The sequence below is a fragment of the Coregonus clupeaformis genome, chromosome 15 (assembly GCF_020615455.1).
Source record: "Coregonus clupeaformis isolate EN_2021a chromosome 15, ASM2061545v1, whole genome shotgun sequence".
Taxonomy (NCBI): domain Eukaryota; kingdom Metazoa; phylum Chordata; class Actinopteri; order Salmoniformes; family Salmonidae; genus Coregonus; species Coregonus clupeaformis.
Genome location: NC_059206.1, coordinates 64,300,743 through 64,556,487, shown reverse-complemented (window position 1 = coordinate 64,556,487; position 255,745 = coordinate 64,300,743). Strand labels below are relative to the sequence as shown.

The following is a 255,745-nucleotide window of genomic DNA, read 5'->3' as shown; positions in this document are numbered from 1 at the left end:
TCTCTCTCTCCCCCTCCCCCTCCTCTCTCTCCTTCTCCTCTCGCTCCCCCTCTCCTTCCTCTCTCTCCCCCTCTCCTCTCCTTCTCCCTCTCTCTCCTCCTCTCTCCTTCCCTCTCCCACTCCCACTCCCCCCTCTCCCCCTCCCTCTCCCTCCCTCCCTCTCCCTCTCCCTCTCTCCCTTTACTTCTCCCTCTCCCTCTCCCTCTCCATCTCCCTCTCCATCTCCCTTTCCCTCCCCCTCTGCCGCTCCTTCTCCCTCTCCTTCTCCTCCCTCTCCCCTTCTCCTTCTACCTCTCCCTCCCCCTCTAACTCCCTTCTCCCTCTCCTTCTCCCCCCCTCTCCATCCCCTTCTCCCTCTCAGCCTCCCTCTCTCTCTCCCTCCCCCTCCTCTCTCTCCTTCTCCTCTCGCTCCCCCTCTCCTTCCTCTCTCTCCCCCCTCTCCTCTCCTTCTCCTTCTCTCTCCCTCTCTCCCTTCCTCTCCCACTCCCACTCCCCCCTCTCCCCTCCCTCTCCCTCCCTCCCCTCTCCCTCCCTCCCTCTCCCTCTCTCCCCTCTCCCTCTCCCTCTCCCTCTCCCTCTCCCTCCCTCTCCCTCTCCCTCTCCCTCCCTCTCCCTCTCCCTCTCCCTCTCTTCAAATTACTTACAGAATGGTTACAGTGGGGAGAACAAGTATTTGATACACTGCCAATTTTGCAGGTTTTCCTACTTACAAAGCATGTAGAGGTCTGTAATTTTTATCATAGGTACACTTCAACTGTGAGAGACGGAATCTAAAACAAAAATCCAGAAAATCACATTGTATGATTTTTAAGTAATTAATTGCATTTTATTGCATGACATAAGTATTTGATCACCTACCAACCAGTAAGAATTCCGGCTCTCACAGACCTGTTAGTTTTTCTTTAAGAAGCCCTCCTGTTCTCCACTCATTACCTGTATTAACTGCACCTGTTTGAACTCGTTACCTGTATAAAAGACACCTGTCCACACACTCAATCAAACAGACTCCAACCTCTCCACAATGGCCAAGACCAGAGAGCTGTGTAAGGACATCAGGGATAAAATTGTAGACCTGCACAAGGCTGGGATGGGCTACATGATAATAGGCAAGCAGCTTGGTGAGAAGGCAACAACTGTTGGGCGCAATTATTAGAAAATGGAAGAAGTTCAAGATGACGGTCAATCACCTCTCGGTCTGGGGCTCCATGCAAGATCTCACCTCGTGGGGCATCAATGATCATGAGGAAGTAGAGGGATCAGCCCAGAACTACACGGCAGGACCTGGGCAATGACCTGAAGAGAGCTGGGACCACAGTCTCAAAGAAAACCATTAGTAACACACTACGCCGTCATGGATTAAAATCCTGCAGCGCACGCAAGAGTCCCCCTGCTCAAGACAGCGCCTGTCCAGGCCCCGTCTGAAGTTTGCCAATGACCATCTGGATGATCCAGAGGGAGGAATGAGAGAAGGTCATGTGGTCTGATGAGACAAAAAATATAGCTTTTGGTCTAAACTCCACTGGCCGTGTTTGGAGGAAGAAGAAGGATGAGTACAACCCCAAGAACACCATCCCATCCATGAAGCATGGAGGTGGAAACATTATTCTTTGGGGATGCTTTTCTGCAAAGGGGACAGGACGACTGCAACCGTATTGAGGGAAGGATGGATGGGGCCATATATTGCGCAGATCTTGGCCAACAACCTCCTTCCCTCAGTAAGAGCATTGAAGATGGGTCGTGGCTGGGTCTTCCAGCATGACATTGACCTGAAACACACAGCCAGGGCAACTAAGGGGGAATGGCTCCGTAAGAAGCATCTCAAGGTCCTGGAGTGGCCTAGCCAGTCTCCAGACCTAAACTCAATAGAAAAATCTTTGGAGGGAGCTGAATGTCCGTACTTCCCAGCAGACAGCCCCGAAACCTGAAGGATCTGGAGAAGGTCTGTATGGAGGAGTGGGCCAAAATCCCTGCTGCAGTGTGTGCAAACCTGGTCAAGACCTACAGGAAACGTATGATCACTGTAATTGCAAACAAAGGTTTCTGTACCAAATATTAAGTTCTGCTTTTCTGATGTATCAAATACTTATGTCATGCAATAAAATGCAAATTAATTACTTAAAAATCATACAAATCAATTTTCTAGATTTTTGTTTTAGATTCCGTCTCTCACAGTTGAAGTGTACCTATGATAAAAATTACAGACCACTACATGCTTTGTAAGTAGGAAAACCTGCAAAATCTGCAGTGTATCAAATACTTGTTCTCCCCACTGTATAACATAAACACATTACAAACCATAGCATAATGTCCTGCAGTGTTACCAACAGAAACACAATTATGAGTTCAACCCCCACCAAAAGAACCAAGCCTAACAATGCATATCCTTCTATTGAGATGCATACAGGTTTAGTTTAAGGTAAGTCTGAATACACATACACATCTGGTCACTGAAATACTACTACAGACACTGATCACTTACATTCCAGCTCCCTAAAGCATCACAAACTCTCTCTCACACACACACACACACACACGGTGCAGCGGTCTAAGGCACTGCATCTCAGTGCTTGAGGCGTCACTACAGACCCCCTGGTTCGATTCCAGGCTGTATCACAACCGGCCGTGATTGGGAGTCCCATAGGGCGGCGCACAATTGGCCCAGCGTCGTCCGGGTTTGGCCGGTGTAGGCCGTCATTGTAAATAAGAATTTGTTCTTAACTGACTTGCCTGGTAAAATAAAAAAACACAGACACACACAGATACACAGCAAGCAAGGGATTATTCTCCATTCATAATTAGAAATCCAGAGGCCTTCCATCTACATTTACAACACTGCTAGGTGTTACTGTAATCCTCTCCCCATTACCCCTGTCTGTCCATTTAGCTCTTAAACATAAATACTACACACACACACACACACACAGACACACACACACACTCACAAGCGCACACACACAAAGACACGCACAAGTGTGCCCACATACACATACGCACAAACACACTGACATGCTCACACTCATTAATACTCATACTCACACACACAAACACGCACAAAATTTAGCTGTCCCCTGGGCTGGTTTTATTCCTCCAGAAATTCCTGACACTCCTAAATGTATCTGTATTGTTAATCACCCTCTGCGTGTGTGTGTGTTGTGTGTTTTGTAGTAGGGGGGTTATTAACAAAAGGCCCATAGTAAAACCCTCAAAGGATCAGACATCTGGGACACAGCGGATCAACTAAGGTCACCATTCAAAAACAGTGTCTGCTTCCCAAATGGTACCCTTTTGATAAAAAGTAATGTACTATATAGGGAATATGGTTCCATTTGGGGCGCAATCAGTGTCAACATTGGAACCTCAAACACGTGAGCAGTAGGCTACTGACTTCAATAAACCGGAACAGCATGACAACACAAGTAGCAGCAAGAAATCATGATATGCATGGAAAGAGGATTTCGTCACAATGGATGAAATGTAAACACAACAATGTAAAGACAACTGGATGTTTTTGATATGACTGCGTTACGGTTGCCTAGAAAAAGAGTGTAGGAGCGGTTTCTAACTAGCTGTAAATAACTTTAGCTAGCGAACGTCAACTAACTAATGTGCTAGCTTGATATCTAGTGTAATATAAACTAACAAACTAAATTACTCTAGCTTGCTAGCTAACATTACATACATGGCTAACTGTGGGGCGAAACAATTAACTTATTCACAGTGCTAGCAAACATATGCTGCCTCCAATGCATCATTACAGTTTGTGCCACATAACGACTGGAAAAGCAAGCTGCCCTTTGAATTAACTTCTACTGTACCACAAAGACAAAAGAAGATCCTTAGGCTGCAAATCCCCTCACTAATGTTTTAATTAATGGTATTGGAAGTGAAAGCCTCTTGTTACATCTCTCTTTTCCCTCATAAAGTACTGGACTGGAAAAACCTCAACAGAGACATGAGAAAGCCTGGAGCCAGAAACACAGCAACAGAGACTGTACTCTCAAACACGCATGCACGCACACGCACATACACACACACACACACACACACACACACACACACACCTCCAGAGGAATCCAAAGGCTACAATTACAGATCCAAAGAATTATGACTCCTACTTAATCACTTTCTGCCCTGGGCTAGCGAGACAAAAGGAGTGGCACATGGAAAGTGCATCGGAGAGACTTATCTTTCATTAGGATTCTTTGTCTGTGTTTTGCATAGCCGGTGTGTTATTACGATTCCTCTCCTCCTAACAGCAACCGAGGAATGACTAATTCTCCGTCTTACATAAATTATTCTGATATAAGAACGCCGGAGATCAGTACACCCATATAATCGTATAATCATATTTCCTGAATAGATTAGAGCGTATGTGCAGCGTCGTGCGTGCGTAGTGTGCCGAAACGCATGTGTGTGTCAAGCATACACGCTGAAGTGTGTGTAGCGTAGTCGGAGCGTAGAGATGTCTACAATAGATTATATCATGCTATTTGGAAGCATATGGATAGGGATAGAGATACTGTGACAAAACTAACTGGTTACTTCTTGTCTTGGCTGTCACAGTGCAATGCTGTCCACGCTACACTAATTTAAAATAATGATGGAATTAAGTAGAATCCTAGCACTCAGTGGGGGGAAAGATTGTGCCAACCAACAACATTATCTTCTTGGAACGTTACCTCTTGCTGGTAGCTGTGTAGATGTCACTATGGGCTGAGCACACTCCTTCCTCTCTCTGGCGTTGCTTTTTCAAGTCGGCATCCCGATGAGAATATGACAAGTCTCTGAATTCACCTTCATAAGCCATTAACACCCAGTCACTCCCATTCACTCATAATCAGCGACCTGCACCAATCAACTCCATAGAGCCTCTGCCGTGTGGCGTGGGAGGGACTGAGAGCTTTGTCTTAGCAACGCCTGGTGCTTTTAACCAAGGCAGTGTTGCCAGTGTATTTTCCTCTTAAGCTACAGGCCAAAGCCAATTAATTGCGGTGGGGTGTTCAACCATGTTGAAAGAGAAATTAAGAAAATGGCCTTCGTTTTGCTGTGGGTTTTAGAGGATGTAGATGGAATTATATGAGGCCTTCTTTCACCCACTTCAGATCTGATCTGAATCTCTGCAGTAGGTGGTATTGTCTCACCTGAGTGAAAGAAAGACATCTAGAAATCTATTTATCTAGTGTCTAAAATTGAATGTGTAGCTCAATAAAGTAACTTTAAGATGATTTGGACATTAAACAAAAACAAATCTTAGCCCTGGACTAAGAAGAATTTTCAATGGAGATGTGAGAAAGAGGGAGGGTACTGAGTTTATTGTTCGAAGGGAAAGCATGGTGTATGTATTATAGATGAGCAGGCTTTTTAGACATCTCTGTGTATGGGGGTGGTGTGTGTGTGTGTATGTGTGTGTGTGTGTGTGTGTGTGTGTGTGTGTGTGTGTGTGTGTGTGTGTGTGTGTGTGTGTGTGTGTGTGTGTGTGTGTGTGTGTGTGTGTGTGTGTGTGTGTGTGTGTGTGTGTGTGTGTGTGTGTGCATAATGAATTTTTATCCTTCAGAGAGCACAGCGATCACAGCATATCTGACTCCAAAAGAGCTGTATTATGCCAGACAGAATGTAAGCTGCATGAGGTAAGATAACCCTAGTTAAAAATGTAAAGCATTTGAGACATCACACAGCTAACATTGTATTGTTGAATAAATTAATCTAAATGTGTATTCTTACAAGCACAAGAATTATGCATTTTTTATGCTTCATTTAACAAATTCCAGTCTGTACAGATTCATACAGTACACACTAGCCCATCTCTCTCCCCCCTCTCTCGCTCTCTCTCCTCTCACTCTATCTCTCTCTCTCGCTCTGTCTCTCCTCCCCCCTCTCTCGCTCTCTCTCCTCTCACTCTATCTCTATCTCTCCTGGCAAGGTGTCACCGACCGCCAAACGGGGGAGGTAAGTGTGTTCTCGAGACATGGACGAGGGTTTCTCTAATGGAGCCAATTCACTGTGTTAATGCACTCAAATGTTATTATTGCCCACTCTTTACCCACCATGTAGCACCGGCTTGATTGGCAGCTGGATCTATGTGTTGGCTGCATAAAAGCAGCTTAAGTGTATCTCCACTTCAGGTTTTGTTCATTAAAGGCGCAATCTGCGATTTGTCCATCGATTTGTGGACTTGTAAATAAATGATATATATACAGTGCCTTCAGAAAGTATTCACACCCCTTGACTCTTTCTACATTTTGTTGTGTTACAGCCTGAATTTAAAATGGCCACTGGCTTACACACAATACCCCATTATGTCAAAGTGGAATTATGTTTGTCAACATTTTTACAAATTAATTACAAATGAAAAGCTGAAATGTATTCAACCCCTTTGTTATGGCAAGCCTTGATAAGTTCAGGCATAAAAATGTGCTTAACAAGTCACATAATAAGTCTCTGTACCCCACACATACAATTATCTGTAAGGTCCCTCAGTCGAGCAGTGAATTTCAAACACAGATTCAACCACAAAGACCAGGGAGGTTTTCCAATGCCTCGCAAAGAAGGGTGCCTATTGGTATAAAAAAAGCAAACATTGAATATCCCTTTGACCACAGTGAATTTATTAATTACACTTTGGATGGTGTATCAATAATCCCAGTCACTACAAAGATACATGCATCCTTCCTAACTCAGTTGCCGGGGAGGAAGTAAACCCCTCAGGGAATGGTGACTTTAAAACAGTTACGGAGTTGAATGGCTGTGATAGCAGAAAACTGTGGATGGATTCACCCTGTAGTTACTACACAATGATAATGTACGATCCCGCAGTCTGAGTCGGGTCCTGTCTGTGGTCTAGTTGTTCTGCTCGTGATCTCCAGTTTCCCGAGGGTGCTGGAACGCTCCGGGGAGCTCTCTTGATTTCCGCACCTGCATCCCATCAGCAATCTGCACACCTGGTCCTGATCATCACCTTCTTAGGCTCTGGTCTAACATCCATTCCCTGCCGGATGGGCAGCCATTAACATCATTCTCCCGAACCTTCACCCAACCCCTGCCGTGCCATCGTTTAATCTGCCACTTCACCTCCACCTACTCATCTCCGCCACCCGCTCCGTCTCCTGGATTATTCTGCACCTTTGAATCTGTAATAAACCCTCACCTTCGTTCAACTCTCCTTGTCCTGGTCTGCTTTGGGTTCTGTCTTAGGGAACCGTGACAGAACGATCCGGCCATTAATGAACCCAGCGGATCTGGACTCTGTTCGCCATGCCATTTCCCATCAGGAGAAGATGTTGGGACAACATAGCACGGCACTACAGGAGATCGCGTGTCAGTTCGGAACCTTTCTACCGGTCTGACGGAGGTCCAGAACCAACGCGAGTTTCCGGTGGAGGATCCACTACCGGTTTCACCCATCTCGCCTGCCGCTTCTGGAGCTGTGTCCTTCCGTGAGCCCAAGGTTCCGACGCCGGATAAATATGAGGGGGAGCTGGGAAGATGCCGTTCCTTCCTTATGCAGTGTGGATTAGTGTTCGATCTACAGCCCTACTCTTATGCCACAGACAAGGCTAGGATAGCCTTTGATTGAGTTGCTGCGTGGTCGAGCGCTGGAGTGGGCTTCAGCCGTTTGGGAACGACAGGATCCTGCATGGCTTCATACCAGGGGTTCACGGCCGAGATGAGGGAAGCTCTTCGACCATTCCGTCCGTGGGAGGGACGCAGCTAGGCGCCTGTTTTCGCTTCGCCAAGGAACTCGCAGCGTGGCCGACTTCGTGATCGAGTTCAAGACGTTGGCTGTGGAGAGAGTGGGTGGAATGAGGAGTCTCTGCAAGCGGCCTTTACCAGGGTCTGTCGGAGCAGCTCAAGGATGAGTTGATCTCCTATCCGGAGCCTAGTGACCTGGACAGCTTGGTAGCCTTGTCTATTCGGGTGGATAATCGAGTCCGAGAGCGAAGGAGGAGAAGCAATGGGGTCCGGTCCAATCGATCAGCTTCTCAGTTCCCAGTCGGGTCGGGTGGTGGACCAGAACACGTCGATCATTCTCCACCACAAAGGATTAGTGGAGAGGTTCTCTCTCCCGATTCTGAACCCATGCAAGTGGGGCGGCACGGGTTAACCAAGGAGGAGCGTCAACATAGACGTAAGACCAACTGTTGCCTCTACTGTGGTAGCTCGACATTACATCTCCACTTGTTCCCGGCGGTCGTCAAACTGCCCGGCTCGCTAAAGTTGGGAGGACTTTTAGCGAGCCAGTTTCAACCTCTCAGTACCTCTGTCAGACCCCCGTTTCGGCTACCCTTGTGAACAGGAATCAGAGCTTAGCGATTAACGCTTGTCGATTCAGGTGCCGACGGAAGCTTTCTTGATGCCGAGTTGGTGGAACAGCTGGGGCTTTCCAAGGAGCAATTGCCGGAAGCCATTAAGCGACCACTCTGAACGGCAGTAGTCTGGCACGTATCACGATGAGGACTGAACCGTTAAGATGCTGTTGTCGGGGAATCATTCGGAGATGATTTCATTCTTCATTCTGCCGCCTTCCCATGTTCCTCTGGTCCTTGGATACCCCTGGCTGAAGGAACACAATCCCACGTTCGATTGGGTGACGGGCAAGGTAACGAGTTGGAGCCTTGATTGTCATGCTAACTGTCTCAAGACTGCCTGTCCCCATTCGGTTCCCAGTCAGGTGGTTGAGGCTAAACCCCCAGATTTGTCCCTGGTTCCCGAGACATATCACCGATTTGGGGGAAGTGTTCAGTAAGCAGAAGGCTCTGTCACTCCCTCCCCCACCGACCATATGATTGTGCCATCAACCTGTTCCCTGGAGCTGTCTACCCCAAGGGAAGGTTATACAGTATCTCCCGACCTGAACGTGAGGCTTTGGAGACCTACATCAAGGAGTCCCTAGCGGCTGGTCTCGTTCGTCCCTCGTCATCACCCCCTGGGGGAGGATTCTTCTTTGTGGGTAAGAAGGATGGCTCTCTTCGACCGTGTATTGATTATCGGGGGTTGAATGACATCACGGTCAAGAACAAGTATCCCCTGCCCTTGATGAGTTCTGCCTTCGACTCCCTTACAGGGTGCTACGGTGTTCACCAAGCTAGACCACGCAATGCGTATCACATGGTCCGGATCAGAGAGGGAGACGAGTGGTTGACGGGTTTCAACACGCGATGGGTCGCCGAGTATCAGGTGATGCCGTTTTGACTGACCAATGCTCCAGCGGTATTCCAGAGTATGGTGAACGACGTCCTGAGAGACATGATCGGTCTCTTTGTGTTTGTTTATCTGGATGACATTCTGATCTTCTCGAAGGAACCTTCCGACCAACCGTCCAGCATGTCCGGCAGGTTCTGCAGCGATTGTTGGAGAATCGCCTGTTCGGAAGGCCGAGAAGTGCGAGTTTCACGCCCACACAACATCCTTTCTCGGGTACATCATCTCCAGGGGAGAGATTAGGATGGACCAGGAGAAGGTTAGAGCCGGTTCTGGAATGGGCCCAGCCCGGTACGAGATTGCAGCTCCAGAGATTTTTTGGGGTTTGCGAATTTCTACCGCAGATTCATCCGGGATTACAGCCGTGTGGCCGCTCCGTTAACTGCCTTGACTTCCAGTATCAGGAGCTTCAAGTGGAATCCGGAGGCGGATCGGCGTTTCTGGATTTGAAGAGGCGATTCACCAACGCACGATTCTCTCTCAACCGGACACGGCCCGTCAGTTCGTCGTTGAAGTGGACGCGTCTGATGTGGGAGTTGGCGCCATCCTGTCGCAGCGATGCTCCACGGACAGTAAACTCCATCCCTGCGCCTACTACTCGCGTCCGCCTTTCGCCTGCGGAGAGGAATTACGATGTGGGTAACCGGGAGCTTCGCGGTGAAACTTGCCTTGGAGGAGTGGCGCCACTGGTTGGAGGGGGCGGAGCAACCGTTTATTGTCTGGACTGACCACAAGAATCTTGCTTACGTGCAATCGCTAGACGCCTCAACTCCCGGTCAGGCCAGGTGGTCGTTGTTTTTCGGACGATTCAATTTTTTCCCTGACGTTCCGACCTGGATCTAAGAACGGCAAGGCGGACGCCTTGTCTGGATGTTCTCCAAGACGGAGGAGAGTGGGTCCAAGACCGAGACAATTCTCCCCCGGAACTGCGCCGTGGGAGCTGTTAGGTGGAAGATTGAGGAGGAGGTGATGGCGGCCCTTCGACGCAGCCCGGTCCCCGTAACGGTCCACCCGGTCGGTTGTTTGTGCCTGAGTCGGTTCGCCCCGCGGTCCTCAAATGGTCCCACGCCAGCAAGATGGCTTGTCACCCTGGCGTGGCTCGGACGATGGCGTTTCTTCGCAGACGTTTTTGGTGGCCTGCCATGGCCGAGGATACTCGGGGTTATGTTGCTGCCTGTCCAGTGGTGCGCAGAATAAGAGTACCAATCGGCCCAGCTCTGGACTACTTCACCTTCCTATTCCCCGCGCACCATGGTCGCATCTGGCCCTGGACTTTGTCACTGGGTTGCCCGCTCCGAGGGGAACACGGTCGCTCTGACTATCGTGGACAGATTCAGCAAGTTCGCCCACTTTGTGCCAATTGCCAAGCTTCCCTCTGCCTCGGAGACGTCCGAGATCCTGGTTAGGGGAGGTTTTCAGGGTCCACGGTTTGCCCAGTGATATCGTTTCCACCGTGGCCCTCAGTTTACCTCTGCTGTCTGGAAGTCCTTCTGTTTGGCCATTGGAGCTACAGTCAGTCTCACATCTGGGTTTCACCCCCAATCTAATGGTCAGGCGGAGAGAGCCAACCAGAAGATGGAATCCACGCTACGCTGCCTGGCCTCTTCCAACCCCACCTCCTGGGTCTCCAGTTGCCTTGGGTTGAGTATGCCCACAATACTCTCCCTACATCTGCCACTGGGATGTCTCCTTCCAGTGCCTGTATGGCTACCAACCTCCCTTGTTCCCTTCTCAGAGAGGGAGCTCTCAGTGCCTTCTGTTCAGGCCCATATTCGTTTGCCACCGGACCTGGCATCGGGCCAGAAAGGCACTCCTTAGGAGTTCGGACCGGTATCAGCTCCAGGCGAATCGTCGCCGATCCCCGCTCCCACCTACACCATCGGAGATAGGGTCTGGTGGCTACACGGGATCTTCCTTCGGACTGAGTCTAGGAAGTTGTTACCAAGTTCATTGGTCCGTTTGTGGTGGAGAAGGTGATCAATCCGGTGGCAGTTCGACTCAAACTCCCGAGGACGCTCAGAGTCCATCCCACCTTTCATGTCTCCTGCCTCAAGCCTGTTTTCCTCAGTCCTCTGTTGCCTCCTCCGCCTCCTCCTCCTCCTCCTCGGATGATCGGAGGTGGTCCTGCCTACACGGTGCGACGATCATGGATTCCAGACGGCGGGGCCGGGGTTTCAGTATCTCGTGGACTGGGAGGGGTATGGTCCTGAAGAGAGGAGTTGGATTCCGCGGCGACAGATCCTAGATGCCGACCTCATCAGTGACTTCTACCGCTCCATCCTGGCGCTCCGGGAGTCCGCCCGGTGGCGTCCCGGAGGGGGGTACTGTAACGATCCCGGCAGTCTGAGTCGGGTCCTGTCTGTGGTCTAGTTGTTCTGCTCGTGATCTCTCCAGTTTCCCGAGGGTGCTGGAACGCTCCGGGGAGCTCTCTTGATTTCCGCACCTGCATCCCATCAGCAATCTGCACACCTGGTCCTGATCATCACCCTTCTTAGGCTCTGGTCTAACATCCATTCCCTGCCGGATCGGTAGCCATTAACATCATTCTCCCGAACCTCACCCAACCCCTGCCGTGCCATCGTTTAATCTGCCACTTCACCTCCACCTACTCATCTCCCGCCACCCGCCTCCGTCTCCTGGATTATTCTGCACCTTTTGAATCTGTAATAAACCCTCACCTTCGTTCAACTCTCCTTGTCCTGGTCTGCTTCTGGGTTCTGTCTTAGGGAACCGTGACAGATAACCTAATTGACAGATTGAAAAGAAGGAAGCTTGTACAGCAGCGATCATCAACTAGATTCAGCCGCAGGCCAAATTGACCGCAAGACGCCCAAACAGATACAATACTTTGCTAAAACATAATAATTTCTAACCTTGGTTAGATTTATATATGATCACGTGTCTCTATATTATGCGTGGAAATACTTGGGAACAGATTTCCCAAATAAAAATCACCTGGAGCTGATTTCCTGGTGTTTTTACAGTCTTTTATCTCCAACAAAAAATAATAAATAAAAAATAAAAATCTCAGAAAACATGGGAGGCCAAATAAAACCACCCTCGGGCCAAATTCGGCAAAATCCTAGAGGTAAATCTGGTTCGATCTGCTTTCCAACAGACACTAGGAGACAAATTCACCTTTCAGCAGGACAATAACCTAAAACACAAGGCTAAATATACACTGGAGTTGCTTACCAAGACGACATTGAATGTTCCTGAGTGGCCTAGTTACAGTTTTGACTTAAATCGGCGTGAAAATCTATGGCAAGACTTGAAAATGGCTGTCTAGAATTGATCAACAACCAACCGGACAGAGCTTGAAGAATTTAAAAAAGAATAACGTGCAAATATTGTACAATCCAGGTGTGCAAAGCTATTAGATACTTATCCAGAAAGGCTCACAGCCGTAATCACTGCCAAATGTGATTCTAACATGTATTGACTCAGGGGAGTGTTTTATTTTTCATATTCTTTTTTTTACAAAAAGAATACACTTACTGAAAAGAAGACAGAATTTCCAACAGTTCACACGCGTATCACTCCCCTCAAAAAAATGATTGCACGTGATGCACATGATGTATACCCACGGATGGTCTCTGTTCATTCTTTTATGACTACACTGTTTTCCCGCTATGTGGCTCAGCGTTTTACAGGGAAACATAAGTTGTGGCTTGTTCAGTGGCAATGCTCGCCATAGTGATTTCACTCCTTTGATTCATACAGTGAAAACCCCCAAGGCACAGTCTTCCACCTATTATTATACAGTAATAACTAGTGTTTTGGTATGATGGGTGTTTTGTGTACGTGCGTATGTCAAGGGGCACGAATTTCGATTGTTCATGTCAGACTATAATCAGACAGTGTTTTGTCTGAATGACTAACTGTCAGCTGTCTCTGAAACATCCATCACACGTTATCTTAATTGACCTCTAGAAGACTTCCAGCCAGGGAACTCGTTGACATGGCAGAGTGGTGTCATTGGTCCACTTTACAGTGTACAGTGCCTTGCAAATGTATTTATCCCCCTTGGCGTTTTTTTCCTATTTTGTTGCATTACAACCTGTAATTTAAATGGATTTTCATTTGGATTTCATATAATGGACATACACAAAATAGTTCAAATTGGTGAAGTAAAATTTAAAAAATTACTTGTTTCAAAAAATTCGATAAAATACATAACGGAAATGTGGTGTGTGCATGTGTATTCACCCCCTTTGCTATGAAGCCCCTAAATAAGATCAGGTGCAACCAATTACCTTCAGAAGTCACATAATTAGTTAAATAAAGTCCACCTGTGTGCAATATAAGTGTCACATGATCTGTCACATGATCTCAGTATATATACACCTGTTCTGAAAGGCCCCAGAGTCTGCAACAACACTGAGCCAGGGGCACCACCAAGCAAGCGGCACCATGAAGACCAAGGAGCTGATGCCCCCTCCCTCTTTCCCTCTTTCTGTCATTCACTCTTTTTCTCTACCGGGGAAAAACCCACACAGCCTGTTCTTGATGATTTATTCAGTCAGGGGGAGAGATAGATGGAGTGGAGAGAGAAAGATGGTTTATGGTTCTGAGGTCTGGGGTCCGCTCACCAACCAAGAATTCACAAAATGGGACAAACACCAAATTGAGACTCTGCATGCAGAATTCTGCAAAAACATCCTCCGTGTACAACGTAAAACACCAAATAATGCATGCAGAGCAGAATTAGGCCAATACCCGCTAATTATCAAAATCCAGAAAAGAGCCGTTAAATTCTATAACCACTTAAAAGGAAGCGATTCCCAAACCTTCCATAACAAAGCCATAATAATAATAATATGCCATTTAGCAGACGCTTTTATCCAAAGCGACTTACAGTCATGCGTGCATACATATTTTTGTGTATGGGTGGTCCCGGGGATCGAACCCACTATCTTGGCGTTACAAGCGCCGTGCTCTACCAGCTGAGCTACAGAGGACCACACCTACAGAGAGATGAACTTGGAGAAGAGTCCCCTAAGTAAGCTTGTGCTGGGGCTCTGTTCACAAACACAAACAGACCCCACACAGCCCCAGGACAACAACAACAACAATAACAACACAATTAGACCCAACCAAATCATGAGAAAACAAAAAGAGAATTACTTGACACATTGAAAAGAAGAAACAAAAAAACAGAGCAAACTAGAATGCTATTTGGCCCTAAACAGAGAGTACACAGTGGCAGAATACCTGACCACGGTGACTGACCCAAACTTAAGGAAAGCTTTGACTATGTACAGACTCAGTGAGCATAGCCTTGCTATTGAGAAAGGCCGCCATAGGCAAACCTGGCTCTCAAGAGAAGACAGGCTATGTGCACACTGCCCACAAAATGAGGTGGAAACTGAGCTGCACTTCCTAACCTCCTGCCAAATGTATGACCATATTAGAGACACATATTTCCCTCAGATTACAGCGATCCACAAAGAATTCGAAAACCAACCCAATTTTGATAAACTCCCTTATCTACTGGGTGAAAAACCACAGTGTGCCATCACAGCTGCAAGATTTGTGACCTGTTGCCACAAGAAAAGGGCAACCAGTGAAGAACAAACACCATTGTAAATACAACCCATATTTTTGTTTATTTATTTTCCCATTTGTACTTTAACTATTTGCACATTGTTACAACACTGTATATATATCATAATATGACATTTGAAATGTCTTTATTCTTTTGAAACTTCTGAGTGTAATGTTTACTGTTAATATTTATTGTTTATTTCACTTTTGTTTACTATCTACTTCACTTGCTTTGGCAATGTTAACACACGTTTCCCATGCCAATAAAGCCCTTAAATTGAAATTGAAATTGAAATGAGAGAGAGAGAGGGGGCAGGAAAGGAGGGTGTGTGTTGAGATAAGGTCAGTGGAAGGTAGTCCCCGTGGTGGCAGGTAATCCAACTGGCCTCCTTTTTGTCTTTGTGTCTGTCTGTTAGAATTTACATTGTGTGTGTGTGTGTGTGTGTGTGTTTGGTTTTACTATCCTTGTGGGGACCAAAAGTCCTCACCAAGGATAGTAAAACAAAGAAAAATCAGACAATGGGGACATTTCGCCGGTCCCCAAAAGGAAAAAAGGCTATTTTAAGTAAGGGTTAGGGGTTAAGGGAAAATAGGATTTTGAATGTGAATCAATTGTTTGGTCCCCACAAGGATAGTAAAAAAACATGTGCTTGTCAGAGGGAGGTCCATTAAATAGCCAGTAGCATTTAGGTCCGGGCTACTAGACATGTTCCAGTGCCTTTCTCCTGCTAACAGAGGCAGGAACACAGACACATGGCAGTCAGAGGGCCTAAGCTGCATTTTCAAAATAGATAGTGTAATGAATGACCTGCTTCTCCTGCCGAGTCACCACAGAAGCTACAGCAGTAAGTGACAGCATGCTCACATTTCTACTGAATTGTTTCAGGTCAAGAGAATACGTTCTTCATCTAAAACATACATCTGAGAAGAATGAAAGAAAAACATGAATGTCCACTGACTTTATTATGTTTACTTCCCTTTATCCAACTCTCTCCTGTCTGTCTGTCTTTCTATCTGTCTCACTGTCTGCCTGTCTGTGTTGGTCTGTCTGTCTGTCTGCCTGTGTTGGTCTGTCTGTCTCACTGTCTGCCTGTCTGTGTTGGTCTGTCTGTCTGTCTGCCTGTCTGTGTTGGTCTGTCTGTCTCACTGTCTGCCTGTCTGTGTTGGTCTGTCTCACTGTCTGCCTGTCTGTGTTGGTCTGTGTGTCTGTCTGCCTGTGTTGGTCTGTCTGTCTGTCTGTCTGTCTGTCTGTCTGTCTGTCTGTCTGTCTGTCTGTCTGTCTGTCTGTCTGTCTGTCTTGGTCTGTCTGTGTTGGTCTGTCTGTCTGTGTTGGTCTGTCTGTCTGTCTGTCTGTGTTGGTCTGTCTTTTTGGGCATCCTATTCACTATATATTGTACTACTTACTTTTGAGCCTTACAGTGCCTTGCAAAAGTATTCATCCCCCTTGGTGTTTTTCCTATATTGTTGCATTACAACCTGTAATTTAAATAGATTTTTATTTGGATTTCATGTAATGGACATACACAAAATAGTCCAAATTGGTGAAGTGAAATGAAAAAAATTACTTCTTTCAAAAATGCTAAAAAATAAATAACGGAAAAGTGGTGCTGTCACGCCCTGGCCTATAGAACTCTAGCTGAATATATTCTAGGTTTGTATTTCTATGTTTGGCGGTGTGGTTCCAATCAGAGGCAGCTGTCGCTTGTTGTCTCTGATTGGGGATCATACTTAGGCAACCAGTTTTCCTGCTCTGCGTTGTGGGATGTTGTTACAGTGGGGGAAAAAAGTATTTAGTCAGCCACCAATTGTGCAAGTTCTCCCACTTAAAAAAGATGAGAGAGGCCTGTAATTTTCATCATAAGTACACGTCAACTATGACAGACAAAATGAGAAGAAAAAAAATCCAGAAAATCACATTGTAGGATTTTTTATGAATTTATTTGCAAATTATGGTGGAAAATAAGTATTTGGTCAATAACAAAAGTTTCTCAATACTTTGTTATATACCCTTTGTTGGCAATGACACAGGTCAAACGTTTTCTGTAAGTCTTCACAAGGTTTTCACACACTGTTGCTGGTATTTTGGCCCATTCCTCCATGCAGATCTCCTCTAGAGCAGTGATGTTTTGGGGCTGTCGCTGGGCAACACGGACTTTCAACTCCTCCAAAGATTTTCTATGGGGTTGAGATCTGGAGACTGGCTAGGCCACTCCAGGACCTTGAAATGCTTCTTACGAAGCCACTCCTTCGTTGCCCGGGCGGTGTGTTTGGGATCATTGTCATGCTGAAAGACCCAGCCACGTTTCATCTTCAATGCCCTTGCTGATGGAAGGAGGTTTTCACTCAAAATCTCACGATACATGGCCCCATTCATTCTTTCCTTTACACGGATCAGTCGTCCTGGTCCCTTTGCAGAAAAACAGCCCCAAAGCATGATGTTTCCACCCCCATGCTTCACAGTAGGTATGGTGTTCTTTGGATGCAACTCAGCATTCTTTGTCCTCCAAACACGACGAGTTGAGTTTTTACCAAAAAAGTTATATTTTGGTTTCATCTGACCATATGACATTCTCCCAATCCTCTTCTGGATCATCCAAATGCACTCTAGCAAACTTCAGACGGGTCTGGACATGTACTGGCTTAAGCAGGGGGACACGTCTCGCACTGCAGGATTTGAGTCCCTGGCGGCGTAGTGTGTTACTGATGGTAGGCTTTGTTACTTTGGTCCCAGCTCTCTGCAGGTCATTCACTAGGCCCCCCCGTGTGGTTCTGGGATTTTTGCTCACCGTTCTTGTGATCATTTTGACCCCACGGGGTGAGATCTTGCGTGGAGCCCCAGATTGAGGGAGATTATCAGTGGTCTTGTATGTCTTCCAAACCCCCCCAAAAATCCATTTTAATTCCAGGTTGTAAGGCAAGAAAATAGGAAAAAGGCCAAGGGGGGTGAATACTTTTGCAAACCACTGTATGGGCCCCGGTTAAAAGTAGTGCACTATAAAGGGAATAGGGTGCCATTTGGGACGCTGCCTTTTGTTCAATTATAACCCCACCGTGTCCACGTCCAGAGCGACTGTGTCTCTGCACTGCTCTGTGCCTGCCCATGTGTTCTGCATTCGAGAATAAAACACTTGTCAGCTCTTTTCTCGACAGAGCTTGGAATTGTTTCCTAATAGAATGGTTTACGTGGCCTATTTCTGCCGGGCCTGGCTTGGATGTTTCCATTTTAAACGTATCATTAGAGCCCTGTTTCTCTCGCTAGCTCCACTTAAATGTGGTACTATCTAGCAGCCGAGCATGCGTTCCAACGTCAGTCTTTCCAACATGAGCCCATGGGTATAGGGGTGAAGTTGGGTGAAGTTGCCCCTGGATGCTGATTTTGGGTCAGTTTTGCATTTCTCCCATTAATGGTAAAGGTTAGGATTGGAGGAAGAGAAGCTGATCCAAGATCAGCATCTAGGGGAAACTTCACCCTGGAGCCGAACACATGACACAGGACCAGGAAGAGGATGAAGAGGGGGGAGGAAAAAGAAAGCAAACTGCTACAGAAGTACTGTGTCACTGTCTCACTTCTTCTCTTGCCCTTTCAACAGTCTCATACTAGTTTTCTCATGTTGTGCAGTTTTACACCAGTCACTTTGCCTTGTTGAATTCATTGTCAACAACAGCACAGGTCTGCCTATACGAAACATACTCTTATGCTATTCTGGTCTACCTATACAAAACATACTCTTATGTTATACTGGTCTACCTATACGAAACATACTCCTATGTTATACTGGTCTACCTATACGAAACATACTCTTTATGTTATACACCCTTATACTCAATAATGGGTACAAACATGTTTTCTCTAATCAAAGAAAATACATCACAAACTAAAATTAGCTTCAAGACTGACGTGTTTGACAAAGGAGACCTAGAAGGAGCCATAGATGTTGACCTAGTAGTGACTTCATTTGTACCAGAATAGGTCACATACAGTAACATTTCTAATTAGCAATAGTACAGCGCAGTCAGGCCTCTTTCTCTCCTGTCTTCCTCCTCTCTCCCTCCTCTCTCTCTCTTTCCCTCCACCTTCAAGAGAAATAATTAGGCCAAAGCTAATAATGTTGGTCCCTCCAACACTCTGGCTGACTTCATTAGGGAAGAGAGAGGGGTCAAATGTGCAGAAACCCATTCAACTGAAACAGTGCGGAGGACTCTTCACTTTCTCACTGTATCTTGCACAGTCTGTTTCAGCTAAACAATATGGTCATTAGCATAGCAAATGCCTTTATGCAAAGTGATTTAAGGTATCTGTGTGTGTGCTCAGTGTGAGACCCATGCAGACATTGATTGAGCACTGGGGCCTGTTCAGGAGGATGTAGTTTTATAGAACGTTCAGATAGATATCTGTAAGGTAGAGGGTTTGCAATCAGGTTCACTGTTATTATGGATCAGTATTTCACTTCTCTTCTTTGCATTTGACTGTTTTGTATTCCATTATGTTTGTACTGTGTGCTATGTCCTGCCTCCTTTTAAGCAAATGATCAAATGAATTTTAACCCATGGTGAGATAATAAAGTTAATCAAATCAGCTATTTGTTTATTATTTTCTGTCTGCAATGCTCTAAACATTTCACCTCCCCTGAATACGGCTGGTGTTGGCAGCCCCATGCTCCAACAAACTGAACCATCAGAAAAGTAGGACATTAAGATAGATCTAAATGACAAGTAATTCATGATATAAACAAGACATGAAGCAGACAACTCATGAATGTACCATTTTTTTTATTGGACTTATATAGAAATACTTAAAAATAAAAGAAAAATAGCACCGTTATTTAAGTTTTACTTTATCATGTAGAACTGTCAGAAAAATAAAACTCTCGATACATTTTCAAATCTTGTCTCTGCAAATATAACATTAGTATTTGACCGCGAGGTTAAAGGCCCTTTATCATAAAATAAAATATACTTTGTTCTTAAACTTTGCTCAATAAAGTACATTTACACTCAAGTAACAGCACCTACATATACATAAACAAGTGGTAAACAAATGTATTAAAATAGAAATATTAAAACTATAGTGGTGCAACAGAAGTCTGTAAGTCCCACTGGAATCTAATTCATACAAATTTTTAGAAAGCATAAACGTTTTTTTTGTCCTTTTTTGTTTTACTTACTAAGTTTTATACATTTCAACGTTTCGTAATAATATAGAATAAAATATGCTTTATATTACTGAATAGAAAATATGCTGGGTGAAGCGATTTAAAAGACATTTTTTGCTGAACATATAAAAACTCCATCCCAACAGAATACTGTCAAATGTAAATACACATCCTTGTGGTTCTTGTATTTCCTCCCACAGTCTGTGTGATATTAAAATAATACAGTGATCATTGCCATAAGGTCATACAAAAAATAAACAATATTTGAACCCAGCTACAAAAAAAGTTCACTGAACTTAAATAAAAATATTTGTAAACATCTTTGCAATACGAAATATAATCTTTCAAGTCAAAAAGAATAACATACTTCAATCTGTATTAACGTAATTAATATTACAACTTTTTTCATCGATGTGTGGAATATTTCCCCCATTCTATACATATATAAGCAGGATATGTTGTTGTACTCCCTCACATGGTTGGCTGACCTTAAACTGCAGTATCTTCACCTTACAAGAATTGAAGAAGTCAATAGTCCTGTCCTGACAAACTCCTCTCCTTCTCCTCACCGTGTCTCCCTCTTACATTGGATCTGTGAAACTGGAAGGCTTTTCTCTGCTTAACAGTCTGACGAAACGACTCTTAAGTACCTCAGTCCAAGACCTTTCTCCCCTTCTCCTAACTTCATAAATGTTGTGTACAATTCATTACTACGACTACTGATTACTATGCTGGAGTATTTGAAACATGCATTTGTAGATGTTGAAAATATCCTTCTCCCTCAAGCTACAGTACGTTATAAACAATTACGACGGAGCCCTGATGAGGGTTGTCTGTCCCTTTTTTGGATACTGCAGCTTTCCTATACATACATATGTATATACACAAACATATATCCCCATACATTACGGTATAGGATCCTTTCAAGCAGAACAAGAGTCTTGTTTTAGTTGTGGTTGTTGCTATCGTAGTCATCTTGGTAATATTGTCAGTCAAGAAAGACTTGGTCATCTTGGTAATAACATCATAGTCAGAGAGTCATAGAGACAACGTCTTATGAAAATATACGTATGGCCTGAGTGACCCCAGTGTGGCACACGGGGCATTTGGGTTCACTCCTCTGGCAGATGCGGTTGGCACACTCCATACAGAAGAGGTTGTGGCCACAGGGCACCAGAGCTGCAATTACTTCGCTCTCGAAGCACAAGGAGCAGTCGCGACTGCCCTTCCGGCTGGTGGAGGAGGAAGAGGATGAAGAGGAGGCTGAGGAGTCGCAGGGCACCCCGGGGAGGTGGGGCCCGGGCAGGGAGGCCATGCCGTTGGAGCTGGGGTACCCGGTGAAGCCCAGGGGCTTCCTTCCGGGTCGCTGCGGACTCTCCGGGCCAGGGGGTGATCGGTGGGCCTCCGGCGCGTGGTTGTTGTGGAGGGGTGGGGACAAGCGAGGCTGGGGGGTAGAGCCGCCGTTCATCCTCCTCTGGCTCGTCGCCATCCCGTTGGCGTTCGTGGAAGCATTGGCTGATGGGTAGATAGCGGAGGAGGTGGAGGTAGGGGAGCTGGAGGAGGAGGAGGAGGGAGTCATCCCCCGCTCGTACTGGGACCAGAGGAGGCCGGGCGGGGCCGGCGTGGGGTTGAACCCGGGCGAGGTGTCGCCGAAGGTCATGTCAGTGCAGTCGGGCGAGATGACGTCGCCACCATAGACAAAGCCATTCCCGTTGGTGTTGATGTTCAGGTTGTTGTTGTTGTTGTTGCCGTTGGTGGCGGTGTAGCTGAGCGCCGGGGAGGGGGGGCTGTAGTCCGCCATACGCGAGCCGCTGTTGGTGCCAAAGTAGGAATCTGTGGACGCGCTGCCCAGGGAGGATGATGAGTCGTTGCGGTAGTTGGAGAAAGGTTTGCGTCCAGACGTCGGGGCGGCGCTCTGCGGGTTACTGGGCTTGGACCACAGGGTGGGGTGGCCATGGATGTCAAACCCGACGTCCGTGCCGTTGGCATGGAAGTCGTTCTCGTCCTGGAGCTCAATGAGGCCACCAGTCCGCATGGTGATGTGGGCCTCGATCTCCTCCCCGAGCGCGGTCCACGTTCTCAGGCATGCCCGCCACCTCAAACACGGGCTCCTTGTCCCGGCTGGGAGTCACTATGTAGGTGTGGGTTGTCTGCTGGATACGCTTGATGGTGGCCCCCTTGGGACCCACGACCAGCCCAACCACCCTGTAAGGAACGCGGACTTGGATGGTGGTCTGGCCCGGTAGGTTGGGGGGTCCAGGGGCCGGGTACCACCTCCCCGTCGTCCCGTTGATGCTTGTGTTCTTGTTCCGGGAGGCCCGGATCATGGAGAAGTGCTCGGCCGCAGAGATGATCTCTCTCCTGGCCATAGCGACGTCCTCCCTCCTCCCTGTCACCACGAACACCGGCTCCTCGCCACGCACGGGCGTCTTGATGTAGGTGTTGGTCTTGGCTCGTAGCGCTTTGATTTTGCATCCTGTGGTTACACAGGAAAGGGTGACAGTAAGTGCATGTCAAAATGTTTGAGAGGGTCAAAAAAACATAATTTCATCATGGGTGGAAATGTGGTCTATGTGCTGCTTGAAACAGCTGTGACGTGCGAGTTTGTGTTTTTATTCTCAGCTAGTTCAGAGGGCAAGAAAAACAATTCACCCTATATTATCCGGGATAAATTCAAACCACATGCTCTAGGACTATCATGCCCCTATGCCAGATGAGGTCAAAAATAGCACAAGTAAAGAGGGGGGTGCAGAATCCATGATTTCCCCCTTAGCACAGCAACAACATATGATAGGAGCAATACCCAGGAAACATCCACTAACTGTCATGATCCATTTCATTTCACGGGGGTTATACGAACATAGATAAGTATACTTTATTGATTCAATTTCCGGCCATTTATGCATAAAGTTATATTCCAACGGTCTCCGGCTGTAACCATTTCATCATTGGAAAAAATGGGGAACAGTTGAGGAAAGCAGCCGAGGAATGAAAAATCACTGGCGTCGTGGGCTGATGCAAAAGCCTATCTAGGACAAGATCGCTATAACATGACAAAAGGAGTGGATCCCTTGTGGATATATACCACTCCCCGTCAGAGCTCTGCCTGTCTATATGTATGAGCGCTACGGTAGCAGCCAAACTATTCCTCCGCTTGCCTTTGTTTTGCCGTGGACAACAACTGGCATATTGCAGTGGAAGGGAGGGGGAAACCCAGATTCTGCATGTATGTGTAACAGCAAACTAACGCCCAGACTATGCTAACCTACAGTCAGTCAGTGAAAGATTGTAGCCACTGACTCTGGCCAGCTGCGGGCTATAGTTGCAAGATTGCATCCTAACAAAGAAACAGCGAAAATGAAAAGCAAATACAGTAACCTACTCACCTTGTCTACCGACAATTTCAGCTACATGCTCCGAACTAGGCACAGGGACACATTCGGTCATGTTGACACTCTTTTCCGGCTAGACTCGTTGTCATATAGCCCGTTCTCGTCGTTGTCCAAGCCGAGCAAGGAGAGCTGGTCCAGGGCTAACTGCAGGGCTCTCTGGTCGTCCAGGGCGTTCTCCTGGTTGCTCCCATTCCTCTCCATCTCCGCGAACAGCGAGCTAGGCATCTTTTCGTTTTTGCAGTCTGGAGCACTGAGCGCGAACAAAGAAGGGAAAACACGGAAGCTGGGTTGGAAAAGGAGTGATGATGGGAAAAATGGGGCACTCGACCGGTTTCAAGCCAATGGTGCAAATCAGTGCGGTTTTCTCTTTCTCCTCTCGCAGTTACAAAACCAGTGCAAGCAATCCGCCCTACCCCAAATGGACCTATTTTCTTGTTGTTGAGCCCGACTCCCGAAATGCGTCTTGTGGAGGGCACATGAATGCCTATTCCAGAGTTGTAGGTTGGCTTGGCTTGAACGCCGGCGGTGGTAATATTCCTTCAAAGAGCCCCTCCCGACTGGACTCACACACTCAGCTCTTTTCTGTTTCTGTCTGACTTGCTGCAGAGCCAGACAGCACTACTGGGGATATGTGCGAATGACGTCACCCACCAGGGCAGGGTCGGTGCGGCGCAGCTTGGGAAATGTGCATAGCCGGAACCGATTGGACAGGCGCGGTGGAATGGGAGGTCACAGAAGCGCTTCCCCAGTCCCTGAAAGAAATAGCCTACACTCCCTCCTTTGTTGTCTCTCTACATCAAATTTGCAGTCTCTTTTGATAAGAAAATAAATGCCTTTATATTCCGACTTCCTCATGATAACTTGAGGAGCTTTGTTGTTTATGCCTACTGTGTAATAAATAATAGTCTCTTCCTGAGCGCGCGCATGTTTATTACAAGCCCATGTAAATAAATGAGGTCATGCGGTTGTTATAGCCCCATGTGGCTTTTCTTTGTATGTCAAATAGCGCATTGTCAATCAAAAAAGCTTTTTCGGCCCATTGCATGCGTCGCTTTGTTATTATTAAAATCAGCAAAAAAACCAAATTACACATAGGCCTATGCGTCAAAATGAGAGGAGTTCTTGACAGTTGACAGTATCCTAAAAAAAACATAGCGTGTAATAGTATATAAAAAAAAGTTAAATTTTAAATGGTTTACTTATAAGTGTTCAATGTTATGAAGCCAAAAACCCAGACATTATGTCACTATCATATCTCAACTGATAAGCTTTTTAAATGAATAAATAAAACCCTGTATGTTGCAGGGCATGCCCAGACATGAGCTTTTTGTTTGGTTTTTCTCTGGCAAAACCTCTCTCTCTCTCCCTCCCCTCTCTCCTTCTCTCTCTGCAAATGTCGGCCAGCTCTTAGCATTGAAGCCTATGTCATGACTCGCGACACATGGATATAATGATCACTAACAATAACTGTAGCTGTAGAAGGCTTTTCGAAACATCCTCGCACTGAATTGGCACGCTCGTCGTGACAGGCATTTGCCTCAGTGACACCAGTGTCCCTCCTCTGCCTCTTTGCTTGGGACTTGAAACCAACAGCTAGCAGGTAATTCATTGTTGCGTTCAAACACCACTCATTTCTGCGGATGTTTACACCAGTGAAGTACGCAGCGACAGAGAGAGTTACCACTCCGCGTCCTAAACTAGGGGAAAACCCAATACATAATTAGGTCTCTTGGACCAGATATTAAAGCTTAGTGCTAGGATACCCTACTATAATACGTGATGTAGGCTATAATCTTTAACAGGCATAGTAAAAGGATATTAACATTAACATTTTCGTCATTTAGCAGACGCTCTTATCCAGAGCGACTTACAAATTGGTGCGTTCACCTTATGATAGCCAATGGGACAACCACTATACAATATATCAAAAAAAATTTTTTTTAACAGTGTTTATTGTTTGAATGATGGAAATTGAGTTAGGATGGTAATAGCCCAAACATTCATAAAGGTGGCAGGTAGCCTAGCGGTTAAGAGCGTTGGACCAGCATCCGAAAAGGCGCTGGTTCGAATCCCCGACCTGACTAGGTGACAGATCTGTTAATGTGCCCTTGAGCAAGGCACTTAACCATAATTGCTCTGGATAAGAGCGTCTGCTAAATGACTCAAACGTAAAGTATACTACTGATTATGTGTTTTTTTCGATTCTATAATATATTTCCCCCTCCTACAAATTATGCAATGAGACATAACACAACAGCTTCACATCTTTATTTCTTCTTCTACAGGTCCTATATCATGCAACAATACAGTCCTATTGACAATAGCTATTGTCAGTTTGCATATTTCAGTTTATTGTGGGGCATTATGTAAACGTTAGCCGCATGGTGGGGAGCTGGGAGGGGAGGAGGGCGGGGCGGGTGAGAGGTCTTTCTGCATCCAGCGACCAACGTGCCCTTTCTGGCAAGGCTAGGACCCCCGCGGGGCGGGGGGACAGCGGGGAGCCACTTCTTTCAACACAAAGGAAATTTCAAACCGATTCAGAGCCATTGAGACGAGAAACACTCGCCTTTGTCACCTCACTCTGCGCTCACAATTGCTATGCTAATATCAACCGCTCCGAACCTGAGAACGCGGGATGGGACCCTCTTGTTATTGGAGCCCCCCCTTCCTACCCCCTCTCTCTCTTTTTGTTGTTGCATTGTCACATTGTCTTGTATTAGGGGTTTGAATGCTGGCTTTCAAACATCTGGAATTTCATTATAGACGTGCGGTGCGTGATATCTGACCCACTTGAAGATATGGAAAGGACAGTGCATTTATGGTATGGAATATAAAACGAAATGAAAATAATAGCTTTTTCTACCTGGCAGAAATAGCAACTGTGCTCTGTCACAAGTCCCATACTACTGTCTGTTAATAATAATTTAACCATATAGGATTTGGTTCGTTTTAACATATTATATTGTCCTTTCACCTGCTCCATTCACGGTCTGGAATAATATGGGCATAGAAAGAGATTGTAATTCTACGAGTATAGGTCTATGGGCTTGATCTGAGTATTTTAATGCTAAAGAAAATGTATTCTGCCGCCAGGTATTCTGCCGCCACCACAATCCAATCAAGGTGTGAATAAAGAACAAACTGGATATTTAGTCAAGAGGGAAATATGATTCCAATAAAAGGTGTTTCTTTATCAACATAATGGGAAAAAAAGTGATGAGAGCTTTAGTGCTCTTAAAGCCTGCATGTAGGCTACATGCATATTTTACCACTAAGAAAACCTGTTTTACCACAACACCATGTGGTGTATGTCCCCAGGATCAAACTGCCCATGGATGTCGGTTTGTTAGTGAAACAAAGCAGTAGTCCACCTATTCAACTCTAGTCCTATAGGTACAGATCTACGATCAGTGGAGGAAATGCAAACCTGACCCAGGGTTAGCGTCTAGGGGCAACTTCACCCTACACATACAGCCCACTTCATGACTACAGCAGCATTATAAACTGGGGTAGTGACAATGTACCATTTCCTAGGCCTACTTGAACGTCTTCACATAATAATGACTCTGAACGGGTCACATTAAAAAAACAAATAAACATGTGTAAAGCATATAGCACGACACAAATGCTTCACAAATAATACAAGCAAAGTTAGACCACATAAAGGGTGACAGAAAAAGTCATTACATCTGGTCTTTGCCAAATGTGACATGTTGCATTTGCCACCCTTAGTATATAGGCGCTGTAGCTTGGCATTAGCTTTTAAGAATAAAAAATAAACAAACATATAGGCCTTATGAAAGGGTTTATGAAGGCTTCATCAAGCCTTACAAGTTCTAATTTGTTATAAGTGGAACCTTGGTGATATTATTTTCTATTCTATTCTAAATTGTACTGAACTGAATTGTTGATTTGTTTGCGCCTATTCACCCTGCTCTCTGGAGCTAAGACACATGTGGTCCGCTTTCTAGCCTCAATGGACCAAATAGACAGACAGCTCCTGGTGTAATGTTACTGATATTTGCTGTGCTGTTCGGCACTCAACGCCACCCAGCTGCTTAGTGGTGGTTAGCCGTTAGCCGTTGGTCTTTTAATGAGAGGAAGATGATATTAGCCCAAGCTGACCCAGAACAGAGCTGTCTGTAGCACACTGTACTGACTGACTGGCTGACTGTCTGACCGACTGGCTGACTGTCTGACCGACTGTCTGACTGTCTAACTGATTGCTGCAGGGAGAGAGGGCGGGGTGGGGGGATAGAGTGAGATAGAGGAGGAGAGAGAGAGAAAAAGAAAGAGGCAGAGTGAGGGACAGAGAAGATACAAAAAGAGAGAGAGATAGTGTAACGATCCCGGCTGTCTGAGTCGGGTCCTGTCTGGTGACTAGTTTTTCCTGTTCGTAATCTCCAGTTTCCCGAGGGTTCGGGAACGCTCCGGGAGCGCTCTGGTTTTCCGCACCTGCATCCCATCAGCAATCTGCACACCTGGTCCTGATCATCACCCTTCTTAGGCTCTGGCCGAACATCCAGTTCCTGCCGGATCGTTAGCTATGAACAGTATGTTTGTCAGCGTGTCAGCCTCTGAGCCCTTAGTTAGTTTTGTTGTTTTGCACCTTGTTACTTGCTGTGTACTGACCTCCGTTTTTGTTCTGTCTGCAGTCTCTCACCCGGAACCTTCACCCAACCTCTGCCTGATGGTCGGCGGCTGCCGAGCCAGTACCGGACCAACCACTGCACCCTCAACAACCCATCCACGCCACCCGCTCTGTTCCCTGGATTATTCAGCCTCACTCGGAATCTACTAAATAAACACTCACCTTTCTCTCAACGTACCTTGTCCTTGTCTGCTTCTGGGTTCTGGCATAGTAAACCGTGACAGAACGATCCGGCCAGTAATGAACCCAGCGGACCTGGACTCCGTTCGCCATGCTATTACCCAGCAGGAGAAGATGTTGGGCCATCATAGCACGGTACTACAGGAGATCGCGTTGTCAGTTCGGAACCTTTCTACCGGTCTGGCGGAGGTCCAGAACCAACGTAAGTGTCCGGTGGAGGATCCACTACCGGTTTCACCCATCTCGCCTGCCGCTTCTGAAGCTGTGTCCATCCGTGAGCCCAAGGTTCCGACGCCGGATAAATATGAGGGGAGCTGGGAAGATGCCGTTCCTTCCTTATGCAGTGTGGATTAGTGTTCGATCTACAGCCCTACTCTTATGCCACAGACAAGGCTAGGATAGCCTTTGTGATTGAGTTGCTGCGTGGTCGAGCGCTGGAGTGGGCTTCAGCCGTTTGGGAACGACAGGATCCCTGCATGGCTTCATACCAGGGGTTCACGGCCGAGATGAGGAAGCTCTTCGACCATTCCGTCCGAGGGAGGGACGCAGCTAGGGCGCCTGTTTTCGCCGCCAAGGAACTCGCAGCGTGGCCGACTTCGTGATCGAGTTCCAAGACGTTGGCTGTGGAGAGTGGGTGGAGCGGAGTCGCTGCAAGCGGCCTTTTACCAGGGTCTGTCGGAGCAGCTCAAGGATGAGTTGATCTCCTATCCGGAGCCTAGTGACCTGGACAGCTTGGTAGCCTTGTCTATTCGGGTGGATAATCGAGTCCGAGAGCGAAGGAGGGAGAAGCAATGGGGTCCGTCCAATCGATCAGCTTCTCAGTTCCCAGTCGGGTCGGGTGGTGGATCAGAACACGTCGATCATTCTCCACCACAATGGATTAGTGGAGAGGTCCTCTCTCCCGATTCTGAACCCATGCAAGTGGGGGCGTGCACGGGTTAACCAAGGAGGAGCGTCAACATAGACGTAAGACCAACTGCTGCCTCTACTGTGGTAGCTCGGGACATTACATCTCCACTTGTTCCCGGCGGTCGTCAAACTGCCCGGCTCGCTAAAGTTGGGAGGACTTTTAGCGAGCCAGTTTCAACCTCTCAGTACCTCTGTCAGACCCCGTTTCCCGGCTACCCTTGTGAACAGGAATCAGAGCTTAGCGCTTAACGCTTTTATCGATTCAGGTGCCGATGGAAGCTTTCTTGATGCCGAGTTGGTGGAACAGCTGGGGCTTTCCAAGGAGCAATTGCCGGAAGCCATTGAAGCGACCACTCTGAACGGCAGTAGTCTGGCACGTATCACGATGAGGACTGAACCGGTTAAGATGCGGTTGTCGGGGAATCATTCTGAGATGATTTCATTCTTCATTCTGCCGTCTTCCCATGTTCCTCTGGTCCTTGGATACCCCTGGCTGAAGGAACACAATCCCACGTTCGATTGGGTGACGGGCAAGGTAACGAGTTGGAGCCTTGATTGTCATGCTAACTGTCTCAAGACTGCCTGCCCCCATTCGGTTCCCAGTCAGGTGATTGAGGCTAAACCCCCAGATTTGTCCCTGGTTCCCCGAGACATATCACCGATTTGGGGGAAGTTTTCAGTAAGCAGAAGGCTCTGTCACTCCCTCCCCACCCGACCATATGATTGTGCCATCAACCTGGTCCCTGGAGCTGTCTACCCCAAGGGAAGGTTATACAGTATCTCCCGACCTGAACGTGAGGCGTTGGAGACCTACATCAAGGAGTCCCTAGCTGCTGGTCTCGTTCGTCCCTCGTCATCACCCCCTGGGGGCAGGATTCTTCTTTGTGGGTAAGAAGGATGGCTCTCTTCGACCGTGTATTGATTATCGGGGGTTGAATGACATCACGGTCAAGAACAAGTATCCCCTGCCCTTGATGAGTTCTGCCTTCGACTCCTTACAGGGTGCTACGGTGTTCACCAAGCTAGACCTACGCAATGCGTATCACCTGGTCCGGATCAGAGAGGGGGACGAGTGGTTGACGGGTTTCAATACACCGATGGGTCACTTCGAGTATCAGGTGATGCCGTTTGGACTGACCAATGCTCCAGCGGTATTCCAGAGTATGGTGAACGGCGTCCTGAGAGATATGATCGGTCTCTTTTGTGTTTGTTTACCTGGATGACATTCTGATCTTCTCGAAGGAACCTTCCGACCACGTCCAGCATGTCCGGCAGGTTCTGCAGCGATTGTTGGAGAATCGCCTGTTCGTGAAGGCCGAGAAGTGCGAGTTTCACGCCCACACGACATCCTTTCTCGGGTACATCATCTCCAGGGGAGAGAATTAGGATGGACCAGGAGAAGGTTAGAGCGGTTCTGGAGTGGGCCCAGCCCGGTACGAGATTGCAGCTCCAGAGATTTTTGGGGTTTGCGAATTTCTACCGCAGATTCATCCGGGATTACAGCCGTGTGGCCGCTCCGTTAACTGCCTTGACTTCCAGTATCAGGACCTTCAAGTGGAATCCGGAGGCGGATCGAGCGTTTCTGGATTTGAAGAGGCGATTCACCAACGCACCGATTCTCTCTCAACCGGACACGGCCCGTCAGTTCGTCGTTGAAGTGGGCCCGCGTCTGATGTGGGAGTTGGCGCCATCCTGTCGCAGCCGATGCTCCACGGACAGTAAACTCCATCCCTGCGCCTACTACTCTCGTCGCCTTTCGCCTGCGGAGAGGAACTCACGATGTGGGTAACCGGGAGCTTCTCGCGGTGAAACTTGCCTTGGAGGAGTGGCGCCACTGGTTGGAGGGGCGGAGCAACCGTTTATTGTCTGGACTGACCACAAGAATCTTGCTTACGTGCAATCGGCTAAACGTCTCAACTCCCGTCCAGGCCAGGTGGGCGTTGTTTTTCGGACGATTCAAGTTTGCCCTGACGTTCGACCTGGATCTAAGAACGGCAAGGCGGACGCCTTGTCCCGGATGTTCTCCAAGACGGAGGAGAGTGGGTCCAAGACCGAGACAATTCTCCCCCGGAACTGCGTCGTGGGAGCAGTTATGTGGAAGATTGAGGAGGAGGTGCTGGCGGCCCTTCGGACTCAGCCCGGTCCCGTAACGGTCCACCCGGTCGGTTGTTTGTGCCTGAGTCGGTTCGTCCGGCTGTCCTCAAATGGTCCCACGCCAGCAAGATGGCTTGTCACCCTGGCGTGGCTCGGACAATGGCGTTTCTTCGCAGACGTTTTTGGTGGCCTGCCATGGCCGAGGATACTCGGGGGTTTGTTGCTGCCTGTCCAGTGTGTGCGCAGAATAAGAGTACCAATCGGCCCAGCTCTGGACTACTTCACCCCCCTTCCTATTCCCCGGCGACCATGGTCGCATCTGGCCCTGGACTTCGTCACTGGGTTGCCCGCTTCTGAGGGGAACACGGTCGTTCTGACTATCGTGGACAGATTCAGCAAGTTCGCCCACTTTGTGCCAATTGCCAAGCTTCCCTCTGCCTCGGAGACGTCCGAGATCCTGGTTAGGGGAGGTTTTCAGGGTCCACGGTTTGCCCAGTGATATCGTTTCCGACCGTGGCCCTCAGTTTACCTCTGCTGTCTGGAAGTCCTTCTGTTTGGCCATTGAGCTACAGTCAGTCTCACATCTGGTTTTCACCCCCAATCCAATGGTCAGGCGGAGAGAGCCAACCAGAAGATGGAATCCACGCTACGCTGTCTGGTCTCTTCCAACCCCACCTCCTGGGTCTCTCAGTTGCCTTGGGTTGAGTATGCCCACAATACTCTTCCTACATCTGCCACTGGGATGTCTCCCTTCCAGTGCCTGTATGGCTACCAACCTCCCCTGTTTCCTTCTCAGGAGAAGGAGCTCTCAGTGCCTTCTGTTCAGGCCCATATTCCGTCGTTGCCACCGGACCTGGCATCGGGCCAGAAGGGCACTCCTTAGAGTTTCGGACCGGTATCAGCTCCAGGCGAATCGTCGCCGGATCCCCGCTCCCACCTATACCATCGGAGATAGGGTTTGGTTGGCCACACGGGATCTTCCGTTACGGACTGAGTCTAGGAAGTTGTGCAGTTCATTGGTCCGTTTGTGGTGGAGAAGGTGATCAATCCAGTGGCAGTTCGACTCAAACTACCGAGGACGTCAGAGTCCATCCCACCTTTCATGTCTCCTGCCTCAAGCCTGTCTTCCTCAGTCCTCTGTTGCCTCCTCCGCCTCCTCCTCCTCCTCCTCGGATGATCGGAGGTGGTCCTGCCTACACGGTGCGTCGCATCATGGATTCCAGACGGCGGGGCCGGGGTTTCCAGTATCTCGTGGACTGGGAGGGGTATGGCCCTGAGGAGAGGAGTTGGATTCCGCGGCGACAGGTCCTTGATGCGGACCTCATCAGTGACTTCTACCGCCTCCATCCTGGCGCTCCGGGAGTCCGCCCGGTGGCGTTCGTCGGAGGGGGTACTGTAACGATCCCGGCTGTCTGAGTCGGGTCCTGTCTGGTGACTAGTTTTTCCTGTTCGTAATCTCCAGTTTCCCGAGGGTTCGGGAACGCTCCGGGAGCGCTCTGGTTTTCCGCACCTGCATCCCATCAGCAATCTGCACACCTGGTCCTGATCATCACCCTTCTTAGGCTCTGGCCGAACATCCAGTTCCTGCCGGATCGGTTAGCTATGAACAGTATGTTTGTCAGCGTGTCAGCCTCTGAGCCCTTAGTTAGTTTTGTTGTTTTGCACCTTGTTACTTGCTGTGTACTGACCTCCGTTTTGTTCTGTCTGCAGTCTCTCACCCGGAACCTTCACCCAACCTCTGCCTGATGGTCGGCGCTGCAGCCAGTACAGACCAACCACTGCACCCTCAACAACCCATCCACGCCACCCGCTCCTGTTCCCTGGATTATTCAGCCTCACTCGGAATCTACTAAATAAACACTCACCTTTCTCTCAACGTACCTTGTCCTTGTCTGCTTCTGGGTTCTGGCATAGTAAACCGTGACAGATAGGGAGAGAGAGAGAGATAAACAAAGAGAGAGAGAGTTAAACAAAGAGAGAGAGAGAGATAAACAAAGAGAGAGAGAGAGTTAAACGAAGAGAGAGACAGAGTGACCTAGCTGGACAGGGCTTAATCAGTCCTCTCAGCCACCTGACTTCGTGACATAGTGACACAGTTGGCTGCAGTTACATCTTAAAGGGCAGCAGATGCCTCAGGTCACAGGAAACGACACGTCACAGGAATCATTATGTCACAGGATACACCGTCACCTGCCCCTGGGCATTAGCGCCATGCTACTGTCACGCAGCCTAAACTCCCTGACCCCAACCTTATCCCCCACTGTTTTCCCTGGCTGACCACGCCTCAAAACCACACAGAGGTCAGTCCACTTATCAATCCTGATAAGTGCATGTCAGAATATGTGCAAACTGTTAAAGTGCAATGGAAGTAATTAGGGGGGGCTGTATGGCAAAAAGAGAGAGAGAGAGGAGAGAGAGAGAACATAAAGAGATAAAGAGAGAGAGGGAGAGAGAGAGAGATTGGGAAAGAGGGACTGGCAGAGGCTCTTTGTCTGACACACAGAAGACACACAAACAGGGCTGTTATGCTGCTGTGACATAGTTGAATATGTTTTTACGGCTGTGGGTTATAGCAGTAGTAAAACTAGGCTATAGGTAGAGCCTTAGTTTATGACCAACTTTACTTAACATAACATAACAGCCAGACTGGCTGGGCTGTAATACATTTCATGCTGTGTGTGTGTGTGTGTGAATGTGTGTGTGTGTATGTGTGTATGTATTGCAGCCATATCACCAGACACCAGTCTCTGCCCCAGACATACTAGCCTTATTCAAGGTTACATGAAGGAAAACATTTAAGGAGCAATTCTAGAACTATCACTATGTTCTAAATTGAAATCCAATGCTAGGTGATACAACACTATTTATTTCACAGTAAGCTTTATATTTTTCTTATCCATTGGTTTGTATGGAGGAAAACATGACATCTTAAATTAAATGGAAAACAAGACAACAAGATAGTGTTCAGGTCTACAGTATTGTGAAGTACAGTGTGACGTGATGATATATATCAAGTGTCCCAAATGGAACCCTATTCCCTACATAGTGCAGTACTTTTCACCAGTGCCCATAGGGTAGTGCACTATATAGTGAATAGGGTGCCATTGGGACAAAGAGATAACAGACAGAGGCACAGCTCTCTGGGAAGTGATGAGAAAGGTGGCGTTATAGATTTTGACAGGTGCCTCATCAATATGTATTTATTCAAATCTTCTATCTGATATAAAATGTGTCCGAGGCAAAATCAAATAAAAATATGTGAGGTGCATTTTCTATATTCCATATTAGGCTTCATATTATTTATTGTACCATGTATTGTATTTGTCAAAACAGAATACAGTGTATTATTTCAATATTGTGTAATGTATTGTGTATAAGAGGGAAGAAAACCAAACACTGTGTAGGTATGGTAGGGTGAGGAAACTGTTTCTTCGTCTGTGAGAATGTCATTGATAAATGCTGCAGTGGTACTAGGGAGTGGTGCAGGGTAGCACTGTGTTTGCAGGTAGATGCAGTGCTGGTTCTTGTCTCTCCTCCCCATTCCCCCTTCCCTCCTCGCCATGCCTGCCTGTCTCCTTCGCTGTCTCTTTCTCTCCTCCGTTCCTGCCTCTGCCTCTCTCTCTCTCTCTCTCTCTCTCTCTCTCTCTCTCTCTCTCTCTCTCTCTCTCTTCTCTCTTCCTAGCTGCATCTCCTCCCTCCCTCCTGCTCTCCATCTCCTCTCTCCCTGTCTGCCCTCTCCTTCTCTCTCTCGCTCTCGCTCCCTCCCCTTCCCCTCCCTGGCTGTGCGCAGTGACACACTGAACTCAAGTGGCACTGATTCCGTGGCCTGTGATTGGCCGACAGCCAGACGGCGCTGAAAGCCATGCAGCACAGCGTCAGGAGTCAGAGCTGCGTCCCAAATGGCACCATATTCTCTATATAGTGCACATACAGTGAACCCATAGGGCTCTGGTCAAAATTAGTGCACTATGTAGGGAATAGAGTGCCATTCGACAGTGTAGTCAGGACAGCTGGGAGCGGCTGCCCCACAATGCACCACAACATCAACCCTCTTTTTTCATTCTTCTCTCCCCCCACCCCTCTCTGTCTCCTCGTCTTCCTTCAGTCTCTCAATCCATAATACATCACCATACCATTCGCTGCTCTGGCACCCCAGTGGTGGAACAAGCTCCCCCACGACGCCAGGACAGCGGAGTCACTGACCACCTTCCGGAGACACTTGAAACCCTACCTCTTTAAAGGAATACCTGGAATAGTATAATAGTAATCCTTCTACCCCCCCTTTACTACCACTGTCTTTTGTCTAAAGTAACACCTGACTTATTTCACCTGCTAGCACTGACTTATTTAATGAAATTTACTTATTGTGATCGAGATGTAGTTGTCCCTGATTGCACTGACTTTGCTCACAGCTGCTTGTTTGAAGAAGTGTACTTACTGTGATCAAGATGTGGTTGTCCCACTGGCTATCCAAAGTTGAATGCACCAATTTGTAAGTCGCTCTGGATAAGAGCGTCTGCTAAATGACTTAAATGTAAATGTATACCAACTTCCTCCTCCTTCTCTCCAACCTCACTCTTTCAATCCCTGGTTCATAAATACACTTCCCTTCTCTCCCCACTACACACTCTCTCTCTCTCGCTCGCTCGCTCTCTCAATTAAATTAAATTAAATTAAATTCAAATGGCTTTATTGGCATGGGAAACATATGTTTACATTGCCAAAGTAAATGGAATAGACAATAAATAAAAAGGGAAATAAACAAGGGAAACATTAGTAAACATAAAAAAGTTTTAAAATAATATAGGCATTTCAAATGTTCTATTATTGGCTATGTACAGTGTTGTAACAATGTGCAAGTAGTTGAAGTATTAAAGGGAAAATACATAAACAAATAAATATAGGTTATATTTACAGTGTTGTTTGTGCTCCACTGATTGCCCTTTTCTCATGGCAATGCACACTGCAGTATTTCGCCTAACAGATATGGGAGTTTATCAAATTCTTTGTGGGTTTGTGTAATCTGAGGGAAATATGTGTCTCTAATGTGGTCATACATTTGGCAGGAGGTTAGGAAGTGTAGATCAGGTTTCACCTCATTTTGTGGGCAGTGTGCACATAGCCTGTCTTCTCTTGAGAGCCAGGTCTGCCTATGGCAGCCTCTCTCAATAGCAAGGCTATGCTCACTGAGTCTGTACATAGTCAAGGATTTTCTTAATTTAGGGTCAGTCATAGTGGTCAGGTATTCTGCCACTGTGTACTCTCTGTGTACGCAGCCCCCCCCCTCCCACTCATTTTCCTTCTCTCTTTCAATCCATCAGCTTTCAGCTCTCCTCCTCTCCTCCCCACTCCCCTCCACCGTCAGATAGAACTCCCCCTCTTAAAACCGTCCCTCTTCCTCTATTCCTATATAGTGCTGGACTCCCAGTCTCCCCAGTCAAGGCCGACCAGGAAAACCCCCCGGCTCTCTGGTGAATGAATAAACAAGGTCTGCCTATAAACCCACTGGAGGACTGCCGATTTGGTGGAAGGGGAGAAGGAAAAGAAGAAAAAAACCTTGCTTCTTCCTGGCTCCAGCAGAATTGACTGGGTGCAGTCAGGAGTGAGGGTGTGAGTGAATGCTGTCAAAAACACACCACTCAAAGGTTTACTAGGGTGTGTGTGTGTGTGTCTTTGTGTGTACATGCATGTGTGTGTGCTTGCTAACCAGGGTTAGCCCTTTGACGTGAGTTGTATTTCCTTACCGTTATCCAGTGTTCTATTCTGACATTCCAGGTCAAAAGAACTCCAGTCGGTTGGCAGCCCTTTATGATATCACCAATTGGAATGTTCCATTCGGGAGTGTTCTTAAATCAACTTAAATCAACCCCCTTGGCTCAGCCCGCAATCCCAGAGGCACTCACTTCTCTCTCTCTATCAGCATTCGGTCATCCTCTCAGTCTAAAGGCCACTACACACTTCACGCAAACAGAGCAACATTTACGGTCCGTTCCCAAATTTTTTGCCACACAAAAGTACACAAAAGTACGTAGAACTACGTGTAAAAACGACGCTCTGTTGCTGCGTTTCTGTAGTTTGCGTGAAGTGTGTAGGGTCCTTAAGCCCTAGGGGAGACGAACAGGCATGGGATGAATAGCCTGACAGACTGACAGGATGCGTCCCAAATGGCACACTATTCCTTATATAGTGCATTACTATTGACCAGAGCCCTATGGAAAACCCTTGGTCAAAAGTAGTGCACTACATAAGAAATAGGATGCCATTTGGGCCAAGACAAAGTATCAGGCAGACAGAGCAAAGCAGTGTTGATGGGGATTGTGATAGGTTCATTATATGCCTTACAGACAGGAAGAGCTCTGACGGACTCTGAGTGATGATGATGTGTCCACTGGCTGTAATAGGAGCCTAATGACCAAAGGGGCTGGGTTGCATTAGCTAGTGCTGGTAGTGCAGCTGCCATGGATGTAAGGTTGTATCCAAAGTGTATTTAAGGCTGTGTTCCAAATGGCGCCCCATTCCATTATTATTCCCTACATAGTCACTACTTTTGACCAGAGCCCTATGGCTAAGTGCACTCTATAGGAATAGGGTGCCATTTGGGATGTAGATGAAGTGTATTATGGCCTATACCAAGGGGTCTGGACCCTTATGGCACAGGGTTATGCTGCCATTGCTTCTTCTCCCCTAATGGTTACGAGTTAGAATTCTAAAAAGGGTAAGCTGATCCTAGATCTATGCGGCAACTTCTACCTAGAGCGGCCAGAGCAGAGATCGGCACCATTTACTGCCATATTCTGGAACTGGGCGGCTGAGAGTTTTTTTTAGAAGCTGACCATAGCAAGTTTAGTAGTATGAATCCTGCCTTTGTTCCACTGATGCCATAAGACTGCTCCAGGTCGCCGCTTAGAACTGTGTGTGTGTGTTGTGTGTATGTATGTGTGTGTGTGGTGTGTGTATGAATGTGTGTGTGTGTGTGGTGTGTGTATGTATGTATGTGTGTGTATGTGTGTCCAGCTGCAGCAGGAAGGGGGAAGTGATTTAACGCTCTTCGTTGGGGACAAATGGTGCTCCAGCACGTTCACACCTGCCACACACACACACGCACACTTATGTGATAAAATAGAATATCAGAATGTGTAATTTTCCCCGAAGAAAAATGTTGTGAAAGAAGTTTAGAAGTTTAAAATGTTAAACTAATTGCACATAACTCTTTACATAAAGTTTAGGATATAGCTACAGGACACATCAAGGGGATTTGGCCTTAATACAGATAAACTATTATTGTAAAAAGCACAGTAGCCATAGACTAGGCCCCTGGACACACTCAGGTTGTACAACTGATGTACAAAGCATTTGACACAATGGGTTATGATACAACTGACATGTCTGCACAAAGATTTTTACACAACCATTGTGCAGTGTCTCCACAACGCTTTTGTAGTTATTTTTGTGCAGAAAAAAAATCTGTGTCTAATGTAAGTACAACAGCGTATACATTCAAGGTAAAGTTAAACCAAGCTAACAACACTGAATCTGTGTGTTTGCTGTTTTAAGGAGGGCTTCCTCCTTTTTAAATCACAGTATGGTGCGGGAGGTGCTCTTACACTCCTAAAGTAAGGTTCCCTCCAACTGATTCGGGCCCCGGGCCTTTCTACAGAGAGTATAAATAAATAAGACATTGTATATGTTTTTCTTTCATTCACATGGAATTGGGTCAGCCACTAAAATTAACCGAGCACCCTCCTTCAGAAGTGCCATGATTCAGTTGGCTGGCTGGCTGGCTGACGCAAATGCTCCTTTCAGAAAGAAAGAAGACAGACAGAATCCATCCATGTATTGGAGCACCGGGAGGAAAGAGGAAAGTTTGGAGGGATGAGGGAGTGAAAAAGAGGACAGGTAGAGGTTGTGTATGAAGTTGTGTATAAAGTAACGAAGGGTGAGGGGTGAGGGGTGAAAGAGGAAAAGATAGAGAGGTTGTGAGGGAACTCCAGATCTCATAGGAGATCTTTTCACTTTTTCTGTTAGACTGACCGACTGACCGAGGTTAAGTTTCCTTCAAGGAGTTAGAACCATTTTCCCCCTTGGTTCCATTGACTCCAGGTTCCATTGATTGGGCAGTTGGCTGACTTCAGGACAGGCAGCTCCCGGGCCTCTGCTCCCCCCAGCGAGAGGCTGCCTCAGTGGGGATAGACAGAGCTCAATGCTGGGTCTGTTCTCTACATGTGGGTCCCCTCTGCTACCACTGTACATCTGATAACACATTAGACTCAGCAAGAGAGTAGGGAGAGAGAGCGAGAGAGAGAGGGCAGGGAGAGAGAGGGAGAGAGAGAGTGCAGTGGAGAGAGGAGGGAGGGGAGGGAGAGGAGTGAGCGAGCGAGAGGGCAGGGGAGAGAGAGCAGGGAGAGAGAGGAGTGGAGGAGAGAGAGACAGGGCTAAGGTATACTTAGATACAATGACCTTATAGGGCTGACAACTCAACTCTTGATTCGAAGTAGATTATAAAGCCTACTTTATACCCTATGCATGTATGTAACGCAAGAAAGCTAGTTGTGTCAAGTTACAAATTGCAGGGCTGCACACGTCTTCACATTCTTGCTACTGTACGTATAAATTAGGCTTAACATGAGTCATGTATTGATAAAATAATCTACACTTATACACACAGAGAGAGAGAGAGAGAAAATATGGATTTTAACCAGGGAGAGAGGGGCTACAGCAAATTCAATGTTCTGGCCGAATGTGCTCAGTATGTGGTGCTCAGGTGAAAATTGAATATAATTTGATATAGTCATATCCACTTATCTCAGGGCCATGTTATCTGAAGTCTGAACTCATGTCCATTCAGTTTAGAGAACTAAACCCATTCAACCTGCAGTGTTATTACAACCGCAATGTGGATATTTCAAAGGCTCTGGGGTGAAGTTTCCCCTAGGTACAGATCTGGGATCAGCTTTCCCACCTCCAACCCTAACCTTAAACATAAGTGGGGAAAATGCTAAACTGACCCAGGATCAGTTTCAAAGGGAAAGTTGACACTACTCAATTTCCAAGGCACTACAGTAGATGACTGTTGCGGTGTATTTTGCAAAGCTTGTCTCTTTCTATTGGTTCTGGTAATAACAACCCTAATGTCAATAGGGTCATCGATGCTTATTAATTGTGCCTGCATAAGCATTAGGATATTAGTCTGTGGGATTCACTGTCTGATACTGTATACTAGTCTTGGGTTTTGCAGCTGACCTTTGGTGTGTGTGTGTTTGCACACTAAGTCTATAAGGAAGAGAGTCTGGGCTTTGTTCTAGCTCAGAGAGGAGGCAGTCTGCTAGCAGATACTGAAGCTCCATCTAAGAGGAGAGAAAAGTATGTTTAGGGTCAAATGCAGTGTGTGTCTGTCTATGGGCGGCAGGTAGCTTAGTGGGTAAGAGCGTTGTGCCAGTAACCGAAAGGTCGCTGGTTCTAATCCCCGAGCCAACTAGGTGAAAAATCTGTCGATGTGCCCTTGAGCAAGGCACTTAACCCTAATTGCTTCTGTAAGTCGCTCTGGATAAGAGCGTCTGCTAAATGACTAAAATGTAAATGTAAATGTATGTGCGTGTGTTCTGATCCAAAGTAGTTCACTACATTTCACCAAGACACCACTAGGGGGAGCAAAACCCAGAGTAGTGGTGGTCAACTCTAAACCCGGAGTAGTGGTGGTCAACTCTAAATCCAGAGTAGTGGTGGTCAACTCTAAACCCAGAGTAGTGGTGGTCAACTCTAAACCCAGAGTAGTGGTGGTCAACTCTAAACCCAGAGTAGTGGTGGTCAACTCTAAACCCAGAGTAGTGGTGGTCAACTCTAAACCCAGAGTAGTGGTGGTCAACTCTAAACCCAGAGTAGTGGTGGTCAACTCTAAACCCAGAGTAGTGGTGGTCAACTCTAGGCCTAGCACATCACTGGGGGTGAGCTCCCAGCCATCTAGTAGGTACATGTCAGACGATGCCAAAGACTCCAGCCACCCGAGACATGGACTGTTCTCCATGCTCCAGTCCAGCAGGCGGTACCGGTGCATCAAGGCTCAGACCAACAGACTCCTAAACAGCTTCTAGTCCCTGGCCATAAGACTGTTAAATGGCTAACAACTACTTCTCCCCCTCACACCTACGCTGCTCCTAAAATTATTATTGATTATATTTACTATTTGACTACGCTGCTATTCATTGATTATTGATTGTCATTACCATTAGTAAGTATCTATTTATCATGCTACTAGTCATTATTACTCCTGTTCACATGTATATATTACTACTACTATATTACCATCAGTATTGATATATTCCTGTTACCAGTCACTTTTCAGCCCTGTTTACATGTATATACCTGCCTATAACGCCTACACTGACCACGCCTACACTGACATCCCCCACCCACCACTTATGCTACCGCCATACTGTTTACTATTACTATTACTATTATTATTATTATTGTTATTATTTATCCTGCTACCAATCACTTTCTCCTAATCTCCCACCTACATTTACATATCTACCTCAAATACTCCAGTATCCCTGTTCACTGCATATTTGGTCCTGACCCTGACCCTGGTACTGACCCTGGTACTGGCCCTGACCCTGGTACTGACCCTGACACTGGTACTGATCCTGATCCTGGTACTGACCCTGATCCTGGTACTGACCCTGACACTAGTACTGACCCTGATCCTGGTACTGACCCTGATCCTGGTCCTGACCCTGACCCTGGTACTGACCCTGGTACTGACCCTGACCCTGATACTGACCCTGACCCTGGTACTGACCCTGACACTGGTACTGGTACTGACCCTGACACTGGTACTGACCCTGACACTAGTACTGACCCTGATCCTGGTACTGACCCTGACACTGGTACCCCGACCCTGACACTGGTACTGACCCTGATCCTGGTACCGACCCCTGACACTGGTCCTGACCCTGGTACTGACCCTGATCCTGGTACCGACCCTGATCCTGGTCCTGACCCTGACTGTATAAAGCTTCCTCTCTTACCTCTTATTTCTCGTGTTTTGTTGTTGCTGTTGGGTAGGGCTCGCAGGTTAAGCATTTCACTGTGCATGTGACAAATAAAACTTGAAACTTAGTTCAGGCGAGGTGTCAAGACAGACATAGTCTCCGGATCCATGTTTGCTTACAGACGAGCCCTTTAGTGGGGTCCCTGATGGTTCATCTGAGTGTGTGTGTGTGTGTCGGTCTGTATGTGTGTGCGTGCTTATGATGGTTTGTCTGTGGTTGGTCCGATTGTATCGATCTAGTCCTGACAGACGTGTCCTTTTTAAGCAGGATACTGTATAATATTTAAAGGTGTATTCAATATTGCCTTCTCAACAACTACAATAGTAGCAGGTCCATCATTTGAGTCTAGCTGTACTGTACTGGACACTAGAACTCACAGTACAGTGGATAAAGTGTGTTTTCCAGTCAGGGTTCCTTAGTGTGTGTGTGTGTGTGTGTTTCACTCAGGGTTTTGCGGTACAGTGTGTTTTTCACATTATAGTCTCTCCATGTCATACAACCACAGCAGAACTCTGTCTGAGTCACACACACACAGGTAGCCATTACAGGTAGAAAGACCACCATGGATATTAACGGTCCTCACACTGCAAATGCTATAAACATGAGAGGAACGCTGTAGTGTGTGTGTCTGTTCCTGTGAGTGTGAGAGTGCGTGTGTGAAAGCCATGCACACACTTGTGACTGTGTGTGTGTGTAGGATGTGCGCGTACATGCTTTTGTGTGTGTGAAAGCTATACTAACCCCCCCGATCCCATATTTTATTTCTTACGTTCGCTACATTTTTATGTGCAGACTGCCGTAAAAGAGGCCACCTTTCTGTGCCCTTGGTTTCCTGAGTTATTTATTGGCCAACTAACAGAGAGCGTCTGGAGTTGTGCCCGCAGCAGACACACAGGGACAGTGTCACCGCCGACAGATTGTGACATTGAGACTGAACAGACCTAACACTCTCACTCCATTAGGTCAATCAACCGGTGTCGCGAACAGAACCGACTCGCCAAGAAATAACTGTAACCTGGAATAAATGGCCCTCTAAGGATGGGTGCTTCTTAATCACCCCCTTCTAAGTCTCTCTCTCTCTCTCTCTCTCTCTCTCTCTCTCTCTCTCTCTCTCTCTCTCTCTCTCTCTCTCTCTCTCTCTCTCTCTCTCTCTCTCTCTCTCTCTCTCTCTCTCTCTCTCTCTCTCTCTCTCTCTCTCTCTCTCTCTCTCTCTCTCTCCTCTCTCTCTCTCTCTCTCTCTCTCTCTCTCTCTCTCTCTCTCTCTCTCTCTCTCTCTCTCTCTCTCTCTCTCTCTCTCTCTCTCTCTCTCTCTCTCTCTCTCTCTCTCTCTCTCTCCTCTCTCTCTCTCTCTCTCTCTCCCTCTCTCTCTCCTCTCTCTCTCTCTCTCTCTCTCTCTCTCTCTCTCTCTCTCTCTCTCTCTCTCTCTCTCTCTAGTGAGCAGAGTGACTTGGGTAATGACTGCAAGGTGAGAGGACATGAGTTGAGAGAAGGAAGGATGGTAGAGGAAAAGAGGAAGAAAAAGAAACGGGGAGAGAGAGGAGGGAGGAGAGAAGAGGAAGGAGAGAGGAGAGGAAGGAGGAGGGAGGAGAGAGGAGAGGAGAGAAGAGGAAGGAGGAGAGAGGAGGGATGAGAGAAGAGAGAAGAGGAAGGATAGAGGAGGGAGGAGAGAGGAGATAGGAGTGATGAGAGGAGGGAGGAGAGAGGAGGGAGGAGAAGAGAGGAGGAAGGAGAGAGGAGAAAGGAGAGAGGAGGGATGAGAGGAGGGAGGAGAGAAGAGAGAGGAGCGAGGAGAGAAGAGGAAGGATAGAGGAGGGAGGAGAGAGGAGATAGGAGGGATGAGAGGAGAGGAGGAGGGAGAGGAGGAGGGATGAGAGGAGGGAGGAGAGAGGAGAGGGAAGGAGGAGAGAGGAGGAAGGAGAGAGGGAGGGATGAGAGAGAGAAGAGGAAGGGAGAGGAGAGAGGAGAGAGGAGGGATGAGAGGAGAAAGGAGAGAGGAGGGAGGAGAGAAGAGAGGAGAGGAGAGAGAGAAGAGGAAGGGAGGAGAGAGGAGGGATGAGAGGAGGAGGAGAGAAGAGAGAAGAGGAAGGATAGAGGAGGAGGAGGAGATAGGAGGATGAGAGGAGGGAGGAGAGAGAGGGAGGAGAAGAGAGGAGGAAGGAGAGAGGAGAAAGGAGAGAGGAGGGATGAGAGGAGGGAGGAGAAGAGAGAGGGAGCGAGGAGAGAAGAGGAAGATAGAGGAGGGAGGAGAGGAGGGAAGGAGGGATGAGAGGGAGAGGAGGGAGAGAGAGGAGGGATGAGGGAGGAGGGAGAGGAGGGAGGGAGAGAGGGAGGGGAGAGAGGTGAGAGGAGAGAAGAGGAAGGAGAGAGGAGAGAGGAGAGAGGAGGGATGAGAGGAGAAAGGAGAGAGGAGGGAGGAGAGAAGAGAGGAGAGAGGAGAGGAGAGAAGAGGAAGGAGGAGAGAGGAGGGATGAGAGGAGGGAGGAGAGAAGAGAGAAGAGGAAGGATAGAGGAGGGAGGAGAGAGGAGATAGGAGTGATGAGAGGAGGGAGGAGAGAGGAGGGAGGAGAAGAGAGGAGGAAGGAGAGAGGAGAAAGGAGAGAGGAGGGATGAGAGGAGGGAGGAGAGAAGAGAGAGGAGCGAGGAGAAGAGGAAGGATAGAGGAGGGGAGGAGAGAGGAGATAGGAGGGATGAGAGGAGAGAGGAGGGAGGAGGGAGGAGGGATGAGAGGAGGGAGGAGAGAGGAGAGGAAGGAGGAGAGAGGAGGAAGGAGAGAGGAGGGATGAGAGGAGAGAAGAGGAAGGAGAGAGGAGAGAGGAGAGAGGAGGGATGAGAGGAGAAAGGAGAGGAAGAAGAGAGGGAGAGAGGGAGAGAAGAGGAAGGAGAGAGGAGGGAGGAGATAGGAGATAGGAGGGATGAGAGGAGAGAGGAGGGAGGAGAGAGGGGGAGAGGAGGGAGAGAGGAGAGGAAGGAGAGAGGAGGGAGGAGAGAGGAGGGAGGAGAGAGGAGGGAGAGGAGAGAGAGAGGGATGGAGGAGAGAGGAGGGATGAGAGGAGGGAGGAGAGAAGAGAGAGGAGAGAAGAGGAAGGGAGAGGAGGGAGGAGAGAGGAGGGAGGAGGGAGGAGATAGGAGAGAAGAGAGAGGAGAGAGGAGTCAATGGTTACTTGCCACAGTGTGAATGCCCACTACCTGAGGCACCAGTTAGTGTTGAGAGACCCTGCTAGTATCCTGGCACAGATACACACACAAATGCCCACACAAACACTAAATGTAGTCATCAGTTGCCCACTACCCCCTGCATGGCCCACAGTGCCTGCTTCCTTGCTCCTCTTCAGGCACTCTCAGTGGGGCTGTGTGTTCAGACCTAGATCTGGAGAACCAGGCCTCCATCATCCACCCAACTGGCCAGGGCACTCTGTGGGGTTCTGAACTCCAGACCTTCCCCTGAGGAACCACAGACCAGGCCCATGTAACTGTCTGCTTTGTGTTTCTTTCCCAGTGGAAATTGCGCGCGCACACACACATCGCAGGATCAGATGATGCTTCTTGTTTATGTCTCTCTGTCCTATCCGTGGCTCGTCTCGGCCCAGTAGCTTTTCAGAAGGCTTGTTTACCAAATGGATTATGAGAATTAGCTGGCAACAAGCGCGTCTGAAATAAAACAAAACATGGGACAAAAAGATATTCTGAAGAGGAACTGCAGTTAACATGTTAACATGCAGACGTATAAACATAATATTTATTTAGGTTGATTTATAGGAGGATACAGAGAGAGAGAGAGAGAGAGAGAGGGGGGGGGGGGAGGGGGGAGAGAGAGAGAGAGAGAGGGGGAGAGAGAGAGAGAAAGAGGGAGGGAGAGAGTGAGAGAGAAAGAGAGAGAGAGGAAGAGAGGGGGGAGCGAGTACAGAGGCAGAGAGCGAGAGCGAGAGAGCAAGAGAACGAGAGAACGAGAGAGAGAGAGAGAGAGAGAGAGACCGATCCATCAGACCAATCGTAAGCATTCTATCACTGGAATAGAAGAGAGAGAGAGAGAGAGAAAGACATTTTAACATTTTTCCATAGTTTAGCTTTTTTTGGTTCAGGCACAATGGGGAAATGTGTGGGCGGAAGGTGTCCTTTGGGGTGAAGGCAGGAGGCAGAGCCATCTACGAGATGCCTGTTAAGAGCCTGTTTAAAGCAGTCTGGTCTGCTCTGTGCAGGAGCTTTTAAGCTTAGCCACAGGAGAGAGATGCTTGCTGACACCTCCTACACACACTCTGTGAGACGATGGTAAGAGCAGTAACTGGCAAATGTTCTGGAGGGATACATGTGAACTCTGAACCAATGTGCTGCTCTGCACACTTGTTAGGATACAATCAGATGGTCACACTTCATAGAACAAGTTTCATGTACAGATAACGTTCAGTTCAATAGAATTCTATCTTCCTGGTGTATAACAGTAACAATACTATTATCTGATGGAAAACATGATTAGACAGGGAATCATTTTATCACAATTCAATCAGTGTTTGAACTATTTCCTTATCATATCCCTCTCTCTGGTCTAGTCTATATCTTGAAATATACATCCAGAGAAGGAGAGAGGTTGCCATTTCCAAGTTACTCTCTTTTAACATCCCCACATTCAGCTGATGAAGAGTCCATGGGTCTGTTCAGGGGGTGCAACGTTAGAAAATGTTCAGAAATAAATGTATTATGAAATATATGTCTATGTTGTAGAACAGGGATTCAGTCTATTTATATCCTCAACATTAAGAACTTTTGACCTTACTGAATACACATCAACATGCTTTCTTTAATGCCAAACATGGCAGGAGCAACCCCATTGGAGGACACTGCTGTCATCCTACATGCAAACTGTCTGCCCACATCTAATGATCTCCCATTCACCGACAGACAGAGTCTGCATACCGATTGTTGTGAAAACACGTATTAGATGCAATTATTCAAATGACAGTTCGTTAAGCACGTGAAAAAAATGTAATTGCCGCTTTCAGAGCAAATGAGCAAAAGCTCAATGGCACTCGGAATAATCTGCTCTTTAAAATTCACAGCCTGCTCCCACTTTTACATGCAAAAACAGCAAAAATAGATAGATATATAACTTATGCAACGGTCGTTTCAATAACACATTCTTTCCACTTGACAAAGAAGGGCAGGGAACTTGCATAAATGTAGTCTGTTGGTTTATAGACAGATACGGTTGAGAATAGTACCATCTGTAGCAACAAATGGAAGGTAGAATCCAAATAAGCAATAAGCTAGAGGCATGGGGGCTATGTAATGAAGAGAGCGTGAGTAAAATGGAAAATATTTTCCTTTTTTCGTGAACCACTTATTTGACCATGGTCAGGGGAACTCATTTATTCAAGTCCAGAAGGCATTTATCTTGGCTCTGAGGCAATCTCAGTCGCACAATCACCCCTCCAACTCGCCTAGGACTGTAGGCAACTGCAAACAAATTGATTACAGATTAGGTGCAGGAACTAGTGGGGTGCATATATGGAATCTAGTTTCCACAGGAGAAGCAGTAAAGCCAGGCTATAAGGGGGACAATGAGGCAGCAGATTGTAGATATGTTTCACAGTTAAAGATCACTACCGGCTCTTAAAGCTGCAATATGTAACTTTTTGGGCGACCCTGACAAATTCACATAGAAATGTGAGTTATAGATCTATCATTCTTATTAAAAGCAAATCCAAGAAGCGGTAGATCTGTTCTATGTGCGCTATTTCTATGCTTCCCGTTCTTAAGTTTTGTTTTTGCATCTTTTACTTTCGGTTTTGTACACCAGTTTCAAACAGCTGAAAATACAATATTTTTTGGTTCTTGCAAATATATTTCACAGCGGTTTAGATGGTACAATTATTTTCTACACTATACATTGTTTGTTTTGTAACATAAACTGAAATTAGGCAAACTATTAGAATCTTAGCAACCAGGAAATGGCAGAGTGATTTCTGCATATTGCAGCTTTAACAGTAATCATGGAGCCAGAGATGCAGACACAAAAATACCTGCTGTACTCACTGCAGAATCGGTTGGTTCCTGCTTTTACCACACATTATTGAGTCATTGATCTTTAAAAGATATCCTGATTCATTTGATTCTGGGAGTGGGAGAGAGATGAAGAGAGAGAGAGACAGAGAGAGAGATAGAGACAGAGAGAGAGGAGGGAGAGAGGAGAGAGAGAGAGAGACAGACAGTGACATCTGAGCATATCTTCTCACTGCTGCCTTCACACAGTTAATATAAACATAGGGATATATGAGGTGTGGAAGTGATGACACCATCCCAAAAGGACATGTCAAATGGACATAGCATTCACCTATACCCCAACAGGTCAGGCTGACATCATTCTGACATCACATTCGGCTTCATCACGTAGCGCGCAACATGAACTCATCAACATACTGCATAATTTGAACAGCAAATTATGGACGTGCCTCGATGAATACTAAAACCTTAATTATGCTTAAAGCGTTTACGGGACCTCCACGCCCGTCAGGCATTTATACCATCCGTGGGGTTCGCGGTGCCTGCGTATAAAAATAACTGAAAACAACAAAAGTAATGTAGCTACAGTGGCTTGCGAAAGTATTCACCCCCCTTGGCATTTTTCCTATTTTGTTGCCTTACAACCTGGAATTAAAATTATTTTTGGGGGGGTTTGTATCATTTGATTTACACAACATGCCTATCAAATATTTTTGTGTGTGAAACAAACAAGAAATAAGACAAAAAAACGGAAAACTTGAGCTTGCATAACTATTCACCACCCCAAAAGTCAATACTTTGTAGAGCCACCTTTTGCAGCAATTACAGCTACAAGTCTCTTGGGGTATGTCTCTATAAGCTTGGTACATATAGCCACTGGGATTTTTGCCCATTGTTCAAGGCAAAACTGCTCCAGCTCCTTCAAGTTGGATGGGTTCCGCTGGTGTACAGCAGTCTTTAAGTCATACCACAGATTCTCAATTGGATTGAGGTCTGGACTTTGACTAGGCCATTCCAATATATTTAAATGTTTCCCCTTTAAACCACTCATGTGTTGCTTTAGCACTCCGTCCAAGTCTCAAATCTCTGGAAGACTGAAACAGGTTTCCCTCAAGAATTTCCTTGTATTTAGCGCCATCCATCATTCCTTCCAATTCTGACCAGTTTCAGTCCCTGCCGATGAAAAAACATCCCCACAGCATAATGCTGCCACCACCATGCTTCACCGTGGGGATGGTGTTCTCGGGTAATGAGAGGTGTTGGATTTGCGCCAGACATAGTGTTTTCCTTGATGGCCAAAAAGCTCAATTTTAGTCTCATCTGACCAGAGTACCTTCTTCCGTGTGTTTGGGAGTCTCCCAAGCCTTTTGGCAAACACCAAACGTGTTTGCTTATTTTTTTCTTTAAGCAATGGCTTTTTTCTGGCCACTCTTCCCATAAAGCCCAGCTCTGTGGAATGTACGGCTTAAAGTGGTCCCTATGGACAGCTACTCCAATCTCCGCTGTGGAGCTTTGCAGTTCCTTCAGGGTTATCTTTGGTCTCTTTGTTGCCTCTCTGATTAATGCCCTCCTTGCCTGGTCCGTGAGTTTTGGTGGGCGGCCCTCTCTTGGCAGGTTTGTTGTGGTGCCATATTCTTTAAATTTTTTAAAAATGGATTGAATGGTGCTCCGTGGGATGTTAAAAGTTTCTGATATTTTTTTTATAACCCAACCCCTGATCTGTACCTCTCCACAACTTTGTTCCTGACCTGTTTGGAGATCTCCTTGGTCTTCATGGTGCCGCTTGCTTGGTGGTGCCCTTGCTTAGTGGTGTTGCAGACTCTGGGGCCTTTCAGAACAGGTGAATATATTCTGGGATCTTGTGACAGAACATGTGACACTTAGATTGCACACAGGTGGACTAATTATGTGACTTCTGAAGGTAATTGGTTGCACCAGATCTTATTTAGGGGCTTCATAGCAAAGGAGGTGAATACATATGCATGCACCACTTTTCCGTTATTAATTTTTTTAGAATTTATTGATACAAGTTATTTTTTTTCATTTCACTTCACCAATTTGGACTATTTTGTGTATGTCCTTTACATGAAATCCAAATAAAAAATCCATTTAAATTACAGGTTGCAATGCAACAAAATAGGAAAAATGCCCAGGAGATTAATACTTTTGCAAGGCATTGTAGCTAGTTAGTATAGCTACGGAGCTAGCTAGCGGTTGATATTCACAAAGTGTGGTGTAAGCTTTGAACTTAGATAGCTAACTAGCTATTTTTTGTTGCAAAATGTGGGATACATTGTCAACATTGAATTGTGGTACACAAAATGTACACAGACTTGTTTGAGTTATGCTAAATAGATAGCTATGGATGTTCGTTAACTAATGACGCTACAGCCGACAGGAAGTACGTCCCCCACCACTCCAGACAATCAATCACTGAATGCGGAGCTCGCAGAGACCCTCCTCTTTGTTACAAAAATGAGGATGTGTGCAGAGCTCAGTGCAGATCCTCCGCACAACCGCAAATGCGTTATATCTCCGTTCAGACCCCGCTCACCACTTGTACCATAAAACCAGTTTAATGCCGAAAATAGTTGGTTTTAACAATGAGGAAACAATTTTACACCAACTTCAACTGCCGTCCAAAGACCTTGGACACCACATTTAGCTGAACAATTCTGCACACTGAAAAATTCATGCTGTATCTTGCAGCATATCTAGAGACCATATTATATATCCGACCTGATGAAATTGGCCTCAAAAACCTGGCTGAACGGTATACATTCCGCAGAGTAATAACAGTAACAAAAGAAATTTATGCATCCAGTTTCCAATGAATCAATGCCATTATAGAGTACAAGTGTATGGAAATAGTCCATTGTGACATAAAACACATATTCACTAGTCTAGTGTTATGTCTCTGGGCTCGTTGTGTTTTACAATGTGAGAAACTGAAAGAGTAAAGAGAACAGTTTAAGAGAACGGTTTATAGGGCACTGTGGGTATCCACAGAGTACACACACACACACACACACACACACACACTGTCCTTGTGGGGACCAACATTTTTATTTCCTTTCAAAATCCTATTTTCCCTAACCACTAACTCTAAACATAACCCTTAACCTAACCATAACCCTAACCTCAACCCTAACCTTAACCCCAAACCCTTAACCCTAAAACTATACCTAACCCTAACCTTAATTCTAACCCTAAACCCTAAGCCTAAACATTTTTCCTCATGGGGACCGGCGAAATGTCCCCACTTGTCACAATTGTCCTTGTTTTACTATCCTTGTGAGGACTTCTGGTACCTACAAGGATAGTTAAACACAAACACACACACACACACACACACACAAACACAAACACACAGCTTATAAGTGTTTGTTTAGTCTCTCAGATAGTGCTTTTCTATCCCATCGGTGTTCAGTTACACAAAATGCTTCAGCATCGTAATGTACATCCTTGACCTAGAGAAAGAACAGGGATAGGTCTCAACTGGAATATGAATAAAGGAACAACACAACACATCTAGTACAGTAAGTACAGAAACTCTTTGAGAGAAAAACACCAGAAGAAGAGACAGCCGAGTGCCTCTGACCGGAATATTGGCCCCCGTTTCCAGTTCATTTCATGATGATTCTACAGGTTGAATCAGCCCACACCGCCAGCGTTTGCCGGCACCCAGCAGGTAGCGGCTACAACACACGAGGCGCAGGACGTTAATCCTGTGAGACCCACTGTGGCAAAAATCCAATGTTTCCTAGATTGCATCCTGTAGAGGAGAGTGGGGTTAGTTGAGCTAAAGGGTTAGTTGAGCCACCCCTTGTTTCTAGAAAACCATACACAAAATTAATCATGTGACCAAATATTTAGGAAGAGGTCATCGTTTCATGGAGTCTGTGAAGGAAGAAACCACATGGAAAAAGTGGTAAGCAAGTTATGTCCAAAAAACTGATTTTCACTAAGTCAAATAAATGTATTGTGTTATAGGTTTTATGATGCTTGTATCTAAACCAAAGTAAATAGTTCTAAGATTGTTTTATACATCAGTTTTATAAGATACAATATGAGGTCCTAAACCTAGCATGAAAATTAATCCTTGTAGCTGTGCGGGATAATACTGTATAGTCCAAATGTTTGCCTTGGGGTAAGTTGAGCCAATGGCCACCATACCCCATACAAATGATGATTACATGTTGTCCGTTTTATGCATAATATGTATAAACATTTTTATTGTTACAGAGCAGACATCATCATGCCCCGTGTATACAACCATAAAACAAGCAGGGGTCTAGCCCCCTTTGAGGTTCTTGAGAGAGCAGCCAAGGAAGTGAGAGAAGGGACGAAGTCCATTCAAGCAGCAGCAAGGAATGAAAAAATTGACTAAATGATACTGAAGAGGTACATTGACAAAAAAGAAAATGAACATGTACCTGTGCGAAAGAGAGGCTATGATAGAGTAGCAGAGGCACACAAGGTCTTATCTGATGACATGGAGTCTGAGCTTGCTAAACAGATCAAGAATCTCGCAGACCAGTTTCATGGGCTGAGTAGCCTCAAATGCAGAGAACTTGCCTACGAATTGGCATATCGAAACAACATCCCTGTCCCAGACAACTGGCCAAGAAATGGGTAAGTGATATTGAAGAGAGAGATCTATATCTGAATATCTGAATGACCTACCAGCACCATCACCCACTGTCACAGGACACCATCACCTACTTACTAGGGCCAGGACGATACCAGTATCACAATATTTTTTCCATTGCAAAAATGAAAACACAAAGCAGAAAATAAAAACTGCTATATTTGGTGCTATAGCTTGGAAAATAAATGTGACTCTGGATGACAACATAACGATGTTTGTTTCCAACATTAGGGCTGTTTTCCTAAAGAAGTTAAATCCACGATTTTAATGAGTATCACAATACTGGTATCGTCCCGGCTCTACTACTTACCCCAAGGAGGCTCAACTTACCCCATACCCGGGGTAAGTTGTGCCAAGAGACCACTTTCTTTGGACAAGCTATGTTTTCAAAACTGTCATGTTTACACAAATTCAGATTTTTTTCCAGGGATAAACAACCTCCTGAAATATGTGTAGATATCTTTGTTAGAAAGACTACTATATTTCCATTGACGTAGTGATGCTGAATGTTAAAAATTGGCTCAACTTACCCCACTCTCCCCCACTCTCCAAACTCATTTCAAACACTACACAGTGCATCTCACTACTTTTGAACAGAACCCTATGAGAAACCCGTTTGTTTACTGAGACACATCATGGTGACAGTGGGGAACGCATGGACTATTGATCCAGGGCAAACGTCCCCTTCACAGAACACTTGATAGACCATTGTTTCAGTTCAACCTTTAACCAAATACTGAACATTGAACTCCACCCTGTAGGAACGGTGAAACCTTGTCTCCCAATATGTTCACACATTATACAGCCTATGATAAGGATGTATGTCATTGGAACAGCATTACAGAAATATATTCTCTTTAAGCTTGAGGATGGAGTGTGGAAGTGTATCCTGGTAGAGTGTTACCTAACTGTGTGCTAACACTAACCCCTCCCCATATCATAGTAGTAGTCAGAGTACTAACTTTTGCAATCCAATATTAGATCAGTGGCAGCTGGGCAAAGAGGTTTTACTTTAGGAATTTTTGTATGGGAGGTCAATAAGAGATTTGAATTTGGTCAGCAAAAAAATATATTGCTAATTTGCTATGTGAGACTTATTTGATCGAATAGAAGTTTCATAATGGTTAAGTTGTTGGACGCACGTGGCATTTCGGCAACTTACCCAAAAACAATTTTATATCGGAGTTGTGCCTGTTGTCATAGATAGCGGACTCATCATGGATATAACCCGTTTTAGCATGGACATTGCCATTGAGGGCTTCCACCATTTTAAAGTTGTCAACTTGATGGGGATTCCTGTGCGTTTGGAGCAATCAGCCAATGTAGAAGAAGAACATTTACTACTTTCAAATGAAGATGGCGCTGTCCATGCTGTCACAGATGCTATAATGGCACAGATACAAACATTAGTCCCCTATCTATCCCTATGCGTATCTGCCCTCTCATTGGCTAGAATGGTCCCACCTGATCTTGCCTCCTCCCACCTGCCTTCCATCTTTGAGGACATGTATTTCCATTGTTAGAGCGGTCACTCAAATATCTTGTCAAAATAATAGACAATCTTTGCCTTCAGTCACTTGCTTGGTGAATGTTGCTTAATGGTAGACTCGGCGAGATGATGTAGATGCACAAAGTAAACAGCAGTAGTGGATCAATGTCCACAACAACTAAGTGCGTTGACGAGCGAGGCTAAACTTCTTCACTGTTTTAGTCAGAAACGCAGATAATAAGTGTGAATGTGTGAGAGCAAAGTCTTGCATCACGCTCATTTCCATATCTGCAGTGCCTACCTTTAACACATTTAAAAGTATGGTCTCTTTTATTTTATTGTTTGTAGAAATATATATATTTCAAGTTGTTTATATTATTTTGTAACACCCCAGAAAAAATCTCAGTCCTCAAGCTGTCGAGCCAGAATGGGAAAACAGGGAAGATAGTGGTGCCATCTGAATTTCAAGAGGCTCTAGAGAAAGGTAGGGTCAAGTACATATTAACAATTCATATTTGTGTGTATAAATTACACTGAGCACTCACGCCAAATGTATTGCCGCTTTCATACTGTAGGAACGGTGAAGCTTGGTCTCACAGAGTAAGAAAAATGGTTAGTATATGCCTAGAAAGTGGATATGCATGTATCAGCGTCACAATGGTAAAATGTTAACAAAATTAAGACACCTCTGAATTTTTGGAGACAGATTATTGACATGGCAGCGCTACTGTAGCTAGCAAAATAGTGTAGAAGCAATTGCTAACTAAGACCTAATCTCCACTTACAGTGGCTTGCGAAAGTATTCACCCTCTTTGGCATTTTTCCTATTTTGTTGCCTTACAACCTGGAATTCAAATGGATTTTTGGGGGGTTTGTATCATTTGATTTACACAACATGCCTACCACTTTGAAGATGCAAAATATTTTTTTTGTGTGAAACAAACAAGAAATAAGACAAAAAAAAAACAGAAAACTTGAGCTTGCATAACTATTCACCCCCCCCCAACCTGCTCAACCTAATCATCCATGAAACAATGAAAAGGTGCTTGTAGCTGATCGTATTAACATGTTGTATGACCTTTGCCCTGTGACCCTGTGGTGTGTCAGGAGCTGCAGGAGAGAGTGGGGGCCCAGGGGGCTTTGTAGAGCCACCTTTGCAGCATACACAGCTGCAAGTCTCTTGGGGTATGTCTCTATAAGCTTGGCACATATAGCCACTGGGATTTTTGCCCATTCTTCAAGGCAAAACTGCTCCAGCTCCATCAAGTTGGATGGGTTCCGCTGGTGTACAGCAGTCTTTAAGTCATATCACAGATTCTCAATTGGATTGAGGTCTGGGCTTTGACTAGGCCATTCCAATATATTTAAATGTTTCCCCTTAAACCAATCAAGTGTTGCTTTAGCAGTATGCTTAGTGTCATTGTCCTGCTGGAAGGTGAACCTCCGTCCAAGTCTCAAATCTCTGGAAGACTGAAACAGGTTTCCCTCAAGAATTTCCCTGTATTTAGCGCCATCCATCATTCCTTCAATTCTGACCAGTTTCCCAGTCCCTGCCGATGAAAAACATGCCCACAGCATGATGCTGCCACCACCATGCTTCACTGTGGGGATGGTGTTCTCGGGGTGATGAGAGGTGTTGGGTTTGCGCCAGACATAGCGTTTTCCTTGATGGCCAAAAAGCTCAATTTTAGTCTCATCTGACCAGAGTACCTTCTTCCATATGTTTGGGGAGTCTCCCACATGCCTTTTGGCGAACACCAAACGTGTTTGCTTATTTTTTTCTTCAAACAATGGCTTTTTTCTGGCCACTCCTCCGTAAAGCCCAGCTCTGTGGAGTGTACGGCTTAAAGTGGTCATATGGACAGATACTTCAATCTCCGCTGTGGAGCTTTGCAGCTCCTTCAGGGTTATCTTTGGTCTCTTTGTTGACTCTGATGGTTTGTGAGTTTTGGTGGGTGGCCCTCTCTTGGCAGGTTTGTTGTTCTGGTGCCATATTCTTTCAAAGTTTCTGATATTTTTTAAAAACGTAACCCAGGGGCCTGTTGCACAAAACTAGGATAAGGGATTAAGCCAGGATATCTTGGTGATCCTGGCTCAATTGATCCGTAATCCGGTTGCACTAAAGATGGATAGGGGGCAGGAGGATATGTTATGGTATAAATTACCATGGAGATTTATTCTGTGGAGCTAGCCTGCTCCAGACCAGGCTAAATTCCAGGATCTATTTAATCTCATCCCTAATGTCAGTCAGCAGTCACCACAAATGGAAACCAATAGTTATTTCACTGCTCACTATACATTGTTATCACATATAACTAGACCCACTGTCATTATTTAAACGTTTGTGATCATTAATTTCAATGATTTTGGATAAAAAATGATTTTTAGATGATGTTGCTATCATTAGATAATTTACAGTTTCCCATAGACTATAAGGCTATATATAAAATGATAGAATATTAGGGCCACAGAGGGGAAAAAACACAAGTCATAATATTGTAACCAGTTGTTTTAAAGGGAGGACAGTTGTTAAAATGACAGATGTGGGGCATTTCGTGAAATTGTACTTCAGTATGGTTTCATAAACAAAGACATGCTGATGTGCCAGAATATTAAGTATCACATTGTCATAAGTATCAAAACTGTAAAAACAATATGTAGCTTTTCTGCAGAAAGAACCAGCCTCATAAATTTATGACTTTATCCTTTTTCTTCAGTGTGGCCCTAGTACTCTGTCATATAAACAAATACACATTCCATATGAATATAAAAACACAATGTGTAACATTATGTTCCTTTATTGAATAAGGACAAAACAAAGCAGGTAAACCATCAGCTCCTTTCGAAACTGAAGTCACAGTGACTCTACAAGATGGAAAGCACAGAATCCAAGCATATTATACAAAATGATACATACACATTCAAAGGTCTGTATATAACACACCCTGCATGTCTGCACACTAAAATAAATGCAGGACAAATCCATACACATCAACTGAACAGACAAATGAATGGATGCAGTAGCCTCCCTGCAGCCTTGTATTACACACAGTATACCGCACAAACATCATAAGAGGCCAAATTCGTAAAAAAACGAACCCAAAAAAACCCAAATTCCTCTGCCACCGCAGGACATATTTAACCAAAATTGAAAGCACACATACTAACTAAAATAATTCAACACATATTGGTCCCTCAGCAGCCGACCACTGTCGTCATCAGGGAAGATTGCCGGATTGTCCCAGTCCATGGCTGGTGGCACTCTGGGGGCCCTCTCCTTCCTCAGGCAGGCCACATTGTGGAGGACAGCACAAGCCACAGTAATATCACATGCCCTAACAGGGCTGACCCCTTAATTTGTGAAGGCAGTGAAAGCGTGCCTTCAGGAGGCCAAAGGTCATTTCAACTCTGGCCCTGGTCCTGGCATGGGCATGGTTGTAGGCCTGCTGTGCTTCCTGGGGGTCTGTGAAAGGTGTCAGGAGAAAAGGCTGGCAGCCATACCCCCTGTCTCCCAGCAACACACCAGAGAATTCACCTGTCAACACAAAATCTCATCATTACTACCTCATAAACACAGTGATATTCTTGACACAGCCATGATGGTTATAAATAGGGGTTGTGTGGCTTACCTTGTGATAGGCACTGATAGATTTCAGAGGCCCGAAAGATTCTGGAGTCATGGACTGAGCCAGGCCATTTTGCCACAACATTGCTGATCACACAGTCAGCATTGCAGACCATCTGAAATCATAAGATGAGGAATATTACACCAATCAATGCACATCACTGGCAATGCAGAGTGTTCGTCAATGGACAATATCAAAAAGTTATGTTCACCTGAACATTAATGCTGTGAAAGGATTTCCTATTCACAAAATCGGCCTCATGGGCACCTGAGGGGGCTTTTATCCTTATGTGTGTGCAGTCCACTGCACCAATGACATTGGGGAAACCTGTCACACAAAGTAATGAGTATCCTACTATGTGTTAACAGTTGTCCTGTAATTTGTAGATCCTCTTACCTGCAATCCTATAGAACTCCTCTTTGATGTCACAGAGTCTTCTGTGGCCAGGGAAGGAGATGAAGACATCTGCTAATGCTTTGATAGCCAGACACACACTCCTTATTGTGCGGCAAATTGTGGCCTTGTTCAGCTGTTCTGCATCCCCCACTGAGTACAGGAAGGCTCCACTAGCAAAAAAGCGCAAGGCCACACAAACCATTTGCTCCACACTCAGTGCATGGCTCCCGTGCAGTGCGGTGCTTAATCCTGGGACCCAGTAGTCTGCATAGATACCTGATGCCATCTGCAGAAAACCTGTATCTTTCATATAGATGGTCATCAGGGAAGGCCAGTGGGTCCAACCGGTCCCTGAAGACCCTTTCTCGCCTGAAGGCTCTCCTCAGCACAAGTGCTTCTTCATCCACCACATCTCGCACGTAATGGGCATGCCATTGTCAGAGCAGAAAGGAACACACAATTTTGGGCCTTCATATAGGCTAGTGGCCACACCTGGTGCTGGGGGGTGGGCAAAAGAGGGCGATGCCTTATAACGATGACTTGGTTGTACTGATTGCTGGGAAAATAAAAAAACCTTAGAAAGATGCCACCGTCCTGTGTGCTCACAATAAGAGCTCATATGTCATGGCTCACTTGACTTTTACGAGAATATACCTAATTTTTATTTTGAGCTGTGTCATCTTCTTGGAGCTGGGGGAGGAAAGAAAAATAATGATTAATACATTTGTGTTACAGTTAGCATACAGTGTACATTGAAGGCATATCTCACCTCCCTCTCAAGTTTTTTTATTTCAAGGTCCAGTTTCCTAATTGTCCTCTTTTTATTTCGGACTCCAGTGCAAGATTTTCCATCTTTTTCTTCTTGTACTGAATGTCTATGTCTGCCAGTTCTATTTGGCGCCGGAGGTGGTTGCCATACAACTTTCTGATAGCTTGTGAGCTCTGTGAACACAATACAATTAGCGCAGCTGGAATTTGGCAGGATGTGGTGTCCTTTTATTAATACGCACTATGTTGCCAGGCTGGTTTTCCCACTGTATAGCATCTGGGTCCTGTAAAAGAAATTAGATTTTTTGATTTTGATGAGGACTCCTCACCATTGTAGAGTAAATAGTACTTTCACAGTCTTAACATGATACCTCATGCCTTCTGGAATCCAGAGAGATGGTCTCCTCCTCATCATCGTCTCCATCATGTGCTGTTGCTGCTGCACTGGGGCCTTCACCCTATCACATTTAATCGGATTCATATTGAAGCTAGTAGACAAGACATGCCAGGCCTACAGTATGCCTTTGATGGAGTACTCACTGGATCAGCATCGTCTGGTGCTTGTGCTGGTGGCTCTAACAGGAACACAGTGCTGCCAGACACTGCAAGGCAATAGGTAAACCAAAGTCAGACAGTCCAAATTGATTCAATATGAATGTGGTTGTATCCCATGTAGAGATGGAAGGACATACCTTGAATGAAGCGGGTGGCATCTTGGGAGGAACCTATGCTCGTCTCTTTCCCCCAGGGATCCCCTCTAAGACGGGCCTGCCTTTATTTAGCTCCAAGGCCATGTCCTCTGCTGGGGTAAGGTCAGCCTTTGGTGACCCACCACCCGTGCCTTGTCTGTGGGTATTCTTTTTCACTGCTAAAACAGTACAGACAATGTGTGAGCAGGCACCTTCTGGGTACAATATATGCTTGTGCTTTGTTAAATATTAGTCAGGGACCATACCATTCTGCAGAATGTTCTTGTATTTGATTTTGACCTGCTGCCATGTCCGTTTTGGCCCGTTCATGTTTAATCTACACACACACACACACACACACACACACACACACACACATTTAATGGAGTCACACTGCAAAAAATTACTTGGTATTTTTGTCTTGTTTTCAGTAAAAATATCAAAAAATTTATCATAGCTTTATACAGTGTGATGGAGTTACTTTACACAATTTCACTCATATCTGCTGTGCATTTCAATTAAAAATTTAACCGTTTCATAATTACAGTACAACTGCATTTTTGGAGATGTGAATTAAATATTTGAATTGTAATTGTGATGTTTCAGCGGAGCGGTGAGTGTGTAATTGTGCACTACTTACGCATTCAGGCGGTCTGCAATACTTTGCCACGCTTTTTCTCTTTGCTTTATCACTGTGGCGGTGTTGCCTTTCTTCTTAATTATATATTTTACCTCCTCGTATGCCTCCATGAGGATTTGTGCTTCCGACGGGAAAAGTACGCGGCTCTAGTTGCCATGGTAAATCAGTTAATCTGTGATCTGTGGCGGGGTCTATTTGAGTGAGCCGTGAGCGCGCACCTATCCAGGATTGGTTTCACCTGGCTTAATGAATCCGTGTCTGCTCATCCTGGCTTGGTCTTTGTGCAACCAATTAAGCCTGGACGCACATGTTTTGGCTTCATTGAGCTCAGCTGAGTCATTTATCCCGGATGTCTTAATTCTACTTTTGTGCAACAGGCCCCTGATCTATAATTCTCCACAACTTTGTCCCTGACCTGTTTGGAGAGCTCCTTGGTCTTCATGGTGCCACTTGCTTGCTGGTGCCCCTTGCTTAGTGGTGTTGCAGACTATGGGGCCTTTCAGAACAGGTGTATACAGTGGGGCAAAAAAGTATTTAGTCAGCCACCAATTGTGCAAGTTCTCCCACTTAAAAAGATGAGAGAGGCCTGTAATTTTCATCATAGGTACACGTCAACTATGACAGACAAATTGAGAAAAAAATCCAGAAAATCCCATTGTAGGATTTTAATGAATTTATTTGCAAATTATGGTGGAAAATAAGTATTTGGTCACCTACAAACAAGCAAGATTTCTGGCTCTCACAGACCTGTAACTTCTTCTTTAAGAGGCTCCTCTGTCCTCCACTCGTTACCTGTATTAATGGCACCTGTTTGAACTTGTTATCAGTATAAAAGACACCTGTCCACAACCTCAAACAGTCACACTCCAAACTTCACAATGGCCAAGACCAAAGAGCTGTCAAAGGACACCAAAAACAAAATTGTAGACCTGCACCAGGCTGGGAAGACTGAATCTGCAACAGGTAAGCAGCTTGGTTTGAAGAAATCAACTGTGGGAGCAATTATTAGGAAATGGAAGACATACAAGACCACTGATAATCTCCCCTCGATCTGGGGCTCCATGCAAGATCTCACCCCGTGGGGTCAAAATGATCACAAGAACGGTGAGCAAAAATCCCAGAACCACACGGGGGGACCTAGTGAATGACCTGCTGAGAGCTGGGACCAAAGTAACAAAGCCAACCATCAGTAACACACTACGCCGCCAGGGACTCAAATCCTGCAGTGCGAGACGTGTCCCCCTGCTTAAGCCAATACATGTCCAGGCCCGTCTGAAGTGCATTTGGATGATCCAGAAGAGGATTGGGAGAATGTCATATGGTCAGATGAAACCAAAATATAACTTTTTGGTAAAAACTCAACTCGTCATGTTTGGAGGACAAAGAATGCTGAGTTGCATCCAAAGAACACCATACCTACTGTGAAGCATGGGGTTGGAAACATCATGCTTTGGGGCTGTTTTTCTGCAAAGGGACCAGGACGACTGATCCGTGTAAAGGAAAGAATGAATGGGGCCATGTATCGTGAGATTTTGAGTGAAACCCTCCTTCCATCAGCAAGGGCATTGAAGATGAAACGTGGCTGGGTCTTTCAGCATGACAATGATCCCAAACACACCGCCCGGGCAACGAAGGAGTGGCTTCGTAAGAAGCATTTCAAGGTCCTGGAGTGGCCTAGCCAGTCTCCAGATCTCAACCCCATAGAAAATATTTGGAGGGAGTTGAAAGTCTGTGTTGCCCAGCGACAGCCCCAAAACATCACTGCTCTAGAGGAGATCTGCATGGAGGAATGGGCCAAAATACCAGCAACAGTGTGTGAAAACCTTGTGAAGACTTACAGAAAACGTTTGACCTGTGTCATTGCCAACAAAGGGTATATAACAAAGTATTGAGAAACTTTTGTTATTGACCAAATACTTATTTTCCACCATCATATGCCAATAAATTCATTAAAAATCCTACAATGTGATTTTCTGGATTTTTTTTCTATTTTTGTCTGTCATAGTTGACGTGTACCTATGATGAAAATTACAGGCCTCTCTCATCTTTTTAAGTGGGAGAACTTGCACAATTGGTGGCTGACTAAATACTTTTTTTCCCCCACTGTATATACTGAGATCATGTGACAGATCATGTGACACTTAGATTGCACACAGGTGGACTTTATTTAACTAATTATGTTACTTCTGAAGGTAATTGGTTGCACCAGATCTTATTTAGGGGCTTCATAACAAAGGGGGTGAATACATATAGTGGGGAAAAAAAGTATTTAGTCAGCCACCAATTGTGCAAGTTCTCCCACTTAAAAAGATGAGAGAGGCCTGTAATTTTCATCATAGGTACATGTCAACTATGACAGACAAATTGAGGATTTTTTTCTCCAGAAAATCATATTGTAGGATTTTTAATGAATTTATTTGCAAATTATGGTGGACAATAAGTATTTGGTCACCTACAAACAAGCAAGATTTCTGGCTCTCACAGACCTGTAACTTCTTCTTTAAGAGGCTCCTATGTCCTCCACTCGTTACCTGTATTAATGGCACCTGTTTGAACTTGTTATCAGTATAAAAGACACCTGTCCACAACCTCAAACAGTCACACTCCAAACTCCACTATGGCCAAGACCAAAGAGCTGTCAAAGGACACCAGAAACACAATTGTAGACCTGCACCAGGCTGGGAAGACTGAATCTGCAATAGGTAAGCAGCTTGGTTTGAAGAAATCAACTGTGGGAGCAATTATTAGGAAATGGAAGACATACAAGACCACTGATAATCTCCCTCGATCTGGGGCTCCACGCAAGATCTCACCCCGTGGGGTCAAAATGATCACAAGAATGGTGAGCAAAAATCCCAGAACCACACGGGGGACCTAGTGAATGACCTGCAGAGAGCTGGGACCAAAGTAACAAAGCCTACCATCAGTAACACACTATGCCGCCAGGGACTCAAATCCTGCAGTGCCAGACGTGTCCCCCCTGCTTAAGCCAGTACATGTCCAGGCCCGTCTGAAGTTTGCTAGAGTGCATTTGGATGATCAAGAAGAGAATTGGGAGAATGTCATATGGTCAGATGAAACCAAAATAGAACTTTTGGTAAAAACTCAACTCGTCGTGTTTGGAGGACAAAGAATGCTGAGTTGCATCCAAAGAACACCATACCTACTGTGAAGCATGGGGGTGGAAACATCATGCTTTGGGGCTGTTTTTCTGCAAAGGGACCAGGACGACTGATCCGTGTAAAGGAAAGAATGAATGGGGCCATGTATCGTGAGATTTTGAGTGAAAACTTCCTTCCATCAGCAAGGGCATTGAAGATGAAATGTGGCTGGGTCTTTCAGCATGACAATGATCCCAAACACACCGCCCGGGCAACGAAGGAGTGTCTTCGTAAGAAGCATTTCAAGGTCCTGGAGTGGCCTAGCCAGTCTCCAGATCTCAACCCCATAGAAAATCTTTGGAGGGAGTTGAAAGTCCGTGTTGCCCAGCGACAGCCCCAAAACATCACTGCTCTAGAGGAGATCTGCATGGAGGAATGGGCCAAAATACCAGCAACAGAGTGTGAAAACCTTGTGAAGACTTACAGAAAACGTTTGACCTGTGTCATTGCCAACAAAGGGTATATAACAAAGTATTGAGAAACTTTTGTTATTGACCAAATACTTATTTTGCACCATAATTTGCAAATAAACTCATTAAAAATCCTACAATGTGATTTTCTGGAATTTGTTTTCTCAATTTGTCTGTCATAGTTGACGTGTACCTATGATGAAAATTACAGGCCTCTCTCATCTTTTTAAGTGGGAGAACTTGCACAATTGGTGGCTGACTAAATACTTTTTTTCCCCACTGTATGCACGCACCACTTTACCCTTATTTAATTTTTTGAAACAAGTTATTTTTTCATTTCACTTCACCAATTTGGACTATTTTGTGTATGTCCATTACATGAAATCCAAATAAAAATCCATTTAAATTACAGTATGTAATGCAACAAAATAGGAAAAACGTCATGGGGGATGAATACTTTTGCAAGGCACTGTAGGCCTTGAGAGGGCCTCCGACAAAATGACGTAGCCCATTCATTGTCAACAAAAGGAAACGCCTCGAGCCTTAGTTAGCAAGGCGAGAGAAGCTCGGCAATTTCTGGAGCCAGGTTATTGACACAGCAGCGCTAATGTAGCTAGCTAAATAGTGTAGACGTGATTGCTATCTAAGACCCAATGATGGCCTCTGATAAAATGACGGAGCCCATTCATTTTCAACAGAAGGAAACGGCTCGCACCAAAGTTAGCGAAGCTAAAGAAGCTTGGTGAACAGGAGCATGAACAGGGTGGGACTTAAGTTGGGGAAAGCTGAATATTATGCAATTGCTAGGCGATATTGCGGTGTGATTAACAAATCGAGGCTCACTATAGCTTCCAGCCTGTGCTGGATTGGCTGTTGATATCTAGCACTACCAGTAATGCTGTCGGCTTGCTAGCACCCACATGGTGATCAACCGTCTGCGAATCAAGCGTTTTATCGGTTCATATGAACACGTTCTGTAATTGTAAACAATTTTAGATGGCTAGCTTATCATCTTGGCTAACTGTGGGGCAAAATAATTAACTTATTTACTGTTAATTAGCCACTGCAAATCTCTTTACTTGCAAACGTGACTCAGCCTCCAGAGGTGCAAGGTCTCCAATAATGTTGACTTTTTCACGTTTTATGGTGTCTCTATTTTCTTAGTGTATTTGAGAGTGCCGGGACAGAGATGGATGAAGATTAAATTCTTCAAGAACTCCACACGAACAACTTTATGGTGTTAATTAAAGGCGAGAGTTGGGAGGACATCCAACAGAATCCAGGTAACAAAACAAGAAAATATAGGGCCAATTGCAACCACTGTTGGTCGTGTTCCCCTGCTCAGCTAACTAATGGTTGCGCACCACCTCATTGACTGTGAAGTCAGGCAACAGATTGCTAGTATATGATGTGGTTAGCTGATTTGTAAAATACCTATTGAGGCGTTGTAAGATCTTACATGCGTCAGCAACATCTGAGCAGTAGAACACAACCATTATCTTCAGGTGATCTCACATTAAACCATCAATGCACGCTAAGATCACCCGCACAGCTGATCTCAATTGCTTCCAAAATGTCCCACTCCCTGTGGCCTCCCGAGTGGCGCAGCGCTCTAAAGCACTGCATCACAGTGCTAGAGGCGTCACTACAGACCCGGGTTTGATCCCGGGCTGTATCACAACCGGCCGTGATCGGGAGTCCCATAGGGCGGCGCACAATTGACCCAGCGTCGTCTGGGTTAGGGGCGGGTTTGGCCGGGTGCCTCCATTGCGCTCTAGCGACTCCTTGTGGTGGGCCGGGCGCCTGCAGGCTGACCTCGGTCGTCAGGTGAACGGTGTTTCCACCGACACGTTGGTGCGGCTGGCGGGCGGGTGTTAAGAAGCGCGGTTTGGCGGGTCATATTTCAGAGGACTCATGACTCGACCTTCGCCTCCCGAGCCCGTTGGGGAGTTGCAGCGATGAGACAAGATCGTACTCCAAAAACAAAAGTTAAATAAAAAAATTTAATATCCACGTCTCAAATAGCTGGCTGCATGTTCAATTCTGCCGTTGGTTGCAATTGGCCAGGCTTCTTTATGGTTGCATTCCCTTGCTCAGATGTTGCATGCAACAACCAATGTTTGCATGCCACATCATCTACTGTGCAGTCGGGCAACAGAATCCTATGACATATAATGTGGTTAGCTGATACGTAAATCAGAAAGATCTCTGGCTCCCAGGTGTCTTTTTATACAGGTAATGAGCTGAGATTAGGAGCACACTCTTAAAGGGAGTGCTCCTAATCTCAGCTTGTTACCTGTATAAAAGACACCTGTCCACAGAAGCAATCAATTAATCAGATTCCAAACTCTCCACCATGGCCAAGACCAAAGAGCTCTCCAAGGATGTCAGGGACAAGATTGTAGACCTACACAAGGCTGGAATGGGCTACAAGACCATCGCCAAGCAGCTTGGTGAGAAGGTGACAACAGTTGGTGCGATTATTCGCAAATGGAAGAAACACAAAATAACTGTCAATCTCCCTCGGCCTGGAGCTCCATGCAAGATCTCACCTCGTGGAGTTGCAATGATCATGAGAACGGTGAGGAATCAGCCCAGAACTACACGGGAGGATCGTGTCAATGCTCTCAAGGCAGCTGGGACCATAGTCACCAAGAAAACAATTGGTAACACACTACGCCGTGAAGGACTGAAATCCTGCAGCACCCGCAAGGTCCCCCTGCTCAAGAAAGCACATATATAGGCCCGTCTGAAGTTTGCCAATGAACATCTGAATGATTCAGAGGAGAACTGGTTGAAAGTGTTGTGGTCAGATGAGACCAAAATCGAGCTCTTTGGCATCAACTCAACTCGCCGTGTTTGGAGGAGGAGGAATGCTGTCTATGACCCCAAGAACACCATCTCCACCGTCAAACATGGAGGTGGAAACATTATGCTTTGGGGGTGTTTTTCTGCTAAGGGGACAGGACAACTTCACCGCATCAAAGGGACGATGGACGGGGCCATGTACCGTCAAATCTTGGGTGAGAACCTCCTTCCCTCAGCCAGGGCATTGAAAATGGGTCGTGGATTGGTATTCCAGCATGACAATGACCCAAAACACACGGCCAAGGCAACAAAGGAGTGGCTCAAGAAGTAGCACATTAAGGTCCTGGAGTGGCCTAGCCAGTCTCCAGACCTTAATCCCATAGAAAATCTGTGGAGGGAGCTGAGATGTGTGCAAACCTGGTGGCCAACTACAAGAAACGTCTGACCTCTGTGATTGCTAACAAGGGTTTTGCCACCAAGTACTAAGTCATGTTTTGCAGAGGGGTCAAATACTTATTTCCCTCATTAAAATGCAAATCAATTTATAACATTTTTGACATGCGTTTTTCTGGATTTTTGTTGTTGTTATTCTGTCTCTCACTGTTCAAATAAACCTACCATTAAAATTATAGACTGATCATTTGCATTTTGCATTTTACATTTTGATCATGTCTTTGTCAGTGGACAAACGTACAAAATCAGCAGGGGATCAAATACTTTTTTCCCTCACTGTACCTAATGCCCCTGGGGCCAACCAACAACAACCCACTTTAAATGGGTCTGGGCTAGCTGCCAGGGTAATAATGGCAAGGCCAGAGAAAACACACACACATCAAAACAGGAAGCAGGCTCATTCTGATGACAAATCATGTCTGCTGGTAAGCTGAATTCACAGCTAGGGCTGAGACAGAGTTGACTGAGCCTATGAATTTTTACACAGTGAAGTTCCCGCGTGTACACACAAATCACACACGCACGTCACAGGAGGTTGGTGGCACCTTCATTGGGGAGGACAGGCTCGTGGTAATGGCTGGAGCGGAATGAGTGGAATGGTATCAAAATATATCAAACAAATGGTTTCCATGGTTTCCATATGTTTGATACCTTTCCATTCGCTCCATTCCAGCCATTATTATGAGCCGTCCTCCCCTCAGCAGCCTCCACTGACGCACGTACTGTACATACGCACACACAGCTTAGTGCAGTTAAGGAACGGTGAATGGGGAAGAGTGACTAAGGATTTCACTGGCGTCCACTAGGTTTTAGTGTGCTTTTACACATTAAAATGTAAACTGAAATAAACACCAAACTGTAATGAACACAACTGATATAAATGTCCGGTTTTATGTGTTCCAATGTGTGAATGCATTGTTGTTCTGAGGCACCGTCAGACTAGCACACCATCAAAGGCTGTTGCAGAGCATGAATTCAATTAAGACTATTGCCAGAAAATATGGGCTTTCTCGTACATACTGTATGCTCCGTCTATAAGGGTCAGACTTATACTGAGAGACATCCTCGGGTGGGGTGCAACGATACAACGTTGCAGACAGAAATGCAATGCAAAAGAAGGAAGATTCCCTATTCTACATGGAACTGAATCATGTATGTTCTACACACCATATTTCTACGGGATCGTCCTGTGTTGCACCCTCCAGCATTCCCTCAGTCCCTGCATGATTGCCTGGTCAGATGGTCTGGGAGCTCCACTCACACCACACACACCAGCCAACTCTGTCATGTTGATTCAATTAGTCATGGGATTAGTTGGGAGACAGGCAAACACACACACACACACACACACACACACACACACACACACACACACACACACCACAGAGTGAGAGGATGGAGCTGAATCAAAGTGAATGTCTTACTGGCTGTGTATATGTGTGGTGACAGACACTGGAGCTCATTTACAGCAGTGAGCGTTCCCAGGCCCCTTCTCCTCACTGAATAATTATTTACAAATGTAACAAATGAAATACCTCCCAAATTCAATGTTTAACTGTTACTGAGGTTTATGTCTGGTAAAACAACAAGTGGAATGTTTAGGCTTACCCGTAGTCTGATAAGGAATGTGCTGTTTGCATCGTTGAGGAGTGCCCAGGAAAGAATTAAATCCAATTGTTAGATGCTTCCACCCCCCCTCCAAATCCAAATCATACTACAAGCCAACATCATGTATAGGCTAGTGCTAATGAAGAACGGAGTAACAGCAATGCATGAAAGCTACGACATTCTACATTTATAAACCAAATTGTGTTTCGGAATACGATGTGCAAGTGACATTGTCCTAAGTCATACTTACGGGTCATGTCCCCTAATCTTTTGAATGGGCTTGATGATCAAATCATCAAATTGGTGATAACGTGGTCATTTAAGATATATATACAATTATAATGTGTTTGTCGATTAACTTTTGCCAGATGCCTTTTATGACGTTTTTGCGCTGAAGACCAATATGCTTTTTCTTTTAACTACAAGGCTACTTCCTGAAAACGACCCTTCGCTAAGCCCGACCCAGAATTTTGGGCAACTAGTTGCAGTGCTCCGATGGATAGCAACTATTGCTAACCAAGCTCATGTTCAACCTGCCTCGGACAAACTCTAGTTTCAAACACATGGAAGCCATGGCAAATACAGAGTTTATAATTGTTTTATTGTTTATTAGGCTAAATAATTGATCAGTGCACCAGGGGTACTTGCGACCGTGATTCCTGAAATGCAGAGCTTATTTATGTAGTATTTTTCAAACTCGAAACTATAGTTTTGTTGCACTGTTTGCTAGCTGGTTATATTATAGCTAGCTCTCATTGACTACAGTTGAAAACATTGCTAACTCTAGCTTAGTAGACAGTTAGCTCTATTGCTTCGCCTCTTCGTCAGCAATCTCATAATTTTTTATTTAATAATTTTTCCCATGAGGGACGTCTCGTCTGGAACGGTTCCAAAATAAACCTACAAACATAAACATAGCAGGCTACACAGGCCTACTACGCATACTAGATGTTTCACATAAAACACATAACAAAAACAGAGGTCTTTACAGCCATGGGCAGTAGAACAGTAGTCCTCCAGTAGTTAGCTCCTAACTGAGTTCTGAATGGGCAGTAGAACAGGAGTCCTCTACTAGTTAGCTCCTAACTGAGTTCTGAATGGGCAGTAGAACAGGAGTCCCCCAGTAGTTAGCTCCTAACTGAGTTCTGAATGGGCAGTAGAACAGGAGTCCTCCAGTAGTTAGCTCCTAACTGAGTTCTGAATGGGCAGTAGAACAGGAGTCCTCCAGTAGTTAGCTCCTAACTGAGTTCTGAATGGGCAGTAGAACAGGAGTCCTCTACTAGTTAGCTCCTAACTGAGTTCTGAATGGGCAGTAGAACAGGAGTCCTCCAGTAGTTAGCTCCTAACTGAGTTCTGAATGGGCAGTAGAACAGGAGTCCTCCAGTAGTTAGCTCCTAACTGAGTTCTGAATGGGCAGTAGAACAGGAGTCCTCCAGTAGTTAGCTCCTAACTGAGTTCTGAATGGGCAGTAGAACAGGAGTCCTCCAGTAGTTAGCTCTTAACTGAGTTCTGAATGGGCAGTAGAACAGGAGTCCTCCAGTAGTTAGCTCCTAACTGAGTTCTGAATGGGCAGTAGAACAGGAGTCCTCCAGTAGTTAGCTCCTAACTGAGTTCTGAATGGGCAGTAGAACAGGAGTCCTCCAGTAGTTAGCTCCTAACTGAGTTCTGAATGGGCAGTAGAACCGGAGTCCCCCAGTAGTTAGCTCCTAACTGAGTTCTGAATGGGCAGTAGAACAGGAGTCCCCCGGTAGTTAGCTCCTAACTGAGTTCTGAATGGGCAGTAGAACAGGAGTCCTCCAGTAGTTAGCTCTAACTGAGTTCTGAATGGGCAGTAGAACAGGAGTCCTCCAGTAGTTAGCTCCTAACTGAGTTCTGAATGGGCAGTAGAACAGGAGTCCTCCAGTAGTTAGCTCCTAACTGAGTTCTGAATGGGCAGTAGAACAGGAGTCCTCCAGTAGTTAGCTCCTAACTGAGTTCTGAATGGGCAGTAGAACAGTAGTCCTCCAGTAGTTAGCTCCTAACTGAGTTCTGAATGGGCAGTAGAACAGGAGTCCTCCAGTAGTTAGCTCCTAACTGAGTTCTGAATGGGCAGTAGAACAGGAGTCCCCCAGTAGTTAGCTCCTAACTGAGTTCTGAATGGGCAGTAGAACAGGAGTCCTCCAGTAGTTAGCTCCTAACTGAGTTCTGAATGGGCAGTAGAACAGTAGTCCTCCAGTAGTTAGCTCCTAACTGAGTTCTGAATGGGCAGTAGAACAGGAGTCCTCCAGTAGTTAGCTCCTAACTGAGTTCTGAATGGGCAGTAGAACAGGAGTCCTCCAGTAGTTAGCTCCTAACTGAGTTCTGAATGGGCAGTAGAACAGGAGTCCCCCAGTAGTTAGCTCCTAACTGAGTTCTGAATGGGCAGTAGAACAGGAGTCCTCCAGTAGTTAGCTCCTAACTGAGTTCTGAATGGGCAGTAGAACAGAGTCCCCCAGTAGTTAGCTCCTAACTGAGTTCTGAATGGGCAGTAGAACAGGAGTCCTCCAGTAGTTAGCTCCTAACTGAGTTCTGAATGGGCAGTAGAACAGGAGTCCTCCAGTAGTTAGCTCCTAACTGAGTTCTGAATGGGCAGTAGAACAGGAGTCCTCCAGTAGTTAGCTCCTAACTGAGTTCTGAATGGGCAGTAGAACAGGAGTCCCCAGTAGTTAGCTCCTAACTGAGTTCTGAATGGGCAGTAGAACAGGAGTCCTCCAGTAGTTAGCTCCTAACTGAGTTCTGAATGGGCAGTAGAACAGAGTCCTCCAGTAGTTAGCTCCTAACTGAGTTCTGAATGGGCAGTAGAACAGGAGTCCCCCAGTAGTTAGCTCCTAACTGAGTTCTGAATGGGCAGTAGAACAGGAGTCCTCCAGTAGTTAGCTCCTAACTGAGTTCTGAATGGGCAGTAGAACAGGAGTCCTCCAGTAGTTAGCTCCTAACTGAGTTCTGAATGGGCAGTAGAACAGGAGTCCTCCAGTAGTTAGCTCCTAACTGAGTTCTGAATGGGCAGTAGAACAGGAGTCCTCCAGTAGTTAGCTCCTAACTGAGTTCTGAATGGGCAGTAGAACAGGAGTCCTCCCAGTAGTTAGCTCCTAACTGAGTTCTGAATGGGCAGTAGAACAGGAGTCCTCCAGTAGTTAGCTCCTAACTGAGTTCTGAATGGGCAGTAGAACAGGAGTCCCCCAGTAGTTAGCTCCTAACTGAGTTCTGAATGGGCAGTAGAACAGGAGTCCTCCAGTAGTTAGCTCCTAACTGAGTTCTGAATGGGCAGTAGAACAGGAGTCCCCCAGTAGTTAGCTCCTAACTGAGTTCTGAATGGGCAGTAGAACAGGAGTCCCCCAGTAGTTAGCTCCTAACTGAGTTCTGAATGGGCAGTAGAACAGGAGTCCCCCAGTAGTTAGCTCCTAACTGAGTTCTGAATGGGCAGTAGAACAGGAGTCCCCCAGTAGTTAGCTCCTAACTGAGTTCTGAATGGGCAGTAGAACAGGAGTCCCCCAGTAGTTAGCTCCTAACTGAGTTCTGAATGGGCAGTAGAACAGGAGTCCTCCAGTAGTTAGCTCCTAACTGAGTTCTGAATGGGCAGTAGAACAGGAGTCCTCCAGTAGTTAGCTCCTAACTGAGTTCTGAATGGGCAGTAGAACAGGAGTCCTCCAGTAGTTAGCTCCTAACTGAGTTCTGAATGGGCAGTAGAACAGGAGTCCTCCAGTAGTTAGCTCCTAACTGAGTTCTGAATGGGCAGTAGAACAGGAGTCCTCCAGTAGTTAGCTCCTAACTGAGTTCTGAATGGGCAGTAGAACAGGAGTCCTCCAGTAGTTAGCTCCTAACTGAGTTCTGAATGGGCAGTAGAACAGGAGTCCTCCAGTAGTTAGCTCCTAACTGAGTTCTGAATGGGCAGTAGAACAGGAGTCCTCCAGTAGTTAGCTCCTAACTGAGTTCTGAATGGGCAGTAGAACAGGAGTCCCCAGTAGTTAGCTCCTAACTGAGTTCTGAATGGGCAGTAGAACAGGAGTCCTCCAGTAGTTAGCTCCTAACTGAGTTCTGAATGGGCAGTAGAACAGGAGTCCCCCAGTAGTTAGCTCCTAACTGAGTTCTGAATGGGCAGTAGAACAGGAGTCCTCCAGTAGTTAGCTCCTAACTGAGTTCTGAATGGGCAGTAGAACAGGAGTCCTCCAGTAGTTAGCTCCTAACTGAGTTCTGAATGGGCAGTAGAACAGGAGTCCTCCAGTAGTTAGCTCCTAACTGAGTTCTGAATGGGCAGTAGAACAGGAGTCCTCCAGTAGTTAGCTCCTAACTGAGTTCTGAATGGGCAGTAGAACAGGAGTCCTCCAGTAGTTAGCTCCTAACTGAGTTCTGAATGGGCAGTAGAACAGGAGTCCTCCAGTAGTTGGCTCCTAACTGAGTTCTGAATGGGCAGTAGAACAGGAGTCCCCCAGTAGTTAGCTCCTAACTGAGTTCTGAATGGGCAGTAGAACAGGAGTCCTCCAGTAGTTAGCTCCTAACTGAGTTCTGAATGGGCAGTAGAACAGGAGTCCTCCAGTAGTTAGCTCCTAACTGAGTTCTGAATGGGCAGTAGAACAGGAGTCCCCCAGTAGTTAGCTCCTAACTGAGTTCTGAATGGGCAGTAGAACAGGAGTCCTCCAGTAGTTAGCTCCTAACTGAGTTCTGAATGGGCAGTAGAACAGGAGTCCCCCAGTAGTTAGCTCCTAACTGAGTTCTGAATGGGCAGTAGAACAGGAGTCCCCCAGTAGTTAGCTCCTAACTGAGTTCTGAATGGGCAGTAGAACAGGAGTCCCCCAGTAGTTAGCTCCTAACTGAGTTCTGAATGGGCAGTAGAACAGGAGTCCCCCAGTAGTTAGCTCCTAACTGAGTTCTGAATGGGCAGTAGAACAGGAGTCCTCCAGTAGTTAGCTCCTAACTGAGTTCTGAATGGGCAGTAGAACAGGAGTCCTCCATTAGTTAGCTCCTAACTGAGTTCTGAATGGGCAGTAGAACAGGAGTCCTCCAGTAGTTAGCTCCTAACTGAGTTCTGAATGGGCAGTAGAACAGGAGTCCTCCAGTTGTTAGCTCCTAACGGAGTTCTGAATGGGCAGTAGAACAGGAGTCCCCAGTAGTTAGCTCCTAACTGAGCTCTGAATGGGCAGTAGAACAGGAGTCCTCCAGTAGTTAGCTCCTAACTGAGTTCTGAATGGGCAGTAGAACAGGAGTCCCCCAGTAGTTAGCTCCTAACGGAGTTCTGAATGGGCAGTAGAACAGGAGTCCTCCAGTAGTTAGCTCCTAACGGAGTTCTGAATGGGCAGTAGAACAGGAGTCCTCTACTAGTTAGCTCCTAACTGAGTTCTGAATGGGCAGTAGAACAGGAGTCCCCCAGTAGTTAGCTCCTAACTGAGTTCTGAATGGGCAGTAGAACAGGAGTCCCCCAGTAGTTAGCTCCTAACTGAGTTCTGAATGGGCAGTAGAACAGGAGTCCTCCAGTAGTTAACTCCTAACTGAGTTCTGAATGGGCAGTAGAACAGAAGTCCCCCAGTAGTTAGCTCCTAACTGAGTTCTGAATGGGCAGTAGAACAGGAGTCCTCCAGTAGTTAGCTCCTAACGGAGTTCTGAATGGGCAGTAGAACAGGAGTCCCCCAGTAGTTAGCTCCTAACGGAGTTCTGAATGGGCAGTAGAACAGGAGTCCTCTACTAGTTAGCTCCTAACTGAGTTCTGAATGGGCAGTAGAACAGGAGTCCCCCAGTAGTTAGCTCCTAACTGAGTTCTGAATGGGCAGTAGAACAGGAGTCCCCAGTAGTTAGCTCCTAACTGAGTTCTGAATGGGCAGTAGAACAGGAGTCCTCCAGTAGTTAACTCCTAACTGAGTTCTGAATGGGCAGTAGAACAGAAGTCCCCCAGTAGTTAGCTCCTAACTGAGTTCTGAATGGGCAGTAGAACAGGAGTCCTCCAGTAGTTAGCTCCTAACGGAGTTCTGAATGGGCAGTAGAACAGGAGTCCCCCAGTAGTTAGCTCCTAACTGAGTTCTGAATGGGCAGTAGAACAGGAGTCCCCCAGTAGTTAGCTCCTAACTGAGTTCTGAATGGGCAGTAGAACAGGAGTCCCCCAGTAGTTAGCTCCTAACTGAGTTCTGAATGGGCAGTAGAACAGGAGTCCCCCAGTAGTTAGCTCCTAACTGAGTTCTGAATGGGCAGTAGAACAGGAGTCCCCCAGTAGTTAGCTCCTAACTGAGTTCTGAATGGGCAGTAGAACAGGAGTCCTCCAGTAGTTGGCTCCTAACTGAGTTCTGAATGGGCAGTAGAACAGGAGTCCTCCAGTAGTTAGCTCCTAACTGAGTTCTGAATGGGCAGTAGAACAGGAGTCCTCCAGTAGTTAGCTCCTAACTGAGTTCTGAATGGGCAGTAGAACAGGAGTCCTCCAGTAGTTAGCTCCTAACTGAGTTCTGAATGGGCAGTAGAACAGGAGTCCCCCAGTAGTTAGCTCCTAACTGAGTTCTGAATGGGCAGTAGAACAGGAGTCCTCCAGTAGTTAGCTCCTAACTGAGTTCTGAATGGGCAGTAGAACAGGAGTCCTCCAGTAGTTAGCTCCTAACTGAGTTCTGAATGGGCAGTAGAACAGGAGTCCCCCAGTAGTTAGCTCCTAACTGAGTTCTGAATGGGCAGTAGAACAGGAGTCCCCCAGTAGTTAGCTCCTAACTGAGTTCTGAATGGGCAGTAGAACAGGAGTCCCCAGTAGTTAGCTCCTAACTGAGTTCTGAATGGGCAGTAGAACAGGAGTCCCCCAGTAGTTAGCTCCTAACTGAGTTCTGAATGGGCAGTAGAACAGGAGTCCCCCAGTAGTTAGCTCCTAACTGAGTTCTGAATGGGCAGTAGAACAGAGTCCTCCAGTAGTTAGCTCCTAACTGAGTTCTGAATGGGCAGTAGAACAGGAGTCCTCCATTAGTTAGCTCCTAACTGAGTTCTGAATGGGCAGTAGAACAGGAGTCCTCCAGTAGTTAGCTCCTAACTGAGTTCTGAATGGGCAGTAGAACAGGAGTCCTCCAGTAGTTAGCTCCTAACTGAGTTCTGAATGGGCAGTAGAACAGGAGTCATCCAGTTGTTAGCTCCTAACTGAGTTCTGAATGGGCAGTAGAACAGGAGTCCTCCAGTAGTTAGCTCCTAACTGAGTTCTGAATGGGCAGTAGAACAGGAGTCCTCCAGTAGTTAGCTCCTAACTGAGTTCTGAATGGGCAGTAGAACAGGAGTCCTCCAGTAGTTAGCTCCTAACTGAGTTCTGAATGGGCAGTAGAACAGAGTCCTCCAGTAGTTAGCTCCTAACTGAGTTCTGAATGGGCAGTAGAACAGGAGTCCCCCAGTAGTTAGCTCTAACTGAGTTCTGAATGGGCAGTAGAACAGAGTCCTCCAGTAGTTAGCTCCTAACTGAGTTCTGAATGGGCAGTAGAACAGGAGTCCCCCAGTAGTTAGCTCCTAACTGAGTTCTGAATGGGCAGTAGAACAGGAGTCCTCCAGTAGTTAGCTCCTAACTGAGTTCTGAATGGGCAGTAGAACAGGAGTCCTCCAGTAGTTAGCTCCTAACTGAGTTCTGAATGGGCAGTAGAACAGGAGTCCTCCAGTAGTTAGCTCCTAACTGAGTTCTGAATGGGCAGTAGAACAGGAGTCCTCCAGTAGTTAGCTCCTAACTGAGTTCTGAATGGGCAGTAGAACAGGAGTCCTCCAGTAGTTAGCTCCTAACTGAGTTCTGAATGGGCAGTAGAACAGGAGTCCTCCAGTAGTTAGCTCCTAACTGAGTTCTGAATGGGCAGTAGAACAGGAGTCCCCCAGTAGTTAGCTCCTAACTGAGTTCTGAATGGGCAGTAGAACAGGAGTCCTCCAGTAGTTAGCTCCTAACTGAGTTCTGAATGGGCAGTAGAACAGGAGTCCTCCAGTAGTTAGCTCCTAACTGAGTTCTGAATGGGCAGTAGAACAGGAGTCCCCCAGTAGTTAGCTCCTAACTGAGTTCTGAATGGGCAGTAGAACAGGAGTCCTCCAGTAGTTAGCTCCTAACTGAGTTCTGAATGGGCAGTAGAACAGGAGTCCCCAGTAGTTAGCTCCTAACTGAGTTCTGAATGGGCAGTAGAACAGGAGTCCCCCAGTAGTTAGCTCCTAACTGAGTTCTGAATGGGCAGTAGAACAGGAGTCCCCCAGTAGTTAGCTCCTAACTGAGTTCTGAATGGGCAGTAGAACAGGAGTCCCCCAGTAGTTAGCTCCTAACTGAGTTCTGAATGGGCAGTAGAACAGGAGTCCTCCAGTAGTTAGCTCCTAACTGAGTTCTGAATGGGCAGTAGAACAGGAGTCCTCCATTAGTTAGCTCCTAACTGAGTTCTGAATGGGCAGTAGAACAGGAGTCCTCCAGTAGTTAGCTCCTAACTGAGTTCTGAATGGGCAGTAGAACAGGAGTCCTCCAGTTGTTAGCTCCTAACGGAGTTCTGAATGGGCAGTAGAACAGGAGTCCCCCAGTAGTTAGCTCCTAACTGAGCTCTGAATGGGCAGTAGAACAGGAGTCCTCCAGTAGTTAGCTCCTAACTGAGTTCTGAATGGGCAGTAGAACAGGAGTCCCCCAGTAGTTAGCTCCTAACGGAGTTCTGAATGGGCAGTAGAACAGAGTCCTCCAGTAGTTAGCTCCTAACGGAGTTCTGAATGGGCAGTAGAACAGGAGTCCTCTACTAGTTAGCTCCTAACTGAGTTCTGAATGGGCAGTAGAACAGGAGTCCCCCAGTAGTTAGCTCCTAACTGAGTTCTGAATGGGCAGTAGAACAGAGTCCCCCAGTAGTTAGCTCCTAACTGAGTTCTGAATGGGCAGTAGAACAGGAGTCCTCCAGTAGTTAACTCCTAACTGAGTTCTGAAAGGGCAGTAGAACAGAAGTCCCCCAGTAGTTAGCTCCTAACTGAGTTCTGAATGGGCAGTAGAACAGGAGTCCTCCAGTAGTTAGCTCCTAACGGAGTTCTGAATGGGCAGTAGAACAGGAGTCCCCCAGTAGTTAGCTCCTAACTGAGTTCTGAATGGGCAGTAGAACAGGAGTCCCCCAGTAGTTAGCTCCTAACTGAGTTCTGAATGGGCAGTAGAACAGGAGTCCCCCAGTAGTTAGCTCCTAACTGAGTTCTGAATGGGCAGTAGAACAGGAGTCCTCCAGTAGTTAGCTCCTAACTGAGTTCTGAATGGGCAGTAGAACAGGAGTCCCCCAGTAGTTAGCTCCTAACTGAGTTCTGAATGGGCAGTAGAACAGGAGTCCCCCAGTAGTTAGCTCCTAACTGAGTTCTGAATGGGCAGTAGAACAGGAGTCCTCCAGTAGTTAGCTCCTAACTGAGTTCTGAATGGGCAGTAGAACAGGAGTCCCCCAGTAGTTAGCTCCTAACTGAGTTCTGAATGGGCAGTAGAACAGGAGTCCTCCAGTAGTTAGCTCCTAACTGAGTTCTGAATGGGCAGTAGAACAGGAGTCCCCCAGTAGTTAGCTCCTAACTGAGTTCTGAATGGGCAGTAGAACAGGAGTCCTCCAGTAGTTAGCTCCTAACTGAGTTCTGAATGGGCAGTAGAACAGGAGTCCCCCAGTAGTTAGCTCCTAACTGAGTTCTGAATGGGCAGTAGAACAGGAGTCCCCCAGTAGTTAGCTCCTAACTGAGTTCTGAATGGGCAGTAGAACAGGAGTCCCCCAGTAGTTAGCTCCTAACTGAGTTCTGAATGGGCAGTAGAACAGGAGTCCTCCAGTAGTTAGCTCCTAACTGAGTTCTGAATGGGCAGTAGAACAGGAGTCCCCCAGTAGTTAGCTCCTAACTGAGTTCTGAATGGGCAGTAGAACAGGAGTCCCCCCAGTAGTTAGCTCCTAACTGAGTTCTGAATGGGCAGTAGAACAGGAGTCCCCCAGTAGTTAGCTCCTAACTGAGTTCTGAATGGGCAGTAGAACAGGAGTCCTCCAGTAGTTAGCTCCTAACTGAGTTCTGAATGGGCAGTAGAACAGGAGTCCTCCAGTAGTTAGCTCCTAACTGAGTTCTGAATGGGCAGTAGAACAGGAGTCCCCCAGTAGTTAGCTCCTAACTGAGTTCTGAATGGGCAGTAGAACAGGAGTCCTCTACTAGTTAGCTCCTAACTGAGTTCTGAATGGGCAGTAGAACAGGAGTCCCCCAGTAGTTAGCTCCTAACTGAGTTCTGAATGGGCAGTAGAACAGGAGTCCCCCAGTAGTTAGCTCCTAACTGAGTTCTGAATGGGCAGTAGAACAGGAGTCCTCCAGTAGTTAGCTCCTAACTGAGTTCTGAATGGGCAGTAGAACAGGAGTCCTCCAGTAGTTAGCTCCTAACTGAGTTCTGAATGGGCAGTAGAACAGGAGTCCCCCAGTAGTTAGCTCCTAACTGAGTTCTGAATGGGCAGTAGAACAGGAGTCCTCCAGTAGTTAGCTCCTAACTGAGTTCTGAATGGGCAGTAGAACAGGAGTCCCCCAGTAGTTAGCTCCTAACTGAGTTCTGAATGGGCAGTAGAACAGGAGTCCTCTACTAGTTAGCTCCTAACTGAGTTCTGAATGGGCAGTAGAACAGGAGTCCCCCAGTAGTTAGCTCCTAACTGAGTTCTGAATGGGCAGTAGAACAGGAGTCCCCCAGTAGTTAGCTCCTAACTGAGTTCTGAATGGGCAGTAGAACAGGAGTCCTCCAGTAGTTAGCTCCTAACTGAGTTCTGAATGGGCAGTAGAACAGGAGTCCCCCAGTAGTTAGCTCCTAACTGAGTTCTGAATGGGCAGTAGAACAGGAGTCCCCAGTAGTTAGCTCCTAACTGAGTTCTGAATGGGCAGTAGAACAGGAGTCCCCCAGTAGTTAGCTCCTAACTGAGTTCTGAATGGGCAGTAGAACAGGAGTCCTCCAGTAGTTAGCTCCTAACTGAGTTCTGAATGGGCAGTAGAACAGGAGTCCCCCAGTAGTTAGCTCCTAACTGAGTTCTGAATGGGCAGTAGAACAGGAGTCCTCCAGTAGTTAGCTCCTAACTGAGTTCTGAATGGGCAGTAGAACAGGAGTCCCCCAGTAGTTAGCTCCTAACTGAGTTCTGAATGGGCAGTAGAACAGGAGTCCCCCAGTAGTTAGCTCCTAACTGAGTTCTGAATGGGCAGTAGAACAGGAGTCCTCCAGTAGTTAGCTCCTAACTGAGTTCTGAATGGGCAGTAGAACGGGAGTCCTCTACTAGTTAGCTCCTAACTGAGCTCTGAATGGGCAGTAGAACAGAGTCCCCCAGTAGTTAGCTCCTAACTGAGTTCTGAATGGGCAGTAGAACAGGAGTCCCCCAGTAGTTAGCTCCTAACTGAGTTCTGAATGGGCAGTAGAACAGGAATCCTCCAGTAGTTAGCTCCTAACTGAGTTCTGAATGGGCAGTAGAACAGGAGTCCCCCAGTAGTTAGCTCCTAACTGAGTTCTGAATGGGCAGTAGAACAGGAGTCCCCCAGTAGTTAGCTCCTAACTGAGTTCTGAATGGGCAGTAGAACAGGAGTCCTCCAGTAGTTAGCTCCTAACTGAGTTCTGAATGGGCAGTAGAACAGGAGTCCCCCAGTAGTTAGCTCCTAACTGAGTTCTGAATGGGCAGTAGAACAGGAGTCCTCCAGTAGTTAGCTCCTAACTGAGTTCTGAATGGGCAGTAGAACAGGAGTCCTCTACTAGTTAGCTCCTAACTGAGTTCTGAATGGGCAGTAGAACAGGAGTCCTCTACTAGTTAGCTCCTAACTGAGTTCTGAATGGGCAGTAGAACAGGAGTCCTCCAGTAGTTAGCTCCTAACTGAGTTCTGAATGGGCAGTAGAACAGGAGTCCCCCAGTAGTTAGCTCCTAACTGAGTTCTGAATGGGCAGTAGAACAGGAGTCCCCCAGTAGTTAGCTCCTAACTGAGTTCTGAATGGGCAGTAGAACAGGAGTCCCCCAGTAGTTAGCTCCTAACGGAGTTCTGAATAAGCAGTCTAGAAGCTCTATCTCAGATCAGAATCACAGTATGATACCAATATGTTGTGATGTCGCTAGCTACTGTTAGCTTAATGTATGGGACCGTTTTACATGCCTACAAACAGTGGCCTTTTCTGTTGTGAAATCGTGTGGAACATTCCTCGTTGTCAATCACTCAAACTGCCAACTCAAACGAATCCAGGCATCCTGCAGAAATTTGAAATGGCTGGAGTCGAGGAAACATACTTTAGACTACTTCAGAAAGTGGACTATTTCTAGTCTAATCTAATGTTGTAATTTATAGGTTGAGCTCTCCTGGTCAAGATCATCTGCTGAAAGCGTGTATGCCAATGAAAATGTCAAAGTATCTAATATTATATCAAGAATGAATTGCTCACTGGTATGTGGGGGAAGAAAGGGAGTATTCAATACGAACCAAAACACAATCCAAGACTTCTCATCAATCTTCCAGAGGATTCTCCTGTGAATTAATGGAAAAACATACTGTTTTAGACAGAGGTGCGGAGACACATTGTTAGGGCTGAGGTGTTTGACTAGGATGCGATCCATGTTCTGTCGGCCACTCTGGGAAGACGGCCCAGTGTGTGTGTGTGAGGACAGCTATTCCCTGGCTAGCGCTGCTCCGGTCCTAACATTGGTCATAAGGTCCTGAATGGGTTGGGTTTAGTCCCAGTCCGGGTGGAGAGTGATGTTGGACCAGTCCCTTCCTGACTGTATGTGTGTTCTCATGAGACGGTTACAGAACTGGGACACACACACACACACACACCTCACTGATATATGTGTGTTCCTGTGAGATGCTTCTGAAGAATACGGAATCTACAGGTCTACAACCTGTTCACACACACACATGAACATCCAGGGCAGTGGACCCACACAAACATGCAGGGCAGTGGACCCACAATCACTTCGCTGGCACCAGCTACAATGTAACCCCAGAGAGAGAAGCGCATAGAATGATTATTCAAATAGATCCATTCTTTAACATTACAAAACACCTGGACACATAGCAATGTCATACAGATTCATAATGATGAATGCATTAAAGTCAATGTTTTGACATAAATTTGCTATGCAGTATGTTTTTCTCATCATGCCCTATTAGTTCTGACTTAGTTCCATGTCGGCTATGTCACTTTGAGACGGGTCTGCTCAGCCTCCTTGTTCAGATCCTTCGTGGCGCCAATGGAACCATGCCCATTCTCCCACATCACATACAGACAGGTCTCTACTACATGAGTGAGATTCAAGAGCTTGTTAAGGTGAAGCAGTCAAGTGTGTCTGCCTGTTCCGAGGCCAAGTGTTTCTCTGTCTAACGGCTGTGTTAGAGCTGCCGGGGAGGGCACCCCTAGAGCGGGCAGACACAGGGAGTGGTGGGTGAAGAGAAGGAGAGAGGAGAGGGCAAGTGGTATTAGAGGGGAGGCGTGAGAGACGTATCCTAGTGGGCACACAGACGGCTGCTGGCACTCGCTGGCACACTGACCTGGCAATTAGCCTCTGACTCACAACACCCACAGCACGCTCCTCTGACTGGCCAGTGAGGGAACAGAGAGAAACAGAGAGACAGAGGGTGCCAGAGCTAGGTCCATGCAGCAGACAATATGAAGTACATTGACAAAGCACCCCAAGCCATGACATAATGCATCCTGTCCTCTACACAGACTCCTCTGTGTGTGTGTGTGTGTGTGTGTGTGTGTGTGTGTGTGTGTGTGTGTGTGTGTGTCTAAGACTGTAATGAGTGTGTAATCCTGGCTGACGGACAGTGTGTGTAAGTGAACTGAGACGTGTGTGTGTCTCGATCTCTGTGTATGTGGAGTCCGCACACTTTGCAAACTGGCCTTTGTCTAGAAAACCTGAAGTGAACACAAAGTAAAGCCAAGCAGCTCTGTGAAACCCATTAGCCTGCCATTGTCTCAACATGCTGCCACTGATGTCTGTAATGCATTAACACAGGAAGAAAGGAGACAGGGAGAGATGGAAGGAGTGAGATGGATAGGAGCAAGGGAGAGAGGAAGATGGACTGAGACAGGGAGAGAGAGGAAGAAGGACTGAGACAGGGACAGAGAGAGAGAGGAAGATGGACTGAGACAGGGACAGAGCGAGAGAGGAAGATGGACTGAGACAGGGACAGAGCGAGAGAGGAAGATGGACTGAGACAGGGACAGAGAGAGAGAGGAAGATGGACTGAGACAGGGACAGAGAGAGAGAGGAAGATGGACTGAGACAGGGACAGAGAGAGAGAGGAAGATGGACTGAGACAGGGACAGAGAGAGAGGAAGATGGACTGAGACAGGGACAGAGAGAGAGAGGAAGATGGACTGAGACAGGGACAGAGCGAGAGAGGAAGATGGACTGAGACAGGGACAGAGCGAGAGAGGAAGATGGACTGAGACAGGGACAGAGCGAGAGAGGAAGATGGACTGAGACAGGGACAGAGCGAGAGAGGAAGATGGACTGAGACAGGGAGAGAGAGAGAGAGAGAGGAAGATGGACAGACAGGGACAGAGAGAGAGAGGAAGATGGACTGAGACGGGGAGGGAGAGAGAGAGGAAGATGGACTGAGACAGGGACAGAGAGAGAGAGGAAGATGGACTGAGACAGGGACAGAGAGAGAGAGGAAGATGGACAGACAGGGACAGAGAGAGAGAGGAAGATGGACTGAGACTGGGACAGAGAGAGAGAGGAAGATGGACTGAGACAGGGACAGAGAGAGAGAGGAAGATAGAATGAGACAGGGACAGAGAGAGAGAGAGAGGAAGATGGAGAATAGGAGGGAGGGCGAGGGGAGACAGAGAGGACCGGAGACTGGAGAGAGAGAGAGCTAGATAGAGAGAGCAGGACAGAGAAAGAGATGCAGAGAGAGGCGCAAGAGAGAGAGGAGCAGAGAGAGAGAGAGAGAGAGATGCGGCAGTCAGGCAGCCCCAGACTGAGCCATATGCAGAGTAACAGAAACCCCAGCCTGTTGAGCCGAGGTAGAGGTCAGGGTTCAGCTCCCCCAGGGCTGGAACAGTAACAGACAAAAAGAGCTTGTGTGTACGTGTCTGTGTGTGTACGTGTCTATGTGTGTGTACGTGTCTGTGTGTGTATGTGTCTGTGTCTATGTACGTGTTCGTGTCTGTGTGTATGTACGTGTCTGTGTGTGTATGTACGTGTCTGTGTGTGTATGTACGTGTCTGTGTACGTGTTCGTGTCTGTGTGTGTGTACGTGTCTGTGTGTGTATGTACGTGTTTGTGTCTGTGTGTGTGTGTATGTGTGTGTGTACATGTTTTTGTCTGTGTGCAAGCATGTGTGCAAGCAGCATCTGCTGCTCAACTGATCCTCCTGCCAAGTCAGCCGTTTCATGGGGGCTGTCACCCCTCCTCTCCATCCATCTCCCCCTGCCTGCCTCCCTCCCTCCCTCCCTCAAGCCTCGCCTGTCCTTCCTCTCCCTCCCTCCCCTGTCCTCCCACCTCCTTCATGGAGTGTGTGACTTCAGTAAACAAGGGCTGGGTGAGGGAGGGGGGTTAGATGGATGAGGTAATGCTAGATGTGGCCCAGCTCAGCTTGGAGGAAACAAAGGCAATGTATTTCTGATGAACTTCCCCTTTGAAGCCAGAGAGGGTGAAGGAGCAGGTTATTATAGTGTGAGACAAAGTGTGGACAACGTCCGTCATTCTGCCTACCTCACTATTAGCAAAATGAGTATCTCTTCGTAGCTTCTTGATACTGGGGGAAACTGTAAAAACAGTTATGCCTGTGTGTGTATTAGTTATTATATGTAGCTGTACTTTTCAATGTACCTTTTCCTCTGCCGAGTTGCTTTCTTTCTGTTTTAGGGGGATTGTCCTTGTGTTGCTCTGTCTCTCTGCCTGTCTGTCTGACTGACTGTCAGCCTGTCTCTCTCTGTTTTGAGCCTAATGTACACCACTGGTCAAAAGTTTTAGAACACCTACTCATTCAAGTGTTTTTCTTTATTTTTATTATTTTCTACATTGTAGAATAACAGTGAAGACATCAAAACTATGAAATAACACATATGGAATCATGTAGTAACCAAAAAGTGTTAAACAAATCAAAATATATTTTTTATTTTTCAAATAACCACTCTGTCTTGATGACAGCTTTGCACACTCTTGGCATTCTCTCAACCAGCTTCATGAGGTAGTCACCTGGAACACATTTCAATTAACAGGTGGGCCTTCTTAAAAGTTAATTTGTGGAATTTCTTTAACTTTTAATGCGTTTGAGCAAATCAGTTGTATTGTGACAAGGTAGGGGGGGTATACAGAAGATAACCCTATTTGGTAAAAGACCAAGTCCATATTATGGCAAGAACAGCTAAAATAAGCGGTAAGAAACAACAATCCATCATTACTTTAAGACATGAAGGTCAGTCAATACGGAACATTTCAAGAACTGTGAAAGTTTCTTCAAGTGCACTCGCAAAAACCATCAAGCGCTATGATGAAACTGGCTCTCATCAGGACCGCCACAGGAATGGAAGACCCAGAGTTACCTCTGCTGCAGAGGATAAGTTAATTAGAGTAACCAGCCTCAGAAATTGCAGCCCAAATAAATGCTTCACAGACACATCTCAACATCAACTGTTCAGAGGAGACTGTGTGAATCAGGCCTTCATGGTCAAATTGCTGCAAAGAAACCACTACTAAAGGACACCAATAAGAAGAAGAGACTTGCTTGTGCCAAGAAACACGAGCAATGGACATTAGATCGGTGGAAATTTGTTGTTTGGTCTGGAGTCCAAATTGGAGATTTTTGGTTCCAACCGCTGTGCCTTTGTGAGACGCAGTGTGGGTGAACGGATGATCTCCACATGTGTATTTCCCACCGTAAAGCATGGAGGAGGTGGTGTTATGGTGTGGGGGTGCTTTGCTGGTGACACTGTCTGTGATTTATTTAGAATTCAAGGCACACTTAACCAGCATGGCTACCACAGCATTCTGCAGCGATACGCCATCCCATCTGGTTTGGGCTTAGTGGGACTATCATTTGTTTTTCAACAGGACAATGACCCAACACACCTCCAGGCTGTGTAAGGGCTATTTTACCAAGAAGGAGAGTGATGGAATGCTGCATCAGATGACCTGGCCTCCCCAATCCCCCTACCTCAACCAAATTGAGATGGTTTGGGATGAGACGGACCGCAGAATGAAGGAAAAGCAGCCAACAAGTGCTCAGCATATGTGGGAACTCCTTCAAGACTGTTGGAAAAGCATTCCAGGTGAAGCTGGTTGAGAGAATGCCAAGAGTGTGCAAAGCTGTCATCAAGGCAAAGGTTGGCTATTTGAAGAATCTCAAATATAAAATATATTTTGATTTGTTTAACACATTTTTGGTTTCTACATGATTCCAAATGTGTTATTTCATAGTTTTGATGTCTTCACTATTATTCTACAATGTAAAAATAGTAACAATAAAGAAAAAACCTTGAATGAGTAGGTGTTCTAAAACTTTTGACCGGTAGTGTATACCTGAAGAAAGTTAGCAGTTCTTCTAAAGACATTGTAGTATACTCACATATACTGTAGCTAGCAGAGTGTAGAGCAGGACAGGCTCCGCGGGTCGGCAAGATGCTACTGAGAACATGTGAGCTGACAGAAGCTCATAGACAGCCAGTGACCCGACATGACCCGCTGGTGACCCGACATGACCCACAAGGCTGCATCACCCCAGAGATAAACGTACAGAGAGAGACAGCACACACACATATGCACTCAGACTAAAGAAAATAAAACAATGTATGTTCTCTCTCTCTCACATACACACACACGGTCCCTCATACTCCTATACAAACAATAGTAGATACACAACCTGATACAAGACTAGCACAACACTGGGATACAGTTCACTGCCAATGTAAAGTACACAACAAACAATCCCTGCTTCCTTCATAGCCTGGTTGCCAGTCTGTTTCTACTTCTTTAGCCAACTCCTGTGTCCTGGCTATTGTTAGGCTAGTTTCTTTACTAGCAAGGCCTTTAGCCAACTCCTGTGTCCTGGCTATTGTTAGGCTAGTTTCTTTACTAGCAAGGCCTTTAGCCAACTCCTGTGTCCTGGCTATTGTTAGGCTAGTTCCTTTACTAGCAAGGCCAAACAGTGGAATGTACTGTAAGACAGCAGAGGCAGGAGATCCAGACAGAACCATGGAGGGAGGTCTGGCTGCTGCCCTAGTTCAGGCTGTTTCTGGGCTAGTTTGCCTAGACCGGTCCCCTTTGGGTCTGGGACTCTCTCTCTCTGTGAGTGTGTGTGTGTGTGTGTGTCAGTGGACTCATAAAAAATACATCCCCACCGATTACACTGTTGGCCAACTGCAGCTCCTTGAAATCTGTTTTCAATCTCCTCCAACTTTATGTAACGTTATTAGTTTAACAGAAGGGGATTTTTATACAGTAGATTCTGGCAGCAGTCAAACGCATGCAAGAGGACATGCACGGATGGACAGACACACACACGCAAGTGATCTAAACCACACCTGACTCATGTTTCAAAAAGTGTGCATTTCAATCATTACCCATGAGCCTTTGCTTCAGACAGCACCCAGCAGCTTGATAAATAATATATGGATGGACCGCCGCCCACGAGTCTGTCTCACGGATGACACACACACACTCTCGCTCTCTCTCCCCTGGAGGCAATGTCACACACACACTTTCTAAAGTTGTGTTTGCCCCAAGCCAATCCCCTGACAACCTCTAACGCAGTTGTTCCCAAACTGCGGTGGACGTGAAGGGTTGGCGTGGGGGTACACCCCACCCCACAAAAAAATTAAGAAATATATATGTACAGTGCATTCGGAAAGTATTCAGACTCCTTGACTTTTTCCACATTTTGTTATGTTACAACCTTATTCTATAATTGATTAAATTGTTTTTTTCCCTCATCAATCTGCACACCATACCCCATAATAAAAGCAAAAGCAGGTTGTTAGAAATATCACATTTACATAGTATTCAGACCCTTTACTCAGTACTTTGTTGAAGCACCTTTGGCAGCGATTACAGCCTCGAGTTTTCTTGGGTATGATGCTACAAGCTTGACACACCTGTATTTGGGGAGTTTCTCCCATTCCGCTCTGCAGATCCTCTCAAGCTCTGTCAGGTTGGAGGGGAGCGTTGCTGCACAGCTATTTTCAGGTCTCTCCATAGATGTTCTATCAGGTTCAAGTCCGGACTGGCTGGGCCACTTAAGGACATTCAGAGACTTGTCCCGAAGCCACTCCTGCGTTGTCTTGGCTGTGTGCTTAGGGTCGTTGTCCTGTTAGAAGGTGAACCTTCGCCCCAGTCTGAAGTCCAGAGCGCTCTGGAGCAGGTTTTCGTCAAGGATCTCTGTGTACTTTGCTCCGTACAGCTTTGCCTCGATCCTGACTAGTCTCCCAGTCCCTGCTGCTGAAAAACATCCCCACAGCATGACGCTGCCACCACCATGCTTCAGTGTAAGGATGGTGACAGGGTTCCTTCAGACGTGACGCTTGGCATTCAGGCCAAAGAGTTCAATCTTGTTTCTCATGGTCTAAGAGTCTTTAGGTGCCTTTTGGAAAACTCCAAGCGGGCTGTCATGTGCCTTTTACTGAGGAGTGGCTTCCGTCTGGCCACTCTACCATAAAGGCCTGATTGGTGGAGTGCTGCAGAGATAGTGGTCCTTCTGGAAGGTTCTCCCATCTCCACACAGGAACTCTAGAGCTCTGTCAAAGTGACCATCGGGTTCTTGGTAACCTCCCTGACCAAGGCCCTTCTTCCCCGATTGCTCAGTTGACCGGGCGGCCAGCTCTAGGAAGAGTCTTTGTGGTTCCAAACTTCTTCCATTTAAGAATGATGGAGGCCACTGTGTTCTTGGGGACCTTCAATGCTGCAGAAATGTTTTGCTACCCTTCCCCAGATCTGTGCCTCGACACAATCCTGTCTCGGAGCTCTACGGACAATTCCTTCGACCTCATAGCTTGGTTTTTGCTCTGACATGCACTGTCAACTCTGGGACCTTATATAGACAGGTGTGTGCCTTTCCAAATCATGTCCAATCAATTGAATTTACCACAGGTGGACTCCAATCAAGTTGTAGAAGCATCTCAAGGATGATCAATGGAAACAGGATGCACCTGAGCTCAATTTCGAGTCTCATAGAAAAGGGTCTAAATACTTATGTAAATGTGATATTTCTGTTTTCTTTATTTTTATACATTTGCAAACATTTCTAAAAACATGTTTTAGCTTTGTCATTATGGGCTATTGTGTGTAGATTGATGAGGAAAAAAACAATTTAATCAATTTTAGAATAAGGCTGTAACGTAACAACATTTGGAAAATGTCACAGGTCTGAATACTTTCCGAATGCACTGTAGCACAGCTATTTCCTATGCTGCTTCACAGCAGGAGGAATGCAACACACTTCACTAACTTTTAGACAAAATGGCTCATGGTCACATATAGAAAAACAACCACACTAAGGTTGTACAATTTGTGCAAAGGTTTGATTTTCTTGTTCATAACCACTCGGTTTGTGATTCATGTTATTTAAACATATGTCTGTGGATTACAATTTTCACCACTGTCTACAGTGGTTGGAACTTCCTAGCAGGCGAGGGATGCATTCGAGGGATACATCCACTGTGTTGTGACAGCTCTAGCAAGCAGCGTACATGTCTGTTTTCTTTCCCTCCCGCTCACTCTCTCTACTCTCCCCATGTCCTCTCGGCCCACTCTTTTTAACGTCCTGTGCTCACTGGGAAGATGCTTTGTGGCACTGGCAATGTCGTTCCCTGTCTTCAAGCTTCAAAGTGAGTTGTGTTAAAAAAAATAAAATAAAAATACAGTTGTGGGAATCGAAGGCCTGGAAGAGAGGCCAAGCTCAACTATCGTGATGAATGATGACGTTTTTTGAAGAGCAATCATTGTCTTCAGGAAGTAATTGAAGATATCAGCATTTCCAAAGTATAGTATATACAAGAATAGGAAATGTGGGCAAATGTGGTTTCTGGGTAAACTACCCATTTAAATGATAAGGGAAGATAATATAGATGTTATGGTCCACAAGGACAAATTTGTATTTGGACATCATAGCTGCACCATCACAAAAATACATGTTATACACGAGACAAAATAGATTGAATGACTACAATCTTCTTCCTGTCATCTGCACTGGTGTGAAATAACTTGTCAGGTGAAAGCAAAGTCCTGGTAGGCATCTTCCATATTGCTTTGGCCAATTTGCTGAACAGTGCAGATGAAGGAGGGAACAAGGAGAGGAGGCCACTTTAGACTATTGAGATGTATCCCGTGCCAATTTGAATCTCAAATGGCCTTTTCACCTCAGGAAGCCCTTACCTGGTGTAACGACCAATAGATGGACATACTAGCTCACAATCATTCAACCCATTATCAATCAAGCTCAGCCATGGGCCAGTGTGTTTTAACTCTTTTGTGCGGTCTCATGTTACTTTACACGTGCGCGTGCGCACACCTCAATGACCGTTGATATTCTTTGTTTTCTTGGTCGAGATCTTTCTTCCTCAGGCCTGGGGAGAGGGGAAGGAGTGGGGAGGGAGAGGGGAAGGAGTGGGGAGGGAGAGGGAAGGAGTGGGGGAGGGAGAGGGGAAGGAGTGGGGGGGGAGAGGGGAAGGAGTGGGGGAGAGGAGAGGGGAAGGAGTGGGGGAGGGGAAGGAGTGGGGATTGGAGGAAAAGGGGAGATGAGGAGGGGGGGGTGAAGGAGCGGATGGGGGTCAGACAGCACAATGGGAACAAGTCTTTGAGAGGAGTGGAGACATAGAAGGGGGAATGAAGAGGGAGAACTTGTAGAGCAGTTCTAGTACATGGATTGAAGTGCAAGGAGTTTCCCAGTGATGGTCCCGTGTAGCTCAGATGGTAGAGCATGGCGCTTGCAACGCCAGGGTTGTGGGTTCGATTCCCATGGAGGGCCAGTATGAAAATAATAAATATGTATGCACTCACTAACTGTAAGTGGCTCTGCATAAGAGCGTCTGCTAAATTACTAAAATGTAAAAATGATGGCAAACTGTCTCAGAATTTTCCTAGGAGAACACACACACAGCCTCTAATCTGCAAAATCATACACTTGAGGATTCCATTAATAATTTGGTGTGTCTGAATAAAAAGTGTTCTTGGTGTTACTCAATTTAAATGAAGGGAAATTGTGAGAAAAATGATTAATTATATCGCTTTAGCAAATTATTTTAAAAGGGTTCATGAAAATCTGTGGCCCCATCTAATAAAATTCTCAATTACCTCAAATGTGTCATTGATGTTACCGTCCTTGGTGTTGCTTCTCCTACTGGTGGCATGTGATCATAATGGTAACAATTAATTAGTCATTAAGCTGCCATATTATTTGATTTAGAATGGGAAGAGGTACCCAAATATCTATATTTTTTAATAATCTATAAAAATTAAGTAATTATTTTCTAAAATGCCATGCCTAAATGCCATCGCATCTCAGAAATGACCCACACACATCACTCCCGATTAATAAAAAAAAAAAGACACAATTTAATTTATTTATTGCTTTCTGGTAAATACTGTACATTTTGGTTTATGTCTTGTACACATATGCCTTACCCAGAGCTCTAAACATAGCATATCAACAAGGCTATAGCTCGCTAGCGCGGTCCCCAAATAATTTAAAAACGTACAATCCCACTTTACATCATATTTGTGTTTTTCCAAATTAAATGCCGCTCTTCAGGGGGCTGGGTACTGCAATTCAATTAGGTTGAGAGCAGAAATTAATTCAAGCCACTTCACTTAACAGCAAAACTGGATTTGGACGGGAACACTCGTCAATTATGCATAGCTGAAAGGGATTCTCCCGGGTAAAGACACAGCTGCATGTGCAGCTATTAAAACCCATAGGGCCGGTTTCCCAGACACATATTAAGCCTATTCCTGGACTAAAAATATTTTTCTAAGGAGATTTTCAGGGAAACTACTCCATAATGTAAACGTATCAATGGTTCATTTTGAGTGACAGAGGGGGTAATGATGGGGGACAGTATCCACGGGATGCTCTTTATGGTGTCTGTCTTGGGTGTGTGCTGGTAGGAGTCAGTCAGGAAACTCACAGGCCTATTTGTTCTTGCTAAGTGTTCTCTGTTTCTCGCCGTGCTCCACTATCTTCTCCTCCACGTACAGTCCTTTGCGCCGGCGAACAGCGTTCATGTATTTCAGAGCCTGATTGGCCGAATCGGCCTTCTCTCCAAAGTGGAGGTACTCCTCTTCTGTGGTAGGAACCCAGGACGGATCACTGGAGATCACCTTGATACAGAGACAGAGAGAGACAGAGACAGAGATTTAGTTTGAAGTACATAAAGACAGAGATTTAGTTTGAAGTACATAAAGACAGATTTAGTTTGAAGTACATAAAGACAGAGATTTAGTTTGAAGTACATAAAGAGAGAGATTTCGTTTGAAGTACATAAAGAGAGAGATTTCGTTTGAAGTACATAAAGACAGAGATTTAGTTTGAAGTACATAAAGACAGATTTAGTTTGAAGTACTTAAAGACAGAGATTTAGTTTGAAGTACACCACTGACCAGGATAATGCTTAATAAAATGGCCTATAGATACAAAGATCAGGGCCTGTATCCCCAAAACATCTCAGAGTCAGGTCTGGTCATCCCTGTCCATATCATCTTATTCATTCTGACTGAAAAGGCTAAACAGATCCTAGATCAGCACTCCTAATCTGAGACACCTTGTGGATACGGGCCCTGACCCATAAATCCAGAAATATTAACTTAGATGTAATGCATGGAGCGGACAATGGTATCTACTCCACACGAGAAAGAACCCTGTCTTGGCTAAGCTTTGCTCAGCAGTGGTGGCAGACAAGGAAGGGATCATGAATACTGTTATCCAACTCAGCTTCTCCCTGTCCCGGTCTCTCTCCCTCTCCCTCTCTCTCTCTCTCCCTCGCTCTACCTCCCTTGCTCTACCTCCCACGCGCTACCTCCCACGCGCTACCTCCCACGCGCTACCTCCCACGCGCTACCTCCCTCTCTCTACCTCCCTCTCTCTCCCTGCCTCTCTCTACCTCTACCTCCCCCCTCTCTCTCCCTCCCTCCATCAGGCTCTGACAATAGGGGGGGTTATAGAGATACATGTGTTCTTCCAAAGCAGTCAGTCACACTGACATCCAGTTCAACACTGTGTCACTGTGTTCTAGGGGAGAGAGACTGTGTGTGTGTGTGTGTGTGGTGAGGGCCCGGCTATGTGCAACCTGCTGTGGAGATGAGGCAATGCCTTCTGCTGCTTCACACACACACAATGCCACAATTACTGTACCAGTGTGTACGCGGGCCCCTGCACCTGGCCGTTAGGGGCCCCGAGCGACAGACTCTGGTTGCAGGCAACAGATGGGAGAAAGGAGGAACAACACCAGACAGATTATGAGGTGGCACGCACACACACACACACACACACACACACACACACACACAGGGGAACCACGTGAGTAACATATATCTCGGCACAATTGGGTCCAGTAGGGCGAATGGGTGTGTGTTTCATTGTGTGTGTACGTGTGCAGGGTTAGAGTGGCGGGTGCTCAGCTCTAACTGTAACGGGGGGAATGTACCAACAGGGGGGCCGACACACACAAGCAAAGACACACACAGGTCTTTGATTTAATCTCCTCTCTGCGGCCCCTGTTGTGTGCATGGCTTCGGTTACTTATCTTTACAGGAGCCTTTGTCTCACTGCTGTGTGTGTGTGTGTGTGAGAGTGAGTGAGTGAGTGAGAGAGAGAACTTTTGTCACTGCGCTCCATGAAGCGTGTCATTGGGCCTCACCTACATTAGTCTGAATGAACACACACACACACACACACACACACACACACACACACACACACACACACACACACACACACACAGCCTTACAGCAGATGCTAGTCCCTGAACTACAACACAATGGGAGGCACAAAAGTTCTGTCCTTGTCACAATACCTCTTTCTCATGCTAATCTAATGTAAGTCCATAACATTACACACATAGCTGCTAACACAACAATACAACACTCACAGAAGAGCTCTCCCTCTGTCACTAAACGCTATTCATATGTTAAATAAATATGAAGTCCATAGCAAATCAATGAGCAACTAAATGCTAACATTAGCTCGCATCTAATTTAAATAGACTAGATGTATAGAATAGATTCGATAGAAGCAAGGTGGAGTCTACTAAAACCACATTGTCACTGTCTATGGAGTAGCTATCTATGTTGTCATGATTGTCTATGGAGTAGCAATCTGTGTTGTCATGATTGTCTATGGAGTAACAATCTGTGTTGTCATGATTGTCTATGGAGTAACTATCCATGTTGTCATGATTGGCTATGGAGTAGCTATCTATGTTGTCATGATTGTCTATGGAGTAACAATCTGTGTTGTCATGATTGTCTATGGAGTAACAATCTGTGTTGTCATGATTGTCTATGGAGTAACTATCCATGTTGTCATGATTGTCTATGGAGTAGCTATCTATGTTGTCATGATTGTCTATGGAGTAACAATCTGTGTTGTCATGATTGTCTATGGAGTAACTATCCATGTTGTCATGATTGTCTATGGCGTAATTATCTGTGTTGTCATGATTGTCTATGGAGTAACAATATGTGTTGTCATGATTGTCTATGGAGTAACTGCCTGCATGGTCATGATTGTCTATGGAGTAACAACCTCTAACTGCTTCAGATAATGACAGAGTAACGTAAATGAAACCAGACAGACATGTTTTAACGAAGCTCACACAAAAAGGCTAACAACAATGTGGGGGGATCTAATACTGATTGACAGGCTGTGTGTTGTAATTAATTTGCATAGTGTGTGTCGCATCTAGTTTCAAGTTTCAACATTTATTCACCACGTGCACAGGATACAACAGGTGTAGAACAGTTCAGTGCCATTCTTACCTTGAGAGCTCTTTCCCAACAATGCAGTGATACTAATAATAATAGAATACATATAGACAGTTGAAGTCAGAAGTTTACATACACTTAGGTTGGAGTCATTAAAACTTAACAAACTATAGTTTTGGCAAGTCGGTTAGGACATCTACTTTGTGCATGACACAATTAATTTTTCCAACAATTGTTTACAGACAGATTATTTCACTTATAATTCACTGTATCACAATTCCAGTGGGTCAGAAGTTTACATACACTAAGTTGACTGTGCCTTTAAACAGCTTGGAAAATTCCAGAAAATGATGTCATGGCTTTAGAAGCTTCTGATAGGCTAATTGACATCAGTTGAGTCAATTGGAGGTGTACCTGTGGATGTATTTCAAGTCCTACCTTCAAACTCAATGCCTCTTTGCTTGACATCATGGGAAAATCAAAAGAAATCAGCCAAGACCTCAGAAAAAAAATTATAGACCGCCACAAGTCTGGTTAATCCTTGGGAGCAATTTCCAAACACCTGAAGGTACCACGTTCATCTATACAAACAATAGTACGCAAGTACACTGCTCAAAAAAATAAAGGGAACACTTAAACAACACAATGTAACTCCAAGTCAATCACACTTCTGTGAAATCAAACTGTCCACTTAGGAAGCAACACTGATTGACAATACATTTCACATGCTGTTGTGCAAATGGATTAGACAACAGGTGGAAATTATAGGCAATTAGCAAGACACCCCCAATAAAGAACTGGTTTTGCAAGTGGTGACCACAGACCACTTCTCAGTTCCTATGCTTCCTGGCTGATGTTTTGGTCACTTTTGAATGCTGGCGGTGCTTTCACTCTAGTGGTAGCATGAGACGGAGTCTACAACCCACACAAGTGGCTCAGGTAGTGCAGCTCATCCAGGATGGCACATCAATGCGAGCTGTGGCAAGAAGGTTTGCTGTGTCTGTCAGCGTAGTGTCCAGAGCATGGAGGCGCTACCAGGAGAGAGGCCAGTACATCAGGAGACGTGGAGGAGGGCAACAACCCAGCAGCAGGACCGCTACCTCCGCCTTTGTGCAAGGAGGAGCAGGAGGAGCACTGCCAGAGCCCTGCAAAATGACCTCCAGCAGGCCACTAATGTGCATGTGTCTGCTCAAACAGTCAGAAACAGACTCCATGAGGGTGGTATGAGGGCCCGACGTCCACAGGTGGGGGTTGTGCTTACAGCCCAACACCGTGCAGGACGTTTGGCATTTGCCAGAGAACACCAAGATTGGCAAATTCGCCACTGGCGCCCTGTGCTCTTCACAGATGAAAGCAGGTTCACACTGAGCACATGTGACAGACGTGACAGAGTCTGGAGACGCCGTGGAGAACGTTCTGCTGCCTGCAACATCCTCCAGCATGACCGGTTTGGCGGTGGGTCAGTCATGGTGTGGGGTGGCATTTCTTTGGGGGGCCGCACAGCCCTCCATGTGCTCGCCAGAGGTAGCCTGACTGCCATTATGTACTGTGATGTCACGAGAGGCTGTGTCCTGGAGGGACGTTACATCCCCCTGAGATGGCTGCAAACCCAGACAGCTATGGCTCCATCTGCTGGTATGGTCGGGAACTCCACCCCTCTATGGCCAATCTTCCCACGCAGCTGAAACAAATCAGGAGCTGATGAGCTGAAGGTTTGGGAAGGGAAGAGACACACTGAGGGAGTGTGTGGGGGGTGAAGAGACACAGTCTCCAACCTGGGCTCTCTGGAGGACAAGAGTGCTGCACGTCCATGAGGAATATAAGGATTTGGAGATACTTACCTTTGGGAAATACTCACCTTTGGATATATGCACCTGTGGAAATACGTGTGGGACATTTGGAAGGACGTTTTGCTGGGTTGGCCACTAGCTGCAACGTGGAATACAGTAAGACTGGGGAAAAGTTATTTGAGCGAGGGAGAGTTATGATTTTGGATGTGAAAGAGACATCCCTGAACTGTTAACCCTTAAAGAGCCACCAGAGAACAGAATTGTGTTATACTTTCGTTAGTTTCCCCAAGACCTTTAATAAAATCCTTGTTTTGGTTGAACCTGGTCTCCTTGCACTACTTGAGCAATCCCGCTGAAAGCTGTGTAGCCTCTCGTGACATCACAGATGGTGGAGAATACGGGCACGCTCAAGCGTTAATAGTGCATGTCAGAGGAGGATACCGAAGGTTTGATCACCCAGTTTTCCAAGTTGGCCGTAGGCTCCCCGCCGACTGAAATGGAGGACATATTGAAAGCCCTTGTTGCTGGCCAGCAAGCCCAGATGCAAGCAAACGTGGCTCTCTTGGAGGAGCAAAAGAAAGCCAACCTTCTGAAGGCAGAGGAATTGCAGTTGCAGAGACAGAGGGTGGTCCAAAATACCCGCCCAATAAAGGCAAGTGACTTTATATCTAAGATGGGAGCTACCGATGACATTGAGGCATACCTGCATGCATTTGAGGCCACGGCCACTAGGGAAGCCTGGCCCAAGCAACAGTGGGTTGGTCTGTTAGCCCCCTTTCTAACCGGGGAAGCGCTGAATGCTGTCCGGGACCTGGGCCCTGACCAGGTTACTGACTATGATGCCCTGAAGTCTGAGATCCTCAGCAGATATGGACTCACAAAGTTTGGTATGGCCCAGCGCTTTCACAGTTGGACCTTCCAACCAGACCAACCTCCTCGGGCGCAGATGCATGAACTTGTCCGAATCGCAAGGAAATGGCTGGATCCGCAGAGGAATACAGCAGCGGCGGTGGTGGAGGCCGTTGTGGTGGATCGTTACCTACGCGCCCTGCCTTATGAGGCAAAACGGTTCATCAGTCAACAGGCCTTGACCACGGCTGATCTGACCGTGGAAGCTGTGGAAAAGTACCAGGCCACAGCGGAGATGCTGAATGCTTCCCGAAAAGACCCCAGGAGTGCGGCCCCACCACAAATGGGAAGAACCCGTCCAAAGGACCCCAAGGTCTCGAACCCAGCCACGTCAGGACTTATCCCGGCTCCAGGGGGAGCCAGAAACCAGGCGGGTCCAAGAAGAGTACACCAGGAGGGGGAAACTCGACAGTGTTACCGGTGTGGGGAGATGGGACATATCTCCTGGCAGTGTGGGAAACCAGCCGATGAACCTATGCCCACTGCGGAGTCCTCCAGCTCAGCACCCACACACCGTTTGCCTCGCTCTTGGGAGTCGTAGATGGCGGCCCAGATCGACCCCCCCACCTGCCCGGTAACTGTGAATCACCATGATGTGGAGGCCTTACTGGATTCTGGTAGCCGGGCCACCCTGGTGCGTAAGGATTTGGTGGGCCCAACGTGTCTGACCCCGGGAAAGTCCTCCCAGTTTCCTGTGTCCATGGGGACACCAGAGAATACCCCATTACTGAACTTACAATGACCAGCACACGGGGAACCATACACACGACGGCGGGGGTGGTTGATTCCCTCCCCGTCCCTGTCCTAATTGGACGAGACTGCCCAGCCTTTTACCCACTCTGGAGAGAGTCTCAGGAGAGGATAACCCGAGTACCTCGGAAACGGAGAGGCAAGACTCATCCTGGGAAGGCTCCGGTGCAATCCTCCGAGTTACTCACTCCCGCCCGGGCTCTGATAGGGATGGCAGGTGCCCAGACCGACACAGAGACGGAGCTACAGAATCTGGACAAAGAACTGTCTGGTCTGAAGGGGACCGCTGAGAGGTATCGTTTGTTAAAGCAACAGTTAGACATGAAGACAGAAGAGTTAGATATCCTCCAGGCTAAACTCCAACAGAGCTCCTTCCCTAAGCAACAGGAGGGGCTGGAGAGGCTGCGCAGGACCATCGAGGAGTGTGAGGAGACCCTGCGCAGTAGTAAGGAGGTCCAGAAGAAGGCAGAGGAGAAGTACAAGGTGTTGGAGAACAAGATGAAGAATGCGGAGGCAGAGAGAGAGAAGGAACTGAAAGCTGCTCAACAGAAGCTAAACTCTGCTAAAACCAAGGCTGATGCGTTCAGTAAGAAACTCAAGGAGAGACAACAGGAGGCTGAGTCCCTGGTCCTAGAGTTGGAGGAGTTGAAGAGAGAGCAGTCTGGCAAGCACCACGGCAATGCGGACGCCCTCTCCCGGCGTGATGCCTTCTTCGCTGCCTTTACCCGACGAGGACGTCGGTCCCGAGGAGGGGGATGTGTGATGTCACGAGAGGCTGTGTCCTGGAGGGACGTTACATCCCCTGAGATGGCTGCAAACCCAGACAGCTATGGCTCCATCTGCTGGTATGGTCGGGAACTCCACCCCTCTATGGCCAATCTTCCCACGCAGCTGAAACAAATCAGGAGCTGATGAGCTGAAGGTTTGGGAAGGGAAGAGACACACTGAGGGAGTGTGTGGGGGTGAAGAGACACAGTCTCCAACCTGGGCTCTCTGGAGGACAAGAGTGCTGCACGTCCATGAGGAATATAAGGATTTGGAGATACTTACCTTTGGGAAATACTCACCTTTGGATATATGCACCTGTGGAAATACGTGTGGGACATTTGGAAGGACGTTTTGCTGGGTTGGCCACTAGCTGCAACGTGGAATACAGTAAGACTGGGGAAAAGTTATTTGAGCGAGGGAGAGTTATGATTTTGGATGTGAAAGAGACATCCCTGAACTGTTAACCCTTAAAGAGCCACCAGAGAACAGAATTGTGTTATACTTTCGTTAGTTTCCCAAGACCTTTAATAAAATCCTTGTTTTGGTTGAACCTGGTCTCCTTGCACTACTTGAGCAATCCCGCTGAAAGCTGTGTAGCCTCTCGTGACATCACAGTACCGAGATGAGATCCTCAGATCCCTTGTGAGACCATATGCTGGTGCGGTTGGCCCTGGGTTCCTCCTAATGCAAGACAATGCTAGACCTCATGTGGCTGGAGTGTGTCAGCAGTTCCTGCAAGAGGAAGGCATTGATGCAATGGACTGGCCCGCCCGTTCCCCAGACCTGATGTGACGACCCTCCCACTCTGTCTGCCGTATTCTCTCTTTGCTCTTGTTTCCTTATTAGGATGCCGGTGGGCGGAGTTGGGAGGGTCGTCAGCTACATGGGAAACACCTTGGCCGGGTGTGTCCCAGCATAAATGGAACTCTTCCACAGTCATTGAAGAGACTCTCTCCAGGCAGATACTTTGATTTTGGTTGTGATATTTTTGTGGCCTTTTTTTGGGTTGTTTGCTTTGGCACTTATCAACACTTTTCTATATTACATTTATGCAAGCAAACACTCACTTACACTACTGATTACTGATTACACACCCCATTGTTATTTCAGTTAGTTACTTTAATTAATAAATATATACTTTGAGTACTCCTTGTCTCCACGTGTCTCCCTTTTTGTTACGAACTTGAGCCGGTTCGTGACAAGTGGGGGCTCGTCTGGGATTTTGAACTGGTTGTGTTTGGGAGAACGTGGAGTTAATGTCCAATGCTGTAGGGTTTTTCTTTGTAAATTTTGTTAGTTTGTTTGAGTTTGATAGGCCAGTATTGGTTGCCTTTGGGTTTTGTACTGCGTTGGAGAGAGTACATTGGTTAGTTTCCAGTCCCTGCCCAGCCTGGAAACTCTTGCTCTACTCGCTGTTGGGACATCGGTCTGAGGTGAGTACAATCGGCTGTGTACCTCAGTGGGAGATTGGGTAGGGTAGTGACATTTGCTACCCGGAGCTATAGCTTTTTCCCCTGATAGGCTTAGTGACGTGTTTTGTTTGGGATACGTTGGGCATGGTTAAATGTTTGTTATTTTTGTGTGGTGTCAGTGGACTGAGCAGTTGTCTCGGGGGCACATCCGTGGCTTGGGGAAATCTACCAGCGTGCTGGGGGTTTAATTCCTTGCCAGCGGGCTACAGTGCGTAATTACCCACCGCGAGACTAGGGTTGAGTTATTGTAGGTTGGGGAAGCTCCATATCCCAGCTCTCTTCTGTGGTGCTCGGTGTGATTGTCATTTCTCTTGTGTCTGGTGTGCTCAGCAGAGGGGTTGAGCAAGATTATTATGATCTATATATATATATTTTTTTCTTGATTATGGCGTCTAATGTAGATGAGTTCATTCGCTTTCCATCAGAAGAACTGTTAGAATTATGTACTAAAGAACAGCTGTTGAAGGTTGCTGAACACTACAAGGTTGAAATTAGTGATAAACGCCTAAAAAAATTCTATTAGGTTAATATTGAAGGCCAATTTGATGGAGAGTGGTATTCTGGAGGTTACCACTGGGGCAGCCTCTGCTGAGGACACGTTGTCTCCCCGATATGTTACAATGACCGCTCCATCGGTTAGTCATGGTGGTCTTCTTTTTGAACAGCAGAAAGAACTGCTTCTGTTACAGCTAGAGCATGAACAAGCTAAAATGGAGCATGATCGTGTAAAATATGAAAGGGAATTGGAATTTAAACAGGATATGGAGCGTGCTAAAATCAAGCTGCAACAAGAGCGACTAGAGTTGGTTAGGGAAGGAAAGCTCTCAGGGGGAGAGTTTGCTCTGGGAAGGTGACCCAGAGTTACCTAGGGGTCGTTCCTCTTTGGTCGTAATCCAGAGACATTTGATGTTGTAGGGAATTTACGGTTGTTGCCCCAGTTTAATGAAAAGGACCCGGAGACATTCTTTTCGTTGTTTGAGCGTGTTGCTGACGCTAGGAGTTGGCCTGATTCTGATCGCACTTTGATGTTGCAGTGTGTGCTGACTGGTAAAGCGCAAGAAGCATATTCAGCTCTTAGCGTAGCAGACAGTGTTAGTTATGAGAAGGTTAAAACGGCTGTGTTACAGAGTTACGAATTGGTCCCTGAGGCTTACCGCCAACGATTTAGAACTTTAAAAAGGGATGATCAGCAGACTCATGTTGAGTTTGCGCGAATATTATCTTCACAGTTCAATCGCTGGTGTTCTGCCTCTGCAGTTATGACTTTCCAAGGGCTGTGTGATCTGATTATGTTAGAACAATTTAAGGACACAATCCCTGATCGTATAGCGACGTACATTAACGAACGAAAAATAAAGACTGTTGCTGAAGCTGCGGTTTTGGCAGATGAATATGTGTTGACTCACAAAAATGTTTTTGCAGAACCCCGTATTCGGAGTGAGTGGGGGGCGTTCGCAGAGATTTGGGCCTCGCTCGCCGAGATACTTCGGTTCCCGGGCAGAGTTTCATTCAAATAGGGTTGAGCCTGATACCCGTGGTAAAACTGACGTTGGTCAAGAGTGTCACTACTGTCAAGAATTAGGTCATTGGAAAAATGAATGTCCGATTCTTAGGTCTAGGGGTAAATTCAGTACAGGTGCTTATGGTAAATCGAGGCCTGCAGCGTTAGCCGCGCCTGTTCCACATCAGTTCACTCATGACGCATTGTCTCATGCCCGGAGCCAGGTGAAGGGTTATATTGATCCCGACTATTTACCTTTCGTTACGGAGGGTTTTGTGTCTATGGTAGGAAGTAAGAACCTAGTGCCAGTAAAGATCCTAAGAGACACAGGTGCCTCTGAATCATTTGTGTTGGAATCTGTGTTACCCTTCTCTGCGGAGACTGATTCGGGGAATAGTGTTCTAATTAGGGGAATAGGTTTGAACACTCTGTCAGTTCCATTGCATAAACTGATGTTGGATTGTGGACTGGTTAAAGGTGAGGTTGTTGTGGGGGTGCGTCCTTCATTGCCTATTGAGGGTATTGACGTGATCCTTGGAAATAACTTGGCTGGGGAGCGTGTGTGGCCTATCATGTCTCCATCTTTAGTGGTTTCCACTAAGCCGTCAATTGTAGGGATTCCTGATGAGAGTGCGCAGAATTTCCCAGAGGTGTTTTCTGCGTGTGCAGTGACGCGTTCTATGATACAGGACGACCTGGTCACGGAGCTGGCTAACGAGAATACCATAAAGAAGTCTGTTACTGTTTTCCCTGTTATCCCGTTATCTGTATCCCGCTCCGATTTAATCGAGGCGCAACGGACTGACCCTACATTAGAAGAGTTGCGGGACCAAATTGTGTCTGTGGAACAGTTGGGAGATGTCGCACAGGGCTATTTTCTCCAAGAGGAGGTCCTGATGAGAAAGTGGATGTCTCATGGTAGTTGTTTTCTGGGGGAGGCGATTAGTCAGGTTGTGGTACCAGTTAAGCTTCGTGAGTTGGTGCTGACAACTTCTCACAACGACGTTGCTGGGCATATGGGTGTGAGAAAAACCTACAATCGCATATTACGACATTTTTTTTGGCCAAGATTAAAGAGGGATGTTTCTGATTTCATCAAAACTTGTCACACCTGTCAATTAACTGGTAAACCTAATCAAGCTATTAAGCCGGTACCACTGTTCCCTATTCCTGTACTCAGTAAACCTTTTGAGTATCTGATTATTGACTGTGTTGGTCCTCTGCCTCGTTCCAGAAAGGGTAGTAATTATTTGTTGACGGTGATGTGTCAGACCACTAGGTTTCCTGCTGCCTATCCTCTCCGGTCTATCACGACTAAGTCTGTGTTAAAAGCTTTGACTCAGTTTTTCTCACTGTTTGGAATCCCTAAGGTCATTCAAAGTGATCAAGGATCTAATTTCACCTCTAATCTCTTTGGACAGGTTCTCCAACAACTCCATATTAAACACAACTTGTCTAGCGCTTATCATGCCCAAAGTCAAGGAGCACTGGAACGTTTCCATCAAACGCTTAAGTCTTTGTTGAGATCTTATTGTACTGAGATGGATAAGGATTGGGAGGAGGGGTTGCCTTGGTTACTGTTAGCTGCTAGGGAGGTTTCACAGGAGAGCACAGGTTTTAGCCCAAATGACCTAGTGTTTGGACATAAGGTGCGTGGGCTTTTATCTGTTCTCCAGGATGACTGGAAGTCTCCCGAGCCTCCTCAGTCCCTGTTATCATATGTGTGTGATTTTCGGCGACGCTTGTATGCCGCTGGTGAAATGGCTAAAGAGAAGCTATCATCTTCACAGGACAGGATGAAGAGCATATATGATCGGCGAGCTGAGCCTCGTCACTTTAGTCCAGGTGATCAGGTTCTGGCTCTGCTGCCAATTGTTGGTTCTCCTTTTCAAGCCAAGTTTCAAGGTCCATATACAGTGGTGCGCCAGTACACTGAGCAAAATTATCTAGTTGCCACTCCAGAACGGAGGAAAGCACACCAACTGTGCCATATAAATTTGTTAAAACCCTATTATGCACGTTCCTCTGAGACTGAACAGGGGGAGTCTACAGAGGACGGTAAGGCTGTTCTTTTGGCTGATACTGTTTATTCCCTGGATTCTGGTCATGCTAGGTCTGTGCAGGAGCAGGAAGATGTTTCTGGTCCCGACGATTGCATACTGCAGGGTAGATTGAAGAATTCAGAGACACTGGAGATTTTAGATAGTCTTCTTACTCATCTACCTGTTGATGGGCGGAAAGAGATGGTGGGTCTGATTCGGAGATTTCCAGGGTTGTTTTCTGATACACCAACACGTACAAACTTAATAGAACATGATATTGACATTGGAGATGCTGACCCCATTCGTCAACGGTTCTATAGAGTTTCTTCAGAGAAACTGCGTTGTCTGGATGCTGAGGTCAGGTACATGCTGGAGAGTAAAATAGCAGAGCCTTCTTTCTCCAGTTGGGCTTCTCCCTGTATCTTGGTCAGTAAATCGGATGGAACAAACAGATTTTGTACGGACTACCGTAAGGTAAACGATGTCACTAAGCCGGATTCATTTCCTCTTCCTCGGATGGAGGACTGCGTTGATCAAGTCGGCGCAGCTAAGTTTGTGAGCAAATTTGACCTGTTAAAGGGCTATTGGCAGGTGCCACTGACGAGTAGGGCACGTGAAATCTCTGCCTTTATTACACCTTTTGGTCTGTACTCGTATTCGGTTATGAGTTTCGGGCTGCGTAATGCGCCTGCAACTTTTCAGCGACTTATGAACAGGGTTGTCTCTGGTCTGGCCGGGTGCGCTGTTTATCTGGACGATGTAGTGATATATGCAGATACTTGGGAGGAACATCTGTCCCGTATTCAAGCCTTGTTCGAACGTCTGGCTGCGGGTCGTCTCACGATAAATTTGGCTAAATGTGAGTTTGCTCAGGCGACTGTTACATACCTTGGAAAGGTGGTTGGGCAGGGTGAAGTGCGTCCTGTTCGGGCTAAAGTGGTAGCTATTGATGCTTTTCCACTACCAACTACTAAAAAGGAACTGATGCGTTTCTTGGGAATGATTGGGTATTATCGTGGTTTTTGTAGGAACTTCTCTACTGTGGTCGCTCCCTTGACAGATTTGCTGAAAGCTAAGGCTGTGTACGTATGGTCTTCTCATTGTCAACAGGCTTTCGAAGATGCAAAGAGGTTGCTTACTTCAACTCCGGTACTGGCTGCTCCTCGTGTGGATTTGTCATTTACCTTGCAGGTGGATGCTAGTCATGTGGGGGCGGGTGCAGTGTTGCTGCAAGCAGATGTGGCTGGGGTTGAGAGGCCTGTTAGTTTCTTTTCCAAAAAGTTTAACCATTATCAGTTGAACTATTCGGTCATTGAAAAAGAAGCATTAGCACTTATATGGGCGCTACAACACTTTGAAGTCTATGTTGGGTCGGGTGTAGTACCTATTGTGGTCTACACCGACCATAACCCTCTCACATTTTTGAGGTCCATGAGGTGTCCTAATCAGAGGATAATGAGATGGTGTTTATTTTTACAATCTTTCCATCTAGATGTGCGGCACATCCGGGGACTGATAACGTGATTGCTGATGCGCTCTCTCGTGCGCCCTGTTCATGAATATTGATGTGACCGACCAGTGTTTGATTTTGTCATGTTCTATCTTTCCTGTTTGTCCCCTCCTAGTCTTGTGTTTTTCTTTCCTCTTAAAGGTTGCTTCCTGTGTAAAGGTTGCTGAGGTCTGGAGAGGAGGATGATGGGTGGGGCAAGTGGAGTGGTGAACATGTACAAATTGTCGGTTTGGGACGCAGGGGCTGGTACGTTGGTCCGGGGTCCTTGTTGGTCCCCGGTCTTATGGGGGGGTGTGACGACCCTCCCACTCTGTCTGCCGTATTCTCTCTTTGCTCTTGTTTCCTTATTAGGATGCCGGTGGGCGGAGTTGGGAGGGTCGTCAGCTACATGGGAAACACCTTGGCCGGGTGTGTCCCAGCATAAATGGAACTCTTCCACAGTCATTGAAGAGACTCTCTCCAGGCAGATACTTTGATTTTGGTTGTGATATTTTTTGTGGCCTTTTTTTGGGTTGTTTGCTTTGGCACTTATCAACACTTTTCTATATTACATTTATGCAAGCAAACACTCACTTACACTACTGATTACTGATTACACACCCCATTGTTATCTTAGTTACTATACTGAGACATCATGTCTCCACGTGTCTCCATTGTTCACTGATCAATTAGCACATCTACATCAAGTTGGATCACGCCTGTCCCAAGATGTCGGTTTTCCACTTAAATTTTGAGTGTGACTCCAAATCCAGACCTCCATGGGTTGACAAATTTGATTTCCATTGATCATTTTTGTGTGATTTTGTTGTCAGCACATTCAACTATGTAAAGAAAAAAGTATTTAATAAGATTATTTCATTCATTCAGATCTAGGATGTGTTATTTTAGTGTTCCCTTCATTTTTTTGGAGCAGTGTATAAACACCATGGGACCATGCAGCCGTCATACCGCTCAGGAAGGAGACGCGTTCTGTCTCCTAGAGATAAACGTACTTTGGTGCGAAAAGTGCAAATCAATCCCAGAACAACAGCAAAGGACCTTGTGAAGATGCTGGAGGAAACAGGTACAAAAGTATCTATATCCAGTAAAATGAGTCCTATATCGACATAACCTGAAAGGCCGCTCAGCAAGGAAGAAGCTACTGCTCCAAAACCGCCATAAAAAAAGCCAGACTACGGTTTGCAACTGCACATGGGGACAAAGATCATACTTTTTGGAGAAATGTCCTCTGGACTGATGAAACAAAAATAGAACTGTTTGGCCATAATGACCATCGTTATGTTTGGAGGAAAAGGGGGTAGCTTGCAAGTCGAAGAACACCATCCCAACCGTGAAGCACGGGGGTGGCAGCATCATGCTCTGGGGGTGCTTTGCTGCAGGAGGTACTGCTGCACTTCACAAAATAGATGGCATCATGAGGAAGGAAAATTATGTGGATATATTGAAGCAAAATCTCAAGACATCAGTCAGGAAGTTAAAGCTTGGTCGCAAATGGGTCTTCCAAATGGACAATGACCCCAAGGAAGGCTACCCGAAACGTTTGACCCAAGTTAAACAATTTAAAGGCAATGCTACCAAATACTAATTGAGTGTATGTAAACTTCTGACCCACTGGGAATGTGATGAAAGAAATAAAAGCTGAAAGAAATAATTCTCTCTACTATTATTCTCACATTTCACATTCTTAAAATAAAGTGCTGATCCTAACTGACCTAAGACAGGCAATTTTTACTAGGATGAAATGTCAAGAATTGTAAAAAACTGAGTTTAAATGTATTTGGCTAAGGTGTATGTAAACCTCCGACTTCAACTGTATATACACACACACACACACACATACAGTGGGGAGAACAAGTATTTGATGCACTGCCGATTTTGCAGGTTTTCCTACTTACAAAGCATGTAGAGGTCTGTAATTTTTATCATAGGTACACTTCAACTGTGAGAGACTGAATCTAAAACAAAAATCCAGAAAATCACATTGTATGATTTTTAAGTAATTAATTTGCATTTTATTGCATGACATAAGTATTTGATCACCTACCAACCAGTAAGAATTCCGGCTCTCACAGACCTGTTCGTTTTTCTTTAAGAAGCCCTCCTGTTCTCCACTCATTACCTGTATTAACTGCACCTGTTTGAACTCGTTACTTGTATAAAATACACCTGTCCACACACTCAATCAAACAGACTCCAACCTCTCCACAATGGCCAAGACCAGAGAGCTGTGTAAGGACATCAGGGATAAAATTGTAGACCTGCACAAGGCTGGGATGGGCTACAGGACAATAGGCAAGCAGCTTGGTGAGAAGGCAACAACTATTGGCGCAATTATTAGAAAATGGAAGAAGTTCAAGATGACGGTCAATCACCCTCGGTCTGGGGCTCCATGCAAGATCTCACCTCGTGGGGCATCAATGATCATGAGGAAGGTGAGGGATCAGCCCAGAACTACACGGCAGGACCTGGTCAATGACCTGAAGAGAGCTGGGACCACAGTCTCAAAGAAAACCATTAGTAACACACTACGCCGTCATGGATTAAAATCCTGCAGCACACGCAAGGTCCCCCTGCTCAAGCCAGCGCATGTCCAGGCCCGTCTGAAGTTTGCCAATGACCATCTGGATGATCCAGAGGAGGAATGGGAGAAAGTCATGTGGTCTGATGAGACAAAAATATAGCTTTTTGGTCTAAACTCCACTCGCTGTGTTTGGAGGAAGAAGAAGGATGAGTACAACCCCAAGAACACCATCCCAACCGTGAAGCATGGAGGTGGAAACATCATTCTTTGGGGATGCTTTTCTGCAAAGGGGACAGGACGACTGCACCGTATTGAGGGGAGGATGGATGGGGCCATGTATCGCGAGATCTTGGCCAACAACCTCCTTCCCTCAGTAAGAGCATTGAAGATGGGTCGTGGCTGGGTCTTCCAGCATGACAACGACCCGAAACACACAGCCAGGGCAACTAAGGAGTGGCTCCGTAAGAAGCATCTCAAGGTCCTGGCGTGGCCTAGCCAGTCTCCAGACCTGAACACAATAGAAAATCTTTGGAGGAAGCTGAAAGTCTGTATTGCCCAGTGACAGCCCCGAAACCTGAAGGATCTGGAGAAGGTCTGTATGGAGGAGTGGGCCAAAATCCCTGCTGCAGTGTGTGCAAACCTGGTCAAGACCTACAGGAAACGTATGATCTCTGTAATTGCAAACAAAGTACCAAATATTAAGTTCTGCTTTTCTGATGTATCAAATACTTATGTCATGCAATAAAATGCAAATTAATTACTTAAAAATCATACAATGTTATTTTCTGGATTTTTGTTTTAGATTCCGTCTCTCACAGTTGAAGTGTACCTATGATAAAAATTACAGATTCTCTACATGCTTTGTAAGTAGGAAAACTTGCAAAATCGGCAGTGTATCAAATACTTGTTCTCCCCACTGCACATACATACATACATACATACATATACAGTACCAGTCAAAAGTTTGGACACACCTACTCATTCCAGGGTTTTTCTTTATTTTTACTATTTTCTACATTGTAGAACAATACCCAAGGCATCAAAATGATGAAATAACACATATGGAATCATGAAGTAACCAAAAAAGTGTTAAACAAATAAAAATATATTTTAGATTTTAGATTCTTCAAAGTAGCCACCCTTTGCCTTGATGGCATTCTCTCAACCAACTTCATGAGGTAGTCACCTGGAATGTATTTCAATTAACAGGTGTGCCTTATTAAAAGTTAATTTGTGGAATTTCTTTCCTTCTTAATGCGTTTGAGCCAATCAGTTGTGTTGTGACAAGGTATACAGAAGATAGCCCTATTTGGTAAAAGACCAAGTCCATATTATGGCAAGAACAGCTCACATAAGCAAAGAGAAATTACAGTCCATCATTAATTTAAGACATGAAGGTCAGTCAATCCGGAAAATTTCAAGAACTTTGAACGTTTCTTCAAGTGCAGTCCCAAAAACCATCAAGCGCTATGATGAAACTGGCTCTCATGAGGACCGCCACAGGAAAGGAAGACCCAGAGTTACCTGTGCTGCAGAGGATAAGTTCATTAGAGTTATCAGCCTCAGAAATGGGCAATTAACTGCACCTCAGATTGCACCTCACAGAGTTCAAGTAACAGACACATCTCAACATCAACTGTTCAGAGGAGACTGTGTGAATCAGGCCTTCATGGTCGAATTGCTGCAAAGAAACCACTACTAAAGCACACCAATAAGAAGAAGAGACTTGCTTGGGCCAAGAAACACGAGCAATCGACATTAGACCGGTGGAAATCTGTCATGTGGTCTGATGAGTCCAAATTTGAGATTCTTGGTTCCAACTGCCGTGTCTTTGTGAGACGCAGAGTAGGTGAACGGATGATCTCCGCATGTGTGGTTCCCACCGTGACGCATGGAGGAGGAGGTGTGATGGTGCTTTGCTGGTGACACTGTCAGTGTTTTATTCAGAATTCAAGGCACACTTAACCAGCATGGCTACCACAGCATTCTGCAGCGATACACCATCCCATCTGGTTTGCACTTAGTGGGACTATCATTTGTTTTTCAACAGGACAATGACCCAAAACACACCTCCAGGCTGTGTAAGGGCTATTTGAACTAGAAGGAGAGTGATGGAGTGCTGCATCAGATGACCTGGCCTCCACAATCCCCCGACCTCAACCCAATTGAGATGGTTTGGGATGAGTTGGACCGCAGAGTGAAGGAAAAGCAGCCAACAAGTGCTCAGCATATGTAGGAACTCCTTCAAGACTGTTGGAAAAGCATTCCAGGTGACTACCTCATGAAGCTTGTTGAGAGAATGCAAAGCTGGCATCAAGGCAAAGGGTGGCTACTTTGAAGAATCTAAAATATATTTTGATTTGTTGAACACTTTTTTGGTTACTACATGATTCCATATGTGTTATTTCATAGTTTTGATGTCTTCACTATTATTCTACAATGTAGAAAATAGTAAAATTAAAGAAAAACCCTTGAGGTGTGTCTAAACTTTTGACTGGTACTGTATATATATTATAGAATACATAATAAAAGTAGTGTCTCTTCTGCTTGGCGATTCATGCAGTGTGACATCAGGTCAGACCGTAAAGCTGTCTACTAGGCCTGTGTGTGTGGTGTCTCTTCTGCTTGGCGATTCATGCAGTGTGACATCAGGTCAGACCGTAAAGCTGTCCACTAGGCCTGTGTGTGTGTGTCACCAGGCTGCACACGCTCATTAACAACGGCCAGCGCTCTTGGCCAATTAAATTAGCTGACCTGGAACAATAACCACTTAAACCCCCAGACAGACAGGCGGGCAGGCAGACGCGCGCACACACACACACACACACACACACACACACACACACACACACACACAAAAGAAGAAGCACATAATACACATCACATACAGTTCCTTCGGAAAGTATTCAGACCCCTTGACTTTTTCCACATTTTGTTAGGTTACAGCCTTATTATAAAATGAATTAAATTGTCCCCCCCCTCATCAATCTACACTCAATACCCCATAATGACAAAGCAAAAACAGGTTTTTAGAAATGTTTGCCAATACAAAATCTTTAATAAAACGGAAATATCATTTACATAAGTATTCAGACCCTTTACTCAGTAGTTTGTTGAAGCACCTTTGGCAGCGATTACAGCCTCGAGTCTTCTTGGGTATGACGCTACAAGTGTGGCACACCTGTATTTGGGGAGTTTCCCCCATTCTTCTCTGCAGATCCTCTCAAGCTCTGTCAGGTTGGATGGGGAGCGTTGCTGCACAGCTATTTTCAGGTCTCTCCATAGATGTTCTATCAGGTTCAAGTCCGGACTGGCTGGGCCACTCAAGGACATTCAGAGACTTGTCCCGAAGCCACTCCTGCGTTGTCTTGGCTGTGTGCTTAGGGTCGTTGTCCTGTTGGAAGGTGAACTGAGGTCCTGAGCGCTCTGGAGCAGGTTTTCATCAAGGATCTCTCTGTACTTTTCTCCGTTCATCTTTCCCTCGATCCTGACTAGTCTCCCAGTCCCTGCCGCTGAAAAACATCCCCAGAGCATGATGCTGCCCCCACCATGCTTCAGTGTAGGGATGGTCCCAGGTTTCCTCCAGATGTGACGCTTGGCATTCAGGCCAAAGAGTTCAATCTTGGTTTCATCAGACCAGAGAATCTTGTTTCTCATGGTCTGAGAGTCTTTAGGTGCCTTTTGGCAAACTCCAAGCGGGCTGTCATGTGCCTTTTACTGAGGAGTGGCTTCCGTCTGGCCACTCTACCATAAAGGCCTAATTGGTGGAGTGCTGCAGAGATGGTTGTCCTTCTGGAAGGTTCTCCCATCTCCACAGAGGCACTCTAGAGCTCTGTCAGAATAACCATTTGGGTTCTTGGTCACGTCCCTGACCAAGGCCCTTCTCCCCCGATTGCACAGTTTGGCCGGGCGGCCAGCTCTAGGAAGAGTCTTGGTGGTTCCAAACTCTTCCATTTAAGAATGATGGAGCCCACAGTGTTCTTGGGGACCTTCAATGCTGCAGACATTTTTTGGTACCCTTCCCCAGATCTGTGCCTGGACACAATCCTGTCACTGAGCTCTACGGACAATTCCTTCGACCTCATGGCTTGGTTTATGCTCTGACATGCACTGTCAACTGTGTGACCTTATTTAGACAGGTGTGTGCCTTTCCAAATCATGTCCAATCAATTTAATTTACCACAGGTGGACTCCAATCAAGTTGCAGAAACATCTCAAGGATGATCAATGGAACTGGATGCACCTGAGCTCAATTTCTAGTCTCATAGCAAAGGGTCTGAATACTTATGTAAATAAGGTATCTGTTTTTTGTTTTTAATAAATTTGCAAAAATGTCTAAAAAGCAGTTTTTGCTTCGTTATTATGAGGTATTGTGTGTAGATTGCTGAGAAAATATTTTTATGTAATCCATTTTAGAATAAGGCTGTAAAGTAACAAAATGTGGAAAAAGTCAAGGGGTCTGAATACTTTCCGAAGGGGTCTGAAATTATTGCCCCCCCTTGATAAAGATGAGCAAACATGACTGTATAAAACAAATTATAAAAATACTGAGCTACACAGTACATTGTATTAGGCTTGGGAGGTATCCAGATTTTCAAAATGTCATACTGTTCTTCTGCCATCCTGGGATTTACGGTATTACCGGCATAGCACACAAGGGGGCGCAAAGAGAAGAAAAAGCCCATTGGGCCTCTATTACCGGAATGCTAACAAACTTAGCACAAGTAATAGCGAAATCACATACACTCTGTTAGCTAAATGCTAACGAGCGAAAACGAACGAACTAATTGCAAATATAGGCAAATCCAGCTCATAAAGTTATACATGCATAGCTAGTTACCGAATGTCATTTTCGATGAATGTGGACATTTACAAGCGTAAGTGAACAAGAGAAATTGTGAAAATGAACAAAATGTGTACACGGAGCAGAGTGGAGAAGAATGGAGGAGGAAAAAAATGCTAGTAGGAAACAATGGCAGCTGTACAGATAACCGAGCTTTTTGACTTTTAAAACACAGCAGAAAGCATTTATAAGATATCTGATGTCAAACATTTAGTAGGGATTGCATACATGTGTAACTTCATCACCTCGTGCGCCGTACAACAGAGACTTGTCGATAGAACGCTATGGACTCACCAGCTCCACTTTCTCTTGTTGTGCTCTTTACAATGAACACGTGACTGGCTCAACTGTTCTGGGAACTATGGTAACCTTCATCATGTAAAATAATGTGACAGGTGAAATGAAGAACGCAATCTGCTTTATCTCCTAACATATTGAACAAGTTGACTGCAGGTAATAACTTACAAAGTAGCTATAAATATTAAAATGTATTGAAAAACTTCAAATAAATATTTTTGAAGGTATTGAGAAACCCATCCCTTGGCTTTTTTCTGCAAAAATATAATTGGGAAATTATATTATTTTATACTAATACAACTGCTCAGATAAAGAGACCCTGTTTTCAAAACCTCACCTTGTGAGGATAATGGCACTGAGCCTTTTTCTAAAATGTTTTATGAGTTAGAGAATACATTGGGAGGGATCTAAGACCATTCCTTCATACAGAATCCTTCCAGATCCTTCATAACCATTGTCTGCGCTTATGGACTGCCCTCGTCAATTCAAACCACTGGTTTTCAATGGGTTTCAAGTCCGGAGACTGATGGCCATTGCAAAATGTTGATTTTGATGTGTGCTTGGGGTTATTGTCTTACTGGAAGATTCACTTGCGGCCAAGTTTCAGCCTCCTGGCAGAGGCAACCAGATTTTGGGCCAAAATGTCCTGGTACTGGGTAAAGTTCATGACGCCGTTGACCTTAACAAGTGCCCCAGGACTAGTAGAAGCAGAATAGCCCCATAATATCTTAGATCCACCACCAGTTTGTACAGTAGGTATGGGGTTCTTTTCAGCTAATGCATTCTCATTACGACGTCAAACACACCACTGGTGTGTGTGGCCAAAGAGCTCACACATAACTGAAGACACAGATATTTGCATAAAAATATTAACATGGGTGCTAAAAACATCCATGCCAGTTCAGTCATTTATTGTAAGGCACCTCAGAGTCAGGCCTCCCAAATTGAACCCCATTTCCTATATAGTGCAGTACTTTTAGCAAGGGCTCTGGTCGAAAGTAGTGCTCTATATAGGGATTAGGGAATAGGGTTACCAGGTCAAAAGTAGTGTACTATATTGGGAATAGGGTACTCGGGTCAAAACTAGTACTCTATATAGGAAATAGGGTGCCCGAGTCAAAACTAGTGCTCTATATAGGAAATAGGGTGCCCGAGTCAAAACTAGTGCTCTATATAGGAAATAGGGTGCCCGAGTCAAAACTAGTGCTCTATATAGGAAATAGGGTGCCCGGGTCAAAACTAGTACTCTATATAGGAAATAGGGTGCCCGGGTCAAAACTAGTGCTCTATATAGGAAATAGGGTGTCCGAGTCAAAACTAGTGCTCTATATAGGAAATAGGGTGCCATTTTGGATGCAGACATAGAAAAGACAGTTGTTTGAGGTTTCAGTGTCTACGGTCCACAAGTTCAGAAAAGGTCTAATGAATTGACCTGCCTACAAACAGAGATACATTTTCACAGATCCGATACCTGTTCTTTAGTTACAGGGTCTGGTTTCATGACCAGGTTTTGAGGTGGGTTTTAATATACCATGTTTTTTTTACCCCTTACCCCTTTCAGATATAAACAAGAAGGTATACGGAATATTTTTGTCAGTATATGAAAGGGGTATAATAAGGATGAGCCAGAGATTGTCAGAGAAGTCATGTATTGATGTCAATGGGAGACTAGTTAGGATTCACCCCATACTGAGTTCTAGAGAGACAAGGGTGAAATAAACACTGATCCTATTTCAGCATTGTGATTTCCTTTATTCCTTTATTTATGAAGCCATTCAATTATTAAGAGCTAAAAATAAAAGCACCTATTTTCAGACTGATGACCTGGCCAGATGGCATGGAGTGAGCCTGGCATGTGTTTGTGTGTGCATTTGTATGTGTGTGTGTGTGTGTGTGTGTGTGTGTGTGTGTGTGTGTGTGTGTGAGTGAGTGAGTGAGTGAGCGTGTGTGTCTGCACAAGGAAGCACATGACTGGGTGTATGTGTGTGAGCCTCACCTCCCAGTGGCTGAAGACCAGTTGTGGACTAGCCAATCCACTGGTCCTTTTGCGTATCTCGTCTGCGAATCCGAAGCTCTCGGCCACAGGAAGGACCGCCTTGATGATGAACATCTCCGTCCCCTCCTTCATCTCCTCCTGTAACACACGGCCCTCTCTCTTCCCCAGGACCCCGTACACACGACCTGGACACACACACACACACACACACACACACACACACACACACACACACACAGATTTGCACATACAGAGGCACACCAACAGGACAATTAGTAGAAGTGGCTTAACATGTGTACTCTGTCCATGTGAACAGTGTGGCTGGCTATACACAGTCTAATCAGATGATTGTTTGTATGAAACGATGTGGTCAATCTAATCGAACTATGTATACAATCTATTTATATGCATGATCTAATCAAACTATTGATTACATCTAAAAAATGCACACGATGTAATTGAGGTATTGATCAAGTCTATTTCTCCACTAAATGGTATAAGACCTTGTAGTGAAGTAAACATCTATTTTAATATACATCATGTAATTAAAATATGGATCACATTCATCGATACTAATGAAACTAAGTTTTCCTAGTGGGGGTATATAGAGCGGAGAGCATTGGTATTCACAACAAGCTATTAGAAGAGCTTGACAAACGACCCATTTAAAGGGATGCTAGCATTGCAAAAGTGAGTAAAAATAAATATTGTTTCTGAAATGGGCTTCATAATAACACACTTCATTCTGGTGATTTGGCTGGCTGAGCGCTTTTTCTGGACATGGATGTGACTGCTAAACATGCTGTTCAGATATGGTTTATTATCTGTTTATTGATTATCCCCAACATAAGTTGGGCAAGGCTAATTTTAATCTTAATGATGACCAAAAGTAGTGCACTATACAGGGAAATGGATGACATTTGGGACGCACCCTTAGAAAACAAGAGTTGGTGATCATTTACACTACACTCCAAAGACAAATGTTAGAATATTTCTCGAGCATGGATAGTAATAATGGGGGTGGTTACCAGGCAATATTTTCTGTTAATAAATATCAACCAATACTGTATCATCATGAATGTTTTCTCTACATTTTAGTGGATGAGTTAAGAGATTTGGGATGGGATAATATACAGTGGGGAAAAAAAGTATTTAGTCAGCCACCAATTGTGCAAGTTCTCCCACTTAAAAAGATGAGCGAGGCCTGTAATTTTCATCATAGGTACACGTCAACTATGACAGACAAATTGAGATTTTTTTTCCAGAAAATCACATTGTAGGATTTTTAATGAATTTATTTGCAAATTATGGTGGAAATAAGTATTTGGTCACCTACAAACAAGCAAGATTTCTGGCTCTCACAGACCTGTAACAACTTCTTTAAGAGGCTCCTCTGTCCTCCACTCGTTACCTGTATTAATGGCACCTGTTTGAACTTGTTATCAGTATAAAAGACACCTGTCCACAACCTCAAACAGTCACACTCCAAACTCCACTATGGCCAAGACCAAAGAGCTGTCAAAGGACACCAGAAACAAAATTGTAGACCTGATTTTCTGGATTTTTTTTCTTCTCATTTTGTCTGTCATAGTTGACGTGTACCTATGATGAAAATTACAGGCCTCTCTCATCTTTTTAAGTGGGAGAACTTGCACAATTGGTGGCTGACTAAATACTTTTTTCCCCCACTGTATAATATTACTAGTCCAATGGACTCCTATCACACTAGAATGTGAGTTTTGTGCAGCAACTTCACCCTCCACCTGGTGTTACATTCTTGGTAATTTAGTTGTCATGTCGTGGCTTGAATGTCCTGACAAGATGTATCACAGTCATTTGTATCTTGAATAAAAGTTTATATATTTCCCTCAACCTCCTGTGTGGTTTATAATGCAGTAATGCCTCCAGGAAAGATTGAAGAAGCAGACTTGAAGGGGTGTGTGTGTGTTGTGTTTTAGCTATTTACCTAAGACATCAGTGGTTAGTTTGTGTTTTGCCCAGTGTGTGTTCTATCGTGTGAGTCTGTGTGTTCTATCATGTGTGTGTGTCTGTGTGTTCTGCCGTGTGTTTGTATGTTCTATCGCGTGTGTGTGTCTGTGTGTTCTATCGTGTGTGTACTGCTAAGCCTCTTACCTAACACCTCTGCTGTAGCCATTATCTCACAGGTATACATAGCAGCCATGAGTCTCTGAGGTTTGGCCTGGAACGCGTGTCGACAAGCCTCCTTCACAGCAGCTATGAGCTGGCCAGAGAACGGCCCGTAGCAGTCCACTAGCCCGGCCCCAACCTCCGCCCTGCGTCTCCCCTGGCTCGCCCCAGCCACGGCACCCTCTGCCTGGGGAGGCGTCTCACCCACTACCCCTGCCTTGCCTGAGGCCTCCTGCTGACCTCCAGCCTCACCGGGGCTTTCGGAAATGGACGCTGATGCATCATGGGAGTTGGCGTCTTCTTCAGTCACAGACTCCAGGTGGGTCCCCTGGGTGGGGAAGTTAATGTCCCATCTCTCCACGGAGAAGCAGACGCCCATGAGGGGCTCCTCGCACATGGGACCAGAGAGGGTGGCGAGCTGGAAACCGCTGACAACGCTGTTGTCAAAGTCTCGGATGGAGCCAGCCTCAGCTTTCTCCCCTCCCTCATTCTCTCCCTTCTCTCGTTCGAGGCAGTGCCACACGGACGGTCTCTGGTACCCCTCTACGCTGTTCAGTAGGATGTTTGGTCCATACCTAATAAGAACAACAAGGCCGTATTAATTACCATGAAATACCTGCATAGCAAACCATTTCATCTCATATAAAATAACACAAAATGTCATCCCATATGAAATATCCTGAAATACCTGCATACCATCCCATCCCAACCCACATGAAATACCCTGAAATACATGATATAAACAAAAGTATGTGGACACCCCTTTACATTAATGGATTCCACTATTTCAGCCACACCCGTTGCTCACAGGTGTATAAACCGAGCACACAGCCATGCAATCTCCACAGACAAACATTGGCAGTAGAATGGCCTTACTGAAGAGCTCAGTGAATTTCAACATGGCACTGTCATAGGATGCCACCTTTCCAACAAGTCAGTTTCTTCACATTTCTGCCCTGCTAGAGCTGCCCCAGTCAACTGTAAGTGCTGTTATTGTGAGGTGGAAACGTCTAGGAGCAACAATGGCTCAGCAGCAAAGCGGTAGGCCACACAAGCTCACAGAACCGGACCGGCGTGTGCTGAAAAAAATGGTCTGTCCTCGGTTACAACACTCACTACTGAGTTCCAAACTGCCTCTGGAAGCAACGTCAGCACAATAACTTTAGTCGGGAGCTACATGAAATGGGTTTCCATGGCCGAGCAGCCGTACACAAGCCTAAGATCACCATGCACAATGCCAAGCGTCGGCTGGAGTGGTGTAAAGCTCGCCGCCATTGGACTCTGGAGCAGTGGAAACGCGTTCTCTGGAGTGATGAATCACGCTTTACCATCTGGCAGTCCGACGGACGAATCTGGGTTTGGCGGATGCCAGGAGAACGCTACCTTCCCCAATGCATAGTGCCAACTGTAAAGTTTGGTGGAGGAGGAATAATGGTCTGGGGCTGTTTTTTATGGTTCAGGCTAGGCCCCTTAGTTCCAGTGAAGGGAAATCTTAACGCTACGGCATACAATGACATTCTAGACGATTCTGTGCTTCCAACTTTGTGGCAACAGTTAGGGGAAGGCCCTTTCCTGTTTCAGCATGACAATGCCCCCGTGCAGAAAGCGAGGTCCATACAGAAATGGTTTGTCTAGATCGGTGTGGAAGAACTTGACTGGCTTGCACAGAGCCTGACCTCAACCCCATCGAACACCTTTGGGATGAATTGGAACGCCGACTGCGAGCCAGGCCTAATCGCCCAACCTCACTAATGCTCGTGGCTGAATGGACGCAAGTCCCCACAGCACTGTTCCAACATCTAGTGGAAAGCCTTCCCAAAAGAGTGGAGGCTGTTATAGCAGCAAAGGGGGGACCAACTCCATATTAATGCCCATGATTTTGGAATGAGATGTTTGACAAGCAGGTGTCCACATACTTTTGCTCATGTAATGTACCTGCATACCATCCCAACCCATATGAAACACCCTGAAATACCTGCATACCATCCCGTCTCAACCCATATGAAATACCTGCGTGGTCCGAAGGCCCATATCCGGTCCACTGCGTTCCTCCACTTCCTCCCCTGCAGCAGGGCCTCCAGCCTGCTCTTCATCCCCATCAGGGCATCCAGGGTCCGGGTACTCATGTCCAGGGTCCTCCCCTCCCTCTGGGCCTGACCTGCCTGCTCCAGGGTCCGGATCAAGTCAGCACTATCCTCCAGTAGAAGAGTCACCTCTACACAAAACAGGACACTTTATGATCAGGATCAGGGCCCAGATTCACAAAACCTTCTTAAGAAGAAATGTCTTCTTAACTGCCATTTTTCCCCTTAACTATAGACTTAAGAAGAAAGTTAAGTCTGACAACAACAAACATCAACACACACTGACAAACCCACACACACCCTCACAAACTCAACCACCCAACTCTCTTTCACCTTCGGGTAGCGGTATGGCCCGTACCCCCACGGTGGCCTGTCTGTTGGGGGTGGTGAGGGTGACCAGGCCACTGGGGTCCAGGTGCAGGGTGTCTGACTCTTTCACCTGGTGGAGCACAGCCACCTACGCGCACACACACACACACACACCACACACGAGAACACACACACGAGAACACACACACACACACAGGAGAGTAGGGTTAGATAGTTGTAAGTCGCTCTGGATAAGAGCGTCTGCTAAATGTCTAAAATGTAAATGTAATAGTGCACATAGATTGCTGCTGCATCTTCAGTTGTAGTACACTACTAGTATGTGGGGTGTCGTTTGAGATGTCAACAGATCTGTTAAAAGATACACACACACACCCACCTTCTGTTGTTTCCCCAGGTCTTCATTGACCATGTCCACTTTGGGTGGTCTGATCACGGTCTCTCTGAATGGGATGATCGGCTTGGAGGCACTGATCTCAATCTTGGCAAACCTGGAGGATGAGAAGAACACAGAGACTCAGATATCGGGTTCCCAAAACTCTGGGAAATGTCCAAATATTCCCAGGTTTTCCAGAAATCCCACTTGGAAGATTCCTGGAATCAGGCGTAAATAAGCAGACATTCTGGAATCCTCCATCCTGGATTTCTGGAAAAACTGGAAAAAAGTTAGTGGAATTTTGTAACCTTACAAAGATGTGTACAGTCGAGAATGACACAAGTATTGGTCTTCACAAAGTTTGCTGCTTCAGTGTTTTTAGATATTTTTGTCAGATGTTACTATGGTATACTGAAGTATAATTACAAGCATTCCATAAGTGTCAAAGGCTTTTATTGACAATTACATTAAGTTTATGCAAAGAGTCAATATTTGCAGTGTTGACCCTTCTTTTTCAAGACCTCTGCAATCCGCCCTGGCATGCTGTCAATTAACTTCTGGGCCACATCCTGACTGATGGCAGCCCATTCTTGCATAATCAATGCTTGGAGTTTGTCAGAATTTGTGGGTTTTTGATTGTCCACCCGCCTTTTGAGGATTGACCATAAGTTCTCAATGGGATTAAGGTCTGGGGAGTTTCCTGGCCATGGACCCAAAATGTTGATGTTTTGTTCCCCGAGCCACTTAGTTATCACTTTTGCCTTATGGCAAGGTGCTCCATCATGCTGGAAAAGGCATTGGTCGTCACCAAATTGTTCTTGGATGGTTGGGAGAAGTTGCTCTCGAAGGATGTGTTGGTACCATTCTTTATTCATGGCTGTGTTCTTAGGCAAAATTGTGAGTGAGCCCACTCCCTTGGCTGAGAAGCAACCCCACACATGAATGGTCTCAGGATGCTTTACTGTTGGCATGACACAGGACTGATGGTAGCGCTCACCTTGTCTTCTCCGGACAAGCTTTTTTCCGGATGCCCCAAACAATCGGAAAGGGGATTCATCAGAGAAAAGGACTTTACCCCAGTCCTCAGCAGTCCAATCCCTGTACCTTTTGCAGAATATCAGTCTGTCCCTGATGTTTTTCCTGGAGAGAAGTGGCTTCCTCTCTGCCCTTCTTGACACCAGGCCATCCTCTAAAAGTCTTCACCTCACTGTGCGTGCAGATGCACTCACACCTGCCTGCTGCCATTCCTGAGCAAGTTCTGCACTGGTGGTGACCCGATCCCGCAGCTGAATCAACTTTAGGAGACGGTCCTGGCGCTTGCTGGACTATCATCTGATCACTCTTCATAACATTCTGAAGTATATGCAAATTGCCATTCATAAAAACTGAGGCAGCAGACTTTGTGAAAATTAATATTTGTGTCATTCTCAAAACTTTTGACCACGACTGTAGTGAGGAGATGGAAATACTCACATGCAGCCACACAAATAAAGTTGGCCTCCCTGAGGGAGTACAAGCAGGACAACCTATGCATTGCAAATGTGCTGTATTACTTACTTCGTACGAGAGCCAGAACAAACTAAACAGAGTCCTACACATACAGTGAGCGAAAAAAGTATTTGATCCCCTGCTGATTTTGTACGTTTGCCCACTGACAAATAAATTCTCAGTCTATAATTTTAATGGTAGGTTTATTTGAACAGTGAGAGACAGAATAACAACAAAATCCAGAAAAACGCATGTCAAAAATGTTATAAATTAATTTGCATTTTAATGAGGGAAATAAGTATTTGACCCCCTCTCAATCAGAAAGATTTCTGGCTCCCAGGTGTCTTTTATACAGATAATGAGCTGAGATTAGGAGCACACTCTTAAAGGGAGTGCTCCTAATCTCAGTTTGTTACCTGTATAAAAGACACCTGTCCACAGAAGCAATCAATCAATCAGATTCCAAACTCTCCACCATGGCCAAGACCAAAGAGCTCTCCAAGGATGTCAGGGACAAGATTGTAGACCTATACAAGGTTGGAATGGGCTACAAGACCATGGCCAAGCAGCTTGGTGAGAAGGTGACAACAGTTGGTGCGATTATTCGCAAATGGAAGAAACAGAAAAGAACTGTCAATCTCCCTCGGCCTGGGGCTCCATGCAAGATCTCACCTCGTGGAGTTGCAATGATCATGAGAACGGTGAGGAATCAGCCCAGAACTACACGGGTGGTTCTTGTCAATGATCTCAAGGCAGCTGGGACCATAGTCACCAAGAAAACAATTGGTAACACACTACGCCGTGAAGGACTGAAATCCTGCAGCACCCGCAAGGTCCCCCTGCTCAAGAAAGCACATATAAAGGGCCGTCTGAAGTTTGCCAATGAACATCTGAATGATTCAGAGGAGAACTGGGTGAAAGTGTTGTGGTCAGATGAGACCAAAATCGAGCTCTTTGGCATCAACTCAACTCGCCGTGTTTGGAAGAGGAGGAATGCTGCCTATGACCCCAAGAACACCATCCCCACCGTCAAACATGGAGGTGGAAACATTATGCTTTGGGGGTGTTTTTCTGCTAAGGGGACAGGACAACTTCACCGCATTTGACGGGGCCATGTACCGTCAAATCTTCGGTAATAACCTTCTTCCCTCAGCCAGGGCATTGAAAATGGGTCATGGATGGGTATTCCAGCATGACAATGACCCAAAACACACGGCCAAGGCAACAAAGGAGTGGCTCAAGAAGAAGCACATTAAGGTCTTGGAGTGGCCTAGCCAGTCTCCAGACCTTAATCCCATAGAAAATCTGTGGAGGGAGCTGAAGGTTCGAGTTGCCAAGCGTCAGTCTCGAAACCTTAATGACTTGGAGAAGATCTGCAAAGAGGAGTGGAACAAAATCCCTCCTGAGATGTGTGCAAACCTGGTGGCCAACTACAAGAAACGTCTGACCTCTGTGATTGCCAACAAGGGTTTTGCCACCAAGTACTAAGTCATGTTTTGCAAAGGGGTCAAATACTTATTTCCCTCATTAAAATGCAAATCAATTTATAACATTTTTGACATGCGTTTTTCTGGAATTTGTTGTTGTTATTCTGTCTCTCACTGTTCAAATAAACCTACCATTAAAATTATAGACTGATCATGTCTTTGTCAGTGGGCAAATGTACAAAATCAGCAGGGGATCAAATACTTTTTTCCCTCACTGTAAAGGCACATATGTAACTTAAGAGAGTGCTGAAAACTTTCACGTCCGTCTTTTTATTTTCCAAAACAATAACACCTGTCAGATATTATTAGGCTCTCCGTCCATGCTGAGCCACGCACAGCATATACAGTATATTCAATCATAACTCACCACGCACACACGAGCGCGCGCAAGCACACACCCCTTCAAGTCTGCTTCTTCAATCTTTCCTGGAGGCATTACTGCATTATAAACCACACAGGAGGTTGTTGAGGGAAATATCTCAACTTTTATTCAAGATACAAATGACTGTGATACATCTTGTCAGGACATTCAAGCCACAACACGACAACTGCAGGGCGGCAGGTAGGCTAGCGGTTAGAGCGTTGGGCCAGTAACGGAAAGGTCGCTGGTTCGAATATCCAAACCGACAGGGTGAAAAGATCTGTCGATGTGCCCTTGAGCAAGGCACTTAACCATAATTGCTCCTGTAAGTCGCTCTAGATAATAACATCTGCTAAATGATTAAAAAATCTATATTTAAAAAAACTACCAAGAATGTTACATTAGGTGGAGGGTGAACTTGCGCCTAAACGCTGATCTTGGGTCAGTTTGGCATTTTCTCCACTAATGGTTAAGGTTAGGATTGGGGGAGGGGAAGCTGATCCTAGATCTGTACCTAGGGGAAACTTCACTTCTTCCGTTTTCTGCCTAATGAACACAACCCTCGCCTGGTGAGGCCAAGCTCCAGGTCTGGTTCTCCCATAATATGATGTCATTAGGTCATCACTGCTAAAACACTCAGAGGGATACAGAGAGGGTCAATTTAGGATAAGAAAACAAGTGTGTGCCCCAAATGGCACCCTATTCCTATAGTGCACTACTTTTGACCAGGGCCCATAAAGCTCTGGTCAAAAGAAGTGCACTACATAGGGGAAACGGTTACATTTGGGACAGGTACACTGTCTGTCACTACCTGTGGAGAGAGAAGAGTTGATGTATCTCTACCGACAAGACCAACAGCCAAGTACCGTCAAAGTTTACTGACACAAACAGGCAATCCCTTGTCTGATCCTGGGCCACTGTGTCCATCCTAAACGGTCTGTGTGTGTCAGTGTGTGTGTGTGTGTCAGTGTTTGAGCTGAGAGACGTCACGACTTGCGTCCCAACACACAGAACCAGCTCATCTCGTTACCCAGCGTGTGACCTTATAACCACACACACACACACACACACTCTCTCTCTCACACACACAAACGTGCGCACACACACACACACACACACACACATCAACACACACACATGCGCGCGCACACACATGCTCTCTCTTTCTCACACACACACGGAACGGGCACATATAATCCAGTTAGAGCCAGCCCAATACGAAAACAGGGCAGAAAACAAGTCATCCTCTCTCCCTTCCTCTCTCTCTCCATTCCTCCCTCTTTCTCTCCCTCTCTCTCCTTCCCTTCCTCTCTCGCTGATGTTTACTAGAAGCATGTCAGAAGCGCTGGAGCGTTCCCTGAATCCGACGTAGACAGCAGACAGTGAGGTTGTTTTATTCTGGGTGCTGTGGGTCTTCATTCTTTCTTTAGATCTCACTAAGACTTGGAATGCATCCCAAATGGCACCCCATTACCTATATAGTGCACTCCTTTTGACCAGAGCTCTATGGGTCCTGGTCAAATGTAGTGCACTATAAAAGGACTAGGATGCCATTTGGATTAGAATGTGTTCTTCCAACAGAGCAGATGCACTCTGAACGATGCTTCCAGACTTAACAATGTTTCGCTTAATAAGTAATAACTCCTCAAGCTGGGAGATAAGATGACTTATTCAGTGGGGGAGGAGAAATACGCACATCCAGTAGTCAGGTGCTAGACGGAAACAAAACTAATAAATTACCCGACAAAGATCATCCTATTCCATATGTAGTGCATTACTTTTGACCAAAAGTAGTGCACTAAATAGGGAATAGGGTCCAATTTGGGATGCAACCGTTGTCTGTCTGTGCGTCTTGAATAAATCATAGAGTTGTGGACATGAATAATTTTTTATCACAAATTCACACCGTGTTGAAACTGAGGAAAATATGGTTATGTCCCAAATGGCAACCTATGGGCCCTGGTCAAAAGTAAGTAAGTAAACAAGCAAGCCTTGGATAAGTATGCCTCGTCTGAGCCAGAACGGCCCACAGTTGGTCCTGTTCCAAAGTAGTGCACTTAGGGAATATGGTGTAGCTTGAGACGCAGCCTGTGTACACGTCTCCATCCTTACCACTGTTGATTTCACAGCCTCTTTCATAACCCTCTCCTTCTAATCATTTGTAGATTGTAAAACCATAACTGCGCATACAGGAAATGGTTTTATTGCTGCGTGTGTGTGTACATGTTTTCCTACATTATCAGGACCAGAATGTCCTGACAAGGTAAGATAAAACATTTTTTTAAGTCAGGACTTTTTCCATGTCCTGAATTTGTTAGAATGCAATTTTAGGCTTAAAGGGTTAGGTTGTGTGTGTTTGTGTGTGTAAAGCTGTGTGTGTTTGTGTGTGTGAGCATGCACATATGTGCATGCATTTGTGTGTGTGTGTGTGTGTGTGTGCATTAGTGAGCAGAAATAAACAAAAGTTTGACTGGTTCACCCCAGCTTAACTTAGTCAGGATCAGTTGACTTGGCAGTTTACCCATTTTCCAGGGCAGAGGGACAACCCTGGCGCTCTTCCGGCTTCAGAACCCTGGCGCTGTGACATCACAGTCCCACGTGCCACGTGAGTGGCTAAAACGGGCTTGACCTCTTTCTGAGCGCCGTGAGCTAGAGAGTGAATGGCCACGGGCCAGTCTGCTTGTGTGTGTTGTTGTGATGTGATGTCACAACGGGGTCAGTCGGCTTTCACAGCCAACACTCCTCCCCTTCCTTTCCTCTGTCCTGCCCTGCTCATTGCCCCGACTGGCTGACTGACTGGCTGGCATATTTTCAAACACAAAATAATAATTGCAGTCATCCCCTGATTAAATGCAGTGGGGACCATAGAGATACATGTACAGTCGTGGTCAAACGTTTTGAGAATGACACAAATATGAATTTTCACAAAGTCTGCTGCCTCAGTTTTTATGATGGTAATTTGCATATACTCCAGAATGTTATTAAGAGTGATCAGATGAATTGCAAAGTCCCTCTTTGCCATGAAAATGAACTTAATCCCCCAAAAACATTTCCACTGCATTTCAGCCCTGCCACAAAAGGACCAGCTGACATCATGTCAGTGATTCTCTCTTAACACAGAGAGTGTTGACGAGGACAAGGCTGGAGATCACTCTGTCATGCTGATTGAGTTAGAATAACAGACTGGAAGCTTTAAAAGGAGGGTGGTGCTTGAAATCATTGTTCTTCCTCTGTTAACCATGGTTACCTGCAAGGAAACACATGCCGTATTGCTGCTAGTATGATTACACCTAAATCAACCATTTATCGGATCATCAAGAAATTAAAGGAGAGAGGTTCAATTGTTGTGAAGAATGCTTCAGGGCGCCCAAGAAAGTCCAGCAAGCGCCAGGACCTTCTCCTAAAGTTGATTCAGCTGCGGGATCGGGGCACCATCAGTGCAGAGCTTGCTCAGGAATGGCAGCAGGCAGGTGCGAGTGCATCTGCACGCACAGTGAGGCGAAGACTTTTGGAGGATGGCCTGGTGTCAAGAAGGGCAGCGAGGAAGCCACTTTTCTCCAGGAAAAACATCAGGGACAGACTGATATTCTGCAAAAGGTACAGGGATTGGACTGCTGAGAACTGGGGTAAAGTCCTTTTCTCTGATGAATCCCCTTTCCGATTGTTTGGGCCATCCGGAAAAAAGCTTGTCCGGAGAAGACAAGGTGAGCGCTACCATCAGTCCTGTGTCATGCGACTCTCAGATCCACCTCTACGCAGACGACACCATTTTGTATACATCTGGCCCTTCATTGGACACTGTGTTAACAAACCTCCAAACGAGCTTCAATGCCATACAACAATCCTTCAGTAGCCTTCAACTGCTCTTAAACACTAGTAAAACTAAATGCATGCTTTTCAATCGAACGCTGCTAGCACCCGCCCACCCGACTAGAATCACCACTCTCGACGGGTCTGACCTAGAGTATGTGGACAACTACAAATATCTAGGTGTCTGGTTAGACTGTAAACTCAACTTCCAGACTCACATAAAGAATCTCCAATCCAAAGTTAAATCTAGAATCGGCTTCCTATTTCGCAACAAAGCCTCCTTCACTCATGCTGCCAAACATGCCCTCGTAAAACTGACTATCCTACCGATCCTTGACTTCGGCGATGTCATTTACAAAATAGCCTCCAACACTCTACTCAGCAAATTGGATGTAGTCTATCACAGTGCCATCCGTTTTGTCTCCAAAGCCCCATACACTACCCACCACTGTGACCTGTACGCTCTTGTTGGCTGGTCCTCACTACATGTTTGTCGTCAAACCCACTGGCTCCAGGCCATCTATAAATCACTGCTAGGCAAATCCCCGCCTTATCTTAGCTCATTGGTCACCATAGCAGCACCCACCCGTAGTCTGCGCTCCAGCAGGTATATCTCTCTGGTCATTCCCAAAGCCAACACCTCCTTTGGCCGCCATTCCTTCCAGTTCTCTGCTGCCAATGACTGGAACGAATTGCAAAAATCTCTGAAGCTGGAGACTCTTATCTCCCTCAATAACTTTAAGCATCAGTTGTCAGAGCACCTTACCGATCACTGCACCTGTACACAGCCCATCTGAAATTAGCCCACCCAACTACCTCATCCCTATATTGTTATTTATTTTGCTCTTTTGCACCCCAGTATCTCTATTTGCACATAATCTCTTGCACATCTAGCATTCCAGTGTTAATACTATTGTAATTATTCTGCACTATAGCCTATTTATTGCCTTACCTCCATAACTTGCTACATTTGCACACACTGTATATATATTTTCTGTTGTATTTCTGACTTTATGTTTTTTTTTTTACCCCATATGTAACTCTGTGTTGTTTTTATTGCACTACTTTGCTTTATCTTGGCCAGGTCGCAGTTGTAAATGAGAACCTGTTCTCAACTGGCTTACCTGGTTAAATAAAGGTGAAATAAAAAATAAAAAAATGCCAACAGTAAAGCATCCTGAGACCATTCATGTGTGGGGTTGCTTCTCAGCCAAGGGAGTGGGCTCACTCACAATTTTGCCTAAGAACACAGCCATGAATAAAGAATGGTATCAACACATGCTCCGAGAGAAACTTCTCCCAACCATCCAAGAACAGTTTGGTGACGAACAATGCCTTTTCCAGCATGATGGAGCACCTTGCCATAAGGCAAAAGTGATAACTAAGTGGCTCGGGGAACAAAACATCGACATTTTGGGTCCATGGCCAGGAAACTCCCCAGACCTTAATCCCATTGAGAACTTGTGGTCAATCCTCAAGAGGCGGGTGGACAAACAAAATCCCACAAATTCGGACAAACTCCAAGCATTGATTATGCAAGAATGGGCTGCCATCAGTCAGGATGTGGCCCAGAAGTTAATTGACAGCATGCCAGGGCGGATTGCAGAGGTCTTGAAAAAGAAGGGTCAACACTGCAAATATTGACTCTTTGCATAAACTTAATGTAATTGTCAATAAAAGCCTTTGACACTTATGGAATGCTTGTAATTATACTTCAGTAAACCATAGTAACATCTGACAAAAATATCTAAAAACACTGAAGCAGCAAACTTTGTGAAGACCAATACTTGTGTCATTCTCAAAACTTTTGACCACGACTGTAGAACACATAGACAGAATAAAATAGTTTTCTCTCTACGGCTGGGACTGTCATTCACCAAACAGGAGTATGCTCTTATCCAAGGTACTTCAAGTGTTTGACCTGCCTGCCTGGGTGACCTAATCAGGCTGACCTGGGCTATTTGTAAACATAGAATTACAATTACTAGAAGGGATCCAGTCCCTGTATGCCCTGTCATACTGTCTGGTTTAGGACTGTTTCTAATCACCCTGTGTTGTCTTCCAGGGGAAAGGCTGTAAAGATCAGTGAGACTCTTTATAAATCTGGTCAGTGTGTTTGAGTTAGCAATAATAATGTTGACCTCATAAGAAAGTAAGCGAGTAAATGAATATGTGTGTGTGTGTGTGTATGTGTGCCTGTAAGTGTAATGTAATATAATTGATTACTTCGATCTCTCCAAAGGTTATACTGAGAGTAAGTTTTATTGAAACATGAAAATTATGTTTTAGTGTAGTCCAATGTTGATAAACTACACGTTGACTGTTTCCCTAACTCTTTCTGTGTCCTTGGCCCAATCCATAACGTGTTAACCAATGTAGCCATCGATCATTCTGTTGTGGGAGGATGACCAGTTTGACTGATTGGCTGAATGACAGGTCCTCTCTTCTACATTGATAAGTTATACAGATGAACTTAGTGACAAGGATAACGTATGCAGATAAATGCAGATGTAGCTAGTACCAAGGTTACACCGAAGGACAGGTCATCTCTCATTCCCATTCATTCTTCTGGGGAATTAACGCTTTAGGACTATGGATATTCACCATTAGTGTTGCAAAATTCCAGTTACTTTGCCAAAATTCCCAAGTTTTCCAGAATTCCTGGATTTCCTGCTTATTCCCTCCTGTTTCCAAGAATCTCCCAACAATTTATCTGAACATACTCATGTATGTTAAAGGGGTAACTCACCATCAAATCTATTCAAGATGTGCAGGCCTCATTGAGGATTGAGGCCTGCACATTTCTCCCACTGCAACACACTGGCATTCCATTTGAGACACAGGCCTAGACTCCACTGTACTTTAGATCACTTTCATAGTATCAAAGCATATAGAAATCTTTGATTATGGGGTTATGAAAACTCCCTTTGAAATAAAGCTGTGAAATATCTATCTCCCCACCTCACACCTCCAACGATACGCATGCTGATTTACATATGTAATATAATCATATAATACAGGAGCTAGGCAGGATTGGATTGATCAATGCTCCATTCACGTGTGTGGGTGGTCTTATAAGAGCTTTAGGTATTGATTATAAATAGCTATACATGGGACCTGATCACTCAACATCAGAGAGAGGCTGGTGAGAGTTTGGTTTATGGCAGGGGTGGGGGGCAGGGGAGCAACTGGTCTTAGCATCCAAATGAAATGTGCTGTATTTAACATCTCTGTATGGAACTCTTTAAACCTCTCTCTTCTCTCTCTCTCTCTTTGTTTCTCTCCCTCCCTCCCACCATCTCGCTCTCCCCTTCTCACACTCTCTCCCTTGCTCACTTTCCCCCTCAGGCTCTCTCTCCCCTTCTCTTCTAATATGACCTGATCAGAGGGGAGAGAGAAGAGACATCTAAAGACAGCATCTCCAGTCAATAGATATTCACACACATTACTTTGTTCTGAGATCAGCAGAGAGAGAGAGCGAGAGAGAGAGAGAGAAAGAGAAAGAGAGAGAGAGAGAGAGAGAGAGAGAGAGAGAGAGAGAGAAAGAAAGAGAGAGAAAGAGAGAAAGAGCGAGAGAGAGAGCGAGAGAGAGAGAGAGAGAGAGAGAGAGAGAGAGAGAGAGAGAGAGACAGGGTCAGAAACCCACTCTAGGTCAGAAACATTACACACACACACAGTGTCTCACACAGTGTCTCACACATAATCATCATGTCAATCATCAGCGTGTGAGACTGGGCCAGACCGTGTAAAAACTGAGCCGTCTGCTTCTCATCTACACTCTGTTACAAGGCGTCCGTGTCGAAATTGCACCCTGTTTAGTGCACTACTATTGACTAGATTTGGGATACCCACACACCCATAGGCTCTGGTTGAAAGTAGCGCACTATTTAGGGAATAGGGTGCAATTTGGGCATGTAGAGAGGGAGGAATCTGGTGTAGCAAAGGTGACCAGCATTCCTTGGTTATTTTCACTGTTAGCAAAACTTGAAACCAGACTCAGATTGAAATCAAATCGCACAGACAGACAGAGAAAGAAAGATTGAGACAGAGAGAGAGACAGCCAAAAAGACTGACAGACGGATGGACAGACGGACAGACAGACCAACCGACCTCTCTGTGCAGAGCCCATGTTTTAGCGATGACGCTCCTGGCTTCAGTCTCATAATATACTTCTCCCCAACGGAGACCGGGGTTCAATCCCTGCGTCCAACCTTCCTACCAGTTTCTCCCCCTCGCCCGTCTGTTTCCAACTGTCTTAATAAAAATAAGTGAAGAAGAGGCTGACCTCTCTCGGAGGTCGTCCAGACAGCGTTGCAGGTGGACCTCTCCGGCCGTGACCAGTACGTGTTCTCCTGTCTCCTGGATCAGAACCTCAGCACACGGGTCAGCCTGGTTCAACAGCCTCATACCCCGTACCAGCTTAGGCATCTCACCTTGACACACACACACACACACACACACACACACACACACACACACACACACACCACCAGACCAGAGCAGATTGTAGGAAAGTACTTCTTAGTAGACCAAGCATGAATCATTTCCATGTATGGGCCCTACTGCACATAATACACATTGGATTCAAACCTAAATGTGTCTTTCTTTAAGAAGACTGACGTTACCTGGGTCATGTTCATTAGGCATCAAACTGAAGAAATCACGAAACAGGGAGGGACTACTTGGATTTATGCAGAACTAAATGCTCATTTTCGTTTTCTGTCGCAAAACATTTTCAAACACTTTCTGATGAGTGCCCTGATGAACAAAACCCAGGAGTGGTTTGAATTTTCAGGGTTACAGGTCAGCTCAATCAAGTGCAACTACCGTATTTAAAAGAAAACAAAAAAACACTATTTGAAGCTTCTCAAAACAGTTATCCTCAAACTAAAAACACCAGCCATCTTTCTTCTAAGACTAGCTAACTGACTGACTCCTAGCTGACTAACTCCCTCCACGTGGGGGCCAATGTTGCCCTCAGCTATAATACTAATGAATACCACAGAAGAGCTGCAGGATTGTCTGACTATCTGTGGACCAGCTGACTGGCTGGGTGACTAGGTGGCTGACTGACTGTTTGACTAGCTGGTTGGTTGACATAATGGCTGGCTGACTGGGTGCTGGAGGAACGTTAGCCTCTCAACATTAGCATCTTACCTCAGATGACTTAGACGACACAAACAAAACACACATCACTGACAGGCAACAACCTCAACAAATACACAATGTGGTGTAAGTGTGTGTGTGTTTGTGTGTGTAACCGTGTGTGTGTGTGTTCGACACTTACTTGGGTGTTTGGGTTCAATGGCCACTCGTACGATGGGCGTAGCTTCGAAGTTGAGGGGGATGAATGGGGGGAGGGCGGGGGAGGTGGAGAGGGTTGCAGACTTCAACACACACTCCTCCAGACCGCCAATACCTAGGGAATCAATCCATCCATCATCAATCAATCAATTCATTAATCAATTCAGCACTTTCTATAAACACACGTCACAGTGATTGACAACAACTGGAGCCTAAACCCCCAAAGCGTGATCAGAGGTGACAGTAGTGACAGTAGGAAGAAACCATGAGAGGAACCAGAGTCATAAGAGGGAGGTCAACCTGCTCTGGCTGGGATGAGGAGATTACAGGAGGAGAGGAGAGGAGAGGAGAGGTATAATGAACAAGATGATATGAACAGCAGGGGACCTGATCATAGATCACAACTCCTGCTCCGAGACGCTTTATGAATTCAGACACCTGGAGAGTCATGAACAGAGTGTGACTCCAGAGATAAAATAACGGAATTATTAGGGCAGCTACCATTTCAAATGGTGAACAGTTCATTAAAAAAATGAACCTTCATAGGCTGTCCCCCAAATGGCATCCTATTCCCTTTACAGTGCACTACTTTTGACCAGAGCCCTATAGTGGTCTGGTGAAAAGTAGTGTAGTATGTAGGGAATAGGGTGCCATATAGGACGCAACCCTGCTATGTCTCTCTGTGGAAGAGAGGAGAGTAACTCCAGGGGGAGAGAATAATGAGACTAGCTTTGTCTCTGTTTCAGACACAAGGTAGGGAGATTAACAGAGAGAGAGAGAGAGAGAGAGAGAGAGAGAGAGAGAGAGCAGAGACAGAGACAGAGACAGAGACAGAGACAGAGACAGAGACAGAGACAGAGACAGAGACAGAGACAGAGACAGAGACAGAGACAGAGACAGAGACAGAGACAGAGACAGAGACAGAGACAGAGACAGAGACAGAGACAGAGACAGAGAGAGAGAGAGAGAGAGAGAGAGAGATACAGAGAGCGAGAGAGCGAGAGATAGAGAGACAGAGACAGAGAGGCAGAGAGAGAGAGAGACAGACAACTAGAGAGAGACAGAGAGAACTAGAGAGAGAGAGAGAACTAGAGAGAGAGCGAGAGACAACTAGAGAGAGAGAGAGACAGAGAGAACTAGAGAGAGCTAGAGACAACTAGAGAGAGAGAGAGACAGAGAGAACTAGAGAGAGAGAAAGAGAGAGACAGATAGGAAAAGAGAGAGAGAGAGAGAGAGAGACACAGAGACAGAGACAGAGACAGAGAGAACTAGAGAGAGAGACAGAGAGAACTAGAGAGACAGATAGGAAAAGAGAGAGAGAGAGAGAGGAATGAAGAGAGAGACAGGCAGGGAGAGAAAGTCATAAGAAAATGGACTGAAACAGGAAGAGACTTTGTCCAATGAGAAATCTTGTTTTTCTTTTTCTGTTGCAAAACATTTTCGGTCACATGCCCCAATGAACACAACCCAGGACTGTAATGGAGAATGGAGGCTGGACACAGGCCTTCTTTGTGTGTCCATTTTAAGGGGCTCACTCGGTCTCAAATACACCGCCATGTTTATCCTACCGCTGATGACTTCCTGTGATCACACAAACATCACAGACACACACACACAACAGCAGGGGCAGAGCAGGAGACTCTGGCAAATGAAACCTTGGCTCTTTAAAACAGCAGACTGAACAGTGAGCGATCAGCCACAACTTCAGATAGTATTTTAATGAGTACAACATAAATCCTGGCACTCTTCAACTTTTCACCTCAGTCACACATGTCTTCTACACTGAACGAAAATACAAACGCAACATGTAAAGTGTTGGTCCCATGTTTCATGAGCTGAAATAAAAGATCCCAGAAATGTTCCATACGCACAAAAAGCTTATTTCTCTAAAATGTAGTGCACACATTTGTTTACATCCCTGTTAGTGAGCATTTCTTCTTCACCAAGATAATCCATCCACCTGACAGGTGTGGCATGTCAACAAGCTGATTAAACAGAATTATCATTACACAGGTGCACCTTGTGCTGGGGACAATAAAAGGCCACTCTAAAATGTACAGTTTTGTCACACAACACAATGCCACAGATGTCTCAAGTTGAGGGAGCATGCAATTGGCATGCTGACTGCAGGAATGTCCACCAGAGCTGTTGCCAGATAATTTAATGTTTATTTCTCTACCATATTTCGCCTCCAACGTCGTTTTAGAGAATATGGCAGTATGTCCAACCGGCTTCAAAACTGCAGACCACGTGTATGGCGTTGTGTGGGCGAGCGGTTTGCTGATGTCAACGTTGTGAACAGAGTGCCCCATGGTGGCGGTGGGGTTATGGTATGGGCAGGCATAAGCTACGGACAATGAACACAATTGCATTTTATCGATGGCAATTTGAATGCACAGAGATACTGTGATGAGATCCTGAGGCGCATTGTGAAGCCCATTTTTAAAAAAGGTATCTGTGACCAACAGATGAAAATCTTTATTGCCAGTCATTTGAAATCCATAAATTAAGGCCTAATGAATTTATTTCAATTAACTGATTTCCTTATATGAACTGTAACTCAGTAAAATCTTGCATGTTGCATTTCTATTTTTGTTCAGTATAGTTCTTCCCCAAACCTCCCTGTTCCGTCCCTCTCTCTCTCGCACACACACACACACACACACACACACACACACACACACACACACACACACACACACACACACACACACACACACACACAGTTGAAGTCGGAAGTTTACATACACCTTAGCCAAATACATTTAAACTCAGTTTTTCACAATTCCTGACATTAAATCCTAGTAAAAATTCCCTGTCTTAGGTCAGTTAGGATCACCACTTTATTTTAAGAATGTGAAATGTCAGAATAATAGTAGAGAGAATGATTTATTTCAGCATTAATTTCTTTCATCACATTCCCAGTGGGTCAGAAGTTTACATACACTCAATTAGTATTTGGTAGCATTGCCTTTAAATTGTTAAACTTGGGTCAAACGTTTCGGGTAGCCTTCCACAAGCTTCCAACAATAAGTTGGGTGAATGTTGGCCCATTCCTCCTGACAGAGCTGGTGTAACTGAGTCAGGTTTGTAGGCCTCCTTGCTTGCACACGCTTTTTCAGTTCTGCCCACAGATTTTCTATAGGATTGAGGTCAGGGCTTTGTGATGGCCACTCCAATACCTTGACTTTGTTGTCCTTAAGCCATTTTGCCACAACTTTGGAAGTATGCTTGGGGTCATTGTCCATTTGGAAGACAAATTTGCGACCAAGTTATAACTTCCTGACTGATGTCTTGAGATGTTGCTTCAATATATCCACATAATCTTCCTTCCTCATGACGGCATCTATTTTGTGAAGTGCACCAGTCCCTCCTGCAGCAAACCACCCACACAGCATGATGCTGCAACCCCCGTGCTTCACGGTTGGGATGGTGTTCTTCGGCTTGCAAGCTCCCCCCCTTTTTCCTCCAAACATAACGATGGTCATTATGGCCAAACAGTTCTATTTTTGTTTCATCAGACCAGAGGACATTTCTCCAAAAAGTACGATCTTTGTCTCCATGTGCAGTTGCAAACCGTAGTCTGTCTTTTTTATGGCGGTTTTGGAGCAGTGGCTTCTTCCTTGCTGAGCGGCCTTTCAGGTTATGTCGATATAGGACTAGTTTTACTGTGGATATAGATACTTTTGTACCTGTTTCCTCCAGCATCTTCACAAGGTCCTTTGCTGTTGTTCTGGGATTGATATGCACTTTTCGCACCAAAGTACATTCATCTCTAGGAGACAGAACGCGTCTCCTTCCTGAGCGGTATGACGGCTGCGTGGTCCCATGGTGTTTATACTTGCGTACTATTGTTTGTACAGATGAACGTGGCACCTTCAGGCATTTGGAAATTGCTCCCAAGGATGAACCAGACTTGTGGAGGTCTACAAATTTTTTTGGAGATCTTGGCTGATTTCTTTTGATTTTCCCATGATGTCAAGCAAAGAAGCACAGAGTTTGAAGGTAGGCCTTGAAATACATCCACAGGTACACCTCCAATTGACTCAAATTATGTCAATTAGCCTATCAGAAGCTTCTAAAGCCATGACATCATTTTCTGGAATTTTCCAAGCTGTTTAAAGGCATAGTCAACTTAGTGTATGTAAACTTCTGACCCACTGGAATTGTGATACAGTGAATTATAAGTGAAATAATCTGTCTGTAAACAATTGTTGGAAAAATTACTTGTGTCATGCACAAAGTAGATGTCCTAACCGACTTGCCAAAACTATAGTTTGTTAACAAGAAATTTGTGGAGTGGTTGAAAAACAAGTTTTAATGACTCCAACCTAAGTGTATGTAAACTTCTGACTTCAACTGTATATACACACACACACAATCTTGTTCAAGCAGAACAGATGCTGGGCATAAAATTGGGGGTCTGGTGTGTGATGTGTGTGTGTAACCAGAGAAGCTGATGACTCAGAAGTTGAGCTGACTCCCTGTGATCCAACCCATAGCCCACTCAGTCACACAAAGAACAATACAACTGAAGGAAGAAAAAGCCTTCCTTGGCTAAAGACAGGACCATAACTGACTGACATGCATTTGAGATACTGTGTGGGTGTGGGTGTGTGTGTGTGTCTGAGAGAGAGAGACATCTATCCAACTACAGCCAACCCCATTCTCTATGGACGGTTGTTGAACTAATTGGCCAGGTGTGTAAGTTAGTTTCAGTTAGTCGTTGCTGGACATAGTTGCTTGTAGTTGGTCCAGATTCAACATGTTCAATCTGCCACGGTTGGTTGGCTGTAGTTTTATTCATATATTTATAGATTATTACAAGACAGACTGGGATTCATAGCAACACAAATACACTCCATTGAACTGTGATTGTGTATGTTTTGTAAGTGGTTCCACACATTGTTCTATATTAAGTATATTTTTTACTACTTTCCTTTTAAAAGCTGCACACAAACAGCCCTCCTGGGACAATACAGATTTACTGAACTGAACCCATGAGTAGAACATTCCTGTCTGAACTCTACCAGTCTCTAGTGAACCCATGAGTAGAAGTCCTGTCTGAACTCTACCAGCCTCTAGTGAACCCCTGAGTAGAAGTCCTGTCTGAACTCTACCAGCCTTTGGTGAACCCAGTAGTAGAAGTCCTGTCTGAACTCTACCAGCCTCTAGTGAACCCATGAGTAGAACATTCCTGTCCGAACTCTACCAGTCTCTAGTGAACCCATGAGTAGAAGTCCTGTCTGAACTCTACCAGCCTTTAGTGAACCCATGAGTAGAAGTCCTGTCTGAACTCTACCAGCCTTTAGTGAACACATGAGTAGAAGTCCTGTCTGAACTCTACCAGCCTCTAGTGAACCCATGAGTAGAAAAGTCCTGTCTGAACTCTACCAGGCTCTACTTTAAAAAAAAGTAGTCAAATACTTAGATAAAAGTAGTCAAATTTACTTTTGGACTACATTGGATTTCTTTACCAAGCTAAAGGGGACATTCAAAGCCAACAATATGGCATAATGTACCAGTCACCTTACTAAGGAAATGGGTCTTATTTGAAGAGGAGAGAGAAGCCAGACTGGAAAACACTGAGTATTATACTGGATGTGCGGCTGGAGATAGCTAAATTGTGTGTGTGTGTGTGTGTGTGTGTATATTGGGTTTTATTAAGTACAAGGCCAGAGCCTTGGAAATCTGCTCCCTCTTACATCCTATGGAATCTCCCTTCGCTGGAAAGTCCCTATTTGGCTCTGTAGTGTGTGTGTGTGTGTGTGTGTGTATATATTGGCAGGAGAAGAGGGGATGTACCTCTAGCCAACTAATACACTGATTATTACATTAAAGCTTCTGTCCCCCGGCTAGAGAGAGTAGTTGGGGGCGAACTGACAAAGACCTCTTAATATATACATTAAAATGGACAGACAGATTTCTGGATGCTATGATACAGGGACAACATTCCATTCTCAATCAAATATGAACTATCTTAGCCAAAAATCTACAAGAATATAGTAAAATAAAATTGAGTGGGGGAATTACCCAAAAATGAGAAAATAAATCTCCCATCACTGTTCTTTGCCTGTAGGGTTAAACGTGGGTTAAACGTCAGAGGGTTAATGTCAATACTCTTAAAGGGCTTCCCTTTCTTCATGACCATAGTTGGTTGAGTTTAGGTTCAAATATAAGTTAAGAGACAAGAAGAATGGGATCATTTTGGATCCTAAAGCCGTGTCACTGCCCACATCTCCCTCCCTCTAACCACTGTGATATCACTGCTCCAACAGGCATCTTATGAGGCAGGGGCTGCCGGGACACCTTTCTGCTCACTTTAGTCATCCCCCCACTTTCTTCATCATGGTGGCACGCACGCCCACACATACACACACACACGGACACACACGGACGCACATGCTCTGTGGTGGTCTGTTGTGCACTGCAATCGCATGCACACACACACAGACACGCTCTGTGAACACCTCCAGGTGTTGGCTCTAACTAATAGTGGGGACCAGCCCACTCCAATCCTTATGACTCATTTAAATGTGAACTTTAGAAAACGGCTCCCATTACATGACACACTAAACACACTAAAGTAGTGCGCTATATAGGGAATATGGTACCATTTGGGACGCTGTACATAAGTTCAGGAAGAAACTCCAGGCACATTTTCTTGATACAACTGAAGGAGACAATGCAGGGAACATCTCTCAGTTTAAGTAGACAATGTGTCCCAAATGGCACCCTATTCCCTACATAGCACATTACTTTTGACCAGATCCCTACAAAGACCACTTCAGAAACAAAGACACTAACTAGCATAGTGCCAGTCCAGGACTTGTCTACACACTAACTGTCTGCTTTGTGAGAAAAGCTTATTCTACAAAGTAAACTTGACATGATGGAACAGTGTGTGTGTGGGTTCGGGTGTGGGGTGGGGGGGGGGGATTAAGCACACTAAGTCTATAAGGAAGAGAGTCTGGGCTTTGTTCTAGCTCAGAGAGGAGGCAGTCTGCTAGCAGATACTGAAGCTCCATCTAAGAGGAGGAGAGGAAAGTATGTTTAGGGTCAATGGGCATATATCAAATGCAGTGTGTGTCTGTATGTGCGCGTGTTCTGATCCAAAGTAGTTCACTATGAGGATTAGGGTGTCATTTGAGATCTACCGATTATTTGCATCCCAAATGACCACCCTATTCCCTATATAGTGCACTAATTTTGACCAGAGCCCTATGGGCGCTGGTCAATAGTAGTGCACTATTTAAATTTAAGTAATTTAGCAGACGCTCTTATCCAGAGCGACTTATAGGAGCAATTCGCGTTAAGTGCCTTGCTCAAGGGCACATAGACAGAGCCTTGTCGGCTCTGGGATTTGAACCAACAACCTTTCAGTTACTGGCCCAAGGCCACTAGGGTACAATTTGGGATGCAAACATTATCTCCCTGGCATAAAGGGGGAATGAGAGGAACATGAGGCAACCTTACCTCATAACGATCAATGGCTTACAACAGGGGGGGCACTGGGCAACTCCAGTCCTGAAGGTAACGAGTACTGGCCTTCATTTCAGCTCAGAACTAACACAGCACTAACACCTGGGCTGTGTTCATTAGGCACGAAACGAACCAAAACAGACCGAAACAGGAAGGTACTATCGGAATTTGTCCAATTCATGTTTTTCTACAGCGTGCCCTAAGGAATACAACCCCGACTCAGCCAACAGTGGCCGTTGAATCTAGTGTGTTGGAGCTGGGCTGGAGCAAAAGCATTCAGCTATCGACTACAAGGCCCCATGCACACACCTCTGGCTGCACACAATGTCAAGTCATTACAGGATCTCTTTGTGTATATAGGACATGATCAGATCAGGGGGATACAGACTATAACAACCAGGAGGCTTAAACCATTAAATCAAACACCACATAAAAAAATCACGTCATATCTTAATCCTACTCTAGATCCTTTTACATACAACACTGTGTGAGTGGGCTGGCTGGGGACATATGAGCTACAGGAAGGGTTGGGGACTGGGGCTGGATCATTTGTTGTGTGTGTGTGTGTGTGTGTGCGCGCACAGCAGGGTCTTGGTTCTGAAATAACACTAGTAGATTGCATTGGGGATGATTTGTGAACAGTGTGTGCAGGAGGAAGCTTGATCCCTCGTACAGCAGAGTAGTGACAGGCAAGGTTTATGAGCCAGCCATAGTGTGTGTGTGTGTGTGCGCGCTCGCGCTCATGGCTCTTCATCTTTTGTAGAGCTCCAGTATTCACACACACACACACAGAGAGAGTGAAGGACACACACACTAACACAACAGTTGATTCTTAACTGTGTGAAAACACATGCAACATGTTTATTATCTATGACCTGGGCTACACCACAGCACCAATGATCCAACAACGGCGACGACAACTTCATTGTTGTTTTTCTTCTTTCTTTTTGTTTTCCTTTAATAAATACATTCTTGACCCCAAAATATCTGAGAATTGGTGGCTCTGTTTCTATGCATGACAGACAGACAGACAGACAGACAGACAGACAGACAGGTAGGTACATAGATAAGTAGGTAGGTAGGTAGGTCGGTGGGTTGGAGTCAAGTCTCCCAGACGTTAAGTGCCCTGCTGTATTTTCCACTCAGGCAGAAATATCAGAGCCACATGTATTTCTCCACCTAGGGAATACTGGAGCACTCCCATCGCCAGGGTTATTTTAGGACTACTAAGACCCAAAAAACCAGCACACACACACACAGGCACGAACACACACCTTATATAAGTTAAGTCGTCTGGATGTTTTTTCCTCTTGTTTCTTTAACAGCTCTAGCATATATTTCTTGTGAGCCTTGGAAACCAGATCACGATTTAGAAAATATGTTCCTAGACAGGAGGCAGTGTGTGTGTGTGTGTGTGTAAATTCATGCAAGTGTGTGTGTTCGTGCCTGTGTGTGTTTGCGTACTTGCTTTTGTGCGAGTGTGTGTCTGCGTACGTGTTTGTGTGTGCGTGCGTACGTGTGTGTGTGTGGGTGTATGTGTGTACGGAGCCCTGGACAAGCGGGTTTGTTTTGAGTTAAAGGAAGAACAGGGTTGGTGAACAGAACAGCCATGTGGAGAAGTAGTGTGGAGAGAGAGAGAGATGAACCGCTGTGCTCAGCACTCTGCTACTCATAGCCTGTGTCCCAAATGGCACCCTATTCCCTATATAGTGCACTATTTTTGACCAGAGACATATGGGTCCTGGTCAAAAGTAGTGCACTATATATGGAATAGGGTTCCATTTGGGATGCAGGCCTAATGGCACCAGCATCTGTCCAGCATGTGCTCCCCAGCCAACCATTATCACACTGCTGCCTCCTGCCCCCACATCATCAGATCACATTCCCCCTCCCTCTCTTTTGCTCTCTATGTTTAACCCTTTCCCTCTCTTTCTCTGTCTGTTTCTCTCTCTGTTTTTCTCTTTGTCCGTTTCTCTCTCCCTCCCTCACTCTGGGTTCTCCTTCTCTTTCTGTGTTTCTCTCTCTCCCCCTCTCTTCCTTTCTCTGTCCGTTTGTCTCTCTCTGTCTGTTTCTCCCCCACCCCCCTCCTCCCTCCCTTCCTCCCTAGAGAGAAGAGATTACGGAGCGGATACAGGCCATCAGGTGAGAACCCTCCTTTAGACCATACTGAGAGTCAGCTAGGGACGCCACATTGAACGATCACTGATGGTAATGTGGCGTCTGTCTTTGTCATTTTGCTGTAGATTACAAACAGGTGTCTTGTACAGCCGCTTCTTTTGTTTGCAGAGACGAGCAACTCTGGTAGAGGTCTTTGTTTCATTATGATGCTCAATCTTAAATACCTTTATCACGTACTAATGAACATAACAGAATGAGCAGACTCAGAAGCAAGGCCACATGTTGTGTGGGAGTCAACGCAGGTCCCCGATATTCTCAAAATAGCAAACCATGACTCACCCTAAAGTTCTCACCCTGCTTAAGAATAACCAGGCATTGACATATCCTAGATGTTGTCCATCAGCAATGAATACAACAGTTAATATACACTACCGTTCAAAAGTTTGGGGTCACCTCGAAATGTCCTTGTTTTCGAAAGAAAAGCAATTTTTTTGACCATTAAAATAACATCAAATTGATCCGAAATACAGTGTAGACATTGTTAATGTTGTAAATGGCTATTGTAGCTGGAAACGGTTGATTTTTAATGGAATATCTACACAGGCATACAGAGGCCATTATCAGCAACCATCAGTCCTGTGTTCTAATGGCACGTTGTGTTTGCTAATCCAAGTTTATCATTTTAAAAGGCTAATTGATCATTAGAAAAACCTTTTGCAATTATGTTAGCACAGCTGAAAACTGTTGTGCTGATTAAAGAAGCCTTCTTGAGACTAGTTGAGTATCTGGAGCATCAGCAATTGTGGGTTCGATTACAGGCTCAAAATGGCCAGAAACAAATAACTTTCTTCTGAAACTCGTCAGTCTATTCTTGTTCTGAGAAATGAAGGCTATTCCATGCTAGAAATTGCCAAGAAACTGAAGATCTCGTACAACGCTGTGTACTACTCCCTTCACAGAACAGCGCAAACTGGCTATAACCAGAATAGAAAGAGGAGTGGGAGGCCCTGGTGCAGAACTGAGCAACAAGAGGACAAATACATTAGTGTCTAGTTTGAGAAACAGGCGCCTCACAGGTCCTCAACTGGCAGCTTCAATAAATAGTACCCGCAAAACACCAGTCTATGATTCCTCGTTGATGGTCTGGCACCCTTTTATAGTAGTCAGGTAGCCTCATCCTTCACAGTGCTGAAGCCAACATGTCATGTATCATGACACTGAACGACAGAAGAGTTGGCTACAGCACATACAGTTTAGTATGGGAAAGGATATTAGCCTGGGAGGCCTGTTGGCTACAGCACATACAATACAGTATGGGAAAGGATATTAGCCTGGGTGGCCTGTTGGCTACAGCACATACAATACAGTATGGGAAAGGATATTAGCCTGGGAGGCCTGTTGGCTACAGCACATACAATACAGTATGGGAAAGGATATTAGCCTGGGTGGCCTGTTGGCTACAGCACATACAATACAGTATGGGAAAGGATATTAGCCTGGGAGGCCTGTTGGCTACAGCACATACAATACAGTATGGGAAAGGATATTAGCCTGGGTGGCCTGTTGGCTACAGCACATACAATACAGTATGGGAAAGGATATTAGCCTGGGTGGCCTGTTGGCTACAGCACATACAATACAGTATGGGAAAGGATATTAGCCTGGGTGGCCTGTTGGCTACAGCACATACAATACAGTATGGGAAAGGATATTAGCCTGGGAGGCCTGTTGGCTACAGCACATACAATACAGTATGGGAAAGGATATTAGCCTGGGTGGCCTGTTGGCTACAGCACATACAATACAGTATGGGAAAGGATATTAGCCTGGGTGGCCTGTTGGCTACAGCACATACAATACAGTATGGGAAAGGATATTAGCCTGGGTGGCCTGTTGGCTACAGCACATACAATACAGTATGGGAAAGGATATTAGCCTGGGTGGCCTGTTGGCTACAGCACATACAATACAGTATGGGAAAGGATATTAGCCTGGGTGGCCTTTTGGCTACAGCACATACAATACAGTATGGGAAAGGATATTAGCCTGGGAGGCCTGTTGGCTACAGCACATACAATACAGTATGGGAAAGGATATTAGCCTGGGTGGCCTGTTGGCTACAGCACATACAATACAGTATGGGAAAGGATATTAGCCTGGGTGGCCTGTTGGCTACAGCACATACAATACAGTATGGGAAAGGATATTAGCCTGGGTGGCCTGTTGGCTACAGCACATACAATACAGTATGGGAAAGGATATTAGCCTGGGAGGCCTGTTGGCTACAGCACATACAATACAGTATGGGAAAGGATATTAGCCTGGGTGGCCTGTTGGCTACAGCACATACAATACAGTATGGGAAAGGATATTAGCCTGGGTGGCCTGTTGGCTACAGCACATACAATACAGTATGGGAAAGGATATTAGCCTGGGTGGCCTGTTGGCTACAGCACATACAATACAGTATGGGAAAGGATATTAGCCTGGGTGGCCTGTTGGCTACAGCACATACAATACAGTATGGGAAAGGATATTAGCCTGGGAGGCCTGTTGGCTACAGCACATACAATACAGTATGGGAAGGATATTAGCCTGGGTGGCCTGTTGGCTACAGCACATACAATACAGTATGGGAAAGGATATTAGCCTGGGTGGCCTGTTGGCTACAGCACATACAATACAGTATGGGAAAGGATATTAGCCTGGGTGGCCTGTTGGCTACAGCACATACAATACAGTATGGGAAAGGATATTAGCCTGGGAGGCCTGTTGGCTACAGCACATACAATACAGTATGGGAAAAGATATTAGCCTGGGTGGCTTGTTGGCTACAGCACATACAATACAGTATGGGAAAAGATATTAGCCTGGGTGGCCTGTTGGCTACAGCACATACAATACAGTATGGGAAAGGATATTAGCCTGGGAGGCCTGTTGGCTACAGCACATACAATACAGTATGGGAAGGATATTAGCCTGGGTGGCCTGTTGGCTACAGCACATACAATACAGTATGGGAAAGGATATTAGCCTGGGTGGCCTGTTGGCTACAGCACATACAATACAGTATGGGAAAGGATATTAGCCTGGGTGGCCTGTTGGCTACAGCACATACAGTACAGTATGGGAAAGGATATTAGCCTGGGTGGCCTGTTGGCTACAGCACATACAATACAGTATGGGAAAGGATATTAACCTGGCTGGTCTAGCGGAAATGCCACAGCATCAACATAGCTTTGAATGCGATATACTGCCCTTTGAAACAACCTCTATCTTTCCCCATTGTCATCCTCTCTCTCTCTATCCGTTCAATAAAGTCTGAAAATAACTAAAAATAATACAACCAAAAAATTGTGTATATATATATTTATATATACAGTTGAAGTCGGAAGTTTACATACACCTTAGCCAAACACATTTAAACTCAGTTTTTCACAATTCCTGACATTTAATCCTTGTAAAAATTCCCTGTCTTAGGTCAGTTAGGATCACCACTTTATTTTAAGAATGTGAAATGTCAGAATAATAGTAGAGAGAATGATTTATTTCAGCATTAATTTCTTTCATCACATTCCCAGTGGGTCAGAAGTTTACATACACTCAATTAGTATTTGGTAGCATTGCCTTTAAATTGTTTAAGTTGGGTGAATGTTGGCCCATTCCTCCTGACAGAGATGGTGTAACTGAGTCAGGTTTGTAGGCCTCCTTGCTCGAACACGCTTTTTCAGTTCTGCCCACAAATTGTCTATAGGATTGAGGTCAGGGCTTTGTGATGGCCACTCCAATACCTTGACTTTGTTGTGCTTAAGCCATTTTGCCACAACTTTGGAAGTATGCTTGGGGTCATTGTCCATTTGGAAGACCCATTTGCGACCAAGCTTTAACTTCCTGACTGATGTCTTGAGATGTTGCTTCAACATATCCACATAACTTTCCTTCCTCATGATGCCATCTATTTTGTGAAGTGCACCAGTCCCTCCTGCAGCAAAGCACCCCCACAGCATGATGCTGCCACCCCCGTGCTTCACGGTTGGGATGGTGTTATTCGGCTTGCAAGCGACACCCTTTTTCCTCCAAACATAACGATGGTCATTATGGCCAAACAGTTCTATTTTTGTTTCATCAGACCAGAGGACATTTCTCCAAAAAGTACAATCTTTGTCCCCATGTGCAGTTTGCTTTTTTATGGCGGTTTTGGAGCAGTGGCTTCTTCCTTGCTGAGCGGCCTTTCAGGTTATGTCGATATAGGACTCGTTTTAAGACAAGACCATGGTGCTTGCCTACGGAGCTGTGAGGGGAACGGCACCTCCGTACCTTCAGGCTCTGATCAGTCCCTACACCCAAACGAGGGCACTGCGTTCATCCACCTCTGGCCTGCTGGCTCCCCTACCTCTGCGGAAGCATAGTTCCCGCTCAGCCCAGTCAAAACTGTTCGCTGCTCTGGCACCCCAATGGTGGAACAAGCTCCCTCACGACGCCAGGACAGCGGAGTCACTCACCACCTTCCGGAGACATTTGAAACCCCACCTCTTTAAGGAATACCTGGGATAGGATAAAGTAATCCTTCTACCCCCTCCCCCCTTTACTCCAACCCCCCCCCAAAAAATAAATAAAATAAAAAATAAAAATAAAAACATTGTAAAGTGGTTATCCCACTGGCTATAAGGTGAATGCACCTATTTGTAAGTCGCTCTGGATAAGAGCGTCTGCTAAATGACGTAAATGTAATGTAAATGTTTTACAGTGGATATAAATACTTTTGTACCTGTTTCCTCCAGCATCTTCACAAGGTCCTTTGCTGTTGTTCTGGGATTGATTTGCACTTTTCACACCAAAGTACATTCATCTCTAGGAGACAGAACGTGTCTCCTTCCTGAGCGGTATGACGGCTGCGTGGTCCCATGGTGTTTATACTTGCGTACTATTGTTTGTACAGATGAACGTGGTATCTTCAGGCGTTTGGAAATTGCTCCCAAAGATGAACCAGACTTGTGGAGGTCTACAAAATAATTTCTGAGGTCTTGGCTGATTTCTTTTGATTTTCCCATGATGTCAAGCAAAGAGGCACAGAGTTTGAAGGTAGGCCTTGAAATACATCCACAGGTGCACCTCCAATTGACTCAAATTATGTCAATTAGCCTATCAGAAGCTTCTAAAGCCATGACATCATTTCCTGGAATTTTCCAAGCTGTTTAAAGGCACAGTCAACTTAGTGTATGTAAACTTCTGACCCACTGGAATTGTGTTACAGTGAATTATAAGTGAAATAATCTGTCTGTAAACAATTGCTGGAAATATTGTGTCATGCACAAAGTAGATGTCCTAACCGACTTGCCAAAACTACATTTTGTTAACAAAAAATGTGTGGAGCGGTTGAAAAACAAGTTTTAATGACTCCAACCTAAGTGCATGTAAACTTCCGACTTCAACACAGTACCAGTCAAAAGTTTGGACACACCTACTCATTCCAGGGTTTTTCTTTATTTTTACTATTTTCTACATTGTAGAATAATAGTGAAGACATCAAAACTATGAAATAACACATATGTAATCATGTAGTAACCAAAAAAGTGTTAAACAAATAAATACAGTGGGGGAAAAAAGTATTTAGTCAGCCACCAATTGTGCAAGTTCTCCCACTTAAAAAGATGAGAGAGGCCTGTAATTTTCATCATAGGTACACGTCAACTATGACGGACAAAATCAGATTTTTTTTTCCAGAAAATCACATTGTAGGATTTTTTAGGAATTTATTTGCAAATTATGGTGGAAAAAACTTTTTTTTTTTTTAAGTGTTCTAAATAAATCACAGACAGTGTCACCAGTAAAGCACCCCCACACCATAACACCTCCTCCTCCATGATTTACGGTGTGAAATACACATGCAGAGATCATCCGCTCACTCACACCGCGTCTCACAAAGACACAGCGGTTGGAACCACAAATCTCCAATTTGGACATTCTCTCAACCAGCATATGTCGGAACTCCTTCAAGACTGTTGAAAAAGCATTCCAGGTGAAGCTGGTTGAGAGATTGCCAAGAGTGTGCAAAGCTGTCATCAAGGCAAAGGGAGAGGATCTGCAGAGAAGAATGGGAGAATCTCCCCAAATACAGGTGTGTCAAGCTTGTAGCGTCATACCCAAGAAGACTTGAGGCTGTAATCGCTGCCAAAGGTGCTTCAACAAAGTACTGAGTAAAGGGTCTGAATACTTTTGTGAATGTGATATTTCAGTTTTTTTATTTTATACATTTTATAAAAATAATTGCAAATAAGTTTTTGCTTTGTCATTACATTTTAGTCATTTAGCAGACGCTCTTATTCAGAGCGACTTACAGTTAGTGAGTGCATACATTTTCATACTGGCCCCCCGTGGGAAACAAACCCACAACCCTGGCGTTGCAAGCGCCATGCTCTACCAACTGAGCTACAGGGGACCTCATTATTAGGTATTGTGTGTAGATTGATGAAGGGAAAAAAACTATTTAATCAATTTTAGAATAAGGCTGTACCGTAACAAAATGTGAATCTCTCTTTCTCTCTCCCCCTCCCTCCCACGTGGCAAGGTATAGCTTTCGCCACCTCTCTGGTGCCATCTACTGGCCGGGGAACGCCATCTGAGACAAAGACACTGGCTTTGTCTGAATGGGCACCCTACCATATTTAGTAGACTACTTTTGACATGGGGTCCATATGGCTCTGGTCAAAACTAGTGCACTATATAGAACAGGGGATTCACTAAAAGACCTAACGCACTTTGTAGCGAAAAATATGCAGAGACAGCTGAAGCAATACAGAGCACAATGACACTAGAGTTGCCTTACATACTGATCTGAAGTCAGTCTGTACTCCACCACCTAATGGTTAAGTTGGCTGTGAGGGAAGGTAAGCTGATCATAGATATGTGGCTAAGGGCAACTTCTAGCTTGAGCACTTGACACAATAGACAATAGATCACAAGGGTGCGCGCACACGCACACACACACACACACACACACACACACACACACACACACACCTGATCTGCCTTAGTGGCTAAGATCACAACAGCTCATCCTCCAGGTATCTAGCAGCTATCTAGGCCAGTGGTTCCCTCCCTTTCAACTGACCCACCTAGAGCTGCTAGTTGTCCATGTGACCCACCAAGTACACAAGACAGATGTTAGATGCTAGGACCCAGTCCCGTTCTCAGTCGCTCCCAGACCCAAATCATATTACCCATGACCCATCAGTGGGTCTCAACACAGCATTTGGAAAGACACAACCAGATATGTACTGGTTAAGATGTAGAGACGTAATGTAGAGACGTAATGTTAGATAGTACTAGTTACTGGAATTCTGCAACCCTCAACAGCATTGACTCAAAGACAGATTTAATGAAACGGAAAAGGCAAGCCAAAGGGGGATCCCCCCCTTCTACCCTGCTGTCTCTCTGTCTGTCTCTCTCTCTCTTTCTTGCTCTCTCTCCGACTCCCTCACTTGCTATCTGTCTTCCAAAAAGAGTAAAAGAGAATCCTTAATGTGAACAACATTCCCTCAAAGGCTGCATTTTCAGGAAAGTCTCAAATCTAGGTTATACCGGAGAGAGGGAGAGAGATGGAGATGGAGAGAGAGAGAGGAGGGGGAGAGATGGTGAGAAGAGAGGGAGAGATGGAGAGGAAAAGAAGAGGGGAAGAAACAGAGAGAAGGTGCATGGGAGGATAAGAAGAGGAAAGAAAGAGAAGAGAGCTGGTCAATAAACTCTGGGGGGTTAGAGAAGTGTTAGATGACTGTCTGAATGCAGCAGCAGGGTTTCTACTGGGAAATGAAAGCATGTCAAGGACGGTTAAATAAGAGATGATTGAGAGGCTCTGGCAGAAATACACACACACATATATACACAACATCTCCCTGACACATGTCTTACACCCCCCCCAGCCCATCTCACCCCTGACACACACACCAAAACAACTTCATTTCACCCTGACTCAATCCATCTATGACAGGTACAGACACACACACCAAACCACGCATCCCTGACTCAACCACTGCGAGGGTCTCACTGAGACATCTGTGCCCCCTAGAGTCACATCCTCTTCGGGGTTAGATCACCAGGGTGACGTGGCCCACACTGAAGATGGTGCTGAAGTGGATAGCGGTCGTTTTACGGGCTCCTGACCAATTCTGCCTCCTAACGAGTTTACGTTGGCGAACAAATAGACCGCCTTTGCCCTCTGTTCTGCTGGCGAATGTGCAGTCATTGGAGAACAAACTGGATGAACTCCATTTGAGACTATTCTATCAACGAGATCTGAAGAACTGTAATATTCTATGTTTCTATTAGTCTTGGCCGAACAAGGACATGGATAATACAGTATATCTCGCGGGTTTCATCATGCATCGTCTAGACATGACGGCAGCCTCGGGTAAGAATAAGGCGGAGGGGTGTGTCTCTTTGTTAAGAGCAGCTGGTGCAAGATATCTAAATGTTAAGGAAGTCTCAAGTTTTTGCACGCCTGAGTTAGACTACCTCATGATAAGCTGCAGACCATACTATTTACCAAGAGAGTTTTCATCTATATTTTCGCAGCTGTCTATTTACCACCACAAACCGATGCTGGCATTAAGACCGCACTCAACGAGCTGTATAGGGCCATAAGCATACAATAAAATTCACACCCAGAGTCAGCGCTTCTCGTGGCTGGAAATTTTAATGCAGGGAAACTAAAATCAGTTTTACCTAATTTTTACCAGCATGTCACCTGTGCAACTAGAGGCAACAAAACTCCTGATCACCTTTACTCCACACACAGAAACGCACACAAGGCTCTCCCTCGCCTTCCCTTTGGCAAATCTATCCTCCTGATTCCCGCTTACAAGCAAAAACTCAAACAGAAAGTACCACTGACACTCTCAATGCGGAAGAGGTCCAATGAAGAGGATGCTAAGCTACAGGACTGTTTCACCAGCACAGACTGGAATATGTTCCAGGACTCATCCGATGGCATTGAGGAGTTTACCACATCAGTCACCAGCTTTATTAATAAGTACATTGACAATGTCATCCCCACAGTGACTGTACGTACATATTCCAACTAGAATGCATGGATTACAGGCAACATCCGCACTGAGCTAAAGCTGCCGCTTTCAAGGAGAACACTAATCTGGTCGTTATTAACAAATCCCGCTACAACCTCCGACGAGCCATCAAACAGGCAAAGCTTCAATACAGGACTAAGATCGAATTTTACTAATTTTACTGACACTCGTCGAATGTGGCAGGGCTTGCAAACTATCACGGATTACAAAGGGAAACCCAGCCATGAGCTGCCCAGTGACGCGAGCCTACAAGACGAGCTAAATGGCTTCTATGCTCGCTTTGAGGCAAGCAACACTGAACCATGCATGAGAGCACCAGCTCACAAGGCTGCAGGGCCAGATGGATTACCAGGACGTGTACTCAAAGTGTCTTCACTGACATTTTTAACCTCTCCCTGACTCAGTCTGTAATACCTACATGTTTCAAGCAGACCACCATAGTTCCTGTGCCCAAGAACGCCAAGGTAACCTGTCTAATTGACTACATTCACATTGGTAGCCATGAAATGCTTTGAAAGGCTGGTCATGGCTCACATCAACACCATCATCCTAGACACCCAGGACCCACTCCAATTCGCATTTCACCCAAACAGATCCACAGATAACACAATCTCTATTGGACTCCACACTGCCCTCTCCGACCTGGATAAGAGGAATACCTATGTGAGAATGTTGTTCATTGACTACAGCTCAGCATTCAACACCATAGTGCCCTCCAAGCTCATCACTAAGCTCAGGACCCTGGGACTGAACTCCTCCCTCTGCAATCGACATGGCTGTAGTGGAGCTGGTTGAGTTCCTCTGTGTACACATCACTAAGAAATTAACATGGTCCACACACACAACGCCTCTTCCCCCTCAGGATTCTGAAAAGATGTCATGGGCCTTCAGATCCTCAAAAAGTTATACAGCTGCATCATTGAGAGCATCTTGACAGGCTGCATCACTGCTTGGTATGGCAACTGCTTGGCATCCGACCACAAGGCACTACAGAGGGTAGTGCGTATGGCCCAGTACATCACTGGGGCTGAGCTCCCTGCCATCCAGGACCTATATACCAGGCGGTGTCAGAGGAAGGCCTTAGAAATTGTCGAAAACTCTAGCCACCCAAGTCATAGACCGTTCTCTCTGCTACTGCACGGCAAGCGGTACCAACGCACCAAGCCTGGAACCAACACGACCCTGAACAGCTTCTACCCCCAAGCCATAAGACAGCTAAATAGTTAACCAAATAGCTACTCTGACTATCTGCAGTCCAGTTCAAGTGTTCAGCAGTCTGATTGCTTGTAGATAGAAACTGTCTGAGCCTATTGATATCAGACCTCATGCTCCGATACCATCTGCCCGACGGTAAGGGAGTGAACAGCTTGTGGCTGGGCTGTGTGGGGTCCTTGAAGATGCTGTGTGACTTCCTCAGGCACTGTTTCTAGTAGATGTCCTGGATGGGTGGGAACACATGTACTGGGCCATCTTCACCACCCGCTGGAGCCTTGTGGTCTGGATGGAGCAATTTACATACCAGGCCGTGATGCAACCGGTCAGGACGCTCTCGATGGTGCAGCGGTAGTATTTGGAGAGGATCCGGGGTGGCATGCTGAATTTCTTCAGCCGCCTTAGGGAGTAGAGATACTGTTGTGCCCTCTTAACAAGAGTGGTGGTGTTGTTGGTCCATGTCCAGGGTGATGTGGACACCAAGAAACTTAAAACTGCTGACTCTCTCTATTTATAATCACATTCATAGGTAAAAACGGTACTGTACTGAACTATAATTAAGCAATAAGGCCCGAGAGGGTGTGGTATATTCGCCATAAAACACAAACCCTTGAGGTGCCTTATTGCTATTACAAACTGGTAACCAACATAAATAGAACAGTAAAGTATTTTTGCTTCATACCCGTGATTTATTGTCTGAAACACAATCAGCTTCCAGGACCGAAACTACCTGGTTTATAATGAGCTAAACTGAACTAGACTGTATTGATCTATAATTAGCTATACTGAACTAGACTGTATTGATCTATAATGAGCTATACTGAACTAGACTGTATTGATCTATAATGAGCTATACTGAACTATACTGGGCTATACACTGGACTACAATGTACTGGGCTATACACTGGACTAGACTGGGCTATACACTGTACTGAACTAAACTGGACTATACACTGGACTAGACTGTACTGGATTATACTGGACTAGACTGTACTGGGCTATACACTGGACTAGACTGTACTGGGCTATACACTGTACTGGACTAAACTGGACTATACACTGGACTAGACTGTACTGGATTATACTGTACTAGACTGTACTGGGCTATACACTGGACTAGACTGTACTGGGCTATACACTGTACTGGACTAAACTGGACTAGACTGTACTGGATTATACTGGGCTATACACTGGATTAGACTGTACTGGGCTATAAACTGGACTAGATTGTACTGGGCTATACACTGGACTAGACTGTACTGGGCCGTGCTGTCACAGTGCTGGTGTGAAGTGGTTGAGATCAGATCAGTACACTCCTTCCCTCCCTACGGCTGAACATAACAGATCAGAACAAAACTGTGTGGACTGTACTGCACTATAGCAGACTGTACTGGACTATAGCAGACTGTACCGGACTATAGCAGACTGTACTGGACTATAGAAGACTGTACTGGACTATAGCAGACTGTACCGGGCTATAGCAGACTGTACTGGGCTATAGCAGACTGTACTGGACTATACCAGACTGTACTGGACTATACCGGGGTGTACTGGACTATAGCAGACTGTACTGGACTATACCAGACTGTACTGGACTATACCGGGGTGTACTGGACTATAGCAGACTGTACTGGACTATACCGGGGTGTACCGGACTATACCGGGGTGTACCGGACTATACCGGGGTGTACCGGACTATACCAGACTGTACTGGACTATACCAGACTGTACCGGACTATACCGGACTATACCAGACTGTACTGGGCTATACCAGACTGTACTGGGCTATACCAGACTGTACTGGACTATACCAGACTGTACTGGACTATAGCAGACTGTACCGGGCTATAGCAGACTGTACTGGACTATACCAGACTGTACTGGACTATAGCAGACTGTACCGGACTATACCAGACTGTACCGGACTATACCGGGGTGTACTGGACTATACCAGACTGTTCGGACTATAGCAGACTGTACCGGGCTATAGCAGACTGTACCGGGCTATAGCAGACTGTACTGGACTATACCGGACTATACCAGACTGTACTGGACTATACCAGACTGTACTGGACTATACCAGACTGTACCGGACTATACCGGGGTGTACCGGACTATACCGGGGTGTACCGGACTATACCAGACTGTATTGGACTATACCGGACTATACCAGACTGTATTGGACTATACCAGACTGTATTGGACTATACCAGACTGTACTGGACTATACCGGGGTGTACCGGACTATACCGGGGTGTACCGGACTATACCAGACTGTACTGGCCTATAGCGGGGTGTATTGGGCTATACCGGTGTGTACTGGTCTATACCGGTGTGTATTGGACTATACCGGTGTGTACTGGACTATACTGGTTTATGTTGTCAGAGCGGTGGTGTGGTGTGATGTGGTTGAGATCAGATCAGTGCACACCCTCCCTACTGCTCAACAGATCTGAGTCGACTCTCCTCTCACCGCTGGCAGCGTGGCTCAGGTCTAACGCAAGACAAATGTTTTCATAAAGCTGCCTGGCGTTGAATCAGCTTCATTCATTCTACTGCCGCTTTCTCTCTCTTTTCTTTCTCTGCGGAGCGACCACTTGGAAGTTGGACGACGACATCAAACCCTCTTTCTTTGCTAGGTTTCTATACAGCTGGTTCCCATTGTGGTGTGATGAAAGTTTGCATGTGTGTGCGTGTGTGTGTGTGTTTGTGTTTGATTCTGCCCGCATCTCTAACCGGAGCGACAAACTATTGGCGTTTACTAGATAAACATTAAACACAAAAGACATCTTCTACTTGGCACCGATGTAATCATGGCATTATCCCACAACTAGGTTTATTTTGGACAAATGTACAGTCTGGGTGGTAGCCTAGTGGTTAAGAGGTTGGGCCAGTAACTGAAAGGTTGCTGGTTTGAATCCCCGAGCTGACTAGGTGAAATTGATTGGGCACACACCTGTCTATATAAGGTCCCACAGTTGACAGTACATGTCAGAGCAAAAACCAAGCCATGAGGTTGAAGGAATTGTCCGTAGAGCTCCGAGACAGGATTGCATCGAGGCACAGATCTGGGGAAGGGTACCAAAAAATTTCTGCAGCAATGAAGGTCCCCAAGAATCCATCATTCTGAAATGGAAGAAGTTTGGAACCACCAATACTTCCTAGAGCTGGCCGCTCGGCCAAACTAAGCAATCGGGGGAGAAGGGCCTTGGTCATGGAGGTGACCAAGAACCCAATGGTCACTCTGACAGAGCTCCAGAGTTCCTCTGTGGAGATGGGAGAACCTTCCAGAAGGACAACCATCTCTGCAGCACTCCACCAATCAGGCCTTTATGGTATGGTAGAGACGGAAGCCACTCCTCAGTAAAAGGCATGACAGCCCGCTTGGAGTTTTCCAAAAGGCACCTAAAGACTCTCAGACCATGAGAAACAAGATTCTCTGGTCTGATGAAACCAAGATTGAGCTCTTGGTTTCACTGGACTAGACTGTACTGGATTATACTGGGCACCATCACGTAACGTCTGGAGGAAACCTGGCACCATCCCTTCGGTGAAGCATTGTGGTGGACGCATCATGCTGTGGGGATGTTTTTCAGCGGCAGGGACTGGGAGACTAGTCAGGATCGAGGCAAAGATGAACGTAGCAAAGTACAGAGAGAACTTTGATGAAAACCTGCTCCAGAGCGGGGCAAAGGTTCGCCTTCCAACAGGACAACGATCCTAAGCACACGGTCAAGACAACGCAGGAGTGGTTTCGGGACAAATCTCTGAATGTCCTTGAGTGGCCCAGCCAGAGCCCGGACTTCAACCCAATCAAACATCTCTGGAGAGACCTGAAAATAGCTGTGCAGCAACGATCCCCATCCAACCTGACAGAGTTTGAGAGGATCTTCAGAGAAGAATGAGAGAAACTCCCCAAATACAGGTTTGTCAAGCTTATAGCATCATACCCAAGAAGACTCGAGGATGTAATCACTGCCAAAGGTGCTTCAACAAAGTATTGAGTAAATGGTCTGAATACTTACATAAATGTGATCAATAAATTAGCAAACACTTATAAAAACCTGGTTGTGCTTTGTCATTATGGGGTATTGTATGTAGATTGATGAGGCAAAAAACGATGTAATACATTTTAGAATCAGGCTGTAACGTAACAAAATGAGGAAAAAGTCAAGGGGTCTGAATACTTTCCGAATGCACTGTATATAACCCAATACACAGGGCATGACATAAAACAAAGAGGCATCATCAGAGAGGCAGTTTTATACTCCTTGATCTCTGAAATGGCATCGACATCTCAGATCATAAAAGCTTACTGTCATATAATATCAAATATCAGCAAGGGGTGTGTGTGTGAGTGGATTCTAATGTCAGAGTTAAACGGTGATGGGAGGTCTTCATTTCCTGAATCCGTTTGCTCCAACAGCTGGAAGGAAACAGAGGAGAGAGCTCCACACAATGGCTCTACAGTAGGCTTCTTTTCCTTTGTGTGTGTGTGTGTGTGTGTGTGTGTGTGTGTGTGTTTGTATGTGTATGTGATGTGGTGATTTCTACCGGGGTGGTATAGGTCTGATTCTTGTTTAGGGGAGACATCTTTGAGTGGGTCTCTCTCACACACACACAGAGCTTGCTTTGTCATGTGGTCCGTGCCGTGTGTGTGCCGTCATGTGGTGGGGATTATTAGTCTCCGATATCAGACGCAGACACGCGGGTCCTTTACCCTCTCCAGCCAACTCTTCCACCCATCAGAGAATAAGGAGGTTCTAATCAGGACCACAGCCTGGCTGGGTTTACACACTGACGTTTCAACAGTCTCTTCCCTCGCCCACACTCAACTACCAGGAGAGGACATGATGGTTCCCACATGGCCAACTCTGCGTGTGTGTTGTGTTGTTTGTGTGCATGTTTCCACATGGATAACTGTCCTATTAAACAGTCACTTGGTTAGATTTTCTATACGCTAAACAGTATTACTCACAATATTAAAATGCAGGATCATTTATTTTCACCATGTCCAAGAAAATAGCATCCATCATAGAATTACGTATAGAACACTAGAATGGACATTGGTATCCTAGCAATATGACAAACAATCGTCCATCTTGGTCAGGAAAACTTGATAAAGGAGCTGATCAAATATGTTAAGATGCAAAACAAAACAATGTATTTGTAGAAACATTCAATTGTCAGATCTCTATTGTTCCATTATCCAAGCAGATTTGGAAAAAACAGTACGATAATGCATTGGGCACCATGCAATCAATACATGCAGTACCCCCATTCAAGAGGCACTTCCACACATCCCAAATAGAACACTATTACCTATCTAGTGCACTCTATGGGCCCTGGTCAAAAGCAGTGCAGAAAATAGGAGATAGGGTACCATTTGGGAAGCAAACCTGGCTCCTCAGCAGACAAAATAAGTGTCCCATAGCGCTTTATAGACTTGTAATGACCTGCACATAGATAACATGATGATAGCTTCATACTAGAAGCACTCAGCGGATCCTTAATGTAGAGGCCCAAATGGCACCCTATTCCCTACATAGCACACTACTTTTAACCAATGGCAGTGTACTATATAGGGAATAGGGTGCTATTAGAGTCGTGGCCTTAGTTCCAACACCAAGCCACTCTGAAATCCATTTACTATCTATTGATGAGATGGATGTGTAGCCTGGTGCTGACAGGACAACTACATTATGAACTAGATGTGTAGCCTAGTGCTGACAAGACAACTACATTATGAACTGGATGTGTAGCCTAGTGCTGACAAGACAACTACATGATGAACTGGATGTGTAGCCTGGTGCTGACAGGTCAACTACATGATGAACTGGATGTGTAGCCTGGTGCTGACAGGAAAACTACATGATGAACTAGATGTGTAGCCTAGTGCTGACAAGACAACTACATTATGAACTGGATGTGTAGCCTGGTGCTGACAGGACAACTACATTATGAACTGGATGTGTAGCCTGGTGCTGACAGGACAACTACATTATGAACTGGATGTGTAGCCTGGTGCTGACAGGACAACTACATGATGAACTGGATGTGTAGCCTGGTGCTGACAGATCAACTACATTATAAACTGGATGTGTAGCCTAGTGCTGACAAGACAACTACATGATGAACTGGATGTGTAGCCTGGTGCTGACAGATCAACTACATTATAAACTGGATGTGTAGCCTGGTGCTGACAGGAAAACTACATTATGAACTGGATGTGTAGCCTAGTGCTGACAAGACAACTACATGATGAACTGGATGTGTAGCCTGGTGCTGACAGGTCAACTACATTACAAACTGGATGTGTAGCCTAGTGCTGACAAGACAACTACATTATGAACTGGATGTGTAGCCTGGTGCTGACAGGACAACTACATTATGAACTGGATGTGTAGCCTGGTGCTGACAGGACAACTACATTATGAACTGGATGTGTAGCCTGGTGCTGACAGGTCAACTACATTATGAACTGGATGTGTAGCCTGGTGCTGACAGATCAACTACATTATAAACTGGATGTGTAGCCTAGTGCTGACAGGACAACTACATTATGAACTGGATGTGTAGCCTGGTGCTGACAGGTCAACTACATGATGAACTGGAGGTGTAGCCTAGTGCTGACAAGACAACTACATGATGAACTGGATGTGTAGCCTGGTGCTGACAGATCAACTACATTATAAACTGGATGTGTAGCCTAGTGCTGACAAGACAACTACATTATGAACTGGATGTGTAGCCTGGTGCTGACAGGACAACTACATTATGAACTGGATGTGTAGCCTGGTGCTGACAGGACAACTACATGATGAACTGGATGTGTAGCCTAGTGCTGACAAGACAACTACATGATGAACTGGATGTGTAGCCTGGTGCTGACAGGTCAATTACATTACAAACTGGATGTGTAGCCTAGTGCTGACAAGACAACTACATTATGAACTGGATGTGTAGCCTGGTGCTGACAGGACAACTACATTATGAACTGGATGTGTAGCCTGGTGCTGACAGGACAACTACATTATGAACTGGATGTGTAGCCTGGTGCTGACAGGTCAACTACATTATGAACTGGATGTGTAGCCTAGTGCTGACAAGACAACTACATGATGAACTGGATGTGTAGCCTGGTGCTGACAGATCAACTACATTATAAACTGGATGTGTAGCCTAGTGCTGACAAGACAACTACATTATGAACTGGATGTGTAGCCTGGTGCTGACAGGACAACTACATTATGAACTAGATGTGTAGCCTAGTGCTGACAAGACAACTACATTATGAACTGGATGTGTAGCCTAGTGCTGACAAGACAACTACATTATGAACTGGATGTGTAGCCTAGTGCTGACAAGACAACTACATGATGAACTGGATGTGTAGCCTGGTGCTGACAGGTCAACTACATGATGAACTGGATGTGTAGCCTGGTGCTGACAGGAAAACTACATTATGAACTGGATGTGTAGCCTAGTGCTGACAAGACAACTACATGATGAACTGGATGTGTAGCCTGGTGCTGACAGGTCAACTACATTACAAACTGGATGTGTAGCCTAGTGCTGACAAGACAACTACATTATGAACTGGATGTGTAGCCTGGTGCTGACAGGACAACTACATTATGAACTGGATGTGTAGCCTGGTGCTGACAGGACAACTACATTATGAACTGGATGTGTAGCCTGGTGCTGACAGGACAACTACATGATGAACTGGATGTGTAGCCTGGTGCTGACAGATCAACTACATTATAAACTGGATGTGTAGCCTAGTGCTGACAAGACAACTACATTATGAACTGGATGTGTAGCCTGGTGCTGACAGGTCAACTACATTATGAACTGGAGGTGTAGCCTAGTGCTGACAAGACAACTACATGATGAACTGGATGTGTAGCCTGGTGCTGACAGATCAACTACATTATAAACTGGATGTGTAGCCTAGTGCTGACAAGACAACTACATTATGAACTGGATGTGTAGCCTGGTGCTGACAGGACAACTACATTATGAACTGGATGTGTAGCCTGGTGCTGACAGGACAACTACATGATGAACTGGATGTGTAGCCTAGTGCTGACAAGACAACTACATGATGAACTGGATGTGTAGCCTGGTGCTGACAGGTCAATTACATTACAAACTGGATGTGTAGCCTAGTGCTGACAAGACAACTACATTATGAACTGGATGTGTAGCCTGGTGCTGACAGGACAACTACATTATGAACTGGATGTGTAGCCTGGTGCTGACAGGACAACTACATTATGAACTGGATGTGTAGCCTGGTGCTGACAGGTCAACTACATTATGAACTGGATGTGTAGCCTAGTGCTGACAAGACAACTACATGATGAACTGGATGTGTAGCCTGGTGCTGACAGATCAACTACATTATAAACTGGATGTGTAGCCTAGTGCTGACAAGACAACTACATTATGAACTGGATGTGTAGCCTGGTGCTGACAGGACAACTACATTATGAACTAGATGTGTAGCCTAGTGCTGACAAGACAACTACATTATGAACTGGATGTGTAGCCTGGTGCTGACAGGAAAACTACATTATGAACTGGATGTGTAGCCTAGTGCTGACAAGACAACTACATGATGAACTGGATGTGTAGCCTGGTGCTGACAGGTCAACTACATTACAAACTGGATGTGTAGCCTAGTGCTGACAAGACAACTACATTATGAACTGGATGTGTAGCCTGGTGCTGACAGGACAACTACATTATGAACTGGATGTGTAGCCTGGTGCTGACAGGACAACTACATTATGAACTGGATGTGTAGCCTGGTGCTGACAGGACAACTACATGATGAACTGGATGTGTAGCCTGGTGCTGACAGATCAACTACATTATAAACTGGATGTGTAGCCTAGTGCTGACAAGACAACTACATTATGAACTGGATGTGTAGCCTGGTGCTGACAGGTCAACTACATTATGAACTGGAGGTGTAGCCTAGTGCTGACAAGACAACTACATGATGAACTGGATGTGTAGCCTGGTGCTGACAGATCAACTACATTATAAACTGGATGTGTAGCCTAGTGCTGACAAGACAACTACATTATGAACTGGATGTGTAGCCTGGTGCTGACAGGACAACTACATTATGAACTGGATGTGTAGCCTGGTGCTGACAGGACAACTACATTATGAACTGGATGTGTAGCCTGGTGCTGACAGGTCAACTACATTATGAACTGGATGTGTAGCCTAGTGCTGACAAGACAACTACATGATGAACTGGATGTGTAGCCTGGTGCTGACAGATCAACTACATTATAAACTGGATGTGTAGCCTAGTGCTGACAAGACAACTACATTATGAACTGGATGTGTAGCCTGGTGCTGACAGGACAACTACATTATGAACTAGATGTGTAGCCTAGTGCTGACAAGACAACTACATTATGAACTGGATGTGTAGCCTAGTGCTGACAAGACAACTACATTATGAACTGGATGTGTAGCCTAGTGCTGACAAGACAACTACATGATGAACTGGATGTGTAGCCTGGTGCTGACAGGTCAACTACATTACAAACTGGATATGTAGCCTAGTGCTGACAAGACAACTACATTATGAACTGGATGTGTAGCCTGGTGCTGACAGGACAACTACATTATGAACTGGATGTGTAGCCTGGTGCTGACAGGACAACTACATTATGAACTGGATGTGTAGCCTGGTGCTGACAGGTCAACTACATTATGAACTGGATGTGTAGCCTAGTGCTGACAAGACAACTACATGATGAACTGGATGTGTAGCCTGGTGCTGACAGATCAACTACATTATAAACTGGATGTGTAGCCTAGTGCTGACAAGACAACTACATTATGAACTGGATGTGTAGCCTGGTGCTGACAGGTCAACTACATTATGAACTGGAGGTGTAGCCTAGTGCTGACAAGACAACTACATGATGAACTGGATGTGTAGCCTGGTGCTGACAGGTCAACTACATTATAAACTGGATGTGTAGCCTAGTGCTGACAAGACAACTACATTATGAACTGGATGTGTAGCCTGGTGCTGACAGGACAACTACATTATGAACTGGATGTGTAGCCTGGTGCTGACAGGACAACTACATGATGAACTGGATGTGTAGCCTGGTGCTGACAGGTCAACTACATGATGAACTGGATGTGTAGCCTGGTGCTGACAAGACAACTACATTATGAACTGGATGTGTAGCCTGGTGCTGACAGGACAACTACATGATGAACTGGATGTGTAGCCTGGTGCTGACAGGTCAACTACATGATGAACTGGATGTGTAGCCTGGTGCTGACAAGACAACTACATTATGAACTGGATGTGTAGCCTGGTGCTGACAGGACAACTACATTATGAACTGGATGTGTAGCCTGGTGCTGACAGGTCAACTACATTATGAACTGGATGTGTAGCCTGGTGCTGACAGGACCACTACATTATGAACTGGATGTGTAGCCTGGTGCTGACAGGACAACTACATGATGAACTGGATGTGTAGCCTGGTGCTGACAGGACAACTACATTATGAATCATCTTCTCCACGATAAGGGTGTTAGACAGCTGCTGTACAGTCCAGTCAACATGGCTAACGCATGTCTATTTCATAATGACCTCATAGTATAGGCAAAGCAAAAAGCTTCCCTTTCAGTAACTGACTGTAGAGATCTGCAAAGTGATTACACACACACACACAAAGTGATCACACACACACACAAAGTGATCACACACACACAAAGTGATCACACACACACAAAGTGATCACACACTCCCATCTCCACAGAGGAACTCTAGAGCTCTGTCAGAGTGACCATCGGGTTCTTGGCCACCTTCCTGACCAAGGCCCTTCTCCACCGATTGCTCAGTTTGTCCGGGCAGCCAGCTCTAGGAAGAGTCTTGGTGGTTCCAAACTTCTTCCATTTAAGAATGATGGAGGCCACTGTGTTCTTGTGGACCTTCAATGCAGCAGACATTTTTTGGTACCCTTCCCCAGATCTGTGCCTCGACACAATCCTGTCTCGGAGCTCTACGTACAATTCCTTCGACCTCATGGCTTGGTTTTTGCTCTGACATGCACCGTCAACTGTGTACCTTTCCAAATCATGTCCAATCAATTGAATTTACCACAGATGGACTCTAATCAAGTTGTAAAAACATCTCAAGAATGCTCAATGGAAACAGGATGCACCATAGCTCAATTTCGAGTCTCATAGCAAAGGGTCTAAATACTTAGGTAAATAAGGTATTTCTGTTTGTTATATTTAATACATTTGCAAAAAAATGTTTAACCTGTTTTAGCTTTGTCATTATGAGGTATTGTGTGTAGATTGCTGAGGATTTTAAAATTTTTAAATCCATTTTAGAATAAGGCTGTAATGTAACAAAATGTGGAAAAAGTCAAGGGGTCTGAATACTTACCCCCCCCCACCAAAACAGGCAGAAATCTTTTCACTAAAAGGGCATGACCATCTTTTTCACAATTTCACAGTATTATTCCAACCTCAGTGTGGAAATATATATAAAACACAGGAAAAATCACGTTTTTGACTGCACTGGGCCTTTAAAAGTACTCTGAAAGATATAACTTTCGTCTTTATTCATGCAGTAAAAATAACATTGAATAACACAAGTTAATGTCCTATTATGCATGAAACTTTCAAAAGACCATTCGCTACAAGTAGGTGTAGGTGTTTGAGTACGTACCCAGTACGTTTCCTGACGGCACCTCTTCTAGTTCCTCCAGCTCTCGGCCCATCAGCAGGTAGAGGCTGTCCATGGTGCAGCAGGCCAGGTGAGGGACAGGAGGGAGACAGTCACTCACACTAGTACTGCCCTCTGGGAGCTGACAGAGAGGGGGAGAGAGAGAGGAGAGGAAGATGGAGGGGAGCGAGAGAGAGAGACAGAGAGGGAGAGAGAGAGGAGAGGAAGATGGAGGGGAGAGAGAGAGAGAGACATAGAGGGAGAGAGAGAGAGAGAGAGAGAGAGAGAGAGAGCACAAAGTAAAATGCAGTGCTATCTGGCCCTAAATCGACAGTACACCGTGGCTAACTATTTGACCATGGTTACTGATCAAAACCTTAGAAAAACCTTGACAAAGTACAGGCTTAGTGAGCACAGCCTTGCCATTGAGAAGGGTAGACACAGGAAAACCTGGCTCCCTGTAGAGGAAAGGCTGTGCAACCACTGCACCACAGCAGAACCTGAGACAGAGCTGCATTTCCTGACAAAATGTAAAAAATATAAAACAATTAGTGTGTGTCATTTCCCCAAATTTGAAACAGTTTTTCAAGGTTTCAAAGACCTCTCTGATGAGAATAGGCTACCCGTCCTGTTGGGGGAGGACACAGAGAGCTGTGGGTTGGCAGCACACTACATTGCTGCCTGCCATAAGATGAGGGACAGTGTCTGACAGACCAACCAACCTGCACTGTCCTCTATATTGTTATTGTTCAATGGTTATTTTGACCCTTGGTTATTGTTGTTACTGTTGTCCCGTTGACAATATTGATTATTACTATTTTAATTATGTTAATAGTGTAAATATCCAAAGTAAGCTTTGGCAATATGTACATTGTTACGTCATGCCAATAAAGTGACTTTAATTGAGAGAGAGAGAGAGAGAGAGATAGAGAGAGAGCATAGTTGGTTAAGGGCTTGTAAGTAAGCATTTCACGGTAAGGTTGTATTCCTGTTGTATTCGGCGCATATGAAAAATAAAATGTGATTTGATTTGAGAAAGAAAGAAAGAGAGAGCGAAACAGAGAGAGAAAACTTGATCTCTAGAGCATTAGAGCCAATCATCCAGTACATTGGTAGTGTGATATTGGATTGGCAAAGCAATAACTATATTGTTTGTTAGTAGTACTGCTATTGGAGCCAGGAGGGACGAGGCATCAATAATAAAAGGACTCCCTATATAGTGCACTACTTTTGACCAGGCCCCAGAGGGACACAGCCCTCATCATAGAAGTCAATGGTTATCTTTAACCTTGGAACACACATCTTGAGACAGAAACAAACACGCAGAACCTTTATGATTGTTGCTCTTTGAACAAATAGCATTTGGGTTCATCTTTTGAACAGTAATTGTTTTGTCCAGGGAATATTGCAAATTGAGCAGAAAATGGGTTTTGTGCCTCTGCAGTGTGTGTGTGTGCGTGCGTATCTGCATGCCTGAGTGTGCCTGAGTGTGTGTGTGCGTGTGCCTGAGTGTGTGTGTGTGTCTGTAAGTGTGTACATCTTTACCATGCGCAGGCCTTGTGCAGGGTCGTACTTGGGCCCCAGCACAAACACCTTCTGTCCTCTACGGACCACCCCGCTGTAGACTCTGGCGAAGGCTACAAACGTCTCCTTCCCCTCCTCCTCCGGTTTAGCCTTCAGAGGCAGGGCCTTCATCTGGCCTGAGACACCCTCACTACCTGCATGTCAAGGAAGACAATGGAGACACACACATTGGTATCAGTGGTATCATCATGAAGATAGTGGTTATTGGTACTGGCCAGAGCTTCCACATTACTAGGAAAAGGCTAGGGGTTGGGGTTTTAGCAAGGTACGATGGGAGGGAGGGAGGGAAAGAGATAGAGAGAGATACAGAGAGATAGACACTTGCCTATGCTGCTGTCTCCATCAGGGGTGGTTGCCGGTGTTGTACTTCCTGAGTGGGCATTTCCCTCCCCGCTTTCCGTCTGCTGATTGGCTGCCAGTCTCTCAGTGTGTCTCTGTCTGGCCAGCTCCCTGCGCTGGGCCATCTCCTCCTGAGTCAACGGCCTGTAGACACACACACACAAACACACAAGCCAGGGTCCTCCTGTTCAGTAGGTGGAAAATGTTTTGAAAATGTTCCGTTGCAAAACGTTTTGCTACAGTGTGCCCTACTGAACACTGTCCATGGTTTGGGCCAATGACTACACATGATATTAGACATGACACATCAAAAAGAAATGTAACAACCCACTAAACCAAGTCTTTCTAGCAGGGTAGCATAGCCTAGAAGCTAGCACCGCTCTGTTTTATTTGATTCTGCCTTTATTTAACCAGAGAAGTCACACTGAGACTTACATCTCTTTGCAGCACTCCAATCTGGGATTAAAATGATTAATAGGAATAAAATGATCTAGTATCAAGCCTGTGGTTGTGGCTATGGACTGCGTCCCAAATGGCACCCTATTCCATATTTGGTACACTACTTCAAATCAAATCAAAAGTTTATTGGTCGCGTACACAGTTTTGCAGATGTTATCACAGGTGAAGCGGAATGCTTGTGTTTCTAGCTCCAACAGTGCAACAATATCTAGCAACACACACATAATCCCCAAAATTATAATAATAGAAAACAAGAAATGAAGACCTATCAGAATGAGCAATGTTAGAGTCCGGAATACATATACACTACCGGTCAAAAGTTTTACAACACCTACTCATTCAAGGGTTTTTCATAATTTTTTACTATTTTCTACATTGTAGAATAATATCGAAGACATCAAAACTATGAAATAACACAAATGGAATCACGTAGTAACCAAAAAATTGTGTTAAACAAATCCAAATATGTTTTATATTTGAGATTCTTCAAATAGCCACCCTTTGCCTTGATGACAACTTTGCACGCTCAAGGCATTCTCTCAACCAGCTTCATGAGGTAGTAACCTGGAATGCATTTCAATTAACACATGTGCCTTCTTAAAAGTTAATTTGTGGAATTTCTTTCCTTCTTAATGCGTTTGAGCCAATCAGTTGTGTTGTGACAAGGTAGGGGGGGTATACAGAAGATAGCCCTATTTGGTAAAAGACCAAGTCCATATTATGGCAAGAACAGCTCAAATAAGCAAAGAGAAACGACAGTCCATCATTTAAGACATGAAGGTCAGTCAATATGGAACATTTCAAGAACTTTGAAAGTTTCTTCAAGTGCAGTCACAAAAAACAATCAAGCGCTATGATGAAACTGGCCCTCATGAGGATCGCCACAGGAATGGAAGACCCAGAGTTACCTCTGCTGCAGAGGATAAGTTAATTAGAGTAACCAGCCTCAGAAATTGCAGCCCAAATAAATGCTTCACAGACACATCTCAACATCAACTGTTCAGAACAGACTGTGTGAATCAGGCCTTCATGGTCCAATTGCTGCAAAGAAACCACTACTAAAGGACACCAATAAGAAGAAGAGATTGTCCTTTGGTCTGGAGTCCAAACTGGAGATTTTTTGTTCCAACCGCCGTGTCTTCGTGAGACGTGGTGTTGGTGAACGGATTTATTTTTATTTTATTTCACCTTTATTTAACCAGGTAAACCAGTTGAGAACAAGTTCTCATTTACAACTGCGACCTGGCCAAGATAAAGCATAGCAGTGCGATAAAAACAAACACAGAGTTACATATGGGGTAAAACAAAACAAAGTCAAAAATACAACAGAAATACATATAATATACAGTGTGCAAATTTAGCAAGTTATGGAGGTAGGCAATAAAATAGGCTATAGTGCAAAATAATTACAATTAGTATTAACACTGGAATGATAGATGTGCAAGAGATGATGTGCAAATAGAGATACTGGGGTACAAATGAGCAAAATAGATAACAATATAGGGATGAGGTAGTTGGGCGGGCTAATTTCAGATGGGCTGTGTACAGGTGCAGTGATCGGTAAGGTGCTCTGACAACTGATGCTTAAAGTTAGTGAGGGAGATAAGAGTCTCCAGCTTCAGAGATTTTTGCAATTTGTTCCAGTCGTTGGCAGCAGAGAACTGGAAGGAATTGCGGCCAAAGGAGGTGTTGGCTTTGGGGATGACCAGTGAGATATACCCGCTGGAGCGCAGACTACGGGTGGGTGTTGCTATGGTGACCAATGAGCTAAGATAAGGCGGGGATTTGCCTAGCAGTGATTTATAGATGGCCTGGAGCCAGTGGGTTTGGCGACGAATATGTAGTGAGGACCAGCCAACAAGAGCGTACAGGTCACAGTGGTGGGTATTATATGGGGCTTTGGAGACAAAACGGATGGCACTGTGATAGACTACATCCAATTTGCTGAGTAGAGTGTTGGAGGCTATTTTGTAAATGACATCGCCGAAGTCAAGGATCGGTAGGATAGTCAGTTTTACGAGGGCATGTTTGGCAACATGAGTGAAGGAGGCTTTGTTGCGAAATAGGAAACCGATTCTAGATTTAACTTTGGATTGGAGATTCTTAATGTGAGTCTGGAAGGAGAGTTTACAGTCTAACCAGACACCTAGGTATTTGTAGTTGTCCACATACTCTAGGTCAGACCCGTCGAGAGTAGTGATTCTAGTCGGGTGGGCGGGTGCAAGCAGCGTTCGGTTGAAGAGCATGCATTTAGTTTTACTAGTGTTTAAGAGCAGTTGGAGGCTACTGAAGGAGTGTTGTATGGAATTGAAGCTCGTTTGGAGGTTTGTTAACACAGTGTCCAATGAAGGGCCAGATGTATACAAAATGGTGTCGTCTGCGTAGAGGTGGATCTGAGAGTCACCAGCAGCAAGAGCGACGTCATTGATATACACAGAGAAAAGAGTCGGCCCAAGAATTGAACCCTGTGGCACCCCCATAGAGACTGCCATAGGTCCAGACAACAGGCCCTCCGATTTGACACATTGAACTCTATCTGAGAAGTAGTTGGTGAACCAGGCGAGGCAGTCATTTGAGAAACCAAGGCTATTTAGTCTGCCAATAAGAATGCGGTGGTTGACAGAGTCGAAAGCCTTGGCCAGGTCAATGAAAACGGCTGCACAGTACTGTCTATTATCGATCGCGGTTATAATATCGCTTTAGGACCTTGAGCGTGGCTGAAGTGCACCCATGACCAGCTCGGAAACCGGATTGCATAGCGGAGAAGGTACGGTGGGATTCGAAATGGTCGGTGATCTGTTTGTTGACTTGGCTTTCAAAAACTTTTGAAAGGCAGGGCAGGATGGATATGGGTCTGTAACAGTTTGGATCTAGAGTGTCACCCCCTTTGAAGAGGGGGATGACCGCGGCAGCTTTCCAATCTCTGGGGATCTCAGACGTTACGAAAGAGAGGTTGAACAGGCTAGTAATAGGGGTTGCGACAATTTCGGCGGCTAGTTTTAGAAAGAAAGGGTCCAGATTGTCTAGCCCAGATGATTTGTAGGGGTCCAGATTTTGCAGCTCTTTTAGAACATCAGCTGTCTGGATTTGTGTGAAGGAGAAGCGGTGGGGGCATGGGCAAGTTGCAGCGGAGGGTGCAGAGCTGGTGGCCGGGGTAGTGGTAGCCAGGTGGAAAGCATGGCCAGCCGTAGCAAAATGCTTGTTGAAATTCTCGATTATTGTAGATTTATCGGTGGTGATAGTGTTTCCTAGCCTCAGTGCAGTGGGCAGCTGGGAGGAGGTGGTCTTATTTTCCATGGACTTTACAGTGTCCCAAAACTTTTTGGAGTTAGTGCTACAGGATGCAAATTTCTGTTTGAAAAAGTTAGCCTTTGCTTTCCTAACTGCTTGTGTATATTGGTTCCTAACTTCCCTGAAAAGTTGCATATCGCGGGGGCTATTTGATGCTAATGCAGTACGCCACAGGATGTTTTTGTGCTGGTCAAGGGCAGTCAAGTCTGAGGAGAACCAGGGGCTATATCTGTTCTTAGTTCTGTATTTTTTGAATGGGGCATGTCTATTTAAGATTGAGAGGAAATTACTTTTAAAGAACAACCAGGCATCCTCTACTGACGGAATTAAATCTATATCCATCCAGGATACCTGGGCCAGGTCAATTAGGAAGGCCTGCTCGCTGAAGTGTTTTTGGGAGCGTTTGACAGTGATGAGGGGTGGTCGTTTGACCGCGGACCCGTTACGGACGCAGGCAATAAGGCAGTGATCGCTGAGATCCTGGTTGAAGACAGCGGAGGTGTATTTAGAGGGTAAGTTAGTCAGGATGATATCTATGAGGGTACCCATGTTTACGGATTTAGGGTTGAACCTGGTAGGTTCGTTGATAATTTGTGTGAGATTGAGGGCATCTAGTTTAGATTGTAGGATGGCCGGGGTGTTAAGCATATCCCAATTTAGGTCACCAAGCAGTACGAACTCTGAGGATAGATGGGGGGCAATCAATTCACATATGGTGTCCAGGGCACAGCTGGGGGCTGAGGGGGGTCTGTAGCAAGCGGCAACAGTGAGAGATTTATTTCTGGAAAGGTGGATTTTTAGAAGTAGAAGCTCAAACTGTTTGGGCACAGACCTGGATAGTATGATGGAGCTCTGCAGGCTATCTCTACAGTAGATTGCAACTCCACCCCCTTTGGCAGTTCTATCTAAACGGAAAATGTTATAGTTGGGGATGGAAATTTCAGAATTTTTGGTGGCCTTCCTAAGCCAGGATTCAGACACTGCTAGAACATCAGGGTTGGCGGAGTGTGCTAACGCAGTGAATAACTCAAACTTAGGAAGGAGGCTTCTGATATTTATGTGCAGAAAACCAAGACTTTTACGGTTACAGAAGTCAACAAATGATAGCTCCTGGGGAGTAGGAGTGATACTGGGGGCTGCAGGGCCTGGGTTAGCCTCTACATCACCAGAGGAACAGAGGAGGACTAGAATAAGGATACGACTAAAGGCTTTAAGAACTGGTCTTCTAGTGCGTTGGGTACATAGAATAAAGGGGGCAGTTCTCCGGGCGTTGTAGAAAAGATTCAGGGCATTATGTACAGAAAAGGATATGGAAGGATATGAGTACAGTTCAGGTAACCCTAAGCGTTGGGTAACAATTAAAGAGATAGCGTCATTGGAGGCATCGATTGAGCCGGTCTCGGCGTGTATGGGGGGTGGAACAAAGGAACTATTTGAGGCAGTTTGAGAGGGACTTGGGGTTCTACAGTTAAATTGTATAATAAGAACTAACCCAAACAGCAATAGGCAAGGCATAATTGACATGGGAGAGAGGCATAAAGCAGTCACAGGTGTTATTAGAGAGAGCTAAGACACAACTGGAAATAGCGATAACGTTTGGGCTAAGACTAAACAGAATAAACAGGACAGGGTACCGTGTAAAGGAACAGTCCAGCAGGCATCAGCTGTGCAGCTGAGTGATCATAAGGTCCAGTGAACAGCAATATGCGAGTCCGAGAGCAGTTCAAATTGGTGCTTCAGCACAGCTAGCAGGGAGCACAGTTGTAGTTTGCGTGTGCTAGTGGGCCGGGGGTGGCAGATGGATCTTCGTGGTCGTCGCAACGGGAAGCCTGTTGAAACCACATCAGACTATTTCGTCGGCAAACCAGTCGTGTTGGATCGGCGGGGCTCCGTGTCAACACTAGGTGGTCCCGTCCGGTTGACAGAGAGGTAGATAGCCGGGAGATGGGAGATGGGCCTAGCTCAGGATGATTAGCCAGACCTCAACGTCCATTTTGTAGCAGCTAGCTGGTAGCGATGAATCCGGGAGTTAAAGGTCCAGTGATTCAGTGATTCCGGCAGAAAAACTGATATGTTCTGGGTCGATAACGCGCTGTGCAGACTGGCCGAATAATAGTCCGGACTAGAGCTGGCTGGTAGGTGGTGCAGGCCACGGACAATGGTGAAAAACCGCTAACGGTAGCAAGTAGCTAGTTAGCTGGCTACTCCCGTCCGGTAGACCTAGAGGTAGATAGCCAGGATATGAGCCTGACTCTAGGCTAGCTCGAGGCTAACTGGTGCTTGCATCGGGGGGCAGTGGTGATTAGCCAAACAGCAACATCCATTCGGTTGCGGCTAGCTAGTTGCGATCCGGTGATTAATGTCCAGTGATTAAATTATTCCGGCAGAAAATCCAATGTTCTGGGTGAAATAGCAACTGTGGCTAATAGCAAGTAGCTAGTTAGCTGGCTAGCTAGTTTCAACTGGAGATTCTAGATAAAAGATAAGTCAATAATAGAATCCGTTCCACGTTGAGTGAGGCGGGTTGCAGGAAAGTATATTTTGTAGGAGGATGAAAAGTCTGATAGGAAAATATGTACGAAAAATACAAAAAAAACAGGGTATTTACAGGCTATTTACAGACACACGACAAAAACAGGACTGCACTAGTACGCCATCTTGGAAGAGATACGCATGTCTCCGCATGTGTATTTCCCACTGTAAAGCATGGAGGAGGAGGTGCGGAGGTGCTTTGCTGGTGACACTGTCTGTGATTTATTTAGAATTCAAGGCACACTTAACCAGCATGGCTACCACAGCATTCTGCAGCGACACGCCACCCCATCTGGTTTGGGCTTAGTGGGACTATCATTTGTTTTTCAACAGGACAATGACCCAACACACCTCCAGGCTGTGTAAGGGCTATTTTACCAAGAAGGAGAGTGATGGAGTGCTGCATCAGATGACCTGGCCTCCACAATCCCCCGACCTCAACCCAATTGAGATGGTTTGGGATGAGTCGGACAGCAGAGTGAAGAAAAAGCAGCCAACAAGTGCTCAGCATATGTGGGAACTCCTTCAAGACTGTTGGAAAAGCATTCCAGGTGAAGATGGTTGAAAGAATGCCAAGAGTGTGCAAAGCTGTCATCAAGCAAAAGGGTGGATATTTGAAGAATCTCAAATATAACATATATTTTGATTTGTTTAACACTTTTTTGTTTACTACATGATTCCATATGTGATTTTCATAGTTTTGATGTCTTCACTATTATTCTGCAATGTAGAAAATAGTAAAAAATAAAGAAAAACCCTTGAATTAATATATATAGTATATTTGTATATGTGAATGGTGTGCACAGACAGTATGGACAGTATGTGAATAGAAAAGGTGTGTACAGCAATAGTTATATGGCACTAGGGCTCTGGTCAAAAGTAGTGCACTAGGGAATAGGGTGCCATTTGGGATGTCAGGAGGTCAGGTTTGTACCTCAAACTACCATTTCCTGTCATCACATTATGGTTAACTTCCCTCACTGAGAAACTATGTTCTAATTACCTACCGACGATGGAAAATATGCAAAGGTTAAATTTGACCAATTACGACAACATAGGTGGTGCCTCCGGGCCAAGCTGGAAAAACAGAATAACAATTACTCTAAAATTGCTCTGGTCGCCACAAACCCATGGCACGTGGGGGTGTCGTTTGAAATCGCACCCTGCAGAGTCATTGCGGTGAGTGGTGTGTGTGTGTGTGTATGTGTGTGTGAGAGAGCTTCAAAGCGACCATAGTGACTACATCGATACAGCTGGAAGCCATGATTGACAGCAGTGGCCGTCCACACAAGTTAAGCTCCCTGATGACCGACCGCTTACGCTATCCCCTAATTTTAGGTTTAGTCCGAAATGGCACCCTATTCCCTATATAGTGCACTAATTTTTACCAGGGCCCATATGGAATAGGGTGCCATTTGGGATACATCCTAAGAATAAAACAAGCTCTGCTGATTCACAATGACTATAGGGGGGCAGGTTGATTACGTTTTGTATAAATTAGACAAAAACGGGCCTAAACGAATACAGGCTTTCCAAGAAGACCGCAACATGGGAGAAATTGAACAATGTACTGTACTGAAGGACTACTTGTGGAATGCTGCTAAGCTCTGACTTCTGCTTTTAGTGTGAGTGTGACTCCTTATGCAATTTGTAACCCTACACACACACACACACACACTCTTTCGAACAACACACATACAGTGCCTTCGGAAAGTATTCAGACCCCTTGACTTTTTCCACAATTTGTTATGTTACAGCATTATTCTAAAATTGATTAAATAAATAATAATCCTCATCAATCTACACACAATACCCCATAATGACAAAGCGAAAACAGGGTTTTAGACATTTTTGCTAATGTATTAGAATTCAAAAACAGAAATACCTTATTTACATAAGTAAAAATGTCTGCAGCATTGAAGGTCCCCAAGAACACAGTGGCAACCATCTCTGCAGCACTCCACCAATCAGGCCTTTATGGTAGATTGACCAGACAGACGGAAGCCACTCCTCAGTAAAAGGCACATGACAGCCTGTTTGGAGTTTGTCAAAAGGCACCTAAAGACTCTCAGACCATGAGAAACAAGATTTTCTGGTCTGATGATAGCAAGACTGAACTCTTTGGCCTGAATGCCAAGCGTCACGTCTGGAGGTACGTCCTGGTACCATCCCTACGGTGAAGCATGGTGGTGGCAGCATCATGCTGTGGGGATGTTTTTCAGCTGCTGGGGACTGGGAGACTAGTCAGGATCGAGGCAAAGATGAACGGAGCAAAGTACAGAGAGATCCTTGATGAGAACCTGCTCCAGAGCTCAGGATCTCAGACTGGGCGAAGGTTCACCTTCCAATAGGACAACGACCCTAAGCACACAGCCAAGACAACGCAGGGGTGGCTTCGGGACAAGTCTCTGAATGTCCTTGAGTGGCCCAGACAGAGCCCGGACTTGAACCCGATCGAACATCTCTGGAGAGACCTGAAAATAGCTGTGCAGCAACGCTCCCCATCCAACCTGAAAGAGCTTGAGACTATCTGTACAGAAGAATGGGAGAAACTCCCCAAATATAGGTGTGCCAAGCTTGTAGCGTCATACCCAAGAAGACTCGAGGCTGTAATCACTGCCAAAGGTGCTTCAACAAAGTACTGAGTAAAGGGTCTGAATACATAATGCTTTGTCATTATGGGGTATTGTGTCTAGATTGATGAGGAAATAAACCAATTTTATTAACTTTAGAATAAGGCTTTAACGTAACAAAATGTGGAAAAAGTCAAGGGGTCTGGATAATTTTCCGAATGCACTGTGCATACCTGCGTGCACTGCACACACACACTCATGCAAAAGAGTTTAGTCTTGCTAGTCTCCCGAGTGGCGCAGTGGTCTAAGGCACTGCATCGCAGTGCTAGCTGTGCCACTAGAGATCCTGGTTCGAATCCAGGCTCTGTCGTAGCCGGCCGCGACTGGGAGACCCATGGGGCAGCGCACAATTGGCCCAGTGTCGTCCAGGGTAGGGGAGGGAATGGCCGGCAGGGATATAGCTCAGTTGGTAGAGCATGGCGTTTGCAACGCCAGGGTTGTGGGTTCAATTCCGATGGGGGGCCAGTATTAAAAAGAATGTATGCACTCACTAACTGTAAGTCGCTCTGGATAAGAGCGTCTGCTAAATGACAATAGAAAAAAAATAAAAAAAATAAAAAAAATAACACACACACTCTCTCATCACCCTCTTATTCCATTTCACCAGAGATTCACTTATTTCCTTGACGTTCAACAATTCCATCCCGTTGCATTTATAAGCATACTGCGTAGCTACATTCTTTAACAAAGCGACCACAGCGGAGCTGCAGTGTTTTTCTTGATGAGGTCAAATCAGTCGCTCATGGGCAATAATGGGAAAGACATGCGTTGTGGTCTCTGGCCTCCGTTGCTGTGGTTATAAAGTAATGGCTTCGCAAGCTTCTCAACATTAAAGCAGGTTTCTCTCAAAACCACAAGCCTTTAAAGTGTGTTATAAGCTGTGTGTGTGTGTGTGTAAAAACTATTTTTTGAATATGTGGAAAACGAGACAATATATTGATACTAAAGCTGTTGGCGAAACAGACTTCATCAGCATCGTACCATGCTGAGGATTTTGATTGCAGAGTCTTTCCATTTTAGGAGGGCATAAAAATGTCTCGAGAGCACAATGTGTATTTGCTTTCTGCGTTGACATCAGCCCTTCATCCATACTGGAACGCTTTGGATGGTTGGTTGAAGACTGACTTTGCTTCTTAGTCTTTGCGCTGCATGTGCTATTGGGATAAACTTCAAATTCTGCTTTTGTCCCACTTGCAAGATTCTACAGGAATTGAAAACAGAATATATTGGTTTTCAGTCTTTTGTTAATTGGTTCATTTGTTAAGTCAACAGTCTTGTTGTTCCATGATGAAACTTTCCAAGTTCTGTTACAGATATTTTGCTAACTCTTATAAATTATGAAACAATGAGTTTACAGGATGACTGCTGCCTTGATAAAAAAACATATCATAGCACATCTATGTTCCTTATACTGTTAATAAGAGAGGGATGTTTTAGTGTGTGTGTGTGTGTGTGTGTCTTTGTGTTGTGCATGCGTATGTGTGTGTATTCTGCCTACCAACTGCCCAGAGCCATTAATAAAATCCACTGACATCACCAGCCAATCAGACGTGAGGACATTTAAACACCAGGTCAAGACTGTTTGGAGAGAGAGAGGTCAGAGAGAGAAGGAGAGAGAGAGGGAGAGAGGTCAGAGAATGAGAGGGAGAGAGAGAGAGGGAGAAACGTCAGAGAACCAGGGGAAGAGAGAGAGAAGGAGAGAGAGAGAGAGAGGTCAGAATGAGGGGGGAGAGAGAGAGAGAGAGAGAGAGAGGGAAAAAGAGAGGTCAGATAACGAGAGAGAGAGAGGTCAGAGAACGAGAGAGAGACGTCAGAGAACAAGGGGGAGAGAGCGAGTGAGAGAGAGAGGTCACAGAACGAGAGGGAGAGAGAGAGGTCACAGAACGAGAGGGAGAGAGGTCACAGAACGAGAGGGAGAGAGGTCACAGAACGAGAGGGAGAGAGAGAGAGAGGTCAGAGAATGAGAGGGAGAGAGGTCACAGAACGAGAGGGAGAGAGAGGGAGTCAGAACGAGAGGGAGAGAGAGTCAGAGAACGAGAGGGAGAGAGAGTCAGAGAACGAGAGGGAGAGAGAGTCAGAGAACGAGAGGGAGAGAGAGTCAGAGAACGAGAGGGAGAGAGAGTCAGAGAACGAGAGGGAGAGAGAGTCAGAACGAGAGGGAGAGAGAGTCAGAGAACGAGAGGGAGAGAGAGAGGTCACAGAACGAGAGGGAGAGAGAGGTCACAGAACGAGAGAGAGGTCACAGAACGAGAGGGACAGAGAGGTCAGAGAACGAGGAGAGAGAGAGTCAGAGAACGAGAGGGAGAGAGGTCACAGAACGAGAGGGAGAGAGAAACAGAAAGAGAGAGAGAAAGAACGTGGTGTAGAGAGAAATAGAAACAGAAAGAGAGAAATTGCCCTCGTACTCCTAAGAGCAGTCTCAGAACTACTACTGAGACCTAAATTGATGATGGGTGCCATGGTAACAAAGCATAACCATAGCTGTGGAGGCATGTAGGAGTGTCAGCCAGGAACCCCCTGAAGCTAAATCAGAAAGAGAAACAAAGAGAGGAGAGAGAGAGAGAGAGAGATAGAGAAGGGAAATAGACACACACTATAGTATCTGAAACAGCCAAAAAAAGGAAATTGTTCAAAGTGTCTGCATTGACACGACAGGCTATTCATGTAAAACACAAACATGTACCATCTGCAACAGACTACTCATAAACATATAAAATATCATATAAAATATACCTGATATTTGTACTGTACATTTGGCATATACAACCTAACACCACCAGTCAAAGGTAGTGCACTATATACCAAAGCCGATCCCAGATCTGTCCCAAATGTGTGTCAAGAGAAACAAGACACAGATGCTTTGGTATTTGTAGTTCTTAACATTAGGGACCAGGGGTTTTCCTGGTCAGGTTACAACTCTGGGCCTGTATTTATCAAGCGTCTCAGAGTAGGAGTGCTTAACTAGGGACAGCATCAATGGCAGAGTAAGCCAGTGGTGGCCAGAGATATGCCTGAAGTGATATGCACAGCTTCAAATAACCATGCTAGCCCACAGGTGGCCAAATATATATGCCTGAGGTGATACAGTATGGATTTTTAAAAAATCAGATAAGAGGCTATGGTATGTAGTTTAAGTGGTCCTGCTAGTCCATGGGTGGCCAAGGATATGCCTGGGTGATACAGTATGGATCTGATGAGAGAAAAGCTGTGGTATGTACAGTAATTGTCGATGGCCCCAGCTAGTCCATGGGTGGCCTGGGATATGCCTGCAGCGTGTGTGTGCTACTGCAGCAGGTGGCAGCCATCAGGGGAAGGAAGGGTTCCTGGCTGGATCATTAGGCTGATGTTGGCCAGGCCTTTTCTACTGTAGCATACTGTGTGTGGGATGACATGTTTCCTCTACCCTAACATCCTTCTATCTCATCATCTAACACTCCCTCTGCCTCATATCCTCTCTCTCCCCTGCTGAACTAATACAGGCTAGTTAGGTCTCTCTCTCTCTCTCTCTCTGCCTCATAACCTCTCTCTCCCCCGCTGAACTAATACAGGCTAGTTAGGTCTCTCTCTCTCTCTCTCTCTGCCTCATAACCTCTCTCTCCCCCGCTGAACTAATACAGGCTAGTTAGGTCTCTCTCTCTCTCTCTCTGCCTCATATCCTCTCTCTCCCCCGCTGAACTAATACAGGCTAGTTAGGTCTCTCTCTCTCTCTCTCTGCCTCATATCCTCTCTCTCCCCCGCTGAACTAATACAGGCTAGTTAGGTCTCTCTCTCTGCCTCATATCCCCTCTCCCCCCCGCTGAACTAATACAGGCTAGTTAGGTCTCTCTATCTCTCTCTGCCTCATATCCTCTCTCTCCCCCGCTGAACTAATACAGGCTAGTTAGGTCTCTCTCTCTCTGCCTCATATCCCCTCTCCCCCCCGCTGAACTAATACAGGCTAGTTAGGTCTCTCTCTCTCTCTGCCTCATATCCTCTCTCCCCCCCGCTGAACTAATACAGGCTAGTTAGGTCTCTCTCTCTCTGCCTCATATCCCCTCTCCCCCCGCTGAACTAATACAGGCTAGTTAGGTCTCTCTCTCTCTCTCTGCCTCATATCCTCTCTCCCCCCGCTGAACTAATACAGACTAGTTAGGTCTCTCTCTCTCTCTCTGCCTCATATCCTCTCTCTCCCCGCTGAACTAATACAGGCTAGTTAGGTCTCTCTCTCTCTCTGCCTCATATCCTCTCTCCCCCCCGCTGAACTAATACAGGCTAGTTAGGTCTCTCTCTCTCTCTCTGCCTCATATCCTCTCTCTCCCCCACTGAACTAATACAGGCTAGTTAGGTCTCTCTCTCTCTCTGCCTCATATCCTCTCTCCCCCCCGCTGAACTAATACAGGCTAGTTAGGTCTCTCTCTCTCTCTCTCTGCCTCATATCCTCTCTCCCCCCCGCTGAACTAATACAGGCTAGTTAGGTCTCTCTATCTCTCTCTGCCTCATATCCTCTCTCTCCCCTGCTGAACTAATACAGGCTAGTTAGGTCTCTCTCTCTCTGCCTCATATCCTCCCCCCCGCTGAACTAATACAGGCTAGTTAGGTCTCTCTCTCTCTCTCTCTCTCTCTCTGCCTCATATCCTCTCTCTCCCCCGCTGAACTAATACAGGCTAGTTAGGTCTCTCTCTCTCTCTCTGCCTCATATCCTCTCTCCCCCCCGCTGAACTAATACAGGCTAGCTAGGTCTCTCTCTCTCTCTCTGCCTCATATCCTCTCTCTCCCCCGCTGAACTAATACAGGCTAGTTAGGTCTCTCTCTCTCTCTGCCTCATATCCTCTCTCCCCCGCTGAACTAATACAGGCTAGTTAGGTCTCTCTCTCTCTCTCTGCCTCATATCCTCTCTCTCCCCCACTGAACTAATACAGGCTAGTTAGGTCTCTCTCTCTCTCTGCCTCATATCCTCTCTCCCCCCCGCTGAACTAATACAGGCTAGTTAGGTCTCTCTCTCTCTCTCTCTGCCTCATATCCTCTCTCCCCCCGCTGAACTAATACAGGCTAGTTAGGTCTCTCTATCTCTCTCTGCCTCATATCCTCTCTCTCCCCTGCTGAACTAATACAGGCTAGTTAGGTCTCTCTCTCTCTGCCTCATATCCTCTCCCCCCCCGCTGAACTAATACAGGCTAGTTAGGTCTCTCTCTCTCTCTCTCTCTGCCTCATATCCTCTCTCTCCCCCGCTGAACTAATACAGGCTAGTTAGGTCTCTCTCTCTCTCTCTCTCTCTCTGCCTCATATCCTCTCTCTCCCCCGCTGAACTAATACAGGCTAGTTAGGTCTCTCTCTCTCTCTCTCTCTCTCTGCCTCATATCCTCTCTCCCCCCCGCTGAACTAATACAGGCTAGTTAGGTCTCTCTCTCTCTCTCTGCCTCATATCCTCTCTCTCCCCCGCTGAACTAATACAGGCTAGTAAGGTCTCTCTCTCCCTCTCTCTCTGCCTCATATCCTCTCCCCCCCGCTGAACTAATACAGGCTAGTTAGGTCTCTCTCTCTCTCTCTCTCTCTTGCCTCATATCCTCTCTCTCCCCCGCTGAACTAATACAGGCTAGTTAGGTCTCTCTCTCTCTCTCTCTCTGCCTCATATCCTCTCTCTCCCCCGCTGAACTAATACAGGCTAGTTAGGTCTCTCTCTCTCTCTGCCTCATATCCTCTCTCTCCCCCACTGAACTAATACAGGCTAGTAAGGTCTCTCTCTCTCTCTGCCTCATATCCTCTCTCTCCCCCGCTGAACTAATACAGGCTAGTTAGGTCTCTCTCTCTCTCTGCCTCATATCCTCTCTCTCCCCCGCTGAACTAATACAGGCTAGTTAGGTCTCTCTCTCTCTGCCTCATATCCTCTCTCTCCCCCACTGAACTAATACAGGCTAGTAAGGTCTCTCTCTCTCTCTGCCTCATATCCTCTCTCTCCCTCGCTGAACTAATACAGGCTAGTAAGGTCTCTCTCTCTCTCTGCCTCATATCCTCTCTCTCCCCCGCTGAACTAATACAGGCTAGTTAGGTCTCTCTCTCTCTCTGCCTCATATCCTCTCTCTCCCCCGCTGAACTAATACAGGCTAGTTAGGTCTCTCTCTCTCTCTCTCTCTCTCTCTGCCTCATATCCTCTCTCTCCCCCGCTGAACTAATACAGGCTAGTTAGGTCTCTCTCTCTCTCTGCCTCATATCCTCTCTCTCCCCCGCTGAACTAATACAGGCTAGTTAGGTCTCTCTCTCTCTCTCTCTCTCTCTGCCTCATATCCTCTCTCTCCCCCCGCTGAACTAATACAGGCTAGTTAGGTCTCTCTCTCTCTCTCTCTCCCTCTGCCTCATATCCTCTCTCTCCCCCGCTGAACTAATACAGGCTAGTTAGGTCTCTCTCTCTCTCTCTCTCCTGCCTCATATCCTCTCTCTCCCCCGCTGAACTAATACAGGCTAGTTAGGTCTCTCTATCTCTCTCTGCCTCATATCCTCTCTCTCCCCCGCTGAACTAATACAGGCTAGTTAGGTCTCTCTCTCTCTCTCTCTCTCTGCCTCATATCCTCTCTCTCCCCCGCTGAACTAATACAGGCTAGTTAGGTCTCTCTCTCTCTCTCTCTCTCTCTGCCTCATATCCTCTCTCCCCCCCGCTGAACTAATACAGGCTAGTAAGGTCTCTCTCTCCCTCTCTCTGCTCTCGGCTCTACTTCGCTCTCAGTCTAATGGCAGAATCAGCAATTACAGGCGGGTACTGTGACAGAGGAGAGGAGAAAGTGAGAGTGACAGACACAAAGATAGAGAGAGAGACAAAGAGAGAGAGTGCACCCTGTGGGGGTTAAGTGAATGGAGAGAGAGAGAGAGAGAGAGAGAGAGAGAGAGAGAGAGATGAGGTCTGCCTGCCGGGGGGGGTTTCTTTCTACTCCACAGACCTGAGGCACAGAGACACTGAGGATCATACCAGGTCAGACAGAGAAGAGGGAGTAAGACAGACATACAGAGGGGTGTGTGTTTATGTATGTATGTGTGTGTGTGTGTGTGTCAAATCAAATGTTATTTATTACATGTGCCGAATACAACTGCTGTAGACTTTACAGTGAAATGCTTGCTTATGAACCTGTACCAATGATGCAGTGTGTGTGTGTGTGTGTGTGTGTTAGTGATGCAGCTGTTTTCTCTCGGGCAGCAAAGACATTTAGGGACAGGGGAGAAATTGCAATAGGCATAACAAATAAAAAAACGGGAAAGATTTTCAGTACAACATGTCCAAATGCCATCAGTTATCTGAACAGTAGCGCTTTTTTAGGTCAGTTCGGTTTCGGTTAGATTATAAAAAAATAATTATGATTTCGGTTTCGATATTTTTCCATTATTTAATAATAACATTACAATGATTTTAGAGCTTTTTAACAGAAATTCCAAAACCCCAAATAGTGAACATTCTATTGCCAAAACAAAGAAAATATCCCATTGTCTCTGTCAGGTCCACATTGGGTAGACCAGTGGTTCACAACCAGGGGTTCTAGGACCCCTCGGGGTGGCCTATCCACAGGGGGTACTTGAGAAGACTCATGAGACCATAGGTCTACTGGTAAAATGCACATGAGGGGGTACTCCAGGCAGAGCAAAATTCAGTTGGTGGTACAGTAACCAAAAAAGGTTGGGAACCACTGGGTAGACATCAATTGAAAAATTTACAATAATATTTCAGTTGTGTATACTACTTAATTTTTTATTTTATAATTTTTCCTTCCTTAAAGTCATCATCTCATCTCTGCTCAGGCAGTAGCAGTCAGCCAGCCAGACCATCTAACGTTATCTCCGTTCTCCCCATACTGTACTGTCTTTAGTTATCCTATTTAGCTAGCCTGCCTAAGTATGCTGCAGAGCTGTCTAACAAAATCATTTCACAAGAAATTCAAAGTAGATAAGATATACTTTCACAAACTCTGTCTCTGTCCCGCTCATCGTTGTGTTGTGTAGATTCCTCTCTCATGCAGTCTTTGTGTAAGGTGGGAAGGCAGGCAACAAGCTTAGGTCCAAAATAAGCCCATAGAAACGGATTGGGCTTATTTTGGACAGATTTTGGCGAGAGTGAAACCTCTCGCTTCGCCTCTTCCTCTCTGATCTGTCTCTGTCAGAGCCGGAAAAAACAGGCGCAATGGATTATGGTCATTGTAGTTAATTACCACGTTTCGGAGCTGAACTAGGTTGAATATTTGCTTAAATGAAAACTACAACTTCCTTCAGCCCAGCGTCCCACATAGTTATTGACTTGATTTCTTATTTGACTTCTCTGTAGAGAAACGTTGCATTGGGCTCACAAAAAACGGAACAAAATGGAATTCAAGTAATTGAACCGATGTCGGTCAATTAGTTGTTTAGGCCTAATAACCGAGGGAAAATAACTAATTGTCGGTTAATCGCTCAGCGCTACCGGCACTGCTATCATCCTCTTTTACCACCTCACCAAATCCTTCCCAAACATTAGGCTACTGTTCTTCTATTGACCTTTTTGCCTCAGTGGATCGACGTGAACTTTTTCTGCCCATGTTCCCAAAAGCATTTGGCAACTGGCCCTAAACTTAGGCGACGCACTAACGGCAGATACAAAATTATGAAAGAATGTAGCCTATAAATATGAATTTCACAAGGATTTTTAATGCGAGAGAGCGACACAGAGACAGACAGACAGACAGACAGAGAGAGCGAGAGAGAGACAGAGACAGACACACAGAGAGAGAGAGAGAGGGGGGCCCTGGTCAAAAGTAGGGCACTATGTAGGGAATAGGGTGCTATTTGGGACGCCGACAAAGCCATTTGTACAGTCACCATCACATTATAACATGACTATAATTCAATTCTATTGTTGAAGGGGGAGCTGTAATAGCTTTCAGTAGAGAAGGCCACACAAATCTGCATCCCAAATGGCAACCTATTCAGCGCACTACTTTTGACCAGGGCCCATAGTGCTCTGGTCAAAGTAGTGCACTATGAAGGGAATATAGTGCCATTTGGGATGTAGCCACACTCTCTTCCTGGAGCCGCACAGCACAGGAGCACTTTACATTCTGGTCATCAAGCCTAGCAGACGCTATTATGGAAACGCACACAATAAGTGCATTCAGCGAAGGACGGTGAAACGCCCACATAACACTATCATCTCAAGTGAAACCTTCAAAATGATGTGTTAGAAGCCGCCATAGTACTACAATGTTATCACAAGTCAGCCAATTGTTTCTAAAACATGACATAATATGTAATACTTACAACTATCCATATCTACAACCAGACCTGGGTTCAAACACTTCAAACATCTCTCCCAATACTTTGAGCGTTTGTTTCAGTCTGCCTGGAGCGCCAGATGGATTTGCAGTTTTGGGACTTTTCTATTGGTTTATTGAGCCAGGCAAGCTTCTAAATCAGGTCTACAACTATTCCAGAGCACTGTGAAAATGAAAAACTGGAAATCGAGGATTGTGCTACAATACGAAAAAACATCATCCATCCTGCCTATACATTTTCCTCAACATGTGCTTCACAGGCCACGGCCATTAAAATAACACTGGGAGCCCTAATGGCAGCCGGCTGTCATCCCAGTTTTCTGTGAACATCTGCTTCTGAGGAGCAACTGGGGTGCTGGGGCGGCTCTACTGTAGAGCAGGATCCCTTTGTTGTACTTTAATGACATTATTATGTTGCTGATGTGAACTCCCAGGTTGAAGACAGTGTATGTATGTACAGTGGCTTGCGAAAGTATTCACCCCCCTTGGAAATTTTCCTATTTTGTTGCCTTACAGCCTGGAGTTAAAATGGATTTTTGGGGGTTTGTATCATTTGATTTACACAACATGCCTACCTATTTTTTCTTGTGAAATAAACAAGAAATGAGACAAAAAAAACAGAAAACTTCAGCGTGCATAACTATTCACCCCCCCAAAGTCAATATTTTGTAGAGCCACCTTTTGCAGCAATTACAGCTGCAAGTCTCTTGGGGTATGTCTCTATAAGCTTGGCACATCTAGCCACTGGGATTTTTGGCCATTCTTCAAGACAAAACTGCTCCAGCTCCTTCAAGTTGGATGGGTTCCGCTGGTGTACAGCAATCTTTAAGTCATACCACAGATTCTCAATTGGATTGAGGTCTGGGCTTTGACTAGGTCATTCCAAGACATAAATGTTTCCCTTTAAACCACTCAAGTGTTGCTTTAGCAGTATGCTTAGGGTCATTGTCCTGCTGGAAGGTGAACCTCCGTCCCGGTCTCAAATCTCTGGAAGACTGAAACAGGTTTCCCTCAAGAATTTCCCTGAATTTAGCGCCATCCATCATTCCTTCAATTCTGACCAGTTTCCCAGTCTCTGCCGATGAAAAACATCCCCACAGCATGATGCTGCCACCACCATGCTTCACTGTTGAGATGGTGTTCTCGGGGTGATGAGAGGTGTTGGGTTTGCGCCAGACATAGCATTTTCCTTGATGGCCAAAAAGCTCAATTTTAGTCTCATCTGACCACAGTACCTTCTTCCATATGTTTGAGGAGTCTCACACATGCCTTTTGGCAAACACCAAACGCGTTTGTTTATTTTTTTCTTTAAGCAATGGCTTTTTCTGGCCACTCTTCTGTAAAGCCCAGCTCTGTGGAATGTACGGCTTAAAGTGGTCCTATGGACAGATACTCCAATCTCCGCTGTGGAGCTTTGCAGCTCCTTCAGGGTTATCTTTGGTCTCTTTGTTGCCTCTCTGATTAATGCCCTCCTTGCCTGGTCCGTGAGTTTTGGTGGACGCGGCCCTCTCTTGGCAGGTTTGTTGTGGTGCCATATTCTTTCCATTTTTTAATAATGGATTTAAAAATGGTGCTCCGTGTGATGTTCAAAGTTTCAGATATTTTTTTATAACCCAACCCTGATCTGTACTTCTCCAAAACTTTGTCCCTGACCTGTTTGGAGAGCTCATTGGTCTTCATGGTGCCACTTGCTTGGTGGTACCCCTTGCTTAGTGGTGTTGCAGAATCTGGGGCCTTTCAGAACAGGTGTATATATACTGAGATAATGTGACACAGATTTCACACAGGTGGACTTTATTTAACTAATTATGTGACTTCTGAAGGTAATTGGTTGCACCAGATCTTATTTAGGGGCTTCATAGCAAAGGGGGTGAAAACATATGCACGCACCACTTTTCCACTATTTATTTTTTAGAATCTTTTGAAACAAGTTATTTTTTTCATTTCACTTCAACAATTTGGACTATTTTGTATATGTCCATTACATGAAATCCAAATAAAAATCCATTTAAATTACAGGTTGTAATGCAACAAAATAGGAAAAACACCAAGGGGGATGAATACTTTTGCAAGGCACTGTTTGTACAGTGAGGGAAAAAAGTATTTGCCCACTGACAAAGACATGATCAGTCTATAATTTTAATGGTAGGTTTATTTGAACAGTGAGAGACAGAAAAACAACAAAAAAATCCAGAAAAACGCATGTCAAAAATGTTATAAATTGATTTGCATTTTGATGAGGGAAATAAGTATTTGACCCCTCTGCAAAACATGACTTAGTACTTGGTGGCAAAACCCTTGTTGGCAATCACAGAGGTCAGACTTTTCTTGTAGTTGGCCACCAGGTTTGCACACATCTCAGGAGGGATTTTGTCCCACTCCTCTTTGCAGATCTTCTCCAAGTCATTAAGGTTTCGAGGCTGACGTTTGGCAACTCAAACCTTCAGCTCCCTCCACAGATTTTCTATGGGATTAAGGTCTGGAGACTGGCTAGGCCACTCCAGGACCTTAATGTGCTTCTTCTTGAGCCACTCCTTTGTTGCCTTGGCCGTGTGTTTTGGGTCATTGTCATGCTGGAATACCCATCCACGACCCATTTTCAATGCCCTGGCTGAGGGAAGGAGGTTCTCACCCAAGATTTGACAGTACATGGCCCCGTCCATCGTCCCTTTGATACGGTGAAGTTGTCCTGTCCCCTTAGCAGAAAAACACCCCCAAAGCATAATGTTTCCACCTCCATGTTTGACGTGGGGATGGTGTTCTTGGGGTCATAGGCAGCATTCCTCCTCCTCCACACACGGCGAGTTGAGTTGATGCCAAAGAGCTCGGTTTTGGTCTCATCTGACCACAACACTTTCACCCAGTTCTCCTCTGAATCATTCAGATATTCATTGGCAAACTTCAGACGGCCCTGTATATGTGCTTTCTTGAGCAGGGGGACCTTGCGGGCGCTGCAGGAATTCAGTCCTTCGCGGCGTAGTGTGTTATCAATTGTTTTCTTGGTGACTATGGTCCCAGCTGCCTTGAGATCATTGACAAGATCCTCCCGTGTAGTTCTGGGCTGATTCCTCACCGTTCCCATGATCATTACAACTCCACGACGTGAGATCTTGCATGGAGCCCCAGGCCGAGGGAGATTGACAGTTATCCTGTGTTTCTTCCATTTGCGAATAATCGCACCAACTGTTGTCACCTTCTCACCAAGCTGCTTGGCGATGGTCTTGTAGCCCATTCCAGCCTTGTGTAGGTCTACAATCTTGTCCCTGACATTCTTGGAGAGCTCTTTGGTCTTGGCCATGGTGGAGAGTTTGGAATCTGATTGATTGATTGCTTCTGTGGACAGGTGTCTTTTATACAGGTAACGAGCTGAGATTAGGAGCAGCTCGTTACCTGTATAAAAGACACCTGGGAGCCAGAAATCTTTCTGATTGAGAGGGGATCAAATACTTATTTCCCTCATTAAAATGCAAATCAATTTATAACATTTTTGACATGCGTTTTTCTGGATTTTGTTGTTGTTATTCTGTCTCTCACTGTTCAAATAAACCTACCATTAAAATTATAGACTGATCATTTCTTTGTCAGTGGGCAAACGTACAAAATCAGCAGGGGATTAAATACTTTTTTCCCTCACTGTATGTATGCATATATACAGTACCAGTCAAAAGTTTGGACACACCTACACTTATTCAAGGGTTTTTCTTTATTTTTACTATTTTCTAAATTTCTATGAAATAACACATATGGAATCATGTAGTAACCAAAAAAGTGTTACACAAATCAAAATATATTTTATATTTGAGATTCTTCAAATAGCCACCCTTTGCCTCCATGACAGCTTTGCACACTCTTGGCATTCTCTCAACCAGCTTCACCTGGAATGCTTTTCCAACAGTCTTGAAGGAGTTCCCACATATGCTGAGCACTTGTTGGCTGCTTTTCCTTCACTCTGCGGTCTGACTCATCCCAAACCATCTCAATTTGGTTGAGGTCGGGGGATTGTGGAGGCCAGGTCATCTGATGCAGCACTCCATCACTCTCCTTCTTGGTAAAATAGCCCTTACACAGCCTGGAGGTGTGTTGGGTCATTGTCCTGTTGAAAAACAAATGATAGTCCCACTATGCCCAAACCAGATGGGATGGCGTATTGCTGCAGAATGCTGTGGTAGCCATGCTGGTTAAGTGTGCCTTGAATTCTAAATAAATCACAGACAGTGTCACCAGCAAAGCACCCCCACACCATAACACCTCCTCCTCCATGCTTTACGGTGGGAAATACACATGCGGAGATCATCTGTTCACCCACACCGCGTCTCACAAAGACACGGCGGTTGGAGCCAAAAATCTCCAATTTGGACTCCAGACCAAATGAGACATTTCCACCAGTCTAATGTCCATTGTTCGTGTTTCTTGGCCCAAGCAAGTCTCTTCTTCTTATTGGTGTCCTTTAGTAATGGTTTCTTTGCAGCAATTCGACCATGAAGGCCTGATTCACACAGTCTCCTCTGAATAGTTGATGTTGAGATGTGTCTGTTACTTGAACTGTGTGAAGCATTTATTTGGGCTGCAATTTCTGAGGCTGGTAACTCTAATGAACTCTGGGTCTTCCATTCCTGTGGCGGTCCTCATGAGAGCCAGTTTCATCATAGCGCTTGATGGTTTTTGCGACTGCACTGGAAGAAACTTTAAAAGTTCTTGAAACTTTCTGTATTGACTGACCTTCATGTCTTAAAGTAATGATGGCCTGTCGTTTCTCGTTGCTTATTCGAGCTGTTCTTGCCATAATATGGACTTGGTCTTTTACCAAATAGGCCTATCTTCTGTATACCCCCCCTTCCTTGTCACAACACAACTGATTGGCTCAAACGCATTAAGAAGGAAATAAATTCCACAAATTAACTTTAAGAAGGCACACCTATTAATTGAAATGCATTCCAGGTGACTACCTCATGAAGCTGGTTGAGAGAATGCCAAGAGTGTGCAAAGCTGTCATCAAGGCAAAGGGTGGCTATTTGAACAATCTCAAATATAAAATATATTTTGATTTGTTTAAGACTTTTTTGGTCACTACATGATTCCATATGTGTTATTTCATAGTTTTGATGTCTTCACTATTATTCTACAATGTAAAAAATAGTAAAAATAAAGAAAAAACCTTGAATGAGTAGGTGTCCAAACGTTTGACTGGTACAGTATATACATACATACATCCATACATCACAAAACCCATAGACAAGATCGCCATCTAGTGTCAGTACTACAGAGTCACACTCACCTTCTGTACCTTTGCATGATGTCTAGGGTCTGCTGTGTGTATTCTGAATCGACACACAACTGCAGAGAGACACGCATACACACATGCGCGCACACTTACCTCTGTTTGTTCTGAGGCAGGGCCTTGGCATCCACTGTAAACATCTTGGACACAAACACAATGACAGGGGCTGTGTCATCACTGGAACACTGCATGAAGGCTGGGGACACACAGGACAAGGCTACTGAGCATATAGTTAGAATGCAATAAGAGAACCAAGTACCACTGTATACAGAAACTACAGCACATGCTCTGTGTAAAATATAGGACTAAACAGTTTATTTGACTCAAAGTAAATATGGACCGAAATATAGATTCCATTCTTGCTTAAATGTGATTTTTAAATGGAGGAAAGTCTCTGTTCTCAACAGAGATACTGTATGACTCCTTACCCACCCAGATACTATACAGATTATGTCATTAACATGTTCAAACATTGCCTCTCATTTTAGCCCCAGCTCTAAAAGGCACCTAGGACATGTTCAGTAGTGCACAACGTAACAAAACATTTTGCAACGAAAAAACGTGTTTCTTATTGGACAAATTTAGGTAGAACCCTCCCGGTTTTGGCCCATTTTGCTTCTGTTTGTTTCCAAGTCAAGACACCAAACAGCTTCCCTGGCAATTTATTGATCTATGAATATCATTGATTAGCTATTAAACAAGGTTGTCAAATCTGGAGGTACTGTGATCGGTACTACCTGAACGTATCCATTTTTTGATTTTGTTAAAAATGTTCCCTCTGTTTTGTGCATTCAACGCAACACTGATCTCGTTAACATGAGGTGAGAGCTGGAAAGAGAAAACACCTGCCAACTCTCCTCTCCATAGCCAGGCGGTCTGTGAAAGAAGAAAGCCTTGAACTGGGGCTGGGTGGAGGGAGGAAATGACTAGCAGGTCTCCTAAACTAACACCTTCAGATGAAACAGAAACACCTTGGTAATAAAAGCAGAACATGCCAGATGGGCTTTGGAAGAGCTCACACACACATCCTCCCACACACTGAACCACCCACATACAGCAGACCAAGCCAACCTTTCTGCAACTGCAGAGTATGTGTGTGTGTGTGTCTCACCTGTCTTCAGCTCCTGGGTCTGCAGGGGTAGTGAGTGGAACCTGCGTGCTCCCACACTCATCAGTCTCTCTATTCTCTCAGAGGTCATGTCCAACGGACTGGGCAGCTTATCACACACCATGGCTGGGGCACAGGGTTAAGGAAGCACACACACACACACAAAGACAGACAGGCACACACACACCTCACCCTTCCCTACCCCCGCCCTTACATCCAGAGGTAGGATACAGAGTACAGCCTGTGAGACGGGGAGCCACTGGCTGCAGATGGCAGAGAGGAGGACTTTGGGGTCGGAGTGACGGGAGTCTCTGGTCATCACCTTAACACCTAGTGACATCATCATCTTCTCTGTCTTCTCCTTATCTCTGAGAGGAGAGAGAGAGAGACAGAGAGAGTACACGTACGTCATCATTCACATCTCAAAAGCACTTCATCTTACATTTACATTTTACATTTAGGTCATTTAGCAGACGCTCTTATCCAGAGCGACTTACAGTTAGTGAATGCATACATGTATTTTTTTATTTAAAAAAAATCATACTGGCCCCCCGTGGGAAACGAACCCAAATTGTTTTTACATTTTAGTCATTTAGCAGACGCTCTTATCCAGAGCGACTTACAGTTAGTGAGTGCATACATATTTTTTTTATACTGGCCCCCCGTGGGAATCGAACCCACAACCCTGGCGTTGCAAACGCCATGCTCTACCAACTGAGCTACATCCCTGCCGGCCATTCCCTCCCCTACCCTGGACGACGCTTGGCCAATTGTGCGCCGCCCCATGGGTCTCCCGGTCGCGGCCGGCTACGACAGAGCCTGGATTCGAACCAGGATCTCTAGTGGCACAGCTAGCACTGCGATGCAGTGCCTTAGACCACTGCGCCACTCGGGAGATGTCCCTGCCGGCCAAACCCTCCCCTACCTTGGACGACGCTGGACTAATTGTGCGCCGCCCATCTTCATACACACTTCAACATTAAACAAGGAGGAAATAAAAACTGAATAGAGATTGATAAGATTTGAGATAGAGATCACATCATCAGAGATGTGCATCCCTTACCGTCTGGTAACGACAGCGTCATATAAACTCCATACGTTGTCCAGGACGAGCTGAACAAACAGAGGCTTCTTTCCTTTGGCCTGGAGAGAGGGAAGAGGAGGACTAGTGAGAAAATGGATCTTTCAGAAACATTCAAACCGTTGCTTGCTCTTATCTAGACGGATAATCATTGATTGGATTTATGCACTATTTTCTTCACTCTGGGTGCGTCCCAAATGGCACCATATCCTGTATATAGTGCACTACAGACGTGGTGTACTGGCGTTAATAGCTGGCTGTACCAACAAATAGGCTACAATGTGGTATTATGAAAGCTCTGAAGAGGCACACACAGTGCTGTTTCTCACCAAGTGCACTGAGTGGACACACACACACACACCAAAGTGCATAGGCGCACACACACTCATGCACGCGCACTCACACACACACACCAGCACATAGGTCAACCCGTCCAGCCTCTCAGCTCCAGTACTGTAAAACGACTCGCGTTCTAAAAGTGCTCCAATCCAAATATGACCCTGTGTCACCGAATGTAGGACATGGCTTAAATATATCATATGCAGTCAAACCTCCATAGCACTCAAAGCAAGCATTCTATTCCCTATGGGCCCTGGTCAAAAGTAGTGCACTATAAAGGGAATATGGTGCCATTTGGGATGCATGTTATGTCCTTCATCTCTCTGAAAGGGCTGGCTACTGGCTACACTAAAAGCTCTGTTATCCACTTTCTATGGACTGAAAATCAATGGGACAGACTGAAGGTTGGACTGTGTGTGTGTGTGTGTGTGTATGTGTGCGTTGATGAGTCTACTCTGTTCTATAGTGGAAGAAAGATTATATTGATCAGTCTGAGAATGTGACAGTCTGTGTGTAATGTATGTTCATTATGATAGTCTCACCCAGACTCCCACTGCATGACCAAATGAACACAACAAATTACAAATGCTCAAAATAAAGGTTTCTTTGGACCTTTAGAAGGTAGTGTACTGGACGGAGTCACTACTGGATGTTAATAATGAACATAAGGACAATTCAAGGGCCAACACGTAACAACAAACAACAGACTGGTAACCGAGGGCTTATGGTGCTGCCCACTCCATAGTCTACTAGCTAGCGCTGGAGGCTAATGGCTAATGCAGCCAGAAGGGTCAGAAGCTAGTGTGGTTCTGAGTGGGAGTCTGCAACAGAGTGGCTTTAGTACTATAAAGTGGAATCCATTAGCACCATACAGCTGCAACACTTAGTCCATGGGCCTGTCCAAATACCCGTACTTGTGTTCTAAATAGTACTCTGATTGGGTATGTGAAAATAGAACGTTTTATAGTACGTGAAATGTTGAAAATGTAGTATGATTTAAATGTCAGGATGTCACACTCATTTAGTCTTTTCATCTAGAAGAATTTGCTGCATAGCATTGAGGAAGAGAATGCTCCTCTCAGACCCACGTGTGTTTGACAACAGCTGATAATCAGATAAGATCACGTGCAGTACAAAAATGAACAAATGGCGGGGAACAACCCAATTGTGCATCAGATGAAGCCTTCTCAGTATGGATGAGCCTAGTATGTTGATATTTGTTGCTTACTGCATACGTTTTCACTAAACATTTCGTTCTTAATAGTATGATTAGTACACAGTATGAAGTTTTAGTAAGAGGTAGGCAAGACAGATTTCGGACACGGCTACTGTCCCAAATGGCAGCATATTCCCTATATAGTGCACTACTTTTGACCAGAGCCCTATGGGCCTTGGTCAAAAGTATAGCACTGTAAATAAAATAGGGTGCCATTTAAATAAAATAGGGTGCCATTTGGGATGCAACGCTTAGCATTCATTACCGTGGTAGAATGTTTGCATTGGTCTTACCTGAGCTCCCTTCATGATCTTCTTGGCTTTAGCATTGAGGTAGAAGTCTCCCCAGAGGGTCTTCAGGAGCACCTCAGTCCTGATGCCCATCCTCAGGCTGTGGATCTGGGCAAACTGCTGGATACTACAAGAAACACACAAAGCTGCTAATGCTGGAAAAGACCAACAACAAAAAAGCAAAACACCACAGTCATTTATCAACTTTTCCCCCCTCAATTATGCTTCAGTCTCTTTGATTTGGGTTATAGTTTGACAGAGATCTTCGCTGACAATAGCCTGCATTGAACATTTGAAATCTATGCCTGTTTGTAATTCCCTGAGGTTTCAGTGATGTGTTTTTTAAGTAGTCCAAACAGAGCTTTTTAGGCAAAAAAAGAGCAATGGGTCACTTGAATGGGTGTCGGTCAACACAGCTTCCACTGAATACCAGTGACTTCATTGGTTAGTTTATAGATCCTAGAGCCCCAGCTGCCCTCAAAACAAGGTATCTGTGTCCACCTATATAAAACAGACATACTAATGACATACAATGACTATAATGCATACAGTCTAGTCTGTCTGCAGTAGCTATTATGTGACTGCTCTGTAGCATGGGGGAGAACATTAAACACCTTGCTAGCAGAGCACTGACCTGATTGGAGGGACATAAGAATGTACAGGCTGGCTAGGATGAAATATCATTACATTGGGTTTAAGATGTTTTGACTGTTATGTGAACAAGGGCTACAGTTCTCTTCCTACTCAGCTGATTATTTAGATTTCTACATTAATTGCAGTCATGCAGAATCATACCCTCCATTCCACGATTTTGGTCTCATCTGTTCTCAGCAGAAGGTTCTGAAAGCTAAGGCAAAAGCCCCACCTAGTGGACATTTCAACAATAACCAAATACCTGACATCAACTCCCTAGACACGTATTGATGGCCCCATATACAGTGGGGGAAAAAAGTATTTAGTCAGCTACCAATTGTGCAAGTTCTCCCACTTAAAAAGTTGAGAGAGGCCTGTAATTTTCATCATAGGTACACGTCAACTATGACAGACAAATTGAGAAAAAAAAATCCAGAAAATCACATTGTAGGATTTTTAATGAATTTATTTGCAAATTATGGTGGAAAATAAGTATTTGGTCACCTACAAACAAGCAAGATTTCTGGCTCTCACAGACCTGTAACTTCTTCTTTAAGAGGCTCCTCTGTCCTCCACTCGTTACCTGTATTAATGGCACCTGTTTGAACTTGTTATCAGTATAAAAGACACCTGTCCACAACCTCAAACAGTCACACTCCAAACTCCACTATGGCCAAGACCAAAGAGCTGTCAAAGGACACCAGAAACAAAATTGTAGACCTGCACCAGGCTGGGAAGACTGAATCTGCAATAGGTAAGCAGCTTGGTTTGAAGAAATCAACTGTGGGAGCAATTATTAGGAAATGGAAGACATACAAGACCACTGATAATCTCCCTCGATCTGGGGCTCCACGCAAGATCTCACCCCGTGGGGTCAAAATGATCACAAGAACGGTGAGCAAAAATCCCAGAACCACACAGGGGGACCTAGTGAATGACTTGCAGAGAGCTGGGACCAAAGTAACAAAGCCTACCATCAGTAACACACTACGCCGCCAGGGACTCAAATCCTGCAGTGCAAGATGTGTCCCCCTGCTTAAGCCAGTACATGTCCAGGCCCGTCTGACGTTTGCTAGAGTGCATTTGGATGATCCAGAAGAGGATTGGGAGAATGTCATGTGGTCAGATGAAACCAAAATAGAACTTTTTGGTAAAAACTCAACTCGTCGTGTTTGGAGGACAAAGAATGCTGAGTTGCATCCAAAGAACACCATACCTACTGTGAAGCATGGGGGTGGAAACATCATGCTTTGGGGCTGTTTTTCTGCAAAGGGACCAGGACGACTGATCCGTGTAAAGGAAAGAATGAATGGGGCCATGTATCATGAGATTTTGAGTGAAAACCTCCTTCCATCAGCAAGGGCATTGAAGATGAAACGTGGCTGGGTCTTTCAGCATGACAATGATCCCAAACACACCGCCCGGGCAACGAAGGAGTGGCTTCGTAAGAAGCATTTCAAGGTCCTGGAGTGGTCTAGCCAGTCTCCAGAACTCAACCCCATAGAAAATCTTTGGAGGGAGTTGAAAGTCCTTGTTGCCCAGCGACAGCCCCAAAACATCACTGCTCTAGAGGAGATCTGCATGGAGGAATGGACCAAAATACCAGCAACAGTGTGTGAAAACCTTGTGAACACTTACAGAAAACGTTTGACCTGTGTCATTGCCAACAAAGGGTATATAACAAAGTATTGAGAAACTTTTGTTATTGACCAAATACTTATTTTCCACCATAATTTGCAAATAAATTCATAAAAAATCCTACAATGTGATTTTCTGGAGAAAAAAAATCTCATTTTGTCTGTCATAGTTGACGTGTACCTATGATGAAAATTACAGGCCTCTCTCATCTTTTTAAGTGGGAGAACTTGCACAATTGGGGGCTGACTAAATACTTTTTTCCCCCACTGTACAGTGCATTCGGAAAGTATTCAGACACCTTGACTTTTTCCACATTTTGTTAGGTTACAGCCTTATTCTAAAATTGATTAAATTATTTTTGTTCTTCTGGAAGGTTCTATATAGACAGGTGTGTGCCTTTCCAAATCATGTCCAATCAATTGAATTTACCACAGGTGGACTCCAATCAAGTTGTAGAAGCATCTCAAGGATGATAAATGGAAACAGGATGCACCTGAGCTCAATTTCAAGTCACATAGCAAAGGGTCTGAATACTTATGTAAATAAGGTATTTCCGTTTTTTTTGTAAAAAAAAAGAAATGTTTTCGCTTTGTCATTATAGGGTATCGTGTGTAGATTGCTGAGGAAATTGTTTTATTTAAGGCTGTAACGTAACAAAATGTGGAAAAAGTCAAGGGGTCTGAATACTTTCCGAATGCACTGTATTTCTGAAATATGAGGTATTAGGTGTAAGTAGTTCTGTCCTCTACTAGTCTAATAGGAGTTTACACTACAGTGCCTTGCAAAAGTATTCATCCCCCTTGGGGTTTTTCCTATTTTGTTGCATTCCAACCTGTAATTTAAAGTGAAATGAAAAAAATTACTTGTTTCAAAAAATTCAAAAAAATAAATAACGGAAAAGTGGTGCGTGCATATGTATTCACCCCCTTTGCTATGAAGCCCCTAAATAAGATCTGGTGCAACCAATTACCTTCAGAAGTCACATAATTAGTTAAATAAAGTCCACCTGTGTGCAATCTAAGCGTCACATGATCTCAGTATACAGTGGGGAAAAAAAGTATTTAGTCAGCCACCAATTGTGCAAGTTCTCCCACTTAAAAAGATGAGAGAGGCCTGTAATTTTCATCATAGGTACACGTCAACTATGACAGACAAATTGTGGGAAAAAAATCCAGAAAATCACATTGTAGGATTTTTAATGAATTTATTTGCAAATTATGGTGGAAAATAAGTATTTGGTCACCTACAAACAAGCAAGATTTCTGGCTCTCACAGACCTGTAACTTCTTCTTTAAGAGGCTCCTCTGTCCTCCACTCGTTACCTGTATTAATGGCACCTGTTTGAACTTGTTATCAGTATAAAAGACACCTGTCCACAACCTCAAACAGTCACACTCCAAACTCCACTATGGCCAAGACCAAAGAGCTGTCAAAGGACTCCAGAAACAAAATTGTAGACCTGCACCAGGCTGGGAAGACTGAATCTGCAATAGGTAAGCAGCTTGGTTTGAAGAAATCAACTGTGGGAGCAATTATTAGGAAATGGAAGACATACAAGACCACTGATAATCTCCCTCAATCTGGGGCTCCACGCAAGATCTCACCCCGTGGGGTCCAAATGATCACAAGAACGGTGAGCAAAAATCCCAGAACCACACAGGGGGACCTAGTGAATGACTTGCAGAGAGCTGGGACCAAAGTAACAAAGCCTACCATCAGTAACACACTACGCCGCCAGGGACTCAAATCCTGCAGTGCGAGACGTGTCCCCCTGCTTAAGCCAGTACATGTCCAGGCCCGTCTGACGTTTGCTAGAGTGCATTTGGATGATCCAGAAGAGGATTGGGAGAATGTCATGTGGTCAGATGAAACCAAAATAGAACTTTTTGGTAAAAACTCAACTTGTCGTGTTTGGAGGACAAAGAATGCTGAGTTGCATCCAAAGAACACCATACCTACTGTGAAGCATGGGGGTGGAAACATCATGCTTTGGGGCTGTTTTTCTGCAAAGGGACCAGGACGACTGATCCGTGTAAAGGAAAGAATGAATGGGGCCATGTATCATGAGATTTTGAGTGAAAACCTCCTTCCATCAGCAAGGGCATTGAAGATGAAACGTGGCTGGGTCTTTCAGCATGACAATGATCCCAAACACACCGCCCGGGCAACGAAGGAGTGGCTTCTTAAGAAGCATTTCAAGGTCCTGGAGTGGCCTAGCCAGTCTCCAGATCTCAACCTCATAGAAAATCTTTGGAGGGAGTTGAAAGTCCGTGTTGCCCAGCGACAGCCCCAAAACATCACTGCTCTAGAGGAGATCTGCATGGAGGAATGGGCCAAAATACCAGCAACAGTGTGTGAAAACCTTGTGAATACTTACAGAAAACGTTTGACCTGTGTCATTGCCAACAAAGGGTATATAACAAAGTATTGAGAAACTTTTGTTATTGACCAAATACTTATTTTCCACCATAATTTGCAAATAAATGTATTTAAAATCCTACAATGTGATTTTCTGGATTTTTTTTCTCTCATTTTGTCTGTCATAGTTGACGTGTACCTATGATGAAAATTACAGGCCTCTCATCTTTTTAAGTGGGAGAACTTGCACAATTGGTGGCTGACTAAATACTTATTTTCCCCACTGTATATACACCTGTTCTGAAAGGCCCCAGAGTCTGCAACACCACTAAGCAAGGGGCACCACCAAGCAAGCGGCACCATGAAGACCAAGGAGCTCTCCAAACAGGTCAGGGACAAAGTTGTGGAGAAGTACAGATCAGGGTTTGGTTATAAAAAAATATCCAAAACTTTTAACAACCCACGGAGCACCATTAAATCCATTATTCCAAGATGGCGTAGCAGTGCGGTCGCTTTTATTTCATCGTCCTGTGTAAATATCCCGTTATCTCAATTTTTACTTTCATTCTTTAACTAAATATACTTTCCTGCAACCCGCCTCACCCAACGTGGAAAGGATTCTATTATTTCTTTATAACTTTCATCAAGAACCTTAAGCTGAAACGAGTGTAGCCGCAATCTGAATGGCTACCTGCTATTAGTTACCGTTAGCGTCTTCACCACTGTCCGTGGCCTACACTATCCACCAGCCAGCTCTAGCTCTAGCCTGGACAATTCGTCGGCCAGTCTGCACAGCGTGCTATCGACCCAGCGTGCTATCGACCCAGAGCTTATTGGACTTTCTGCCGGAATCACTGGACCCTAGCGCCGGATCATCACAACCAGCTAGCTAGCTGCAACCTGTTGTTGGTTGATTACCATTGCCCTATAGCAAGCACCAGTTAGCCTTGAGCTAGCCTCAGGCCCATTCTCCCGGCTATCTACCTCTCTGTCAACCGGACGGGACCTCCTAGTGTTGACACTGAGCCCCGCCGATCCAACACGACTGGTTTGCCGACGAAATAGTCTGATGTGGTTTCAACAGGCTTCCCGTTGCGACGACCACGAAGATCCATCTGCCAGCCCCGGCCCGCTAGCACACGCAAACTACAACTGTGCTCCCTGCTAGCTGTGCTGAAGCACCAATTTGAACTGCTCTCGGACTCACATATTGCTGTTCACTGGACCTTATGATCACTCAGCTGCACAGCTGATGCCTGCTGGACTGTTCCTTTACACGGTACCCTGTCCTGTTTATTCTGTTTAGTCTTAGCCCAAACGTTATCGCTATTTCCAGTTGTGTCTTAGCTCTCTCTAATAACACCTGTGACTGCTTTATGCCTCTCTCCCATGTCAATTATGCCTTGCCTATTGCTGTTTGGGTTAGTTCTTATTATACAATTTCACTGTAGAACCCCTAGTCCCTCTCAAACTGCCTCATATAGTTCCTTTGTTCCACCCCCCATACACGCCAAGACCGGCTCAATCGATGCCTCCAATGACGCTATCTCTTTCATTGTTACCCAACGCTTAGGGTTACCTGAACTGTACTCATATCCTTTTCTGTACATAATGCCCTGAATCTTTTCTACAACGCCCGGAGAACTGCCCCCTTTATTCTATGTACCCAACGCACTAGAAGACCAGTTCTTAAAGCCTTTAGTCGTATCCTTATTCTAGTCCTCCTCTGTTCCTCTGGTGATGTAGAGGCTAACCCAGGCCCTGCAGCCCCCAGTATCACTCCTACTCCCCAGGAGCTATCATTTGTTGACTTCTGTAACCGTAAAAGTCTTGGTTTTCTGCACATAAATATCAGAAGCCTCCTTCCTAAGTTTGAGTTATTCACTGCGTTAGCACACTCCGCCAACCCTGATGTTCTAGCAGTGTCTGAATCCTGGCTTAGGAAGGCCACCAAAAATTCTGAAATGTCCATCCCCAACTATAACATTTTCCGTCTAGATAGAACTGCCAAAGGGGGTGGAGTTGCAATCTACTGTAGAGATAGCCTGCAGAGCTCCATCATACTATCCAGGTCTGTGCCCAAACAGTTTGAGCTTCTACTTCTAAAAATCCACCTTTCCAGAAATAAATCTCTCACTGTTGCCGCTTGCTACAGACCCCCCTCAGCCCCCCAGCTGTGCCCTGGACACCATATGTGAATTGATTGCCCCCATCTATCCTCAGAGTTCGTACTGCTTGGTGACCTAAATTGGGATATGCTTAACACCCCAGCCATCCTACAATCTAAACTAGATGCCCTCAATCTCACACAAATTATCAACGAACCTACCAGGTACAACCCTAAATCCGTAAACATGGGTACCCTCATAGATATCATCCTGACTAACTTACCCTCTAAATACACCTCCGCTGTCTTCAACCAGGATCTCAGCGATCACTGCCTTATTGCCTGCGTCCGTAACGGGTCCGTGGTCAAACGACCACCCCTCATCACTGTCAAACGCTCCCAAAAACACTTCAGCGAGCAGGCCTTCCTAATTGACCTGGCCCAGGTATCCTGGATGGATATAGATCTAATTCCGTCAGTAGAGGATGCCTGGTTGTTCTTTAAAAGTAATTTCCTCTCAATCTTAAATAGACATGCCCCATTCAAAAAATACAGAACTAAGAACAGATATAGCCCCTGGTTCTCCTCAGACTTGACTGCCCTTGACCAGCACAAAAACATCCTGTGGCGTACTGCATTAGCATCAAATAGCCCCCGAGATATGCAACTTTTCAGGGAAGTTAGGAACCAATATAGTTAGGAAAGCAAAGGCTAACTTTTTCAAACAGAAATTTGCATCCTGTAGCACTAACTCCAAAAAGTTTTGGGACACTGTAAAGTCCATGGAAAATAAGAGCACTTCCTCCCAGCTGCCCACTGCACTGAGGCTAGGAAACACTATCACCACCGATAAATCTACAATAATCGAGAACTTCAACAAGCATTTTGCTACGGCTGGCCATGCTTTCCACTTGGCTACCACTACCCCGGCCACCAGCTCTGCACCCTCCGCTGCAACTTGCCCATGCCCCCCCCGCTTCTCCTTCACACAAATCCAGACAGCTGATGTTCTAAAAGAGCTGCAAAATCTGGACCCCTACAAATCATCTGGGCTAGACAATCTGGACCCTTTCTTTCTAAAACTAGCCGCCGAAATTGTCGCAACCCCTATTACTAGCCTGTTCAACCTCTCTTTCGTAACGTCTGAGATCCCCAGAGATTGGAAAGCTGCCGCGGTCATCCCCCTCTTCAAAGGGGGTGACACTCTAGATCCAAACTGTTACAGACCCATATCCATCCTGCCTTGCCTTTCAAAAGTTTTTGAAAGCCAAGTCAACAAACAGATCACCGACGATTTCGAATCCCACCGTACCTTCTCCGCTATGCAATCCGGTTTCCGAGCTGGTCATGGGTGCACTTCAGCCACGCTCAAGGTCCTAAATGATATTATAACCGCGATCGATAATAGACAGTACTGTGCAGCCGTCTTCATCGACCTGGCCAAGGCTTTCGACTCTGTCAACCACCGCATTCTTATTGGCAGACTAAATAGCCTTGGTTTCTCAAATGACTGCCTCGCCTGGTTCACTAACTACTTCTCAGATAGAGTTCAATGTGTCAAATCGGAGGGCCTGTTGTCTGGACCTATGGCAGTCTCTATGGGGGTGCCACAGGGTTCAATTCTTGGGCCGACTCTTTTCTCTGTGTATATCAATGACGTCGCTCTTGCTGCTGGTGACTCTCAGATCCACCTCTACGCAGACGACACCATTTTGTATACATCTGGCCCTTCATTGGACACTGTGTTAACAAACCTCCAAACGAGCTTCAATTCCATACAACACTCCTTCAGTAGCCTCCAACTGCTCTTAAACACTAGTAAAACTAAATGCATGCTCTTCAACCGAACGCTGCTTGCACCCGCCCAACCGACTAGAATCACTACTCTCGACGGGTCTGACCTAGAGTATGTGGACAACTACAAATATCTAGGTGTCTGGTTAGACTGTAAACTCTCCTTCCAGACTCACATTAAGAATCTCCAATCCAAAGTTAAATCTAGAATCGGTTTCCTATTTCGCAACAAAGCCTCCTTCACTCATGCTGCCAAACATGCCCTCGTAAAACTGACTATCCTACCGATCCTTGACTTCGGCGATGTCATTTACAAAATAGCCTCCAACACTCTACTCAGCAAATTGGATGTAGTCTATCACAGTGCCATCCATTTTGTCTCCAAAGCCCCATATAATACCCACCACTGTGACCTGTACGCTCTTGTTGGCTGGTCCTCACTACATATTAGTCGCCAAACCCACTGGCTCCAGGCCATCTATAAATCACTGCTAGGCAAATCCCCGCCTTATCTTAGCTCATTGGTCACCATAGCAACACCCACCCGTAGTCTGCGCTCCAGCGGGTATATCTCACTGGTCATCCCCAAAGCCAACACCTCCTTTGGCCGCAATTCCTTCCAGTTCTCTGCTGCCAATGACTGGAACAAATTGCAAAAATCTCTGAAGCTGGAGACACTTATCTCCCTCACTAACTTTAAGCATCAGTTGTCAGAGCACCTTACCGATCACTGCACCTGTACACAGCCCATCTGAAATTAGCCCGCCCAACTACCTCATCCCTATATTGTTATTTATTTTGCTCATTTGTACCCCAGTATCTCTATTTGCACATCATCTCTTGCACATCTATCATTCCAGTGTTAATACTAATTGTAATTATTTTGCACTATAGCCTATTTTATTGCCTTACCTCCATAACTTGCTACATTTGCACACTGTATATTATATGTATTTCTGTTGTATTTTTGACTTTGTTTTGTTTTACCCCATATGTAACTCTGTGTTGTTGTTTTTATCGCACTGCTTTGCTTTATCTTGGCCAGGTCGCAGTTGTAAATGAGAACTTGTTCTCAACTGGTTTACCTGGTTAAATAAAGGTGAAATAAAATAAAATTAAAAATTAAATTAAAATTAAATTAAAAAATAGAAAGAATATGGCACCACAACAAACCTGCCAAGAGAGGGCCACCCAACAAAACTCAAGGACCAGGCAAGGAGGGCATTAATCAGAGAGGCAACAAAGAGACCAAAGATAACCCTGAAGGAGCTGCAAAGCTCCACAGCGGAGATTAGAGTATCTGTCCATTGGACCACTTTAAGCCGTACACTCCACGGAGCTGGGCTTTACGGAAGAGTGGCCAGAAATAAGCCATTGCTTAAAGAAAAATATATAGCAAACACGTTTGGAGTTCGCCAAAAGGCATGTGGGAGACTCCCCAAACATATGGAAGAAGGTACTCTGGTCAGATGAGACTAAAATTGAGCTTTTTGGCCATCAAGGAAAACGCTATGTCTGGCGCAAACCCAACACCTCTCATCACCCCGAGAACACCATCCCAACAGTGAAGCATGGTGGTGGCAGCATCATGCTGTGGGGATGTTTTTCATCGGCAGAGACTGGGAAACTGGTCAGAATTGAAGGAATGATGGATGGCGCTAAATTCAGGGAAATTCTTGAGGGAAACCTGTTTCAGTCTTCCAGAGATTTGAGACCGGGACGGAGGTTCACCTTCCAGCAGGACAATGACCTTAAGCATACTGCTAAAGCAACACTTGATTGGTTTAAGGGGAAACCTTTAAATGTCTTGGAATGGCCTAGTCAAAGCCCAGACCTCAATCCAATTGAGAATATGTGGTATGACTTAAAAATTGCTGTACACCAGCGGAACCCATCCAACTTGAAGGAGCTGGAGCAGTTTTGTCTTGAAGAATGGCCAAAAGTCCCAGTGGCTAGATGTGGCAAGCTTATAGAGACATACCCCAAGAGACTTGCAGCTGTAATTGCTGCAAAAGGTGGCTCTACAAAGTATTGACTTTGGGGGGGTGAATAGTTTTGTACGCTCAAGTTCTGTTTTTTTGTCTTATTTCTTGTTTGTTTGACAATAAAACATATTTTGCATCTTCAAAGTGGTAGGCATGTAGTGTAAATCAAATGATACAAACCCCCCAAAAATCCATTTTAATTCCAGGTTGTAAGGCAACAAAATAGGAAAAATGCCAAGGGGGTTGAATATTTTCGCAAGCCACTTTTGCTTACTATATAATTCATTAGGATCTAAGAAGCAGCATTAGGAAGTGTCAAGTGAAAGGTTGGGACTGGGGATTGATTTTCTAACCAGGTTAATTTCCAATAGGGAAACCACTCTTTGCAATGGGATGAAACAGTGAGGAAATTGTCCAATAAGAAAATATTATTGTTGTTTTCCGATTCAAAACGTTTTGCTACGGTGTGCCCTTCTGAACAGACCCCAGGCTACAGACGCACAAGACCTTAACAGAGGACCGGCAGCCAGCCCAGGGTCCTTTTCACTAGGAACCAAACAGGAGCAAACAGGCCCAAAAGGGGAGAGACTACCTCCTAAACTGAACATGTCCAATAAGAAATGCTTGTTTTTGTTCTCCGTTGCAAAACGTTTGGCTACGGTGTGTACTAATGCATATAACCCAGGACCCACCTGAAGCCCCATCCGTCTATGGCACTGGCGAAGACCACATTCCCCTGGTCTGGAGAGAAGTAGAGCTGGGAGTCGTCCGAATCCTCCAGGCCGGCGCTCCAGTCGTATACCTGCTCTGACCCGAGACACTCAGCAGGCTTGACGTCCCCCTCCTCCTTATCTTCCTCCGCCCGTTCCTCTTTCACCGCACGGTCCTCCAGCACTTTGGAGGTAAACAGAGAGCCTGTCACTGCATTCACCTGTGAGGAGGGAAAAGTGACTTTATGTTAGAATATAGTCCACTTCTCTATTATAAGAATCATACACGTTCCAGAACATTTCTGTTATAACCGATTCCTTAACCGAAAACAGAGTACATTCAATTCAGTTCAGTTCGTTTCAGTTCAGTTGAATTAATCTTACCCCTCAAGGGCAATTAGTTGTGTACTACCTATATGGCAGGTATACAGATTCTGTCTCACGTTTTTTTTATACTAATAACACTTGTCTTTAGAGGTGAGGGACTCACCTGTTCTAGAATCTTCTGCAGGTGTGTGTAGGCTTCCTGAGAGGTGAGCTTCAGCTCCAAGATGAGCCGGTCAATCTTGTTGATCACCAGCACAGGCCTGATGTTCTCCAGCCACGCCTGACGCAGCACTGCTTGGGTCTACAGATGGATAGACAAACAAACAAACACGGACGGACACACACACACACACAGATACACACACACAAATGGACACACACACACACACAGAGACCCGGACACACAGAGACACACACACACACACCAGAGAAACATCATCACAACACTGATACACTGAGTAGTCTCACGCCAACAAAGACAAAACAAAAATGCCATGAAGTTGAGAAAGTAGAGCCACAAATATGATTTAATATTACATTCCAAAACAATGACAGGGATTTTTCTGCCACTGAAATCCTTGGACTGGCCGCCTACGCGTATATTTTTTAAAATACATTTTCGGGATGGAAAAACGCTTTAAGTGTAAACTTAAACGTCTAAAACCAGATATAAAGTTGGAAAAAACATAATGGACTTATATCTTTTTTTAAATAATATAATCTTTGAGAACTAGCAACCACCAAAATAAAAGCTAGACAGTCAGGGAGAATTTTCTTTTAGCAGTATTGAAAAACATGGCAAAATGCATAGAATTGCAGGGAATTAGCTTTAAAACTGCAACATTTTCACTCAGCTCCATGGTAGAATATGTAGAATCTCAGGAAATGAACTTTAAAACTGCCACATTTTCTCTTAGCTCCATGGCAAAATGTGTAGAATTGCAGGAAATTAGCTTTAAAACGACAAAAGTTTATCTCAGCTCCATGGACAAATTTGTAGAATTGCAGGAAATTGGCTTAAAAATGCAAACAGAAAAAACCCTGAATGATAAAGTGTGGATGGGCTGGGTGCCCCATTCCATTAAACCATTTAATGTAACATTGTTTAACGCAGAACCAGTGGAGAACACGTGGTTAGGCTATAACCTAAGTACGTTATGTGTCCAAAATCCCACCCTATTCACTATATAGTGCACTATTTTTGACCAGGGCCCTAGAAAGGGCATAGGGTGCCATTTGGGACACAGTCACTGCCTGTAATTGCCTTACCTGTGGACAAACTCCCTCCACAGCATCTACGATGACAATGGCCCCGTCACATAGTCTGACGGCGGTGGACACCTCAGACGAGAAGTCCACATGGCCCGGCGAGTCAATCAAGTTTATCAGGTAGTCCTTCTCCCCTGAGACAAACACATACACATAAGCACAAGACAGACAGACAGACAGACAGACAGACAGACAGACAGACAGACAGACAGACAGACAGGCACATACACACTCAAGGGTCAATTAGACGGAGACATTACACACAAGTAGTCCACCTCTCAACAGGACTCAACGTATCCAAGTCAACATGTTCCTACTGTGGTGTCTTACCAGCAGCATAGTGCAGTGAGATAGCGCTGGACTTCATCGTGATCCCTCGGATCTGCTCATCCTCCCGGCTGTCCAGGTACCTCAGCTAAGACATAAACAACATCAACAATATCAGAACACAGATGTATACATGATCAATGTATAGGTCAGGGACACAGAAATAGATTAGCAAGAGGGCAAAATAACAAAGTCTGGCTACAGTAGTATGACAAGGATAATCCCACCACAGATGATTGAGATCAAGTCATACTAACCTTTCCGGCTAAGCGACTTGATATAATGCCATTGCTCGCCACCAAGCTATCTGCCAGAGTTGTTTTGCCTGCAAAATAGATTGTGGTGGATATGAATGGAGTGTCACTACAAATGGTCATGCATGCAAACAACAACTGTCATCATGGCCCTGTACAGTATTATCTCGTGCAACATTTTCAATAATCAGGTCAATAAACTGTAGTCAATGGAACCTACCATGGTCCACGTGTGCCAGAATGCACAGGTTCCTGACGTTGGCAGGATTCTTCTGTAGTGCTTTGATCTTATCCAAACTTGTGTGTCCCATGTTTGACTGCTTTGGACTAGCTAATACATCAGGCGAGGAAACAAACGTTTGGAGATATCCTCTAGTACTGTAACTATTACCTAGCTAGCTAGCTAGCTACTGCTATAAATACTGATAACTAACGTCAGTTAGCTACCTATCTGGTCAGTGCCAGTGCTGTCAACACAGCAAAGTTAGTTAGTAAGACAGCAACACACCACCATTCTGAATGACAGCAATACAAAAGGTGCGTGCTATGTACCTGCAACCTCTAACGTTAGTCTTTTACAATATGCTGCACTCAGCTAAAAGAAACGTGGACACCAATATTAGCGTGCTATACAAAGTAGTATATAACTATACAAAGTACTATATTACTATACATATGATTCATTACCTAAAATAAATCACCATATCATATAAGAAATCTCAATATTATGCGACAAAAGTCACATAAAACACAAACGTGGACGCACACAACTCACTCACGTTGTTTGGCCGGAACAATACGTAAAACATTGACGCCGCTGTGTAAATGACGTAGTACGTTACGTCGTTACTAGGAAGCTCAGCAGTTGCTGGGGTAACGTGTTGCTTCCATAGAAACAGAACTGCAAACTTTAGCGCGAGCTGTCCACTGAGGCATATTAAGGACGGAGCTGTCGGGCGGTGTTTGTGGGATTGCAGGGGAAAGAGACACGAACAGCACTCGCCCCCTCAAAGAGATGAAACGGCTATGCATATGTGAGATCTGCAGCTGTGGGTAAGGAGGATGTCTTGATTTATTATAGTAAACATGTATGATAATATTCATGAGATTGCCAGTGTTTACACAAGTTTGTGTGTAAATAAGTTATTCTCATGCGTTGATGTAGGGTTGACTAACCCATGAATTGACACCCCTATGCCAAGTAGTGCATGGAGTTGACATTAAAATGGCAAATACTGTATTTATATTATGCTGTATTTATATTATCCACTGACATTCATTATAAATCACTGTTGTAAAAACTCTGTCCAATCCATTCGGCATTCCTCTAGCTACAAAACTAGAAATTCTGAGGTTCTTAGAATGACCCATATGGCATTGTAAAGCGTCACAAATTTACTGTCACAATAATAGGACTATTCAGCGACAAAACAAATAGACACTTTTGCCATTTTGCCAAGTTGTCCAATGCCAAGGCATGGAAAAACATATCTTGCGCAGAAAAATCTAGTTGCACTAATGACTAACGGAATAAAAAGTATCCTAGCTACGTAGGTGCGAACATAGCTACGATTTGCTTTTTTGCATAGTCTAGCTACATTTGTCATTTCACCAATACAAGGAGACTTGTCTGGCTTTATTTAGATCTGTAGGCCTATCTGTAGCTAGCTATGTCACTTGCACACAGACACTCCCTGTCCTGAGTAAAGACAATGCCCATGGTTACATAGAAACTAGTGCATTTCTTATTGCCCTGAAACGATTTGAGCCTATGCGAAATCCACAGCAGTCATTGTAAAAATGTAGCCCACGATTTCCGACATTGGTGTTCTATTGATTACAGTTGTCAGTTTATTCAAGTTCCGTTTTTTTTTATGATCATGTGATTGTTGTACAATGTTTTCATAAGCCTTTCACATAGGTCAGTGAATGCAATATTATTTTTTCTGATTCTGATTCTGACCATGTTAATTAATTATGCTACTGTGCCTGGTATGTCACCATAGATACAGTAGAAATGCATGGCTGATACATCATATTGAGTTAGATGTCTGTTAATCTAAGATGAAATACAAGTCGGGCATTCTTTTAAAGAATTCACACTGAGCTCAGTCAGTACACATTCATTGCATTGGATAACCAGTTAGATAATTGCTCACACCCAGCCTGCTGGTTTCCATTCTGCACCTGAAGGAGTTAAGATGACTTGTCTGTTCCTTCATTCAGAGGATGCTCTTTCTAAGTGTAGGGTGGCATGCCACATAACTAGCCTAACTTACTGCCAGTCACCATCATGTCATTGTAAATGAATACTACACTCTATTAGTATTATGGTAATTATTCCACTGTTAATGCATGTCAGCACAGCAGTCAAGATTTCAAGATAGAGCACTTTCAGTAAAATAAAGTTTTGAACTTTGCCCTCTGTCTAGACGCCACCGCTGCCCCCACCGGCCCACAGCTCTGTATGGAAAGCCCAATAAGACATGTGTCCTGACAGAGTACACAGAGAAGTACCCCGCCTATGGAGGATACAACCCGCCCCAGAGCCTGAAACCCAAGCCTGTTAACCACGGTGACCAGGGGAGAATGGATGGAACTACTACATTCAAGTAAACACTTTGACAGGGATCACACCCTAATGAAACATGAATCCCTTTAAAGTACACTACTTTTGGCCAGGAATGCCACATAGGCCAGGGGACAAAAGTAGTGTACTACCAAAAGTAAGGGAATAAGGTGCTATTTGAGATTGTGTCAATCTTCTGCTCTTCAACCACTCTCATTTAATGCAAAGCCCTTTGAGGCACACACACACACACACACCACACACACACACACCCCTCATGCAAGCCGTGAGGTTTTGAGGGGATTTTGGAAAATATACCTTTTAAGTGGTCTCTAAAAGTCGCGCCGATTCCATATTCCACGGTCAATCTCTTATGTAGATATCACTAACTATATTAATCAGGAGTTATCCACAAAGGTCTCAATACCAAATGAATTAAAAAGACTGGTGTTTCTCTCTCTCTCTCTCTCTCTCTCTCTCTCTCTCTCTCTCTCTCGCTCTCTCGCTCTCTCGCTCTCTCGCTCTCTCGCTCTCCCCATAGGACTGACTTTATTCCCTACGAGGTGACTCGACGACCGGGGAAACAGCAGGCGGAGTACAAACCCAAACCTGGAGACATAGATCTGGGGACCACCTACAAACAAGACTACACCCTTTATGAGGTCCACCCCTTCGCCCCTTCCAGACCCAGGGAGAGGGTACGTGCAACAGGGCACAAAATGGATACAGTGCCTACTTACAAAGGTGAGCTATTCTGCGTTGTTTGATGACATACCACACATATTACACATTACACATTTCTACAAGTGGGACCGCACAGTGACCCTTATTTTAGTAATATACAGTGCCTTCGGAAAGTATTCAGACCTCTTGACTTTTTTCACATTTTGTTAGGTTACAGCCTTATTCAAAAATTGATTAAAAAAAAAATTTCCCTCATCAATCTACACACAATACCCCATAATGACAAAGCAAAAATGGTAATTGCTAATTTATTTAAAAAAAACAAAAATATCACATTTACATAAGTATCCAGACCCTTTACTCAATACTTGGTTGAAGCACTTTTGGCAGCGATTACAGCCACCTGTATTTGGGGAGTTTCTCCCAATCTTCTCTGCAGATCCTCTCAAGCTCTATCAGGTTGGATGGGGAGCGTCGCTGCACAGCTATTTTCAGGTCTCTCCAGAGATGTTCGATCAGGTTCAAGTCCGGGCTCTGGCTGGGCCACTCAAGGACATTCAGAGACTTGTCCCGAAGCCACTCCTGCGTTGTCTTGGCTGTGTGCTTAGAGTCGTTGTCCTGTTGGAAGGTGAACCTTCGTCCCAGTCTGAGGTCCTGAGCGCTCTGGAGCAGGTTTTCATCAAGGATCTCTCAGTACTTTGCTCCGTTCATCTTTCCCTCCATCCTGACTAGTCTCCCAGTCCCTGCCACTGAAAAAAATCCCCAGAGCATGATGCTGTCTCCACCATGCTTCACCGTAGGGATGGTGCCAGGTTTCCTCCAGATGTGACGCTTGGCATTCAGGCCAAATAGTTCAATCTTGGTTTCATCAGATCAGAAAATCTTGTTTCTCATGGTCTGAGAGTCTTTAGGTGCCTTTTGGCAAACTCCAAGCTGGCTGTCATGTGCCTTTTACTGAGGAGTGGCTTCCCTCTGGCCACTCTACCATAAAGGCCTAATTGGTGCAGTGCTGCAGAGATGGTTGTCCTTCTGGAAGGTTCTCCCATCTCCACAGAGGAACTCTAGAGCTCTGTCAGAGTGACCATCGGGTTCATGGTCACCTCCCTGACCAAGGCCCTTCTCGCCTGATTGCTCAGTTTGGCCGGGCGGCCAGCTCTAGGAAGAGTCTTGGTGGTTCCAAACTTCTTCCATTTAAAAATGATGGAGGCAACTGTGTTCTTCGGGTCCTTCAATGCTGCAGAAATGTTTTGGTATCCTTCCCCAGATCTGTGCCACGACACAATCCTGTGTCGGAGGTCTACGGACAATTCCTTCGACCTCATGGCTTGGTTTTTGCTCTGACATGCACTGTCAACTGTGGGACCTTATATAGACAGGTGTGTGCCTTTCCAAATCATGTCCAATCAATTTAATTTACCACATGTACTCCAATCAAGTTGTAGAAACATCTCAAGGATGTAAATGATAAATGGAAACAGGATGCACCTGAGCTCAATTTCGAGTCTCATAGCAAAGGGTCTGAATACTACAGTTTTTTAATTTGTAAAAAATAGTTTTCGCTTTGTCATTATGGGGTATTATGTGTAGATTGCTGAGGAAATTGTTTTATTTAAGGCTGTAACGTAACAAAATGTGGAAAAAGTCAAGGGGTCTGAATACTTTCCGAAGGCACTGTATAATAAATATTTGCTTTTAAAATTAATACACTGCAATTTCTATGGGATCTTTTATACATTAAAATTACATCATAACAACAATAATGAGCTCTATAAATAAACTATGGTTATTACCAAAATGAACACTTAAAAATCATTCTTAATGTTTCACCTCCAGAGGATTTCCGACAGTGGGAGATGTGCAAGCGGGAGCTGAAGAAACCCGACCTGAGCTACCACCCTCCAGACGCCAAGTTCGACGGCCACACCACCTTCCAGGACGACTTCCTCACCCGAGGCCTGGCCCCCAGAGAGAGCTTCAAACCCTCCAGTAGCCCCAAAATGTCCGATGCCCCCTTCGATTGCGTGACCAGTAACCAGCAGTGCTATGTGCCCCACCCTCTGGAGGCGCGCTGGGTGAAGGCTCCAGAGCCCTATAGACCCAGTAGCCAGCCCTTACAAGATCTTACCACCAACCGAAGAGACTACCAGGGCCTGCCAGGACAGCTGCCCCAGAGCTATAAGCCTAACCCTGGAAAGGTAATGCTGTGTTTAATGATATCTCACTAGTCTCTCGTGGACAGACTACGTAATCGAGCATCTGACCAAATTACACAGGATTTTAGTGCTGGGTTAACCCAGATTAATATCTCACTAACTCACTCATCTTTGCTTATCTTTTCTGGGCCAGTGATAACGTCAACTGGTATTTGGTCATTAGTAGCCAGTGGTTGGTGGAATATCTCTGGGTAGCGGTTAAGAGGTTGGGCCAGTAACCAAAAGGTTGCTGGTTTGAATCCACAAGCTGACTAGGTGAAATATGTTGATGTGCCCTTGAGCAAGACACTTAACCCTAATTGCTCCTGTAAGTCGCTCTGGATAAAAGCGTCTGCTAAATGACTAAAATGTCAAATGTAAAAAATCTCTGTAATGAAGTGCAGAGTCAAGATAGATGTCTAGTATTTATTTGAACGTCCCATGTGTTTTTATGTTCAATGTGATTATCTGGTGAGTTGATGTATGTTACTGTACTTGTGAGGTGAAACCAAAGGCAAATGTCCATCTCAGGGTGAACAATAAACCACTATTCTACTCTATCCCACTCTACTCTGTTCCTAGGTGACGTCTGACATTCCGTTTCAGAGCAGCACAGAGTTTAAGGAGCGTTTCCAGCAGTGGCCCGTGTCCCTGCCTCAGCTGCACAAGAGCCTGCAGTACGTCAGCCCCACAGAGCACATGGACATGAGCACCACGTCTGGTGCAGACTACGTCCGACACAACATCCAGCCCTTCATCTCCGCCAAGCCCTTCAATCGGCCCAACAAGTCATCAGCTCCCTTCCAGGTAGGGATGGGTCCATATATCAGTCTATTATCACTGGACTGATATATCGCTGAACGGTTGTGTTGTTGTACTTATATGTATCGCCTATGGACGTTCTGATGTAATATTATAGTTATATTGTTCACTAAATTGTATGCTGTCAAATTCTTGGGATATTATTTCAACAGCACATGAATATGATTGAATGTTTTGTTACTCATTTTGTCCAAGAACCGGGTGTGTTGGGATTTTTTGGGGTACGTTTATCGTAGCATCACAATGAACATTCCCACCCCACTACCTCCAGGTCTGCACCACCATGAGAGATGACTACCAGCCTTGGGAGGTCAAGAGACAGGCCATGATCAAGAAGCCTGAGGAGATGCAGAGAGCCACCGGACGGATGGACTACCTCTCCACCTTCAAGGTCATTCAAGACGTTTCTGTTTCCACTGGCATGCCAGGGCAAATCTCAAATCACACCCTGCCTATAGAACATTTATTCTGGGAGGAGCACAGGGTCAGCTACATTGTAGCACCTCTGGAGTTGTTTTAGGGGCTAAGTGCCCTGCGGAAGGACACAACAATAGGAGATACTATAGTGCCTACCATCTGAAATCACCAGCCAGTTCCCAGTACCGCCTCCATGTAGTGCACTAGTTTTGGCCAGATATGGGTGTGTTAAGGGTGTTCTTTGAAACACTGCTCAAGTATCTACACTTTTAGAAAAAAAGGGTTCCAAAAGGCTTCTTCTGCAGTCCCCATAGGAGGACCCTTTTTGGTTCCCGGTAGAACCCTTTTTTTGGTTCCAGGTAGAACCCTTTTGGGTTCCATTTAGAATTCTCTGTGGAAAGGGTTCTACCTGGAACCAAAATGGTTCTACCTGGAACCAAAAAGGGTTCTTCAAAGGGTTCTCCTATGGGGATAGCAGAAGAACCCTTTTAAGTTCTAGATAGCACCTTTTTTTCTAAGAGTGTAGCAGAGCCCCTGTCTCTCTTTGGCCCTAGGTCACATTCTTATAAGCTGTTGTTTGAAATTCTATTCTATTCGATTGTATACTATTATCCAGGCCCACTTTACACCCCACGAGCTGCAGCCCAGTGTGAGCTTCAAGCCAGCTCACGCCCCAATGAGGACTGATGCCCCATTGGAGGGCGGCACCATGTACAGCACAGAGTTCACCCCCAAGAGGTAACACACACACAGAGTTACCCCCAAGAGGTAACACACACACAGAGTTACCCCCAAGAGGAGACAGACAGACACACACACGCACACACACACACATACACATACGCTAAGCATTTCGCTGCACCATTTATATCTGCTGTAAACGGTGTACGTGACAAAAAACATTTGATTTTGATTTGATTTGACACACACAGAGTTAACCCCCAAGCATTTAGTCTGGAGTCTCCTGGAATCCGCCGTTACGTCCCAGCAGGCACTAAAGCTATACTGAGATGTAAAAGAACAACAGTGAAGCTATTTTACTGCCAGAATGAAACGAATGACTGTGATGTACAACTGAATCACTTTTATAACCTCAAGCTTACTTAGTGCTAGTGAGTTCTGTGAATTTGTGGATGATTATCATGTGCTGACCTTGCAGCAAGATGATTTTCCACGAGAACAGACAATAAAGTATCGCATCTTATAGATAGTATGGTATTTTATCGTATATCATTCAGGTAATGGTATGATATTGTGTTGTAGGATCAGCATTTGTCCAGCCAGCTATGACTCGCCGCCGGGCTTCGTGTTTGAGGACAGCGACGACAGGGGACACAGGTTCTACAGGAAGTTGCCGTCTAAGGACAGGAACAAGATGGCTGCTGGCATGGCGGTGGCTGTGGTATCATAACGTATGACCATGATATTTGGTGACCCATGCTTTTTATCTTAAAAAGAGCATGTTAAAGCAAAACTAACAGTCTGTTATGTTTTTTATTTGATTTTGGTACTACCTGAATAGTAATTGATAGTAATTATCAATGATCAATTGAATAGTTGGCTAATCAAAACAAGCACTATTTATGTATTAATCAATTAATTATCCTTGTGTATCCATGTGCCAAATTCTGCAAAAAGTCATCACAGTCAAACATTTGTTGAAATTCACAAACATAATGCAGTACTTTCTGGGGACATTTTCGTATTGCAAAATAATTGTTCAAAGTGCAAAAGACATACCGAAAACGTCATTATAATCTTGCAGTGTGATTTAATTTTAAGGGGACGATTTTTTTACTAGAGTTTAGTAAACAGCTATACAAAAATAATCTTTATAATGCACATTGTTGGAAAAAAGTTTTATATAATGCTTTTGCACTAGGAAAATGTCTCCCTCTGTGTGTCATAATAATGAGTTTACCAAGCAGAATATCAGGTGATCAAACTGTCTTTATTGTCTTAGTATGTTGTCTTTCTAGAGCACTTAAAAGTTTTGTTCCAAAAACATCTTCATGGTGTTCCTTCAATCCAGATAGGATTTTACAAACAGTATCCATGTCAACACCCAATGTTATGGTAACGTTATCGATATGTTGTCGTAAATATCAGTAGCATTGATTATTGTCAGTATGCGTTTGTTTGAGTGAGTGGCACTTGATCATGTATCTGCAAAACACATGACATGTATCTACAAAACATTAGAGATTGAACATAAATGCATGAGAATAAAACCAGAAGGGAAAGGTATTAAACATACCTGTGATCCAACAACAGCAAGTGCTTATTAATGTACTGTACGGTTTATATCGAGTCTTTTTAAACAGGCGTTATGAACACAACTAAATAAGGTAAGAAAATAAAGTCCCACAAAAAATCTACATACTCTCAATGTACAATATTGCACTTAAAAACACAGTATATACAAGACATATTTTACAATGCAGCACATTGGTTGGATAACCAAAACAATAGCTAAAAACGAGTAGACCCCATTATTCAAAAAGAGAACAGAGAAATATGACTGTTATCTCTAGGGGCCCGTCCCAAATGGCACCATATCCCCTACATAGTGCACTACTTTGGACCAGTAGTGTACTATGTAGGGCAGGCAACTAGATTCAGCCAAGGGCCGATTTCTGTCCGAGCGGATGGTTGGGGGGCTGGAGCAGAATTATAGAAATTTGTACAATGCAAATTGACCACAAGCAAGCAGAAAAATTTATTGAATTGGAAAATAACAGTCATCTCATACCTTGATTACATTGAGACACGATCACGTCTCTCTTTTTATTTGTGGGAATACTTGGGAACAGAGTTTGGCGCGCGGGCCGCCTGTTTCCGACCCCAGATGTAGGGAATATGATTGAGTGCTATTGGGAATGCAACCCATACCTCTCTCGGTCACTGCAGAGCCTGTTGATTCCAAACAGTGATCATTTCTTTGGACAATTATTATCTCACATGATACATACTACTGTATGCACTGTACTCCGATGAATGTGTTTAAAATGTACGTACACATTGAATGTTAACTGTTATGGCAAATATCCAATAAATCATTTTGAAACCACTTTTTCCCCCTACTGTCTGACTAGTAGGTTCTACTGCAAATTATTTGGTTCAGATTGTTGTTTTCTTATGTCAATGACGTTCCACTACAATCTGACATCCCTTTGCCTTCACACATGTGAATGGTCTTATAGGATTCTGTATCACACATCCAGACCGGTTCCTACACTGTATGTACATGTACAGTCAGTGGTGTAAAGTACTTAAGTAAAAATACTTTGAAGTACTACTTAAGTAGTTTTTTACTTTTACTTCACTCTATTCCTAAAGAAAATAATTTATTTTTTACTCCATACATTTTCCTTGACAACCAAAAGTAAATGTTGAATGCTTAGCAGGACAGGAAAATGTTCCAATCCACAAACTTATCAAGAGAACATCCCCTGGTCATCTCTACTGCCTCTGATCTGGCAGACTCAATAAACACAAATGCTTTGTTTGTAAATGATGTCTGAGTGTGTGTGTGTGTGTGTGTGTTTTTTCACGGCTAGCCAGGGGCATACATATCCCAATTTCTTTTTGTTTTTTTTAATGGTGCCGTCTAATGGTACTTTTATTTATTTATTTATACTTGATGCTTAAGTTTATTTGAGCAATTACATTTACTTTTGATACTTAAGTATATTTAAAACCAAATACAAATGGAGAATTTTACTCAAGTAGTATTTTACTGGATGACTTTCACTTTTACTTGAGTCATTTTCTATTGAAGTATTTTTACTTTTTCCACCACTGTGTACAGTATATTCATACATTGATGCGCTTGTTATAAATTAAAAACAATAAAACACAAGATCCCCATAAACCACTTCTTCTATTGGCGTGTTGTTGCTAGAGCATTCTTTCCTTGTATTCATCCATTCTGTGCACATTACTATGGAAAACAATGACTAGGCCATTTAAAGATAACACCGCTCTCTCCTTTAGGAATGGGTTAACAACACACACTTTACACACATGCCTTCGCACCCACTTGTTACATGTGTCATTGGGATAATAGCTAGTATTGGTAAAGTGTTACATTTCTAAGGCCATAGGTCCAGATTTGAGGCTTGCATCAAATTACATTGGATGGGTCATCCGAAAAATTCCTTCAGTCCATATCTGTGCATGCTTGTCTTCAGCAAAGGGTCTCTGGCAAACATCCCCTGTGTCTCTTTCTCAGTCTAATCATGTCATTGGGGCATCATTATTAGGAGGAATCTCCATTTAGGTTGTGACGAAAAAGTGAGAAAGATTTCCTCCATTTTGTGGTGGTAGTGTTTTTAAAGCAGTCTTAATGTCGATGAACTCCAAACAGTCTCAGTCTATGCCAGTCTACTGTGCTACATGGTCCATCCATCCATCCATCCATCCATCCCTCCCTCAATCCATCCATCCTTCCATCCCTCCCTCAATCCCTCCATCCCTCCCTCCATCCATCCATCCTTCCATCCCTCCCTCAATCCATCCATCCTTCCATCCCTCCCTCAATCCATCCATCCTTCCATCCGTCCCTCAATCCCTCCATCCCTCCCTCCATCCATCCATCAATCCCTCCATCCCTCCATCCATCCTTCCATCCCTCAATCCCTCCATCCCTCCCTCAACCCATCCATCCATCCATCCCTCAATCCCTCCCTCCATCCATCCATCCCTCAATCCCTCCCTCAATCCATCCATCCTTCCATCCATCCCTCCCTCCCTCCCTCAATCCCTCCATCCATCCATCCTTCCTTCCTTCCTTCCTTCCTTCCTTCCTTCCTTCCTTCCTTCCTTCCTTCCTTCCTTCCTTCCTTCCTTCCTTCCTTCCTTCCTTCCTTCCTTCCTTCCAGCCCTCCCTCCCTCAATCCATCCCTCCATCCATCCATCCATCCACCCATCCCTCCCTCAATCCATCCATCCTTCCATCCATCCCTCCCTCAATCCCTCCATCCCACCCTCAATCCATCCATCCCTCCCTCCATCCATCCCTCCATCCCTCCCTCAATCCATCCCTCCACCCATCCCTCCCTCAATCCATGGTTCCAAGAGTTCTGTTGTCCATACTATCTCAACTCTCCTGGGTGAAGTTTCCTCTAGGTACAGATCTGGGATCAGCTTCCCCTCCCCCATTCCCAGCCTTAACCATTAGTGGAGGAAATGCAAAACTGATCCAAGACCAGCGTCTAGGGGCAACTTCCTACTAGAACACTAGGTGGCGCCATCCTCCTGTAAACAGGACTCACAACACCTCTGCTTGTACATGTCGATGGGGCAAAGCTTTAACCTCTTCACCACGGCACAGTAGTGGGTGGTGTCTTTGCATTCACCTTCACAGAAACACAGAGACAACAGAGAAAGTGTTAAATGCTGAAACTCGACATTTTGACATAAAATAACATCCATTCTCCCCGAAGAAGAACATGGTTACGTCCCAAATGGCACCCTATTTCCTTTATAGTGCACTACTTTTGACCAGGGCTCTTATAGGGCTCTGGTCAAAAATAGTGCACTACAGTATATAGGGAATTGACTGCCACTTGGAACCCATTCCATATTTCCATTGAAAAGTAGCAGGAAGTAAAGTGGTCCTCTGTCGCTCAATTGGTAGAGCACGGCGCTTGTAACGCCAGGGTAGTGGGTTCGATCCCCGGGACCACCCATACGTAAAAATGTATGCACACATGACTGTAAATTGCTTTGGATAAAAGCGTCTGCTAAATGGCATATTATTATAAAGAGTCTGGCTTTACGTCAAATTCAGGCAGAAATTCAACATCAGTGTAAATGTCGATATAGATTTGGGTCTGGACTGTTAAAAAGAGGGTTTGTGGGATTTTACTTGTGCGTAGTCACTTTCTAATAGATGTTTCTTTAGTCAAAAATATGCCAAACCACTCCAATGACATATTCCACAGCTTCAGAAGTCAGAGGAAAGGTAGTGAGGGTAATATGGTAACATGGTAAAAACACTACACACTTACTTCCACAGGTGGTGGCGTTGCAATGCTGCCAGGTGGCTGGGCGTCTGTGCCAGGTGCAGTGTTGGTCTGCCAGGGTTCTGCCACTCCGGCGGTGGGCACAGTCCACCCTGCGAGACTGAAACCCGCTGCCACAGGCTGCCGTGCACGCTCGCCACGGCCCCACACGCCAGTGCACGTCACACAGCTCTGACGAACAGTTACGCACTGAGACGGGTCTGAGGGAGACAAAGAGAGATAGAGATAGAGATAGGGGGAAAGCACCAATGGAGACAGCTAGTCTTACTGGGGATCGACACATAACGAAAAATACATTACAGACAAAAGACATTCACAAACATTAACATGTAGTGTGTGTCTATCAGTTACACAGACATGTCAGTACATACACACAACAAGTAGGTCACATGGGGGAGAGGCGTTGTGTCGTGAGGTGTTGCTTTGTTTTGTTTTTTTAAACCAGGTTTGCTGTTCACTTGCGCTATATAAGATGGAAGGGAGTTCCATGCAATCATGGCTCTGTATAATACTGTATATTTCCTTGAATTAATTCTGGACCTGGAGACTGTGAAAAGACCCCTGGTGACATGTCCGGTGGGGTAAGTGTGGGTGTCAGTGCTGTGTGTAAGTTGACTATGCAAACAATTTGGAATTTCCAACACATTCATGTTTCTTAGAAAAACAAGAAGCGATGCAGTCAGTCATTCCTCAACTGTCATGCATATTATTGAAGAGCAAGACGTGCCACTCTGTTCTGGGCCAGCTGCTGCTTAACTAGGTCCTCCTTTGCAGCACTTGACCATATGACTGGACAATAATCAAGATAAGATAAAACTAGAGCCTGCAGGACTTGCTTTGTGGAGTGAGGTGTCAAACAATCTCTTTATCACAGACAGACCTCTCCCCATCTTTACAACCATTGAATCAATATGTTTTGACCATGACAGTTTACAATCTAAGGTAACCAACTATTTTAGTCTCCTCAACGTGTTCAACAGCCCGCTATTCATGACCAGATTCAGCTGAGAGTCAACGAGAGAGGATGAAAAGAGACCGTGTGTGTGTGTGTGTGTGTGTGTGTGTGTGTGTGTGTGTGTGTGTGTGTGTGTGTGTGTGTGTGTGTGTGTGTCACAGGAGGTTGCTGAGGGGAGGACGGCTCATAATAATGGCCAGAACGGAGCAAATGGAATGGCATCAAACACATGGAAACCATGGAAACCATGTGTTTGTTGTATTTGATGCCATTCCACCATTCTGCTCCAGACATTACCACGAGCCCATCCTCCCCAATTAAGGTGCCACCAACCTCCTGTGGTGTGTGTTTACCTTTCTCTGGGGTCACAGTCAGGGTGTCTGGTGCCGTTGACATGTCTACACACCACCGACCTCTTCTGGACTGTGAGGGTGGGACCCAAACATTTCCCTGAGCACTGTGGGCAATGGAGTCATTAACATGTTTTCTCAATACTAAACAAGGAAAGTTTCACAGCCTGACAACTTTATTCAGGACTTCTTTGTAGTAATTGTATTGGATGGAGTAGGGGGGAGTTGGCCCTAGACGGTGATCTTGGGTCAGTTTAGCATTTCCTCCCACTAAAGGTTAAGGTTGGGGAAGGAGAAGATGATCCTAGGTCTGCATCTAGAGGCAACTTCATCCCAGAACATCAAGTACACAGTATTCAAACTGAGGAGACACCATACCATCATGCATGTCAATGATAATAAAGGTAATGTTGTGGCTAATAGTTGTGTGTGTGTGGTGTCTGTGTGTGTCTGTGTGGTCTGTGTATGCGGGTGTGGGTGCGGGTGCGTCTGTTCGTATGTGTCTGTCCATGAGTGTGTGTGTGTGTGTGTGTGTGTGTGTGTTTGTGTGGGTGGGTGTGTGTGTGAGAGTGTGGGGGCAGGTGTGGGTGTCTCTGTGTGTGTGTGTGTGTGTGTATGTGTGTGTCTGCGTCTGTACCTTTCCCCAGGGGCTGGTAACCCAGGCAGGACAGTTGTCGCAGGTACACTCCTGTCTGTCTGCTGGTCGTGTGTTCCTCCCACAGACAGATGGCGCTAGCATCCTCACCGCTCCCCCCGCCTCCACCTGCCCACAGGACACCTGCCGCTGTCTCCAGCCCCGCCCACAGGAAGTGGAACACTTAGACCACACCGATGCTACCCAGCTGGGAGAGAACAATCAATCAATCAAATAACATTGATTATATAAATCCCTTTTTCCATCAGTACTTGTCACAAAGTGCTTTACAGTTACCTGACCTAAACCTCTACAGAGCAAGCAAAGCAGAAGGAAAAGTCTAAACATATTGGCCAGGAAAAACTCCCTAGAAGGAAGAAACCTACAGAGGAACCAGGCTCAGAGGGGGAAAGGAATACAACTACCCATGTAGTGTTTGAGATCCTGGCTAGCCTCTGTAATACATAGGGCCATTTAGCTCGATGATCAGGACTCTATGTTCTGCCTATGGATTTCAGTGGGTAGGGGAGGGTGGGGTATGTTGAGCAAAAGGGGTAAGTTGAGCCACTCTTGTTTCTAGGAAACCATACACAAAATATATAATGTGACCACATATTTAGGAAAAGGTCATAATGAAGGAAGAGTCTGTGAAGGAAGAAACCACATGGAAAAAGTGGTCAGCAAGTTAGGTCCAAAAAATACATTTTCATGACACTTGTATCTAAACCAAAGTAGATAATTTAAAGATTGTTCTATACATCAGTTGGGGTCTCTATAAGCTTCAATATGAGGTCCTAAACGTATCATGAAAGTGCATCCTTGTTACTGTGTGGGCTAATATAGTCAAAATGTTTGCCTTTGGGTAAGTTGAGCCAATGGCCATGGGGTAAATTGAGCCAATGGCAAGTTAAGCAAATTGAAGTGTTTTCTTCCAAGGCGTAATGCAAAGCATTATCACTGGGATATGAGGTAACAACAGGGCCTGGCCTATGTTAAAAGGGTACAGTGTTTGTTAGGTGTTAAGCCTGTGTTAAAATATGCTTTAAATGATTAAAAGACAAAAAGTGATTGTGACTGTGTTGAATTGTGTTTGTGAAATAAAGATAGACATGGTTTTAAAAGAGGTAGTAGTAATATTTCATTCAGTACAGACATTTGTAGGCGGCTTAACTTACCCTGTCCCGCAGCCCAGCTTACCCCATACCCGGCGTAAATTGTGCCAAGAGACCACTTTTTTTGGACAAGCTATGTTTTCATAACTGTAATGTTTACATTAATTCTGATTATTTCCAGGGATAAACAACATTCTGAAATATATGTAGATATCTTTGTTAGAAAGACTACTATATTTCCCTTGACAGGGTGATGCTGAAATGAAAAAATGGCTCAACTTACCCCACTCTCCCCTATTGACTGCTACAGTACAAGGAAAAACATTGAAACCTCAACACTTGGACCTGAACGTGATTTATGTGTATTGGTCTTGGACAGTTGCTGACATAAAGCAGTAGGAGAAGGACACAAAATAAGGAGAGCTATAACCTGCATCCCAAATGGCCCCCTATTCCCTATAACGTATATAGTGCACTACCTTTGACCAGGGCCCATAGGGACGCCCAGAGGGATCTGTTTAAAATAAGTGCACTATACAAGGAATAGGGTGCCATTTAGGACACAGCTATAGTAGACAAGACTCTTCATGACAGTGGCTCATGAAGCTGAATGACCCATTTCCCTGTAGATCTCTCCTCAGGGGTCAGTGAAACCAACGCATCTGTTTTACCTAGAAAAACAGATGTATATATTTTGAGCTCTATGTGTGTGTGTGTGTGTGTGTGTGTGTGTGTGTGTGTGTGTGTGTGTGTTTAGAAAGGGTGTGTGTGTGTGTACCTGGGGGGGCAGTCATGCAGGTTGCAGGCCAGCTGTGAAGAGACAGGTCTGTCTAGGTGGTGACACATGGAGGGTGTGACCTCACGTCCTTCCGGCGTGACACAGCGGACCCTCCGCGTCCTCGTCCCCCGGTCGCCACACGAGGCGCTGCACGCCGTCCAGTCCCCCAGACGCCACGCAAACTCTGAAGACACACGCATACACACACACACACGTTATTGAGCTGAAACAAACCCCACCGCACGCACGCACGCTCACACACATAATACGTTATAAACACCACAGCAGTACGAGCCAGAAACACATCACACAGCCCTACAGAACACACACCCACTGACCCACCCACCACCACACCCACTGACCCATCGACACCAAGTAGAACAAACCAAATCCTCATTACCCAGTTTGACTTCATACCACAACATAGTAGTAAAACAAAGTATGGCTTGGCCAACACTGGGCCTATCATTTTCATTCAATAATATCACATTACAGTCATTCAAATATTTCAAATATTTCCCATTACGACAAATAAAAGGTTGAGGCACAGCTAGCTACAGTACACTGGAGGCCCGTCCCAAATGGCACCCTATTCCCTACATAGTGCACTACTTTTGACCAGGGCCTACAGGGCTATGTTCAAAAGTAGTGCACTATGGAAAAGGGTGCCATTTGGAACGCACACTGGGGCTGCTGCATATTTTGAGTCTACCGATAATTGGCCCAGCCCTCTGCCTAAGCTCTTCCAGAGCCCACTAACGCTCCGGTTCAGATCACAGAAAGGACAGAAGGGAACTTTAACTAGAAACAACATGGGGTCCAAGAGGTTTTGGCACATCTTAAAACGATACAGGGTTTAGGGCTTAAGTTCACTACCATGCCTTTCTTTTAATTTGTTCTCTCTCTCTCTCTCTCTCTCTCTCTCTCTCTCTCTCTCTCTCTCTCTCTCTCTCTCTCTCTCTCTCTCTCTCTCTCTCTCTCTCTCTCTCTCTCTCTCTCTCTCTCCCTTTCTTCTCATCTCCATAACAATCACAGCCTTCATGTTTTAAAATGCTGTTGATATTATCCATTAGTGCCATTAGTCCAATGTCATACCCCTCCACTTCCCTCATGTCTGAATCATACAAATTCTGCAGAAGAAAGATATGTTCTGATGACCGTGAGTGGTACAAATTGCCATGTTAATTGGGGTCTGGTGATAGCTACCAGCTGTATCCACAGAGAGGCTGAAAGTGTGTCCCAAATGGCACCCTATTCCCTACATAGTGCACTATGTATGCACAGGGCTCTGGTCAAAAGTAGTGCACTATGTAGGGAATAGGGTGCCATTTGGGACGCAGCCTGAAAGTGAGGTTGGACCTGACAGCACAATGGCCATCATGTGTATGTTTGATCCAGTTAAGAACAGGACATAAGGGGAGGGAAAAGGGAGACTAATGGAGCTCTACAAAGGGAATGGGTTGATTTGTACAATACGAGCCTTAGAAGTCAGTGAATAGACAAACCAGTTAAGACGCATGCCCATGCACACGCACACACATCAGTTCAGTGTAATATCGGACTGCACACATACAGTTGAAGTCGGAAGTTTACATACACCTTAGCCAAATACATTTAAACTCAGTTTTTCACAATTCCTGACATTTAATCCTAGTAAAAATGCCCTGTCTTAGGTCAGTTAGGATCACCACTTTATTTTAAGAATGTGAAATGTCAGAATAATAGTAGAGAGAATGATTTATTTCAGCTTTTATTTATTTCATCACATTCCCAGTGGGTAAGAAGTTTACATACACTCAATTAGTATTTGGTAGCATTGCCTTTAAATTGTTAAACTTGGGTCAAACGTTTCGGGTAGCCTTCCACAAGCTTCCAACAATAAGTTGGGTGAATTTTGGCCCATTCCTCCTGACAGAGCTGGTGTAACTGAGTCAGGTTTGTAGGCCTCCTTGCTCGCACACGCTTTTTCAGTTCTGCCCACAGATTTTCTATAGGATTGAGGTCAGGGCTTTGTGATGGCCACTCCAATACCTTTACTTTGTTGTCCTTAAGCCATTTTGCCACAACTTTGGAAGTATGCTTGGGGTCATTGTCCATTTGGAAGACCCATTTGCGACCAAGCTTTAACTTCCTGACTGATGTCTTGAGATGTTGCTTCAATATATCCACATCATTTTCCTTCCTCATGATGCCATCTATTTTGTGAAGTGCACCAGTCCCTCCTGCAGCAAAGCACCCCCACAGCATGATGCTGCCACCCCCGTGCTTCACGGTTGGGATGGTGTTCTTCGGCTTGCAAGCAACCCCCTTTTTCCTCCAAACATAACGATGGTCATTATGGCAAAACAGTTCTATTTTTGTTTCATCAGACCAGAGGACATTTCTCCAAAAAGTACGGTCTTTGTCCCCATGTGCAGTTGCAAACCGTAGTCTGGCTTTTTTATGGCGGTTTTGGAGCAGTGGCTTCTTCCTTGCTGAGCGGCCTTTCAGGTTATGTCGATATAGGACTAATTTTACTGTGGATATAGATACTTTTGTACCTGTTTCATCCAGCATCTTCACAAGGTCCTTTGCTGTTGTTCTGGGATTGATTTGCACTTTTCGCACCAAAGTACGTTCATCTCTAGGAGACAGAACGCGTCTCCTTCCTGAGCGGTATGATGGCTGCGTGGTCCCATGGTGTTTATACTTGCATACTATTGTTTGTACAGATGAACGTGGTACCTTCAGGCGTTTGGAAATTGCTCCCAAGGATGAACCAGGATTTTTTTTCCTGAGGTCTTGGCTGATTTCTTTTGATTTTTCCATGATGTCAAGCAAAGAGGCACTGAGTTTGAAGGTAGGCCTTGAACTACATCCACAGGTACACCTCCAATTGACTCAAATGATGTCAATTAGCCTATCAGAAGCTTCTAAAGCCATGATATCATTTTCTGGAATTTTCCAAGCTGTTTAAAGGCACAGTCAACTTAATGTATGTAAACTTCTGACCCACTGGAATTGTGATACAGTGAATTATAAGTGAAATAATCTGTCTGTAAACAATTGTTGGAAAAATGACTTGTGTCATGCACAAAGTAGATGTCCTAACCGACTTGCCAAAACTATAGTTTGTTAACAAGAAATGTGTGGAGTGGTTGAGAAACGAGTTTTAATGACTCCAACCTAAGTGTATGTAAACTTCCGACTTCAACTGTACCTGTAATTACAATGAATTACATGGAAGGTTATCAGAAGTTTGTGGAGTGGGTCTCATTAAATGTTATTATTATGTGCAGCAGAAAGTTGTGCGTAAACCGCACACGCAGGCACGCACGCATATATACACACATACACACACACACATACATACATATACACATACACACACATACACATTAGCACACACACACATACATACACACATACATACACATAAATACACACACACACATACATAAATATACACATACACACACATACACATTAGCACACACACACATACACACATACATACACATACATACACACACACACACACACACACACACACCTTCAGCATGGACGTGGATCCAAGCAGACAGTAGCTGTGTGTTGTCGTGGATGGGGGTTTGGCATCGGTAGCGTCCAGAGAACCTTCCCTGCACAGTGTTCACCTCCAGAACACGACCTCCCACCAGTATACGGTACTGAAGACCCAGAACCAGACCAGGACCCAGACTCTGATCCTGCCCAGGACCCAGACTCTGTCCAGGGGCCAGGTCTGGTCCGGTCCAGGTGGACTCCTTCAGAGTGTGGTTCTGGTAGTCCCAACGGACAGGCCCTCTATGGTCTGGAACCACTGGGCATCCTGGAAGGAGAGAGGGAGGCCATTGGTCATTGTGTGTGTGTGTGTGCGTTCATTCATACTTACGTATATGCCATTGTGTGTAAGTGTGTGTGTGTGTACAGTCATGGTCAAAAGTGTTGAGAATGACACAAGTATTGGTCTTCACAAAGTTCGCTGCTTCAGTGTTATGAGATATTTTTGTCAGATGTTACTATGGTATACTGAAGTATAATTACAAGCATTCCATAAGTGTCAAAGGCTTTTATTGACAATTACATTAAGTTTATGCAAAGAGTCAATATTTGCAGTGTTGACCCTTCTTTTTCAAGACCTCTGCTATCCGCCCTGGCATGCTGTCAATTAACTTCTGGGCCACATCCTGACTGATGGCAGCCCATTCTTGCATAATAAATTCTTGGAGTTTGTCAGAATTTGTGGGTTTTTGTTTGTCCACCCGCCTCTTGAGGATCGACCACAAGTTCTCAATGGGATTAAGGTCTGGGGAGTTTCCCGGCCATGGACCCAAAATGTCAATGTTTTGTTCCCAGAGCCACTTGGAGCACCTTGCCATAAGGCAAAAGTGATAACTATCATGCTGGAAAAGGCAATGGTCATCACCAAACTGTTCTTGGATGGTTGGAAGAAGTTGCTCTCGTAGGATGTGTTGGTACCATTCTTTATTCATGGCTGTGTTCTTAGGCAAAATTGTGAGTGAGCCCACTCCCTTGGCTGAGAAGCAACCCCATACATTAATGGTCTCAGGATGCTTTACTGTTGGCATGACACAGGACTGATGGTAGCGCTCACCTTGTCTTCTCCGGACAAGGTGTTTTCCGGATGCCCCAAACAATCGGAAAGTGGATTCATCAGAGAAAATGACTTTACCCCAGTCCTCAGCAGTCCAATCCCTGTACCTTTTGCAGAATATCAGTCTGTCCCTGATGTTTTTCCTGGAGAGAAGTGGCTTCTTTGCTGCCCTTCTTGACACCAGGCCATCCTCCAAAAGTATTCGCCTCACTGTGCGTGCAGATGCACTCACACCTGCCTGCTGCCATTCCTGAGCAAGCTCTGCACTGGTGGTGCCCCGATCCCGCAGCTGAATCAACTTTAGGAGAAGGTCCTGGCGCTTGCTGGACTTTCTTGGGCGCCCTGACGTCTTCTTCACAACAATTGAACCTCTCTCCTTGAAGTTCTTGATGATCCGATAAATGGTTGATTTAGGTGCAATCTTACTAACAGCAAATCCTTGCCTGTGAAGCCCTTTTTGTGCAAAGCAATGATGACGGCACGTGTTTACTTGCAGGTAACCATGGTTAACAAAGGAAGAACAATGATTTCAAGCACCACCCTCAGCTTCCAGTCTGTTATTCTAACTCAACCAGCATGACAGAGTGATCTCCAGCCTTGTCCTCGTCAACACTCTCACATGTGTTAACGAGAGAATCACTGACATGATGTCAGCTGGTCCTTTTGTGGCAGGGCTGAAATGCAGTGGAAATGTTTTTTGGGGATTAAGTTCATATTCATGGCAAAGAGGGACTTTGCAATTATTGCAATTAATCTGATCACTCTTCATGACATTCTGGAGTACATGCAAATTGCCATCATCAAAACTGAGGCAGCAGACTTTGTGAAAATTAGTATTTGTGTCATTCTCAAAACTTTTGACCACGACTGTACAGTACCTATGCGTAAGATCTCTCCAGGTCTGATGGTCACAGTGGTTCCCATGCGTGAAGCCATGAGGACTCTCCTCCTGCTCAGCTCCTTGGACTGCAGGGACACTGTAGACCCTCTGGCTGGAGTTGGGTCGTGAGCTGGACCTGGAGTTGGACCTAGAGTTAGTCCTGTCAATCAATCAATCCATCAATCAATTAATAAATCCATCCATCAATCAATCATTCATTCATCCATTCATTCAAGTCCAAATACGTGTGAACCAATAGTTTCATGAACCTACAGTTCTGGGGCAAGAAAAGTGAAATCCACAGTAAAATCTAAACAATATGCCAGAATGTTTCTGTCCTCCTCCTCCCCTACCATGTTCTAACTAGGGCCTTCAGGACAGGCTCCAAGTGTTGTCATAGTTTGATTCATCTAGTTTCTGTATTAATCCTGGTAAGATTCAACGTATCATCATGTTGTGTGGAGGTTTACAGCAGGTTATCATCATGTTGTATGGCGCTTTACAGTAGGTTATCATCATGTTGTATGGAGGTTTACAGCAGGTTATCATCATGTTGTATGGAGGTTTACAGTAGGTTATCATCACGTTGTATGGAGGTTTACAGTAGGTTATCATCATGTTGTGTGAAGGTTTACAGTAGGTTATCATCATGTTGTGTGAAGGTTTACATTTTACATTTACATTTTACATTAGGTTTACAGTAGGTTATCAAAACGTTGTATGGAGGTTTACAGTAGGTTATCACCATGTTGTGTGGAGGTTTACAGTAGGTTATCATCATGTTGTGTGAAGGTTTACAGTAGGTTAGGATATGTTCCAGAGTAACAGACAACATGGACAAGGAGTAATGTAGTCCATGGTACCGAATACAGAGCATGGACTACGAATGTCTGAGTGTTAGACAAATAGTATTAGACCAGGTTCTTGGACCACCCTGGTTTGGTCAGAGTAGCGTGTGTGTGTGTGTGTGTGTGTGTGTGTGTTTGTGTGTGTGTTCCATAATGAGGTGTGATTAACATTTGAGAGGAGATGGATTTTACCACCCTGATAGCTAGCACAGCGCCAGCCGTATACTTCAGCTGTGTGTGTGTGTGTGTGTGTGTGTGTGTGTGTGTGTGTGTGTGCGTATGCGTGTGTGTTTGTGCGGGCTGCCAGAGCACTTGTGTGTCAATCTGTGTATGCACTACGCACGCTTGTGTGTGTGCATTTACACTTGTGTGTGTATATGCACGCTCACATGTGTGTGTGTGTGTGTGTGTGAACCCACCGGTGACATGGAGAACAGTAGAAGCGGTGTATTTTCCTATGGGGTTGGCAGTGACACACGAGTAGGTGCCTTGGCTCTGGAGAGTAACGTTTTGGAGCCACAGAGAACCAGAGGGCAGGGGTACCGCCACGCTGGCATCTAACACACCCTCCTTCCTCTGCCAAGTTACTGTGGGCTGAGGCACACCTGGTAGAGAGAGAGGGGAGAGGAGAGGGATAGAAAAGAGGGAAGGAGGGAGGGAGGGAGGGAGGGAGGGAAGAGAAACAGGAACAGAGAGAGATGGGACAGGAAGAAAAAGAGAATGAGTGCGAGAAAGAAGAGAGGCAGAGAGAGGCAGAGAGAGAGAGAGAGAGAGAGAGAGAGAGAGAAGAGAGAGAGAGAGAGAGAGAGAGAGAGAGAGAGAGAGAGAGAGAGAGAGAGAGAGCGGCAGAGAGAGAGAGAGAGAGAGAGAGAGAGAGAGAGAGAGAGAGAGAGAGAGAGAGAGAGAGAGAGAGAGAGAGAGAGAGAGAGAGAGAGAGAGAGAGAGAGAGAGAGAGAGAGAGATAGTGAGAGAGAGAGAGATAGTGAGATAGTGTAAGAGACACAAGACTGAAAATAACTGATTGAGACATCCCACAATTCACAGAATACTTCACTTTAAACAAATACAAAAACACACATAGAACATCCAACATAGATAAACGCCCTCGTGACAGAGAGACTGATTAGAGTACTTGAGACTGGTTATTACAGATTACAGGGACAAATCAGAGCACTGGATGCCAATCCTTACGTCCTGCCAACTCCCTTCAGACACACACATACAGTCCCAAATGGCACCCTATTCCTTATGCAGTGCACTATTTCCTTATGGGCCCTGGTAAAAATAGTGCACTATATAGAGAATAGAGTGCCATGTGGGATGCGGCCCTGAACAGCATGTTGGCTTGTACCTGGCTACAGTTTTTCAAACATATTGCTATGGGGTCTGAGCAGCCACAGCCAGACTGTTACTAGACAAGCTCATTCTGTATTGTCTCACATAGTCAATCTATGAACTAGGGATGGGGGTCAATTCCATTTCAATGGTGAATGTGCATAAAGATGGAGGAATTCAGATATGACGTCATTGTTTTTAGGACTACCCACATAGTTCTTAAAATACGACGCGTGACATGGTTCAATGTGCCAGTAAATCAGCACAATATACTTTTTTTTGTTTTTTTTAATTGCCGCCGTCTTGGAGCTAGAATTGGGATCATGTATACTGTGCTAATGACAATACAAAAAATGTGAAAAGGAGAGCATTGTACAATACGACGAACTTGTGGTAATAGGCATTTGTGGTAAGTACATCTGCAATGTATCAGTAACAGTGCAGGCTAGTGGGAAGAGCTATAGGGAGATGGGATCATTGTAATGGCGGGAATGGAATGTCCGTATGTTTGATACCGTTCCATTTATTCCATTCAAGCCATTACTATGAGCCTGTACTCCTATAGCTGCTCCCACCAGCCTCCACTGATCAGTACCTCATATCTGCTCCAGTGACCTCTTCTGGTTATTATTATTATTATTATTATTATTATTATTATTATTATGTGTTGAGAATGAACTCTACCACAGGAGGGTGCTGTTGTATCACCTCCATTCAACTAACTAACCAATACCACGTACTGACTGTCATTTAAGTGATAATGCCTGAGAAGCAGGTGTTTGCAGGATATATTGGCAGGATATATTGCTAGTCTAAAAGAAAGGGCAGATAATGTCTAGATGCTTTTTACAGTGGAGATAGAGTTTATAAATTGCCTGGTTGGCCTGATGAGACAGTGGATTGCGCAGTGAGATGGAACAGTGAATAGGCATTTCAACGTCATAGCCTTAGCCGGTGGTAACTTGTGGAATAGACACTGGCTGGAATGCGGTTTACACCCACCCATTGTATAATTATCAGCATACATAGACATATGTGTTATTTCTGTTGAGAAATGCATGTACACAAAACTCACTGGAGATGAATCCAATATTGAATATACTGACATGGTGAAATGGTGTGTGTGAAGGTCCAGTGATTGTTTCTCCGGATCTCTCTGACCTCTCTGATACAGATTAAATGACCTTCTACAATCAGGATGGTTTATGAGATATATCAGCTCAGGATCCTACAGGTGTCTGTGTGAGAGAGAGTGTCTTTCCATGTGTCTGTGTCTGTGTGTGTGTGTGTGTGTGTGTGTGTGTGTGTGTGTGTGTGTGCGTGTGTGTGTGTGTGTGTGTGTGTGGGTGCGCGTGTGTGTGTGTGTGTGTGTGTGTGTGTGTGTGTGTGTGTTGTGTGCGTGTGTGTGTATGTCTTGGAGGGAAGCCAATTGCTGCCAGACAAGACATCTCTTCACAACCCAAAGTAACACATAAAAGACAGTATCTCTTTACATTGCCTCAAATACCTTTCTCTCTCTCTCTTTCTCTCCCCTCGTCTCTCTCCCCTCGTCTCTCTCTTTCTCTCCCCTCGTCTCTCTCTCTTTCTCTCCCCTCGTCTCTCTCTTTCTCTCCCCTCGTCTCTCTCTTTCTCTCCCCTCGTCTCTCTCTTTCTCTCCCCTCGTCTCTCTCTTTCTCTCCCCTCGTCTCTCTCTCTTTCTCTCCCCTCGTCTCTCTCTTTCTCTCCCCTCGTCTCTCTCTCTTTCTCTCCCCTCGTCTCTCTCTTTCTCTCCCCTCGTCTCTCTCTCTTTCTCTCCCTCGTCTCTCTCTTTCTCTCCCCTCGTCTCTCTCTTTCTCTCCCCTCGTCTCTCTCTTTCTCTCCCCTCGTCTCTCTCTTTCTCTCCCCTCGTCTCTCTCTCTTTCTCCCCCCTCGTCTCTCTCTTTCTCTCCCTCGTCTCTCTCTCTTTCTCTCCCCTCGTCTCTCTCTTTCTCTCCCTCATCTCTCTCTCTTTCTCTCCACTCGTCTCTCTCTTTCTCTCCCCTCGTCTCTCTCTTTCTCTCCCCTCGTCTCTCTCTTTCTCTCCCCTCGTCTCTCTCTTTCTCTCCCCTCGTCTCTCTCTTTCTCTCCACTCGTCTCTCTCTTTCTCTCCCCTCGTCTCTCTCTCTTTCTCTCCACTCGTCTCTCTCTCTTTCTCTCCCCTCGTCTCTCTCTCTTTCTCTCCCCTCGTCTCTCTCTCTTTCTCTCCCCTCGTCTCTCTCTCTTTCTCTCCCCTCGTCTCTCTCTTTCTCTCCCCTCGTCTCTCTCTTTCTCTCCCCTCGTCTCTCTCTCTTTCTCTCCCCTCGTCTCTCTCTTTCTCTCCCCTCGTCTCTCTCTCTTTCTCTCCCCTCGTCTCTCTCTTTCTCTCCCCTCGTCTCTCTCTCTTTTTCTCCCCTCGTCTCTCTCTCTCTCCCCTCGTCTCTCTCTCTTTCTCTCCCCTCGTCTCTCTCTTTCTCTCCCCTCGTCTCTCTCTCTTTCTCTCCACTCGTCTCTCTCTCGTTCTCTCCACTCGTCTCTCTCTCTTTCTCTCTCCTCGTCTCTCTCTCTTTCTCTCCCCTCGTCTCTCTCTTTCTCTCCCCTCGTCTCTCTCTTTCTCTCCCCTCGTCTCTCTCTCTTTCTCTCCCCTCGTCTCTCTCTCTTTCTCTCCCCTCGTCTCTCTCTTTCTCTCCCCTTATCTCTCTCTCTTTCTCTCCCCTCGTCTCTCTCTTTCTCTCCCCTCGTCTCTCTCTTTCTCTCCCCTCGTCTCTCTCTTTCTCTCCCCTCGTCTCTCTCTTTCTCTCCCCTTGTCTCTCTCTTTCTCTCCCCTCGTCTCTCTCTCCACTTCTCCCTTATCCTTTCTCCTCTCACTGAGATTAAAGGACATGTTATTTAAGTCTCATTTGTTTTGGCCTTATACCTTTACAAACACACACACACACACACACACACACACACACACACACACACACCACCCCCCTCGCTCATCCCATTCAATCACTGGGTGATTAAAGCAGCTGTGTGTGTATTTTTTTTTGGTGTGTGTGTGTGTGTGTGTGTGTGTGTTTTGTATAGGTGTAAGGCCAAAACAAATTAGACTTAAATAACATGTCCTTTCATCTCAGGCGGTTCTCACTAAGGTGATGATGAGGCTGAGGACACTTTCCAAATGGCACCCTATGCTTTATACAGTGCGCTACCCTATAGGCCCTGGTCAAAGGTAGTGCACTATAAAGGGAATAGGGTGCCATTTAGGAGGCAACCCGGGAGGATTCAACCCAATAACTATTGTGTGGTTGATCAAGGTTATTGGCTGTCTCAAATAACACCCTGGCCTATCCCCCAATGTCCCATAGTGCACTACAGCCCTATGTGGGTGTCAGATAGAGCTGTGGTCGAAAGTAGTGCCCTATATGGGTTCGAAAGTAGTGCCCTATATGGGTTCGAAAGTAGTGCCCTATATGGGTTCGAAAGTAGTGCCCTATATGGGTTCGAAAGTAGTGCCCTATATGGGTTCGAAAGTAGTGCCCTATATGGGTTCGAAAGTAATGCCCTATATGGGGAATAGGGTGTCAGATAGGGCTCTGGTCTAATACCACTTCACGACATACATTACAAACCTCTCTAGCTAATAATTATAAAACAGATAATTTTCAACAACAAATTGCACGATGGTGTAATCCTGGAATGCTGTAGCCAACTGCCAAGCCTTGTCACAAAGCATGACTTCGCAATCAAAGCTCTGCTCTCATTTTATACACATGATTACAGCTGTCACTGAACTAGTAAGTTTAAATCCATGTGTCGACCGCTAGAGCCCTGACTGGCATGGTGGCTTTCCACACCATTCACTTTTCAGCTAACTGTGTCTTTCAGTGTGTCTACACTGTAGCTATGATCCGCCACATAACCATATGATATATAAAACCCATGTTAGCGTATTGGATCGTGGTAGGACAAGGCTGATATTCATTTGTGTTAACCACAGTATATTACTGCCAAAGAGCAGCCAAAACTAGAACTGATAAAGACCAGTGTGGTCAACATATCCTACTATTTTCACTATAGATATGCTGTATAGATACAAGTTATTGTTTGAAATACAATTTCAACACAAGGTAAGTCCACTTCATAACTTGATCATGTCTACCAGAATGTGCTACCTTATAGGATAGATGTACCTTATCACATGAATTTGCTTTACTACTGGGTCACATTTGAAGCTTTATAATGTCTGACAAAATATGCTACCTTACACCAGATATCTATTATTGCTTGAAATTCAATTTAAACACAAGGTAGATCATTTTGTAACTTGACAATGTGAGCCACAAAATGGAGGGACTGTCTGTCCAGATGAGATCCACAGAATTATAATCACTATGGCATGATCCACTCCACACTCTTAGAAAAAAAGGTGATACCTAGAACCTAAAAGGGTTCTTTGGCTGTCCACATAGGATAACCCTTTGAAGAACCCTTTTGAGTTCCATGTAGAACATCTAACCCTAACCCCATAGGAGAACCCTTTGAAGAACGCTTTTTGGTTTCAGGTAGAACCCTTTTGATTTCCATGTAGAACATTTTACACAGAGGGTCTACATGGAACCCAAAAGAGTTCTACCTGGAACCAAAAAGGGTTATCCTATGGGGACAGCCGTAGAACCCATTAGGAACCCTTTTTTTCTAAGAGTGCAAGGGATTTAATTGCTATGGTGAGACCTACCTGTGACAGGGCAGTCTAGAGTTAGGCTAGCCCCAGGGCGTAGGCTGACCCGTCCCCCCACCACAGCCCTCAGACTGGGGACCCCCTGGTCCGATACGTTCCTCCACGACACAGCTATCACAGGAGGCTCTGAGAAAAACAGACAACAACTACAAATGTTTCCAAGTGGCTCATTTATCCCCCCTCCCCTCCCCTGTAACTATTCCCCAGGTCATTGCTGTAAATGAGAATGTGTTTAAAAAATATATATAAATGACCATTTGCACTTTATTTGTGTCTCTGGGCTGAGAAACATTTTATAATAACTTTCATGAATAAGTATTAATAAACGATTTATAAATAGTGTACATACTATGAATACATAAGAATTTCCTAATTGTCAGACCTGGGACATGGTCGTATTCACTAGGAACTAAACAGAAGCAAACTGGCTGAAAATAGGAGGGACTACCTGAACTTGTCCAATAAGAAACGCTTGTTTTCGTTTTCTGTTGCGAAACATTTTCCTACGGTGTGCACTAGCGCCGAGACCCCTAGAGGGTGTAGTTCTTCCTGACGTTGTGTATTACCTCTTGGTGTCGACGCAATCAACCCAGTCGGTAATACATTCATGTCTCCCGGTGACCGGTTTGTAAAATAAAACATCCTCCTATCAGGCTACAAAGGCGTCGGTGTCCTCCTGAACTCCATTTAATGAGGGGCTGCCAGAAAATAATAAAACACCACATTCCACCACCATGCTAGGGTGGCTAGCTACTGCTGGACATTGTGTTCAGCAGGGATAAACAACAGACTGGTGCAAATGATTGGCTGAACGCTGTAACTAGCATGGTGGTGGAAATGATGTTTTATTAAGACAGTACGTATAATTTCCCTCTTTGTTTTCTGGCTGCACGCCATATTTTTTTATATTATTTAACCTTTATTTAACTAGGCAAGTCAGTTAAGAATAAATTCTTATTTACAATGAAGCTAGTTAAGCTAGTTAAGAAGCAAACCGATGCCTTTGCAGCCTGAAAGGAGGATGTTTAATGTACTTGCTAATATTGCCGACTACGCTATTTGCGTTGGGACGACAAAGACCAGACAACGTATACTTTGGCGAACCTTGGGGCTAGGGGTGCACTAATTAATATAATAAGATGTTGTATTGTCACATACACCGGATAGGTGCAGTGAAACATGTTGTTTTACAGGGCCAGCCATAGTAGTATGGCGCACCTATAGCAAATTAGGGTTAAGTGCCTTGCTCAAGGGCACATCGACAGATTTTTCACCTTGTCGGCTCGGGTATTCAAACCAGCGACCTTTTGGTTACCTGGCCCAACGCTCTAACTGCTAGGCTACCTGCCGCCCATATACAACCCAGGTGACAGGATACTCACCAGCTAACAGCAGCTGTGTAGTCTCTGAGTCTGAACCGTGGGTGTTTGAGGCTGTGCACCTGTACACTCCTCTGTCCTCCGGCCCAGGACTAGAGATATGCAGTCCTCCAGAGATATCCCAGTGTACCCTGCAGCAGCAAAGGAACACAAGACATGTATCTCCCCCACAGTCATTACTGCAGTGGCTTGCGAAAGTATTCACCCCCCTTGGCATTTTTCCTATTTTGTTGCCTTACACTCTGGAATTAAAATTGATTTTTTGTGGGGGTTGTATCATTTGATTTACACAACATGCCTACCACTTTGAAGATGCAATATATTTTTGGGGTGTGAAACAAACAAGAAATAAGACAAAAGAACAGAACTTGAGCGTGCATAACTAATCACCCCCCCAAAGTCGATACTTTGTAGAGCCACCTTTTGCAGCAATTACAGCTGCAAGTCTCTTGGGGTATGTCTCTATAAGCTTGGCACATCTAGCCACTGGGATTTATGCCCATTCTTCAAGGCAAAACAACCCCAGCTCCTTCAAGTTGGATGGGTTCCGCTGGTGTACAGCAATCTTTAAGTCATTCCACAGATTCTCAATTGGATTGAGGTCTGGGCTTTGGCTAGGCCATTCCAAGACATTTAAATGTTTCCCCTTAAACCACTCAAGTGTTGCTTTAGCAGTATACTTAAGGGTCATTGTCCTGCTGGAAGGTGAACCTCCGTCCCAGTCTCAAATCTCTGGAAGTCTGAAACAGGTTTCCCTCAAGAATTTCCCTGTATTTAGCGCCATCGATCATTCCTTCAATTCTGACCAGTTTCCCAGTCCCTGCCGATGAAAAACAAACCCACAGCATTATGCTGCCACCACCATTCTTCACTGTGGGGATGGTGTTCTCGGGGTGTTGAGAGGTGTTGGGTTTGCGCCAGACATAGCGTTTTCCTTGATGGCCAAAAAGCTCAATTTTAGTCTCATCTGACCAGAGTACCTCTTCCATATGTTTGGGGAGTCTCTCACATGCCTTTTGGCGTACACCAAACGTGTTTGCTTATTTCTTTCTTTAAGCAATGGTTTTTTTCTGGCCACTCTTCCGTAAGGTCCAGCTATGTGGAGTGTACGGCTTAAGGTGGTCCTATGGACAGATACTCCAATCTCTGCTGTGGAGCTTTGCAGCTCCACATGGTATATATCATAATTCATTTTAACATGTTATACATTGTAATTCATTTTAACATGTTATACATCATAATTCATGTTAACATGTTATAAATCAGAATTCATGTCAACATGTTATACATCGTAATTCATTTTAACATGTTATGCATCATCGTTCATGTTAACATGTTATATAACATAATCCATGTTAACATGCTATACATCAGAATTAATATTAACATGTTATACATCATAATTCATGTTAACATGTTATACATCAGAATTCACTGAAACACTACAGATAGCTTGGCAATGCATGTTAGTTTGAAATAATTCACCATTCTTGACCTTTCTAGCAGGGCTATCTAGTGATTACCATCTCATCCACAAGGCCAAAGACTCTGGCCAGAGTCTAGAACTGTACAGCCTATGATCTCTCAGCACGCACATGACATGAAACTATTACAGAGAAACTCTCTCAGGATGGGTCATACCCCGGTTAAGACAACAGCTACGTGTGTGTGTGTGTATGTAAGTGTGTGAGTGCGTTGTGTCTGTGTGTGCGTGCGTATAGTGTGTGTGCATCATCTGTCTGTGTGTCTGTGTGTGTGTGTGCAGATGCTATTAGTGCATGAAATCAGAAACTCTCCCCATGTCATTGTCTTCTTCTGATTACAACATATGAAATAAAGGTAAAGTCCTGATCTAGTCTAATCAAATGAATGAGCCGATTAAAGATCTACAGTGCCTTGCAAAAGTATTCATCCCCCTTGGCGCTTTTCCTATTTTGTTGCATTACAACCTGTCATTATATTATATATTATTATTATTTAAATTGATTTTTATTTGGCAACAAAGAGACCAAAGATAACCCTAAAGGAGCAGCAAAGCTCCACAGCGGAGATTTGAGTATCTGTCCATTGGACCACATTAAGCCATACACTCCACAGAGCTGGGCTTTATGGAAGAGTGGCCAGAAAAAAGCCATTGCTTAAAGAAAAAAATAAGCAAACATGTTTGGTGTTCGCCAAAAGACATGTGGGAGACTCCCCAAACATATGGAAGAGGTACTCTGGTCAGATGAGACTAAAACTTAGCTTTTTTGGCCATCAAGGAAAACACTATGTCTAGCGCAAACCCAACACCTCTCATCACCCCGAGAACACCATCCCCACGGTGAAGCATGGTGGTGCCAGCATCATGCTGTGGGGATGTTTTTCAATGGCAGGGACTGGGAAACAGGTCAGAATTGAAGGAATGATGGATGACGCTAAATACAGGGAAATTCTTGAGGGAAACCTGTTTCACTCTTCCAGAGATTTGAGACTGGGTGGAGGTTCACCTTCCAGCAGGACAATGACCCTAAGCATACCGCTAAAGCAACACTTGAGTGGTTTAAGGGGAAACATTTAAATGTCTTGTAATGGCCTAGTCAAAGCCCAGACCTCAATCCAATTGAGAATCTGTGGTATGACTTAAAGATTGCTGTACACCAGCGGAACCCATCCAACTTGAAGGAGCTGGAGCAGTTTTGCCTTGAAGAATGGGCAAAAATCCCAGTGGCTAGATGTGCCAACCTTATAGAGACATACCCCAAGAGACTTGCAGCTGTAATTGCTGCAAAAGGTGGCTCTACAAAGTATTGACTTTGGGGGGGTGAATAGTTATGCACACTCAAGTTTTCTGTTTTTTTGTCTTATTTCTTGTTTGTTTCACAATAAAAATATATTTTGCATCTTCAAAGTGGTAGGCATGTTGTGTAAATCTAATTATACAAACCTCCAAAAAAATCTATTTTAATTCCAGGTTGCAAGAAAATAGGAAAAATGCCAAGGGGGGTGAATACTTTCGCAAGCCACTGTAATTTCCTTTAATGATGCTGAACCTCTCTTTCAAATGTTTTCACTGAGTTAATGTCTGCATCCCAAATGGCACTCTATTGCCCTATGGGCCCTGGTCAAAAGTAGTGCACTACGAAGGGAATAGGGTGCCATTGGGGACGCATGGGTCATGTTACTGTGAGGTGTTTCTCTGTGTGATTAGTGGGAGATTATTATGATTGGTGTGTTTCGTATGTGCTTTAAAGTTTCGGACACTCGCGAACGCACACACACGTGTCCTTGCATGCATGCACACACCCGCTCATTTGATTGGCAGACACACGCGCACAGAAAACACACAGACACACACACAGACACAGACACACACACACTCACACACTATAGGAAGATCACTGTCTCGGTAAGAGGGCCTAATAAACCCTGAACTACCTCTCTGGACAGTCCAGTCTTTTTCCTCCTCTCTAAAGCGACTGGTCCTCCTCCCATGCTCCAAGCTGTCCTTCCTCTCCGGCCGCTCAGCTATTCCTCCAGGCCAATAAGTCTGCCTGAGCTTCCCTTGGCTCTGGAACAAACACCACCAATCCACGACAGAGGAGCAACACAATGTCTACTTGATTCCTGGGCCCGTTTTCATAAAGCATCTCAGAGTAGGAGTGCTGATCTAGGATCAGTTTAGCATTTTAGATCATAAGGAATATGATTAAATGGACAGGGAGGACCTGATCCTAGATCAGCACTTCTGCATGGAGGCACTATGAATATCGGCCCAGGTTCAAACACTCCAATAAGAGATTTAAGAGATCGCTGGATCCACCATGGAGGAAAGCTTGTGTCAAAACAGCTTGTGGGGACTGGAGAGAGGGAGATACTGTTTTTGGTCTCATGAAGTCTCCTTCCTTTCAGACTGGGGTAAAGGGGCTGGGGTTTGGGTTTGGGGGAAGTGGACAGGGACTGGGACTGTTTGTATGGAGTGTTGCTGGAGATAGGGTTAGGGCTGTTGGGAGAGGGTAATGGCTGGGAAAGGGCATGGTCTGTGTATGGGCTTTTGGCTGGGGCAGGGGGTTGGGGGTTAGGGGCTGGGGAGAGAGGCAGGATCTGGGTCTGGGTCTGGGGACAGACAACAGGGTCTGTGTACATGGGTGTGTGGCTAGGGCTGAGTCTGGGGGCTGCTAAAGCCATGCAGTGGTTTATAGATCTCTATAGGGCTATAAGCTCTCTGTTAGATCCCAGTTAGAGCACGTGGGAATGTACACAGAGCTACTCCCACCCACATCCCACTTCATCAGACTGCTGCTTGGCCACCACTCACAGACTAGAAGTTACCCTTATGCACAGATCTAGGATCAGCTTACCCTCCCCAAAGCCTAACCATAACCATTAGGGGGGAAACCTTCAAACTGATGTCTTTCTACTCAGTAGTAGACTGAAGTTGCCCCCTTGACACTGATCCAATGTCAGTTTTGAGTCCCCCCCCACCCCCCATTATGGTTAAGGTTAGGCTTAAGGGAGGGTAAGCTGATCCTAGATCTGTGCCTAATATATTGTCTGGCCTTTTATTCATACAATCCAAGTATTTTACTTACTCTGCTATATGTAGTAAATGGGAAAAAAATCATTTTCTACTTTATAACTTGGGCCGCTGGATCTTGAGGGGAACGTATAAACCATTGGAGCATGGAAAATTTACTCTCTCAGACCACGTCCCTGGGAAAATAGAATTGTGGCTAGCAACGGTCCTAAACCCATTACTGTACTTATAATGTCAAATCTGCTAAAGACATGCAGTAGAATGAAGCAATAAGGCCCGAGGGGGTGTGGTATATGGCCATTATACCACGGCTAAGGGCTGTTCTTAAGCACGATGCAACGCCGAGTGCCTGGATACAGCCCCTGGCCGTGGTATATTGGCCATATACCGCTAACCCCAGAGGTGCCTTATTGCTATTATAAACTGGTTACCAATGTAATTAGAGCAGTAAAAATAAATGTTTTGTCATACCCGTGGTATATGGTCTGATATACCACGGTTGTCAGCCAATCAGCATTCAGGGCTCGAACCACCCAGTTTATAATATACAGTATACAGTAGATATGCCAGTAGCACAGGATAGGTCATAATTATATAATACTGTACAGTCATTTCGCAAACGCTTTTATCCAAAGTGACTTGAACACATATAAAGTGACTTGAACACATATGTTCAGTATATGCACAACGTGAGAATATGAGACCAAATACCATGGTCCAACCAACATCTGACCAATCGGATCACATGATGTCATTTGGACCACAAACACACATCATCAATAGATAAAATAGAATATAAAACTTAATTGTCTGGATTGTCCAGATAAAGGTCAGAAGGCTGAGATTTGCTGGACATTCTCACAGACATCCTGAGCTGGCCGCCAGTAAATTTATACTGTGGGCCCCCTCATGTCATGGACGAAGACCTCCCAGAAGACCAAAGGAGACATTACGGATAACATCTGGCGAGACACTGGTCTCAGAACGGGCTTTGCAGCTTCCATGAAGGATAGACTGCCATGGCATGCCATCATTCAGCGCATTGCACCACCAAAAGCAAGTAAGTCCAAATGTGGAAATGTGCCTTTGGCTCCATAGTGGCATAAATAGACATCAAACACAAAACATCAAACATTGTCTTTATTTCTCTACTACAGGTTTAAAAAGCAGGTAAGCAACCCGAAACAAAACTTCTTTCCCCTCATTGAATGAACATGAGGCTTGGAAAATCTGTTGAAAAACCCTGATGAAGGCTAAAGGCCGAAACACGTTGGTTTTACTTATAACAATTTCCATTGTCTTGTAAGAGTTACTGAATTTCCACTTCAAATCCATCCAAGTCTTTAGAGAGGTCAAACCTGGTTCAGTACACAACATGCGGTCCCGTCGCCTGCTATCACACTGCGTTGGTTCCAAGACCACATCACTTTGATAAGAGCAAGTGAAGGGCAACCGTCTCCACACTAACAAGGAACAGGGAGAACACACAGCTTCACGCCTCAGCCCTGGGCCCTGTGAATGTCAATCAACCGTCATTTTCCCCTCCGTTTCCCCTACCCTTTCCGCCAAACTCTCTCCTTCCCCTCTCTCTACTCCCCCCCCTCTCTTTCCTTCCCTTCTCTCTCCTTCCTCTCTCTCTCCTCTCCTCCCCCTCTCTCTCCTTCCCCTCTCTCTCCTCTCCTCCCCCTCTCTCTCCTCTCCTCCCCCCCTCTCTCCTCTCCCTCTCCCTCCTCCCCCTCTCTCTCCTCTCCTCCCCCTCTCTCTCCTCTCCTTCCCCTCTCTCTCCTCTCCTCCCCCTCTCTCTCCTCTCCTTCCCCTCTCTCTCCTCTCCCTCTCCCTTCCCCTCCTCCCCCTCTCTCTCCTCTAATCCCCCCCTCTCTCCTTCCCCGCTACCTCCTCCCCCTCTCTCTCCTCTCCTCCGCCTCTCTCCCCTCTCCTCTCCTCCCCCTCCCCCTATCCCTCATTCCCCTCTCTCTCCTCCCCCCCTCTCTCTCCTTCCCCTCTCTCTCCTCTCCTCTCCTCCCCCTCTCTTTCCTTCCCCTCTCTCTCCTTCCCCTCTCTCGCCTCTCCTCCCCCTCTCTCTCCTCCCCTATCTCTCCATCCCCTCTCTCTCCTCTCCTCCCCCTTTCTCTCCTCACCCTCTTTCTCCACCCCCTCTCTCCTCCCCTCTCCCTCCGCCCCCTCTCTCTCCTCTCATCTCCCTCTCTCTCCTTCCCCTCTCTCTCCTCCCCCTCTCTCTCCTCTCCTCTCCTCCCCCTCTCTCGCCTCTCCTCCCCCTCTCTCTCCTTCCCCTCTATCTCCGTCCCCTCTCTGTCTTCCCCCTATCTCTCCTTCCCCTCTCTCTCTCCTCTCCTCTCCTCCCCCTCTCCCTCTCCCTCCTTCCCCTCTCTCTCTCCTCCCCCTCTCTCACCTCTCCTCCCCCTCTCTCTCCTCCCCTATCTCTCCTTCCCCTCTCTCTCCTCTCCTCCCCCTCTCCCTCCTTCCCCTCTTTTTCTCCTCCCCCTCTCTCTCCTCTCCTCCCCCTCTCTCTCCTCTCCTCCCCCCATCCCTCCTTCCCCTCTCTCTCCTCTCCTCCCCCTCTCCCTCCTTCCCCTCTCTCTCCTCCCCCCTCTCTCTCCTCTCCTCCCCCTCTCTCTCCTCTCCTCCCGCTCTCTCTCCTCCCCCTCTCTCTCCTCTCCTCCCCCTCTCTCTCCTCTCCTCCCATTCTCTTTTATTTTCTCTTACCCTCTACCTCACCTCTTTCCACTGTCTCTCCCCTCCCTCACCCCCTTTTTAATTTCCTTCCCCTTTCCTCCCCTCTCTCTACCCTTTTTCTTCCCTTTCATCTCCTTCTCTACCCTCTCTCTCCCCTTTCTCTACACTCTCTCCCTTCTCCAGCCAAGTTCTGAGCTGATCCTGTAAAACGGAGATCCATGAGGAGAGCAGGGAGGGGGGGATATACAAGACGTGTATGGGGAAAAGGAGGATGTGTATGGGGAAAAGGAGGAAGACAACATGAGTGCGGAGGAATATTTGAAGAGGGGGAGGAGGAGGAGGAGGGTAGGAAGAGGAACACAGGAGGAGGAGGGGAGGAGGGTAGTTAGAGGAAGAGGAACAGCAGGAGGAGGAGGAGGAGGAGGAGGAGGAGGAGGAGGAGGAGGAGGAGGAGTGAGACTTAGCAACAGGGTCCGGAAGGTGAAATTATAAATTTCACTCCATGATCTGAGGCGGACTCGGAATACAGAACATTCACAGCGGGTTCCGAGTCCTTTCTCCTTTCTCTGATATATGAGTTACACTTTCCACAGCTTCACACAGGGATCCTGCATAGCTACAATCAGTATTCTCTCCAGGGCCAAGCCCAGCCCAGCAGGCCTGAGCTACACACCACATATTTCAGAGGGCTGCTGCACTATATTAGTGAAAGAGGAGTGAGAATGGAGGATAACATAAAGCTAAAAGGCATTTCTTGTTTATGTGTTTATGTGTGTACGTGTGTACGTGTGTACGTGTGTGCGTCTGTCTGTCTGTCTGTCTGTCTGTCTGTCTGTCTGTCTGTCTGTCTGTGTGTGTGTGTTTGTATTTGTGTATGTACAGTATGTGTTACCTGTCAGTGCGTTGTAGCGCTACTCCGTCCTTGGTCCAGGTGATTTGGGGCTGTGGGACGCCCTCTGTGGGGCAGAGCAGGTACAGCTGGCGTGTGGCGTTGGTCAGGAAGGCTGTCTGGCCAACACTGATGTTCAGACTACTCTGGAAGGTCATCAGGTGGTTCTGCCTCTGTCGGACGATCACTGGTCTCCTGAAGCTACTAGCTGACCACTCTGACCAGTTTGGTGTCCGGTCTGTTGACATTTGAGATCGCATCACATTGGATGTTGCAGATTAGATAACAACTAGAGTAGGGGTCAGTTCCATTTCAATTTATTAGTTTCAGGAAGTAAACTGAAATTCAAAAATTTCTCAATGCTCTATGAGGAACATTTGGAATTTGAATTTATTTTTTTTCTTCCTGAATTGACTGAATTGAAAAGGAATTGACTGAATTGAAAAGGAATTGACTGAATTCAAAAGGAATTGACCCCCAACCCTGATAAAAAACATTTGATGCACTAGTAATGTCATAGATGAGTTGTGGGATTCATTCCTGTATATAAGCTGAACATAAATAAATAACTAGTAAATAAAGTATCTGTCATATGAATACCCACTTTTTAAATGGAACTATAACACCATATAGTCCGTGCAAATGTTTCATCTGAATACGCAATCCTGGGCTCTATTTGAACAAACCTAACGCAATGGTAAATCTGATCACAGGCGGTAGCGCTATAGGTTCAGGGGTGTGTCAGAAATATTTGTGCTATTTTCACTATTACAATTATCGGCGAACTTGCTGGCATTGGCGTGAAAGGGATGGGCTTTGATTAATAAACAAGTTGTGGGTGTGTCGAGGCTTGGCCCCTCACTGGCCAATCAGAACGTGCACCATGGCAAAATATGTGGTTGCTTCAAGTTGTGTATTTAAGGTCTTTTATGTATTGCCTTGGAATCAACTCCAATTCCAATGTTAGTCCGTAATAGTTTGTTAAATGGTTTACAGAAATGAAATAACAAAATGTAGACCTATCCCATCTTTGCTTAACTTGAACCCATTTGCAGTCCACATTGTTCTAAGTCATTGCATGGTTTCAATAGCATTCACACTGATATAGAGGCTTACAGTAAATTGCATTATGGCTGAGCATGGACATGCAAAACATTGTCAATAAGCAAGATTCAATTCATTATTGATAAGGCCTAAAAAAAGAATAAACAATTCCAATCAAATTCTAAACAAAACCAAAAAGGCTATGTAACACTTACAGGTACCATCATGTCTCCCTGTGGGCATTTAATATTAAAACAAAGCAGACTATGGAGGGTTTTACGCACATCCAAACCTTTCACAGCAGCTGGACAAAGATCCAATATAAATAGAAAGGGAAAATGTCCACTCAACGATATACTGCTCCCAGATAGGCCTGTTTTATGAACATAATCGGAACCACCTTACAGATCAGATCCCATTCACATATCTCCAGAAGTTGCACTGCAAGCGTACCACGGATGTTGTCACCATAAAACTAGGAAGGTGAATCATTCTAATAAGTTTGGTTGTAATAAAATTGAATGAAAAACAAGCAATCCGTTTTGTTTAGAACAACAACAACAACAATAAATGCATGTACAATGTAATGATGTCATAAAACCGCCAGGTTAAAAAAAACAGGCATTGCTGTTGAACCAGCCTTCATTATAGTAGGCCTGAGGGAGGGCTTGGGTTGCTGTTGAACCAGCCTTCATTATAGTAGGCCTGAGGGAGGGCTTGGGTTGCTGTTGAACCAGCCTTCATTATAGTAGGCCTGAGGGAGGGCTTGGGTTGCTGTTGAACCAGCCTTCATTATAGTAGGCCTGAGGGAGGGCTTGGGTTGCTGTTGAACCAGCCTTCGTTATAGTCGAACAGAGGGAGGGCTTGGGTTGCTGTTGAACCAGCCTTCTTTATAGTAGGCCTGAGGGAGGGCTTGGGTTGCTGTTGAACCAGCCTTCGTTATAGTAGGCCAGAGGGAGGGCTTGGGTTGCTGTTGAACCAGCCTTCATTATAGTAGGTCAGAGGGAGGGCTTGGGTTGCTGTTGAACCAGCCTTCGTTATAGTCAGCCAGAGGGAGGGCTTGGGTTGCTGTTGAACCAGCCTTCATTATAGTAGACCTGAGGGAGGGCTTGGGTTGCTGTTGAACCAGCCTTCCTTATAGTAGGCCAGAGGGAGGGCTTGGGTTGCTATTGAACCAGCCTTCGTTATAGTCAGCCAGAGGGAGGGCTTGGGTTGCTGTTGAACCAGCCTTCTTTATAGTAGGCCAGAGGGAGGGCTTGGGTTGCTGTTGAACCAGCCTTCATTATAGTAGGCTTGAGGGAGGGCTTGGGTTGCTGTTGAACCAGCCTTCGTTATAGTCAGCCTGAGGGAGGGCTTGGGTTGCTGTTGAACCAGCCTTCATTATAGTAGGCCAGAGGGAGGGCTTAGGTTGCTGTTGAACCAACCTTCGTTATAGTAGGCCAGAGGGAGGGCTTGGGTTGCTGTTGAACCAGCCTTCGTTATAGTAGGCCAGAGGGAGGGCTTGGGTTGCTGTTGAACCAGCCTTCGTTATAGTTGGCCAGAGGGAGGGCTTGGGTTGCTGTTGAACCAGCCTTCATTATAGTAGGCCAGAGGGAGGGCTTGGGTTGCTGTTGAACCAGCCTTCATTATAGTAGGCCAGAGGGAGGGCTTGGGTTGCTGTTGAACCAGCCTTCGTTATAGTCGGCCTGAGGGAGGGCTTGGGTTGCTGTTGAACCAGCCTTCATTACAGTAGGCCTGAGGGAGGGCTTGGGTTGCTGTTGAACCAGCCTTCATTATAGTAGGCCTGAGGGAGGGATTGGGTTGCTGTTGAACCAGCCTTCATTATAGTAGGCCTGAGGGAGGGCTTGGGTTGCTGTTGAACCAGCCTTCATTATAGTAGGCCTGAGGGAGGGCTTGGGTTGCTGTTGAACCAGCCTTCGTTATAGTCAGCCTGAGGGAGGGCTTGGGTTGCTGTTGAACCAGCCTTCATTATAGTAGGCCTGAGGGAGGGCTTGGGTTGCTGTTGAACCAGCCTTCATTATAGTAGGCCTGAGGGAGGGCTTGGGTTGCTGTTGAACCAGCCTTCATTATAGTAGGCCTGAGGGAGGGCTTGGGTTGCTGTTGAACCAGCCTTCATTATAGTAGGCCTGAGGGAGGGCTTTGGTTGCTGTTGAACCAGCCTTCATTATAGTAGGCCAGAGGGAGGGCTTGGGTTGCTGTTGAACCAGCCTTCATTATAGTAGGCCAGAGGGAGGGCTTGGGTTGCTGTTGAACCAGCCTTCGTTATAGTAGGCCAGAGGGAGGGCTTGGGTTGTTGTTGAACCAGCCTTCATTATAGTAGGCCTGAGGGAGGGCTTGGGTTGCTGTTGAACCAGCCTTCATTATAGTAGGCCTGAGGGAGGGCTTGGGTTGCTGTTGAACCAGCCTTCGTTATAGTCAGCCTGAGGGAGGGCTTGGGTTGCTGTTGAACCAGCCTTCTTTATAGTAGGCCTGAGGGAGGGCTTGGGTTGCTGTTGAACCAGCCTTCGTTATAGTCAGCCTGAGGGAGGGCTTGGGTTGCTGTTGAACCAGCCTTCTTTATAGTAGGCCTGAGGGAGGGCTTGGGTTGCTGTTGAACCAGCCTTCTTTATAGTAGGCCTGAGGGAGGGCTTGGGTTGCTGTTGAACCAGCCTTCGTTATAGTCAGCCTGAGGGAGGGCTTGGGTTGCTGTTGAACCAGCCTTCTTTATAGTAGGCCTGAGGGAGGGCTTGGGTTGCTGTTGAACCAGCCTTCATTATAGTAGGCCTGAGGGAGGGCTTGGGTTGCTGTTGAACCAGCCTTCATTATAGTAAGCCTGAGGGAGGGCTTGGGTTGCTGTTGAACCAGCCTTCATTATAGTAGGCCTGAGGGAGGGCTTGCGTTGCTCTTGAACCAGCCTTCATTATAGTAGGCCTGAGGGAGGGCTTGTGTTGCTGTTGAACCAGCCTTCATTATAGTAGGCCTGAGGGAGGGCTTGGGTTGCTGTTGAACCAGCCTTCATTATAGTAGGCCTGAGGGAGGGCTTGGGTTGCTGTTGAACCAGCCTTCGTTATAGTCAGCCTGAGGGAGGGCTTGGGTTGCTGTTGAACCAGCCTTCATTATAGTAGGCCTGAGGGAGGGCTTGGGTTGCTGTTGAACCAGCCTTCGTTATAGTCAGCCAGAGGGAGGGCTTGGGTTGCTGTTGAACCAGCCTTCATTATAGTAGGCCTGAGGGAGGGCTTGGGTTGCTGTTGAACCAGCCTTCATTATAGTAGGCCAGAGGGAGGGCTTGGGTTGCTGTTGAATCAGCCTTATTATAGTAGGCCTGAGGCAGGGCTTGGGTTGCTGTTGAACCAGCCTTCATTATAGTAAGCCTGAGGGAGGGCTTGGGTTGCTGTTGAACCAGCCTTCATTATAGTAGGCCAGAGGGAGGGCTTGGGTTGCTGTTGAACCAGCCTTCGTTATAGTCGGCCAGAGGGAGGGCTTGGGTTGCTGTTGAACCAGCCTTCGTTATAGTAGGCCAGAGGGAGGGCTTGGGTTGCTGTTGAACCAGCCTTCATTATAGTAGGCCTGAGGGAGGGCTTGGGTTGCTGTTGAACCAGCCTTCGTTATAGTCGGCCTGAGGGAGGGCTTGGGTTGCTGTTGAACCAGCCTTCGTTATAGTCGGCCTGAGGGAGGGCTTGGGTTGCTGTTGAACCAGCCTTCGTTATAGTCGGCCTGAGGGAGGGCTTGGGTTGCTGTTGAACCAGCCTTCTTTATAGTAGGCCTGAGGGAGGGCTTGGGTTGCTGTTGAACCAGCCTTCATTATAGTAGGCCTGAGGGAGGGCTTGGGTTGCTGTTGAACCAGCCTTCATTATAGTAAGCCTGAGGGAGGGCTTGGGTTGCTGTTGAACCAGCCTTCATTATAGTAGGCCTGAGGGAGGGCTTGCGTTGCTCTTGAACCAGCCTTCATTATAGTAGGCCTGAGGGAGGGCTTGTGTTGCTGTTGAACCAGCCTTCATTATAGTAGGCCTGAGGGAGGGCTTGGGTTGCTGTTGAACCAGCCTTCATTATAGTAGGCCTGAGGGAGGGCTTGGGTTGCTGTTGAACCAGCCTTCGTTATAGTCAGCCTGAGGGAGGGCTTGGGTTGCTGTTGAACCAGCCTTCATTATAGTAGGCCTGAGGGAGGGCTTGGGTTGCTGTTGAACCAGCCTTCGTTATAGTCAGCCAGAGGGAGGGCTTGGGTTGCTGTTGAACCAGCCTTCATTATAGTAGGCCTGAGGGAGGGCTTGGGTTGCTGTTGAACCAGCCTTCATTATAGTAGGACAGAGGGAGGGCTTGGGTTGCTGTTGAATCAGCCTTTGTTATAGTAGGCCTGAGGCAGGGCTTGGGTTGTTGTTGAACCAGCCTTCGTTATAGTCGGCCTGAGGGAGGGCTTGGGTTGCTGTTGAACCAGCCTTCGTTATAGTCAGCCTGAGGGAGGGCTTGGGTTGCTGTTGAACCAGCCTTCGTTATAGTCGGCCTGAGGGAGGGCTTGGGTTGCTGTTGAACCAGCCTTCATTATAGTCAGCCTGAGGGAGGGCTTGGGTTGCTGTTGAACCAGCCTTCGTTATAGTCAGCCTGAGGGAGGGCTTGGGTTGCTGTTGAACCAGCCTTCGTTATAGTCGGCCTGAGGGAGGGCTTGGGTTGCTGTTGAACCAGCCTTCGTTATAGTAGGCCTGAGGGAGGGCTTGGGTTGCTGTTGAACCAGCCTTCATTATAGTAGGCCTGAGGGAGGGCTTGGGTTTCTGTTGAACCAGCCTTCATTATAGTAGGCCTGAGGGAGGGCTTGGGTTGCTGTTGAACCAGCCTTCATTATAGTAGGCCTGAGGGCGGGCTTGGGTTGCTGTTGAACCAGCCTTCATTATAGTAGGCCTGAGGGAGGGCTTGGGTTGCTGTTGAACCAGCCTTCGTTATAGTAGGCCTGAGGGAGGGCTTGGGTTGTACATAATGGAGGGGGTTTTACGCACGTCCAAAACGGGACCTGCATGGCTAAAATAATGTGGGCCTGCCTACAATGCAAAGTTGATATTTTGATAAAGCTTTGGTGATTAAGATTTATTTCCAAGCGGTCTCGGGAGCAAACCCTTTATCGACAGTCTTGACTACTTCGCGATTGCATTTGGCAGACAAAAAAGCCATCATTGAGAAGAGAGAAGGCTATGCTTGGTTTTGAATCAAATAAAACTAAATGGGAAATAACTTTCGTTTTTTATGTTTGTAAATAGGAAATATAGAGGCACCAAAACATATGGTACATATGGGCACTGTGTGTGACGTCTGTCAAAATTCATGCCATAACCAACTGCGTTTGGTTGGTCTTGAATATCACTATCAGCGCTGCCTGAAATTAGCACTTTGGATCATGTTTTTAAGGACACACCTAAAATATTTCCACCCAGCCCATCTGAGCGCAAGGGAGCTGATATAAGACAGATAAATTGCCGAACCTGGTGTTAGGGCTGGAAAATACCAGTACGCCAATTTTTACATGATGAAATTGCAAACTAACATGCGTTTGACACTAGTGCCGCCTTAACAGCAGCCAAATATAGAGCCCTCGCATTAAACGTTATTCTACAGCCTGCTAAGTACCTGGTGTTTATTTAGAAACTATATGGTAGCAGCGTACATTACATAACTATTATACTATTATATATAATGCAAAAAAAAACTTCTCAGACACTTGCAGATTCATTTAGAATGAATGTGAGTGTTTATGTCCTATATGTGTCTATGTACAGCATGGCGTGCTAGGATAACTGTTTCTAATGTGTATGATGTGTATGTGCTGTTTTTGATTCTGGTACGGTCACATCCTTGGCGGGACAAAGTTGTATTGTATTCTATTGTATTATTTTATATCGTAACAAAACGTTACCTTTTGGGTTCCCCGTCTCCTCCTTGGTCCCTCTCCACTGCTCTGTGGAGGCCTGTTGTGCTCCAGCCATCTCTGTGATGAGGGTGTAGATGATCTGAGAAGCCTGGTCCTGGCTGATCTCTCCTGTCTCCGCCTGTAAACTCACGTTCCTCACCCTCTCCTCCAGGCTCCAGGGCTGCAGCCCGGAGGCCCCCGCCTGCACCTGCAGAACCGAGGCCTCCACACCACCGGAGGGCAGCAGAGACAGACTGGGACCTTTGAGGCTGGGGGTAAAGGGGAGGCAGTGAGGAAGACCCTGGGGGTCCCAGTCCTGAGGGTTGAATCGCGGTTGTATCCTGGTCAGGTCTAGGCCGGGTTCGGGGTCCGATTCGTTCTCGACCGGTCGGTCGATCAGTCTGCTGTCGCTGCCAATCAGTTTAAGGGTGAATGTGTCGGAGGCAGGGCCGGCGATACACACATACACCCCGCTGTCCACGACACCTAGGCTGTGGATCTTTAGAGACCCAGATTTGGTGATGCCCAGACGCTTGCAGCTGGGCAGGGGATGGCCGTCCTTCTCCCAACGGATGTAGGATTTCTGGATACAACATACAAGACAAAACACAAGGCAAAAATAAGAGCTAAGGATGCCAACCTCTCAATTTAGAATGGCCTTAACCTCCTGACAAGCTGAGCAGAACAGCTAGTCAGGGAGATTTGTCTATTGCCGGAATGAATCTACAAAATGAAATGTAAGTCATTTTAAATGTCCAGTCATAGTTGGAAACCCCAGCCATGGCATATGTTCTCATCCATTACAACAATAAAGACCAAGGGAATAGGATCAAACCTGGAAGCGCCGGACAGGACATTTAATGATCAGGGAGGTTTTAGGTAGGAGGTAAGCACGCCCCCCGATGGTCAGGTGGAGGCGTTTCTCCTGCCGGGTCTGGATGTAGATACGACTCAGGCCTAGAATCAATGGACAACGCTTCACTGGCTCCTTGATTGTTTCCTTTAATGCTTCCTTCCCTGTCTGCTTTGTGGGCTGCTGGTTGATTCTGGATGATTCCTTCACAGGCTGTCTGGGGTTCAACTCTTTCTTATGCTCTGAAAGGAGGGATAGATGGAGGGAAAGAGGAAGGGAGGGAGGGAGACACAGAGAGCGAGAGACAGAGAGAGACAGAGAGAGACAGCGACAGAGACAGAGACAGAGACAGAGACAGAGAGAGAGAGAGAGAGAGAGAGAGAGAGAGAGAGAGAGAGAGAGAGAGAGAGAGAGAGAGAGAGAGAGAGAGAGAGAGAGAAAACAACAGAGGTCAGCCTCTTACAGTGAATTAAACCATTGTAATTTACTCACATGATGAATATAGGCTATAGCATGAAGGTTTAGAAGAAGGATAAAAACAACTTTACAACTAACACAAAATATCATAAATAAAACCTACAGTTTATCTGACATTATGATAATTATTTGATTCGGAATAATGATTTGACACAATTACCATAATTCGGGTGGCAGTTAGCCTAGCGGTTAGAGAGGCAAGCCGGCAACAGGATGGTTGCCAGTTCAAATCCCGGGACCGACGAGAAAAATCTGGTGGGAAGTGAGCTGGCAACCGGAGGGTTGCTGGTATCAAATCCCATTGCCTACCGTTGTGCCCTTGGGCAAGGCAGTTAACCCCAAACAACAACAGCGCCCCGGGGCACCCAGTGTGGCAGCCCCCTGTACCTCCACAAAACCTGTGTGTCTTTGGAGGGGTTGGATTAAAAGCAGAAGTCTAATTCTGGTTGGACCTTGTGTGCAATTGACCAATAAAGTGATCTTAAATCTTAAAATTATAAAAGAGCCAACCAATTACTAGAGAACAAGATGTTAAACCCTATTTTGTCTGGAATCAGCTGGACTTAAAACCAACCTCTCACAAAAGAGCAGTCTTTCAATCGCTGTAATTTCTGTCTCGTACTGACCGATGGTCATACTTAGACTGTGAGGCAATGCATGCGGACCCTCCCTCTAACATACTCTCTGTTTGCGTCCCAAATGGCACCCTATTCCCTATGTAGTGACCAGAGCCTGTATGGTCACATACTTAGACTGTGAGGCAATGTGGGCTCTGCTCAAAAGTAGTGCACTACATGGTGAATATGGTGCCATTTAGGATGCATCCTCTCTGTGGCCAAGTTAATCATGTGGATTTGATATCATTAGCTTTGATAACAGGGAATGAGATAAGGTCTGGGCTAGAAGGATGAGGCAACATGACCTTGTGCTTGGGACTCTGAGGCTACGTCCCAAATGGCACCCTATTCCCTACATAGTGCAGTACTTTTGACCAGAGCCCTATGGTCCCTGGTGAAAAGTAGTGCACTATATTGGGAATAAGGTGCTATTTGGGACGTAGCCTGAGGCTAGCATGAGAGCAGAGGAGAGAAAATTATTTGGTTAATGTGAAGTCAATCCATCCAATGTCTCCAAACACAACACACAGTAAACACACTACCCTATTGTGAAGCTATGGGTGCAGTAAACTGACATGTTGAAAGTTCATACACATGTACAGAGGCACGGGCATGCGCGCACATCACAGACACGCACACACACACACACACACACACACACACACACACACACACACACACACACACACACACACACACACACACACACACACACACACACACGCCATGACCCCACTCTGACCCTAGCCCTCATAAGCAGCAGCTGGGTAGGACAGTTTCTCAAACACACACACATGCGCATACACACACACACACACACACACACACACTGGCGTACACACACAGGCACACACACACACACACACACACACTTCCTTTAAGGAGTAGCTGTGACATTTGTGAGGCACTCAATCATGTGTTGTATGTCCTCTCTCTGTTGAGGCAGTTCAGAGAGATGGTAGCTGTCAGACACACAGTCAACACTTTGGGACACACACACACCGTAGGACAGTGGACTATTTCCTTTACAGTGTGAACACACACACACACCGTAGGACAGTGGACTATTTCCTTTACAGTGTGAACACACACACACACTCAGTGAACAACCGTTGACCTTCCTTCTGTATGCTTTTCAGATGTTGTCTTCATTCTGGAAGTACGCTATGCGTTTCTTGGCTGCACTGAGCAGTAGTTGGCTTACAGTGTGTGTGTGTGTGTGTGTTTGTGTGTGTGCGTGTGTGTGTGCACTCGTGCATGTGTAGATTACGGTCAGTAATGGTGTACTGTTTGTACGTTAGCATAGATAACATTTACATACTGTAGGTAGATATATATATATATTTATTTTTTTGATTAGTCAGTTCAAATGTAAACATTCAAAGTGAGAACTGAGCCTGATAAAGAACAGTCGTTTTGAAGGACGGGTCATGTTCTGGTGTTTGTATTCTCATGGGTAATCACTTTCCAGACGTTGTACTCACGCACATTATGGCCACAGAGGCTGGACCCCAAATAGCACCCTATTCCCTATACTACTTTGGATCACTTTCA

General features: G+C 45.4%; 4 protein-coding genes across 6 annotated transcripts in view; 1 reads left to right on the top strand and 3 right to left on the bottom strand.

Moving 5' to 3' along the window:
• Positions 1-20,305: 20,305 nt before the first annotated feature.
• Positions 20,306-24,082, bottom strand: mex3b (mex-3 RNA binding family member B). The gene is given in 6 exon segments (XM_045225422.1): positions 20,306-21,248; positions 21,251-21,296; positions 21,298-21,957; positions 21,959-22,374; positions 23,285-23,357; positions 23,360-24,082. Coding segments are annotated over 6 exon segments (1,647 nt in total). The 5' UTR covers positions 23,516-24,082; the 3' UTR covers positions 20,306-20,952.
• Positions 24,083-91,319: 67,237 nt separating this feature from the next.
• On the bottom strand, positions 91,320-207,728 carry efl1 (elongation factor like GTPase 1). Of its 2 annotated transcripts, none has more exons than XM_045225282.1 (23): positions 207,693-207,728; positions 207,134-207,244; positions 206,917-206,984; positions 206,663-206,747; positions 206,333-206,466; positions 205,227-205,364; positions 204,719-204,957; positions 193,515-193,638; positions 191,649-191,728; positions 190,817-190,953; positions 190,589-190,711; positions 189,574-189,673; positions 166,011-166,168; positions 165,647-165,819; positions 164,105-164,243; positions 132,459-132,590; positions 131,457-131,604; positions 120,029-120,140; positions 119,656-119,779; positions 119,249-119,453; positions 117,224-117,813; positions 115,091-115,275; positions 91,320-92,090 (listed from the first exon to the last, which is right to left on the bottom strand). In XM_045225282.1, the coding sequence occupies exons 2-23, from the start codon at positions 207,222-207,224 to the stop codon at positions 91,902-91,904; spliced, it is 3,474 nt and encodes a 1,157-aa protein (XP_045081217.1). In that variant the 5' UTR covers positions 207,225-207,244; positions 207,693-207,728; the 3' UTR covers positions 91,320-91,901. The 2 variants fall into 2 exon arrangements, with proteins under 2 accessions (XP_045081217.1, XP_041755081.2); XM_041899147.2 differs by lacking the exon at positions 207,693-207,728 and adding an exon at positions 207,601-207,691.
• A 105-nt stretch (positions 207,729-207,833) lies between these two features.
• saxo2 (stabilizer of axonemal microtubules 2) lies at positions 207,834-216,667 on the top strand. 2 transcript variants are annotated; one of them, XM_041899148.2, is made up of 8 exons: positions 207,834-207,966; positions 209,346-209,525; positions 210,024-210,226; positions 212,000-212,361; positions 212,941-213,165; positions 213,452-213,571; positions 214,214-214,335; positions 214,861-216,667. In XM_041899148.2, exons 1-8 carry the CDS (start codon positions 207,929-207,931, stop codon positions 215,006-215,008), a joined length of 1,398 nt encoding a protein of 465 aa, XP_041755082.2. In that variant the 5' UTR covers positions 207,834-207,928; the 3' UTR covers positions 215,009-216,667. The 2 variants fall into 2 exon arrangements, with proteins under 2 accessions (XP_041755082.2, XP_041755083.2); XM_041899149.2 differs by lacking the exon at positions 213,452-213,571.
• Positions 216,668-218,655: 1,988 nt separating this feature from the next.
• The window catches only part of adamtsl3 (ADAMTS-like 3), a 170,460-nt gene continuing 133,370 nt past the window's right edge, over positions 218,656-255,745 (bottom strand). Inside the window, exons 23-35 of the mRNA XM_045225474.1 lie at positions 253,080-253,339; positions 252,251-252,827; positions 245,335-245,569; positions 237,236-237,363; positions 235,851-235,979; positions 230,218-230,403; positions 228,949-229,110; positions 226,988-227,284; positions 223,456-223,639; positions 221,569-221,773; positions 220,935-221,038; positions 219,612-219,826; positions 218,656-218,957 (exon numbers count right to left, since the gene is read on the bottom strand). Coding sequence (XP_045081409.1) covers positions 218,839-218,957; positions 219,612-219,826; positions 220,935-221,038; positions 221,569-221,773; positions 223,456-223,639; positions 226,988-227,284; positions 228,949-229,110; positions 230,218-230,403; positions 235,851-235,979; positions 237,236-237,363; positions 245,335-245,569; positions 252,251-252,827; positions 253,080-253,339 — 2,801 coding nt within the window. The 3' untranslated portion in view covers positions 218,656-218,838. The remainder of the gene's footprint in view (positions 218,958-219,611; positions 219,827-220,934; positions 221,039-221,568; positions 221,774-223,455; positions 223,640-226,987; positions 227,285-228,948; positions 229,111-230,217; positions 230,404-235,850; positions 235,980-237,235; positions 237,364-245,334; positions 245,570-252,250; positions 252,828-253,079; positions 253,340-255,745) is intronic.

Excerpts from the sequence above, each read along its gene's own strand:
- efl1 (XM_045225282.1), bottom strand. The coding sequence starts at position 207,224 with ATGGGACACACAAGTTTGGATAAGATCAAAGCACTACAGAAGAATCCT. Across the intron at positions 206,748-206,916 it reads CAAGTCGCTTAGCCGGAAAG|CTGAGGTACCTGGACAGCCG; the intron begins GTTAGTATGACT and ends TTTATGTCTTAG. Across the intron at positions 131,605-132,458 it reads CATTGAACCCAAACACCCAA|GTGAGATGCCTAAGCTGGTA; the intron begins GTAAGTGTCGAA and ends GTGTGTGTCAAG.
- saxo2 (XM_041899148.2), top strand. The coding sequence starts at position 207,929 with ATGAAACGGCTATGCATATGTGAGATCTGCAGCTGTGG. Across the intron at positions 209,526-210,023 it reads GATGGAACTACTACATTCAA|GACTGACTTTATTCCCTACG; the intron begins GTAAACACTTTG and ends CTCTCCCCATAG. Across the intron at positions 214,336-214,860 it reads ACAGAGTTCACCCCCAAGAG|GATCAGCATTTGTCCAGCCA; the intron begins GTAACACACACA and ends ATTGTGTTGTAG.